This window comes from Cryptomeria japonica, chromosome 10, assembly GCF_030272615.1.
Source record: "Cryptomeria japonica chromosome 10, Sugi_1.0, whole genome shotgun sequence".
Lineage (NCBI taxonomy): Eukaryota > Viridiplantae > Streptophyta > Pinopsida > Cupressales > Cupressaceae > Cryptomeria > Cryptomeria japonica.
Window position 1 is genome coordinate 209,065,208 of NC_081414.1, and position 288,358 is coordinate 209,353,565.

The 288,358-nt window shown below is 37.7% G+C and overlaps 1 protein-coding gene across 5 annotated transcripts; it reads left to right on the forward strand.

Moving 5' to 3' along the window:
* Nucleotides 1-63,907: 63,907 nt before the first annotated feature.
* Nucleotides 63,908-207,477, forward strand: LOC131043342 (protein root UVB sensitive 5). Of its 5 annotated transcripts, XM_057976538.2 has the most exons (16): nt 63,909-64,266; nt 104,651-104,701; nt 107,786-107,881; nt 110,611-110,762; nt 130,491-130,591; nt 147,322-147,395; nt 149,845-149,891; nt 149,980-150,058; nt 150,182-150,254; nt 173,241-173,330; nt 205,395-205,454; nt 205,633-205,746; nt 205,870-205,930; nt 206,050-206,168; nt 206,730-206,825; nt 207,036-207,477. In XM_057976538.2, exons 1-16 carry the CDS (start codon nt 64,103-64,105, stop codon nt 207,327-207,329), a joined length of 1,671 nt encoding a protein of 556 aa, XP_057832521.2. In that variant the 5' UTR covers nt 63,909-64,102; the 3' UTR covers nt 207,330-207,477. The 5 variants fall into 5 exon arrangements, with proteins under 5 accessions (XP_057832522.2, XP_057832521.2, XP_057832523.2 ...); XM_057976539.2 differs by lacking the exon at nt 173,241-173,330 and having other exon boundaries at nt 63,908-64,266; XM_057976540.2 differs by lacking the exon at nt 107,786-107,881 and having other exon boundaries at nt 63,910-64,266.
* Nucleotides 207,478-288,358: the final 80,881 nt, after the last annotated feature.

Here is a 288,358-nt window from a genome sequence, read left to right on the forward strand (position 1 = left end):
ATTGTCATTATCCAAAAATATTCATGTTGACAAAAATTAACCTAATACCTACCCATGCCCATTCTAACTATATCCTTTCATGTGTATGAACTTTCTCAAGAGTTACTCCAACTCCATCAATAACCTCTCTTACAAAATGGTACTTAATTTCAATATGTTTGGCCCTATTATGATATAAGCTATATTTTTAGCTAAATGGATGGCTTTATGACCTTCACAAATTACAATCACTTTGTCCTACACTTTTCCAAACCCATCCAAAAGACACTTCAACCAAATTGTCTCTTTCATACATGTGAGAGATCCATATATTCTAGCTTGATTATTGATAAAGAAATTGTTTCTTTAAGCTTTAACATCCAACAAATAGCACCTCAAGTCTGCAAGAGTAAAGACAAATATGAAGTACATCTCCTTTTGTCCAAAACACTTGCATAATTTTAATCAATATAAACACACACTAAATCACTAAAACATTATAGGTAATACATTTAATTTTTGCCTCTAAGATGTTTAAGCACCCATTTTCCCAATGCTCTTTACCTAGATTTGTGATTTATCTATTGACAACATCAATCACATATTCAACATTTGGTCTTGTACATACCATCAAATACATTAGCATATGGTACATGAGACATAATATTTTTCTTCTTTGTTACTAGGACATAAACTTAAAGAAAACTTAAAATGGGAAGCTAAAGGGGCATTTACAAGTTTCATTTTGTATATGTTAAATCTTATAAGGATCTTCTCCACATATTATTTTTTGATAACCAAATCTTACCATGTTACTTATCTTTGTATATTTTTATGCCAAAAATTTATTTTGCTGCTCCTAGATCATATCAAACATCCTAGCTAGTTGAGCCGAGTTAACATTAATTTTAGCCATGCTTTCATTTACTACAATAATATCATGAACATATAATGCCAAGATAATGAATAAACCATTTTTTTTTAAATTTAAAATAAACACAGTGGTTGTACTCACTCCTTGTAAATTTTAGCTTACAATGAAGGAAACAAACTTCTTATACCATTGTCTGGTGACTTCTTCAAAAGATATAATGACTTCTTGAGTTTTTATATAATGTTTTTGTTGTGATATTAAAATAACTATTTTGGTTGTTCCATATATATCCCTACATTCAAATCTTCATGTAAAAATATTGTTTTAACATCTAGTTGCTCTAACTCAAGATCAAGTAATGCAACTAATGATAATAAAACTTGAATATAAACAAGCTTAACAAGTGGTGAATTTTTTCATGAAAATCAGTAACTTCATTCTGAGAATATCTTTTTGCTAGCAGCATTGCCTTGTACCTTTTAATTTTATCATCAACACCCTTCTTTAGTTTGTAGAGTCATTTGCAAGCAAAAACTTTCCTACTTTTTGGAAGTTCTAGCAAGTACCATGTTTTATTATTCTCAAAGACATCCATTTCTTTTTTCATTTTTATTTTCCATTTATCATTATCAATTCCATTCATTGCTTCTTGATAACAACTTGATTCCTCATCATTATAAATCAAAGAAACAGATGATACAAAATCATTGTAACTTTTAGAGTAATTTATGACTCATGAAGATCTTCTTACAAATGTTTGTAGCATTTCCACATTATATTGTATATTTTGTGCATCCACATCTGCATCCTTATTGACTTCTTCTTCCTCCCTATTTTTTTTTGTAGATGGATGAGTTTCCAATTGAATTTTTTGATATTGTGGTACTTTTTCTTGTTTCAAATTAACCTCTACAATATCTAATTTTATTAGAGAAGATTCATCAAATACTACACCTCTTCTCATGATGACTTTGTGGGTAGTAGGATCCCACAATCTATATCCTTTAACTCCATCAACATAACCAACAAAAATATATTTCTTAGATTTGGGGTCTAATTTAAAACATTGATCCTTAGAATAAGATCATATGCATCACAACCAAAAAAATTCAAATAGTCACAAGAATGGCTTGTCTATACCTCCTTAGGAATCTTATAATCTATTAAACTGATGGTGACCAATTTACCACATAATATCTTATATTAACTACTTCTAGCCACAAATCTTGCTTCAACTTGGCATTACTAAGCATGGTCCTTGATCTCTCTAGAAGAGTCCTATTATGACAACCAAAACTTATCAATTGAATCAAACAATCTTGAAATTATAATTCGAAGTATGCTTCCATTCCACTAACCGCCTTTTAATAAATATAATATTTATTATATTTTTCTATATAATTAAATATTTTTAAATTATTTTAAGTAATATTTTGTAGGTGTTGGAGTGTGTTCAATAGGTTAAATAATCTTGTTGAGGGAAAGAGGTTACAAAGGAGTAGCCTTCCCATCCCCATAGTATTGAAAGGTGTGTCAAAATAAAATCTTTATCAATGTTTAGTAATAAAACTCATTTTCATGTTATTACAAATTGTATTAAATTTTACCTTTTTTACAAAGGAGGAGCTTAAATAGCTCAATTTCTGCTTAAATAAAAGGCACTTTAACCACAAATCAACACACTAGATGTTTAGCTACAATATTTAGGAAACATCTTCTCCAATTAAGTTACATTAAACAAGTTCCTTGATTATTGTTGAAAGTTAATAACATTCAATTGTTGGGATTAAGGTGTCTCAACCTTAGGAGTCCCAATGGTATATAATATTTAATGGTACTAAGTTGTGGGTATTATTAATTTAATGGTATAATATAAGTTTCCAAAGTGTAAATTTATGGCAATTTGGGTGTCACAAGTGTTGAGGAGAGAGGGAAATTGTGACACTTGTTACAAGGAGTGAATTTTGAAGAAGAAAAATGCTTATGAGCTTCTCAAAGATCCCTCCATGTGACATGTGGCAATTGCTTTGTTTTATCTTGGGCACGTTTTTGTAAACTCTCATGAGATTTGTGTTGGCATCACAATAAGTGTTGTTATCTTTCTGGACATTTTTTAATTGGAGACTTGTTTAATGTCAATTAATTGGAAACAATGTTTGCTAACTACTAGCTAAATAGTTAGTGTATTATTTTGTAGTTAAGTGGAAATGAACTATTTAAACTCTTTTTTATGAAAAAAATAAAAATTTAATATAATTTGTAATGAGGGCATAATAAAGTGAACTCACTTACATTTTATCTTGTCATGAGAATATCTAATATTTTATTTTATAAACTATTAGGAAGATTAATAATTTTTAATTTTAAAAACAAGACTTTAAATTTAATTGAATAGAAACTTTTGTTTTCAATTGAAATATGTATAGTTAAATAAATCAGTATATCTTTTAAAATAATATATTAATTGTTTAAACTATAATTCTAATAAAAAATTATTTTTTAATGAATAAGATGTTTTTATGTTTTAAAATATAATATCTATTATATTTATGAAACATAAACATCAGTAAATAAGTTTTGGTTATCAGGAAGCTATCTTTCGTTTTTTTCCAATATTTTCATTCTTTTGTTCATGATAATTATGAACTAAAGTAAGGAATGTGATCATAGGAAAAATAAACAATGCGGATCTAGACAATTTAGTATTTTATTTACCATTGTGACTCAACCACTAATGAGAGTGCTGGGACCATCCTCTAGGTCTTTAGTCTGACACAGGAGAATTATAAAAACCAGAAAAAGAATTGAGCTACAACTACACTTATACCAATATCCTGAAAGAAAAGATTGACCCCTCTAATAAACTGAGATTCAAACAGAACCCAGACAAAAATATTAATCCTTAATGCCCAAGTTGAAAATATAAAATCTGAAACACTTTGTGGGAATCAAAGTGAATGCCACTATTTATAAATTAAGGAGAAGTTTAATGCAGCATTTTCCCCTGGAATGGCTGACTGCAACCTCACACACCAATTTCAGAGACCTAATATTTTGTTTCAACATTGAAGTCAGTTGGATTTTACTCATTTATTTATATTGAATTGGCGAATTGAGAAGAAAGATGATGATGACTCATTTTTTAAATAGTTGTACAGACTAAACATTTATTTGGGTTTTCTCTTTCCCATGCGCATTTGAGCGCATTAGCTTTTCGGATTGTGATAAGAATGATTTATGGGTTATCTAGGGGAACATAATGTCCCACAGAAACATGAATGTGATACTGTCAGTATAAGAATTGGATCTGCTATCTGCTTCAAATCATATGAAGTCAACTGTCTCTCACAATCAATCTTTGGAAACCCTAAAAAACATTTCTGCATTTCTCCACTACCCAAAAGTTTCCTCCACCACACTTGCAGCTCGGCACACTCCAACAGACGCTTCTACACTCATCCTTCTGGCAGGAACGAGCCCAAACGAGGCCTAATGGCACCATCTCCTGTAGAAGCGGATGTAAATATATCCACAAAGAGACTAGAACCCAAAACAAAGCAGGATTCACAGATTAATCCAAAAAGGCCACAATATTCTATACTGTGTGCTTGTTTTGCAGAAGAGAGGTGTTCATACAAATGGCCATGTTTGGAGATAGGAGGAGAGATTACAGCAATGATCATAATGGTGACGACGATGATGACTATGACTATGATGATCAAGGTCCAGACTGCACCCCAACAGCCATTCTAACTCCAGGTGTCTGCTCGGCTAAAAACGGATCCTCTTTCATTATTTATATTTTTTATTACTTTAGATCAAACAGCTTACTTATGTTTATTGGTTTATGTGCTTTGATTTGTTTAGGGCTTTATCTGAAATCATGCAGACTTTTAATGGGCTATAAATTTAATACGATTAAAAATGAGCAGTCTAAATAAGAATGTACAATTTAAATCAAATTATATTTTTCTTTTGAGAAAATTTGCAAACCCATGAAAACTTGAAGTCTACAAGTCCATAAAATTGTTGTGTAGATGTTTTGATTAAGTTAAATGAGAAAGAGCCCAACCTATTTACACATCATAATCAGAAACTATCTTAACATAAAAAAATCAGTGCTTAGAGAGTAAGCCCACAAAAAAATGCAGAAACAGAATTATAAAGTATGAAAGTAATAAACATAACAGTTCTGATAGAACAGACTAAAGACACCTAAGGCTACATATAGAAAAATGGAAACAGCAGATAGCATTAAGATAAATATCCTATGAAATTGTTGTGTAGATGTTGCAGAAACTACTTTAGTTTCTTTATAACCATAAATATTGGCTTGGCTATTAGATTAGGCAACAATAAGTTTATTGCAATCTCCCTGGCTGACATTGATCTTCTTTTGCAGCTGCATCTCAGGCAACAGTCAAATTCTAATGTGAGAAACAACGGGGAAGCTGTTACTTGCGGATCAAATAGCATTGTATTTCTATGAGACTTCTCAAAGCGAGCGGCCACTTCTTACTGCTAAGAACCTGGTTTTGGAAGATAGTTTGTGGGTTTTAACTCCCTTTAATAAATTCTTGAAGTTTTGTGGATCTTTTAGATAGTCTTCTTAAAGAGGAATAAAAATAAGGTAATGAGAGGTTGGAATTCCAATTTGTATCAGTCACTTTATACAAATAAGATAATATAATCTTATAATTTGTTTGCCTATAAAGTAAAATTATGGGATGCTATTTGATGACTTTGATAGTTTCATGTGATAAGCATTGGGAAGGGCTGGGATCATTACAAGTCAGTCATCAAGACGAGGACCGAAACTTATAAGGCGTGAAATTTCTTTAAATGAAATAGCAAAGGACCAACCCACAGATAAATATCATTGAGACACTACAGGCCCTTAATGGCCTGCATTCTTTTTGTAAGAACTTCAAACGATCTTCAAAGAGCACCTCTTTAACTGGAACAGAGGATCTAGCAGCAACACCAATCTGTTGGGGAGAGTTGGGGAGCTCAATCTGGTCCCTCTGAAAGCTCATGGTAATTTCCAAATGTGGAATGGGCACTTTGAGCAAGTTAACTCAAGGGCGGATCATGCCAGGTTTTGGAGATCCAACTTCCATCCTAAAAATCGGAACCCTTGGTCAGACCAAGAGAGAAACCCTGACTTCTAAAGATGGACCTTCCTCCCTCATCGATCCTGTCATCCTAAACCGGTAAGAAAAACTTCAAGACCTACCAACTTTTTGGATGAAAATAAAATTAATTCTGCTAGGTCGAGTTTGCTTGAATTTTTCTTTTTCATCAAGTGGAGTGGTGGAAAACGGGTTAAGGACAACTTTGAATCCTGGTGTAGAGTACAATGGGGAAAGGATATTAACATCAATATTCTCCCAAATTATTTCTTTATGATTGAATTTATGAGAAATGAGGAGAAATGGCAAGCTAAAAACAAAGGTCCATATATCTTGGATGGCATTTAAGTTCACATCATTGATTGGCAGCCCAATTTTAATCCCCGAACTCATGTCTTACCGGATAGCAAGGTATGGATAAGATTCTATAACTATCCCTCGGATTACTGGCACATTGATGTCATTAAGGATATATGCAAAAACCTTGGCACATTTGTATCGATTGATGACATTTTGGAGGATAAATTATGGGGAAGCTTCCTCGGAATTTGCATTAGCACAGATCAAATCACCAGGATCCCCGATGAAGTCAAAATTATTGGTGCTGGGAAGATCTGGATCCAAAAGATTGATAGAGAAGATCATTTGCATATTTGTCCTAAATGCTTCTACTTGGATCACAACGGCATAGGTTGTGATGTTTTAGCTACGATAAAGAGAAGTTATTCATGTATGCAATTTCCTATTGAAGAAAATCTGCAACTGGAACCTCCTATCTCCACTGATACCGGGCAATATTTTTGCAATGGAACTCATGATAATGAGAATATTCCATTGACTAAGGCAACTCCTTTGAACATAGCTCCTCCCTCCTCTGGTCAAAGCGAGATCCAACAAGATCTTCTCATGCTTCTGGAAAAGACTAAAACCTTACAGGCAAATATTGAATCCAAATTAGCGGATTCGCTACCACCCTCTCCTCTTGTGCCTAGGAATCAACTGGTAATTGAAGATTGCAAAATTCACACTCAGGGTATGGAGGCTAGTACTCTGGGGGAGATGGGAGATAAGATTTTCTCCTCACTGGGTATTGAATTGGAAGATGGTGAAATTGAGTCTTCCTCCTCAGAGGGGGATGAAGACTTTGAACCTAACTCTGATCTTATATTGAATGATACTACAAAAGGTTTTGGGAAGTTAGATTCAAATATTGACAAGCCAAATTTTAAGCCAAAAGGTGTGCAGGGGCGCAAACCAAAAAAAATTATGCTAGCAATGGCTGGTGCTGCTAGTGGTCAAACCAAACTTAATTTAGGGAAGGGAAATGCCCATCCCTAGGAGCAATGAAACTCTTATCTTGGAATGTCAGGGGCATCAATGCCCCCTGACAAATGGCACTTGATTAAGCTCCAAATAGATGACACCAAAGGAGATATTTGGCTACAACAAGAAACTAAATGGAGTAAGGCTGAGATTGATGCAAAAATGAGAGTTTGGAAACAATGGAATGGTCTGTTTAGGCAATCGGATGGAGGCTCTGGTGGCTTGGGAATCATTTGGAATCCCATGAATGTTAGGATCTCTCTTGTTGGGGAAGATAAGTATTGGCAACATTGATTGGTAACTATCCTTGGACAGAATGAGAATTTCAATCTTTTTAATGTGTACGGACCGTCTTTTGCTGGTGATAAACGTGCTCTCTGGGATCTCTTAACCATCAAACTTAATAGTATTACCGATGGCAGTTGTGTGGTAGTTGGGGACTTCAATGCGATCCTTTCTGACATTGAGAAAAGTGGGGGTATTTAGAGGACCGGTACGGCCCAGACGGACTTTTTGGAATTTGTTGAGAAGAATCACCTACTAGACATTGTTCCTAAAAATGGAGTTTTCACATGGATGAACAGGAGATCGGGTTTTACTAATATTGTTGAACGGCTAGACCGGTTTCTTCTTACTGGTGATTGGCTAGGACAAAATCTAGTATTAGAGTCAACGATTCTCCCGCTTATTGGATCAGATCACTACCTGATCTGTCTAGAGGTCACCATGGGACAAGCGGAGGGAGGTACTCCTTTCCGGTTTGAGAAAATGTGGTTCAGAGTGCCTGAGCTATATGATCTTATATTTGTTTGGTGGAATGAACCAGCTCTAGGGAACCATTCGAGATTATTCATACTCAATAAGAAGGTCAAGTATATTAAGGTTAAGATCAAAGAATGGAATAGGAGCCATTTCAAGAATATTCATATGGAGAAATTAAGAATTAAGGCTGAGTTGGAAGAAATAACCAATTCTGTTATTACTACAAGAATGAATGAGGATTTATTTAACAAAGAAAATACTCTCAAATCTGATCTAAATGAAATCCTTCGGTGTGAGGAAATCCATTAGTGTCAAAAATCAAGGGAGTTATGGCTAAAAGAAGGTGACAAAAACACCAAATTCTTCCACTGGTCGGCCATTGCCATTCGCAATAGAAATAGAATATCGAAGATTATGAGATCGGATGGAAACGCTGTCAGGAACTATGAGGACATTGCGCAAGAAGCTGTAAGATTATTTGATTCTTTATTGAATGGTGGTCACTAGATCGATCATGAAGAAAGAGCCAAAATTCTTAACTCAATCCCATCCATAATATCTGATAGTCAAAATACGACTCTCTTTATTCCTATTTCAATTGATGAAGTGAGGAAAATTACCTTCTAGCTGAAACCTGATAAGACTCCTGGCCCTGATGGCTTCCCTGTTGCTTTCTTCCAACATTTCTAGGATATTATCGCGCGAGATCTGCATCTTGTAGTAGAAGAATCAAGAAAGAAAATACTTTGTTAGGTGTTATTAATCACACCTTTTTGACTTTAATCCCAAAAAAGAAAAACCCTCAACAGATGAGTGATTTTAGGCCCATTGCTTTATGCAACACGGTCTATAAGATTGTAACAAAGATCATAGCCAACAGATTGAATCCCCTCCTTAAAACATCATATCAGATGAACAAAGTGGTTTTACCCCTGGAAGATCCATTGTGGAAGGCATTATCATTCTGCATGAAACACTTCACACGGCCAAAAAAACCAAGGATTCCTGCATGATTTTAAAACTGGATATCCAGAAAACTTATGATATGGTGGACAGGGGTTTCTTATTTGATGTACTAAATAAATTTGGTTTTTGCAAGGAATGGATCACATGGGTCACGAGTTGTCTATTTTCCCCCAAATTCTCTGTTTTGGTTAATGGCTCATCTCATGGCTTCTTTTCCTTGACAAGAGGAATATGACAAGGTGATCCAATATCACCATTTTTGTTTATCATAATGGCTGAAGCCTTAGGTCGATCAATAAGAGATCTTCAACAAGATGATCATTGGATTGGAGTCAATGTGGCAACAGGGGTTGAAAAAATGACTCACTTGCAGTTTGCCAATGATACCTTTCTATTTGGTTTGGCTTGTAGGAGGGAGGCAAGAACAATTAAATCATGCCTCGATGATTACTGTATGGCTTCTGAGAAGAAAATCAATTGGTACAAATCTGAAGTGGTTTTTGTCAAGACTCTGATTAACTTACAAGGTATCTTATCAAGGATTCTTAATCTCAGAGTTGCAAACTTCCCAGGGAAATTTCTTGGAACCCCCCTCTTCATTGGCAATAACAAAACTTACTATTGGAAGCATCTTATTGATAAGTACAAATCCAAGCTTGCAATTTGGAAAGGCAAGTGGTTATCCTCTGCTAGGAAACTCACTATGATAAAATCGGTCCTTTCTGCGCTACCAGTTTTTTCCATGGCTTGCTTGAGATTACCGATGGCAATTGAAGATGAATTGATCTCTATAATGAGAAATTTCCTTTGGAATGGTTCAGATGACAAAGGTAAATTTCCTTTGGTAGCTTGGAAAAAGATCTGCCAACCAAATACGGCAGGGGGTGCTAGCATTCGACAAATCTCGATTATGAATTTAGCTATGGGTGCAAAATTGGTTTGGGAAATTTGCAGTGGTGGTAAACAAAAATGGGCAAGGCTTCTAAAACATAAATATCTAGACTCCCTGGAGCCAAAAAGGATTCTCACTATAAACAACCCCCCCAGAGGTTCGGCCATCTGTAATTTTATTGTGGATAGCAGGGAAATCATAAGTGATCAAGTTACCTAGGATTTCAGGAATGGTAGGGATGCCTCCTTTTGGATTGACTCTTGGGCTGGTGAAGATGCCTTATGTCTCAATCCTTCACTGCAACCTATTATGGTAGAAACTTGTCGCCTCTAGGGGCACAATATCTGTGATTATGGTTATCCTATCCAAGAAAATGGTATTGCTAAGTGGAAATGGAACTCCTTGGATCCCTTGGACTTGGATCAGCATCAGAAAGACTTTTTTGCCGACATTCTTAGCAAAAGGATTATTTTCCCTTCCCCTGAAAAGGACATTATTAGGTGGTGTGATTCCTCTTATGGTAAATACAAAGTATGTTTTGGTTACAAATTGAAAGAAGCAGCTATAGACAAAAAAGATTGGCATGTTAATCTTTTTTGGCAACGACACCTCCTTCCCAAAGCAGGCTCTTTTGCCTGGTTGGGTTGTCAAAAAAAGATCCTAACTAAAGAAAGGCTCTATTCAATGGGTATCAATGGACCCAGCAGATGCATTTTATGCTAAGAGCATGAAGAGACTATGGATCATCTACTACTCCACTACAAATTCTCCAGCCACTGTTGGTTGCATTTCATGGGAAAATTGAGAATCTTCGGCCCCTTCTCATCAGGGTTGGATAAGTGGTTTTTGCAATGGCCTAAATTGGCAGGAAAGGCTATTTTTGCTGATTTGCTTTATATCTTACCATCGCTTCTGATTTGGGAAATTTGGAAAGAAAGGAATCATAGAATCTTCTAGGGTAAAGAGATGAGCTTAATGTCTCTATGTGGGAAAATTGAGAACCACTTGACTGAGCTCCTGAATGAGGCTACTTAGTCGAAATCATTAAATAAAAATTTGTATATGGACTGGGATTGGAAGATTAAACTGGCTCTTCCAAATCTACTCATTCCACCGCTTTTTGGCATGGGAACCCTGGTGGATCAAGTCAATCCAAGAGTGGGTGTGAAATGGGAAGTGCTAGAATCTGGGTGGAGCAAGGTAAACTTTGATGGTGCTTCTGCAGGAAATCTGGGTCAAAGTGGTATTGGTTGTATTTTGAGGGATTTTGATGGTATCTGTATAAAATAAATCTCTGAAAAGATTGGAGTTGCTACTAACAATGAAACTGAATTCAGAGTAGCTTTAAGAGGTCTTCAGTTAGGGAAGGAGCTTGGGGTGCAGAGAATTCATCTGGAGGGAGAGTCATTGAATATGGTTAATGCGATCCGATGTAACAACATCCCTAGTTGGCGCCTTAACCAGTGGCTTCAACTGATTCTGGTGTTGTTAGCCACCTTTGATGAATTTCGGATTAGCCACATCTATAGGGAAGGTAATGGAGAGGCTAATAGACTCTCTAAATTAGCGATAGCCGTTGGTGACCCCCCGATCTTCCATCGATGTTATGGCCTGCTTATCCTGCCAAGTAATGATGCTTTCCAGTTGAGTTTTTCGGTAGTGGTCTCTACCGATTGTCTTCTCCTTCCAGATGATGGTTCTCTATTGGGCCGGTTGGTGACGGTGTTAACTGGTAGTATTGCCTCTATTGGTTGACATGGTATCCTGACTATCTCATTGAAGGGGGTGCTCTCTGGTTGAGTCTCTTGCCGGTTGCACTCTCCTTTCTCCTTCAGGTTGAGTTTCTCTTTGTTTTAACCATCGGTTGTGGTGCAAACCGATGTATTGCCTCCCCGATTGTCACTTTATTTTTTCTTAACCTAATGGTCGTGGTTTCCGGTGGATAGATCGACCGATTGACTTTCTATCCTGTTAAGGTTTCTTCTTGTCACTGAGATGTGACACATTGTTGTCATCATTGGTCTATGTCGATTTGGGCCTCGTGGCAATTGGATATAAGTGTACTTTAATTAATATCTAGTTATGACTAGATCCTTTCAAGATTTGCTTATAATTACCTGATGGATAAAGTCAATCGACATTAGGTTGACAAGATTTAGCTCAGAAGTTGTTTGGACACTGGCATTTCACGTGTGTGTGTATTCAATTGGTATGAACTACTTGTCGGGTGTCGTATCCTCTGGTTTGATGTCTTTCTATTTAACAATGGAATGCCCTCATTTTTCCATTAAACATTTGCTTTCTTTACTCGGTGACTTGCTATGGAGACCCCAATTCTCCTTGAAGCTACTTGTTGATAGATGGCTTTCCTGGGTGAAATCACAGACATACGTCTGTAGGAGGTCCTCTTCTCTCGACACCCTCTTATTCTCCACCGCTTTAAGAGGATACTAGGGAAGGAATTCCTTATGGCTTATCATAGGTACAAAGCCAATGTCGATATCCTGGCCTTCTTCCTTGCAATGGTGATATACATGGGAACTAGCAAGCAGAGAGAAAAGTTGTTAACTCAAATGATGTTTAAACATCACCTGTTGGGGGAAATTAATGTTGCATTGGACAATATTGATGCCAACCTTAGAATTATACTTCCCCAAAATTACTATATGTCCTTGGGCAATGGGGCGGAGGTGAGGAAGCTTGTGATTGTGAACTCCGTGGACTTTGATGCTCTTCAAGCAACCTGGCATGTCATTACCAGGACATTGAATTTCTTCTTAAAGCGGCTAGTATCGATAACAGCTTCACGTCAGAATGGAGGGAAAAATTTCTTTGTGACGAAGAGCTAGTGGGTGCTAATGATTTTAGGATTCTAGAGAATGGAGATTTGGTGGATAGTAATGACTGGGGGTTTGGGCTTGGCGAGGAGTGGTTCCCAAATTACTACTAACTCCCTAGGGAGAAGGCAGAATCAGTGGCTCACTCGAACTGTGGCACCGAATGCCCTATTGTCCTGAATGCGGCTCATGCTCCTGTGGATGGTGTCTCTGAAGACTCCCTTTGACTCCTATTGTCACCTCTCTCCGGTTTCTCTGATTTTGTTATTGTCTTTTTTATTTTAAAGCCTCTATTATCTACTTCTAGAGGTTGGTATCTGATGTCTTGTACTCATCCAGCCTCCATTGCTGGTTTTCTTTGTTTAAGGAATAGAGCTAAGGTAGGGGGTTTTCTTCCTAGTTCTTTCCCCCCACCGCTCTCACTGAATCAGGCCTTGTATTCTCTTATTTTGATTAATACAAAGGTGTTGCCCCTCTATAGCTATTTACTTATTAAAAAAAAAATTGAATTTCATAAAGTTTTGACCAAGTTATGCTAGTCGAACATACGAGTTTTTATATTTTAAAAAGTTGTAGTAAAAAAATCATAACTAATTATCTATTTCAAAAAAAAATACAAAAAAATATGTTTCACATCCAGACATGAGTCTTGTACTTAAATCTAAAATCTTATAAAAAAATATTATGATTTGATTGTGATTAAGGTGGTCAGATAGACACCTTCTTCTTATCTATTTCCTACAATTTAAGTTCTACTGCATTGAAATTTCAAATTTTCTTCGAATAGATTTTACTTTTTTCAAAAAATAACTAGTATCTTAGAAACTACATTCAATTTTCTACAAATTCTATTCTTACATATTTTTGAAATAATGTTGGTAACTTATTAAAAAAATTATGTGAAGATGCCTAGCTCTATTTTTTTTATTTTCATTGCCACTTAAGGGCCTGTTTGGCCCACCATGATTCTGCACATACCCCAAAAAACTCTCTAGGAGTTACAAGAGAAAAAGGCAAGTCCATATATATCTGTATAAATTGGAAACTCAACTACCACTCCCTACGAAATAGTGTATAAACTCTCATTTAAGGTCTATAGTTAATTATTTGAGGAACCATGGTAACCATAGTGTCTACCATACCTCTTAATCTTGTAATTTCATCTTCTTTTTCTTGTATGTATTCCTCAAATTTTTATTATAATTGTGCCTTCTCATCAATCAGCTAAGTTTTACCCTAAAAATATAGCTACTTAACATTCTTACATAATTTCAATGCAATGGTAGGCCAAGATATCATGGGGGAACATGAGGAAGTTGAATATCATGGGTAGTTTCTATAATATGCTCAATGACTCTCATATTCTTCATTTAAAATTTTCTCAATTTTTATTTCCAAATCTTTAGAACCATTTCTATCAATTGATCCAAACTAGTATCCATATTTTCGGTCACTTCTTCTTCTACGGTTGTCTTCATTTCAAGTCTTCCTATTCACCCATATCTTGCATCTCGGTATTATGTTTCTTCTTCCTAGTTTAACTCATCTTGCACCTTAGTCTCCTTCATTTCCACTTCTTGTTCTTCACCTTGGGGTTGTGTTATCTCCATTGAAGCCTCGGTGTTTTCTTCTAGCCTATCTTCTATAGGATTTTCAAAACACTCAAGATTGGTTTCAGAAGATGCTTCTTCACCTCCTATAATGAATGTTCTCCTTTTGAACAAATACCCTCATTCACTACTAGTCTCAGAAGTAATTTCCAGCAATGTCTTAGTTTTTTTTTTTCCCTTCTTAGTGCCCCTTTTATTTTCAATCTATGGGGCTTTCTTGTTGATTTGGTTGTATACTTTTGTTGTTTACTTTTTTTTTTCCTTCATGGTAGTAGACATTTCTTGTTTAGTAAATCTGAAGGCGATAGATGGTGACTTATCTATAACAACAATAGTAGTAGTTGTCCTTTCTTATTGTAATCCTTGATGTTATTTTGCTCTATAAGAATGAGTTTTCTTTTTCAACACATCAGATGTAGTGTGAGACTCTAGTTTCCTCTTTTTCTTTTCATCAATAGATTGTTCTTTGAGTACTTTTTTTTTCTACAAACCCCCATCTATTTTACTCTTTTATTGTTAGGGGTTTTTTAAAAAATTGTTCAAAAAGAGGAGGAATATATATTTCTTCTATTTCCTTCTTATTTCCAAAGAAAACTTTACTTTTCCATTTTCTAGGTGTAGCAATAGGGGTTTTCTCCTTATGTTTTTGTTTCTTTTCTTTCATGGGATTCTTCTAATTTCCCTTTCTCTATTTTGTCTTTTGAATATTGCTTAATTTTATTAGTTTTAGCTATACACAGTTTTTTTGGCCAATTTTTGGCCTCTAGTCTTGGTTACTGGAGGATTCTTTTCAAGCTCCTCTTCTTCATTTTCATAGGGCTTAGCTTTAGATGATTCAAAGGTGTCTTACTCATCAAGGGAGGTGGACATTTCTTGTTCATTATAGGGGCTGAACTAGGTCCTTAAGTGGCAATGAATTTTTAGAAAAAACAAAGTTAGGCAACTTGACATGAAATTTTGAATAGGTTATCAACATAAATTCAAAAAATATGTAAGAGTAGAATTTGTACAAATTGAATACATATTTTCTAATCAACTAGTTTTTTTTTTGAAAAAAAAAAAAACTATTGGTGAAAATTTGAAATTTCAATGCAGTAGTGCTAAATTTTTTAGGAAAAAGATAAAAAGTAGGTGTATATCTTGTAAAAGTTGTAGAATACAACCTCACAGAACCCAGTGAATCCATGTATGCAAATAACCTATCACAACAATGGAAGATTCACAAAACACAAATATTGCTTTGAAAACCTACAGCAAAAGAATGCAATGAATGATTATCAAATAATGAATTATAAAAAAGGATCAATCCTTATAAAAGGAGATCAAACCTAAAAAGGGAAAACCTTAAAACAAATTAATAATTAATAATAAATTAATTATTAATATTCCTAAGTTTAGCTTCCTAAATTTAGCTTAAGTGAAACAGAGAAAAGGTGACTTAATTATTAAATCAATATGATTTAATTAATTAAGTAAACTAATAGCTTTACTCTAACACCCCCCCTTAAGATGAAGATAGGGAGAAGCTAAAAAACAGTTAAGGACTAGATGCATGAAAGCCAAAAAAATGGGTCCCAGCAACAAGGCCTGATGAGGTACCCAAGTACAATGAAATCTCTATAAAATGGAGAAAAAAGGAGAAAACACAGTGGAAAAAAACTCATCTCCTAAAAGAGATGAAATCTCAAGTGAAGGACTAAGAAGCCTCTAAACAATAATGTTCCAAAAGCTAGGAACAAAAGATGAGCATGAAGAATCATTGTAGCATGAAGAAGTTGCAGACTCTGTCATAGGATGACTACTAAGATGTTGTAATAAGAACCTCCTCTGAATCAAAAGATGATCAGGATCAAAAAGACATGGATTTGCATGAGTGCCCTCAATGACACTACTTGAATCCGAATCAGATGGAAAACACAAGCAAAAGATCTAGAATTCGAAGATACAAATGGCACGAGTAACAACTGTCTGAAGAACTGATCAAATGAAAAAATGGAAGGTCACCTCCATAAATAGGAATGCAAGAGTGTCCATATGGTAAGTATTCCATCTCACCAAAATAAATGGGTAACCAACCGTTGCATCTGCCTGGTACATAGGAACAAATACTGAATACATAGCTGACTCCAATACGAAACCAAGGAAGCATTAGCACCAACAGTAAAATCCTCCCCATAATGCTGACAAGGGAGAGGTATGACATGCACACTGAATCTGAAAGCCATAATGTAGTGCATGAAGAAGAACCAAGAACATCTGACTATGCAGACATGAAAGTACAAGCAAATACAAAGGGTGTGCAAACCAAGGCACACTCGCATGAGAAAGGTATGAAGGCAAACAAAGGAAAACATAAAACACCCATGTCACTTTATATCATAGTGTGAGTACAATAAGGCACAATATTGATGTGCAAGATTCAATAATACATGTGCAATACAAAGGCACTTTATCTCAGTGTGTTTACAAAATCATAAGTGCTTACAATGAAAGCTCAAAATATTAAAAAAATAAAGACATAAAACTAGAAATACATGAAGAACAGCTAAAAACGAGTCATTCCACGCAAACTAGAAGTTTCCACGAGCTTATATGTCCAAGTAATTCACCAAAGTGTGAAAACACAAAAAATTGAATAAAATGTGCCTGGAGTAAAATCTGGAAAACATGGATAGATGGTTGTGAAGATCTCTGAAACATCGTCTCAACGCCACCAAAATCGCGAAGAACGAAGAAACTGGCCAAAAGTTATGAGCTCAGGATTGAAAACAACACCATTGACTTTAAATAGTTATAGAATGTACCAGCAGAAAAACTAGGTGATGAAACCTACAAATCTAGAAAGTAGATGAAACTAGCTTTCCAACGATATGTTGTTTTCCAAAAAACAATATCGTATGCCCAAGTTACGGCCAAATGAAAAAAAAAACCTCTTTTAGGGCACAAAGAGGGTTCAAAGGGGGCCAAGATGCAGTTTGTACTACTGACGTCATGTTGATGTCAATAGAATATTCTAGGAATATTCCTCTATAGCCAAAAAAAATTCCCCCTGCCTAAAAACTTGCCAGAAAAAAATCTAGTGCCAAAAAAATCTGCCCGACCGGAAAAGTGCCACCGATAGTCGTAAAAGGTCATCATTGCCAGAAAGTGTTCGGTGGGCGGGGGCCTGGGCATCGGGATGGCGGGATCAGAAGTCGTGGTGGTGGGGTCAGAAGCGGCTACTATCGGCAGCGACTGAAAGGTGGGGCCGTGGTGCAGAGCAGGAGGGGTCTTGGGGCTTAACCTGCTGGCCTGCTGCAAGTCGTACAACTGCAAGCCAGATGGTTGTAGTTCATACGGATTGTAGTAGGGTACACCCCCCCCCATTCTAAAATTTTAAAAAAACTTTTTTGAAAGCAAAAAACTTTTTAAATTAAACTTTTTGCATTGGTTTTTTTTTTTTTTGAAAAATAAACTAGAGAGAAGAAACAAAAAAAATACCATTTTTTTCGATGTGCGTGCACATGCAGCCATACAACCAAGGAGGAAGAACGAGGCCCAGATGCCCCTGTCACCAAAAATAGTCAAATTATATATCAAAATTAGTGGAATCGGCCTCCTAAAGCCAATCGTGGAGTCTGCTTTTGTCCAAATTGCTCCAAAAAATAATTGCCCCCCTTGATCACAAAAAAATGAATTTTCAAACCCTCAAATATATGGCCTCATGAAGCAAAAATTGATAAATAAAAGGTCAATCTTGACTATTTCCCACATGTCATATTCAATGGTGAGGTCCAAATCAACCCAAAATTGCGTAGAAGACTGCTATAGGTAGAATCCCTCAATCTGAAGAACAGGAAAGCCTCAGGTCTAAAGCTCTAATACCATGTAAAACTTGTAGAATACAACCTCCCAGAACCCAATGAATCCCTGTATGCAAATAACATGTCACAATAATGGAATATTCACAAAACACAAAGATTGCTTTGAAAACCTAAAGCAAAAGAATGCAATAAATGATAATCAGATAATGAATTACAAAAAAGGATCAATCCTTATAAAAGGAGATCAAACCTAAAAAAGGAAAACCCTAAAAGCAATTAATAATTAATAATAAGTTAATTATTAATATTCCTAAGTTTAGCTTCCTCAATTTAGCTTAAGTGAAAAAGAGAAAAGGTGACTTAATTATTAAATCAATATGATTTAATTAATTAAGTAAACTAATACCTTTATGAGCTAACATATCTGGCTAGCCTAAGCACAAGAAAAATATAATATTTTTTATGAAAATTTAAATATAAGTAGAGGACACATGCCTAGATGTGTCGCATATTTTTTTGTAATTTTTTTCTAAATAAATAATTAGATGTGATTTTTTTATTATAACTTTTAAAAATATAAAAATGTTTATGTTTGACCACCATAACTTGGTAAAAACTTTATGAAATTTTTATTTTTTATATTTTATCCTTTAGTATATGATGCATAGGATGTGGTGCATCTTTCATATTTGAAAAATGTTAAACCATTTGAAAGTTATAGATATTTTTCAATCAACCTATCAATCGGGACTTTAATCATAATGCATGTAGAAAATAAATAATTATTATTAATTAAAAAATTTAAAATAAAGAATATTTTATATTGGTGGAAAGCTAAAAAATTTCCTAATAAACCCTTTTCATTTCATCAAATTCGGATTAAAAAAACTTGTCAACCACATGGGTGAAGTCTAGAAAACCAATCAAAATTTCTAAACACGTCTTTTGTGTTGACTCTCTGGACAAGTTTGCACATCCAAGCCAAATCCCAAAGCAATCCTAAGAGAAAAATGGAGGGAAAAAATTATGTCAAAAAAAATTAATATCTATTAGTAACGAATATTTGTTAAAAATGGATATCTATTTTTTAAATGTTGAAAAAAATTATCCATTTCCTCATTTTTTTTTATTTTTTTTTATGTTTTTAAAATGGATATTTGTTTCAAAAATGGATATCCATTTTGAAAAGACTAGAAAAACATATTTAGTAAAATAGACATAATTTTTATGTCTTTTATCAAAATTTTGATTTTTAATAGGCATTGAAAAGATGATTTAGAGCTCTACACAATGGAATAGGTGGTGTTTTATATTATAAATAAAAAAACAATTATATAAATAATTTAAATTCATTCTTCATTTTTAAAACATCAAATTCTCACAACTTCTACATATGAATTCCCTATTTCATGTTTTTTTTGCAACAATCATCTCAAAATACTTGAAACATTAAATGATTAATTAATAATGGAAATTTTAGGAATTTTAGTAAGGAGAGTAATAAATTTTGAGAAACAATAATATCTCTCTCTATTCCTTTGTTTACTTCTCTCTCTCCTAAGATCTAAACCTATTGCTCCACCTCTCCCTTTCTCCATCCCTCTCTTTTTGTCCCTCTGTATATTATCTCTTTAGACCTATCTCTCTAGCTCTCATTGAATCCCTCCTTCCTTCTCTCTCCCTCTCAAGCTCTATACTTCTATTTCCATCTCTTCATCACTCCCTCCTCTATCTCACTCTCTCTTCCCTAAGATCTAGACTTGTCTCTCTACCTCGCCCTTCCTCCCTCTTCTCTCCCTACTCTCAATCTCAACCCTCTCTCTCCCTAACCCCTTTATGTATCTCCCTATATCTCTCCTTTTTTCCTCTCACACTCTCTCCACCTACCTTTCCCTTCCTCCCTATCTATCTACCTCTCCCTCCCACCCTTCTTTCCTCTCTAATTGTATCGATATTTACAACTCTTTGTATTTTAGTGAACCAAATCAATCTTATACAACCTAGCCTTCTTCTAGGGTTTCTTGTTTGTGTTAGGGTTCATTTCTAATCTATACTTTCATGATATCTCCATCTCAATTTTACAGTATTTTAAACTCTCTACATGACCAATTATTCATTCATTTTATATTGTTAAATATTTTTTCTTACCTTACCCATCCTTTGCAATAAAATTATAATTTTATTGTAAGATTTGATACATCATTGATACTTCTACCTTTTCAATATGAAAGTACATTTTTTTAATCTTTTTTTCTCTTTCTCTCTCTCTCTCTCTCTCTCTCTCTCTCTCTCTCTCTCTCTCTCTCTCTCTCTCTCTCTCTCTCTCTCTCTCTCTCTCTCTCTCTCTCTCTCTCTCTCTCTCTCTCTCTATATATATATATATATATATATATAGCTCTTTGTCTATCTCCCCCTCTCCTTATCCACCTCTCTCTCTTTCTATCTCCCTCTCCCTCCTTATCTCTCTAACTATCTCTCTCCCTTTCTCTTCCCCCTCTATATTTTATTCTTCATATATATCTCTACATATATATCCCTCTTTCTAAATCTATCTCTACCTCTCTCTCCACATATTACTCTTTCTTTCTATATCTCTCTACTTATATCTCTAGTTGTCTCCCCTCTCCCTTTTTTTATCTATATCCTTATTTGTCTCTATCTTTATCTTCGTATCTCTCTAACTCATACACATAGAGTCCCTATTTCCCCTTCCCTATCTCTATGTTTATAGTTCTCTCCCTCTATATCCTTATCTCCTCATCATTTCCTCTTTATATATTTCTCTACTTCACCTCTATGTATTTTTATCCCTCTATTTCTATATCTCTTACACTATGTATCTAGTGCAGTCATTGGTTAGGAGGGACCTTAAAGAGATCAATTCGGACCAGGCAGAAAGAGTAAACATAACGGAAATAACAGGATATGATGGAGATAATGCAAAACTGAATGAATTAGATCATAAAAATTGATTACAGCTAACTAGCAACATCCGAGTTACAAGATTTGGCTCACTGGCCTGCCACATACATGCTCAATTACAAAATTAGCCAAATTTGTTCCTCTAAATCTTAAGATCTATCTTCTATGTTCTATCTGACTAATTTATAATGCTCAATTACAATGATTTATATGATCCAAGGATTTCCAATTGGCCCAAAAGGGATCAAATGTCGAAGAACAAGATCAAATGTGTGAAACCAACAGGTCCCTCCACCAAAGAGATTCCTTTGAAAAATCCAAAGGATGAAGGGTGGATCAAAGCGTCTAGATGAATAGAAGTAAAAGCGTCTAGATGAATATAGAGAGAGTTGGGGAGGTAGGGATAGAGGGTTGGGAATAGAGGGAGATACAAAGAGAAAGAGATAGAGAGATATAAAGGAAGAGGAATATAGATAGATAGAGAGACGTAGATAGTGTGATAAAAAGATAAATAGAGATAGAGAGGGATAGATAGAGAGGGGGGAGAAAGAGGAAGATATAGAAAGATATAAAGATGGATACAGGGAACAATGAAGGGAGATGTTCAAGGATATATAGAGATAGAGGTAGAGAAAGAGAGAGAGAAAGATACATAGAGAGGGAAATAGAGGAAGAGGTCGACATGGATAGAAAGACTAAGAGAGAGTAGGATATGTGGAGAGAGAGAGAGTTAGAAATAATGAGATATGGATATACATGTTCAGATAGATCGATAGCGAGATAGAGATAGAGGGGGAAAGAGTGAGAGATAAAGGAGGGGATAGATACAAGTAATTAATAGCTATAGGTAGAGGGAGGTAGAGGGAAGGAGATAAATATAGATAAGAGAGGTTAGTAGAGAGATATAAAAATAGGAAGTGATAGGGATAGAGTGAGAGAGGGAGAGATAGGGATAGAAAGAGGAAGATATAACTCGAAATTGATCTAGATGGGATGAGAAAAGGAGTGAGATAGGTAGAGAAGTCCAAGAGAGATGAGAGATAGATAGATGTATAGTAAGGGAACTTAGGGAGAGAGATGGATCAAAAAAGAGATAAAAGGAGAGGGGGAGAGAGAAATATATAGCTACATAAATAGAGAGAGGGGGAGAAAGGTATACAGACACATTCTCATAGGTCAACTTGGGCATTGGTGTCCATAGGATCAAAGAAAATAAGGAAACCTTCATTGAAGATAAATATGAAAAAAATTAGTTTCATAAGTACACAAAATCTAAATATTTCTTTATTTACTACTTTTTAAATATTTAAATTATTTTGGGAGCAAAAAAATGAAAGAAAAAGACTTTGTCTATAAAATTTGTGAGTATTTAAAGTTTTAAAAATGAAGGATTAACTTCAAGTAATTATGATTAATTTTTTCATGTATAATCTAATAAAATCATCTTATCCATCTTGTAGGTCTCTAAATCACCTTTTCAACGCCTATAAAAAATCCAAATTTTGATAAGAAATGAAAAAGTTATGGCCATTTTACCAACTTGTATGTTTTTTAGGCTAAATAAATCAAATATTGATTAATAAAAAAATTTAGTTACTAACATATATCCATTTTGGTTTAGTATTTACAAACCAAATTCAAATTTCATCTAACCCATACAAAAAGTCAAAGCAGAATTTGGCATGTTTGGCAAAGAAAAAAAAGTGTTTTCTTGCCTATTGCCACTTTTTGGCCCCCCATGATCTTTCACTCACCCCCTAAATTGTTTACTACTCTCCCCTTTCTTCATAATTTCCCTTTCAACCCTTAGTTTGGACCAACCCTCAAGACCTAGGTTTAAATTCTTAACCCTTTCACAAACTCTTCCCAACTCATATTTGGAAAATAGATACTCAAACTTCTCTTGACAAGCAAAGTGATCAAACAATGATGAGAAAGTGATGTGTCCTTTCCTTTTTGAACTTCTATCGCTATTCTAGTGAGAAAATATGTAAGTTAGTCTAGAACATTTACCAACCTTCCATGGCATAGGTGTCTCAAAAGTTTGAAATGTTGATGTATATGATGGAATTGGAGATTAAAACATTGCAAAACCAAACAAAGATCCAACCACATAAAAACCCTAGTTCTATAATTAAATCCACCATACACCAATGAAAAACTTAAAAACATGCAAAACACAAAATATTGAAATATTATATCATTCACATGCTCATTATGGTTTGATCTCCATTGTTTCCTATCTCCATTGTTCTTGCTTGATATGGTTTCTCTCATGTTTTGTTTTGTTCACAAGAGCTCAACAAAGAACGAATTGTGGTTGTGCAGTTTCTTGAGTGATTGATAGCTATGAAAGGTCGCATAAGCATTGACTGATTGAATGATTAGGATTAGGATTCACATTAGGATTTGGAAAGGATGAAAAGATCCTCTCATATAGAGAGTACCCAAGAAAATGGAGGGATGGGATTAAGAGGTGAAAAGATTAATGATTAGCTAGGATTAAAGGGTAGGTATGAAAAATAGGAAAATAATAGAGAGGTGGAACTAGAGGTAAATTAAGAGATGAATAACAAGTGTCATGGAGGGAAAAGCTAATTAAATAATTAAAGATCTTTTTAATTAATAGAAGAAGCGGGACCAATTAAATAAAATAAAATATTTATTTAATTTAAGGAAATAATAATAAATAAAAATCTATTTAATTAATAGAAGGCTTGGGATAAAATAATTAAATAAATAAAATATTTATTTAATCAAGCTAGGACAATATTAGATGTCTGCAGGTGCTAGTAGAATAATGGTAATCTCCCCTCATGTGTAAAATATCTTATGGTATAGATGGCTACAACTTCCTTGATTAGAAACATCTAATGGGTTATCTTTATGTCTAGTGAATTCATCTTTGGCTAATACAACATCATGGTTTTTTGGGTAATCTTCTCCCTTTGTAGGTAGAATAGTGACTTTTTCAATAGCCATCATTATGACTTCTAGTCTTAATTACTTTAGTATTGCTACATTGTCCTATAGAGTCAAGTCAAACTGCAATGCCACTTCATTATTATGTTTTACCAGCTTGTAAAAGTATGCCAACCATCTTGCATTTTCTAGTTCCTCTCTATATTCTTGGTCATTATCCACTATAGTATGGTTTGAGGATTATTTTTTTATAGGATCCCCTCCCTCTACTCAATATCTCTCTGAATTCTACTAGAACCCTGGCTCTCTAGAATCTTTCTTGTAATTTTCTTTTGTCTTTGCCTAAAAAAATCCCCATATTCAACACTTTTGTCTACTCAAACCCTCTGGTTTTTCAAAAAAAAATATTACACAACTAGTTCCCCATGCTAATCTAAATAAGTTTGAAAAATATTCAAACATTCTAACATTATGGCAAGAAGTAGACAATGATAAAATGGAATGACTAGATATGACAACAGGCTATCGTATTTGGAGAGAAGTACCTCACCATATTAGTTAGGGATGAAAATAATTTGAAAAAGATATATCAAATATGCAGTTATGAGTTTCTAACCATGAGCTATTTTCCAAAAATGCAAGCTAATAATTCTCCCCCCTTCCCAATTTATAATTAGTAAAGTGTCCTCAGGTGTGAAAGGATGAGGTAGAGGAATAGAATTTATAATGAGCATTAAAGTATGAATAATTATGATGTAATGTGTTAAATTGGAAATAGTTTGATCATGCGATGAAATTGCATACAAAGTATTAATTACCAAAATTGTTGGCAAAAAATTATTTTTGAATTTGGCTGATGACGCGTGTATGATATGGAAAGTGAGTATAAAGTAAGCTAGAGCCAAATGGAGTGTGGTGTAGTTGACTTTAGTGTGTTGGATTTGATTGGAGTGTGTGACCATTTACTGAGTGTTAAAATGTCCTAGATACTTTGTTGTATGAACAAGTCCCATGAATATGGTTATTTGTCATCCTAAGTGATAGGTGGTGAAATAGAATTTTTATTATGGCTATGAAGTCTCCCTTGAAACTGGGAACTTTATTTTGAATTTTCTAACAATTATTTACTCAAAAAAATAGTTGTACTTGAATGTGAAATACTAGGGGCGGAGGATGAAAGAAGATCATGTGGCATTATTGTAGTGTGTTTCTAGAAGAATTCTTATTTACTAATAGGCTTTTTGTATAATAAGAGTATTTGACCATTGACTAGTTGTTAACACTTCACTAGGTCAAGAGTCTAAAGTTTGATAGTTACACCATTATTAAATACCACAACTATCTCATAGAAGCCCAACCATCTAGTTTGGAATTTCTCTTGATGATCATTATACCTTGAATCATAGAGTAGGGACTAGTCACCTTGCTCAAATTGCCTAATGTTTTACAAATTTCTCATGCCACTTAATTCTTTGATTTTGCACCATCTCCATGTGTTGAATTGTCTCTTTCCTAAATTAATCCAAAAGTATTAAGAGAGTTATTTCATGTTCTTATTGGGCTTGTAATAATTCCATTCCAAGTTTTATTCTTGTCCTTAGAGTTCTATGCTCAAATTCTATGGAAAGGACAACATTCATCTCATACCCCAATTCACATGGTGTGAAACTTGTAGTGGTCTTCTCGGTTGTCCCGTATGCCCAAATTGCCTCTTGTAGCCTAGAATCTAATCCTTTTATGAATAGAGACTATTTTTGTGAGGATGGCTTCTAGTTCTCTATTAATTACCTCTTCCTAGCCATTGGACAGAGGATGGTAGGGTGTTGATTTCCTATGTCTCAGCTTATATTTATTCATGAGTGTGTGAATCAATGTAGAAGTAAACTAAGGGCCACAATCTATTACAATTTCTCTTGGTACCCCATATCTAGTAAATATCTCTTCATACAGAAATTTTGCAACCTTGTTGTGTTTGGTATGCTTTATTGTCTTTACCTCAACCCACTTTATCAAGTAATTGGTGTAAAATAGGATATAGTCTTTGTTGTGTGAAGGTGGTTTTATTATGCCAATGAAGTCTAACCCCCATTTGTCAAATTATGTGAAGACTAATTAAGGGTGTAGGGGCATCTCATTGGATTTTGTGGGTCTGCCCATTCTTTGGCATCTATTACAATGTCTAGTATACTTGATTGAATCTCTATGTAATGTTGGGTAATAATATCCTATGTTAAGCACTTTCATGACTGTTCTTTTTGCTACAAGATGGCCCTCATAGGGCTCATTATGGTATGCCTGAAGGATATCATATATCTCATCTTCCCTTATGCACATTCTCATGGCATTATCAAGTCCAAAATAAAATAGGTAGCTTTATATCCATGAGTAGGGAAAGTTCATATCCACAAGCCAAAAAATTTCTCTTGGAGAGAAATAAGGAGGCACTTTTACTTGAATAAAAAGGTGATTTACAATATCGACATATCATGGAGAATTAACTTGTAGGGTAAAGAGGTGCTTATCAGGAAAGGAGTCATCTATGACAAGCTTTGATTCTACATTTGTTAGCCTAGATAAAAAATCTGCAACAACATTTTCTTTTAAGGGCTTGTTTATTATGGCAATATCAAATTCCTGCAATAAGAGTGACTATCTAACTAACAAAAGGTTTATTCATCAAGTACCTTATTGTTGCATGATCTATGTATACAAAAATAGTTTGATACCTTGTTATGCAATATGTTTGAATTTGTTAATGCCATAGATGACTGCAAGAATCTCATTTTCTATCACTGTGTAGTTAAGTTTTGTTGATTACAAATTTTTACTAACATAGTATATGGCTTACTCAATGATTCCTTCTTTTTGTTGAAGAATTGTTCCAACAACATAGTGCGGAGCATTTGTGTGTATATGGAATAGAATATTCCAATTTGGATCTCTAAGAATAGGTGCTTTGGTTGATACATCTTTTAATTCTTGCAAAGTTTTTTGACAAGCATCAATGCATTCAAATTTTGTATCCTTGGTGAGAAAAAATAAATAATGGTGATGCAATTTTGTTGAAATCTTTGATAAATATTCTATAGTAACTAGCAGGTCTTAGAAAACTTCTAACATCTTTCTATTCAGAAGGAACACGCAGATTTATTATTACTTGAATCTTCATAGGATCAACTTGTATACCTTGTTGAGAAACATGATGGCCAAACATCACACCTTCTTACATCATTATATGACACTTTTCATTACTCAATGAAACATTATGGTTCTTGTGTCTTTGGAGTAGCTTTATCAGATTTGTCAATGCCTTATCATAAGCATTGTCATATTTGGGGAAGTCATACATGTATACCTCCATGTAGTCATGGGTCAGATCTAAGAATATACTAAGGACTGCCCTCTAGAAGGTAGCAAGGGCATTACAAAGGCCAAAGGGAAGAACAACATAGGAATAAGTGCTCTAGTGACAAGTGAATAGTGTCTTTTCCTAGTCCTCTAGCTTAATCGTTATTTGATTGTAACCACTAAAACCATCCAAAAATGATAAGTATTTCTTGCATACTAGAGATTCCAAGACCTGATCAATATAAGGAAGAGGAAAATGATCATTCTTTTTTGCTGAATTAAGTTCTTTGTAGTCCACACATAATCTCCACTTCCCACCTTTCTTGTGAGAACTAACAAGAGGTGAAACCCACTGGATGTTAGTGATGGGGTATATGAATTCGACGTTTAATAATTTTTGTAGCTCTATTTTTACTATCTCCTTTATAATGAGATTCATCCTTCTTTGAGGTTACCTAAATACTCTATAATCACTATGATCAAGTCTTGGATCAAGTCTTTTCATATCACTATGATCCTAGGAAAAAGTTGTTCTTTATTCTTAGAATAGTGAAATTGACTGTTATTGTTGTTGTTAATCAAGTTTTCTATTGATATTAAGGTGTTTTCTAGGAGAGATCTCAACCTCGGTGGTGAGAAGACTCATGGAGGCAACATTCATGCATGTGGTGCATGGATTACTCATGTGAGGAAGAAAATTATTTTCATCATTATCCCCAAGGTCAGGTCATACTATCTAATCAATATCCTGATGTGGTTGGGCTAGTGAATATAAAACAAGTTTATTGGTAACATTGTGATTTAAAATGATCACTTCACTTGATCTACATCCTATGAAGGCATCATCAGTAGCAAGCCAATCTCTACCTAAGATGAGTGAGTACCCTCCCTTGAAATTATCCTTTGGCTGCAGAATTATGAAATTTGTAGGATACTCCTAAGAAGCTAATGATATGACTAGATCTTTCACAACCCCTTCTAGTTTTACTATTGATTATTAGCTAGCTGGAGCAATATTGGTGTAGGCCTTAAGTTTGACAATTACAAGTTTTGCATTGTTTCTCTAGTCATTACATTAACATGGCTACCCCTAGGTCATTCAATGTGTTTGATATTAACATCCCATTGATGGTTATGCTAACCATATGACTACCAGGATTAGTATACTTGGGAACAATGACCCTTCCTTTAACATAATATCTACCAACCGTCCCACCACATGAACAATTGGTGGATCCTTCTTCTTCCTACTTGGTTTCTTAAGCCATAGATAATTTTATTATAGATAGCCACATATTTGATTGCTTTTAATAATGGGACCTTGACACTAACATTCTTGAGTTGGTTGAGAAAATCAAAGGCTAGTTCAAGTTTGTTTTTTGCATACTAAGCCTTTTCAGAATGGTGGTTTAGGGATATTATTAAGTTTTTGTTCAAGTAAATAACTTCTACTACTCAATGTAGGATTAACATCAATTGAGGATTTATCTAAAGGAACACCAGTAATGATTGGTTGTGTTAGAGCACCTAGAGTTTTACCAAAGTGAAGATGCACATTATTAATATCTATAACATAGGTAGGAAATTATTGTAGGTAACTAGTGTAGGCGTGTTTCAAAAGATAGTTATTAGGGTTAAGTGTACATTGTGCTTGTAATTATGTGGATTTTGGAGGTGGAGGAACATGATTTGCAAGGTTATTCATGATGGCAAGTTGGGAAGGTGGAGCTTGTAACTGATGTAGGCATCCTACATTAAGATTTCCCCATGGTTGATTACCCCTCCATTGTTATTTTTGTTGATAGTTTTACTAAGGCATTTATCAATCAAGATATAGGCTATGAGCTTGATAAGGTGGCCAACCCCCAATAGGATTATTCCATGGCTTAGGATCATAGTTCATCTAACTAGGAGAAGGTTGATTTTTCCATTGATTGAAATAACCATAAGAATTACTATAGGATAGAAGATCTTGGGGCATACATTATCTCTGGGTCCATGGCTTATACATTTTATTTGGGTCCATGGTTTACACTAAGCTAGCTAAAAAATTTGTCCATCCTTGTCTTCTAAAGCCTTGAATTCAAGTTCATCTTCTATACTTTCTATCCTCTTATATTTATAGTATCTTCTCTTATAGCAGAAATGAGGGCAATATTTAGTCAAAACAACCTCTGCTTCTTTCGTTCTTGTAATGTATCCAATTAAGTAGCCATGTGGTTAATGATGTTCTTATTCATGTCCATTAGAAAGTTTCTAATCTATATCTATGGGACTCAAACTATAATTATTTTAAATGTAAATGCTCTTATGTTGTGGTCTTTCTTCATTGTTGATCTAGAGTAGTTTCTGAAAAGTTTGTAGATGCCATCCCAAGTAGCTTGAGATATATCTCCTCTTCCCATTAGGTCCAATACATATATAGTCTTCATTAACTCCTATGGAAAAGATGGGCATAAAATAATCTTCTCCTAATTAGTTGTGCTTCGCAAAACAAAAAAATTCAACATAATCTTCCAATGGCTCATCTTCCCTTTGAATCATTTTGAAAATGTCATCTCCTCTCATATCTCCCCCTCTACAAAATTCCTTATATATTTTCAAGGATTTTTTCTTCATTAAGTCCTAATAAACTAGTGCATCTCTCCCCAAGCTCATATACCATCTCAAGGAAGAATATTTGAGAGTGGTAGGGAACAACTTCAACCTATGGACATATGTAGTGTAGTCATAACTACGACATAAGACTTCAAATTTAAAGAGAAAAGTGTCTGGATCTTTTGTGATAATCCCATGAGTGTTTGGGAGAGTTGAGGGTGGTATATTTTAGAGCAAAATTCCCCTCTTGGTGGACAATAAAGAAATGGAAAATTGGTGTTTCATTATCTCAGTCATTTTAGTTGTTGACATCTCCCATTTTAGATTGAGGTGGAGAGTTATGCAGTGAGTTAGAACTAGCTTGACATGTGGGTGATGATGGAGGATAATGGTATTCTAGATGTATTTTTGTCACAATTGCTTGAATGGATAGACTGTTAACAATGGTAAGGAACCTTCAAGTATCCCTACTTCTCTATACACAAGAAGTAAAATCCTTATTGCAATGTACCTAGACGTGGTTAGTAAATTTTTGGATGTTTGATTAAATTCTAAAGGTCCTAAAAAATGAAATCAATGAACTCTACTTCTAGGAAATAATAAAAAAATTCTAAAGAACCTAGATAACTTCATAACTTGACACAATACCTAGCAATGGCGCCAAAAATATAGAGCTTTCTATATCCACTTGTGATTTGATGTCAACCTAATAGCTTCTACAACCCAGGGATTAATCATCCAAATTTGAGCAACTCTTTGTAGATTATAAGCTACATTTAACTTGTCAAACTAGGGGCATAAAACATAAAATGGGTCTACATTATATGTGCATCAGGATTATACCTAGGCTACTATCTTATGTTAACAAAAAAATTGTAGTAAATAAAAATGCATGAAAGTAATTGCTTAACATTATAATAACTTATGGTGAAATGTTGCAGAAAGAACAAGTACAATGAAAGTAAAACATGACAACAAGAATGATTATACCAAATGCATTTATAACTAGCATAAATTTTACACTATCTTAATAATAGGAGCAACGTTGGTATAGGATAACAATAATAACTAGATTACTAGTTTTATAGATACATGAAATTTAACAATGAATTAAAGAGATAATTAAAATGCATTAATAGAACTTTGAGTTACATTACCTCAAGTGGGTCCCCTCGGGTAAAGAACTCTTCAAACAATCGAATAAACTATATAATTATTTCAACAAATATATATTGTTATTCACATTCAAAAAATACATACTACTTCTTACAAACTTGTACTCTAAAAAGAGATGTTAACAACTGTAGCATCATAAAATTGTGACCTTGCAATTTCCGACCGCATTTGGGTCTTCACATTGGTGAACGAATCCCTAAGCCTGAATGGAGACCCAAGACATGCGCATACCACCTGAAACATGCATTTATTTGCACTCTGCACTTCCTGTCCTGAATTAGGGCAGGATAGGTGCATGGCCCCCCTATCCCCCCTAAGACAGGGGCGTGGCACACCTACCCTATGTCGGCCTAAGACGAAAAATCAGTTAGAAACCCTAATTGGCAAGTATATAATATGCATTTTCCCCTCCTAGTTGGATAAGTCGATGAGTTCAAATAAGTTCGATAAGCAAAAAGTAAGGTGGACAATCATTCAACCATTCAACCATTCAAGTATCCTTTCAAGCATTAAGCATTTAAAGTCTCCTTTCAAGGCTAGGTGTTGCATTCAAGTCAAGGATTCAACCATTAAAGAGGAGATACCTTTCAACATTCGAAAGCATCCTATTTCACATATCGTGTCAAACAACTCTATCTACATTTCAATTGCATCCTCTCTTGAGGTTAATTCTACTTCAAACATTTCCTTTCATTTACTTGCAAGTATTTTTCATCATTTATTTAATTCCAAACTGGGGTTTGACCTGAAGGCAAACCACCAATCCCAACAACATTTCCTCTATTTTTTGTGTGTAGGTTGCAGGTGCGCAGCTGTATTTGCAGGTTTAGACTTCATTTTCAGAGACAGAAAAACCCTTTTCGGTGTGCATATTTTTTGGAGAACCAAGTACACTTTCAACCCGGTCCAAACAACTTTTACCCAAATTTACAGTGAACCTTCGTCTCGGCATTTACTACTAAATCCAGGTGCACAGCTTCATCCCACATCTCCATCTCAAGTTATAATCATTTCTTTGCCATCTTTACACTTAGTCTCAAATTTCTTAATTCAACTTGTCCATTTTAAAAGAGGGGTACTTTGTCAATTCATTTAGTATTCAGTCTCTTTCTATTGAGGTTGGATCTAGTGAATACACCTCCCCTCTTTTAAATGTAATGTGCATGAGAAGTTGAAGGGAATCCTTTGTGAAACTTTCACGCCTTTCTTAAGGAGAGTAAAGCTTTCCACTTGATCTCCTCTCATCACCTTTTTATCCACGTTACATTTTGGTGAACCTAACATCTTACTTGCTTAACATTTCACATTATTGCATATTTTTCACTTACAAGTTTAAAATTTTCTTGCAATTTACAAAACTTAGTGGTTAATTCATTCAAAACCATAGTTATTAAAATTTAAATTGAACTTGTGTTTTGAAAAATTGCTATCTATTATTTTAGATTTGAGAATTGCATTACTTGTTAAATTCAATTTCTTCTTTGTCTTGTTCAATTTGCAAATCAAGTTTACAAAATTAAGTGGTCAATTGTCAAAACCCTAATTTTCAAAAATCAACTTGAACTTCTACGAAGATTGGATTTACATTTAATTTTTCAGGTTTGGAACTATTTTAAGATTTGTCTTTTTGCCCACAATTCAAATTTTTAATTTCCCTCCTTTTTCCCAAAATTCAGTGGTTAGGCCCTAAAACCCTAATTTTCAAATTTACTTGGATTTTGTGTAAATTTAAATCAATTTCAGTTTTCTAAATATTATTCAAGGTGGCCCTATCCATTAGGTTTGACCTTTTTCAAATTTGCAATTCAATTTCTTATCTTTTTAAAAACCCTAATAGGGTCCTATTTTGACATTCAAGCATTAAACTTGCCTATCTAAACTTCATAAAATCAACCAATTTTTTGGGGTTATCTCTAAAATCATCGTAACTTTTGTGTGCGGGAAATGTGGTGCAAAGAAATAGAAAATTAGATTTCAAAAAGGTTCACACACCAATGGGACTCTTGGTGCAAGTTATAGAGCTATATTGAATAGCTCAACTCCCAAAGGGATGTTCCATTATTCTCTATCTCACAGGATACCTCAAGTCAATTCCTTTTATCTCAGATTATTGAGCAAAGTGACTTAGGAATGACAACTCTGAGAATGAGTGATATTTGATCAACTTAATATGAATGCATTCCTAGTTATGCATGATATTAAATCTAATGTGATTTAAACTAGCATGGAATATGTTGATAAGATAAAGGAGTAGTAAAGCTTATCCTAACATGATATATTAATCTAACATGAATGTTCTATGATAATGAAAATGCTTCTTAAAATTCTTATTAAGATGATTTCTATCAAAGAAAGGCTAAATGCTTGATTTAAAATGACTATAGATTAGATGCATGAAACTTGGATATATTTAGCAAAATGTCTATAAGTTTGATACTAAAGACTTGGATATTGAAAATCAAGAATGAGAGCTCTATTTATAGGAAAAATAGGGCAGTGGATGGTTAAGATTGGATAATCTTAACAAGGGCCAGGATTGAAAGTTAACAATCCATGTTCACAATTCTCACCAATGAAATGGTGACAATTGTCAACAAAATACTACTTGAGAGGAGATGTAAGAAGCATTAAATTCTTGAGAAGACATGATGGTTACCTTAGGAGGTAAGGGTTAAGGTTAGGTTAGGGTTATCCATTGGATAAAGCTTTTACCCAAAGGATAAACTCTTGTGCAAGGGTTAAAGGGATAACCAAGGGTAAAGCCATGAATGCTTGATGAGACCCTTCGGTTAGATGAGGGTTGAGTTAGAGAGAAAGTCTCTAATCATGCAAGAAGGTTGAGTTAACCATTAATGGTTAGGAAGACTTTGAGGGTTAACTTGTTGAAGACATAAAGCCTTTAATAGTTTTCAAAGACTTTGAGGGTTTGAGAAGTGACTTCTCTTTGCTTAGGAATGAGATAATATTTAGGAGATGAATTAGGCTAAATTGGAAGTGATTAGAAGAATCTAGAAGGGGTTTAGGAGGCAACTGGGAGATGTAGGAAAATGCAAGTGGAGGGAAAAGGATTTTAATTAAAATAAATTGCTTTATTTCAATCAAATAGATGCAACTTGCATAGATACAAGTGGGGGATTTAAATAAATAAATTAGATTTATTTATTTGCAAGGATCAATTTAATTAAATGTAAATTTAATTAAAAAGGGAGAAAGGGGAATTAATTAAATAAAGTGATTTATTTAATTAAAGGTTAGAAAAGACTTAGATGAACTTAATTAAATAAATTGAGTAATTTATTTAATCAAATAGATGAATATGGAGAATTTAATTAAATAGAGGAATGGGGTTAAAATGAATATTAAATATTCATTTAGGAAAGTGGTCATTTTTATACATCTACATTTTGCCCCTCTTTGAAGTGACGTGTGTGCACGTGTTGATTCAAAAAAAAAATTGCCGCATATGATGTTTGTGTCGAAATGTCGGTATGATGCCCCAGATTTGATGAATGATGTTGATGATGCCCCCTCGGGAGATGAATCAAAGATTTTGAAAATTTTGTTGATTTGATGAGTGTTTTTGAATTAATTGCATTTTGAAATTTAGATTGTGTTGAATGCAGTGTAATTGATTCATTTGCCAAAAAATGATGTTTGATAAGGTTAAAAGAGAGAAAATGAGCAAAATACATGCCCCACCTACTAACCCTTTTTGACTTTTACCCTATAAAAAGGTAAAAAGTGATTCTATTCCTATCATTTGCACATTTGTCTCCTTGTGATTGTGACATCTTAGCTCTGAAAAAAATGTCGGTTCCTTATGCTTCCCATCGATTTGAGCGCGTTCGTCGATACCAGAGGCCTGTCACGTATGGCCCACCTGTAAGTCATCTAAATTTTGCCACGTTTTTTATTAATTTTGTCAATTTTGATCATGTTTTTTTTTTTTTTTCAAATTTGTCGTTTTAGCGCATAGGCAGTCTAGGGTAGCGCATTCGATAAGGTCAGTAGTGTGTAGGGTAACCTAGCTAGGTCAACATCTTAGGTGCATTCTATAGCGCATCGCAGGTTTAGGATAGCGCATCTACTATTTTAGTGCATAGGGTTGACAAGTGAGCGCGTAGAGGATTTAGGATAGCGCGTAGGGTGAACTAGCGTGTAGGGTAAGCAAGTTAGCGCGATTGCAACCCCAATTAGCGCATAGGTTAGTTTATCACTTAGAGTAAAGATTATAGCGCATTGGTGAAGGAGGATAGTGCATAGTTAGTAGCTTAGTGCATGGAATGGTTGTTGTGGCGCGTGGGTAAAAAAAGGGGTAGAAAAGACTTGGAAGAATGTGTCGCGGGGGGAATTGATGAGGTAGATGGCTTAGGAGTGGATAGGTGCCTGTTGAGTGTTTTGGGATGGGTGTTGAGCCAATGTTTTGCCTGCTGTGATGATGTTTGAGTCTTGATATGATGATTGAGAGTCTACTGAAATTGTTTTCATTATGAAGTGCCAAGTTGATTATTTGTTTGAATGAGGATCCTGATTTTCTATTGATGTGGATCTTTCATTTTTATCATGCAATATGAATTTGATGTCCGATATGAGTTCCGATTCTTGATTTTTGATATGATTCTTGATGTGATGCTTACTTTATGGATTTTGAATTGCTTGTGTTATGGGTCTTTGATATGATTTCTCAATATGATGTTTGCATTATGGATTTTGAATTTCTTGCGTTATGGATCTTTGATATGATTTCTCGATATGGGTCTTTGATTTTCAATATGGTGCTTGGATTTTCGATATGGGTCTTTGATTTTCAATATGGTGCTTTGATTTTCGATATGGTGCTTGGCTTTTGATATGGTGCTTTGATTTTTGATATGGTTCTTGGTTTGATGCTTTGTTGTTTCAATTTGATTTTGTTTTGATTGGATATATCAGATAGATGTGGGAACTAATGATGGACATTTGTTTTGCAGGCACAGCTTGGTGTACTTCAATCACGAGAGGGATTTCCGCGACTATGGTCATTGATTCCACGATTGTCACAGGTTGATAGGGATGTGATTGAGAGATGCATTTTGACTTCTTTACTAGACATGCCTCGGTATATCATTAACTAGGGTTAGTTGACAACTTTGGTGGAGAGGTAGCATACTGACATGAACAACTTCCATTTGGCTACTAGCGAGATAACAGTCACACCTGAGGACTATTATCGTATTCTGCAGATTTCGATTGTGGGGACCGTGTTTCCATATGAGTAGACTGAGGAGGGTGGGATAGAGGCTCTCCATGACATCTTCTAGGATGATCAAATTTGTGGATATGAGATCCCACGGCAAGAGTTTGTGGATTTGGATTATGCTTCTTTACCCTCTGCTCTAGCAAGTTTCATTGGTGGATTTTTGTGTCCCGACCATAGGTCAAAGGGACTAGCTATGGGATGGGGATTAGTTTTGGAGGATATGGTTCCATAGGGATGCAGGTTTTCATGGGGGTCATGTATGTTATCCCACCTTTATAGAGAGCTTCACCAAGTAGTATATCTAGGATACAGTAGTTTATCAGTGGGGGTGACCTTATTACAGGTGTTGGCTTGGGAGCATATTCCTGCAACAAGGCCACTTGTAGATAGGGATAGGTCGATTGGTCAAGCATATGTGTATGAGTATACAGGTATAGTTGTCTAGCGTAAGCTGGGCAAACTAGAGCACTAGTGGAGAGCATTGGATGATATTGATACGGTCATCTAGAGATCATATATGGATTGTGAGGTGTGGGCTGAGGATGGGCTAGAGATGTCCTATGTGTATATGTCTAGATATTTGATCGGGCAGATTCCCTTTATCATCGAGTGATTTTTGCATAGTTATGTGTAGCGGCAGTATGGGAGACAACAAGGGATACCACAGGGAGTGTGTTTATATGCTCGCCAGAGATCGGATGTGCCCGAGTGGGGGCCCATAGTGGATAGTGTAGCAACAGTAGAGGAGTACATGACATTGGCAGGGGGATTACGGAGCTGGGGTTGTTGATGCAGGGATGACAGAGGAGTTCTTGACCTACTTCGTGGCACATGCAGTGGCACAGATATCGAATCCAGTAGAGATGTTACCTGATTTTGATGATGAGGAGGATGAGCAGCTAGAGAGGCGAGGGGGAGTTAGACAGAGAGATGAGGAGGGAGAGGAGGTCAGAGAGGGAGGTGGGGATGATGGAGGAGGTGATGGAGGAGGGGGAGGAGGAGAAGGAGGAGGTAATAGAGGAGGTTTTGGGAGAGATAGAGGATGAGGGAGTGATGGAGGGAGAGATAGAGGACGAGATAGAGGATGAGGAGGGGATGGAGGGAGAGGAGGATGACTTCTCCTTGGTGTTGGTGGTGCTGGTAGGGTAGGTTTTGTGTTAATGGCAGTGGGGGGTATAGAGGATGGTAGGTGACCCACCCAGAGGAGGAGATCAGATGTTCTACCTCCATCGGCACCTCAAACAGGGACAAGTATGGGTGGGATCATGACACAGGTATCTGTTCAGATTAGGGTACCCACCCATCGACATGACTCATAGATTAAATCCCTATAGGTCACAATGCAGCAGCTATAGGCACAGGTGCTAGCACAACAATGCCAAATTACACAGATTACAACAGAGTGGGATATGGAGAGAGAGCGTCGAGGTCAGATAGAGGAGCTTGCAGAGAGATTGCAGAGAGCGATAGGTGGTGCCCCGATGCAAGACACATTGAGGGAGATATGATACACGATCAAGGAGGTCGATTACTGTAGGCAATTATATGAGTAGCTAGTCCCTAGAGAGCATAAAGCTCCTAGCTATGGAGCCAGTCGATCTGCTCGGAGTCAGACGGGGACAGAGAGAAGAGGTGTTACGGGGCCTTCTCGATGTGATCCACCTAGGGGAGATATAGGAGCTAGGACATCTATTGTGAGACCATCAGCCTCAGGAGATAGTCATACCTGAGAGACTTGTCTCTGTTGTATTTTGATCATTTTGTTGTATTTTGACAAACATGATACCTCTTGTACATTTCGACCATTTTTTAGATATATATATATATATATATATATGGCATTGATTTCTCTTATTCACATGTGATGCGTTATGGATGATAATTATGATGTGCATTTATGTGATATTTATATGATGATGATGTAATGCTTGTGATTTTGATTATGATGTATGAGCTATAATGATGAAATTATGATGATGCTTTGTTTGTCTTGATTTCGTTGATGTATGATATGATAATGATGTGAGATGTATCTTAAAAATGAGATGTATGATAATGATAATGATGTGAGATGTATCTTGAAAATGAGATGTATGATAATGATGTGAAATGTATCTTGAAAATGAGATGTATGATAATGATAATGATAATGATAATGATAATGATGTGAGATTAATGTAAGATGAAAATGTGATATGTAGCTAAATGTAAGTTTAAAATGATATGTAACTAAATGCAAGTGTAAAATGATATGCAACTAAATGCAAGTGTAAAATGATATGCAACTAAATGATCACCTTCATTTTCTCATTGTCATTCCCATTTAGTCACATGTTTTTGCTCTGTTTTTGTTTGTCATCATTGAGCTTTTAATATGTTGGAGGTTTATACAAGCATAATGGTATAATTGAACCATAATGACCTGAGTAAAACATACATTGATTTTGATATTGCAAGACGACACAAGCATCGAGGCATAATTAAACCAAGGTGACCTAAGTGTTGCTTGCGTAAAACAGACAAGAGTTAACCATTTGTATGTGCAAAGTGGAACAATGTCTTCAATGATATGTTTCCAATCATGTCTCAAGATAAATTTGCACCGTACAAGTGATCGCTTCACAGATAGAAAACCAAAAAAATATCAAACTCCCCCATTACTTTCTCTATCTCGATGCATTGTTGAGAAATTCAGGAGATCCAATGATTCAAAAATTTAAGATGCAAAATAGTCAAAACTTCATGCGAGATGTAAACAAATTATAATTCAGAAAATCATCCATCATGTGTGTGTTGAAGCTGTTAATTGGATCGGTGTCTTATTTTCTCAGCTGATGAGTTGTTGTTGACAGGGTTTCCTTAGCGTGTTGTGATTCTTGTTTACTTGTTGTTGGTATGCTTGAAGTCAAAGGAATGTTGCCCCTAGTTATAGATATCTATCGATGTGGATATACATAGTGATTACCAAGTCATGGTGGGATATGATGAACTGATCTTTAGATAATCAAGGACAGTGACTACGCTAAGTATGTCCAGGATAATGTTGCATAAAAAGTGTTGGGCGATGGCAATTAGCTTCGACTTTGGATGTAATAGATATGAGTAGTGATAGATAGAGGAGTTGTTCCCTCACAAATAATGTCTGTTGCCAGGTTTTCACCACTTGTTTTTATTGCACTTTTTTGTTGTTTTCTGATTTTCTTATTTATTTATTTTATTTTATTTTATTTCACTTTTTCCGTGCATTAGACCACTTAAGTGTAGAATTTATTCAGATGGATGTTTTTGGTTGGTTCGTTGAGCACATCTCCTTCTAAAGTTGTTAGCTGATAGGTGCTTGATCCATAGGTCGATATGATAACATAGGGACCTAACCAATTAGGTTCAAACTTCCCCTTCTTTTCTTGATCCTGTTGATTTCTAGGATTTTCTTTGAGTACAAGATCACCGACTTTAAAAATCCTAGGGATGACTCTGTGGTTGTAGCTTTTGCACATGCGTTGCTCATATGCTTTAAGATGATCATATGCATATTGTCATTTTTCATCCAGAAGCTCTAGTTCCTGCAATCTATTTCCCTGATACTCCTCATCTGGTATGAGGCTTTTAAAGATACTCTGAGTGATGGAATTTCTACCTCAAGAGGTAAAATTGCTTCTGATCCGTACACCAATGAATATGGTGTAGCCCCTGTAGGCATCCTGATTCTAGTCATGTATGCCTAGAGTGCCGGATTGAGTTGTACATGCCAATCCTTACTTGCATCATTTACTGTTTTCTTTAGGATTTTCAAGAATTTTTTATTTGATGCCTTTGCTTGACCATTCCCCTGTGGGTAGTAAGGTGTAGAGAAGCAATGTTGGATTTTGAATCGCTCACATAGTTATCACACATCCTGATTTTTGAAGGGATGCTCGTTGTCTATGATGATGGAACTGGGAATGTCGTATCTGCAAATTAGGTAATTGAGAATAAATGAGGCAATCTATTTTCCAGTAATTGTGGTCATTGGGACTGCTTCAATCCATTTTGTGAAATACTTTGTTGCAGTGATAATGAACTTGTGTCCATTTGAAGAAGAAGGATGGATTTTCCCTACTAAATCAAGTCCCCATTGATAGAAAGGCCAAGATGTTGTAAATGGCTCCAACTCCTGTGCTGGTGCATGGATAGGATTCTCATGAATTTGGCACTTAGGACATTTCTTTGCAAATTGATAAGAGTCTTTTTCCATTGTTAGCCAGTAATATCCCATTCTCAGAAGTTTTTTAGCAAGAGTAGGACCACTTGAATGCGTGCCATAGATACCCTCGTGAAGCTCATGAAAAGCAGAGTCATATTCATTACGATCAAGGCAACAAAGAAGAGTACCATCTAGACCTTGACGGTAAAGTGTGTCAGCGGTTAAGGTATAACGAGCGGTTTGCCGAATAAAGTTGCATTTTTTATTACGAGATAGATCAAGTGGTAGGGTATTGGTTTTAAGATATTCATAGATTGTCCCATATAGAGGAGAATATGAACTGATTAAGGCATAGATGACGTGGGAAGTAGAATTATCATAGGGCGGGGAAAATAGTTGCTCTACCAGAAACTCATAACGACTCTGTTGCTCTAGAATTTGTAGCAGTGAAGCAATAGTGGTAATTGCATCGGTCGCTCTATTGTCCTTGGTATTTTCTCAAAGGTGATATGTACAAAGTACTGTTTGAATTCATCCACCATTCTTTTGTATGGCAGCAACTTGTCATCCTTTGTCTGATATTCATTATTGATCTGATTTATAACCAGTTGGGAATTTCCAAAGACTTTCAATTCCGTGATTCTCCATTCCACGGCCATTTTGATTCTTGTGACTAGGGCTTCATACTCAGCGATGTTATTGGTGCATGGAAATATGAGTCTATACAATCTTGGAATGGTGTGTCCTTCGGGGATGACGAATAAGAAGCCGGTACCTGAGCCATGTTGGATATAGGAACCATCAAAGTACAGGGTCCATTGCTTGAGTGTAACAGTAAGGACATCCATGTTTGGAAATTCCACCTTCATTGGTTGCTTATCTGGTAGTGGTGCTTCAGCTAATTGATCTGCAATTACTTGTCCCTTGATAGCCCGACGCTCTATGTATTGGATATCAAACTCACTGAGAATCATGATCCATTTAGCTAGTCTGCCTGTAAGAGCTACTTTGCTGAGTAAATACTTGAGAGGATCAATTTTTGCTACTAACTTGATTGTGTGAGCTAGCATGTAATGGTGGAACTTTTGAGAGGTGAATACCATAGCTAAACAAGCCTTCTTAATGAATGTATAATTTAGCTCATATCCATTTAATGTTTGGTTGATGTAATATATAGCTCGGTCCTTGCCTTCTTGATCTTCTTGTGCTAATAGTGCCCCAATGATACTTTTGTTGTTGATATGTAGAGAATGAGCGGCTTTCCTGCTATTGGTGGTACCAGAACTGGTGGATTCATTAGATATTACTTGAGTTGATAGAATGATTTTGCACACTTGGCTTCCCATTTGAATGGTATGTTCTTATGTAGCAAATGATTGAATGGTAAACTTTTATCTACTAGTTGGGCTATGAATCGCCTGATTGACTATAGTCATCCTTGTAGAGATCTGAGTTGACTAATGTTCCTAGGAGGTGGCATCTCCATGATGCATGTACCTTCGTTGGATCTACTTCAATGCCTTTTTCAGACACAATGTAGCCTAATAATTTACCTCATGTCACCCTGAAGACACACTTCTTAGGGTTTAGCCTAACTTGGAATTGCTCCAATCTTTGAAATATTTTATCTAATATGCCCACATGTTTTGCCCGGGTGAATGACTTAGCCAGTAAATCATCCACATAGTCCTCTATGAAGGTATGCATCATATCATGAAAGATTATCGTCATTGCTCTTTGATAAGTTGCCCCAGCATTCTTCAAGCCAAAAGGCATGACGTTCCAACAATACATTCCCCAAGGAAAGGTGGACTTTGTTTTATCTTGATCCTCTGGAGCTATCTTGATTTGATTATAGCCAAAGAAACCGTCCATTAATGAGAGCATTGCATGGCCCGTTGTTAGGTCCACAATTATGTCAATGTTGGGTAAAGGAAAGTCATCCTTTGGACAGGCTTTGTTGACATCTCTAAAATCTATGCATATTCTGATGCTTCCATTTGGTTTTGAAATTGGTACAATGTTTGAAATCCATTCAACATAGTCTATAGGTCGAATGAATCTTACATCTAATAACTTCTTTAGTTCAGCTTTGACAATTAATGCTACATGTGGATTCATCTTTCTTAACTTTTGCTTGACTGGCTTAGCTCCTGGAGCAATAGATAAATGATGCATGATTAAGTTTGGATCTATTATGGCCATATCATCATAAGACCAAGCAAAATTGATTTTATTTTCTGTGAAGAATCTGATAAATTCTAGGTTTTCCTCTTCTGTCAGTGATTCTGCTAGGTGTATGTTTTTAGCTGTTGCTTTTGTACCGATGTTTATTGATTGAGTTGGCTCAATCAATATGGGTGATCGCTCTTGATAGTGTTTAGGAAGAGTGTCAAGTATCCCATCCTTAGGTGCCTTAAAAAGGTTTCCACCCTCAGATGCATCCTTTATTTTGAATTTTTTGTGATCTAGTGCTGCCATTGACTAGTTTTCAGCATTAGATCCTTTGTTTCTTTCATTTTTGTGACTGAGAGACTAGGCTTCCTCCCGATTGCAAATATCATTATTTTGTTCACTGGTAGAGCCTATTTCCGGGTTGACTGTACATAGGTAATGGACAATGGATTCATCATCTGGTAAAATAGGTACATATCATGGTGTTCAGGTTCATCCCAGTCTATCAAATCAGAAAATATGAGCGGTAGATAGTCATTTGGTGGGTCGAGGTTGGCTACGGTAAGTGTCATGATAGAGGTATCATTAAGGCTGTCTGGGATGTTGGTTAGGTTAATGATATTGTCAAGATCTTTGATGGTATCATCTTCGGTGTAGACTTGTTCATAGTGCCACTTCTCATTTTCCTTAGCTTTGTAGATATGTTGTGGACCGAATTCAAGTAATCGAGACTCTATGCCTTGTCCCTCCTGAGAAAGGGGTGTGGGTATAGTACCTTCGGGAACATCCTCAGTAATATTTGAACAACTACCCCATTCATAGTCATTAGAATCAGTTTCAGAAGTACTATCCCAGAGTCTTTCAATGTTGCTGACAGGTACGTTGTAAGGTGAGAAAAGATCTCTAATAATTGCTACCAGTCTTGTAGTTTTTTTTATTCTGAATCAAAGCCTGTTTGTACCCTCTGCATTTGTTTGTACCCTCTGCAGTGATTTCTTCAGGTGGTGACTCTGCCTTGTTTGGAATAGGTTCCTATACATGATGCACTTTCTCATAATATGCTTCTTCTATTTGATGGCCAGTTCCTCTTGTCATTTCTCTTTTTCCTGGTGTTCTCGCTCTTTCCTTGTTGTTTCTGCTACTTGGTGTAGTTCCTCTTGCCATTAGTCCTCATTGTATTTCTTCTTTTCTTTCCACTGAAGTTTTTGATATTTTTTTTTTTTTTTGCCTTGGGGGTATGTTGTGTCCATATCCCAATCTTGTTTTGTCTCAAGAAAATTGTGAAGGAGGGTCTAGTGGTTTTGTAATGCCTTCTTGATGCTTGCCTATAGGTCCTTTTCTATTGTATCCCATCTGTTGCATGATCCAGAATCCTTTTCCATATTGTTGTGCTGGTATGGCCACCTCCAGAGTAGCAGCTCTGACTTCTCCCTCATCTTTGTATAGCCAGCGAAGGATGTCTTTCTCTTCTGATTCATTTGCTAGTGTGCCCAAGTGGATAAATTTGCCATCAAACTTGGTGATGGGTTGTGTTGTGTGATGTGTTGACGCAGAAGGTTGTCCATGAGATTTTGGTGATGTTGGCAATTTGGATAGACGCATAGGTTCAAAACAGTATTCTCCCATGACTTTCTCTTTGATTTTCATCTTTTGTTTGAAATCCATGGATAAAGACTTTAGCTTTTCTTGATGATGATCTAATGCTAAGGAAGCTGGAGCTTCCCTGTTGTGTGGAACCAGGTTGTCTTGAGCTTCCCCCATAGCATTGCAATGTTGAAAGGGATTATTATCAGCAGAGATGGAAATCTCCTGTCCATTATATGGGAATTTGACACACTAATGGTATGTTGAAGGTACTGCTTGCATTTCATGTATCCAAGGACAACCCAATAAAATATTGTATGTTAAGTCTATATCGAAGACTTGGCACATAGTGTCCCTTTGTATCGGTCCTACCTGAATAGGTAGTATCATTGTTCCTTTGGACGATCTTTCTTCATCATCATAAGCCTTGATGGTTATCTTTTTGTGTGGATCAATAGACTATTCAGAGAAGCCTAATGCATAGATAAGTTTTAAAGTATAGATATTAAGACTAGCTCCTCCATCTATTAATACTCTTTTAACTTGATGTTTGTATACTAAGACTTCAATATGAAGGGGAGTGTTATGTGGATGACTCAAAGAGATATTATCGTGTTTGAAAAAGATGAGATTATGAGGCCATGTCATATGAGCCACCATGGCTTGAAATTTATCAATGTCCAGATCTTGAGGAACATTTGTTTCAACTAGTGCCTGTTCTAAAATGTCCTTATATTTCGGCGAGAGTTTGAGTAACTCGAGTGTGGATATTTGAGCAGGAGTTCTCTGCAGTTGATTAACAAAATCATATTGAGTCTTGGGGATAGTGGTCTATGTTGATGTATGCCCTTTCAAGACGTATTTTTGAGCTCTGGTTGTCACATTGATTGATGTATGGTCTTGTTTGTCCTCGATCTTTATGACATTTATTTGGTTGTCATATGTTGATATGTGATTGATGGTGTTGTTGTACGGGTGATTTATGCAAGCTCCCCTTGTATCATTTGATGATGAATCTCCTTCCTTGTTGTAATTCGGAAGAGGATTTTTAAAGGTGTCATGATCACCATTTGTTTTGAGACCATCAACCGTTAAATCACCTCTATTGATCATATCTTGAACAATATTCTTAATCCTCATGCAATCATTTGTGTGACGTCCTTTGTTTCGATGAAAATCACATAAATGCGAGTCATTCCACCAAGGTGGTTTGATCTGGGGTTCAAAGTTGTTTATGGCTGGCAATGTGATAATCTTGTTTGCCAGGAGTTCTTGAAATGCTGATTGTAAGGTTTTCCCCAATGGTGTGTAGATGTGTCTATTTGGGAAAGTGTTGGTGTTACCTCTTTGATTTGTATTATTCCCTTGGTTAGTGTTGTTGCCTTGGGTATTGTTGTTGGTTTGGGTATTGTTGTTGGTGTTTGAAATTGAAGGTCATTGATTGGTATTTTGTTGATAAGTATTAGTGCCTTGGTTAACACTTTTTATTTTTGTTAGATTGTGGATTACATGATAAAGCTAATACTGGTTGTTTGGACTTCATATCATTAGCATAAGCTCCTCCCTCATTAACAATGTTTTTGTTTCTGGTCTAGAATTTGGATTTGTCTAAAGTGTTGTTGTTGTTCTGGTTGTTAAAGGAGTGAGTGTTGGATGAGTTAGTTCCTTCTTTAAAGAACTTCAATGTTCCTTTCTTGATGCAGACTTCCTCTACTTGGATTTCGTTTTCGATCAACTTGGCAAAAGATGGTATGAACTGGAGCTTGAGTTGATAACTTATCTCACTATTTAGATTGTCGATAAAGATCTCCATCTTTTCCTTTTCAGGTGCGTCTCAAGGATATCTCGAAACCATATGCCTCCAATGCTGAAGAAACACCCTGAATGTTTCATTGTTTTTTTGTTTGGTATTACATACATCCAACATGGTGATCACGTGTTGAATATTATAGGAGTATTATGTGATAAATTTATTTACCAACCCATCAAAGGATCTGATGGGAGGTGTAAGTTTAGATGACCACTCCATTGTTTTCCCTCCCAAACTTCTTGGGAATAGCTTCATTAAGTAAGTGTCATCATGAGCAAACTCTAGGCTTATGGTACAAAATTCCCGAATATGATCGCGAGGATCACTTTTACCATCGTATTTATCATATTTTGGTATATCTGAATTCGGGGGAAAAGGTATCATGTTTAATCTCTTGTCAAAGGGGTAAGGACAAATTTCATCTAAGGAGTATTGCACTGTGGTCCCCTGTTGCATGTCCTGCATTTGTCTTTGCAGCATTTGAATTTTTTGTGTAAGAGCGAGCATGGGTGCATTTGTACGTCGAGGGAAAGCTTCTTCCCTTTCATTATCCCTACTTCGGGCATGGTTGTGTTCAGGTATGTTATGTTGTTCAAGTATGATTTCAGGGTCATGTGTTTCTTGTTCTCTTTGTTCATCTTGATAGGCATAATTTCTAGTCCTTGTCCTAAAAATTTGTTCGTCGACATTCCTTAAGTTCTCAGTATCGAAATCTTCAGGAAGTCTAACTCCTTTTCTAGTTAGCATGAGCATATATTTTTCCTTGTCAGCTTCAATGAGTCTTTCCATGATTTTTTGGAATGAAGGGTTTTCTTGACATTCTTGGAGAAATTCCTCAGTGATTTCTATATCTCCTAGATTAGTATACTTGAAAGGGTTGGATAATCAACGACCCATACTTGACTCTAGTTGTGGTTCTCTTTGCTTGTTTCTTTGAGGGCGAGTGACAACGAACATTTATTGTAGTTTTTGATGGTGTTTGGTAGATAGAATATGTCTCAATAAAAACTCTCGGTTACAAAGGGAGTTTTGTCTTCTTCTTCTCTCTCAGGGGTTGGTGGTTCAGGTCAAGCTTCGTTATAAGTGATACAGAACTGTGGGAAAAAAGTGGGGTTAATCCTTCCTCCATGATTTAAGTGTTGGTTGAATGCCGCTTTCAAAATGTAAGCTCTTCTTATTAAGGGTTCTTTGTCAAACTCATTTGATTTTCCTTGAATATACAATCGCATATGACACAAGAATGCGCGATGTGATTTAAAAAGTTGGTGATTGATATAGAGAAACTTATTCCTTTTCACAAGTTTTTTAGAACTAGGTTGTCTCTTCTTCAACTCAGTTTTGTGATGAAGACTTGGTGTTCTCAAAATATGAGGAGTGGTCATACATGAATGATCAATGGTTTTCTTTGATGTTGGATTGTGATACTTTGTTTGAAAAACTCAAGATTACTTCATCAAGTAGAGGTTTAGATTCGCCCCCACAACAAAGTGTGTCAAATGATATGGATAAGAGTCCCCCGATATGGAAACACAATTTGACAACTCAAGGATTAAACTCTGTATTTGTTTGTAATAAGATCCATTAGATGGTGAAACTTTGATCAATGTGATGATACTGCTTGATTTTGGTTGGATGAAGTCTTATCTCGAGCTAGTTTAAGATTTTGACAAATTTGTTCTAAGGATGCTTGCTTGATTTTGGAATTGTTTTCTCTGATGATTTGGTTCAGATTTTGATTGGTGAGTTTGACAAAAGGCCCAAAAGGGTATTGAGGACTGGTGATAAAATTCTTCCAAAATGCCTGGTTTACTCTTTGTTTTTATGTGTTGTTACCATGCGCTAAAACAGAGACTGGATGCGCTAATTAATGATCTAGATGCGCTACAGGAAACTCCCGATGCACTAAGCTGCCTATGTTATGCGCTACTCAAAGTTTTGAAAATAGTTTTTGACTAGAAAGGTTATGCGCTAATATGTCATGATTACGTGTTGTAGTTTAGACTAAAAGTGCTAAGTTATGCCTCCTATGCACTATGTTGATGCTCAAAAGTGCTAATATGGTCTCACAAAGCGCTACTGAAATTCTAACCTTTATGATATTGGTTATGCACTAGTTTGATTGATGAAAGCGCTATGGTCTGGTTTGTATGCACTATAAAATGGTCGTGATGCGCTAGGAGGTTGCTCCTACGTGCTAAACTGCCCCGATTGCTCTATTGTTGGTTGTTTTTAGAAATCTTAACACTTATTTTCTATGATGGATGATTTTATGAAAATAACTTGAAAACGTGGCATAAAAGAGAACCAATTTTGCCTATGCTAAACAAATAGTGTATGTTCTGTGAGGATGTGTTCAAATCCCCAATGTTTTCACAAATTGGATAACAAATAATACAAATCAAATAGACTTTTTATTCAAGGGTCATCATCAATATCATAGCCCACTAGTCTCGATACTCCATCAGCTCAAACAACCTTGTCACCCCCTACGCAGTGCCCATTTTTTTGCCTTTTGCCAGAAATTAACTCAAAGTGAATTGCTTCACAATTGAGTAGTTATCTTGGGAGATATATGGTGAGTGATCTTGGGGGCAGATTCTTCCCCACCCTTGCACTATGATATTGAAGATGTTTGGATATTGACTTGGCTCAAAGTTTCTATTTCTAAAGTTCTTAATCAGGCTTTCATTCGGTCTTCAGTGATAAACTCCCTCGAGAGGCTTCCCATCCTTTATAACAAATGCTTTATGTATCTTAATGATACTTGGGGAAGGCTAATCGCTGAGCAAAACCATTGGAGGGACTTTCGTCAACCTCCACTTTTGATTATAGTGGGTTGGAACACTTGGCGATAAAGTCATTTCCCACTTAGGTCTCTCCCCTCTCACCGACCATTTAAATGGCACTCTAAGAGAAACTCGGGAGGGCAGGCTTGCTAAAGGTTTTAAGTACTTGAAATGAAGAAAGCATGAAATAATGGTTTGTCTTTTTGGTCACCCAGTTAAGGGGAGAGCATATACCTTCCACTTTCGAGACAAGGCAAACAATCTTCTTTTTAACCTTTAAGTCGATGATTTGCTAACTTCTATTTTGGAGATGTTTCTCCAACAAGCATGGTGTTCTTTTTAACCTTCCATAGAAAAGTGTGTATTTCCAAAAGCCTTTGAAAAATAAGCCTAGTCAACAAAGTAAATCATGATTTTGGTCAACAAAATTAAAGTCAATAGGGAAAGTTTTCCCTCTTTTCCCTGCACAAAATAAAAATGAGGTTCTTTTACTTTGCAATGAATTGAAATTGATCCTTTTAGACACCAAAGGAAGGTGAAGTTCGTTTTAACCTTGTTGAAAGTAAATTTGCTTGTTCTTTTTAGAGCTTCAAACGAAATTTTTTCCCTAACTTGCAGGAATGAAAGGTTTGTTTAATTGTTCTTTTTACCATGCAATAAGGAAAAGATAAAGTTTTATTTTAAACATCAAAAAGGAAGTCTGAAGTTCATTTTAAGCATCCAAATGAAACTAACTTCTTTTGAAAGAAAGCAAAAATAATACTTCTAAACTAACTCCTATCGCTCTTGCACAAAAAGATTAGAACCTGCATAAAATTTGTTAGCAATCAAATTTTGGTGTGGGCTTATACAAGCCTAAAATGATCTTCCTTCGGTTACAAATTTTGCTTCTCTGTTACATCAATGCGCTAAACAGTTGCACCTATGCACTACAAAAATGCACAGACGTGCTACAAAATGATCCCTATGCGCTGAACTGATTACCGGATGCGCTAGGCAGTTTTTCTAATGCGTTGTGATTTTAAAGTTGACAGTCAAAGTATTATGTGCTAACCTAAGTGCTGAATGCACTAATGATAGAGTCTAATGTGCTAAACAGTAAACCGGATGCGCTAGCAGAAGGTTTCTACGTACTAAAAGAAGGCTCCAATGCACAAGCTCATCTTTTTCACGTACCTGCAATGTCACTCTTGCATTAAAAACAATAGGTTTTATGGGGTTATGCCCCACGATGGGCGCCAGAAATGTGTGCGGGAAATGTGGTGCAAAGAAATGAAAAATTCAGTTTCAAAAAAGTCCACACACCAATGGGATCCTTAGTGCAAGTTATAGAGCTATATTGAATAGTTCAACTCCCCAAGGGATGTTCCATTGTTCTCTATCTCATAGGATCCCTCAATTCAATGTCTTTGCTCTCAGATTACTGAGCAAAGTGACTTAGGAATGACAACTCCGAGAATGAGTGATATTTGATCAACCTAATATGAATGCATTCCTAGTTATGCATGATATTAAATCTAATATGATTTAAACTAGCATGGAATATGATGATAAGATAAAGGATTAGTAAAGCTTATCCTAACATGATATATTAATCTAACATGAATGTTCTATGATAATGAAAATGCTTCTTAAAATTCTTATTAAGATGATTTCTATCAAAGAGAGGCTAAATGCTTGATTTAAAATGACTATAGGTTAGATGCATGAAACTTGGATATATTTAGCAAAATGTCTATAAGTTTGATACTAAAGACTTGGATATTGAAAATGAAGAATGAGAACTCTATTTATAGGAAAAATAGGGCAATGGATGGTCAAGATTGGATAATCTTAACAAGGGCTAGGATTGAAAGTTATCAATCCATGTTCACAATTCTCACCAATGAAATGGTGACAATTGTCAACAAAAGGTTGCTTGAGAGGAGATGTAAGAAGCATTAAATGCTCAAGAAGACATGATGGCTACCTTAGGAGGTAAGGGTTAAGGTTAGGTTAGGGTTATTCATTGGATAAAGCTTTTACACAAAAGATAAACTCTTGTGCAAGGGTTAAAGGGATAACCAAGGGTAAAGCCATGAATGCTTGATGAGACCCTTGGGCTAGATAAGGGTTGAGTTAGAGAGAAATTCTCTAATCATGCAAGAAGGTTGAGTTAACCGTTAGTGGTTAGGAAGACTTTGAGGGTTAACTTGTTGAAGACATAATGTCTTTAATGGTTTTCAAAGACTTTGAGGGTTTGAGAAGTGACTTCTCTTTGCTTAGGAATGTGACAATATTTAGTAGATGGATTAGGCTAAATTGGAAGTGATTAGAAGAATCTAGAAGGGGTTTAGGAGGCAAGTGGGAGATGTAGGAAAATGCAAGTGGGGGGAAAAGGATTTGAATTAAAATAAAATTTCTTTATTTCAATCAAATAGATGCAACTTGCATAAATACAAGTGGGGGATTTAAATAAATAAATTAGATTTATTTATTTACAAGGATCAATTTAATTAAATGTAAATTTAATTAAAAAGGGAGAAAAAGGAATTAATTAAATAAAGTGATTTATTTAATTAAAGGTTAGAAACGAATTAGGTGAACTTAATTAAATAAATTGAGTAATTTATTTAATCAAATAGATATGAAGAATTTAATTAAATAGAGGAATGGGGGTAAAACGAATATTCAATATTCATTTAGGAAAGTGGTCATTTTTATACGTCTACAAATTTCATCCCTGAAAATTTCTGAAAAAGTTGGGTAGACTAGGTGCACTTTCAACCTAGTCCTCGGGTTTTTTCTTGAAATTTAGGGAGACTGTTATGACTGTATTTAATTGCTTAAATCCAGAAAATTGGATGATTTTGTCGAATTTTGATCCATCTAAAATAAAAAATACTTCCAAAATTTCAACATCACAACTTTCAAGGAAACATTTAAAATTAAGTGGTTAATTTTAATCTGTCCTGAATTTAAAAATACTAATTTTGTCAATTTTAATTTTAAAATTAAGTGGTATCCCATTGGCCCTAATTTTAAAATTTTAATTTGTTTTCATTCACCATAAAAATTATTTTGGAAATTGTGTCATTTCTTCTTTCAACAAAGTTCAAATTGTATAATCATCATTTTTGCATTATTCAATTTTGTAACCTTTGTTCCCAAAATTCAAAATTCAAATTTTTCCTCTAGTGCATGATTTTTACCACTATTAGTCCTACCTATACTATCCCTGTTAGATGAAGCATTATAATTAAGGCTTCTTAAGGTTTAATACCCAAAGAGATGGAGCCTAATTCGGGTGACTTCTTCAATGAGGAAAATGCTAATTCTTCCCATCCTAATAACATCCCTATCTACCCAATTGATGATTCCAATGATGAAGAAGAAGCTTTGACTAGAGTTTCCATAGATCAACTTTCAAAAATGGACAATCAATTTGATAACTTTCAACAATGGATGTCCCAAGAATATCCTAATAGTGAAGCTCTTCCATTAATTGAAGGTCTAAAATGCATGATTCAAAGTGATAAAAATATAATTGATATATTGTGTGGCATTTCTTATATTGTTGATTCTAATGTCATGCATATAAAGAGTTGTGCTGAGAACTTAGGTTATTCATAACCTTCTACACAAATCAATCATTGTATTCCTTTGACCACTTCAATGACTAGCATTCCTACTTTCACTTCAAACATCATGGCTACATCAACTTAAAATGTCATACCTACAACCATTAGTCATGGGGGCAATCCCTCTTCTTCAATTAACCCTCCATATTTATCTATACCTTCAATAAGTATTCCTATTGTTTCCCAACCAATCAATGTGACACAAGGGGGCAATTCATCCAATCATTATATCCCTCTTTTTAGTGTCACATTTCCTATTCAATCATCACCTATGCCTAATTACCATAGTGTCCCACCGTCCTATTCTCAATCAATGCCTTCTTACAGTAACATAACACCACCTTCTCAATCAAACATGTCTAACATGAATTCCTCAACCGAAGCAACCATTAATAACCTTGCTCAAACTGTGTCATCATTGCAACAACAAATCGCTTCTATGAGTCAATCCAAGTTTAGTGTGCCCACATTTGATGTTGTGAGCCCACTATCTCTTGATATTGTTAGAGTTGTCCATCCTAAACATGTTGAAGTCCCTCAATTGGAACTCTATAATGGATAAGGTAATCCTTTAACACATGTAAAGACATTCCAAACTTTGTGTCTTGACTTTGCTTATGATCAAAGATTGCTTGCTAAATTGTTTACTAGAACATTAAGAGATAAGGCTTTACAATGTTATTTCTCTTTGCCTTCCTATTCTATTACTTCTTTTCAACAATTAGAAAATGATTTTATTCAACAATTTCAAAATAACATAGGTCCTCAAATCGCTTTGACTGATTTAATGCATTGTAAACAAGGTATTAAAGAAAAAGTGACAGATTTCATTGGTAGATATAAGCATTTGTGTTCTCAAATTTATTTTCAAGTGCCTAATAATGATATTCAATGAATTTTCATTTCTCATTTACAAAAAGACATTAGAGACAAACTTCTCCTTTTTGAGTTTACTTCCTTTCTGAAGTTGTGCACAACACTTCACAATTATCAATTGACTGTGAGTCAACTGGATAAATCTACTCCTATGGCTTCGAGTGATAAGGGTAAGAGTGCTCAACAATCGTTTGCAAAGTTCAAACCAAGCAAAGGATTCATCAAATTCAATGACACCATCAACAACAACAATGTCAATTCTACAATAGGTGTGCCTCCTGTTTCTAAAATTTTCAAAAGAAAAAGACAATTTACTCCTTTGAATGAATCTTTACATAGTAGTATGTCTCAGTTGTTACAAAGAAATGTTATCAAACTTCCTCCAATAAAACTGGTTGACCCTTCTAAGGCAGCCTCACTAGTACTTTGATAATAATTCTTTTTGTCAATTTCATCATCAACCTGGTCATGATACTGAGAAATGTTTTGCATTAAAAAGTAAGATTCAAGATCCAGTTGATATTAATACTATATCTGTGGCAGGTGTAAATGATAAGGGAAACAAATCAGTAGCTCCTCGTAATCAAAATATTAAGATTTTCACTGATCCTTTTCCCTCTCATACCTCTTTCTCTCCCTCTGATCTTATTACCACGGCTCCAAATTTGGTTAATATGGTAGAGACACAAGAAACACATAAGGATCCATGTATCACATTTGACCCTAGTGAGACCATTAGAGCACCCGATGGCCCTTTATATATAGTTGTGAAGATTCAAGACAAACCTTGTTGTGGTGTGCTTATTGATTCCTCATGCATGGTTAATGTCATCACTAAGGAATATCTTTATACTTTATATTTGCATAAACCAATCTATGATGATAATAATGTGGTCGTTAAGTTATTTGATGGATTTTCTTATCCTACCATTGGTTCTATTACACTCCCTATTAAGGTTCACACTAAATGTGTGGATGTCAACTTTGTTATCATTCCTTCATCCGAACAATTTCATGTGAAATTGGTCTATCCTTGGCTATCTTCCATGAAGGTTATTGCCTCTCCAATCCATAAGTGTTTGAAATTTTCCTTAATGCAGAAATCATAATTGTTAACCATAGCTTATTTCGACCAACAGAAAGAAGCCCAAGAATTCCTATTGATTACTTGTGGCCTCAACAATTTCAATCTCTTCCATCGAGAAGTGATGCTCTCTTTCAATCTTATAAAAATGGAAGAAAGATATGATCTTATCCTTAAGACAACCTCCCACTCCAAAACTTGATATCCCCATCATTCTTGAAGATGAAGTTCTTCCCTTGATGGATAGAACTAATCATCCTCCTAAGGAAGATTCCCAACCTATTCCTATGGATGAAACTATACCTTCTCCTAAGAAGAACAATAGTATTCTTCCTAAGGTTAGACTTGTAAATCCTCCTCATGATGGACTTGGTCTTCTTCCTACACCAAACATTCCTCCTTTATATGGTGCAGTTCCACCTCCTTGCTCTTATAGAGAGAAGAGACCTGCCTCTCCTCTTGTCCAACCTAAAACACCTCAACCTAAACCTCCAACCACCAAAGATGAGAATATTCCCCCTTCAACAAATATTCCTCCTTCTTCTCGGCCTTTCACTAAGACTCGATGAAATCGTTGTGCGAGAGAACACTAATGAAAGCATCGTGCTCAAGCTTGTGAAGTTGTTCCTCAAAATATTCAATCTCCTAAAACTCCAACAATTGACATGATTCCCTTTTCTCATAAGTAATATGTTGAACCTAAATCTCCAAATCATAAGTTGCAAAAAACATGTGATGGTTTTACTTCTATTCATGTTAGAGCTCCTCTTTCTATAAATCTTGATGAAGAAATAGGTGAAAATGTTGTCCATGATAGAAATACAACTCCCAATTCTTCTGATAGTGAATATGAATATGTTGATGTTGACAAACATTTATCAGTCGAATTTTCCAAAGCCTTAATCCTAGCTCCTAGAAATGAACAAAGTGACTTACGACATGAGCATAGTCCTTGTTTGGATCTTGTGATATCTCCATCTATTGTGCTTGATGTTGCTCCTCTGGCGTGTTTCCCGCCTTCCCGAAATAGTGATCAACAAGATCGGGAGGTGGATGTCGTGCTAGACTAGCTACATTAGCACCATAGATCCTCTACCTCTCTCTCTTTTCTTTTGTGACCATTCTTCTATGTGTATCCATGTTCTTCTATTTTCCCTAATAATGTCTACTTGAGGAAAATGCAAATCATTGAGATCTCTTTTGTTCTCTTTCATGTTGACTCAAAAGAGACGTATTCCCTTTCTTCCAAGGCAGTTTCCTTTCTTTGGGGAATGACGACTATTATATGCATATATATACATGATATACATGAATTATCATACAACATACTAACCCTGAGGAAAGCAAAGCCATCTTGTGCTATGTGTTTTGTGTTCATTATCCTTGGGTTTATTCCTCTATTAGGGGCTAAATCCTTGCGATAACATGTCCTCTCTCTCTTACTCTCTCTTAGGTGTATCCTACCTTAAAGAAATCACTCCCGATAAGGCGTGCATGATCACTTTAACATGGGGGCATACACTCTACTCATATTTTCCTTCTTGATACTTAAAGTTACTTAATTAACTCGGCTTTGCTTTGAATTTTTGGTATCCTTGCTTTTCATGAATCATAGTGAGGGGAACCTTACTACTTGCAGTCATGGTTCCTCCCTCTTGATCTTCCCTTGTACTTTGTCAATCGAAGTCATAAGATCCTTAGTGCATTGGGGGCTTGGTGTATCTTGCCTCCTTGATGTGGTGAAAGTTTTTCAATCTTGTTTCCTTGTAGTTTATCGGTAGTATTAGCGTATGCTTATACTCCCACTAAAGTGGGGGCTAAATGTAGTGTCATAAAATTGCAACCTTACAATTTTGAATCGCATTTGGGTCTTCATATTGGCAAATGAATCCCTAATCCTGATTGGAGACCCAAGACATGCTCATACAACCTAAAACATGCATTTCCTTGCACCCCGTATTTCTCTCCTGCACTTCCTGTCCTAAATTAGGGCAGGACAGGGGCATGGCTCCCTTTTCCCCCCTAGGATAAGGGTGTGTCCTTGCCCTATTTTGGGCCCCCTCCACTTAAATCCTGCATTGGGCTTGTCAATCATGAGCGGGAAAAAGTTTCCCTATGTCGACCTAAGACTGAAAATCAGTGAGAAACCCTAATTGGCAAGTATATAAGACACATTTTCCCCTCCTATTTGGATAAATCAATGAGTTCAAATAAGTTCGATAAGCAAAAAGTAAGGTAAACAAGCATTCAAGCATTCAAGTATCCTTTCAGTCATTAAGCATTTCATGTTTCCTTTCAAGGCTAGGTGTTGCATTCAAGTCAAGAATTCAACCATTGAAGAGGAGATCCATTTCAACATTTGAAAACATCATGTTTCACATATCCTTTCAAACAACTCTATCTGCATTTCAATTGCATCCTCTCTTGAGGTTAATTCTACTTCAAACATTTCCTTTCATTTACTTGCAAGTATTTTTCATCGTTTGTTTAATTCCAAATTGAGGTTTGACCTGAAGGCAAATCCCCAATCCCAACAACATTTCCTCTCTTTTATGTGTGTAGGTTGTAGGTGCCCAGTTGTATTTGCAATTTTAAACTTCATTTTCAAAGATGGAAAAACCCTTTTCGACGTGTAGAGTTTTTGGAGGACCAAGTACACTTTCAACCCGGTCCTGAAAACTTTAGCCCGAATTTACAGGGGAGCTTCGTCTTGACATTTTACTACTAGATCCAAGTGCACAACTTCATCTCGCATCTCTATCTTAAGTTATAATCATTTCTTTGCCATCTTTACACTTAGTCTCAAATTGTTTAATTCAACTTGTTCATTCTAAAAGAGGGGTACTTTGTCAATTCATTTAGCATTCAATCTCTTTCCATTGAGGTTGGATCTAGTCAATTCACCTCCCCTCTTTTAAATGTAATGTACGTGAGAAGTCGAAGGGAATCCTTTGTGAAATTTTCACTCCTTTCTTGAGGAGAGTAAATCTTTCCACTTGATCTCCTCTCATCACCTTTTTATCCACGTTACAACAACATTAACCTTTGTAGGTTCTATTTGGACTCATGAAATATAGTCTCCAATTTGATAAGTCAATCTATAACTAAGTACCACTTGTTCCTTAGATATGGGAACAAATCTATTAACACATAAGTAAAGCGTAAAACATCTAAGATTACTAGTAGGACTAAAACTCATAACCATATTAAAATATAAATGTCCACTTCCAACAACATAATAGATCATTAAATAACAGTTCTATAGGTGGTTGATAGTGTTATTGAAGAAGTCCAAAGGTAAGTGGTACTCTCCATCAATTCAAATTGATTGGACCACTTGTTTACTAGTTTAGATTAAATTTTGCCTTTGATGCAAGAAGCTACAAAATATTAGCTATAGGAGCAACTTTAGCTAGATTGGTCAAAATGTTGCATAACAAGTTAGCATGCAAAACATTGCAAACAATACTAGCTATCCTATCTTATCACATCACACAACCATTTTTAAGCATGGTATATTATATCATCATCCATTTAAATAGGCATATTAATGTGATCATATAAAGTCTAGGTAATGTAAAGAGTTAAGCGATAACTAAAGTTTTCAGTGCATATCTGACATAAGGTCTTAACTAAATTCAGATAGAAAGCTATGAAAATAGATAAAATAGAAACTCACCAGTCCTCTACCTAGTCACACCTGATTCTAGCTATCCTAACCCATTAATTAGATAAATATTTATTTATTTATTCAATCACTTTTCCTAGCCTAATATTACTAATTAAATAAATATTTATTATATATTTATTTATTTACCCTTATCATGTAACCCATTAATTAAATAAATGTCCATTATTTATTTAATTAATTTCATAATTCACCTTTATCCCTTTATCCTTATTCATTTAACATTAGCACTCCATCTTTCTTACATGAGTCATAATCTAAATTCATAGTCACGTGAAAAGTGTCCCACCTTTTACCCTTCACATGTTTAAGTAATCCTTGTCCTCATTCACTGAACCTGGACACCTATCCAAAAGTCGACCTAAAGTTATAGATCATATTCATCCATTTCAACTTAAACCTCTTAATCCTAGTAATTCCTATAAGGTTGTTTCCCTAAGTTATCTCAAGCCATATATCTTTCCCATAATGTGACACATTTCACATTACTATATATTTCAAGTCTAACCCTATTCATCCTTCAATCTAAGCCATCTATTGATCTTTTCATCTTAACCCTTGATTTTGCCACTTAAGATTTATATATCAAGAGGTATCCAATCCAATCTAGACATACTTATCAAACTCATGCTAATATTTTGATCATCTTATCACTATCATATCAAGGTTATGTTGGTCCATTGAGCACTCCACATATCAATAGAATATCAAATAGAACTAGGGTGTATTCTATTTTAAGCTCAATCAAGGAGAATTGAGATAGTTGAGGTATACATTTGATCTCTTTGTATTTCTCATGTTGTTTTGCTTCAACCTAGATTCTCACTCTCTCCACTTTTAAAAATAATATAAATTGGAAAACCTACATATCCAAAATAACATGAATATGAAAAGGAAGAGAAAAGTTGTTCAAGAGTGTTTAGATCATAGAAATACTAACTCCAAAACCTACATATGACCATTAAAAAAACACCTAGTACTTTCATGTCACTAAGGACTAGATCCATTAACCTAACATCAACACTCCATATAGTAATCCAAATAGCGTGTTCTTTCTCATGTGACTAGGGGGCCAAAAGAACCCATCAAACATAAACACCATTTCATTACACATGACCATGATGTAAAGTAATGTAGCTACCATGTAAGAGGATATTCGCATATTTCCAAACAAGAGCTTCACGTCACTACCATGTGAGAAGAAAACACATGATCAACTTTAGAAAAATAAGGTCCTCAACCATGAGAGTCCATTTCCCACCATAAATCCCATTGATTATCAATTTGAGAGTTAGATGGCATGGATTCCAATCTCAAGAATCTACAAAAAAAAATGTTAACACATAGAACGTCCACTATAATCCATCAGCCTACAACAAATCCTTAAAAAAATATGTCTTTGATACCAAATGTTGGATAAAAGATTAATATTTCATCCAATTGTTAATCTTCAAAGATCCATTCATATTAGGATATCAATGGTGAGATAAAATACTCATACCACTATATTAATATGGAAATATAAAATTGCATGTAAATTTAAAATTAGGTCACCTTAACATGAAATTACCACATGTGGAGTTTCAATCTCCCTATTATGCATAAATTGGTCACTTAAACATGCTTAAGGCAACCACCTTAGATGCAATTAAATCAACCATAAAAGGAAGATAACATTGTGTAATAAGGTAGTAGCAACAAAGAGGCACAAACCAACAACATAAGAAAGCAAGAAACACCAGAAGATCATCCCACAACACAAGATTTTCATGGAGAAACCCTTTAGAGAAAAAAATCCTCTACGAGTAGAGACTCCATACAATCCTTCCTTTCTCTTATTTAGTGTTCACTCCTTCAAAATTTTCAAATAGACATTTTACTCTATCTCATAATGTTCCTTTCTACCACAATTACCTTTACTATATAGAATTTTCACCCTCTAAATGGGGTGACCATTGGCCAACCTAGTTATCATATCCCAATGCCTCCCATCTAATAAACCAATCATTTAAGATATAGGATAATGTAGGTTGCAACCATTTTATTCACCTACCTAATCTGAGCACTTGGTTGTTGTTAGTTTCTAACTTGCCTAGTGGTTATTTTTTATAACCACGAGTTTTTTTAACTTTAATAATAGCCACACAAAGTGAAAAAATAACCTCATAGGAAGTTGGATATCTAAAACCATCATAACCTCAAAGATTATCTTTTGATAAATAATATTTTTTTGTCGATAAAATTTAGTTATTGACATTTGATAAAAAAAATTAATTACTTTAGCAATAAAACCTAACTACCATAGCAGTAAAAACCTACTAGTAATTTTTTTTAGTACTAATGGTGAATCCCTCATCCCTTATAAATAATTTACAATTAATATTATGAGTAATTATATATGACATATGATTTGCAAGGTTGACAAAACCTTAATCCTAATACACATAGTATTGGTTGAACTTACAATCAGAGGTATCATTTGGAGTCATATCATTTTTCACTTGTAGCCACTACAGAGGATATTTATATAATGCTGGGTGTACTTTCAACAAGGTGCTCACTTGTAGTCACAAGAGCGAGGACTTGTAGTAGTGTGGAAGGTGCATTTGACCTTGTTATAAAAACCAAATGAGCTATGATAGTTAGTGGTGTTACTCATACCAGTTAGAGGTTTGACCATGACAACTAGTTAGGCCTTTGCAACAACTAGGGATGAGTTATTGTCTGCACTTATAGTAATTATGGTAGTTGATAATGTTTGAGGTAGAACTAAGAGGTTATGCTACATGTGAATAATATTTATTAAATGTTTTCTTATAGCCAAAGAATTAAGGAGTGTTTGGATGGTGCATTGAGATCTCACCTAACTAACAAAAGAGGTCAGCATAATGATAAAAAAAGTGCATGGGAGGTTGTTGATATAGTTAAATGGAATTGGTAGAGAGGAAGAGAATTTACAAGTATGAAGGAAGTGACATAATCAATCTAGTTGCTAACACCAATGTTTTTCGATTATAGGGGTTGGTTATTAGGTACACATGAGTGTTGTTGGATGTCAATAAATAATGTTTATAAGTTTCTAGAGCTTATAATGGGGTTGCAAAATAGCCTAATAGGTTACAATACTATGAAATAGGTTACCATAAAACTATATGTCGGTAAAATATTTAAGAGAATTTTGGTGGTAATGTGTGTGCCCACATATGATATTAGGTTGTGTTTAATGCCCATGATGACATGAGTAGTCTGATAAGATAAGATTTTAAAGGAGGTCATATTTACTATATAAAGCAATTATTTGATTTTCATATTGGTGCTAAGAACTTGTCTTCTTAGACTACTTATAATAGTACCATGTGTGAGATGCCATATGCAAGCAATGAGAAGCTATAGAAAAAAAGGTTTTGTAGAGAACTAAGAGATACTAGGTTATTTGTATGAGGATAGAGGGAAAAAATAAGAAAGGCACAAAAGTCATTTGAGATATGAGTTGTGATTCCCAAAATCATTTAAGATATGAGTTGTGATTCCCAAAATCATTTAAGACAATGGAAAATGAAAGGAATAGAGAAAGAGATACAAAAGAAGGAGAGAGTGAGGTGGTAGTTGAACAATTGAGGAAGGCATAAAGGCATGATAGAGAACAATAGCAAGTATATTTCTTACCTATGTATGTACTTGTGATAAAAATAAATGAATGTTAAGGCATTTACTTCAATTTATAAAATGAAGAATAATGATTTCTAATATTGCTCCAAGTGTCATGCGTGGGATGGGTCTATGTGCATGAAGACCATGAACCTCTGGTGGAAATTTTGGTGTTTTTTGTGTTACTTTTCATAAAAAAAAATCTTGTTTGTTGGATTTATGCATGTGTGAGTGCATTATTGTTAGGGAATTTAAAACTTTAGTTATGATTTTTTGGCTTAAGTTCACTTAGTTGTGCTTTTAGTTTAGTTATAGTTGAGCTTTTTTCAACTCCTAATGCTTTCAGTTTAATTCTCCTAAATTTATCTTAGGTCAACTTTGTACTCTTTATCAAAGGACATCATTACACATTGTAATTTAAATTCGATAATCTTTTCTTTTAAGGAATATAGCTTTGTTTTGTTACTCTAATTTGTGGAAGGCGTTCTTCGTTTGGTATTTGATCTTGTAGGTGCTTGTGTTGGAAAATTCAACCTCTGAAAGAGAATCAACTAGATCTTGAGTGTGTCATATGGCGAGAAGCACCATAATCAAGTATCATGTTGAATTTTGCAACACAAGCTTGCAAGATCAAACACCAAACTAGAACACCTTCTACAAATAAAAGTAGCAAGATAAATATGCCATAATCTTGTAATCTTTACTTTTGAGGAATACAACATATTTTTCTTGCTACTTTCGTTTGTGGAAGGTGTTCTAGTTTGATATTTGATGTTGTAGGCTTGTGTTGCGAAATTCAACAATCAGAGCTCAATCTTTAATTCAACAATTACTACAAGTTCTCCTATAAAGATTGAATTAGTTTCTTTGAGTTACTACATGTGAGCGAGTCCATATAGATTTAGGATTGGTTCACTACATGTCCTCCTACAACATAGGTAATATTCTCACTTCTAAATTGTTGCATGTGTATTTGTTGTAAAATTTTCAAGGTTGGTTATTGTGTATTCATTTGAGTTATCCCCCAAGTTTGCATCATGAAATATACACAATACCAATTTTGATAAAATAAAATGTTATCTACTCTAACTGTGATGCCGAAATCAATTAGTTACTTGATAGCAAGACACTTCAATTTGCAACATGCAATATTATCCTATAATCCCTTAATAATAGTTTACCTTGGTTATCCAAAATATGGTGCTAATGTTGTAGAATGATTTGGTAATTGAAATCTTCCTACTCCCAAGCTTCCTCTATGTCTCCCTTATTAAGAAAGTCGATGCTATCCCAAAGAGCATGCCAACACAACTCTTGCTCTATTCCACATCAAAAATATTGTAGTATCCTATTGAGATGTCCTTGATTGTGGCCCTTATATTCGTTGACTTATTGCAAGGAACCTACCAAATGATATTATAATATAATTTCATTATGACCAACACCTCATCATTATTAACATCACACACATGGAGCCTTTATAAATTGCAAGCCCTTATATGCTCAACTAATGTCATGCATATTATTCATTGGGATAAAGAAAATATACTTTTTTTTAAAAAAGTTTGTTTAATATAGACAAAAGAGTTTGAGACAATAGTTAAAATTACTTGCTTTGTTATTTGTCAAAACAAAATACAACAAAATATTGATCCTGTGAAATAATATTGAACAACATTTTACATGTTACAACCAAACATTGTATATCCTATTAAGATAAATATCCTATCATGTCTATTAAAAGATATCAAGAAATATCAATCCCGCAAAACTTTTTTTATCTTAAATAATTTCAATTTAAACTTCTAAAACTATATCTATTAGCATCTTTTAAATAATAGTTTGTTAAGAGACATTTGATTTAATGACAAAATCCAAGTTATAAACACCTAGATAATATTGAGTTCAAATCTTTTACAATAATATTAAAATATACTTAAACTTAATATTATAACTTTAATTATGCACTTCTTTTTCTTTTTCTTTTTTAATTACTTAGATTCACTTAGTTAATATTTTAGATTCACTATTAGGTAGCAGATAATTGTTCAAAAATGTACAACATCAGGCCTTTATTTTCCCGAAGTAATTTGTAGGAGTCAATGGCCTGAGGCATTCATCTCTCCGCGCAATGCCATTCTCTGCTATGAGTATGTCTGTTTCGTGCAACGTGGCTCGATTTCATTCCAATATTAATATCTAATCCCTCTCCACATGGTTTAGTGTTGGAATCCTCAGGGGTATTCACTTTCTTTTACAGTAGCAATGGCAAATGCAATTGCTATTCCAACCACTTGTTTATATATATTATCTAACAAGATATACTCGTGCATGAGCAAGAGTACAGAACTCCAGAAGCAGAAGCCGAAAAAATCAATGCGCGTGACTTGTTGCATAAGGGAAACTGAAAATAGCAGTGTTAATGAAAGGTAACTCTTTAATTTCAGCTTTAGAACAAATTCAAATGTGTAAATTGAATTTCAAGAAAGACCTTTATGTCAGGTTGGGCACGTGTACCATAATAGAGTGTTTTTAGCATTGATTATCACATATCCTGTCGGGGTATTTCCTCCTTGCTGTGGATTTGAACAATTAGAAAAAAAGAAGATGAAAGCAATGTGTTTAGGAGCTTTCGTGGAATTACCGTTGGCTTTTAGTTGCCATTAATGGCAATCGACCTTTAACCTTTGCGTTGAGTTATCATATATTTGCATTTAGACATTTAATAGTTAAAATGTCTTTTTAGGCTGAGGCTGAGGCTGAGGCAGAGACTAGTTCGCTAGGGATTGTTTTGCAAATTTGCCATGCCATAGAGCTCAAACAGCTGAAATATTCTGTTTCAGCCTTGGTCGAAACAAAACTGTTGGCTGTTCAACTGCATAAATGTGTGAGTTGACAGCTCAATTGGTGAAGCCGATTGATTCCATATTGGAGTTTGTAGGACTTCCATTTTCTTGTCGGCATGACAACATGTTTGCTGTTTACGCGAGGCCACGCCACGCTATCCCATTACCTTTGGCCCCAACACTGTGCAGGCACACAAACTGACTGTTTTTTAGTGCCTTACGAGCTGTAAGATGCCGTGCTTGCTATTTATGTGAATGAATGAATGAATGAGTTTTAATGATATCCACGAGACCCAATGGCCTAAGGGACCCACAGGTTCGTTTATCCCAGTTTCAGATTCTTTTCCATGCTGGATCTTCTCTTGTGAATCTTGATTAAGAGGTTTGCTGATTTGTGAAGTCTTGACTCTTCAAAAAGATCATTTAGACTATCTACTTTTAATTCATTCCCAAACTGGCTGCGAATGTCTTCATACGCTGTACACTCCATAAGGAAATGCCATTCTGTTTCAACTGTCCTCTTGCTGCAAAACAGGCATGCTCTTTCCTCCCACTCTTCTTTAGGCACCTTCCATCTACCAGTTTCACATCTCAAATGGTGGGATCCAGTCCTTAATTGTGCAATTAGAATTTTGGCCTTACTGTTGATCACAGATCTCAAATATTCTTTTTTCTCATGTGCCCAAGTAGGGTCGAATTCTTTAATATAGTACGCTTTTTTCTTGCCTAGTTGGTTTATCCACATGGCCTTCCTAAATTTCTCTAAGACCCACTTTTTTATCTCCTCTTTGCTATTGGGGCAGTCGTGCAAATTTATGTCCCACTTGTTCATCCACTTGTTATTTAATTTCTTCCAAGTCTTTTTCCTACGACTTAAGTTTTCATCAACAATCAAGATGGGCCAACGGTGTTTATCCATACTTTCCACCTTTTTTAAGTAGCATAACAACCAAATGATCACCAAAGCCTCAATTGGGTACATACCGATCCCATCTCTTTTGGTCTAAATTATGGACTATGCATTGGTGATAGTTTTTAGTTCCTTAGGAGCCATAAAGGTAGTCATTGTAATAACATCTTTTATTACAAAAGGTACTTATTACACTCTCTCATCTTGCCCTTACTGGGAACCTTCTTAATGGATACAACTTTGAGACACCGTTGCAGATTCTGCATATCTCCCAAATAGATGATTTTCAACCTCCAAAAGAGCAAAATAAATTGGAAATTATTGAGCCATGCGTATGTACTTAGCCCTAGTATTTTAAGTACTAGTGTATAATAAAGTCCTAGCTAATTAAATCAGGGAAGGTTACTATATCATAGTGCCAGGAGCATCAAATTATTGTTATAATATGGCATATAGATATAAGAGTAAAAAAATCTCATGCATCCATTTTCACTGCACCCCCTCATTTACACAATATGCTGTTTAATCAACATCCTCCTCTATGATAGGGAATATTCTTTGAATAGTATGCTTGTCAAAAATAAACATCTAAATATTAGGTTCATAATATTATCCATAAGAATTTCCATACATAGCTGTGTAAATTACACATCAGAAAAAAAAAGCCCAAAGATTGTTAGCGTAAGGGCCTCATATGGAATTCCTTAGATGAGGTAAGTTTTGCCTGTAGGTCATACATGAACTTAGGTCACACATGAACTAGCCAACAATCATTTGTAACCATAAATATGATGATTGTAAATTCTAGAGCATGAAAATCTCGTGTAAATCAATTTTGACTCTTGAATCTCATTGTTAATGCATATTTCCTAAGTTACCGGTTCGGGTTCGAAGAACCCGGTACGCCAGTATGGCAAAATTTTGAAAAGGGGTTTGGGTTCGTTAGTACAAAAACATGTAAATTTTATATATATATATTTTGATATTTGTGAAGCCTATAAGCATGAATTAAATTTGCATGTCACATAGCATCATATAAACAACAAAACAAACATAAGCTTGTAATCATAGCATCATGATGATACCATAATAGCATCATATACATCAAGTTTAATATCAAAATGACAAAATATTCAAGTATTATTGTTTCAACTTTCAACAATATAAAGTTTAATCATCAAATGGATCATCTAATTCATCCTCCTCCTCCTCAATGACATTGACATTAGATGAGCCAATGCCACTTGCACTTGCACTATAAGTTGGCTCGATTTCCGAGTCATCAAATGTTAATGCAAGAAGCTGAGAAGTAGGAGCATCCAAATCAATATGCTCTGGCTCTATATCCCACATCATCGTTTCCCCTTGTGTGTAGTCATGTTGTTTGTGTGAAAGAAGATGTAGGTTGGAATGCACATATACTAAATTCTCCGCTCTTTTTGATAGCAGCCTATTGCGCTTTACTGAGTGGATGAAAGAGTATGTGCTCCAATTTCTTTCTGAAGCAGATGAACTAGCAACCTATGAAGACAAAGTAAACAATTAAAGTTATACATTAATAAAAATAAAATTACTAGCAACCTATGAAGACAAAGTAAACTATAAATAAACTAAAACTTGTAAATTTAAAATTTTAATTAATTAAACTTACTTGTGATAAAAATTTTATAGCGAGGGGTTGTAGGTGTTGGAAGCATGTGCCATGGAAGTACTACTAGCTATGAACATCCTTCTTGGATCTATGACAAAGTGCATCAACACTTAGACCATTCCCATTTGCGAATTCTATGAACTCATTTGTAACAACATCTCACAAATCATCATCAGGATATAGTCTAAGAAATGCTGCCTTGTACCCATCAAATACTTCTAGATCTCTCCATGGTGGAATCCTTCTTGGTTTATCAAGAAATTGATTGCTATAATACTTAGGTGTCAAGGCATAGGCAAGAAGATGCAAAGGAGTGGTCATCTTATTCCACCTTTCTACAATAATTGCTTCCAGTTCTTTGAAGAATTTCTCTTGGGGGTCGTTCTCTTTTTCATTTATAGTGACCTTTATTTTTTCAAGCATTGAGTCAATGCCATCATAAATCTCACCTATGCAAGGCCTATCCATTTCTGTATAGCGAATCATGCTCATGATGGGCTCAGTGATACTTAGGAGATATGTAACAAGATCCCACCATTTCTCATTCAATATTCTCTCCCTAATTTTTTCTGCCCTCTCAGTGCTACTCTGCTTCCATACAGTCCAATTGGTGCTGATCACCATATTGCACAGTACCACTCTAACTTTCACAAGTCGTCTTAAGACGATTGTGTTTGATGCAAAACGGGTCTCAGCAACCTATAACACAAATTAATGCCAAATGATTAAAAAATAAAGCCAAACTTTAAAGAAGAATATACAATGTAGCTTACACGATGATATTATGAACATTGAAAATTAAAAAAATCAGAAAATGTAAAATTAAATTACTATTTCACTTACCTTCAATAGCTCCAAATTCGAATAGGTTCTAAAAATCCCTTGAGACATGTGGTGGTTTGTGATGAACATCTGGATGTCCTCAGCCTCTGCATACACATCTCTGATCCATTTTATTTTTTGCCCAATCCTTTGTAGCATAAGCTTGAGTGAATGTACCGTCAAAGGTGTCCAAAAGATGTGATCATAGCATTGTTCAACCAACAAACCAGCAGCTCTACAATTTTTTGCATTGTTCGTTATGACTTGGACAACATTGCAGGGTCCCACTGACTCAATGGCGGAGATGAGAATTTCTGCAATAAATTGGCCATCTTTTATTTGGCCCTCACAATCCACAACTTTCAAAAACATTGCCCCTTTAGGGGACACTGCTATGACATTGATCAAGGGACGGTTTTTAGCATCTTTCCACCCATTTGAAACAATTGTTACACCTGTCTCAACCCATGAATCCCTTATGGGTTTCAATGCATCTTCAACCCTCTTCACCTCTTTCTCCAATAATGTTCCACGTACCTTCTCATAACTGGGGCCCTTATACCCTCTTGGAGCCTCATTAACACTTTTTATCATTTGCTTCCAATATGGGGAGAGAACAACATTGAAAGACAACCCATTTGCATAAATGCACCTTACTATATCTTCGTTAGCATTGTCTCTACTCTCATTTTAGAAAGCGGTTTCTAAAGGCCCCTTTGTTCTTTTACGTGTCAAGGGTGGTTCACTTTGAGGTTCATTTGTGGCAAAGAAGGGGTGGTCTTCTACTACAATATTGGGACTAGAAGGGGCTTGCATTCCCCTTGTTTTCTTTGATGCGGTTTGGTTCAATCTACGGACTTCTCTCTCTTTTGCCGCCTCATGTTCCCTAATATATTTTATCACCGTCTCATCTGGTATAGGTTTACCATCTTTTCCAGGGCATTTTTTGATGCCTCTTCCTTTTATTCCACACAAATGGCCTACCACCCGATAATATGAACTATTACGTTCAATACCACATCCTTGGCATCTCCAAAACGGAATCCCCCACCTCCTGGAAGTTGTTTTATAATGTCAACATACTTCCATGAGGGAGAATTTGGATCATTTCTTTGTTTTGCAATTATTTGTTCATTGCCAATGGAGGAAGATGTAGATGCCATTCTAGCTCCTATGGCAAGAAATAATATAAACATATTCAAAAACGAAAACTAAATAATGAAAAAAAATTCAAGTTTCATGTTTGACAATTTGTGAAACAAAAATAGTTGGAAAAAAATGTTAAAAAACCTACCTCTTGCAGCCAATGGAAGCTTGAAAATGTATGGAAATGATGCTGCAACACTTATTGAAGCTTCAAAAATCAGTCTTCAACTCCTCCTCTTTGATCTTGGAAGCCAAATTTTGTTCACCCTTTCTTCAACCTGCTCTCATAAAACTTTTGTTTGCAACACAAATGAGGTGAAATGAGTGAATATAATGTTTTAGAAGTCACTTTTAGGGTATAAGTTTCACTTTTTAGAAGGCGAAATTCAAAAAAAAATTGAACTTTGCATATATTTTGCTTTTCTGGGCCACCCGGGTTTGTCCTGGGTCCGCCTGGGTTTGACTGGGTTCAACCTGGGTTCGACCAGGTTCGAACAACCTCTGGGTTTTTCGAACCCTGGTCGAACCCAGTTTGAACCGGACCCGAACCAAGAACCCGTTCGAACCAGGACCAGTACCAGGGGGGTCCAAGGGCGAACCCGGTAACTTAGCATATTTGAAATGTCATTGTTAAGACAGGCATAAAAGAAGCAGATGAGGGAAACAATAGCCCTTTCTCTTATAATGAACAACCACTAGAGATATGATTACCCATATTAATGATAGGAAACAGCCTCTAGCAAGTGAAACCAAAATGGCTGCTTTCATACTGTGGAAAACCAGGGAAAGATTTGGTTACACAGCCACCTAAGCAAGGAGAATAAACAACTCATTTCATGATATTGAGTGGACCCTGCATAATAGTTATCATATCAATTAATTGAGTAACATTGAATTAAAGTAGGATGGCTTTCATTTCATTGTGTAATAGAAATTGGTAGGGAAATATGCAGATTACCTTCTTGGTCAATAAACAATTGCAGGAGACTCATTGTATTATAGTCTGCCGTTTCTGATGGAAAGATTTTTAACCTTAAGAGAATTACTCCTTCCTAGATGAAACAGTTGGGCTTAGGAACCCTCTTGATAACATGCATGCCATCTTGCTTTGCAACACAATACAAATATAAATAAAACCTTTATACATCTCTGTCTCTTACTGTCTGTGTGACGTAAAAGCATGTTGCTTGAACACAGAGGAATATTTTCAACGTTAGTTTTCTCTGAAGGAAGAACTCTTATGCTGCCACTCATCTTCTCAAGGAGTTTCAGGACCTCTACAGGCTTCTCTTTACAATAGGTAGCATTCGACAGGAGAGATTTTCCACCTTTGATGAGGCAATATTTGTTTGGTCTCCTATGCACTGCCTTTCAGTCATACATGTATGTTCTGCTCAAAACAGCACTACATATATCTAAAGGAGCAACATCTACCACTGTTTCATCAACAAATTTAGAACCAAATGAAAACCTCAATTTGCATCGCTTACTAAACAGGACATCATCATATTCTTTAACCCAACCCAACTGACAAGGCTCGGGCCCTGAACAGTTCGAAGGTCAATTTTATCAACCAAATCCTAAGCAGTCAAGTTAGTTTGAGAATGTGAATCAAATAATGCATTGACCTTAACACCATTCCCATGGATTTGATGTTAAACAATTCTTCTTCTACCAACAATTAACTTTTCTATTGGTGCAAGAAAATTCAGATTCCACTTCTGAAGTGCATTCAATAACCTTAGGTTCTTTAGCCTTTCAATTGAATTATAAGATTTCTTTTTACCCTTCTTACCTTGCTTGTGAGAGTTCTTTTCCATATGCAAATTCCAACAAGAGGACTCTTCATGACTATCCTTACCACAATGAAATGTGAATTTCTTCTTAGTACTAGTGGGATTCACCACCTTATTATTAGCTTTGGCTTCCTTATCCTTAGGAGAGGATGGAGGACTATATACCTCAAGGTAGTGAGCAAGAGCACATGCTTCTTCTATGTCCACTATTTTGGAAAACAAAATAGCTCTACAAAGATGGCTATGAAGGACCTCCTAATGTATTTTATTATGACTTCTTCATCTTGCACATCCTTTTCCATTTGAGCAATTGTTTGTAAAAAACCCCTACTGGAATATTATAACCAGACTTGGAATTCTTACATTTTTTGCAAAGTAGGCATTCCATCAAACAGTTGGCATATCTGCTGGTCTGAAATTATTTCATCTTGTAATGAAGAGAGTGATCACAAATTTTCATTCTAACATCACCTCCAGACTTTAATAATAATAAATCCTTCAAGCTAACATTATTGCATAATAATAGTCAACATATAATTCTTTTGTCAAGTTGACATGTTGCTGTTGTAGAATGACTTGCACCAAAAACTTACATATAACAGATATATATTGAATAGTTTGTGAATTGCTACAGAAAACTGCAAATTCAGAAAATTACAGAGACTTTGGTATGACAGAAAATATTATTATATAATTTTGCTGACCTTATGACAGCTTTCATCATCCCAAACAGCTATCAACTTTGTCTTCGAAGTGCTCCTTATATAATGTATGGCAGTCCCTCAAGTGGCTTGACCCTCAACCGTGTGTACGACATCCTTCAATAGGGAGATATGGCAGCATATGAGTTGTACAGCTGTATAAAGAGAGGGTGGTAGCCTTAATGAGCAGTGCTAGGGTTTGGTGGAACCTTTTGGAGAGCCATGTGAGCAAGGGAAAGGCCTTCATGCCTTAAATCCTTTTGATCCCCTTTGCTAGTATTAATAATGGTACAGCTGCTTATTTGAGCGCATGGAAAGGTATGTCTGGCCCTTTAACTCAACTAAAATATTTATTTTTTATCTCTGTGATTCACATGTACCCACAGCACAAAATCTCTGCTCATGCTCGCACTCACTGCACTTATGTTTCTGTTTATTTCACTATTTGCACACACCGACACAAATTTATTATTTGCTTGCAAATCACAATAAATTTGTACCTAGAACAAGTTATGCTGGCAACTGCAAACAAATTCCTTATTTCTCCGATCAACTGCACCTAAAACTCTTAATGAATTCACTCAGGATTGGCTGAAATGGGTTTTCTTCCAATCAACCAAGAAAGAGCCCAAGGGTTTTATCCTAGGATTTGCAACTTTTCTGAACCGAAAGCACAAGCTCTCAAAGCTCTCCAAGAAATAACTGTTGAACACACCCAGATGCTGAGAAGGGGTTGGGGGGGTGAATCAGCATTAACTTAAACTTAAACATCCATTCGCAAATTAAACATTAAATCTGACCTATCAAAAGAGAAAACTGAAACAAGGCATGCACCATACAAGAACACCAGGACTTTTATGTGGAAAACAGGGGGTGAATCAGCATTAACTTAAACTTAAACATCCATTCGCAAATTAAACATTAAATCTGACCTATCAAAAGAGAAAACTGAAACAAGGCATGCACCATACAAGAACACCAGGACTTTTATGTGGAAAACAGGGGGTGAATCAGCATTAACTTAAACTTAAACATCCATTCGCAAATTAAACATTAAATCTGACCTATCAAAAGAGAAAACTGAAACAAGGCATGCACCATACAAGAACACCAGGACTTTTATGTGAAAAACAGGGGGTGAATCAGCATTAACTTAAACTTAAACATCCATTCGCAAATTAAACATTAAATCTGACCTATCAAAAGAGAGAACTGAAACAAGGCATGCACCATACAAGAACACCAGGACTTTTATGTGGAAAACTGGGGGTGAATCAGCATTAACTTAAACTTAAACCATTCGCAAATTAAACATTAAATCTGACCTATCAAAAGAGAGAACTGAAACAAGGCATGCACCATACAAGAACACCAGGACTTTTATGTAGAAAACCCAATGAGGTAAAAACCACAGTGAGAGCTATCTCACAATATAACATGAATAAGTTTACAATATTTGTTTAAGGCTCACTACCTAAGGAAGCTCACTGCTCTCTAATGGACTTGCTGAGCAAGATACAATGATAAATGGAACTGCTGAGGAGACACACTATCTGCTAGCATGATACATGAAACATTTAATGAGAAAATAATGAACTGAACTGCTATAAGAGAAGCATCTGTCAGTTTGCTGGTGTTACTCCATCATATTGACTTCGCACACTTCATACTCAACTGATATATTTCTTACACACTTCATTCACTTAATTACCTTCACAAATGATTTATTTGTCTATAAATACCCTTGGCAACACTTCAAAACATCAATTAGGCTAGCTCCAAAAAGACCTTTCAAATGAAATGTGTGATACAATATAGGCCGGCTTCAAACACATGCATCATAAACAAAAATAGATTGCAGATCAACCCAAAGCATAACTGAAGCCCACACACATCTTAGTACATCCTCAAAAAACCAATAAGATAGGTCATGATCATCTGCAAATGAAGGAACCAATATTGTCGGTCCAAACAATATCATCACTGTCAACACTGTTAACTGTTTACCTTTACACCACCGGGGAGAAACCAAAAGCAACATGCGGATGGAGAAACCAAAAACAACATGTGGACCAAGAATTAAGTAATGCAGACCATCTACAATACTCTACAACCATCTCCAGAAGTAATTGATCATCAAATGTTGGTGCAAGTGGAGAAACACACTGAACTGATAGAAACAGAGTAATCCGGATAGACTGTTACACTTCAACATATAAGATATTGTACTGCAGTGCACGAAAGCAATTGAAACTCTCATTGCTGAATGCTTGTACCTTCCTGATCATATTTCCAAGTCCACACAAGCATACCAATCATTTCGGAGGAATGTGGAGCAAACTGGTGAACCACTGAGACACATAACTCTGTTAAACTGCAATCCAAAGATCAGTCAACCATAACTTTTTCTGTAGAGGATATAATGAAATAGAATCCTAGAAGTAATCACCTTAGTGATTGACAAATTTATCCCCAAAACCACAAGGCCAAACCATGCAAGGCGGAGGAATGCAGACCAAAATATTGACTGATAGACTTAGGAAATATACATTGTTTAAATCTAAGGGCTAACTCCCTTTATTATATACAAACAAAAAGTTACCTTATTGTTTGTTTTTTGGGCCGACCACACCTTGGCATATGATCCAGGGCATATATATAAATAAAGATTAGAATGCCAAGGAAAAAGGAAGAGATTAAATAATACATCATTAATGGGCAGCTATTCCAAAGGAATTTTGGATATGTAGTGATTATTAGAAGTAGTGGAATTTTGGATATGTAGTGATTATTAGAAGTAGTGGTTAATGTTTAAGTGCTAAGGCAGTAATCAAGATTCATAGAGGGCAGCGATTACAATTTATCTAAGACAGAAATCAGTAATGTCTCCAAGGGCAGTGGTTGACATGACCAATAGTTGTGTGTTTCTAAAAGGTTGTCTTTTTTTAAATGTTAGTTTTCATGATCAGATTATCCACAATAAACAGAAAACTAAAGTTGCACAGTAAAGCATACAAATAGAGAATCACACAACACAAGACTACCTTGGGAAAACCTCCCTCTTGGAGGAAAAACCCAGCAACAAATCAGATCTAGATCCTTTTATTAATTGTAGAATACAATGTCAATAAAGATCAGATTACTTATCTGATATAACTGTCAACCTAGGGCAGAATTAGAGTTACAGTCGTAACCCAGCTAGGGCACAATGTAACAGCAGAAGATAGCAGATTTATCTCTTTCTTAAATATCATCAGCATACAGCTTCCAGCTCTTCGTAGTTCTTCACTTAAGATTGCAGACCTAATGATGTTTGTAGACCTTCAAGAGGAACTTGCTATCCTCTTCAATGTATTCACTGTCCAAGATCGCATGTATGGCAAATGCTGATGGCAGAAGTAATTCGCTGATCTTCAGAGGTGGTTCACTTGCCTTCAATGAATATTCGCTAACCTCCAGATCTTGCAGAGCTAACTTCACTTTGATGATGATAAAACTGAATGATAAATGCATACACATTAATCTCTATTTATATTTGGCGTGGAGACCAATTCAAGTCATCTTCACCTTAAGTTTTGTGCCAAAACTTAATTACAATTATAGGGCTTACACGTTACCTTAAGTGATATAGGGTCGGCCCTATAATATGATGAACATGTTTCATGTTGCTTAGCGTGTAGGAGATAAAGGGCCCAACCCTATTCGAGTTTGTGCACATAGAGATAGGGCCTAGCCCTATTTACACGCCTCCTTAATGAAGCAGGGCCCAGCCCCCTTTTTGGGATTCGGACAACATTGGAATAGGGCCCAGCCCTATTTGTTTTACACATTACATATAAATACAATAGATAGTGCCCTATCCTATAAGGATTCGGATGATGCCTAAAGGCAATCCGAATCCTATTTATTTTCCTAACCTAGTTACAAAATCAACACTCCCTCTTAACTAGGGAGGAAAATAAATACATAACCAAATTCACATGGACAAACCCATGAACATTTACAAGGTTTAGGATTAGGGCCTAGCCCTAATAGTTCAATCAATATACAATTCGTGATTTGATCACGCAATTACATTACAATGAACCTTTACATGATCTTCTCTAGCAATGCCTGTTGAGGAAGAAGCCAACGCTTCATAACTTCACACTTTCCTGGGAACCTGCATATAACACCATTATCTTTCATATAACACCATTATCTTTCATCATGCACATCCACAGAGGATGAAAGAGACCTTTCCATATGCACACCTGCAATAATTAATACTCAAAGATATATATAACCATATAACATAAATCATGTACAACCGCAGAGGATACATAAACTTCTCCCAGAGAAGGACAATCTGTCACCTTGCACACTGCAGAGGGTGAACTCACCTTGCACTCCGTAGAGGGTGAGAGATAACCGCCACCTTGCACTCCGCAGAGGGTGGAAAGAACTGCTACCTTGCACTCCGCAGAGGGTGGGAAATAACCACCACCTTGCACTCCGCAGAGGGTGGAAAGAACTGCCACCTTGAACTCCACAGAGGGTGAGAGAGAACTGACACCTTGCACTCCGTAGAGGGTGGTCCCACCTTGCACTCCGCAGAGGGTGGATGATACACCCAGTGTATCATGGTTAGTATCATCATAAATAAACAATAGACAAGGAATATACATTAGATATATATTATCAATTCCTCTATTAAACCATAATGATTAGAACCCAAGAATGAAATTGAGATATTAAAAGATATCAAGACTCCCTCTAAAACCCTATCTAAATAAACAATTCACAGACCTGATGATTCATTCTTACTTACGAAGTGGACCCATAGCATCTTAAAAGAGAGAGATGAAAGATAGACTTTCATAATTAGTCCGATGACAAGATCTGATTGAGGGAGGGCTTCTCAGGTCATGCATGAAAGCTTTCTTCAGAGAGACATAATCTGAAAACATTATCTTCAAGAGTAGACATTAGGTTACCTTAGAGACATGATATAGAAAAATGAAACACCAACCCTTACAAACGCTCAACACACAGATTCAGACATATAGATAGAAGACATTTACCTATACTTGGATCCTAATAGTTAATACACATCCATATATATACACTATCACTGTTCAGCCATGAATACATTGAATATATAAGTGATAGCAGGTATATGATAGCAGAAATATGACAATAAGTATCAAAATAAGGTAAGTTTTAAGGTAGCTTCAAATCACCTACAACTTCACTTACCTATCTCCCTTGAAATAAGTTGAGATTCATCACCTTTGAAGGTTCTAAGATACTAAGAGGATGAGGAATCCATTAATGCAGATGAAGGACCTTGACTGTGCATGTAATCATCTGAAAACCCTAGATCTGCACTTAGAAGTCTAGGCTGTAAATCTGATCATTGCACATGCAAACTTGGCTCTGATACCATGTTAGTTTTCATGATCAGATTATCCACAATAAACAGAAAACTAAAGTTGCACAGTAAAGCATACAAATAGAGAATCACACAACACAAGACTACCCTGGGGAAACCTCCCTCTTGGAGGAAAAACCCAACAACAAATCAGATCTAGATCCTTTTATTAATTGTAGAATACAATGTCAATAAAGATCAGATTACTTATCTGATATAATTGTCAACCTAGGGCAGAATTAGAGTTACAGTCATAACCCAGCTAGGGCACAATGTAACAGCAGAAGATAGCAAACTTATCTCTTTCTTAAATATCATCAGCATACAGCTTCTAGCTCTTCGTAGTTCTTCACTGAAGATTATAGACCTAATGATGTTTGTAGACCTTCAAGAGGAACTTGCTATCCTCTTCAATGTATTCACTGTCCAAGATCGCATGTATGGCAAATGCTGATGGCAGAAGTAATTCACTGATCTTCAGAGGTGGTTCACTTGCCTTCAATGAATATTCGCTAACCTCCAGATCTTGCAGAGCTAACTTCACTTTGATGATGATAAAACTGAATGATAAATGCATACACATTAATCTCTATTTATATTTGGCGTGGAGACCAATTCAAGTCGGCTTCACCTTAAGTTTTACACGTTACCTTAAGTGATATAGGGTCGGCCCTATAATATGATGAACATGTTTCATGTTGCTTGGCGTGTAGGAGATAAAGGGCCCAGCCCTATTCGAGTTTGTGCACATAGAGATAGGGCCTAGCCCTATTTACACGCCTCCTTAATGAAGCAGGGCCCAGCCCCCTTTTTGGGATTCAAACAACATTGGAATAGGGCCCAGCCCTATTTGTTTTACACATTACATATAAATACAATAGATAGGGCCCTGCCCTATAAGGATTCAGATGATGCCTTAAGGCAATCCGAATCCTATTTATTTTCCTAACCTAGTTACAAAATCAACACTAAAGAGATGCCTCACTTCATGAAGGTATAGTGATATAAAAAGATACAAGATTCTGAGTTGATTGGAAGAGGACGATAGAACACACTGTTAATGATATAGCGTCAGTAGCAATCCTTCTAATCAACTGAAACAAATCTGTAAATGGCCTATTGGCCTTACATGTTTATTTAATTCAAAGATCAACAAACAGTTTATTGTAGACACATATATCCGATCATGTACTTATGATTGATTGTTAATTATGATCGGCCAAATTGCTATCACCGATTTGTTAATAATCGAATTGATTGTTTATTAGTTAAGTCATAAACCGATTATAAGTGAATCGGTTTAATAGAAACCATCGGGACTCTTCAGGGTAAAGGGTCACCACTTCTCAGGAAGTCATTTAGTATCATATATCAATATGATACGATGTCATTTGAACAGAAGATTGATTATTATTATAGATGCAGCGAATGTAATAGGAGTTCAATCAAGTTCCTACAGCAATAAAGATAGAGATGTGGATCAACCATACATTAATCAAATCTGCAGTTCAATCAGAATACGTCTAGGATTATAGACAGTCTGTAACACACGGAAGGATAAATAAATCAAATAATTATCTGTGCATACATCCATGATAGATTGAACAACATTCATCATCAGTGGTATACATTCAAGGGAAAGTGAACATTGACTATTATCTGCTTGCTGTCTAGTCACTTTCGTGGGAAGTTGGAATAATAATACAGCATAAACTGTATACTCTACTGATAAAATTAAAGAAAACTATATTTCTCGGTCTAATAAAAAATCAACATGGTATCAGAGCCAGGGTCGAAAATATGGGAAGGCTCTGTGCAATAACCAATCTAGTTTGACATTACTCACGTGGCAATGAAGAAGGTTATTATTTTGTTGTTCAAAGAAATACTATAATATCACAGGTTGACTAATGTGTTTCTTCAGTGAACAGATGTGAAATTGATAACATACCTCATTCAGAGACTTGTGGTAGTTTCAAAACAATTCATGGAAGCTTGATATCATCTCTATTAACTGTAAAGATAGAATTCTCAAATATCATAAAACCATTAATATCGATGGCCAAGTCGTGATCATGTCATGTGATGTGGTTGTGTGTTTGAGCGCATCAGTAATCGTGTTCTTGCTTGCATTGTTGAATCCAAATATAAGATAGAAGATATTAATAGTGATGGCCTTGCCAAAGGATGTTAGGCATTATATATAGTTGGGCTCGTAAATATGGGAGAAAGTAGAATCGACACTGAGATGAGGAGCATAGTGGAAGGAATTTGAAGCCAGAAACGAATTCTATCAGCACCTATGATATACATTCATCTGTGCTGACCAGAGTAACACACAGAGACTGCATTAAGAGTAATGAATATGCACGGGTTTGTTACAAAAAATAACATGAGGGCCATACTTATATTATTTGTAATTGAAGCAAATACATATTAATTCTGATGCACTTGGTGTGGAGATTTGGAGTAGCTTAATGTCAACAATTCTCTTTTATTTGGCGTGGGAACTTGAAGATTATTAGCAGCTCTCTATTTTCTCTTTATTTTGGCATGGAATGTTATTTGATGGGCTGCCATAATATCTTTGCTAGCTGCGAACTGCTTATATTCTTGGCTTGGGAGTTCAATTAAAAACCAGACACAGGTTTTAGAAGAAGACATGCGGCCTTAAGGGCCATTAGTATTGCTGAAGATTACATAAGGCGGTCATGTGAAGAAATTTCTGTTTGAAAGCCTCTTCATTTTATCAAGGATATTCTTGCTGGTTATGCTTGCTTCATGGCTTCCATTCCTGACTTGTGGATTTGTTGGCTGATGGCTCTAAATATATGTAATAAGGTTATTCATTGGTCAAATCTGTAAATGGTAGTGCTTTCCAAGGTTAAGCATGAACTCAATATATGGCAATCGATATCACTCTTTTTCAGATCAGCAAATATTGAGAAGCTGCTGTAAACTTTCCAGCTACTCGATTCAAATACACTAATAATTAAATACAGCGACTATCTAATGAAGTACAATAATAAGTTTCAGAAGTGTTCCAAGAACACTGGCCTAGATCATGTGCAGATATGAAAAGCGGATTAAGGAAAGTAGATTGGGAACTAATTAAAATATTATTTCAGAAGTATATATGTACATGATAAATAGATTATAAGGAAGAGGTTGTGATTGCTTGTATCAACTAGTGTCTTGATTTATGGAAGTTTTAGAAAGTGATATAAAGAATGTCATTCCATAGAGAAGTATGTGGCAGATTCATAGTCTATCTGCAGCTCAAGTTGAAAAGGGAGAATTACAACATGTGTTGTTGAGAATCTATTATGATTCTAATCTAAAGGCTAGAGCAGGCATAGATTATGAGTCATCATATGGAAAGGCCCGTCCAAATGATACATATTGAAGCCTCAAACAACTACACCTTATTACAAAAGAAACAGAGCTCATGTTGTAGCTCTATGTTTGTGGTGAGTGTACATGAGGTGCTGAATGCCTTTATTGACACAAGATGCTTGTTACAGGGGAGCTTTCTCACTAGAATATTAAGGATCGATATTATGGGTTGGATCAAGAAACAAATGAATGATGAATTTGAGGAATTCAAGAAAAGAAGAGCTGAGGCATCATTGCAGACTAGAGACTAGAGACACAGCTTGCTGAGATTGGTGATACATAACTGGAGGCATCCCTCGAAGAGGAGGAATTAACATTAAGAGGTATTGATTTAGAGGGAGTGGACCATGTTAAGATGGTTTCTCTAGTGATTAATGAGAGAATATGCTTCATGAGATGGAGTCCCATATATATAGGTGGAAAGGCCTTTATGCTGATTCATAGGGCATGATATTTCTAGATAGATGGATATTTGGTGAGCTTCGAATACACCACGAGTGAAGCAGACTCCAACCTTGTATTTCATGAAAGGTCAAGGCATTTGGAGATCAAGTGGAAAGGTATGTTATTCAATTAAGATACATTAGTACTAATGAGCAAACAACGGACATTCTCACCAAGCCTCTCTTCAGAATAAAGTTTGTGTACTTTTGAGGTAAGTTTGGTATGGTAAAGAATGGAGCCCTAACTAAGATCGAGTCTCAGCATCATTGATTAGTTATATGTTATACTAATGTATTCTTCTATTTGAGCAAAGATGTTTAATGTGTAAACTCTTGATAATGCATTTCTCCTTGAGAGAGACTTAAGGTGAAAGCCCTTATCTCCACCCTCTAATATGGTTCATGGTGGATGTCATGTGTGTGACGCCATGACAACATCACATGAGAGAGTCTGTGATGATTTCCTTGTACTTGTGTGTTCACCCTCTGGTTGAGCCATGGTGGATATCATTGTGAGGTGACGATCTCACAATGATAAACACTTCTAGATCTGATCATTATTGTAAGGTGACGATCTTACAATATTGATTGTTCACACCATTATGATGGATATCATGAGACGTGATATCTATGGATATGTCATGATGATTGATATCTCTAGAAGTAATATCTATGGATATACCATAATGGTGGATATCATGAGACGTGATATCCGAGAATTATCCATGATGGTGGATGTTACATAAAGAGATATTCATGGTAGATATTATGTGACATAATATTCGTGGACATGCCATGAAGTAATATCTTTTGAATATGCCATAATGGTGGATATCATGAGACGTGATATCCGTGGACAAGCCATAATGATGGGTATTACATTAAGAGATTTATGGTGGATATCATGTGACATGATATCTATGGATATGCCATAACACTTGATATTAAAGTGAGGTGATATCTTTCTCTTCCACATATAGATGTGGCTATTGTGGAAAATCATCACAATGAGGTGATGTAACTTGTAAAGATTATGAAGGATTCCCCCTAGCTAAGAGGGAGTGTTAATGATATAGCGTCAGTAGCAATCCTTCTAACCAACTGAAACAAATCTGTAAATGGCCTATCAGCCTTACATGTTTATTTAATTCAAATATCAACAAACAGTTTATTGTAGACGCATATATCCGATCATGTACTTATGATTGATAGTTAATTATGATCGGCCAAATTGCTATCACCGATTTGTTAATAATTGAATTGATTGTTTATTAGTTAAGTCATAAACCGATTATAAGTGAATCGGTTTAATAGAAACCATCGGGACTCTTCAGGGTAAAGGGTCACGACTTCTCAAGAAGTCATTTAGTATCATATATCAATATGATATGATGTCATTTGAACAAAAGATTGATTATTATTATAGATGCAACGAATGTAACAGGAGTTCAATCAAGTTCCTACAGCAACAAAGATAGAGATGTGGATCAACCATACATTAATCAAATCTGCAGTTCAATCATAATACGTCTAGGATTATAGATAGTCTGTAACACATGAAAGGATAAATAAATCAAATAATTATCTATGCATACATCCATGATAGATTGAATGACATTCATCATCGGTCGTATACATCCAAGGGAAAGTGAACATTGACTATTATCTGCTTGCTGTCTAGTCACTTTCGTGGGATGTTGGAATAATAATACAACATAAACTACATACTCTACTGATAAAATTAAAGAAAACTATATTCCTTGGTCTAATAAAAAATCAACACATACATACACAAATAGATATGAAGATATAGCAAGCTTACATAATTGTAACTAAAGAGTCTCCAACACACAATCATTAAAATTTGTCTCTACCTAAAATAGTAGTTGCAAGCTAGTATTGCCGAAACCAATGGCTTGCTAATCTTATGCTTCAGCTAAACAAATGCCTTTTGTTGAATTCTACCCCATATAAAAGACTTACCAATTACCATTAGCAACTATAAAGCATTACAACTGTGGAATATTCATAAGCTTTTTCAAATATTGAACCACCCCTAGAAAACTCCTTGCCTCAATCACAATGAAAGTCTTGGATCACTTCAAAATGGCTTCCACTTTTACTAAATTCCTAACAATAGCTGGATCTCTGTCTGATAAATTTTGATCTCAGCTACTTCATAGACTTAACTAATCTTTGATCTCATGTCATGCCCCTTGATATTGTTAAAAATAAACTTCAATTATAATGTAATAAGGCCCTTAATTTTTTTTTATTTTTAACACAACAAGATTCACCCATTAAGGTTAGAATAATCAAACTTGCGTAGAAAGGAAATGCTGAAAGTAACCCTTTCACTTTCTGATCACTGAGAGCCCAGTATGGGAGGGTGAGAGCATACAGTGTCAAGGGGATCGTTAGCTCAAATAACTGCTGGAAATGAAATCTCAAATACAATACTGGGCGGCAAGCTAGCCCCTTCCGCTTATCCAGCGGGTGTAAGAACTTCTACAACAGTATGGTGGTGCAACCAGCCAATTAGAAGATTTCAAAACTGAAAGAACAACAATCACTCGACCGCTTATGTAATGGGAGTACTAGAAATGAAAAAGCAATCAACTCAACCGCTTATTCAACGGGAGGATAGAAAATGAGATTACAATCAACTCAACCACTTAATCAACGGGAGAACAGTGTTACAATACATAAGAAGGCGGCAAGACAGCCTCTTCCACTTATGTAGTGGGACAAGAGCAACAATCCAAGTATATATAGCTGTTAGTACTACTAATCAGCTTTACAATGCAAACATGGATTACAAAATTACTAGAATCACTGTCTAAACTAGGCCGCAAGGCCAACCTCTTCCACTTATGTAGTGGGACTAAGAGAGTTGAAAGAAATTGCTGTTAGTACTACTAACCAGCATTACAATATGATCCATCATAGATATTCAAATGCCAAAACCCAAACTAACAGCTGCGACTTAAGATTCTTCACACCACACAAATGAACTCACACACCTGAAAACCAGCTTCTACCCCCAAAACTAAATCTGATATGAATGAACAGCAGGCTGGAAATATAGACCAGCAACATGAAAATCCTCACAAACACTTCTAAACCACTCCCAGCACACACAAATTATCTCTAAACACACTCCAAAGACCCTAGGCATAAAGCGACTAAGGCAAAACTGAGGAAATGACACCAACAAATCACAATCAGCATAACACACAACCCCAAACACCTCCCAACAAAGACGTTGTTGTGACCTAATCACACATCACCCCATCCCAGATAGGGACCCCCTAGCTTTTAGGCCCTTTTGATCGTTCAGTCTTGGCTTTTTGTGTGTGTTGGTAGTAGTCTCTTCAATCTCTCTGCGTTGTAGATGTTCAGGGGTCGGTTAGAGTTAATCTGCTTCTTTGTCGAGCAAATTCTATGAAGTCTAGGGCCTGTTTTGTCCTTTTTCTAGGTGTTTGCCTTTTGTCCTAGATTTTAGGGGTTCCTGTTAGGGTTTCGGGAAAACTAAGCATACGACTGGAATCGGGACCCTTCAAGAGACCTCCCAGTAAAATTTGAGCCCAAACGGAGCAACTTTCTATTTTTAGAAAGTCCCTATTTTTTAGGGATTTTTCCGAGTCCCGGAATGTCGCCATTTTGCCAAAAATCAAACTTACTATTTTTAGTAATTTCTATTTTTAGTAAGTTTCTATTTATAGTAAGTCATTACTGCACCCTGTCTAGGGATCTAATGCCGACACCTGGAAAGTTTCTATTTTTGGAAAGTTATTACTGGCAGGTTCAGTCAGCCAAGGCGACAAGGATCAGGCATTCACAGACAATTCTAATTCCGAAAAGTTATACAACAGACAGAGAAGGCCAAAAATAGGTCAAGTACTGAAAATCCATGCTCAAAATAAAGAAGGCATTCATAGGTGGAAAAATCCATGAATCCATGGAGAGGGTGAAAATGCGCCCAAGGCTGGACTGGGGCGTCAAAATGAAGAAGGCATTCATAGGTGGAAAAATCCATGAATCCATGGACATGGTGAAAATGCGCCCAAGGCTGGACTGGGGCACCAAAATGGAAAAGGCATTCACAGGAGGAAAAATCCATGAGTCCATGGACAGAGCCAAAATGCGCCCAAGTTTGGACTGGGGCGCCAAAATGGAAAAGGCATTCACAGGAGGAAAATCCATGAATCCTTGGCATGGTGAAAGTTTCACCCAAGCTAAAAAATTGAAATTTTGCCTAAGGCATGGAATCCAAGGAGTCAAGGAGGAATAAAAGGCAGAATTCCCCTCGGGCGAATTTCCGAATATGCTATTTTTAGACACCAAATCTTGACCAAGTGTGGAAAATTTCATAGATTCGGAATCAGGATGAAATTCCCCATCCAATGAACCCGACTCCTAAATTTTAGGAAGATCCTTAAAAAATAGGGATGTGGAAAAGAGGCATGAAAATTCCTTCGAAAGCAGGAGATGACAAGTTAGAATGAAATCAAGCAAATCCTGAGAAAATCCTTCGATCTCCCTCCAAAATTGGAAAGAATGAAATCAACGAGTTGGCAGGAGGAATCTTCCAAGTATGACGCATGACTAGGAGCATTTAAGGAAAATTCTAAATTTGAACTCATACGCATGGGAAACTGCCTTAGCATGGCATAGTAATTGAGGAAAGTATGATGCGTCATGAATGCAATTACTAATTAATGCCTCTTGAGAATTCTATATAAGTTTGGAAAAACATTTCATTTCTCACGTGCAAAATTCAGGAAAAAAGAAGTGGAGAAGTGAAGAATATTCATACTTAGTCTCTATTTTCATCATTTCGAAGTGCTTCCAAGATGGCGGAACCAAGCAAGGCAGCTACTATCTCCAGGCAGGCATTGATCAAAGCGGAGATGAGGGGTTTTCTTCCATATTCTCAGTTGAATTCAAGATGGGATGAAATCAGTGATACTAACCTTGGCACGTTCAACTTGGCTGCATTCAAGATTCGAATGTTCGGAACAGCAGGACACAATCCATCCCCGACAGCTATCAGAATTGTGAGAAGTGGAATAGTTGCAGCAGCTGGTTTTCCTCCTGCTATTCAATGCCCAGAACTGGTCTTGGAATGTGCAGCACATTACAATCTGGAGTGGAAAACAATCTCAACGCCAGATGGCAAGTTACTGGCGACATTGACTCCAGAGTCAATTGGTGAAGCTTTTGAAATCCCTTCACATTATTCCATGACATATAGGACCAGTAGTGGATCTCAGGCAGTATATGAAGCAGGTCCCGCTAGGTGTGCTGATTTGATCAACAAGAAGTGGTTGCTGAAGCCTAGAGTGCACGCTTCCAAGATGCCCAAAACTCTCACAATCTTTGAGTTCAAGCAGGAGTATGTGGACCTGATAAAGATGCTGAGCAGAGTAATGGGATGCCCACATTCGGTGAACTTCGAGGCCTGGATGTTCTTCTACATAGGCGAGATCATGAATTCAAATACATTGATCGACTGGGCTAGATTGATCAGCCACTACTTGCATGAACAATTGAAGAACTTGAAAGAGAAAAGGTCTCAGTCCTTTTTCATGAGCTCCTATCTGTTCTATATGCTTGCACGAAGGGGAGGATTCGATGGGCTGCCAGCAAGAGGAATCATGGGCTACAGACCAGCTCAGTTAAAAGTACATGAGTGTTATCCTCAGCTACATCTCTCCAATGTTAGCTCTTACAGGTTGGCGAATGACACCTTCACCATGTACCTGACACGACTTATGCAGAACAAGTTGCACCTGAGGTTGTCACCTTAAGCAGGTGCCTTGGTCTAGAGGTATGGCGCTGCGTTCCTGCAATTCCCCAAATTCACCTACATCAGGATGCAAGGGTGCTCCTTCTAGTCTTACAAATTGCCCAGATATCCATCAGACAAGCTTGTATTGCTCGAGCTCATGAGGCAGTTAACTGCCTATGATCAGCTGCAGAAGAAGAAGAAGAAGCAATTTATTGAATTTCCAATTGTCTTGGGGGATTTCATGGAGATATGCCCGGGTTTGGAGGCCACTGAAAGTGCAGCAGGGGAATTGGCATTCTATCGCCTACCATTTTACACATCCAGGGCCCAGTATGATCCTTACAGCCAGATCAGGAAGGTTGTCGGTGTCAAATTCATACACAGATTTCACTTGGAGGATTACCGGGCAAGTGTCGAGGATGACCTTGAGGTCTGGAGAAGAATGCATTCCAGACTGCCCCTCGACACCATTAGAATAAGTGAAATTCATCAGGTACTGGATCAGGTGAAGGAAGATTCAGATTTGACGCAACCCGAATTCGAGAAAGTAAAGGATCAACCTATCCAATTGCCAGATTGGTCAGAGCCTGAGATAGATGATCTGAACATCTTAGCTAGATCAGTGCTAAAATTCACTAAGCACTGGATTGATAGGCAGACAAGAAAGTTGGTGGAAGACAATGTCCATCTGACATACCAGCTAATGGGAAATCTGGATTCCCACAGTGAGGCAATTGAAAGCTCTTCACAAGTTCAGGCAGGAAGGGAAGCCTGGATGGACAAAGGAAAAAATGCCCCAAAGAGGCCAAGGGCAACAAAGATGAAGGATATCCAACAGGAAATCCCACACGAGGTTCAACAGGAAGCCTAGCAAGAGGAACCTCCACAAAAGAGAGCAAGGACAGGAAGGGAGCATTCACCAGTTAGCTCCTCGAGCGTACGGGAAGTGGAGATGTTTCCACATCCCACAGGCCCACTTCCAGGGAACGTTCCAGTGCCTGATATACTCAGCATCAATGCTTCGCAAAGCCATCATCAACCAAGAAGTCAGAGGCAAGAAAGTCCCCCGCACCAGGAATAAGTTCACCAGGATAGCTTCGTGGAGACTATCCTTGGTGAAATGGAGGAGGAATCTCAGGAACAGGAGCATGCAGATGATCATAGCCATTCCATTCCCGCACCAGATTGGTTGATAGGCAGATTGGGGAATGAAGCAAAAGGAGGAACTAATCCTACTCAGGAGTTAGAAGAATTATTGAAGAGGATGGATCGGCCACCGGAAAGAAAGGCCCCCCGAAAGTTTTCCAAGGTGGTCAGGGAAAAATCTGGATCCTGGACCTTGCATATTGCTGAGCCTGCAGTGGATAAGGATAGGAGTGAGATTAGACAAGAGGATTACATCATCAGACAAGTTGATCTTGGCCATGCTTCCACCGGTCAAGTTGTGGGAGATTTTGAAGATTCCTCCTTAGCCATGAAGGAGAAGTTGCTGAAGTCAAAGGCAAAATGTAAGCGGCTGAGGGAGGAAAATAGATTCCTATGTGAATACGTCAGGAGTTTCAAAAGACCCCTCAAAGAAGCAGGTCCTTCATCCACTCCTCCTCCCTTCCTTCCCAAAGAAGTAGTTGATGATGCAGAACTTATTAGATCAATGGCACAAAATTCCCGGGAACGGGTAGAGGATGTCTATGCTGAGGCAGGAAAATTCGTTGAGGATCTAGCTCAGCTTCATTCGAAGTTCGTGGCCCTCCTAAGCAGATTAAAGACAATAGAAGGACTATGGGAGGATGTAGATGTTTACCCAGACTTAACCATTTCCCGACTCAAGGCTCGGACGAAGACTCCAAGGCAAACTCTGGTGGACGGGAAAGTGATCCAAGAGAATGAAGCTTATGATTTGCCCCGATGGTTCTATGCTATCTGTTCAAAAAAGAACACCCTTGACAAATTCGGCATTGACTCTGTCACCTTGAAGGAGTCTATAAGGGGGATACAGGAAGAAATCCTTAGTGCCATGGAAGCTTTGTTTGCAAGGAAATTCAGTGACGGAGGAATAACGGTGAACTCCTTGAAATCCCAGATGCACGATTTCTTCTTCGTCGGTTCGTTCCCTAAGGAACATTTTGCAAATGTTTCTTCATTCTCCGGTATGATGAAGAAAACGCAGGAAGTCATGGCAGAGTGGGAAAGCTTCTTTTCCAGAAGCGAAGAAGAAATTGCCTTGATGGAGTTCAACATTGAGAATGTACCATATGTCTCCATTGGAGAACTAGAAGCTGTCGTCGGTAGATTCATTGCATACGCCATTAATGAACGAGATAATGGTCGTCTATTTTTGGACGAAAGTCTTTTGATTGAATAGTGATGGCATACTTATTGCTGAGGGAATATTGACTAGGCGTGGACCAGTCAATGCATGCCACCACCGGATAGCAAATCTTCTTGCATGTCGCCGTCACTTGGAGAATGATGGGCATTTATGATGGCGTCGGTTATATTCTGGGCATAATCAACATCATGGGGCACATTTAATGTGCTAGTGGGCGCTATTTTAGGCTCTTTCAAATTTATTGTAAATGGGCATAATGGGTTATTAATTGCCGATTCCCACCTTGTTGCACCTTGAGTGGGGAATCTTTAGGGCAAACCCTAATTAGGGTTTTTGCATGTAATCATGGCTTGAGGCCTATATAAGGGGGTGACCCCCTCATTTGTAAGCAGGAGAGACTATCGTCAGAGATTGTTGCTAAGAGTTTTTGAAGCAAACACTTAATACATTGTTCAATTGTTGGTGTGTTCTTGTGTTGTTTCGGAGCTCGCATGGTCTCATTCTCTTCATAGATTAGATTTGTTTTCGTGCTGTTAGACGAATTGGATCTGATAGGATCGCTTGTTGCAAAATTCGTGCTAATACTTTTGGTGTGCAGCTGATTGTTGCATACCGTGTAAAGTTAGCCCGAGCCTCTGTTATATGTGTATGTTTAACTTCGATTATCAGGAGAGATTGTTCGACTTGATGGTTTCTCTTGATGATTTGAAAATCTTTAACACACCCTCTGAAGATTGCATTGCCTTCGTGTAGTTGTGCGTTGTTGGCAAAGTGAACCGTGGTTGGATTTTGCGGAAGATATCCCGTCTCCTTGTTCATAGGATTAGATTACTTTTAGTCTAGTTTTTCTCTACCCTATTCCTATTTACTTTCCGCATAATTTCAAAATCCCAAAGATCCAAAACTAGAGCTTTTATTGCAAATCATCCGTATATAAAAATCCTTGAGTTTGCATAAGTTTCTTCAACATATGTAAGGCCCCTTGGGTTATCAGCACACCCATCAAACAACTGAGTCACATCCACGCACTGAAGGAACCTTGGGAATTAGCCGTTTAAGTAATCCTAGCATACGGGCTAATCTTGATCAAGAGAGGATAAGGTGACCGTTGGTGACTTTATTCTGTGTTTGACACGGCCATAAAAAACATGTCAACAGACGTCTACAGCTGAAAAATTCGACTTGCTATATAAAATCTAATATTCCAAGATATTCAATAAAAACTTACAGGATGAATCACCCAACGCATAGGAAATGAATGAGCAAGTACCCGGAATGATTTGAGTACACACAAGGAACTATGAATGAAAACACGCTTCAGCCACACCAATTAGCAACAAGGAAAACACACTACAACACTCCAAAATTAGAACACAAAAATCTTCATCTTCAATGAGCTCCATTCTGCTCCTTTGGATGAGAAATAGTCTTAGATTTAGCTAGGCGCTATCTCTCAAGCACGAAACTGAAGCACTAGGGGGTAAGCATCCCTCGAAGTAAAAAGCCTGACAACATTTCAACAGCACTTCGTTATCAAACAAGAATGGATACCAGAATGAGAGCCCAAGGCCTGAATTTATAACTTTTTGCCAGCCAAATTCAAATTCAAATGCACTCCAAATACGCCCAAACCAAATACCATTACATTTCACCAACATTAGGTGTTGCATTTCATTTCATTTCCTTTACACAAGTTTTCCCAACTCATATTCACCATAAATCGCCATTTTTTGATAAGACACAAAATAATATGTAAAGTGGGCGCCCAACTATGACTTAAAAAATAAAAATATAATTAAGGCAATATACCTAGAAAATCGCCCATTTGCCTTGAGTTATAATTAAATTTCTAACACCAAGTCGACCCCTTGAAGTCATAACAAATTTCGCCTAGGCCATGGATAAAAAATAAAGTATTAAAAATACTTCCTCTTCTAAAAGCTGAATACTGCCAAAATGAATTGAGGCCAAGGTACTGACTACATTGCCGAAAATAGACACTGAGCTGAGCTGATGAACCCCTACTAAAAATAGCACTGCCAAAAATAGTACTTACTATAAATGGCGCACTGTTAAAAATAGTAAGTGTTTCCAAAGTGATTTTCTCCACATTCTGAGTAGCTGCCGAACTTAATGAAAATAGTAAGTCTCAGAAAGGTCTTTAGATTGATTTGCATGTTATACCATCGCAAAGCTCTCAGAAAACCCAGAGAACTCAACTTCTTCTGCCTCCACTTATTAAAAATAGTAAGTCAGTCAAACTCCATTACTTACTATGCATGTACCCTCATTGCGAAGCTTTTTGAAAACCCAGAAGGAATCCAGAACCCAAATTGACAAACTCCAACATGCAAGCCTTCGAAAATGAAAAAACAAATCCTCCTAGAGGTAGGAAACCCTAATTTCTACTTCCGACTAGCCTACGGGTCTCCAGAATAGGCTAACGGTCAACTACACTGATTACTGCTGAGAAGGGGACATTACATATAAGTTCATTTAATAATGTAAATATCCTGTCCTTGATTTTGTATGGACTTATCTGAGGTTGTGAAGGCTTATGGGATGTCAGTAATAGACTGCAATCCGACTTAAGTATTAATCCCTCAAAATTGTATGACAATTATAAGAAGAGATACAACATTGTTAGATTGTAGATAGGAGCAGATACAATAGAGCCATTAGATCTCATTTGGATAATTCTTGCTCCCATATTAGTGGATATCATATTGTTGTGACGTATTCACACATCACCCCATTGTAAATGGGGACCCCTACCTTTTGCTTTCTAGGGTTAGTTTACTTTGCTTTGTTGCCTGGTCTTGGCTTTTAGCCTTTGCATTGGAGAGTTGCCAAAGAGATCATTAGGATAGCAGGCTCTGCCTGAGTTGAAGTGGGTCAGTAGGTGGTCCAGGTCAGGGTCTCTTCAAAGGCCTTCTCTAGGTCAGGCCTTTGCTCTTGTTTCTAGGTTAAGTCCTGATTGAGTTTGAGGAAGTCCTTATATCCTGCTAGGAATCTTGCCTTTTGGAGGCTATGTCATTGAGTTAAGGAAGTGAAGGGAGGTATTTGAGCAGGCGTTCTCAAGAATTCTTCCCTTTGAGGGTTTGAGATTGGTCCAGTTGATGAATGATGAAGTTCTAGGCGTTGATTGATGTGATACTGACCTATTTTGCCCTTAGAAATGCCTAACAACCAAGTCTACACTTGAAAATTTGGAGAAAGGTCAAGAATTGAGCATTCTAGGAAATTTCGCTCCTGACCCTTCCAAAGGGTCCAGAGCGAAATCCTTAGAAAGACCTAATTTGTCATCAAAAGCATTGAATTGACATCACCTTGAAGGCAAATGGACTTGATTAAGATGAAGGCAGGATCTAAAAACCAAGTCTAAGAACAAAGTTGAGGGAAAAATGAAGAAATTGAACCTAAAACATGAATTTCGCTCCTGACCCTTCCAAAGGGTCCAGAGTGAAATTCTTGGATAGGTCCTGTCCTTCCAAAGCTACCTAAGCGAAATGGTTAAGATGCACTTTTAACCCAACGTTTTGGCTAGACACCTCCTTAAAGTCATTTGTTGGCATGTCTTGAGGTGAAAATAATGTGAATGAGGGTAAAGATTGAGTGTTTGGAAGGTATTTAAGGCTAATTCTTCAAATTTGCTCCTGACCCTTCCAAAGGGTCCAGAGCGAATTTCCTAATATCTCCCTTCCTGGTCCTAATTTGCATAAAAATCCATGTCCTTATGGCATTATGAAGAGAGCATTGATGTCTGCAACAATGAGAAGTGATGAAAAGTGAGGAATTTGAACATAATTGCAAATTTCGCTCCTGACCCTTCCAAAGGATCCAGAGCGAAATTTTTTCAAGCTCCTAACCCTTCCAAAGGGTCTAGAGCGAAATCCTCCTAATAGCTTATTTCTTCACTAGGAACATTGAATGATGGTTATGCATGGTAGGGAAAGGGATCAAGGATCAAATCTAAAGCAAAGATGAGTGAAAAAGGATGAGAATTGAGCCAAAAGGAGCAGAAGGGTCAGGAGCGAATTTCTCCATGAAGTACTATCCCTTGCTCCAACCTTTGAATTAATCCATTCCTAAGCATTCTTGAAGGCAAATCACTTGTTTTTTGATGAGGAAAAGTTGAAAATGAAGTCAATGATGGAAAATTGAGCCTAAAACATCAATTTCGCTCTGGAGCGAATTTCTCCATGAAGTACTATCCCTTGCTCCAACCTTTGAATTAATCCATTCCTAAGCATTCTTGAAGGCAAATCACTTGTTTTTTGATGAGGAAAAGTTGAAAATGAAGTCAATGATGGAAAATTGAGCCTAAAACATCAATTTCGCTCCTGACCCTTCCAAAGGTCCAGAGCGAAATTCTTGGGAAACCTTTTTTCCTCACCAAAACCTTAAAATGGACACCACTTTGAGAGCAAGTTGACTTGATGGTGATAGAAGGAGGTTTGACAAGTTAAATTCAAGGCAAAGAAAGGAGAAAAGAAGTGTGAAATGAGCTTAAAGACAAATTTCGCTCTTGACCCTTCCAAAGGGTCCAGAGCGAAATTTTTTAAAACCCTATTTTGCTCCTTGATCAAGCCAAGATCTTTGTTCCTAGGACATGGTGGAGAGAGGATGGATATATACTTGCCTGAAGAGGTGAATGAAAGTGAAGGAAGTGATGGATTTGAGGTCAAAAGACAAAATTTGCTCCTGACCCTTCCAAAGGGTCCAGAGCGAATTTTCATGGAATCCTCCCTTTGCTTCAAATTTGAACTAAATTTTGTGCCTTGAAGCCTTAGTTAGGATGTCATCATGCCTTGTAAGCAATTGAGGGGTGAAAAAGTGGAAGAATTAGGCCTAAAATGCAAATTTCGCTCCCGACCCTTCCAAAGGGTCCATAGCGAAATTTTTTCAAGCTCCTGACCCTTCCAAAGGGTCCAGAGCGGAATTCCTAAAAACTCCTTTTGCTCCCAATTTTGTGTCAAGCCTAGTGTTGATTGAGGAGGATTGAACTTAGAGGCATCCTTAGGCATGCATTTGAGTAAGTTGTGGTCAAAAAATGTGAAGAATTTGTCCTAAAATGCAAATTTTGCTCCTGATCCTTCCAAAGGGTCCAGAGAGAAATTTCCTATAACCCCTATTTGCTCCTTGTTGAGACCAAGATCTTGATTTCTAAGGCATGGTTGGGAAAGAATTCATATGTACTTGCCTTTGAAAGGTGATTTAAGACAATGAAGTAATGGAATTGAGCAACTTTGTCAAATTTTGCTCCTACCCTTCCAAAGGGTCCAGAGCGAAATTCCTTATAGGTCCTGTCCTTGGCCAAGGTCCAAAACGAAATTTCTTAAAACACTATTTTGCTCCTTGTTTGAAGCCTAGATTTTGTCCCTATGGCGTAAGATTGATGTATTCTTGCCTTAAGAAGAGATTTGAGGCAAAGAAATGATGAAAATTGAGCTAAAATGCAAATTTCGCTCCTGACCCTTCCAAAGGGTCCAGAGCGAAATTCCTAGGAGGTCTAATGTTTTGACTAGGTCCTTGAGCAAAACCCATTCCTAAACAATTTTGGAGGCAAATGATTTGATCTTGGTAAGGTAAGGTTGAAAATGAGGTCTAATTGAGCAACTTTGTCCAATTTCGCTCCTGACCCTTCCAAAGGGTCCAGAGCGAATTTCACTATAGGGCCTGTCCCTGGAGAGGATCTTGAGCGAATTTCATTCTAATGCATTCTTATTGATGATTTAAGGTGAGAAATATCATGTTAGAACAAATATATCATGTATACTTAATCATCCTTTGTTTGTTTTGCAGATTAATAAAATCAAGATGGAGGAGGACCAGGCCAGGACAAGGAAGACCTATTCAAGTTCCATCATCATCAAGGACACTTCAAATGCATGGAGGAGGACTCAAGGTGCTTGTAAAGCGTTGGAAGACTTCAAGTGTTCAAGGAGTTGCAAGCTATCCTCAAGATCTTCATTTTACCACATGGAAAAATCACAAGATGACAAAGAACAAGGATCTTACAAGCACTTCAAGGCGAAGTATGCTACTAGAAGAGGAGTGACTTGATAGGGAAAGAGGTCTCATCAAACGCAAGAGAGTCAGGGAGAGGTACATCATTCATCAAGTACATCAAGGACAAAGGAAGATCAACCGAGGTTAGTGCAAAGGTACATTGAAGAAGCAGATAGTTTCAGAAGAGTTAATCAAAGTTAGCTTCTCAGCATCACCAAATTGACTATCAAAGGAGATACGACCAAGTACCAGACAAGGTGGCGTCCCAGTTACTATTCCTCCAATTAGATAACTCCACCTCAGCATGTCCAGATTCAATGTACCTAACTCACCAGTGATGGCACAAACTTTGAGGCACCTACCCCTGTTTCCTATTGGCTCTCAAATTTTGAATATAATTTTCTGATTGGCTAAAGGGGTTTGCTGTAACAAACCCTAATTAGGGTTTTCATCTTGTAATCCTAGCCATTGATTGTAAATCAATTAGAGCCATTGAATTGTAAAGAGCTCCCTATATAAAGCATTGGCTCTTCATTTGTAAAGGTTAATAGCTAGCTAAGAGTTAATAGTTGGTTAATAGAGGTTAGAATAGCTAAGAGTTAGTAGCTAGAATAGTGAATAAAATAGCAATTAGAGTAGATTAGGAAGAGAAGGCAAGGAATTGTTGCCTTGATTGTAAATGAACTCCATTTTTCATTGAAGTTATGGTGAATTGTGTTGTTTCTTTGCAATATGCATGGTCTCTTGTTGAATCTTCGTTTTAGATGATAGATAATTAGATTGAATGAAGGAAGTAACTGAATGCACTCGCGTGGAATCCGTCTAGTCCAAACCACTAGCCTCTTGCTGATTGTAAGGGTGCCCTGCGTGGTGAACTGGCATCAAATGAGCTTAATCTCGAGTCATTACGCGTCTATTGTTCATGCATTAACTTGAATGGTGATTAGTGTTTGACAGTGATGATTTGAACATCTTCAGAACTACCCTAGAAGATCGCATTGAGCCGGTGTTGAATTGTTCAGTTTGATGGTGAGACCTAGCCCAGTAGGATTCCACCTAGTTGTTCATCCATCTTCTTGCATTCTAGGTCTTAGATTAGATTCTCCAAACCCTCAATCTTTTGCTATTTCTTCATTATCTCGATGAGTAAATAGGACTTGAGTTCCAGCAAATCAGACACTCAGGCATTCGAATGTAAGTCCCCTTGTGATTCCAGCATAATCACATCATACCACAAGAGCTTATCCACACGTAGAGACCCTACATACCAAAACCTTGGAGTTGCCTCGATTGATCCTTAGGCGAAATCTTCAACATTCAGGGAAACTTTGTTCAAGAGAGGATAAGATACCTTGGTATTTTATTCTGTGTTTGCATGTGCATAAAAAACACATCAACACATACCCACACCAAGATAGACAACAGCCTTGATAACCATTTGATCACAACCCTTTTATCACAGTTGGATCGTAGGCCTTATCCTTAGACAAGGGAATTGAAACAATGATTTTATTAGGATCGATTATTATTAATTAAAGAAGTCCTTGGGTAGCGGTTTCCATAAGCATATAACTAAAAATAATTAAGAGGTTCAAAGTAGTGATTAAATCTGAAAGGGTGTAACTTTTCCTAGAGACATCATTATGAAAAGTTGCAATTCCCTTACCTTGGAAGATATAATAGGGAGGACATTTCATTTGAAGGAGGAGGAAGGTTTTTAGATGGGGATAATCATAAGATATTAATATCAGCAGTTCAACTAATTGTTAGTCTGGTGTGAGTTCCGTGCATAATATAATAAGTGTGATACTTAATACATATATTTCTGCATGCTGATTATTAGCACCGTATTAAATATATATATATATATATAATGTTTGATCAGACAAATAACAATATTAAAATGTAAATCAGAAAGAACTCTTAAGTTAATAGCAGGAAGAAGAATATGTTTATACATAATGCTTGTTACTACTGTCGGTATTTAAGAAAGCTAGGAATAGAGTTGTTTCCAAAGAGGGGAAGTCTAAATCCAATCAATATGATAATTCCCAAGAAAGGGTAAGGATCAGTGTCCCATTAACTTTGAGGGCATGGTGCCAAGATAGGGTTAGGGCTTGGATCTATAAACTTTGAGGGAGCCTATTGTATTTTGGTCTTGTTGTGACGTTTTCACACATCGCCCCATTGCAAATGGGGACCCATGTTTTTTGCTTTTTAGGGTTTGTTTTCTAGGTCTTTTAGGGTTTTGTTAGTTAGCCTTTGCATTTTGAGTGCTGTCAGGGAGATCAATAGGATAGCAAGTCCTGCTGGAGTGAAGTCCTGATCCTGAAATTTGGCTAAGTCTGAAGTCCTGACCCTGAAATTTGGCTAAGTCTGGAATGCCCTGATCCTGAAATTTGACTAAGTCTGGAAACTGAAAAAACCTCAAAAAACTAGATTTTGCTATATAACTCTTGGAGGTCTGAAACCACTCTCAAACATCCTGAAAGTATATATGGAATATAACTTAAAGTATAAGAAAGAAGAAATATAGAAGGAAATGTCACTTATACTTTTATGGAATATAACTTAAATGTTATATTCCATAAAAGTTATCCTGATAGAGAGTTCGAAAAGTCAAATTTTGCTCCTGCTCTTCATTGAGGATCCAGAGCGAATTTCGCTCCTGTCCCTCCCAGGAGGACCAAGGCGAAGCGCTCCTGTCCCTCACCAAGGGACTAGGGCGATAATACTTATTTGAGCCATTCTTGACCTTGTTTGGACGAATTGAGACATCAAAGGCATGGTGAAGGGCAAAATGAGCATGATGGAGCATCCAGACTTGATCAAAAGCAATGAAATGATGAAGTTTTTGCCTAGAAGGTCAAATTCGCTCCTGTTCCTCACTGAGGGACCAGAGCGATTTTATTCATATGCACATTTTTAGACCTTGTTTGGACATTAACTTTTATTCATAGCATGAAGCAGGATGATATCTTCCCTAGCAAAGACATTTCATGGTGAAAAGTGAAGCATTTGGGCCTGGAGGACAAAAATCGCTCCTGTCCCTCACTGAAGGACCGGAGCTCAAAATCAAACATTGCCTTGTCCTTCCAGGATTTGAACAATTTGACGATTTGAAGAGATCAAAGGAGATATGTTTTATCAATTGAATATAACTTGAAGTGCCTTCGTGAAGGAAAACAGACCAAAAATGCAAAGTTCGCTCCTGTCCCTCAGTCAGGGACCAGGGCGAATTTAAGTGATAGCTCCCGTCCCTCTCCCAGGGACCAGAGCGAAATTCCTCATGAGGCATGTTTTGGGCAAAAAGCAAGCAAGTTTTGAGTTTGAAGCAAGAAAGGAGGATGAAATGAACCCGTTGAAGACAAATTGAAGATTACAAGACATCAATAGGAGACTCAAATTGGCCTAGGCGCTCCTGTCCCTCAGTCAGGGACCAGAGCGATTTTTGCCTTAGGTCAATTTCTCGCCAAGTTTGAACAAACTCCCAGCCAAGGATGAATGAAAGGGGACACAACGAGTCTATTGAAGATAATTTTTGAAGTTAGCAAAGTGTGATGGAGCCTACAAGTCCAAATTCGCTCCTGTCCCTCAGTAAGGGACTAGGGCGATATTCATTTTATTAGCCAGTTCATTCAAAAATCACGCCAAGTCAAGGACGTACAAGGTTGCACAAGGTCGAAGATATCATTTGGAAGGCAACGAACAAGAAGCAAAGGTTGAAAGATAGCAAATGTTGGCTAGAGCATAAAATTCGCTCCTGTCCCTCACCAAGGGACCAGGGCGAAAACCATTTAAACATCGAATATGCCTTGTTAACGACAAGTAGAATATGCATGAAGCGAAGGGATAACATCATTGCTTGCCATATAATGAAGATTGGTGATTGAAGAAGCAAGATCAAGGAGAAAACACCAAGATCGCTCCTGTCCCTCACCAAGGGACCAGGGCGATATCAACCTCAGGAGGCACTCATCCACAAAATCAAATCAATCAAGCTCGAGGTTCTTAGCGAAAATGCCAGTTTCAACGTAAAGATGGAGATTTTGAACGTCAAAGGCGAAAATCAAAGGCTAAAATGGAAGTTCGCTCCTGTCCCTCAGTCAGGGACCAGGGCGATAATGGTTTGTATCTTTCCACCATCTCCAAGTTTTGGCGTTAAAACATTTTTTGAATTTTATTAAATGCTAGAAAAATCGATAAATTGGAATATTCAATTGATAGCATTTAAAAATTAACGCATGAGCATTTAATTGATTAATTTTGCCTATTTAAAAAAAAAACGAATTAATTAAAAACGATGGCATTTAATTAATTAATTATTATTTTAAATGAAAACTTGGAGCGCTTGGATTTACTTGTTTTATTCTTACAAAGTCGGCCTTTGGTTTTATTTTAAAATTGCTTTTAATTACCTTATTTTGCAAAAGTCGGCCTAAGGTAATGCATGGGGTAAGCGCCTATAAAGGGAAGGTGATAATTTCATTTTCAAATCATCATTTCACCTTCATTCATATGCGATTTGGAGAAGACAAAGAGAGGTGCGATTTGTATTTACAAGGAGTGAATTTCATAAAGGAGAAGTGCGAATTTAGCAAAGGGAGTGCGAACTTGAAGTTAAAGTGGGGCGAACTTGCCAAAGACTACATTGAAGACCCCCCTCCAAAGGTGGCGAATTACTAAAGAGGATCGCTCGTTTGAAGGAGATCACGTTGAAAGTTTCAAACATTAATTTTTGCCTAGGCGATTTTCTTCATTTTGCATTTTTTGAGTTAGCTCTCAAGTAAGGTATGGCAAGATCCCTTGTTTTAATTTTAAATTTTGATCGTCATAGCCTTAAAGTTTGAATTTTGAAATTTTGAATTGTGATAGCTCAATCGTTTTTTAGGAAATGATAACTCAAGGACTTATCATGAAGTTTCCTAAATTTAATCTCTAATCTAGTTATTCATTGCAAAATCATGTTACTAATTTTGAAATGTTGTGTAGGCATCAAATGGAGATCTCATCAAGGAAAATCAAGCCAGATCAAGGACGGTCTCCTCAAGGACGAGCAAGCAAGGACAAGGGCGGCCTCCTCCAATCCAGCGTTTCAAGGCAGGGTACAACAGTCGTCCTGCACATCAAGGACACAAGAAGTTAGAACAAGGGTTCGTTGAAGAAGCAGATAATTCCAGATGAATTAATTAAAAGCTAGCTTCTCAACAACACCAAGTTGAATATTTACCAAGTTACAAGTGTCAGACGAGGTGGCATCCTAGTCATCACTTCTCCAGTCAGTGTGGTCCACCTCAGCATGTCCAGATTCAATGTACCTAACTCACGGAAGGTGGCACAAACTCCGATGTACCTACCCCGGCTATTCATTGGTCGAATTTTCTAGAGAGGACATGTGTCCAAGCAATACAATTTTATCATTGGTCAAGCATTAAATGTTATGTAATGGTTGTAACAAACCCTAATTAGGGTTTTCATTGTAAAATCTTGGCCATTGATCTCGAATTGATCTAAGCCATCAAATTGTATTGTGGGCACTATGTAAGCCCTGGCATTTCATTTTGTAAAGGCAGTTAGAGAATTAGCAATAGTTAGATAATAGTTAGAGAGTTGAAAATAGTTAGAAGATAGAAATAGAATAGCAATTAGAGTAGAGTAGAGAGAGAAGGCAAAGATTGTTGCCAAGATGTTGTTGTAAAAGACTTGTAACTTCATTGAAGAAATGGTGAAATTTATGGGTCGATTCGACAATTTGCATGGTCTTTATACTTCTCTTATTTGATTTCATGTTATTAGATAAGTGGAAGAAATATGCTTGATTGATGGTGAAATTCGCATATCCATACTACTAGCAGTTTGTTGATTGCAGACTTGCCTTGTGTAGTCAACTGGAATCATTCAGCTTAATCGTAACTTCAATTGTCGCTTCTTCATTGATATGCATCAACCTGATGGTGTCTATGCTTGCAGTGATGATTTGAACATCATAAAGCTTCCCTTCGAAGATCGCACTAGCCTTGTGGAGATGGTCCTGCGATGTCAAAACAAGACCTAGTTAGAGTTTCATCAAAGATCAATCATTGCTCCTACATTCTTAGTATTAGGATTAGATCCTCTCTTCGCCCTCATCCTTTTTCCATTTTTTCAAATCTAAGTTAGTAAAATCTTGTGTCCAGCAATATTCAAAGCAAATCAGAAGTTTAGGCATCAAGTGTAAGTCCCCTTGTGATTCCAGCAAATCACATCATACCACAAAGAGCTTATCCACACGTAGAGACCCTACATACAGGAACCTTGGAGTCATCCTGATTGATCCTTTTTCGCGATATCTTCAGCAATCAGAGGCTTTACTCAAGAGAGGATAAGGTACCTTTAGGTATTTTATTCTGTGTTTGATAGTGTACAAAATACACGTCAACAGGTCTCTAAGCGTTTGGGTAACATAGACATCCTCTTCTTCCTTAGAACTGAAGTAGTAACAAAGGTTGACACTTGCATTAAGAATTATGGATGATAAAATTAATTATCTAATATGATAGAATTAATTATCTAGTATGGTAGATGAACAATATACTTATTAATAATTGATAAATTAATTGAACTATGGAATATCACAGATTTGATTCATGTTAAGATAGATTTGTCTCCTAATCAATGTAGTTTAAGTAATTAGTATATTGACATAGATTAATTATGGTTAAAACAGGCCTAAACCTAGTTGGGGACATTACATCTCAGACTTAGACAACTATTTGGTGTATTTGGTGACTGCCCTTTTAAAAAGTTAAATGAATATTTGCCTATGTAATCAGCAATATGAATATAAACAACAAAAATCTATTTTCTACAATTCATGGTTTAAACTGTATTTTATTTACTCTCTATATCTCTATGCTATAAAAATGCCCTTAAGTTTTAAAAAAAAAGTACATTGTGTCTATTTTTCTACAATTTTTTACGATTTTTTAAAATCCAATTTTTAACCCATTTTTCCAAAAAATCTTATAGTTTTGGTTTGCCGATTTTTTCCCCAAACAATTTTTGTTTTTATGATATAAAGCATTGCAATTGTGGAATATGATTTTATAAGCTTTCTAAAATATTGAATTAACCCTACAAAACTCCTTGCCTCAATCACAATGAAATTTTGGATCACTTCAAAATGGCTTCCACTTTTACTGTTTGTTTGTTAACTTTTGATCTCAGTTACTTCATAGACTTCGCTAATATCTGATCTCAAACTTAGACAGCTATTTGGTGACTGTCTTCTTAAAAAGTTAACTGAATATTTGCCTCTGTAATCAGCAATATGAATATAAACAACAAAAAATTATTTTCTACAATTCATGGGTTAAACTCTATTTTTTTTGCTATCTCTATGCTATGGAAATGCCCTTGAGTTTTTAAAAAAAATAGTTCGTCTCTTTCTACAATTTTTTATATTTTTTTAAATCCGATTTTTTTCTTGTTTTTTTCCTGATTTTTTCAAAAATGTCTTATACTTTTGGTTTGCTGATTTTTTTCCCAAACAATTTTTGCTACTATGGACTTCTAACTACCTTACAAAAGACATAGGTCTTTTGGTCACAAATGCATAGAAGGCTGTCCCCTTTTGGTCATTAATGCATAGAGAAAGCTGCCCCCTTCTCTTTAGAACGCTTTGCAAAATGAGTCTACTACTGAGATTCTGATTTTGCAAAACTTTAAGAAATGACCAAGACAACCAAAACAAACTGAGATTCGTCCAACCTAATGTTGGGAAACAAAATTGTCCCTCCTTTTAGCCAGAGATACTGAGAGCAGCTTCTCAAACTCAAACCACAATTTGGAGGAGAAAATCGCCAAACACGAATCCACAAACCCTTGTGCAGACTGTTGCCCTAGCAACTTTAGGTGCGATCCAGAACAGCTGCAAGAAACCATGATTTTTGAGGAGAAAAATTGATCAAAAGCTGTAAACAATTTTTAAGGAGAAAATCGCACAAAACCCAAAAATTGAAACATCAGAGTAGCTGGCACAAAATCCGAGACATGAATCAGCATACAAAATTTTGTTTTAGAGGAAAAAATGGTAAAACCCTTCCAAAACTTTTAAAGGAGAAAAACTATAAAAACCCACCACTATTTTTTTGGAGATTAATTAGAAAAACCAACACTAATTTATTGTGGACAAAACTTGGACAACCCATGCAAATAGAGAGCCCTCCCGATCTGTGGAAACCCTAACTAGGGTATACAGGAGTCAACACAGAGCCGAAAAGAACTTGAAGGACTTCGTGTAGGTTGCAATTTCTAAGAAAAAATTGCAGACAAAAGAGCCTAAAAATCCACATCACAAGCAACAAAGAGGCACCTAAATAGAGATAAGGGCACCTTGACACGTTTGTAAAACACAGCCTATGCCAAAAAAACTGCGTGGGATTCTAGAGAATGACTCACAAAACCTTCGCTTGAGCAGAAAAAAACTCGAACAAAGAAACTGTGTAACAAAAAAACCCGTTGCAAGTAGAGAAAAGGAGGGCCGTTGTGCACAACATGAAAACCTGTTGCGAAAACAAAGTTAAAATAACCGGTTGCGAAAATTAGAAGGGTTCGTACAAGATCTTATTAGTCCAAAAAACCACTTGATTTGGTGAAAATGACACCCAGAAATGGAAGAAAACCAAACGAATTGCAGATGCAAACTACATGCATGCTGTACAGAGAAGAACTGACGCCTCAAATGCTCGTGAAAAACTCTTGCCTCCGAGCGACAAACCAACAGACGTGGGTTTGCAAACAGGAGCCCACAAACACAAAAAACGATGCTTAAACAAACTCCAAAGAATATTTTATTTTCATAAAAAATTGAAGAACAAATTTCTCAAAAAAGTTCCAGTTCGGAAGAGGCTCAAATTTTTCTTAAAAAATTCGCCAAAGTTTATGAAATCCCATCGACCCACTCTGATACCAGTTATGGTAAATCGATGTATTAAACAAAGGAGACGAAGGCTCCTTAAATAGATTTGCAAAGACGATGTTTCTAAATGAAACAATCGTGAACAAAAGACAGAAAAGGAAACTTCTTAAAGCAACTAAGATGATCATTAAAGAAACATTACAATATTTTAATAGGATTCCTCATTGACTATGTCATATATTTGCCAAAGACCTGATGTGTTATTGTTTTGTAATGCAACTTTGAGAACTGCCATATTTGTATCTTGATATGTAATTGTACATCAATATCAATTTAAAGTTAAAAAAAATAAGTCCAAGCCCAGGAAATTTGCTAGCCATGCCTCGCATCGTGACTCACTGAGTACTCGTGAGTCTTGTTTCTATGCATATTATAGTATTTTTAGTTACTTTTAATGAATTTGAAAGCCCCCTTCTCAAACTGTTGGATTCACAAGGTGTATTGTAATTAGTGAATAGTTAGTTTCAATAATTGATTCATGACTAGAAGATTAATTACAAATAATAGAACTTCAACTACAATGATTATTAATTTTGTGTCTTTATTATTAATTTATTATTAATGTTTCCTACTGATTGTCTGTTGTATTTCTTAGAGTTTCAAGGACTCTAGTGCTGGAGAGATACAATAATGAAACTACAAAAAGGTATTTTTTCATTTTCTCTTCAGTTCATTTGTATATTTAATGTTTAAAAAACACAATTTTCTTCTGCCTATTGGTAGTTGTAATGACTTTAGAAATATCTGTTCTAGATTGGTATTTTTGATTCCCATGACTTCAAAATATTAATTTATGTTCTTGAAGTTATATAGTCTACATGTTAATCCAAATTCACAAGGTGGTTGAAATATTGATGTAATGTACTAGTGTCATCTCTTTTGAATACTTTAGCCTCTTTTTTATTGTAATAAATTTCAAAACATAAACAATATTGTTATGCTTTAGACCTTGAACAAGGGAGCAAACATGATAAGTCATTCAAGGATTCCCATACAAAGAACCTGCGAGGGAAACAAAAACTACATAACAACAAATAATACCTGGTTAAACCTTTTTCACATGAGAATGAAGAATCATCTTGCAAGCAAAATTGATCCCTTCAATCAAAGAAGTGCGTTTTTTTTCTTTCCATCATGATCAAAGCAGCCGAATTGCCTTGAGAATTTTTTTAAGGAATCTTTGCCACCAAAACTCTAGAAATCCTTGTAGAAGCAATAGACCTCCAACCTCATAAGGTGTAGGAGAAAGAATCAGAATTCTTATAGGTGGACATGGATTAGTGGTAAGTTGAGTCTGAAGAGATTGAAGATGCACCATCTAAATAAGATTTCAAGAGACCATCCTTAGAGACATATTTGACCACTTGGTACCATGATTTGCCCCTTTCCATGAAGTGGCTTTCCTTGAGGAGGGATGAAGAAACAAGGTTTTTAGATAGCTTGCAGCCAAGTGATCTGTAGGATAACATTATTTATATCTAAAGGTAATTCCCTCACAATTGGGTTGGCAAATTTGTTTTGATAATTTCTCAGATAAAAAAACCAATCAACATTCTAGCAAAATTAAAATGTCTAAACATTTGCTCCAAATCAAGAATGGAGATTAAATTCCCCAAGGAATTTCTGATGGAAGAGACGCATACATGATTTCAAAATTGAAAAGGAAGGTTTGGAAACCTTACCTACAGTTGGAGAAATAGGGAAGGAACTTGTGAGAGGGCTAAAGTTTGGAAACCATGATTTCAGATCCAAGAAAGCCTTTTTCTAGAACCACTGGTCTCCTCTAAAAAATGAATTTCTATTTGATGGGGATTTACAAACTACCAACAATTTGCCTATCGCACATAGATAGATAGCAAAACTTTCTTTCACCCATGGCTTCCAATGAAGAGTCAGACATTCACGGAGTTTTGCCAAGATGGACCAAAATTTTTGGAATTTGCAAATCAAAGCAGTTTTCGTTAGTCGTTCCTACCTAGATATCTTATCCAAAATACCTCAGTATCATATGTTTCTTAAAAGTTAATAATGATCCTGTAATGTCCCCTACCTGATCTATTTAAATATACTAAAATTAATAGATTTTCTTCAATAAGTTATTAAGAAGTGTTTGTCTATTTTCCTCATTAGCTGATTAATTTCATCATTCATAGTTTTTAATATAGATATCAAACCCTGCTACTACTTAAGTTTTAAGGGAGAAGGGTTTACATATGCTACCAAAGTGCTTAGAGACCAACTACAATAGGTTCCCTCAAAGTTTACAGATCCAAGCCCTTACCTATCTTGGGTCTATACCCTCAAGGTTTACGGGTCGCTGATCCCCACCCTATCTTGGGACTTAACCTATTGCTTGGATTTAGACTGCCCCTCTTTGGAACATCTCAATCCCATCTTCTTAAATACGGAAAGTAATAACATGATTTAGACTTTAAGTATATATATTTCTTATGTATTATGAATATATATATGAAATTAAGTATGACTGTCATACATATTGTAGTCCATATTAGTATTACTATTAATTCTGCATAAGAATATTATTGGGCTTTGTATATTAAGCATACTTATTAATCACATCCCCATGCATACCACCAAGAACAAGGAGGTTACTGCCTGTAACTTAATAACAGTTCTGATCTGATATGATCCATGGTGATCTTACTAGATGTTTTTAATTCCTTTCCTTTATTTTTCTCAATGTGAGGGAGTGGTCACACCTCTTCATCATGTATGCCCTTTAGTAAGAGACACACCCTTTCACCATTAGCACCCTTTGAAAGAGTGCAACTCTTCATTATTTCTGCCCTTTGAAAGGGGGACAACCTCTCATAATCAGATCTGCACTTATTATTTAAATCAGATTAGCACTTCTTATTTCCAAATTCTTCCCCCCTCTCAAATGAGGTTCTCTTCTCCCTTTTATATCTCATTGTTGAGGGAGTCACAACTTTTCCTTTCATGTCTTTTGACTTTTCATTAACTTAATTAATTTTTAATTAATCATATTTAATTATTTTTTTTCTATATTTCAATTTAATTTTTAATGTTTTAATTTTATTATTATCATTTATTATTAAATTCGATTTCAAAGTGGGGACATTACAGATCCAAACTGCCACCTTGTGTCTAACAATTTATAATAATTTGTCATTACACCACAAAGGAAGGGACAGTGGCATAGGTGGCATAAAATGGGTTTGTAGAACTTTATTTCAATTTGTTGCTTACAATTTCCATATTTAGTAGCGTATCCAATACCAAATCTCGTGGAAGTACTAGTAGTACCTTCAGTAATATCATCAAACATTTACACTCATTGGCAATTAACCTTTTAACTTTACATAAGTAATTTTGTTATATGGATCTTTCCTGGCAGTAGATGAGGACAATAAGCTAGGACAGGTAGTCAATGATAAACTTGTGAAGAATGAGTAAGTAATTAGGTGATGATCCTTTTGCCTCAATTACATAATTTGGGGCCTAAAATTTTTAATTTAAAAAAAAAAAAAGTCTAAAATTTAGTCTACAAACTCAAATTTTTTATATTTAAGTACTTTGATCATAGTGAATCAATCTTACGTAGTTGATCCTTGAAGAACATTCCCAAACTTTAAATTTTTTCAAAAAATGTGAAAGCAAAGCATCATCTAATGTTTAAGCTAAAACAGATAGATCATATTGAATTTTGAACAACTGAACTTATGTTTTGTTGCCCCAATACTTTTAGTTTGAAGGCCTCAAAATGCAAAAGAGTGGGACCGTTTATGCTTTCACCCAAATTTTTACATAACATGAGGGGACAACTCCTATCGATAACAAGAGGGTATGAATCCTAACTATTCCTTAACTACTAGTGTGCTCTATTGTCACATAAGTGACCCTATTAAGCTATAAAGTGAAACAAATTGTAAAGAATTGGGTTCAAAGTATTAGATGTATAACAAATTAGATGATTTCCTTCCATCGCCAAATATGTTTTGATTAGGTACATAACATGCCCTTCCCCTTGGAACGTTGTTTCCAAAGATAGATTACCCCATTGAAACATAGGAACTTTTAACAGAAGGCTGAAATAAAAAACACTTATAGATATCACAATATTTGTGGAAAATATTGCAGTATTGTAAATTTTAAAAATGAAAATATATATCTGATTAGAAAAAAGTGTAAGATCACTGAAATTATGTCATTTAACCTACTAGTCCTCAGATACAACAATCAAGGCTCAACGAGTGTTTGAACCCCAAATTTTTCAATCTGTTGAGCCCTGCTAGCTACACTATACTAAAATTATTGAAGAAAATACAATTAGAGAGGGTTTATTTTTTCATCCTCTTAGCCAACTGAATTACGTTGGCTACATGGAGGGTGGCGGGATACATGGATAGGGTCCAAAGAAGGCCCTTTACATAGACTTCTTAGTTTTCTTTCCTTCATCCTTTTTTTAGCTTCATTCCAAAAAAAAAGTTGTTTAATTTGAAAGAAAACATCTTTCCAAAGAATTAAAAAGAAATTGGTTTTACTAAGGGTTAGGGTTTCTTTCTCACCTTTGTATAATATCAAGCTCTTGCCAATATTGGACAATGAAGAAGGAAGATGTCCAAACCCACTTCAAAAGTCTGCAAAGGTGATGGAAAGGAAGATTTAAGGAGATGCGGGGAAGGGAGATTTGGACATAAGGACAACGTATGGATGTATATTGAAATGCTGCAAGTAGGGAGAAGCAAGGGAAAACCAAAGAAGAATGGAACCAATGAAACTTGTGGAAAATTTATGTGGAATAGGAGATAAGGTCAAGATATTGGACAAGCAAAAAGTGTCCAATAATCCTCTAAAAGTCCACTATTATGCAAAATCTCCTAGACACCCTCAGACAGTTTTATTGGATTTTCGCAACTTCCAGCACACGGTAGGGATATGGAGGACAATGAAGAACAAGACATAAGCAATTTTGACGAAGGGAGATCCATTCACAGTTTTCTAAGATCATTTATACATGATGGGAAAAATGAAGTCAATATGCACAAAGTGGGCTTGGACTCGAGAAATTTGGGCACAATCAAATTGAGCCCGAACACTGCTCCTCATCCTCAAATTTTTTATACCTGTCTGTTGCCCCTATGTCGTGTGCTTCTCTATAGGCAAAAATTTGAATGATGTCTTGTATTCTTGTTCATCTGTTGAACATTCTCTCACAAATTTTCTTCCTCCATGTTATACTTACGGCAGCTTAACTTTTACTTCGGTGCACTAGGGTCTATCACGCCCAAGCAACTGTTACAACTGGTTAGTTGGCACCTCCAAAATCTTCAATCTTCAAAATTCTATGGTGACAAGTTCTAGATTTTTCATTTATTAAATTTCATGATGACAAGCTACTTAGACCCACTTAACATGAATTAGTAGGCAATTAAAGGTCTGGATTAAGTGTTCGTTGATTGTAGGAAGCAGCACGTGACACTCTCCACTCAGCCAAATTAGAGAAACCTGACCCCAAAAAATTATTTTGTGTTTCTCTTTCCATCCATTTTTAGATGCATAAAATTTTAAAACTACAAGCCTTCCTTTCCCCCAATCAAATTCTTAGAGTTTCTTTTGACTTCAAACTTTGTTTTAACCATTTGTGGGAGACCATTAAAAGCTCTCACTCATTGCCTAGTTAGTAAATCTTTATTTTACTGCTTGACATGAAAGTAAGGAGGAGAATCAGAAAATCAGCCAACATTCTTATACCATCTCAACAAAAAACCAAAGCCAAACAGAAGGCATACAATCCTTTTCAGTTTAGGTTTATAACAAGGAAAGTTAGAAGGTTGGGAAGATTTTAAACTGCCCCTTTTCTTTGGAATTGTTTTTTTCTTCTTTTCTTTACTGGAAAAGAAAGTTGATTATGCTTTTTATTAGTCAGGGCAATTACAAAAGGTATAATTGAAGTATGAGTATTTCAATGATTATGCTTGCTTTGTTTCTATTCTTGTAGCATCCTTATATCACTTCACTAATATCCTTTTTTTGATAAATTGTACGTATATTCCTCTCAGTTTAGCTTATTTGGAGCTTATTCCCTAAAAATATATACACTCTTTTGTGATTAACTCCAAATGGTAAGTTAGTTAACTTTTTTGTTTTCAAGCTATTTAACAATGGCAATCTCTGATTATTTGACTTTAAACATTCTTTGTTTATCTTTCTTCCACTTGCTAATATTGTTTTAAAACATTTTTGAGAATCTAGGATGGTTGAAATGCCTGTTAAATAATAATAGCTTCAAATGATATTCTTTATAGATTTGTTCATTGGTTTGGAAGAAGTAGAGATGCATTTGTCTTAATGGAAATCAGGTTTTGATGCTATCAAATAGAAGAAAAATATGGATGTGTAATATAAGAAACACATAGATCAAATTTTTCTTTCTAATTAGTCAAGTCAGTAGATATGGTAAGAGAGGCATTCTGTGGTACAAATACAGGATGAGGTACACAAAGGGGAAGTAGATGTGTAATGCAAGAATATTCATGTCAATGCTTTTCTTCTAACTAGCAAAGTCAGCAGATATGTGTTAGACAGGAATTCTATGGTACAAATAGAGGATGAGGTACACAAAGAGATGAAATCTCACTATAAAAATGGAGTTCTCATGGCCATCCAAAATCCTCGTCTTCCAAGTATTATAAAAGAGTTTATCTTGCCCGCAGGATATCCAGGTGAATTCATTTTTCTGATTAGATTCATTTTAAATATTGTGAACAATTAGCTCCATAGTGCATATTTTAAATTATAGATAAGTCTTATCTCATTATTCAAAATGTTTATTGTCTTCCATCAATATCCGAAATAGGCTAATGCCAGAGACTGCTGGAATTTTTTTTTTATGTGACAAGTGAGATTAACTTATATGATTGAAAACATGCCTAACCCCTCTTACCACGCACATCCACTTCATGTACCAATAAGATTTTAAAAATGCTCATATATAAAGATCGCTAGAATCAGAAGATGACTCGTAATTTAACCAAGAGGGTGTTCACATTAACAGACTAAAATAGTGGCATGTTAAGTTTTCTTGTTTTTCCCTTTCTCTTGAACATGTTTTCTATGGATGATGGTTCCATATTCTATTTTTACTAGCTTGGCAACAACTACCAGTGGCATCACCACTGAATTGAAGTCCTACAAAACTCCTCAGTCAGCCTGCCAAAAGGATAGTTTGAGATTGTGTAAGAACATGGGAGCCAAAGAAACAAGCAATACAGGGTAAGTTTGGTGGAAGCTGTCATTCAAGGCTTGTAGTAGACTGTCCCTATTTACAGGCCCCAGGCAAGGACTTCCATGCCCATGACACCATGAAAGGTGATACTCCGAGGGATTCAGGGACCCCAAGGGGACCCCATATAAACTCGTCCATAAAGAATGGTTTATGGCTTTAGTGGTTCATTGATAATGACCAAATTTTGTGCATCTGTTGTGTAGTTTATCATTTGCAAAGGGTTTGAAATAATGGCAGTTCTAAAATCAGAAACTAGGAACAACCACTTTGGTTAGTTTATCTTTTTCTGTTTTGTTGTTTTGAAGCACGGTTATGTAGATTTTACATAGTTATTATACATGGCAACTGTTTGTAGGTTCTGAAGGTGATTTTTTGGCTTCTTGAATGTTATAACATATTGATGAAATACATTTTAGAATACAAATGCCAGCATCCCTATCAAGGCTTGTGCCTTCTCATATATACATATATACACATATGTATATCTATATATATACATATATATCTATAAATGTGTATATATAGATATATATGTATATTTATATATACAAATATGTGTATATGTATATATACAAATATATATGTGTATATATATAGATATATATGTATATGTATATAGACAAATGTATGTGTATATATACATATATATGTATAAGATATGCATATATATGTGTGTATATATATGTATATATACACACATATATATGTATACACACACACACACATATATATATATGCACCATGCACTAACGTGCTTACAATGAGAAGACAATGGCTTAACCATTTGATTTCAGTGCCTTTGACAGGCCTTCTCAAATATTACTAGCTTGTAAAAAATAATAAATTGACTCCTAAAAATTTAAAATTATAAAAAAATAGTATGTCAGCCGAGGCCCGTGTCATGCCCCTGCCTTAGTTACATTTTTTCACTCCGTCCTTAGGATGAGATCAGATATATATAATTCAGAAAATCGTCTTACTTGTAAGACTTCACGGTTTTCTGTAGGAATCAATAGATTAAGCCCTAATTATCATCAGAAGCAGTAATGAGAATGGAGCTCGATGCATGAGAATATACGGTGATCCTTATATAAGTCAACACAACAGCAGATTGAAGAATTTAGTGGATGAGCAGTCAGCCTAGACAAGACTCTCTTCCATCATACAACACACCCTCTACAAGGAATAATGCCTGGATTTGTCAAGGCAAAGGATGGGTTGTTAAGGAGCATAACAATAACTGATTTAATTAAGGAAGGGGCAAAAGATATGAAGGAAGGGATGTTACTTCTGAGAGGGTTGTGACCAAATAAAGACACAACCTTCCACCGTCTCTTGAGGATATATAACCAGAACAACATATCAATCGAAGGGGGATATATCACACGATTTTAGCATCATTGAAGGATACATAATATAATATACTAGCAGATCATTATTATATTACTGGCAATTATTGTGGTAACAGCAGATTAGCATGCAGTATCTATCTCAGGAACTAAAATGCTTATTACATAAATATTATGCCTGAATACTAATAGGATTAAGGGTAGATATATGGCCCATAGTATAACTGTTACATTTATTCTTATTTACACATGTAACAGTGTTAATAAGATCTATATTTGTTAATTAGATCTATATGACAAATTGCTTAGTTTCAAATGTCTACATATTTATTCATAATACATTAGTAGTTAGTATACTCATAGCCCATTCCTTAATCATTCTCTATTGCCCCTCATGAGGATAGGTTGGTTTTGTTATGGAGAGGCAGAGTAATACCTTACAAGATAGGTAAGCGCAAGAATGGATATGGATGGAGTCCTGAAATCTTGATGGAGCCTACTTGTTGACTGGTTTCCAAGCACCCCATCACAAGTAATTCACCATCATCCGTTAGGGTTGATGATTACAAAAGAAGTAAGGATTGGGGCTGTAATAGACCCCCTTAATTTTTTTTTGATTTTTTAACAAGATTACACACACAACCACACCCGTTAGGGTTAGAATAAGAAATCCAAACTAGCAAGAAAGAACCCTACACCTTTTGATCACCGAGAGCCCAAACTGGGAGGGTGAGAGCATATGGTAGTAGGGGATTGTTAGTAGTAAACTGCTGAAGTACTGAATACAATAATGGGCGGCAAGCCAGCCCCTTCCGCTTATCCAGCGGGTAAATGAAAAGACTTGGCAGTAAACCAGCGAAGAGAACAAACACTCCAAAGTATGAATCACTCCACCACAATGTTTCAGCGAGAGGACTGAACACACATAACTAAGCTCAACTCAACTGCTTATGCAGCGGGAGGATCATTACAACAAATATCACTCAACTGCTTATGCAGCGGGAGGACTGAGTTACAAATATCAAATATAGGCGGCAAGCCAGCCTCTTCCACTTTTCAGCGGGTATGCATACAATCCAGAAATGGTTGATAGTACTACTATTCAACCTTACAAAAGAGAGAAAAGATAGAATAGAAGAATAATGCTGATCACAGAAGATAACTATCACTAAACCAACTCAAACACCAACTTCCTAAAATCTGATATAGATAACAGCAGACTGGAAATGCATAACCAACAACACAAAATCATAGTAAAATGCTTCCAACTCACTCCAAAATCACTCAAAACACCCCACAACTCACCCAAACTGACACTAGGCATAAAGCGACTAAGAACCAATTGGAAATGAGCTTCTAAATACCCCCAAACGCTTAGCACGCATCCCAATGCACCCCCAAAACCCACGCCTAAGCTGGAAAAGTATGATTTGCATTATTAAATCAGAGACTCCAAGTTAGGGGCTATAAACGTACAAAACATATCGCCCAAAGCATAGAAATAGTTCGAGCCAATACCCATAGTGATAGGTCGCACAGGCAGGGAGGTAGGATCGAATCTTTGCTTCAGCCACACCAAAACCAGCAACACTGGAAAATCACAGCAGCAAACAAACTCTCTAAATCCAAAAGAACACCACGCAATCCACACAATCGAACCACAGCCAGGAGTGATGTCTCACACTCGAAACTCCAAAGGATAATCTAGGAGGTTTTCACCCTCGAAGAAGTCTGGAATCATTCCGACAGCATAACATTATAATTACTCTGGGTAATGAAATGAGGAGCCAAGCACCTGTATATATAGATTTCCAAGTCTGAAATTCAAATTCAATTACCTCCAAATTCACCCCTCCTAATTTGCATTTCCTTTATAAGGTGGACCCAAGTATGTCGTCCCCCCCTTAAGTCAAAACCACGCCTAGCAAAGGGGAGCACGAATTTTTGGCATAAAAAACACTTTGTCAAATAAAAATAAAGTCTCCACATTCACTTGGGCGTCCTCCTTCATAACTCAAATAATTCCTGTAGCAGACTTTGGAAAATCATGTTATGCACAATTCTTAATAATATTAATCAATAACAAAAATTATTAAATATTAAACCTTAGGATAAGGAAATGATATTTAATTAAATAACTTATAACTCCAATACTGATTATCATCAAAATCAAGGATGAAGCTGTGCGATGAAAACCACTGAACTGAACTGGATTAGGACCCTATCCAAGAATACCAAAAATAGAAATGCTCAAACTACCACTTACTAAAAATAGTAAGTCATGAAATATGCTTTGAAAAACATGATCTTCACACCCAGAGAAAGAGCTTGGAAAGCTCGGTAAAACTGCACCATCCAGACAGCCAAACACTAACTTACTAAAAATAGGAAGTTCACATTTCAACGTAGAATCAATTGCATGTTATGCCACCCTGGAGTTCATGGAAAACCCAGAAGGAAACGATAAGCAAAACTGAAGAATTCCCTCCTGACAAACCCTAAAAGGCTCGTGCAGAACTCCACAAAAGTTGGAAACCCTAATTCTCCTTTCCAAATAGCCTACGGATCTCCGGAATAGGCCACTGGACCACTGAATGAACATCACTGAGAAGGGGACATTACAGTCCGCCCTTCCCAAAATTGCTTGTCCTCAAGCAATCGCAAGCCAGGATGTTGTAAAATCTCCTCATTCTACCATGTAGCATCCTCAACTGGTAAGTCTTTCCACTTAACCAATTACTCTCTGATGGTCCTCCTCAACAATCGTTCTTTGACATCAAGGATTGCTTCTGGAACTAGCACCAATTCTCCCTCTTCATCCAAAGGAGGCAAATCAAAAGAGACTATCACATTGTGCCCAAGCGCCTTTTTGAGGTGTGACACATGGAAGACATAAGCCACAACTCCCACTCTCCTGATGACCCTGAATGGTCCATAAAAATGTGGCTTAAGTTTTTCCGCTCCACTCTTCTTAAGAGTAGATTGTTTGAAGGGCTGTAGTCTCTAGTAGACCATATCACCGACCTCAAATGAGCGCTCAATATGCTGCCGATCAGTGTACAAATTCTGTTGGTTTTGTACAATCTGGAGGTTGTCCTTCAATGCCTTCAGAATATCTTGACACTGTTGAAACATATCCCTAGCTTGGGGCGCTTTGCTATCTCCAAACACCAAGTCAGCAAAGCTAGGGGCGTCGTAACCGTAGAGTGCCATGAAAGGAGACATCCGGATGGACATGTGATAAGTGGAATTATTGCAGTATTCACCAAGATGTAGCCATCTTACCCACACCTTCTGCTAAACTGAAACATAGTTTCTCAAGTAACCTTCCAACCACTTATTTACTATCTCCGTTTGTCCATCTGTCTGAGGATGGTAACTCGTGCTTGGGGTGAGCATAGTACCACACAATCTGAAAATCTTCTGCTAGAAAGAGCTTAGGAACTTGTTGTCCCTATCACTCACAATGTTTTTAGGCAGCCCATGTAGCCTAAACACCTCACGGAAGAACAAATCAGCAACCTGAGCTGCTGTAAATGAGCTGGTGATAGCAAAAAAATGAGCAAATTTTGTTAATCTATCTACCACCACATAGATACAATCCTTCCCGCTAGCTCTTGGCAACCCAGTGATGAAATCCATAGAGATACTTTCCCATTTTTTGATTGGGAATCAACAATGGTTGCAACAAACCGGCGGGTGTAGTGTGCTCGTCCTTGTTCTTCTGACAAGTATGGCATTCCTTCATGTACTTCAAGACATCTTTCTTCAACCCTTTCCAAGAGAATATCTCTCGGATTTGCTTGTAGGTCTTGAAAAACCCTTGGTGACCAGCAAGAGGAATGTCATGAAAAGTCTGTAATGCCTTCTCCTTCAACTTAGATTCTGGTAGAAGAAGGATCCTCCCATTGTACAAAATCAATCCATCAACCAAAGTATACTTTTCATCATGAAAAGTACCTTCAACAATGCTGGTTGCAAATTGATTTTTGGCATAACCAGAAAGCAACAAGTCCCTCCAATCAGCAATGATCTCACATATAGAGCTCAGATGGGGTCTCCGTGAAAGTGTATCTGCCACTATGTCGTTTTTTCCCTTGACATACTCAACGTCAAAGTCGTAAGCCTGAAGCTTACTAACCCACTTCTGTTTCCTTTCATTCAAGTCTTTCTGGTGCATGAAGTGCTTAAGACTTTTATGATCAGTCTTAACAACGAACTTACTCCCCACAAGATATTGCCTGAACTTCGCAAGGGCATGCATTATGGCAAGCATCTCCTTGTCATATATTGAATATAGCCTTTCAGGTCCTCTCAACTTCCTACTTTCAAAGACAATGGGATGCTTGTCTTGCATAAGGACCGCACCAACTCCTTCTCCTGATGCTTCACACTGCAGTTCGAAAGGCTTGGTGAAATCTGGTAAAGCCAAAATAGGGCATGAACTCATGATCTCCTTGAACTGATCAAACACTGTTTGTGCCTTTTCTGACCACTCAAAGGCTCCTTTCTTAGTGAGATCTATGAGGAGGGCAGCCAACTGAGAATATCCCTTCACAAACCTCCTGTAAAAATCGCACAGACTTAAGAATCCCTTCAAGTGAGTTATGTTCTCAGGTGGTGGCCAATCAGGATAGCTCCAATCTTTTTAGGATCCACCTTCACATCTTCTGCACTGATGATGTGCCCCAAGTAGAGCAACTCCTTCATTCCAAACTCACACGTAGATTCTTTGGCAAACAATTATTCAGACTCCAAAATGCTAAGAATTTCATCTAAGTGTTGCAAGTGCTCCTTCCAAGACTTGCTGAAGATGAGGATGTCATCAAAGAATATGAGCACAAACTTCTTCAACTGCTTCTGAAAGATCCTGTTCATGCAAGATTGAAATGTGGCAGGAGCATTAGTCAAGCCAAAAGGCATGACTAGAAATTCGAAATGCCCAAAGTGGCATCTGAAAGCAGTCTTCTCAATATCAGATGCCCTCATTTTGATTTGATGGTAGCTTGATTTGAGATCTATCTTGGAGAAGTACATGGCACCATGCAGCTCATCAATTAGCTCATCAATCCTCGGAATGGGGTATCGATTCTTGATGGTTTTCTGATTTAGGGATCAGTAATCAACACACATACGCATGGTCCCATCCTTCTTTTTCACCAATACAACAGCCGAAGCAAAAAGGCTCTTGCTTGGCCTAATGTAACCCGTGTCTAGCAGCTCCTTAATGGCTTTCTCAATCTCGTCCTTTTGCTTCTTTGGGTATCGGTAAGGAGTAGTCATGATAGGCTTTGTTGCTTCCTCCAACTCAATGATATGTTTAGTACCACACTCAGGCGGCCTACTAGGGGATGGATTCTCAAACACCTTACTTGTCTTTGAAATTAAAGCTTGAATGTCATCAAGATAGCTTCTCTTTTCTTCAAGTGAGTTAGATGGCATGACCAAACACTTAGGAGATCTTCTAAGTGGTGGATCTCCAAAGACGTTTCTCTTGTTTGTGATTAGAGCTTGAATATCGGTAGTGTAGCTGCCCTTGTCTTCTAATGGATTTGACGGCATTATCAAACACTCTGCTGCCCACTCCACTTGATTATGACGGGTCAGCCTCTCCATCCTCTTCAGGGATACAATCCATGGGCCTCCACTAGACATCCCTCGCAAAACCACCTTCTTCCTTCAGACATGAACTTTAACTCCATGGTTTGCAAGTTAAGAGTGATCTCACCAAGAGATCGCAGCCATTGAATGCCAAGGACAACATCATCAGTCCCTCCAATATTGACAACATAAAAGTCATCCTTGACTTCATAGTTACCAAGCTTCATTGACATGTTTGACACCATCCGTTTGCAACAAATGGTTGATCCATCAACGACCATGACCTTGAAGTCTTCAAAATCATCAATGATAAGGCCTCTCTTGGCAACAATTCTAGCATCGATGGAGTTGCTCCGGTATCAATTAGAGCAACAAGTCGATGCTCTCCCAATGCTCCTCTAACTCTGAATGATTCATTCTTGTGGAAGCTAGAGAGTTGGGCAACTATACCTTTATCTTCAAGATCACTTTCAAGCCCTTCTTGAGCCTCTTCATACTCACTTCCCTCAGAATCAAGCTGCTGTTCTGAATTTTCAGAACCATTTGACGAGCATTACTCTTCCCATGGCATCTATGACCCGGAACCCAAGGTTCTTTGCAAGAATAACACAGGTTCTTTCTCCGAAGCTCTTGACGGAGCTCATCATCCATCTGGGAGGGGAACTTCTTAGGCTGATTAGAAAATTTATTCATTGTCTTCACGGAATGAGAAAGGCTTTGACTGAAATTTAGACTTAGGGGCAGCCAACTCCATGCTCCTAGCCTTCTTGATTGCATCAGCCAAGGTGGTGTTGACGTGTATTTTGTACACCATCATACACAAAATAAAATACCTAAAGGCATCTTATCCTCTCTTGAAAAAAGTCTCTAACTGCTGAAGATTCGCATGAAGGATCAGTTAGGATGACTCCAAGGTTCTGGTTAGTAGGGTCTCTACGTGTGGACAAGCTTCCAGCGGTATGATGTGATTTGCTGTATCCTCAAGGGGTCTTACGCTTCCGAAAGTTCAAGATTTTACTAAACTAAAGAAACTTTCAAAAAAAATAACAAAAGAGTAGGGTTTTCAAGAGGTCTAATCTAGTCTAACCCTAAGAGTGACTTCATGTGGACAAGACTTGGCAAGATTCTACCAACTTCAATTTCGCCATAAAATAACAACTTAATTGAAATTGATGCGATCTTCTAAGGTAACAAAATGATTTTCAACGCATCAAAGATCAAAGACACTACCACGAAGGTACATATCCAAGATACAATAATGATTGAAGGTTAAGCGATTCAGGTATTCTCCAGTCGACCACACAAGGCGTTCCTACAATCAGCAAGAAGCTAGTGGTTTGGATTACGAATCCTACCAAAGATCAAGTCTCACACTATGTCCTTCAAACTAACACACTACTTTGATTGAGCATGATTCAAGTAAATTGAACAACCATGAAGATAACCAAGAAAGTTGCAACAAAACACCATAACTTCAATATTTCATTGATTTCCAAATCATCATATACAACAATTGCTTGAATTCCTTTCCTCAAAACTCAATCTTGCTACAAAATAAAATTGCTTCTAACTTCTAATCTCTTAGCTATCTCTCTTCTCTATTACAAAAACATTACAAATGAAATGAAAAATGAGGGTATAAATAGCATCCTCAATTACAATGAAAGGTCCAGATTGAAAGTAGATCAACGGTCAAGATCATGACACCTAAACCCTAATTAGGGTTTGTTACAAATGGCCTCCTTTTTACTGAACAATATTAAATGCATAGCCAAATATTAAATTTGGCACGAAAACCTAGGAGACATAAACCAATGACAAATAAGGTGCCATGTCATCTATAACAACCTATCATCTAAAATCTTATTCCCTTTCCAATGTTCTTTTTTAGCATATGCAATGAATCTTGACACGATTCCTTCGATTTCTGCAATTGGAATCTCGGGAAGATTCTTCATACTCTCTTCCAAGTGGATGACCTGATCGAATGCATCTAGAAGAGCTGCGTCCCATGAAGATTCAAGTTCCTTTGTTCTTTCAATTAGGAGCATGGTGGCAAACATTTGATCATATTGCTCATCTGTAACATTTGCGTCCTTGCAAAAGATAACCTTGATTCTATCCTCTAATTCCTACATATCCACATCTGTCTCGACCTCGATCCTCCTGCCAAGAATGGTACGAAGTACCTCAAATACTCTGTCCTGGATAGGATTGATCACCTCCTCAACTTGGCTACATTTAGTACTGATGTCCTCGAAGAGAACACTCTTCATATGGAGTAAGGTTGACCATTGAAGCAAACTGTGAGGTCCTCCATCCATGATCTTTTCTTGTGCTAAGACCTTCCTTGATGTGTGTCTAATTACTTTCAAGACAGGAATGACAACATCTTTGGTATGGGCAAATGCGGCTATTGTTATCATCAAATTGTGGATTATCTCAAGAACCTGGATAGCTTGATGAATAATCTTCATCATCCTTGTTACAAACTCTATGGCAACTGTATGAGATTTATCCATCCAAGTACTTGTACGTTGAACCATATTCCTGAATCTTTCTGCCTCATTGATTGATTGAAGTGGAAGTGCCTGCACTGGTGATCTAGCTGGATCCTGACGTCCCAAAGGTTCATTGAGATGACTGAAATATGTCCTCCATGCACCAACCTCTCTCTCAAGCTTTCTATTCTTCTCCATTTCTTCTCTAAGCTTGTCTTTCAATGCCTCAAATGAGTCGGTAGCATCATCCAATGTCTGCTCTGCTGTGGATGGTCCTAACTCAAAAGTCTGTATATCATATTCCTCTGCTAGGATCTCACCTTCATATTTGTCTACTGCCGGTGTAGCTATCTGCAGTTTTCTGGATCCAGTCTCATCTCGAATCATCTTAGACATCTTGGTAGCCTTCCTCTTCTCTGTTACTTCGTGTGAGCGTCCAACAAGGCTCTCTAAATCAATTGCATTGTCTTCGTCCTCTACTACGATCACCTTGGTTAATCTTTCCTTCAACCAATCTGGGATAGCTGATCTTGTTTCTTGAACTTGAATCTCTTTATGCACTATTTCTTCTTCTCTGGGAGGAGATGTTATTTCGTTGTCCTCTTTATCTTCGTCTAACTCATAATCTTGGAGAGATCCATCTGGTGACCCTTGCTGTGCCTGTCCTTCTTCCTGCCCTTCGTTCTGTACCATCGACTCCATGGATTCTTCCACTTGAATTGTTCTCTTCTCAGGTCTAGAAGATGTACCAGATGATCTATCTCTGTTAGCCTCTTGTTTCTTCTTGGAAGATTCTCTCTTTCCAAGTCTCTCTTTCCTCTTTGAGCCCCTTGGATGGAGATTGCCCTCACTGGCACATCGAAGGTTTCCTTCTCCCGAATTTCTAGGATTAGGATTGCCTTCACTCACACTAGCTCCACCTTCGGCTGGTTTCTCCTCCAAAGTGAAAGTCATAGCTATGCCTTGCTCTCTCAACTTCTGATGCTGTACGTCAACCCATCTGCGAGTACAAGACAAAACTGGAGCCATCAAAGTATCTAGATCCACGACCTCGGGCTCATTCCAATCTAACCTTACTGATTTGCTTTCTCGATCATAGGATGACTGGATATGTCTACCACTGTCCTGAGCTTGGTCGGCCACTCTGTAAATCCTGCATTTCCTGATGAAATCCAAAGGCAATCTAGAATGCATTTTTCGTTTCACTTCAAGATCATCTAAGAGATTCATCATAAAATCTTCTATTTGGTACTCATGCTTAAACTTTCTGCCGACTGTCTCCTCTAAATGTCCATGTGGATCAAAGCTTTCTCTCAAAGCAAAAGATGAAAAAGAATACAAGGCTAACTCCTTCTCTGCGTCATCCATAGCTAAAGCATTAGGACATACCTCAACTGAATTGCCCAAAATGATAGGTACTGGAACTCCATTCCCATGTCTATGTCTGAATGCCTTCTCATATGCTGCCAACTGTCTTGTTACTTCAAGTAACACAACTCTGTCTGTCGGATATCTCGGCAACATGTACGGAGGTAAAGGACATCCATGAACTCTGATATAAGTAAACTTCGGAAATTGGATAAACCAAGCACCATACCTCTTCACCAATTCCTGTGCATCCTGAGATAATCTGTTGTGAATCCCACCTTGCAACGTCCTTGTGATGTTCATCGTGAAGGTATCATTAACTAACTTGTAGTTGCTTCCTGGCGGATGATGCAAGTAGGCATAGGAATCACAAGCTCTGACCTTGCCGGGTCCTCTTCCAATCACTCCTCTGTGAGGTAGTCCTGCGTACTCAAAACTCCTGATCAAGGCATAGATGACGTATGAACTCATGTGGAAGGACTTGGTAGCCTTGAGTCTCCTCAACTGTACGTCCAAGCAATGGCTAATCATCCTAGCCCAATGTATCGTACCTTTCCCTTGAATGATCACCTGGATGAAGTAAAACATCCACTTCTCAAAATAGAAGGCGTGAGGGGCTCCTGTAACTCGGTTGAGCATCGTGATCAAATCTCTGTACTCCTCCTGGAAATCAATCCTGTGTGGTGTGTTCGGTACCTTGCTCAGGCGAGGGCGACTCTTGAGTAACCAGTTCTTATTAATTATGCTTAGACAAGCATCTGGATCATCTTCGTACATAGACCTGGCTCCTTCTATGCTCTTGTATATCATGTCCCTGTGCTCTGGAAGATGGAAAGCTTCACTTATAGCTTCCTCTGAAAGGTACGCCAAAGTGTTTCCCTCATTGGACACGATCGTTCTGGACTGTGGATCATAATGACGAGCACACTCGATCATCAACTCACGGCACTGAACTGCTGGAAGAAAGCCGGCCGCCTTAATGATGCCACTCTCGATTATTCTCCGAGTGACAGGTGATGGCTTGCCAATGTAAGGGACCTCTCGAAACTTCTTCGTGCTAAAGTTGCCTAAGTTTGTATCTCCAATGTTGTTCCACTTCGACACGATCTTGGTCTCCACTTCTTCGGTCTTTTGATCTTCCTTCATGAGAGCTGAACGACTAGTGGATGCTCCCGCCTTCGGGGTCGCCATACCTACACAACATTTCATAATGAGAAACTAGATTTTGCAATTAATAACGTAGATTAGAGAATAGATTTTAGGAAACATCATGATAAGTCTTTGAGTTATCATTTCCTAAAAAAAACGATCGAGCTAGTTGGAATTCAAAATTCAAAATTTCAAAACTTAGGCTATGACGATCGAAAATTAAAATTAAAACAATAAAACCACATCGCCATACCTCACTAGAGAATTAACTCTAGAATGCAAATGAATAAAATCGCCTAGGCAAAATTGATATTAAATGGTCCTCAACGTGATCTTTTCTTCAAAATAGCAATTTCGCCACCTTTGGTATGTCCTTGACGTAGTCTTCCAATGCTTGACAGGTTCGCACAATTTAAACTTCAAGTTCGCACCTCCTTGGATAATATTTGCGCCTTCCTTTGGATATAAATTCGCACCTCCTAACTTGAAATGAAATTCGCACCACCTTGAACACAACTTCGCACTTCTCCCTTTGTCTTCCTTAAATCGCACTTGAGATGATAAAATGATAATGTGAAAATAAAAATCTTCACCACCCTTTATAGCGCTCACCTCATATTCACCTTGAGGCCGACTTGGTAATTAAATAAGGCAATTTAAACGATTTTTAAATAAATACAAGGGCCGACCTCCATAAAACAAATAAATACCAAGCGCTATATTTAATTTTTTTTATTAAAATAATTAATTAATTATTTGCCAACGTTTTTTAATTTAACAATTTCGATTTTTACAAGGCAAAAACAATTAATTAATACCAAGCGCAAATATTAAATGCCATTTTAATTGGATTTTCAAACTTATCGAATTTTCTAGCATTTAAATAAATTCAAAAATGTGTTTGAGCGCCAAAATTTGAAAATGAAATATACAAACCTCATCGCCCTGGTCCCTGACTGAGGGACAGGAGCGATCCATCATCTTGGTCTCGATCCTTGCATTTTTGACGTTCAAAGTCCTCATCTCCACGTTGGAATTGGCATTTTCGCTGGGTCCTTCGATCTTAATTGACTTGCCTGTGCGAATGAATGCATCTCATGACCATTATCGCCCTGGTCCCTTGGAGAGGGACAGGAGCGATCCCTATTCTTTTACGTGAGATTCTTCGTTCATTATCCTTCAAACAACGTTTTGAACCCTTTGCAAGTTTGTTTTGTCATGATCTTCGAAGGATGATAAGTGCTTTAGCAAATATCGCCCTGGTCCCTTGGAGAGGGACAGGAGCGATCCTCATAATTTCTCCTTGACCTTTGTAACTTTGAACTTCAATCTTTGTTGTGAAGGATAAACAATGCTATTCTTTCATTCCACTTTCGTTTTGCTTGAATTCCACAAGACACCTTGATGTTTAGAAGATCATCGCCTTGGTCCCTTGGGGAGGGACAGGAGCGATCTTGAAGCTCTAGCTAGGATTTGCCACCTTTCAACCTTTGTACTTCGATCATCATCTTTCAAATGGCGTTCTCGATCTTGCCCATCCTTGTCTTGCCTTGATTTTAAAGGAATATGAGTGTTTTAATAAAAATCGCCTTGGTCCTTGTCCAAAGGACAGGAGCGATATAACTTTCTTATTCAAATTGGTATACTTTGACGTTCGACACCTTTGCATATCACCTTGTTAAGACGCCTTAGACCTTGTGCGATCCTACAAAACCTTGACTCGGCATGAATTTTACATGAATTGGCAAGTATAATAGATATCGCTCTGGTCCCTTGGAGAGGGACAGGAGTGAACTTTAAGATTTTGAGCTTGTCTTTGTTTCCATCCACTTGCCATCGCCTTCATAATGTAAGATGAAGTCCCTTGATCCTTCTTAATCACTTGATACTTGTTTGACTTTTGAAATCTATGCCTTTATGGAAATATCGCTCTGGTCCCTGCCTGAGGGACAGGAGCGAACCTAGGTGTCTTGGTGTAAATCCTTTAATGTTGTGACCTTTGATGCCTTGTGTTTGATTGAGATGCCTCGAAACGCCCTTTGCCACCTTGTTCTTCATCCGGTACTTGGAGTGTCTTGAACTTGAAGAAAAGGCAACATAATCATTGTATCGCCCTGGTCCCTTGGAGAGGGACAGGAGCGATCTTGCTCTTGTGGGCTTCATCTCACCTTGTTAACTTCAAAAAATTATCTTCAACGTATTCGTAATGTTCCTTTCCACTCATCCATGCCTTGGGATCCATTGTAACTTGGCAAGAAAATCATCTAAGACAAAAATCGCTCTGGTCCCTGCCTGAGGGACAGGAGCGAACTTGGGCATTTGGGTCCCTTGTTGACGTTTCATAATCTTCAATTTGTCTTCAACGAGTTCAAGTCACATCTTTTCTTGCCTTCAAACCAAAAACTTGCCTGATCTTTGTCCAGAACATGCCCTATGAAGGATTTCGCTCTGGTCCCTGGGAGAGGGACGGGAGCTACAATGAACTTCGCCCTGGTCCCTGGCTGAGGGACAGGAGCGATTTTTACATCTTGGGTCATTCTCCCTCACGACGGTACTTCAAGTTATATTCATTTGATAAAATGCATCTCCTTGGACCTCTTCAAATTATCAAGTCGTTAAAATCCTGCAAGGACAAAGCAATATTTGATTTTAAGCTCCGGTCCTTCACTGAGGGACAGGAGCGATTTTGACTCCTGGAGGCATTTCCGTGTTCGTGAAATTCTTCAATTTATATTCAACGGAAAGATCACGCCTTCCTTCATCACTTTTAATTCGAAATTCATCTTGACTCTGTAGGGACAGTAAGATATTTGAAAACGAGCTCCGGTCCTTCACTGAGGGACAGGAGCGATTTTCTTCCCTGAGGCAAAAATAACATGATTTCACAAGTTTAATCAATTCACGGGGCAAAAACAAATCATTCCCAACACCCGGGATCAAAAATCAAAAAACTTCAAAATTTAGTCAAAATTACTCAATTGGACAAAAATTCACATTTCATCTACAACACTTAGACAAATTTAAGCTCTGCACTCAAAATTCCAATTGAAAAATAGACCATTTTGGCAAATTCATTTCATTCAAAATTTGCATCCTACGAAAGGAGGCTCAAAAAGCTCTCAAAACTGACTGGATTCTGGCCTGAAAAGACGGCAATTAAAACCCTAAGGCTTGACCCTAAATCCAGACAATTGACTGACTAACAAAACCCTAAAAAACGAAGCGAAAGGCGAGCGAAAAACGAGCAAAAAGAGGGGGTCCCCATTTCAAATGGGGCGATGTGTGAAATGGTCACAACAGGTGGGTGGGTCAAAGGCTTTCACCCAACCTTTCAATGGTTCTTCAAGTCCCTTAGCAAATAGGACCACTAACCTCTTCTCAAAGATACTACTAACCATAACTGAAAGACTTTGAAACTCAGTTATGAAAGTATCCAAAGAGCCCTGCTGTTTGAATTGTGCAAGCTCTCTAAACTTCACCTCTGGATCCTTGGTATCAAATCTTTCAATCAACTTGTTGGTGAATTCAGCATAGGTATTGATCAAATTATGACCAAGGGTGACCAACCCATGGTACCACCATTCATGAGTAGCTCCATCTAAGTGCAAGGTGGTGAACTTGATGGCCTCTTCTTCAGGCATAGGCCTCAAGGACAAGTAATTGTCCAACTTCTGCACCCACGCTCTAGCTGTGCTCTTACTGCTTCCATCAAAGTGTGCTAGAGTAACCTTCCCAAGAGCTTGATGATAGTCTCTTGGAGTGGAGTATCGATTGTCATACCTTCCTTCCCTCCTCTTCTTCTGATTTATGTATTGATCAAGAGACAATACATTTCGAATCTCTTGGGGAAAAGCTACATACTCCACGAAACTAGCCCAGATCTCCTCAGCTACAGGGGTTTCAACTTCTGGAGGCGGCGTTTCCCTTGGAAGGAAAATTGGTTGCAATGGCCTCGTCGCCGATCCAACAGGCATTCCACTACTATTGCTACCATTCTTGCCGCCATTTCCATTACCACTGAAGTTGTTGGAAGTCCTGGCATTATTACCACTCATGTTCTGATTCTGATCTTGGGCTTGCCCTCCTCCGACACTTTGTCTAAAAGTGGCTATCATATGGGACATCATGTCCATCAGTGTCAAACTTCTTTTCCATTTTCTCCACAGTCACTGCTGCCTCATTTTGACCAGACAACCTTTCTCCCATTGAATCTATTGAATCAATCTCTTTCTCTCTGTTTCTCAAGACCTCTGAAAAGGTCTCTTCCACTGGCATTGACGGTATCTGATACTGCTGCCTTCTTTGTTCCTGGTTGTAATATCTGATATCTTTGTCACTCATGGAACCCCTCTGTCACACAGGTTGACAGGATGTGTGGCTCTAATACCACTGTAATAAACCCCCTTAATGTTTTTTGATTTTTTTAACAATATTACGCACACAACCACACTTGTTAGGGTTAGAATAAGAAATCCAAAACCAGCAAGAAGGAGCCCTACACCTTTTGATCACTGAGAGCCCAAACTGGGAGGGTGAGAGCATACGGTAGCAGGGGATTGTTAGTAGTAAATTGCTGAAGTATCGAATACAATAATGGGCGGCAAGCCAGCCCCTTCCGCTTATCTAGCGGGTAAACAAAGAACTTGGCGGTAAACCAACCAAGAGAACAAACACTCCAAAGCACGAATCACTCCACCACAATGTTTCAGCGGGAGGACTGAACACACATAACTAAGCTCAACTCAACCGCTTATGCCGCGGGAGGATCATTACAACAAATATCACTCAACTGCTTATGCAGCGGGAGGACTGAGTTACAAATATCAAATATAGGCGGCAAGCCAGCCTCTTCCACTTTTCAGCAGGTATGCTTACAATCCAGAAATGGTTGATAGTACTACTATGCAACCTTACAAAAGAGAGGAAAGATAGAATAGAAGAATAATGCTGATCACAGAAGATAACTATCACCAAACCAACTCAAACACTAACTTGCTAAAATCTGATATAGATAACAGCAGACTGGAAATGCATAACCAGCAACACAAAATCACACTAAAATGCTTCCAACTCACTCCAAACTCACTCAAAACAACCCACAACTCACCCAAACTGACACTAGGCATAAAGCGACTAAGAACCAACTGGAAATGAGCTTCTAAATACCCCCAAACGCCTAGCATGCATCCCAATGCACCCCCAAAACCCACGCCTAAGCTGGAAAAGTATGATTTGCATTATAAAATCAGAGACTCCAAATTAGGGGCTAAAAACTTACAAAACATATTGCCCAAAGCATAGAAATAGTTCGAGTCAATACCCATAGTGATAGGTCGCACAGGCAGGGAGGTAGGATCGAATCTTTGCTTCAGCCACACCAAAACCAGCAACACTGGAAAATCACAGCAGCAAACAAACTCTCCAAATCCACACACACAATCCACAAGGACACCACGCAATCTACACAATCGAACCATAGCTAGGAGTGATGTCTCACACTCAAAACCGCAAAGGATAATCTAGGAGGTTTTCACCCTCGAAGAAGTCTGGAATCATTCCGACATCATAACATTCTAATTTCTCTGGATAATGAAATGAGGAGCGAAGCACCTGTATATATAGATTTCGAAGTCTGAAATTCAAATTCAATTGCCTCCAAATTCACCCCTCCTAATTTGCATTTCATTTCCAAGGTAGATCCAAGTATGGCGTCCTCCCCTTAAGTCAAAACCATGATTAGCAAAGGGGACCATGATTTTTTGCACAAAAAACACTTTGTCATATAAAAATAAAGTCTCCATACTCACTTGGGCATCCTCCTTCATAACACAAATAATTTGCCTAGCAGACTTAGGAAAATCATGTTATGCACAATTCTCAATAGCATTAATCAGTAACAAAAATAATTAAATATTAAACCTTAGGATAAGGAAATAATATTTAATTAAATAACATATAACTCCAATATTGATCATCATCAAAATCAAGGAAATATTGGTCCTTAATTTTAATAAACTGATTTAAGACATAATAATGCATAGTGATGTATGTTAATCAATTGGGAATTGGCAGTCTCCCAGTAGGGGACATTACAGTCCAATGCCAAATTATGGTATTGCAAGACAAATACAATCTGCTTACTAAAAGAAACGTGCAAACAAAAATAATTTCTTTGTGGTGTTTGAGTTGAAATTGTTTTAAGCATCTTGGAGTAACAATCACCCAAACTCCTACTTATTAACTTTTCTTAAATCAAACTCTTTTAGCATTAGTTATTGAAAATTTCGATTGTTTAACATAAGATATTGTAATTCATATAACATATCCTTCATGGGATCATTTGTAGGTAATGATGAAATGTAGGGGAGAAACTTCACATGAATACTAACACTTCTACAAGGACCTTTTATTGAGAATCTGTTGTAGTATAAGAACGCATCACATAGAAATAGGAAAAGAGTCCAGCATGTAGTTTAACTGAACATATAAAATTCTCAAAAAATATTATATTCATATTGATTGGTCTCAGTACATTCATCAAATGATCAGATGACTACGGATTCATATTGATGATGAGAGATACCACATTGAGATGATTATCATCTAGGAATGATGTACTCATATAGAAGTCTAGGAGGAAAGGGTGCAACAATTGTTGTCCAAACCCATTGGAATCACTGTCTCTACTAAAATCAACTTGATCCCCTCTATGCTTAACATAATTCATCACATAACACTCATTTTCATTATTCAATTGTTTATGCAGATGCATTACAAGTCTATAAAGTCTCCTCTTATTGGAGTACTGCTTCATTTTAAAAAGTGATTGCCATCTATGGTAGCAAAAGGCCAAAAATATTATTCATTACTGGTTTGCACAAATAGAGAACAATTTATTACCTGAATTTGATTTGTCACTATTTAGATAAAATGATTATTTCTTTCTTTTGCATTCTAGAATAGGTAGCTCACAAATTTGATCTTCTTTTTTAAAATTGTGCCTCAAAATTCTACTTTTCAATATGTTTTCTTCCTTTGTATATGCAATATCATACAACTTTTGATTTTCTTGTGATTGGCACGAAATGTCTGCTGTCTTTCTGAGGTTTCAAGGTTTGGAGAGTAATTAGAATAATCATATTAAAATGAAGATACTTTTTGTATGCTTATTTTAACACAACATTTGGATGTTTTCAGGGTCTGTTTCTGATGACTATCTGGAGTACATGCTTTGGCAGTTCCCAACAAATGTAACTGCGTGGATATGCAAAACACTAGTCACTTCTAGTCTCTTGAAGGTATGTTAAATCCATAAATCTTTGTCTCCATTCTTGGTTTTATCTTTTGTATTCAGATTATAATATTTTCTTTCTATGCACTTCAACAACTCAATTATGGATACAGTATTATTATAAAGTAATGAAGATATAATTCAATTAAAACCAATTGAAGTAATGAAGAGAGGAATTTGGACTTTATGCAATGAAGATGGCGAAAGATTTAGATAGTGATGACACTTTGGGCAACCTCCTAGTTCAATGTCTCAATGATATTTCTACAATGGAAACATGGCTTAGGTCGAACTATGGAGGATTAAGGGGTTTGGAATTCATTGATACACACATGAGAAGATTCAACCATAGAAATGTGACTTGGACTTGTTGCAGACTTGGCAAGGGTGACTCGACTTTGTACTCAGGACTCGGCAAAAAAACTCGGCGCAGACTCGACAAAGTGAATAACCCAAGAAAATTAGTTTTTTTTAAGGATGTAAAACTTGTTTCATGCATCCTTTATTAAATAAACCTCAAAGGCACAATAACATCATCAAATAGAAGCTAATTTGATCACATACACAAGTATACATCAATCACATAAATATATACACAAATTGTAGTTGAAGGAAATAGCAAACTTAGATATTGTCAAATGTATACAAAACCCATGGAATATGGAATCCATGACATCAAATGTTCCACACAAATATCAAAAGTAAAACAATAACTACAAGTCTATGGCTCAGAGGAGCTTGCATCCCTTCTATGAAGGCATCTAAGGTAGATCCTGGATGATTCAGCAGCCATAGTCTTTGCCCGTGTCTCCATCCCACCCTCACCAACATTAGCTATGCCTATGTTTGCTCGTACTCTATCCTCCTCTGCCACAACTATAGCTTCAGCCTCTTTATCTGCCTGGCAGTCCAATCAAGGTCCTCATCACTAAAGATAGGATTCATAGCCTCAGTGATGTACTCAGTATTCTAGATCGACCTCTAGCGTGATTAGGGTGGAGTCATCGTCCAAAACTTGTCTTTGTCTAAGACGAAGGTTGTAATGAACAAAGACTATATCATTCAACCTCTCCACAAATAGTCTATTGTGCGTCTTGGAGTGTATGTGCTCAAACATTCTCCAATTGCGCTCACAACCGGAAGCACTACATGGTTGGCTCAATGCGAATGGCTATCCTCTAAAGATTTGGTGTTTTAGGATCAAACATTTGCCACCATTTATCTGAGATGAGAAAAAGAAAAACAAATCAGTCTCATTTCCAACTTTATGACTTTAAGTTATTAATAAAATTATGCCCTTAAAATCTATTTTTACCTAGCTGCAATTTTGTTCCACTATCTTTGCAAATTTGATGAGAGAAGACCTCCTCTTGTGCATTAGAAAAGGCTTGCATCTTGTGGATTATAGTATTGGTACCACCAGGCGACATCCGCTCTATCACTGAGTAGAGCCCATTAAGAACCTCCTCATCCACGTTGAAATCAAGACAAAAATGGAATGCCGGATTGGCGTAATAAGCGGCTATGTGGAGGGGCTTGTGAAGCTGGAGGTGCCATCTCCTATCAATGATCTCCCAAATGGGACGATACTTATTCTGATCTCCTGCATAGATGGATCTAATGGCCTCCTTGGTCCTATCCATGCCCTCATATATGTAGCTCATTGCGGGCTTCTCCTCATCAACAACTTGTAGGAGAACTACCAAGGGCTCAATGAACTACAAATATTGTGAAACATTAACAACTAACTTAAGTGTGAATGAAAATAAGCAAATAAAAGAAATATATGAATAAAAATTAAAACATAATGTAGAATTTATAAAAAATTTACCTTCACAATCTCTTCACAATGGGCCCAAAAGTTTGGCTCATCAAATATGCAATCTTCCACATCAATCCCTACAATGGTCATAGCATAGGATGAGGAAGTCCACTTCTCACCAACAAGGATACACCTTAAATTTGCTTTTGACTGAATCAAGGATTGTAATGTGATGAAATTGGTGGCAAATCTAGCCTCATTAGGCTAACGACCCATGCATGATTGTACACAAACTTGCAAACATTTTTTGCCTTATCTACACATGTCCTAATCCATGGAAGGTTGCCTATATCCTCCAATATGAGGTCAAGGCAATGGGCAGCACATGGAGACCAAAACATAGTTGAATGCCTCTCTATCAAAAGTCTACCCGCAATAACACAATTTGTTGGATTATTGGTCACCACTTGAACTACATTCTCCTCACCCACCTCAAGTAGGCCTTCCTTTATAGCCTCACATAGGAATGTGGCATTTTTTGAATGTGCGGAAGCATCAATGGACTTGAGGAACATGGTGCCACCTAAAATTAGAAAATAAAGCAAAATCAATGATCATTCAATAAATCATAAATAAAAAGTATTAAACAAAACCAAGGTAGAGAACTGCAGGAACTGCTAACGCCAGTCGAGCGTGGAACTCATACACGTATTGCGTCCTCGCCTGAAAACCCTTTTCTGCTACCATTCGATGCTCAAGTGCAGATGTCACCATTATTGCTTCCGCAAGGAGTTCTTTTTTTTTTTCTTTGACATCACAGTCCTGTGCCTAAACCAAACTTGTCTACAAAACATGCTTTTCAGTCTCAGCCTCCACCAACTGCTACTCAAATGATACTGTCTCCCTAGCCAATTTGTCCTTGATAGCCACCCGCGCTGCCCTCTCGGCATCCAACTCCTGGGTACGCTGAGCTAAGTCTCACGCTACTACTGCCTCCAACCTGGTGGTCAGCTCCTCCCGAGCCCTCTGTGCATCCACCAAGGCAACCTCACGTCCAACTGAGACATACTCCGAGTTTCTCAAAGCGTACCATTCATGCCTGGAAGTGGCCACAACCTTCTGGCACAAAGGCTAGGAGACGCCTCAAATCCTCCATCACACTCCCCAAAGGTTGATAACTGAACTGAATAACTCCCTGGTGCCGTATGACTTCGCATGCCTACAATGCCTTCCCTCAGACTCTGTTTGTTCGCAACCTCCAAATCCGTCTCCCTCTTTCGCTTATGGCTTCCCCGCCAATGCTTAGCTTCAGGCTTGTTTCTCACAGTACGGAACAACCCCAACACTTACCGTGACTTCTCGGATGCCTTTCGCCCAACTCCAAAAAGTGTATTGTAGCTCAAAAAATAAACTAGGGTTCTGGGGCAGCGCCCTAGTGGGGTGATATTTTAAGATGTCAAAACCCTTCTTCTCCACTCTAATATTTTTAGCGTCCTGGCTCCAGATGTCATCGAATGATTTTTCAATCTGGTCATCGTCGTTTTTTTTTTCCATTGTAATGTCCCCGATGGCACCCCGACCATACAACCTCCCCATACGGTCAACAACAACACTGACACCTCCATTCGTACGACCACCTTCCCATGCGGTCAACACCCCTCCACCGTATGGATCACCCCATACAGAATACACGACCAACCGTCTACCATACACACCGTACGGGCCTCGTTCTGCACGTCGAATGCTTAACTACCTCCTGGATGGCTGTGTATGGCTGCGTATTCCTTGCGTGTGCTTGCCCTGTGCTTGCGTGGGCACTGCGTTGTTGGGCGGAGTGTGTTTGTGCGGGGGCTGCGTGTTTGTGCGGGGCTGCGTTTATGTTTGCGGCGGTGGTAGCCACTGCACAGTGGTATCCACTGCCGGTGGTCCCATTGTCGGTGTTGCCACCACACGGTGGTATCCACCGCCCATGGTTGGCACCGCACGGTGGTTCCACCGTCGGTGGTCCCACCATCGGTGTTGCCACCGCACGGTGGTTCCATCTTGGTTTTTTTTTTTGCCATACGGATCATACAGATTTTTTTAATTTTTTTTTCTAAGTGTCTAGATTCGGCTCGGGTTTCGTGCCTCTGGGATCGCCATTTCTCAGTTTGCCTCGCCCGAGAGTCTCCCGCTTTGGTCCCGTGCCTCTCGAGTCGCCTGCCCGGCCTCTCAGGTTCCCTTCCATCCTATCGGGTTCCCCTCCGGACTCTCGGGTGTCCTTCCGGCCTCCCGGGTCCCCTATGCGCTTCTCGTGGTAGGGTTTCAGTTTGGACCCGTTGGTGGCAAGTCTATTTTCAATGGCCCTCCGAAGACCTGGAACCACAAATTCTATAGGGACCACGGTCTCCTTCCCGTACATAAGAAGAAGAAGAATAATAAAGATTTTGAAGGCTGCGGCCTTCCACACAGGGTTTGAATCGTTGCCGACACAAATGATCTTGGGATTATCTACGTCACCGAGGTTTGGGGCATCTCCCTTCCAATATTCTCTATATTCCAGCAGGTACACCTCCTCTGTTGCTTGCTTTGGTTCCTCTACTTCGAGCCTGTAGCTCTGGAACATTTCGTAATCCTCCATTTGCCAGTGGAAGAGCCCGTTCAATGACCCCGTCTCATCCTGGGAGCACTCTCCTAGTTTGAGGATCCCTTCATCATTGGGCTCCCTGCAGCCCCGTCCTTCATTCCTCAGGTCGCCTTCTCCTTCACCCTCTGATTTCGAAGATGATGCCAGTTCCTCACTAACCAACTGTGTCCCGAGGTCTATGATAAATTTCCTTCCTCCATTCTCCATAGATAGAGTGTTCTTCCAGTTGTGGGTGGCCTTGGTTGCCACCAGCCACCCTCTCCCTAAGATCGCATCGTACTCTTTTTTCTTTAGTGGGATTACCACGAAGTCCAGTATGAAGAGTTGCGCCTCGATGGTAACTTGTTGGCCCATCTGTGTCCCGATGGGTTTGATTCCATGTTGATCTGCTCCCAGCAAATTCAATGTAGATGGCCACAGTGTCGGCTTCCCCAGCTTCCGCCAAGTTTCTTCTGGAAGAACATTCACTCCTGATCCACCATCGACGATGGTATCGGTTAGAACGGTGCCAAGGATACCCATCTCCACAATGGTCGGGTTCCTTCCAGTGTTAACTGCCAGCAGCATGGGGTCTATTGCAAACCCCCCAGAAACATCTGTGCGGTGGTTGGTATTGGTGCGTGGTTGGGAGAGATTATTCAGCGACGCCATTCGTATTTGAGGCATCGTCTGGAGGAGGTCGTGTACCTTCACAGGCACCTCCAGTTTTAATTTTAAAATTTGATTTAGTATAGCATCCTCCGCCTTCGGTTGGCTGGAAGTACTCGTCGTACCCTTCGCCTTCGCCCTTTCTCGTATCTCTTTCTCAATTTCTTCCTGTGCTTCCCGTACCCTTCGCTTCTCCATCTCCGGGTCTGGGTACATTGCATGTCTGGCTTGGGCGCGGGTTACGGCCAACACTTCCTCTTCTTTGGTTTCCTCGACATTGAGCAAGTTGACATCGGACTTCGGGTAGGTGGCGTCTTCGTGGTCTCTCAGTCCGCACCATTTGCACAAATATTGTGTGGCCTCTCCCTTTGGGCAGTCTCAGGCGAAGTGCCCCCACTGGTTGCACGCTCTGCATTGTACCATCGGTCGACCTTTGGAGTCGTATTGGATCCGGCTCCTTGTATTCTTATTGTTGTTTCGTCCTCCCCACCGGTTATCTCGGTAGCCTCCCGATGTTGCATTGTTGTTCGCCTGGGAGTTGCCGGTACCGCCCGATGTAGTTGGTTGTTCCTGCGTAAGCAATACTTGTTGGTTTCGTGTTTTCATGTTGTAGGGGCATTCCTTGGTGGGATGCCCCATCAACTGGCATATATCACAATAGGCCTTCTTTTGGTAGGAGCCTTTCGTGTGGCTGTCCGTCTTACATTCCATGCACCAAAGCTCCCCTTCGTCGGTCTTGCTCGGACCTCCCTTCATAACCTTCAGCTCTTTCATCATCCTTAGCATGTCCTTCTGCAGGGCTTGCACCTTTTTGCCGGACTCGCCATCGCTGCTGCTTCCCTCGGAAGAGTCATCGTCCTCGGACGAGCTATCCTTCTTCTTTTTCTTCTTGGATGTCTTGGTCTCGCTCTCGAGATCCATCGCTCTATTATATGCATCTTCGTATGAGGTTGGTGGAACAATTTTCATCTTCTTCCGGATGGAGTGTTTCAGTCCCTCCACGAACCATCTCTTTTTCAACCCATCCGCTGGTTGACTCTCCATTTTCCCCAACAGTTCCTTGAGCCGTCGACTATAGGCTCGAACCGTCTCATTCTTGTTCTGCTTTGTGCCATAGATTTCGGTGACTATTTCATTGTTGTCTCTGAGGAGGCAAAACTCTATCCCGAACTCCTTCTTCAGGTCGAGCCATGTGCCGACTTTGGTCTTATCCGTATCAGAGTACTAGTCGATGGCCACTCCCCTTAAGGTTGCTAGAAATTGTGTTACCCATTCGTCCCGGTCGGTAACACCGTTCGCTGACCATATGGTTTTGCAAGTGCGGCAATGGCAGACGAGATCTTCCTTCCCCTCGCCGTTGAACTTTGGCAACTTCTGTTTACTAGCCATCCCACCGCTGGGTCTCCTGTAATGTCCCCTTTTTAGCGCAACATGATATGGGGTGTCGTTAGCCTATTCTGACACGATCCCGAAGGCTAACAAGGACATTGGTGGGATCCTGAGGTATTTTGGCCTAGGTGTTTTCAGTTTCAGGCCAATCGGTGCTGCTTTGACAAGGTTTCTAGACACTTACTATTTATAGTAAGTTAGTCTCCAAGCAGTGACTTGGAATTTTTAGTGTTTCCCTGGTTGGCATAATTATCAGTAGAAAATATTTGAAGGCGACAATGATTTAAAGGGATTATCAACAAGGTTTTAATATTTAACGATAAAGTGTAAAGTTAAATTAAATATTTAACTTTATCGTTATATTATAAGGTTGGGAATATAAAGTAATGTTTAAAATATTAAAAGTTCCCTTTAATGTGTATATTGTGGGAAATAATATTTTATTCTAAAATGTATTATCCCACATTGAGAAAATGAAGTGTTTGCATCCAGGAAGAAGATATAAATGGAGGTTGAGAGCTCTCTTTTGGGATATGTTGGGATGAATTAATGTGATGCTGTTGGATTTCGTAGAAATCTGATTATTGGGCTTGGAGGACGGAATCCCTCTTTGCTAGCATTCTCTTCGCTGTTGAAAGACACAGTCAGGAGGATTAATGGTGTTTTCATTCAGGAAACACATTGGGCTTCATTTGGTGCTCTCGCATGATGTTTTTACAGGGGTTTGAAAGTGCAGATTTGAAAATAGTGTTTTTGCTACAGTACCGCGTGAATAGTGTTTTTGCTACAGTACCGCGTGAATAGTGATTTGCTACAATACCGCGTGAATAGTGATTTGCTACAGTACCGCGTGAACAGTGTTTTTGCTACAGTACCGCGTGAACAGTGTTTTTGCTACAGTACCGCGTGAACAGTGTTTCGCTACAGTGCTGCGTGAATAGTAAAAATGCTACAGTGCCGTGAATAGTGCAGCTACAGTGCGTGAACAGTGTTTTCAGCAGGTTCTATACTTGTGGAGTCCAGGTTTGAATTTGTTTATTATCATATGGTCTGTAATATTCTTCAAATCTGATTTGTATGCTTGGAGTTGGAATTAAATAAATATCATCATCATTAATCCTCTTGCTTTTGGCATTTGATATGTCTGGTTATTTTTATATTGAATAAACTTGAAAGCTTTACAATAAATACCAGTTTACCAAATTTATCCTATAGCAAATCAAGAACCAAAAAATCCAGTAGTCAGCTTGCACGCCAACTGTTTGACAAAATTACACTAAGTAGAAAGGACATAAATTTAGTACCGAACAGGGGGTGTCCATTACAGTGGTATCAGAGCAGAAGATTCTGCCATCTTGTGGGAAACTTTCACCAAAACATATTGCAGAAATAAAACAGGTCCAGAATGTATGATTGAGCATGCGACAGGGGCATTATAATTTTCGCAATACCAGGGCCAGACAAAATAGAAATCCGGATAGTCAGAGTGAGCAGTCTAGTTCATCCGTGCAGGTGGACATAGAATCCAGTCATACAGACATAGAGGAAATATTCTTTGATCAGGACAGCAGTATGGGTGACCGAGATGAGAGGAATATCGTTCCAGATCAGGGGGAGGTGATGTTCAGACAGTTGCTGGGTACGTTAGAGCAGGGGCAGCGTATGCAGCAGGAGCAGAATAGGCGAATGGACATGATGTTGCAGCTTATGGCTAGACAGATGGGCATCAATATTAATCCAGGTGATGCCAACAATGGAAACAATAACAATGGGGGAAACGATAACAATAGGGGAGATGATAATAATGGAGGTCGTGGCAACAACAATGGCCCTGAGAATAATATTAATGGTAATAATGGACATGGCAACAATGGGAATGAGGCGGATAACTTTAGACACGTTGCACGCCCAGCTCGAACAGCGAGCTCGAGACCTCTTCTACCCACCTTCCCACCTAGGGATCCGGTTCAACCAGTGAATGAACCGCAGATTACTGAGTTACAGGGTCAGTTCAGGAGGGACTGGGAGGCCAGTGGACCCGAGTTTCAGGCAGATATTTCCCTCAGAGATTATATGGACTTGAGGATGAGACATATGCCTAGAGCAGGAGGGAGGAATCAGAATTTTGAGCTAAGAAAGAAAGTTGGAAAACTTTCCTTGCCTTATTATGATGCTTCAGGGAAGATGACTGCACGAGCTTGGGTGCAGAAGATAGATACATACTTGCAGCTAAATCCTATGCCTGAGGATGAGGCTATCAAGTATGCGGCTATGCATTTGGACGGCGTTGCGCATGAATGGTGGCATCATGGCATGGTGACTCTGGGGCATAATCAGATTACATCCTATGAGGAATTCACAGAAAGATTGATTGAGAGATTTGACACTAGGGATCCCGAGTTACATTTCAAGGAGCTAGCACAGTTAAAACAGTCAGGTTCAGTGGATGCTTACATCGCCGAGTTTCAGCGTTTGTCTGTATTTGTTACTGATATCTCTCCTAGGAGATTGGTGGTGTTATTTTGTGATGGGCTTGCTGATCCGTTACGTGGTTGGGTGAAGGGACATGATCCACTCACCTTAGCAGAAGCAACTAAAAAGGCACGAGATTTAGCCCCTTCGGTATACAAAGGAAAATACCATTCAACAGATTCTCCCTACCGCAAGGACAAAGACAAAAAACCATTTCAGAAAGAGTATAACAAACCCAAAGAAGGATCAAAAGGACTAGACAGTGAAACCTTGAATGAACTACGAAAGAAGAAACTATGCTTCCAGTGTAGAGAGCCTTGGGACTTATCTCATAAATGCCCTCTCAAGGCTAAGGCAAATCAAATGGAGTATTTTTCAGCAGAGGAGTCAGAGTCAGAGGGGGAGGATCAGCACTCCGATTCAGATGAGGGTAACACGATAGAGGAGAGCAGCATTCCTAAGGATGATAGATCGTTGGCACGCTTGACAGGGGCCCAAAAGGCAATCACGTTTAAGGTCAGGGGTACTATCCAGGGGCAGAAAGTGATATCTCTCATTGACACTGGGGCTACACATAACTTTATAGATACACAGTTGGTAGCCAGGAGAGGTTTACAGACAGAGGAGCATGATGGTTTTAGAGTCATGGTGGCTAATGGCCAAAAGCTATTATGTACTCAGAAGGTTTCAAATCTTCACATTAGATTTGGAGATGGCTATGAGTTGGAGGATGATTTCTATGTTGTGGACATGGGAGATTACGACGTCATCCTCGGTATGACATGGATGGCATCGCTGGTTGAGTTCACTTTCAACCTAGCGAAGTTGGAAATGAGGTTTCAGCATGAGGGTAGGACTGTTGTACTCAGGGGACTTTCAGATGGGAGTTGCAGGGTAGTCTCTTTGAGGAGAATGGAGAAACTTTTTCGACATAATGACATAGAGTGGGCAACAGAGTGCTTAGTTATGCCAACTTCACCAGAGCCTCGAGTGAAGAGTCATCCACCAGATATACAGGAGATTCTTGACAGACATGCCAAGGTATTCAGTGATATCCCGCATGGGGTTCCTCCTGACAGGGGTGCAGAGCATGTTATTGAGCTCGAGGAGGGAGCCAAACCAGTGATGATCACTCCCTATCGTCATCCTAAGAAACATAAAGATGAGATAGAGAAGGCAATTAAGGAATTGTTGGAAATGGGGCACATCAGGCCTAGCAAAAGCCCCTTTGCTTCAGCTGTAGTTCTGGTAAAGAAGAAGGATGGGACAATGCGCATGTGCATCGATTATAGGGCATTGAATAAGAAAACAATAAAAAATAGGTATCCCATTCCTAGGATTGATGAGCTGATTGATGAGTTGCATGGGGCATGTTTCTTCACCAAAATTGATTTGCGATCCGGATACCATCAGATCAGGATGAGAGCAGAGGACATTGAGAAAACAGCCTTCCGATGCCACTATGGCCACTTTGAGTTTATGGTTATGCCGTTTGGACTAACCAATGCACCCGCTACATTTCAGAGTTGTATGAACCAGGTATTCAGGGAGCAGTTGAGGAGATTTGTTTTGATCTTCTTTGATGACATCTTGGTCTTCAGTAAGACCTGGGAGGAACATTCACAGCATCTGGAGGAGGTATTATCTATCTTAGAGAGAGAGTCTTTATATGCCAAGGAGTCTAAGTGTGAGTTTGGTATGACAGAATTACTATACCTTGGGCATATTATTAGTGCAGATGGAGTTCAAGTAGACCCTGAAAAGATTAGAGCTATAGTAGATTGGCCTACTCCCACGAACCTCACACAACTTAAGGGGTTCTTTGGTTTATGCGGGTTTTACAGGAGGTTTGTTAAGGGGTTTTCACAGACGGCAGCACCTTTGACAGACCTCACTAAAAAGGGAGCCTTCGTATGGACAGAAGCAGCACAACGATGTTTTGACCACTTCAAACAAGTGATGTCATCTTGTCCGGTTTTAGCTCTACCAGATTTCACGAAGCCATTTGAACTTCAGTGTGATGCTTCAGGTGATGGGATAGGGGCAGTATTGATGCAGGAGAAACATCCCATTGCATTCGAGAGTAGGAAGCTCCGAGGTGTTGAGAGGAGCTATTCTATCTATGACAGGGAGATGTTGGCCATAATGCATGCATTGGCCAAATTCCGATCATATTTGGTAGGTGGGCGTTTTGTGATCAAAACTGATCACAACAGTATTAAATATTTCATGAACCAGCGCGATCTTAATGACCGACAACAGAAATGGGTTACTAAATTGCAGGCTTATGACTTTGACATAGAGTTTGTCAAAGGTAAGAAAAACGTGGTGGCTGATGCCTTATCTCGGAGACCTCACTTATGTGCCCTGGCAGAGATTTCAGGAGATTGGAGAGATCAGATTATAGCAGAGTATGTCGGAGATGCTTGGGCTTCTGGATTGATTTCAGGTACTATACAGGATGATCGCTATGAGGTGATAGATGGATTGATCAGAGTTCAGGACAGGGTTTATTTGATTCCGTCATCACATTTGAGAGAGGTGATACTTAAGGCATTTCATGATGCACCCACAGCTGGGCATCCGGGGATCTTCAAGACCTACAGGCAGATCCGAGAGCGGTTCACATGGAGAGGGCTCAAGAATGATGTTCAGAGGTATGTCAGGGAGTGTGCGGTTTGTCAACAGAATAAGGGAGAGCACACATTTCCTGCAGGTTTATTACAGCCCTTGCCCATTCCAGATAGGAAATGGGAAAGTATTTCGATGGACTTCATCACTGGTTTACCACGAGTGCAGGGAAGGGATTGCATCTATGTGGTGGTGGACCGCTTGACGAAGTTCGCTCACTTCTTTGCTATTCCGTCCATTTACACAGCAGCACAGGTGGCAGATCTTTTCTTTAGAGAGATATTCAGGTTACATGGGTTGCCCAGATTCATTGTCAGTGATCGGGATAGTAAGTTTATGAGTGTTTTTTGGCAGGAGTTGTTTAGGTTGTGTGGTACAGATCTTACACCTAGTACTAGTTATCATCCGCAGACAGATGGGCAAACAGAGATTGTGAATAAATGGGTGGAGGGATATTTGAGGAACTATGTAACTGCACAACAAAAGGCTTGGGTCAGATGGTTGCATATGGGAGAGTATTGTTATAACACCACTTATCATATGTCCATCAAGATGACTCCTTTCATGGCACTCTATGGTTATGACGCACCTAGCTTCATGGATTTAGTTTTGGGGGACAGCAGAGTGCCCAAAGCCAAAAACTTATTGCAGGATAGTCAGGACATCCTGAAAGTGCTCAAGGAGAATATACAGCAGGCCCAGAATCAACAGAAATTGTACGCTGATCAGCACCGAATAGAGCGCAGTTTCGAGGTAGGGGATATGGTTTACTTGAAGCTACAACCATATAGACAGTCATCACTCAAGAAGAGCGGAGCTGAAAAATTGAAGCCTAGATTTTATGGTCCCTATAGGGTGATTCGCAGAGTGGGTGAAGTCGCCTATGAGCTTGAGCTTCCAGAGGGCAGTCGGGTGCACAATGTGTTTCATGTGTCTAGGCTTAAGAAAGCCATTGGTCAAAGTGTAGTGCCTTCTGCAGATTTACCCCCTTTGGATGAGGAGGGGAAGCTTGTGTTAGTACCCGAAGCTATTCTGGATGTCAGGGAAAGGACACTCAGGAACAGAATCGTTAAGGAATACTTGGTGAAATGGAGAGACCTGCCAGATGAGGATGCTACATGGGAGAATGAACAGGTATTGCAACATTCAGGAGTGAATTTGCTTGAGGACAAGCAATTTCAAGGGGGGCGGACTGTAATGTCCCCTTTTTAGCGCAACATGATATGGGGTGTCGTTAGCCTATTCTGACACGATCCCGAAGGCTAACAAGGACATTGGTGGGATCCTGAGGTATTTTGGCCTAGGTGTTTTCAGTTTCAGGCCAATTGGTGCTGCTTTGACAAGGTTTCTAGACACTTACTATTTATAGTAAGTTAGTCTCCAAGCAGTGACTTGGAATTTTTAGTGTTTCCCTGGTTGGCATAATTATCAGTAGAAAATATTTGAAGGCGACAATGATTTAAAGGGATTATCAACAAGGTTTTAATATTTAACGATAAAGTGTAAAGTTAAATTAAATATTTAACTTTATCGTTATATTATAAGGTTGGGAATATAAAGTAATGTTTAAAATATTAAAAGTTCCCTTTAATGTGTATATTGTGGGAAATAATATTTTATTCTAAAATGTATTATCCCACATTGAGAAAATGAAGTGTTTGCATCCAGGAAGAAGATATAAATGGAGGTTGAGAGCTCTCTTTTGGGATATGTTGGGATGAATTAATGTGATGCTGTTGGATTTCGTAGAAATCTGATTATTGGGCTTGGAGGACGGAATCCCTCTTTGCTAGCATTCTCTTCGCTGTTGAAAGACACAGTCAGGAGGATTAATGGTGTTTTCATTCAGGAAACACATTGGGCTTCATTTGGTGCTCTCGCATGATGTTTTTACAGGGGTTTGAAAGTGCAGATTTGAAAATAGTGTTTTTGCTACAGTACCGCGTGAATAGTGTTTTTGCTACAGTACCGCGTGAATAGTGATTTGCTACAGTACCGCGTGAATAGTGATTTGCTACAGTACCGCGTGAACAGTGTTTTTGCTACAGTACCGCGTGAACAGTGTTTCGCTACAGTGCTGCGTGAATAGTAAAAATGCTACAGTGCCGTGAATAGTGCAGCTACAGTGCGTGAACAGTGTTTTCAGCAGGTTCTATACTTGTGGAGTCCAGGTTTGAATTTGTTTATTATCATATGGTCTGTAATATTCTTCAAATCTGATTTGTATGCTTGGAGTTGGAATTAAATAAATATCATCATCATTAATCCTCTTGCTTTTGGCATTTGATATGTCTGGTTATTTTTATATTGAATAAACTTGAAAGCTTTACAATAAATACCAGTTTACCAAATTTATCCTATAGCAAATCAAGAACCAAAAAATCCAGTAGTCAGCTTGCACGCCAACTGTTTGACAAAATTACACTAAGTAGAAAGGACATAAATTTAGTACCGAACAGGGGGTGTCCATTACAGTCTCGCTCCTCTGGTGCCTTGTGTGCTTGTACCTGGTGATCCTCCGCCTCCGCCTCCTGCACCTGACCCTCCACTTGTGGGTCCTCCGGAGAAGGTTGTTGACCCCGAACCGAACAAATTGCCTCCCGTACGGTACCCTTGTGCTCCCTCGGCACCGTCGGTCGTACCGTCACCTTCAGTCGTCTCCCTCCTGTTGTCCTCCGAAATGGACAAGTTCTTTAGTAGGTCTCTGGTAGCGTCAATCAGGTTTAGATTTCGCCTTGTTTGTTCCACCAATTCTTTGCGACTTCTTACCCTACGGTGGTATTCTGGCGAACCGTAGAGTTCTCCTTCAGCACCCTCCGTGACTCCTAGGTTCCCTTCGGGCAACCCTACGACAGTGTAGAGAGTATAATTCTCTCTGTCTATCTCTGCCTCTACAACCTCCGTGACACCTCCTGGGTTCCCTTCGAGCAACCCCTCGGCCGGTCGTCCCTCGACAAGTTGCCTTAGCCTACACCTTTGTTCTATTTGCTATCTGAGATTCAACGCTCTTTGTGCCACTTCCCATTCGTCACTTTGTATCTTTTTATTTTTGTTCTTATTTAGTATATTTGGCATAAATCACTTCCGTACATAGCAAGCACACACCATGTACACAAAAAACTTTCTTTTTTATTATTTTGCCTTTCGGCCATGATTTATATCAACAGTGTGCCGGGATTATTACAGGGTTCAATTTCCCCTTCCCCTCTTGCCATTGCGTGGCGTCGGCCTCTGGGTTAATCTCACTGATGGGTAGGCCCATCGTGTTTGTACGCCATCCGTTCCTTCCTTTCCCGAGTATGTCTAGGCAACGGCGCCAAATGTTTGCCACATACGGGTAAACGATTAAATGCAGAAAGTAAATGCACAGAACATAATGGAAATATATTAAATAACCAGTCTCTGTATTAATTCAACAGTCCATGTACATCAAGTGCTTATAACATTAAACCCAGATACGACTATCATGATGGTACTAAGAAGGAACGGTATGCAATATATAATACCCGAAGGGGTGCGACCAACCGTCGCGTCCAACTGCCCTTCGGGACGTCTAACTAACTGACCGCCGTAACTCATTATTACCGACGACAACATAAACATAACATAATGATTATTCTCGGCAACAACTTTTGCAAATCAATATGGTATCAGAGTTAGCTATGCAAGCTTCTTGGTGTTGGTGCTCAAGTGTAAGAATCATGCTAGCATAGGAACTATAAGGGTGGAAGGTGTTTCACAATGTGCTTGAACTTAACAAGCAAGAAAGTGTTGTGTGGTTGTCTATTTCTTTTGGCCCTCTTGGTTGTGGATGCAAGTCATTGTCTTAAACCTACAGAATATCAGCATCCAAAACTTTGATAAATCTGACTCAATTATCTCACACCTCTACACGAACATAAGCATGAACATGTCAATCAAGGTAGAAAGTACAAATTATTTTGGCATGGATTATTATTTTTCAACCCCATGTCCCCATGCGGCTGCTTAAATGCAGTTATTGCTCAAATTTAAGCAACTGGAGTGTTTCCATGCAAATTGAAAATCGTGGGAAAGGGACATATTAGAAGATTTCCTACTTTAGTGAAGCAGCTACTGTTTAAGAATTTAAAAAGGCTGTAAAAAAAGTGGGAGGCTTGGAAATAAGCAACAGCTACATATTGAGAAAGATGCCAGGCGGCTCTGTAAATTTCTTTACCTACTTTTAATTTGTCTCCAGTTTTTCCCTCCAAATTTGACCTACAAAATTATTTTTAATACTATTCATTCATAGATTGAAATAATCAGAAACTACATATCTTTAAGATTACTGCCAAAAATTAAGCAGCAAAATTAAATATTCATAGGGCCACCAGCTCCACAAATTACTCCTAAAATACTTGAGCAGTCGCTGCTAGCCAAAATAAGCTAAGCAGCCGCACGGGGACCTGCCCTAAGGGTTGGGACTAGCTACAAGGAAGGACAATTGGGGTATTTAATTCATAGAGCAAACATTTGTCTGCCTGGTGCACATCCAACATGGATGCCACATTGGATTGGGTGAAATTGATGTACTGAATAATGTTTTTTACTTGTTGAAGGATATGGATAAAGAGCAATTGCCGCTTGATACTATCACGAATTCCACAGTGATGTTTGAGCTCAGTTCGCTGAGGACATGTTAAAGGAAGTGTTATTTTGTGAAGTTGTCATTAGTATGACAACACGAACTGGTTATCCAAGATTGTGACCTTATGTAATGCAGCTGGCAACAGTATAGTATTCTTTGAATTACTTGGGACATCAAAGTAGAAAGTATGATGAAGATATACACGAATCTTTTTGTAATATTGTTCAATGCGTAGGTGACAAGTTATGTTTTAATCGATTTAATTTCTGATTATAGCTTGTAACTCTATTAGAAACTAAAGTTAAATTTTAGTAGTTTTGTAGTTGTATGTGATGTAATTTCCCTTATTGGGATTTACTGGGATTATGCAATTTTTTTTTGTCTCTAATAATACAGATAACATCTAATAGTCCCTAGATTTCTTCATGTGATTAGATTGTGATATTGGGCATTACAATGCCATGGAAGGATTGTAGAAACATAAGCTTTATTTAAGGTTCTCTAGTTGTTCTTGAATATATTAAGTTTTTCTTAATGAATGAGAATAAATGGCTTGCTTCATCATTATCTAACACTCTATTGCACTTGTCTTTTTGGTAGGCTTTAGGAATAGGTTCGTGGACAGGATCAACAGCCGCTGCATCAACAGCTGCTGCATTATCAGCTGCAATCAAGTAAGTTTAGTGACCTTTATTTGAAAATTTCTAATTGTTGTCTTTTTAAACTTTTTTGTTTTTATGTTATATAAATTCTTCTGGCAACTACCTAGTATCAGGGAAAATTGAGTATTCTGTAGTGCTGTAGCTGAACTGTATGGACATAATTAGGTCAGCAGCTTTAACTTTTCAATGATATGGAATCCCGATGTTTAATGTTATCATCATGTGTCATTAAACCAGTAGCCACAGGGGCTTGGACCACTCGTTGGACATTCAAGATGTTTTGGGGATGGGTTGTTGCCTCCTCTCCTGCTCCTTTTTTCTGCAAGTTTTGGGGACAACTCCTAAAATGGAGAACTTCCCCTTCTTTTAATTGTTTTTGGGGATATCAACATAAATTTATACCCTATGGATCACACTTATAGAAACTAGGAAGAAATAAGTACAACAGAATAACAGAGATGTGATCTGCGTTGGAAATAGTTGATAATGGCTACTGCAGGGCAACAATTTTCTTTAGGATTGCAATATATTGGTTCTCAAGGCACTGTTTTGGTTTACTTTGGAGTCACTAGTGCAAAGTCAGTACCTTTAAAGTTTAACCCTGTAAAATCTACTTAGAGAACATGAATTAATTTTAAAGATAACTATTAGCCGTATCTGCATGAGATCCTAAAACTTGTGTGAACTAATGTTATTTATCTGTGGTTGCCTGAAGTTCTCAAGCACGATTTGGCAAAGTTGCTATTTCTGATCTCTAATGATTATCCAGTGCCATCTCTTTTTCAGTTGCCTCGTGTCATTATTATCCATGATTTTTCTATTCAAAGTTTCCAATATTACATTTTGGTTAGTACATCTCTTTGTGCTGGCATTATTATTTGCTGCAATCGAAAAGAGAGTCCAACATGCAAATGGTTCTGAAGGATTCTAAAGGCTTCTGAAGGCATTCTTCAGTATTGACATTATATAATTTTATATGTTGAATCATATAAAAATCTGTTTCATTTGGAAATAAGTTGATGTTTCATTCAGAAACTGTAGGGCTTTGTAAAATTTCATTAACACATTTATTTAGTGATATATTTAGAACAATCTACTTGGATTCATTGCCAATATATTTTTAATTTTAGTGTTGTTCATGGTTACAAATACCTATTCTTATTTTCCCTTAGTTCATAAAATTATGTGACTTCTTTTTGGTCAAGTGAAAGGTATGACACCATCGTATATTTTTCAGGATTTAAAAAAAAATCTTAAATGCAAAAAATCTTAAACTTTTACTGTTAAGGATCCTCTTGAACATAAGAAAATAATGCTTATTGGGTTAAGAAATTTCGCCAGACCCCGGTGTTGTGTAAAACATAAATCATGATATGAGGGTCAAAGATCCACTTGAAATGTGGTGCCAATAATGGTAATGTCTAAGGCCCAGAGTTTGTAAGATAAATATGGTAGCTGAGGAAGCCTAACAGTGAATCATAAATTAGGCTCTCCTCATGCACACTTATGTTGTTCATGGAAGTTCAAGTTCTAAGTCTCATACAGTTTGAGATAGTGAGAGCACAATGAAGAGCATCCTAGAGCCTTATTGTGGGAGTGAACTCTTATATGGAACCTTGGACTTATGAAAACATATAGAGATATTCCTTTGGGAAAGTAGGCTAAGAGTATTTACCTCTGATTTAGAGGATTTTAAATCTTTTTGTCTCTCATGGTAAGGTTCTTATATTTTGTTTCATATTATTTGTTTTCTGCAAAATGGTGAATGGCCATTATTATTATTTTTTGGAACTTTTTGTTATATATTTTTTCTATTTGAATATGTAGACTCTAACATGAGCTTGTTTCTATTTGCAATATTGCATAGACCGTCATTATTTTTAATATATTACCTCATCTACTTGACTTCTAGGCAGCGAGCAATAAGCTGAGATACTATTCAGCTTTATATCTTCAATGCATTAATATTATCACTAGTGATATGTGGCACATCAAAACATATAAAGGGCAATATGTGCCTTAATTTATATTGATCTAACCTCTCTTTCGGTTTGTTGAAGAACATAGAAAGAGGTCTTTGGTGTTAATCAATTAATTAACAACCTAATTGATTCCCCTCTCCAATCACTTTTTATCTAAAGCATAATATTATAAACTGACGATTTATAGTCAATCCATGTAATTTACTATAGAACATATAAATTGAATTGCTGATTTCAAATCAAGTAACAAGATCGCTCATCTTTCCTAATGATCAAGTTCTATATTTCAAAGTGAGTTCTTCATAATGGATTGCAATATTTTCATGTCAGCTATCATTGGCTGGCTCTCAAATGTATTTCTCTTTCTCATAGTTTGCATTGCAGTGGTTTCTCCTTGTCAAATTCTGTTTTTCAGCTTAGTTTAGATCTTGATGGATGTGTTTTTACATAGCTAAACATTTCTCAAAATTGATATATAGGTGGGTATCTAAGGACGGGCTTGGAGCTATAGGTCGCTTAGTTATTGGTTTGTAATTAACTATTCTTCAGTTATCTGAAAAGTCATATTTGAACCTTTAGTTTGAAAATTATTAATCATGTTCACATTGCCCTAGGTGGACGCTTTGGAGGCCTTTTCGATGATGATCCAAAGCAATGGCGAATGTATGCAGATTTTGTTGGCAGTGCAGGCAGGTCAAGTCCATGTGATCCCTACTTCTACCCCCAGTATGCTTTGGCTTTCTTAACATAAATTTATGTTGAATGTTATTTTGTTTCTAATTAAAGGAAGTAAATTATTTTGTGGTTTGTTTGCAGTATTTTCGAGCTTGCAACACCACTAGTTCCGGGATACTTCCTTCCCCTTGCCTCTATTGGTAACCTTACAAAGGTAATGAAGTAATAGGATGGAAATCAACAAATTTTTGAAGCTAGCTTGTAGTACGTGCATGTTTAAAGTCTTAAGTTATCAGTTTGGGTACAGGTATAAAAACCTAATACAACATTACGAAAACTTTTTTTCCTTGGATTATGGTACGGGAATATATATATATATATATATATATATATATATGTATATATAATGTTAAGCAATGATACTCATAATTGCCAATATTAAAAATTGCCTAAATAACTCATAATTTGTAAAAATGAAAATACTCGTAAGTTCATAATTCAATTATTTGTCAAATGTCAATACACAGCAATGAAAATTACAATGAATATTTAATAATCTTCATATTGATCTTCATCATAAGCATCGAAGTCTAACATTTGGTTCAATTCCACTTGAACCACAATGAGTTACAATGCCACTTCCACTAGCCATGTATTGTACAAGCTGCCTCATCTAAAGATATTTTCTGGCAAGCTGTGCAACAATAATGCCTAAGTCACCACACTCAAGTTAGATCCCCATTCGTCATCCCCCCTTCATTGTAATAAAGCTTCTAGAAGCCTTTGAAACTATGCAAACCTTCATTACACATGCCTTTTTCACAATTTTATCACTTAAGGGAAAAATCATGTATGGAAGCATTTTTTTGTTACTTTGATAGACATAAGTCTAGAATCACATATGCACCTCATTCATCCATATATATAAAAACAAAAAGCATTTTAAAAATTAAAAATTAATTTAAAATCAATAGATAATAAAATTATTTTGGGATAAAGATAATGATTAGATTGCCAAACAATTCTATTTTAGACAATTATTATTATTATTTTTTATTTTTATAAAGGATAAACATTAAGTATTTGTAAATCATTTTTATTTTTATTTTTATTTCTATAATGAGATAAGCATTAAACATTTGTAAAATCATTTTTATTTTTATTTTATTTATTTTTTATTTTTATAATGGATAAACATCAAGTATTTGTAAACCATTTTAATTTTAATTTTTATTCCTATGATGAGATAAATAAATAAATAAGAAACATCTTTCTTATTTTGTTTTTATAACTGATAAACATTAAGTATTTGTAAATCATTTTTCTATAATGAGATTAAAAAATAAAAAAAAAATTCTTATTATTCGTAAAATCATTTTTTATTTTTATAATCATAATATAATATAAATTACAATATAATAAGATATATATTGATGTACTTTATATAGATCATCCTTAAGATATATATGCTAGTTTATAAAATTGTTTCAAAAAAAAATCTTTTATTTTGTGTTGTTTTGGACAGCCCTTGCACCTATTGTTCCCTATGGGTTCTCCTATGAAGGACCCATAGTAATGTGTGGTGCTTGTGAGGGATCCTGGGTTAACCCAGTGGGGAACCCAAACCATACCCACACGAGTACCTAGGGGTTTTTAGAGGAACCTGATAACTTAGTTTAAGCTATTGGTCATGCCACATTTTTAATGTATTTTTACTGAAGTAATTTACACCTTTTTAACAAGGAATATACATAGAACTAGTGCTGTAGGCTATTGAATGTGCACAATTATATTCTATCTTGTGGTTTTTCTTGTTCAACAAAGTTCTATGCTCATGTCCTACATTCATCCCCAACTACGCTAAGTCAAACTTGAAGGGGGGTGTTGATGTATATTTTTTATACACATTATTATGGCAAATTTACTTGTTTAGGTAGATATCTTAGATTAGATTATTTGGTTATGCAAAAATAACTAATTGTAAATGTGGATAATTCAATATCCACCTCTTGTAGATGAACTAAAGTCAGTTCTAGTTAGCATCCTAGTCAGCTCCCTAGTTCACTTCCAAATGAAACTCAATGTCAAAATAGTTGACTAAGTTCTCTATATTTATTGCCTTCAAATATCAGTCCTGAAAATCAATCAACATAACATGCAACTTAGGAAAGGATGTTTCCAGATTTATTTACATATCTGAAATAGAAGTTTGCTGTATGAAATGAACCCTAGTTCTGTGATATGATTTTACAAAACAGTTTTTAGGCATACCCATAAACTGTTCTCTGAGACCTTGAAGAAGGATGGGCAGGAAGAGCTGTTTGCAGGTCTGCTTCAGAAGGTGGCAGCCACATAGGTCACTCAGCAAATGAGTTGCAGCAGCTGCAAATCCATCCTTTCCACTCCCAAACTATTCCCAAATGTAAAGGTGCCCAAAAGTGTGGAAGTGTGTCTCCATAAACTAGGTGCTTGACCCTAGAAACACTTCATTTTGCAAGAACTGGTTTGGTCTGATGTAGTTCTAATTTTGCTATTGTACTCACATAAACCCTCTGAAGTATGGTGAAATACTTTGTATAAATTGCTGTCAATGATACAACCTTGCAACCCAAATATTGCACAACATCAAAATAGTCACTCAAGCTCCATATAAGGCCAAGAAAGGGGTTGGCTATACAAGTAGGCAGCTTACTCAGAAAATACTCTACAAAATCCCTTCATTTCCTTGAAATCAGCTATCAAATCTGCCCTTTCCCACTGCAGGGATGAAATTGGCCAATACCAATACTAAACAACAGTTGTAATGATTTCTATAAGCTCCAATGTTGTCCAAGAGGGGTCGGCCTAACAAGGAGACACCCCACTTAGATTATAGCTTAAAAAGTTCATAAATCTTGGAAGCTCTCACAAATCTGCCTCTTTATTTGTCGATGAAGAAAAACTGTTACAACCAACACCAAAAAGCAAAGGTTATGACTTTGCCTTGCTCTAAATATGCCCAAGAAGGGGTTGTCCTAGCAAGAAGGCACCTCACTTAGCCACAACCAGAAAATACACCAAAAGTGATTTTCTTTGTGCCCAAATGAAACTCTAGAAGTAGAGCTTCCTCACACACCCCAAGAAGATCTTCCACAACTGTAGGTGTGATGAATGTAGTTTTTTCGTCTCCACAAGCTGCTCCAAACCCTAAGGTTCAGATAACTCCTCCTAATAGGCAAGAGTGAAATATATCCAACATAGCATAACCTACCCCTAAATGTTTTCCAAGTGCCTTTTTATGGAACTCCAAAACCATACGCCCTAATTAGGGTTTCTTTCCCAAGCTCTCTTTATGATTTTAATTGAGTTTATTTAATTTTAATGTCTCACTAACACCTTTTTATCATTTCTATATCCACTTGGGGTGGTGTCCAAGGAAAGTGACTTTATTATAAAGTCATTTTCATAATTTATAATTTTAGAGTTTTAAAGTCACCATACTCTCTCTCTAGACTTAAGCGAACTTTGGAGGAGTATAACTTGGGTTTTACTATAGTTTTAACTTGGCAACATTGAGACAATTAATAATTGATACCTCCCTATCCACCTAAGCAACCCATCTGAACCAAGAGAAAATCAACCCAACATGGGTCCTGTTGTGATGTTTTCACATATCGTCCCATTGCAAATGGGGACCCCCACTTTTTGCTCCTTAGCTTAGGTGTTTTCTTTTCTTAGTTTAGGTTTGGCAATAATTTTGAGGTCTCTGGCTTTAGACCGAGTTGGGTTTTAGTTTTTGTCAAGTCTTGGGTTTTGAGGAAGATTGTGAAATCATTGTAAGAGCATGATTTATGAGATTTCGAATTTGAAAGTAACCATGTAAAGTGTGAAGCATCATATTCATTACCATTTCAAATTGTAAATTCACTTTGAATTTCTGATATAAATTGTTGATCAACTTCCCATTTTCATTACAAAATGTTGCACAACCCCTTGCATTTGGTTCAAATGTTGCACAGTCTTGAAATTCTGTTTAAGAATGTTGATATTCTTTCAAATTTCACCCAACAATGTTACATTTTCCCTTTAAATTGTTGAACAAAATGTTGCATTTCATCACATTCTTATTATAAATGTTAATCAAAATGTTAGTCTAAGGGTAAAATTCATTTGAGAATGCAAGATTGAGTTTGAAATGTAAAGATTATCCTTGAAACTTTGCCTTAGATTACAGCGAAATTGTTGTTGAAATGTTGAAATTCTTATAAGTTTTTTTACATCAAAATGTTTAACGACTTTCCAAAAGGTCTTACAATTTAGGTCAACAATGTAGAAGAGCCTTGAAAATCCGTTGAAAATTGTTAATCAAGGTGGTAAACTTGCTGGAAATGTTGATGAAGGTCTGATCTCTGCCAAAGAAATGTCAAAAGCCCTCAACTTCATCAAAGAATATTGCAAGGCAACCCTTAATGTGCACTGGAAATTGCAAGACTAGGTCTGATTTGTGCTGCACAATGTAAGACACTACTTCCCACGCGCTGGAAATTGTAGAAGATCCTCTGATTTGTGCTCACCAATGCACAATCACCCCTAAATCTCACTCAGCTAGCACAATCAGGTTGAATTCGTGCCCTGAAATTGCAGATAAGACCCTAATTTCTGCTCCTAATTGCAAGAGAAGATCAAAATCCCACTCAGAATTGTTGCACAATAGGTGAAATGCGCTCTACAATGCAGAGAAGAACTCCAAATGCGCTCCACATTGCACGTTACCCCTTGAAACCCGCTCAGCATTCCATATAAGTACCTGAATCCTGCCAGGGTAGAGTTAAAACATTAACATGGACGACTTGAGGGGAAATTCAAGTTTTAAAAGGCAAAAAAATAATTCTTAGATTGCTTTTCTGGATAAAACTGTGTAGAACTGTGTGGCCATCAAAATTCTACATAGTTTTATCCAGAAAATCAAGCTAAGAACATCATGGACTGGAAATTTCATGGTTATTAAAAAAAAATGATTTCAAGGAGGCCAACTTGGAAATTACCCTTCACAAGCATGTAAAGGAAACTTAGGAAAGGCTCTGAAATGTGTGGAGCAACAATGAGGTCGACCAGTCTAATAAAACAAACAATTTCAAACATTTTTTGAAGGGAAAATATGATGAATCAAAATAGAATGCCCTTGGCCAACTTAGAGCAGGTGGGATGGGTGTGTGTAAGAGTAATATTAAAGAGGAATAAGGTAAATCATTTTCATAATTCAAAATATACTCTCTAGAAACAGTTTGCAAGCAGAGCAGAAGCAGATTGCAGGAGGAGGAAAGGATAAGGTGCAAGTTAAATAAAAAGGGTTGGATCAGACTGTTAAGCATTATTTCAGATTTACACCTTCTTCTTAAGGATTGTCCAACCTAAAATAACATCCAGATTTATAAACATCATTCCCAGAATTTTTGAGTTATTTTCCAGATTTGTGGAAGAATTCATGAAGCATTGTTATGACTTGTTTGTTATATCATCTTCCCTTGAAGATTTGTTTAAGTTTTTCAAAGTGGATAATTTTGGAGTGTTAAGATCATTAATTTTCATTTTCTTATCATCTAAATTATATTGCACTTTATTCACAATCATAAAAAGTTTCTTTTTGTGTGATTGCAAGAGAGATGAATGAGATGAAGAACTTTCAACAATGCAAAGCTCAAAACATTCAAGATGACAACATGGAAGATACAACTATAACAATGGAGAGAAGATACCTCAACAACATGAAGAGGTCGAAGTTCAAGGCATTCAAGGGGAAGGCTTCACAATGATAGAAACAAGGGTGCAATTGCACATCGTCCTTAGAATTCCGCCCTCAAGACATCAAAGTTTCCTACCAACATGGGAAATGCGCTCAAGGTGCAAGTAAGAAATTGACTAAGTTTAAATCAAAGAGGGTGGACTTTCATCATTGCAATGCAATCACGCCCTAGTCTAAAGTGAAATCAACTAAGGATGGCAGGATTTCCTCATCACCTTGCAATTGCGCCCAAGCATGAGTGCTATTACACTATAACCTTGCAATTACGCTCAAAGATAAAGTTGCCCAAGATCAAGTAAAAGAGGGGCGCTAATCCACCATCTTCTTGCAATTCTGGCCCTTTCAAGGAATTGTGCGTAATGTCCCATTTTAGGATAGATAGAGATATTGGGATAATTACTTCAACTTCTTATACTTACTCTATCTAATTCTTACACTTGAGCTGAGTAATGTAAGTTATATGACCTATCAACTGCTATTTCTGATGTAATGATAGGAATATATGCAAGATGATATGGATTTAATAGAATTTTCTCATATACAAATATGAAAAATGCTATGAATATGACAACTTTATCACTTATCATGATAATAATATGATGCTGTCTGATATAAATATTGAATCAATATTGCTTGCAGCTATATCTATTATGGCAATGTAATGATGTAAATATACTGTAAGCGTTATGTTGCTGTCTCAGATCTTGAATTATATACTTGCAACTTCTGATACAGATGCTATTTCTGAATATTCCTTTTATTCATGCAATCACGGTATCTGCTGCTCTTTAATTTGGCTGCTATGTCTGATGAATTGGTAATATAAGCAGTTTGATGACCACTATATCATTCAGTGATGATATGTTGCCTTTTCTGATGGTAACTTGTCTAGGTGCAACCTGAATGGGGCTGTCTCAGATATGAAATCGATTTGCTTATGCTCCTGATAATGTGCCTACAGCATTTGCTCAATAAGAGCGATCCAAACTGAATAAGAAATTGGACACAAACTCCACGACACTCCTTGAATGATTTGGGATTGTCTTCTTATATTATCTTTCATTAATGAAGAGTTGCAATGAATGAGATGTGTCTTGTCCCTTACTTCATATCCTTTGTTAATCGCACCTTTTCATAATCAGATTGATTAGTCTTAACATCTCTTTATTATGAGGATTGCACCCTTTCCTTCTTTCATACATATCCGTTGTCAAAATAACTTAATCGATGCCAATTATAACATTATTGCACCACTTTAGATATTGGTTTGTTAATGGATTAAGATCTAGTTTGTTGTTTATTATTGAGTTACTGTTGTAATATCGATTACTTTATTCATTGACTAAAATACACGTAATACTTGGTATTATTGATATCTTCTTGGATCCGATTAATGCTACTGTCTTGTAATTGCATCGTAGATATTAGATATGATCATTGTACATGGATAATAGTTTTCATGCTTGAAGATCCTTTGCCATTTGATCTTGTTATGTTTATTGCTTTGCTTGATGGCTAACTTGAGGATGTCATGTTGACTGTCCTTATCAATGGCTGAGTAATGAAGATGTATAATGTTCATTATTCTTCTTGAAGGGAATCATCAACTGGGATTAACCTTTAATTCTCCTAAAGTAACTAGGAAACCGTCTTGTTTGTAAGGCTTCACGCTTTCCTAATATCTTATTCTTCTGCTAATATATAAGCATAGCTACTTCTAACTATTCCTACTAACTTTTATTAGCTATTGGTGTTCAAGGACTGCCACTCCTTGATCACAAAAACTCTTGATTGCTTTAGTATGACTGGGTTAAGAATGGGGACATTACATTGTGGCTAAGGATGAACATTCAAGGAGGCGTGCAAGATAAACATCAAGACAACAAGTGCAAGTTCAAGGAGAGAATTGTTTGGGTGATTGAATGAATGATGAAGAAGAATACTACAATGTGGAGAGATGGACTCAATGATGCAAGAGGTGATAGCAAAGAAGAACATTTGAAGTGAATTTCAGAATTGAGGATGGAAATGCATTACAAGAAGGTGAGCTTCCAGGTACGAAGATGGAAGATTAAAAGTGATCAAGAAGGAAAGATAGTTTCGGAAGAGTTAATCAAAGTTAGAAGACTTGATCATCAAGATAATGCAATTTGGGAATATGAACCATCACAATTAGTTAAAGTTGTGGAAATATTTGGTATCAAGAGATATCTATGCTGAGGTGGCACTTATCTGTCATCAACCAATCTGGTGATGCCACCTTGACATGTTCAAGTTCAATGAACCTAATTTATCCAGCGAAGGAGCAAGCGACACATGGAATGACATAAAATATTATTGAATCTACCTAACCTCAGCTCTCATTGGATCACATTTAAGGAAGGACGTGTCCTAAACATTGTAATAATTTCATTGGCTAGGAAGGAGATATTTATTTGTAATCCTAATTAGGGTTTTATCTTGTAATCTTGGCTGTTGATTTCAAATCAATCCTGGCCCTTCATTGTAATTGGGGTATCTATAAAAGGCTTGGCCTTTCATTTGTAAGGGTTAATAGACAATAGTTTATAGATAGTTAGTAGACAATTGGTAGTTAGAAGTTGAGTAGGAGGAAAGAAGAAATTGTTGTCAAGACTCTGCTGATACCAATACCTAAGTTTCATTGAAGTTAGGTGGTTCTTTGTGTCATGTTTTACATTTTGCATGGTTTCTTGTTACTTCTCAATTAGTTGAAGTTCATTGATCTTAATGGAGAAACATGATGATATGTGATGTATTCCTTGGTTCATACTTTTTTGTGGTTTGCTGATTGTAATCTACAGTTCAAAGTTAGTGTGAACCTCATTATTGCTAAGTTCAATTGTGAATGTTTCATTTGGATTGTGCTAGCATTGGGTATTGGAATGAATGGTTTGCAGTATGAAAATCTTTCATTTACTTGGGATATTGCACCAGCGTTGTGTAGTTGTTGTTATCATGGCGAAACAAAGCTTGGTTAAAGTAGTTTGTCTATCATAGCATTATTCATTGCCATGATTGTTCTTTAGGTGTTAGCATAGATTAGTCTCTCTAAACCCTTTCCCTTTTGATCTTTGTTTGAGTTTGAGTAAGTGTAGGAGGAAGTTCCAGCTATGATTCATAAGCGTAAGTCCCTTTGTGATACCAGCAATATTGCATTGTCAAGACCCGACTAAAGAAATCTTGGGGTAATCTTATTTGATCACATTGTTTAGCACGAGGTTTTCTTGTTCAAGAGAGGATAGAATACTTAGTATTTTATTCTGTGTTCAAGGTGCATAAAAACACATCAATAGGTCCATTGTCCATCCTATTAGTCTACGAGGCCCTAGTGATAGACTAATCCTGATTGGTTGACGCTGGCTAAGAAGGGGCCATTACATGGTGTTAGTAGAGAATTTTCTCTTGGGTTATAGAATATGCCATTCACTAAAATATTCTTTGGTTTGATAGAATATTCTCTTGCTAAGTGCCAAAATCTCCAAGATGCTATAGAGTATTCTTGTACCGACAGTTAGGAAGAATCCTCATAGAATATGCTCTTTGGATGAAGTATCTTATATAGAATATTCTTTTGGTTGGCGGATTGTTGGCATAGTTTGCGTGGTAGGTGGGGTTGGCAATGGGCAATGAGGTTGTGCTACGTGGTGCCCTGTAATATTCCCCTTAATTTTTTTTTGATTTTCCAATGACATTTGCAAACAATCACAGTAACCCGTTAAGGTAAGAATAAATAAATCCAAACAACTCGAAGGAACCTACACTTTCTGATCACCAAGAGCCCAGATTGGGAGTGTGAGAGCATACGGTAGCAGGGGATCATTAGAGATAAACTACTGAATTGCTGAAATACAATATCGGGCAGCAAGCCAGCCCTTCCGCGTATCCAGCGGGAAAGCAAGGAACTTGGCGGTAAACCAGCCAAGAGAACAATACTTCAAACACAAATCACTCTACCGCAATATTTCAGCGGGAGGTTGAATACACCAAACAAACTCAACTTGACCAGCGGGAGGATCATTACAACCAATATCACTCAACCGCTTGTGCAGTGGGAGGACTGAGTTACAAAATAGCAGATATAGGCGGCAAGCCAGCCTCTTCCACTTTTCAGCGGGATATGAAGAATACAATCCAGAAACGGTTAGTAGTACTGCTACTTAACCTTACTATAGAGAGGAAAGATAGAGTAGAAGTATAATGCTGAACACATGAGATGATTATCACCAAACTAACTCAACACCAAAAACCAACAGGCTGGAAATGCATAACCAGCAACACATAAACTCATTAAATTGCCCATATCTCACTCATATCTCCTTCAATTCACCCAAAATCACTCCCAAACAATCACCAGACAAGCAGTGACTAAGAGCACACCAAAAAGAGCTACTAAACACTCGCAAACACCCTGCACGCATCCCAATGCACTTCCTAGGAACCACGCCTAAGCTAGAAATTTCGATTTGCTAAATAAAATCTAAGACTCTAAATAATGGGCTGCAAACTTACAAGATATATCGCCAATAGCATAAAAAAGGTTTGAGCTAGTACCCAGAATGACTAGTCACTCAGGCAGGAAGGTATGATCGAAAACTTGTTTCAGCCACAGCAAACCAGCAACTCTAGAAAACACACCACACTCCAAAATACTGAAAATATGCATTGAAAATGTCACAAGAATACACCACACAACTAGGTACTATTGATGATTTATAGCTTCAGTCGGATAAAATTAAATGTTAAATTGGCCTTAAGGCCTTCAACATTTAATAATAAATATATCATTCTAATCACCAATATGCACATTGCTTTTATTAATTATTTATGTTTAGTTAGCACGTATTATGTCGTGTTTGCCTATCGGTGATTACACATTGCACCCCCTCATTTGGTATGCCACCCCAATTGAGGTCACAACCTCTCACCAAAATTGAATGAGTATTTATCTTCTATCGGGGGCAATTGCAGGCGTGTGGTTGTGAGAGACCAATACTGATCGGACATATATGTCATAGGAGAGGCTGATGTAAATTTAGTGTATACGATATAGAGGGTTATGCTGTTCTCTTCTAACACATATATATCTGTTTGTGGTCTGCAGAAAATATATGTGTGAAGTCAGGATATTACAATTGCTGTGTAATTTATAAAGATCATTTGCTCTACATCTTCACCTAGCAATTTATATATAAGCAAATTGATTATACTAGAAGGATCGAGTGACTAAAGGAGGAATTAATAACCTCAACATGGTATCAGAGCCAGGTTTCCTTCTATAAAGCCTAACCGCCTGAAGGAAGATCCGATTAAGATCAGATTGATATCTCCTTGAAAGTTTGTATTTTAAAATGATGAATGGAATGAGATTCGAAGACAGACTTGAAGGTGCCTCAAACTATGATTCATGGAAACTACGAATGATGTTGGTACTAAGGAAGAATGAGTTAAGAACAATAATAGAGAATCCTTCTAAACCTGATGGAAAAGACGAACAAGGTCAGTGGGAAAAGAACAATATTAAAGCAATGGAGTTATTAGTAGATGGAGTAAAGAGTCATCTACTACCTATTATTACAAGGTTAGATTCTGCATGTGACATGTTCAAAGCCTTGAAAGACATGTTTGAGATTAACAACACGAGCAAAATCCTCACACTTAAAAATCAACTTTCTAATATTAAAATGAGTAAGGAAGAGACTATCACTTCATATTTTATGAGGATAACAGAATTAAGGGACCAACTCTCATCAATTGGTCACATTTATGATAATAAGGAGCTAACTATGATAACTCTAAATGGGCTCCCTATCTCATGGGAAAACTTTAGACAAGGAGTTAATGCTCGATCCAAAGTTCCCAAATTTTCTAGACTAAAAGCTGACTGCATTCAAGAAGATTGTAACCTAATATCAAGATGAATCATGAAACCCGTTGATGAAGATGTTCAAGTTCTAGTCTCTAGTTTGAAAAGGAAAAAGGACAAAAAGACATATGGTAACCGATCATTCAAGAAGCCTAGAAACTTCTCTAAAGCACAATGTTTCATATGTGACGAATATGGCCACATTGCAAGAACTTGTCCTCTCAAACTTAAACTACAATCTTCCCTTGCTGAAGTCATAAATTCAGATGTATGTTCAGAAAAATATGTTCTCTAGAAGAAACTCAAAATACCTTGTGATTGAGAGGGAGCTTACTAATAAAGATTGACCACTTCTGAGGTAAAATTGTAAATATTGATTATTATTATTAATACATAATTATTTTATGGGCCCTGTGTAAATCATAAGGAAGTGACAACTTCCAAATGATTTCCACTTGTATTTTTTGAAGTTATTTGAAGGTGACGATCTTACAATAACTCAAGATTGTGGATAGAATCGCTAACTGAGGCAATCCACACACAAGAGCTCATGGATAGAATCGCCAACTGAAGCAATCCACGTAAGAGCTTGTGGATAGAATCGCCGACTGAGGCAATCCACGTGAGAGCTCATGGATAGAATTGCCGACTGAGGTGTTGTTCACCAAAAGTGATAACCCAAGAACACCTGCAATTGATCTATGAAGTAGCCAATTCAATCTATGAAGAACTTCAGGGCTTGGACAACATGACAAGGATATGAATCCTTCTACTCTTCAGGCTCTGCAAAACCTAGGCGGGTATACCTTTGATGCTTAGAATTAAACCTATTACACACCTATGACAGCATCAACATAAACAGATAGATTATACTAGAAGGATCGAGTGACTAAAGGAGGAATTAATAACCTCAACAAGTACTATGTCTCGAGTACGAAACTGGTAATACTAGGGAGCCACACTCTTAAGCTTCAAGTTCGTACGCCAATACGACAGCATAACGATGTAATTTTTCAAGATTTATTTATAACTTCTTGCTCCCCAAATTCAAATGCAAATGCTCACAAATACGCCCAAATTCATCTTTCCCATTTGCATCTCATTTACCAAGTGGACCCAAAGATGGCACCATACTTCAAGTCAAAATCACGCCTAGCCAGCAAGGACCACGATTTATGTCTTAGCAAATACTTTGGTGAATAAAATAACATCTCTTTTTAATATTGGCATCCCCCTTCAAGACTTAAACAATTCGCCTAGCAACCTAGGAGACATCATGTTATGCACAAATTCCAAAGTCATTAATCAGTAGTAAAAATAATAAAATTAATTAAATATTAAACCTTAGGACAAGGAAATAATATTTAATTAAATCACTTATGACTCCCATACTGATCATCAACAAAAACAGGATGAAGCTGAGCAAAGAAGACCACTGAACTGCTGCAGGATCAGGATCTTGTCCACTGCCACAAATAGAAATGCTCCATACTGCCACTTACTAAAAATAGTAAGTCATGAACTACTCCTCCTAAAAGCATGATCTTCGCACCCAGTGACAGAGCTTGGGAAGCTCAGTAAGACATCATCATCCAAACATCCAAACCCTAACTTACTTAAAATAGTAAGTTCTCGCTTCACCAACATTTGAAACCCTAATTCTCCATTCCACATAGCCTACGGGTCTCCGAAATAGGCCAATGGACCATTGAAAGCACATCATTGAGAAGGAGACATTACATGCCCCTTATAGAGGCATAGTTTTCGTAGGATGCTTTTTTTTAATAAATTTTTAAGTTGAAACTTCTGAAAATAAATTAAGAAAAATAGATTTTTTAAATACTTTTTTTAACCTCAAATTGTTTTGGTGACTTGTGCTAGCATTAATGATGGTTGTATGTCTGTACGATGAGAGGGGGGGGAAAAGTTATTGAGGCCTTGGGAAAATTGCTTTGATTTCGAAGATTTGATAGTAGATCTATATGTTTTTGGGCCTTTTGAACACGATGGTAGGATCTATTTTGAACCAAAATGCTCCTAAATGATAGTTACATTTTGGATCTGGCAACCACCTCCCAACTTCAAACCCTTGCTGATTTGCCATCTAATGTCCAATTGGGATGAAACAAAAGGCAAATTTGACTTTCTTGAGCACTCTGGGCACAATGGTGAGATCATATATGATCCAATAAGCTCCAAAAATGCACCTGCAATACAAAGCCAAAAGACGAACCCCCTCAAAATATGGTCTATCAAACCTTTTTGATTCTCTAGATTATCCATGGATGCAAGAGAAGAGCATACTTAATGCTTCAAGAAAATATAAGATTTGCATTCAAGATCTCCCAAATGACTAACCAAGGCCCTCAACTTGCTCTGATAACATGTAAGATTTGGCAATGTAGATAGCCATCCAAGATCTAAAGGCCTATGGAAAGCACAAAATACTTAGAAGAATAATATGACATGAATAAATTGTTTTCCTATCAAAGAATGCAAATAGAATGGATGTACAATGTGTGAGAGACCCTTAGTTATATAGGCCAAGGTGAGACATAGGACAACATAAGATTATGACAAGTGTCTTAATCATATGATATGAGACATAAAGTGATAAGTATCCTATGTGTACCTGTTGACGTGTATTTTGTACACTATCAAACACAGAATAAAATACCCAAATAGTACCTTATCCTCTCTTGAGTAAAGCCTTTGAATGCTGAAGATATCACAAAAAAAGGATCAATTAGGGTGACTTCAAGGTTCTTCGCTGTAGGATCCCTACATGTGGATAAGCACCAGTGGTCGTTGTGGATGCAGTTTCTTCAAGGGGTCTTACGCACTTTGAAAGCTGGTCTGTGTTACTCTTACTTGACTGCAGGAACAAGAATTTCCTATCACTAACAAATTCTTAAAAAAGATCAAAAGATAGGGTTTTCAAGAGATGAATTCTAATCTAATCCTAAGAATGACTCAATGTAGGCTAGACTTGGTAAGATTCTACCAATTTCAGTATTGCCAAGGAATTACAACTCTACTGAAATTGATGCGATCTTCTAAGGTGATTAGTGGTTTTCAAATCATCAAGAATTATAGATACTACCATAAAGATACATATCAATAGTTCAATAATGATTGAAGGTTCAAGCAATCTAAATATCTCCAGTTGACCACACAAGGCGTCCTTACAATCAGTAAGAAGCTAGTGGTTTGGAACGCGAATCTCACCAAAGATCAAGCACAACACTTAGTCCTTCAAACTTAAATACTACTTCGACTGAGAATGATTCAAGAAAGTAAACAACCATGAAGATAGCCACAAGAATTGCAATAAAACACCATAACTTCAATATTTTATTGATCTCAAAGCCAAAATAGACAACAATTGTTCGAAATTCTTTCTTCACTACTCAATCTTGCTACAAAATAACTTTCTTCTCTCCAAAGCTCTAACTATTATCTATCTCCTTAATATCTAATGACAAAATGAAAATGAGTGAGGGTATATATAGCATCCTCAATTACAATGAACGGCCCAGATCAAAAGAAGATCAACGGCTAAGATTCTGACACCTAAACCCTAATTAGGGTTTGTTACAAAAAGTTCCCTTTTTAGATGAACATTATTAAATGCATAGTCAAATATTTAATTGGCACAAAAATCGAGGAAACATAGACCAATGATAATTAAGATGCCACATCATTCTATAACAACCGTTCTTCTAGAACCTTGTTCCCTTTCCAATGCTCTTTCTTAGCATATGCAACGAATCTGGACACAATTCCTTCAATCTCAGCAAAAGGAATCTCGGGAAGATTCTTCATTCGTTCCTCCAAGTGGATAACCTGATCAAAGGTAGTGAGAAGAGCTGCTTCCCATCCAGGTTCGAGTTCTTTGATCTTCTCAATCAGGAGCATAGTAGTGAACATTAGATCCCGTTGCTCATCTGAGATGATATTCTCATCTTTGCAAAAGATGATCTTGACTCTCTCTTCCAACTCTTGGAGGTCCACATCTGTCTCAACTTCGATCCCCCTGCCAAGAATGGTACACAATACTTCAAACACCTTATCCTGAATTGGATGGATGACGCCTTCAACTTGATTGCATTTGGTGTTGATGTCTTCGAAAAGAACCTCTTTCATCTGGAGTAGAGTTGACCACTGAAGTAGGTTATGAGCTCCTCCATCCATTATCTTTTCTTGTGCTAGGATCTTCCTTGGTGTTTGCCTGATTACTTGCAGAACAAGAATGATAACATCTCTAGTGTGAGCGAAAGCGACTACAGTTATCATTAGATTGTGGACAATCTCAAGGACCTGGATAGCTCGATGGACTGTTTTCATCATTCTTGTTGCAAATTCAACAACTACCGTGTGGGATTTGTCAATCCAAGAGCTCATAAGCTGAACCAAGCTCTTGACTCTTTCTGCCTCGCCAACTGATTCAAGGGGAAGTGCTTGCACAGGAGATACTGTTGGATCCTGACGTCTCAAGGGCTGATTGAGATGACTAAAGTAGCCTCTCCAAGCACCGACCTCTCTCTCAAGCTTCCTATTCTTTTCCATTTCCTCTTTAAGTTTGCCCTTAAGTGCTTCAAATGAATCAGTTGCCTCATCCATCGCCTGTTCAGTAGTGAGTGGACCAAGCTCAAATGTTTCTACATCATACTCATCTGCAAGAATTTCACCTTCATACTTGTCCACTACAGGTGTAGCTATCTGCAATTTCCTGGATCCTGTCTCATCCCTTATTACTTTGGACATCTTGGTGGCCTTCCTCTTTTCTGTTACTTCTTGAGAATTTCCTATAAGGCTCTCTAAGTCAATTACATCCTCCTCATCTTCAATCACAATCACCCTTGTCAGTCTCTCTTTCAACCAATCTGGAATGGCGGATCTTGTCTCTCTCACTTGTATTTCCTTAGGTAATGGTTCATCTTCTCGGAGAGGAGATGTCGCCTTATCATCACTTTCTTGATCCTCCTGTAGCTCATCAATTTGTAGAGGTTGACTTGATGAATGTTGAGGTGTTTGCCCCTTCTCTAGTTTATCATTCTGTACCATGGATTCCATAGATTCATCAATCTCAGGTACCATCTTCTTTTGACCTTCAGCTTGACTTGCCTTCTTTCCATGTCGAGAAGATGTATCTGATGGGTGATCTCGATTGGCCTCTTGCTTCTTCTTGGAGGATTCTCTTTTCTCAGGTCTTTCTTTCCTCTTCGCGCCTCTAGGATGAGAATTGTCTTCACTTACGCTCGCTCCTCCTCCTTCTGGTCTTTCCTCTAAAGTGAAAGTCATTGGTACGTTTTGCTCTCTCAACTTCTGATGTTGTACATCCACCCATCTGCGAGTACATGACAAAACTGGAGCCATCAAAGCTCTCAAGTCCGAAATCTCAGGCTCGCTCCAATCTATCTTTACTCTCTTATCTTCTTTGTCATAGGATGACTAGAGATGTCTGCCACTGTCCTGAGCTTGATCGGCCACTCTGTAAACTTTGCATTTCCTGATGAAATCTAAAGGTAATCTGGAATGCATCTTTCTTTTCACTTCTAAATCACTTGAGAGATTCATCCAAAAGTCTTCTACCTGAAACTCATGTCCGTACTTCCTAGCAACTGTCTCCTCCATATAACCATAAGGATCAAAATTCTCTCGTGGGGCAAAGAAGGTGAATGAATACAAGGCTAATTCCTTCTCTGCATCCTCTGAAGCTTGAGTATTAGGACATACCTCAATTGAATTCCCCAATATGATAGGTACGGGAATTCCATTTCCATGCTTGAGTCTAGATACCTTTGCACAAGCTACCAATTGTCGGGTTACCTCAAGTAGCACTATCCTGTCTGTCGGATACCTCGGCAACATGTAGGGAGGTGAAGGACACCCCTGAACTCTGATATATGTAAACTTTTGAAACTGGATGAACCATGCACCATACCTCTTCACAAGCTCTTGGGCATCCAGAGATAGTCGATTGTGAACCCCGCCTTGCAATATCCTAGTGATGTTCATCGTGAAGGTATCATTGACTAACTTGTAGTCACTTCCAGGTGGATGATGCAAATGAACATAAGAGTCACAAACTCTCACTTCTCCGGGTCCTCTTCCGATCACTCCTCTGTGAGGTAGCCCTGCATACTCAAAACTCCTGATCAAGGCATATATGACATATGAGCTCATGTGGAACGACTTGGTAGGCCTTAGTCTTCTCAACTACACATCCAGGCTATTGCTAATAATCCTGGCCCAATGAATCGTTCCTTTCCCTTGGACAATCACTTGAATGAAGTAGAACATCCATTTCTCGAAGTAGAAGGCTTGAGGAGCCCTTGTAATTTGATTGAGCAAAGTTATCAAATCTCTGTACTCCTCTTGGAAATCAATCCTATGTGGTGTATTAGGAATCTTGTTCAGGCGAGGATGACTTTTGAGCAACCAATTCTTGTTGATGAGATTCAGGCAAGTGTCGGGATCATCTTCATACATTGACCTGGCTCCTTCTAGGCTTTTGTAAATCATATCTTTATGCTCTGGAAGATAGAGAGCCTCACTTATAGCCTCCTCTGAAAGGTAAGCCAAAGTGTTTCCTTCCTTGGATACGATCGATCTCGATTGTGAGTCATAATGGCGGGCACACTCGATCATCAGCTCATGACACTGGACTGCTGTGGGGAAACCGGCCGCCTTGATGATGCCACTTTCAATTATCTTCTTCGCGACGGGTGATGGCTTGCCAATGTAAGGGACCTTTCGAAACTTCTTCACACTGAAGTTTCCCAAGTTGGTATCTCCGATATTGCTCCATTTGGACACGATCTTGGTCTCCAATTCTTCGTTCTTCTGATCTTCCTTCATGAGAGCCGAGCGACTAGTAGATGCTCCTGCCTTTGGAGTCGCCATCTTGACACCTACACAACATTGCACAATTAGTAATATATCTTGAAGCATAGAAATATAGAGTGAAAAGGAAGATTTAATTAGGAAACCTCATGATAAATCCTAAGTTATCATTTCCTAATTAATTACGCAATACTTGGATTTTTCAAAAACAAATGTTCAAAATTCAAATCTTCAACAATGGTGTCAAGCTGATTTCGCCATACCTCCCTTGAGTATTAAACTCTAAGAAATGATGCAAAAATAGGTGAATTTTGCTAGGCAAAATGTAGATCAAAGCTCTCCCTTGAATAAAATGCGCCTCCTTTAGCCTTCACAAGAATCAACTCCACCTCCTTCTAGCCTCCAACACTTGAAAGAAAATCGCTCCAAGTAAACCAGATTTTGCACCTTCAATTAGCCTTCCAAATTCGCACTTGAAGCAATGATTGAATGATTTGAATTGTGAACAAACACCTCCAATATATCGAGCGCTCACCCTTTTGCTCCCTCTAGGCCGACTTGGCAGAAAGAGGTTAAAAAATAAATAAAATTCCAAAAAGGAGGGGCCGACTTGGCAAAATAAATAAAAATAAGACCTTAAGCGCTCCATATTTAATTTTGATTTAATAAAAAATTAATTTTAAATGCCTCCAAGATAGAAGTTCGATTTTTAAGGCTTAAAATTAATTTATTAAATGCCAAAATGTCTTTTATTAAATGCCAATTTAATTTTAATTTTTTCAAATGCCTCAAAATTAGCAATTTTGGCGATCTAATGCAATTTGGAGGATATTAATTTTTAAAACAAGGCTTAATGATATTTCATGAGGATTTCGCCCTGGACCTTCACTGAGGGTCAGGAGCGACATTTGATTTTTAGCCTTGAATATTTCACATTTCAACTTGAAAATCTCCCAGAGGGTAAATTGATATCCCGTTAACGTGTTGCACTTCAAATTTGACATTTTTTATGAGGAAAAATAGGTGAAAATGCAAATTTCGGTATGGGCCCTCTCTGAGGGTCAGGAGCGATTTTTCATTTCTTGCTCAAATTTAGCACTTTTCCACCTCTAAAATCTCTTCAAGACATTTCAATTAGGTCCTTTCACTGAATTGCAAACTTAGCTCAATCCAATTTTGGAGAAAAGGTGTGATTTTGAAGTTTCTCGCTGTGGGCCCTCTCTGAGGGTCCGTAGCGATTTTTGCAATTTAGGCTTGATTCTTCATCATTTTTTATTCAAACTTCATTCATCATTTGGCAATGCCTTCCCTTAATCCACTCCAACCACATTCGTTTTGTTGTTGCAAGGTAAAATGAGGATTTTCAACAATATCGCTATGGGCCCTCTCTGAGGGTCCATAGTGATTTTTCATTTTCTGACCAAAATCAAGTTTTAAATGCAAAATAATATTCATCCTACTCTTGGAGGTCTTTTCTCCTTGTCCAAACCTTGCCTTAGCACCATTTTGAAGAAATCATACATTTTTTGAAAATCTCACTGTGGGCCTTCAGTGAGGGTCCGTAGCGATTTTTTGGTTCTAGGCAAATTCCTTTATCTTTTAATCTTCAAATCACCTCCAAGGCATGACATATCACGTCCTCCTCCTGTCCAAGCAAGATTTTATCTCAATTCTTCAAACAAAGGAGAGAAAATTGGAAAATCGCTGTGGGCCTTCTTTGAGGGTCCGTAGCGATTTTTGTAATTGCCTTCAAAATATTGATTCTCAATGATTCCTTTTCACTTCAAGGCTTTTCAAACATCGTTTCTAACCCATGCCTAACCTTAGCTTTCCTCAAACTTGGATGAAAACTTCTCATTTTAGGTTTCTCGCTGTGGGCCTTCAGTGAGGGTCCGTAGCGATTTCTCGCTGTTGGCCTTCAGTAAGGGTCCGTAGCGATTTTTTCATTTTGGGTTGATTTCCTCTTGTGTTGATCCTCCAAATTATATTCAACGGATAGACCTTGCCTTCCTCCATCCCCTCCATTCATGAAATCACTTTGATCCTGCAAGAATAATGCATATTTGAAAATCTTGCTGTGGGCCCTCTCTGAGGGTCCGTAGCGATTTTTGCTACCTAGACCAAAATGTTTCACTTTTCATCTAAAAATCACTTTGCCAAGGGAGATATTGTCTTGTTCTTTGCTATGAATAAAAATTTATGTCCAAGAAAGGCCCAAAAATGTGCACACAAAGAAAATCGCTGTGGGCCCTCTCTGAGGGTCCGTAGCGACTTTTCCTTTCCTGGGCAAAACTCCTTCAATTCATCATCCTTGATCAAGTCTGGATACTTCGTTATGTTCATTCTATCCTTCATCATGCTCTTGACCCCTCAAATCGACCAAATAAAGCTTACAATGATCCTTATAAGATTTCTCGCTGTGGGCCCTCTCTGAGGGTCCGTAGCGATTTTTCTGTTTTCAACAAGGTCCTTCATCATTTCTAGCCAAAACTTCCTCAGGTGGGTGGAGAAAGTCCTTTATTTCCCATCTATGATCAAAACTTGGCCTCTTTTCATTGCAAAATGAAGGAAATCAAAATCTCGCTGTGGGCCCTCTTTGAGGGTCCGTAGCGATTTTTCTGTTAGTCTCCAAAATTCACCATTTTTCATGCCTCCAAACCGTCCAAAGCATCAAGTCAGGTTCAATCATCCTTCCAGGAGACCCTGGACAAAGCAATTTAGAAAAGTCAGTGACAAACATGACTTAAACATCATTTTCGCCCTAGGCCCTCTCTGAGGGTCAGGAGCGATTTTTCATTTTTTGGCCAAACTGCTTCAAATTTAAGTCTCAAATTGCTTCACAAGGCAAAGTTAGGTCATTTTCAAGGTCAGGAACCAGTTAGCAAGCTCATCAAAAACAAGAAATTGCACTTGGCTTAAATTTCGCCTTGGGCCCTTTTGAGGGTCAGGAGCGATTTGTCTGCTTTAGGCATCATCTTGCTTCAAAAATTTGATCAAAACTCACCTAGGCAAGAACACACAATTTCACCTTCAAAAATGCTAACACTTAGTCAAAATTGGATTTTACCCTAAAAAAAAAACCCATATTAGACCTAACCTAAGACCTATTTGACTTCCTTGAAAGGCTTACCTTACTTCAATCGTCTCAATTCTCAGGAGGATGCTTAACAACTTTCAAGGCCAAGGTGAGACATAGGACAACATAAGATTATGACAAGTGTCTTAATCATATGATTTGAGACATAAAGTGATAAGTATCGTATGTGTACCCTGTGTAAGCTTAAGTGATAAGATGTGAAAGGGACCTAATAGTCAAACTAGTTATGTGATACTCCTATTCACACCAACACTTTGGAGTAATTTTTAATCCCTATAATGGTTTTGGTTTTTTTAACATTGCTCTAGCTTGACCTAGGGCTTCTGCCGCTATGATGAAAAGCTAAGGGGACAATGGATGCCCTTATCTCAAGCCTTTTGAGCTTTAAAAAAATATCTTAGAATCTCATGAATCAAGATTGAGAAGGCAGAAATGTTGATGTAGCTAAGGACTCAACTTTGCTATTCTTTGTAGGTCTCAAACTACTCTAACACCATGACCAAGAATTCCCCCTTTTCTGGATAAAAAGATAAATGATACTGATGTAGAAAATTCTGTTTTTATAAAAGGCGTTATCCTTTGACAGGTAAGAAGGCAAGGAGGCAAGCTCAAAAGCGAAAGGGGCAGTTACACCCAAACCACGAACAAGAAGGCTTCAATACCAATGTAGAACTGTATTATCACAACAGCCATTCCTTTTTCAACAGCAGTACAGCATGAACTTACTATTTAAGTGCATAATCAAATGGATACAGCCATGAGATAAAGCATTGCATGATTTTGGAAAAATACAATGCAAAAATTAGTGGGAATCTCCCATGTTATCTGCCATTGTTTTGCTTCTCATATGTCCAACTTGAATTATAAGGCCTTGTTGTAGGTTTGAAAATGCCAATTGGTGAGTGGTGTGGAAGAGAGCCTGGATCACCATAGTTACAAGACAAAGCCATCATTTTTGCTACCACATGCCAAATTTCCTCCTGCAGCTGTCTCTTGCAGCTGTCTCTTTTCGAGCTCAGAAGTCGGAATGTTTTCAGTGGCTTCGGTATCATTGGTGAAATTGTTGTTATGCTGAGCCAAGTAGTTCACACTTCACACAGTCAACGAATTTAGCAGGTTTTTTCTCATATCTAGTTTTATCACCATTTATGCCTTATATTTTCATAGAGTGGACATTCATGGGCTATAAGGATACCATCCAGAATTTATTTTAGATGCACAAGAAATCTCACATGCCAATATAATTATGTATGAACAAAAATGAAAAATGGCATTTTCTTGTCACTATACATGTAGGGACATTATTGTGTCTAGTAGCTAGGAATTCTCAACATTAATTTTCTTACGAATAAGTTTTATTGATTGTAGGCTTTCAGCCTTCTGTTTTTGTGGATATCATTTAGGCATTGCTTAGTGTATGTAGAATCTTAGAAGGTAATATTTCCCATTTATCATGGCTTGTCTGGTAACTTCAAAATAACTAAATTCTATTTTCTAGCAAGTACTCAAAGAATATCAGAAATGATGCATGATTATGTATGTACTATAATATTGACTCAATTATGTTCCATGTGACTGTTTCAAGCAGGCTATAGCAAGAGGATTAAAAGACCCTTCATTTCGTGTGATTCAAAACCACTTCGCTGTTTCTGGAAACTTAGGAGATGTTGCAGCCAAGGTTTGTTCTCTCTTTAAATTGCAAAGTAAATGCAAGGTTATCAAATCACAGTTAGATGGATTTGATCAATTGGATGAAAAAAATGCTGTAAAATAATAAGACATCATGCATTTATTAATCAAAAGAGAGATTATTCATTTTATTTGGCACTATTTGTTTTCCTGATATTCTATCATAAGCACACATGTAGCCACTCTTCCTGTTCTCTTTCAAATCTGCATGGTGAATTTATGATGGATGGAAGAAGTGAATTGCTCTTTTCTCATCTAAATAGCAGTCTTCTCCTTGACAGGATATTCATTTCATAAAGTGAAATATAATGGACCATCCAAGCTTTTCTCTGATTAGTTATAGGAACAAATAATATCAGGCATAATGTAATGTCCCCTTCTCCGCAATGATTAGTTCAGTGGTCCATTGGCCTATTCCGGAGACCCATAGGCTATGCGGAAAGGAGAATTAGGGTTTCCAACTTTTGTGGAGTTCTGCTCAAGCTTTTTAGGGTTTACCAGGAGGGAATTCTTTAGTTCTGTCCTAAGTCACAGGAAACGGTGATTTTCATGGATGAGGTTCGAATTTAATCGAATTTCAAACTTCTATAAAAAAAATCGAATTTAATTGAATTTCCTCTATAAAGCACTGCTATCCGCCTCTAAACACAACTCAGCTGGTCGTGGGTATTCTTTGTATATGCTTTGTATCTATTGGGTCATGGGTGTCTGCAACTGCTGGGTCACCCTCGGATTTACTCCAATAAGGGTTGCTATTTTGATAATTTATTAGAAGTATACATGAAGGCGAATTTTATCCGATTTTTTTTTCGAATTTTTCCCTTGTCGAATTTCATGGCTGTCGAATTCGAAGCTTGTGACTTAGGTTTTGTCTATGGTTTCCTTCTGGGTTTTTCATGAGCTCCAAGGTGGCATAACATGCATTTGACTCTTTGGTCAAGTGAGAACTTACTATTTTTAGTAAGTTAGGGTTTGGCTATTTGGATGATACTGTCTTACGGAGCTTTCCAAGCTCTTTCTCCGAGTGCGAAGATCATGTTTTTCGGAGGAGTATTCCATGACTTACTATTTTTAGTAAGTGGCAGTATTGAGCAATTCTATTTTTAGCAGTTTGGACAGGGTCCTGATCCTGTAGCAGTTCAGTGGTCTTCATTGCTCAGCTTCATCCTGGATTTTGTTGATAATCAGCACTGGAGTCATAAGTGATTTAATTAAATATTATTTCCTTATCCTAAGGTTTAATATTTAATTATTTTATTACTGATTAATGTTATATTGGGCGACTTAGGAAAAAGATATATTTATATCTAATATCAATGTTATTATTTCCAAAGTTAGGCATTGAAATTTGGAGAATGCATCAAGTCATTGTTGAAAACTTAGGCAAGTTCGAACTTGTTTAATTATTGGTTAAAATGCAACTTGGGCACCCACCTAGGGAAATGAAATGAAATGTCATTTGGATGTCATATGATAGTGAAATGAAATAAAATCTGGAGGGGTGAATTTGTGAGCATTTACATTTGAATTTCAAAGGGGAAAAACTATAAATATAGGTGCTTGGCCTCCCATTTGGACAGCTTATGAAATTGCATTGTTATGTTGCCAGTTTGGTGATTGAAAATCTGAGCTTCGAAGTGTGGCTTCCTAGCTAAGTCTCAGTTTCATACTTGGAAGATAGTACATAGCCGTGTTCTTGTATATCTAGTGCTGTTAGAGAGTGTTTTGCTGAGTGTGGAGTGTTTTGTGTGGATTTTGGAGTGTTTTCTTGCTGCTGATCGCGGAGTTGCTGAAACCATATTTTGCTCATACCTCTTGACCAAGTGATTCCTTCATTCTGGGTATTGGCTCTATCTAAACGTGGCATGGAGGCGATATAGTCTGCAATTTTATAGCCGCTGATTTGAAGAATTGGATTTTTAGTTGCAAATCATACATTTCAGCTGGGCTGTACCATTCTAGGGGTGCATTGGGATGCGTGCGGCTGTTTTGAGGTGACTGGACTGTAGGTTTTCTGTTCATGTTTCATCGTCCAGGTTATATCTTTTATTCACATTTGATTTGGTGTGTTTCCGAATTCAGTTGAGTGAGTTATGATCATTTTGGTGTTGCCGGTTGAGACTAGTTATGCTTGTTTGACTTCAGATTTTTGGTAGAGCAGCAGTAACATGATTTGAGTTTATTTGTTAGTTGTTTCTTGCTGTAATCTGCATTGGATATCATCTCTAATCTTCTCTTTTTGAATTGTAAGGTTAAGTAGTAGTACTACTAACCATTTCTTGCATGTTGCTTGCCCACTGCATAAGTGGAAGAGGCTGGCTTAGCCACCTTCTTGCTCTGTAATTCAGTTATGAAGTTTTGTCCTCCCACTGAGTAAGTGGTTGAGTGATTTTATGTTTGTAATCATCCTCCCGCTGAATAAGCAGTCGAGTTGAGCTTTTGATGTGATTCAGTCCTCCCGCTGAAACATTGCGGTTGAGTGATTTGTGTCTTGGTGTGTTGTTCTCTTGGCTGGTTTACCGCCAAGTTTCTTTTTTACGTGCTGGATAAGCGGAAGGGGCTGACTTGCCGCCCATTATTGTATTCATCTTTCATTTGGTTTTTGGTGCTAACGATCCCCAGAACAGCGTATGCTCTCGCCCTCCCAGATTGGGCTCTCGGTGAACAAAAGGTGGAAGTGCTCCTTTTAGTTATTCTTGATTACTTCTCTAACCTTAACGAGTTACTGTGTTTGCTTTGTAAATCTTATTGTAAAATAAAATAAAAAAATTATCCGGGATATTACAGTGGTATCAGAGCTGGTTTTACTGCCAGCCACTGTGTTCAGTTGATCAGAGCACAAGTTCTCCCTACCATCCTGTTGGTTCGTGTTTTTTGGGGTTGCATATCAGAGTTTGGTAGAATGTCTACAACAGATAAGTCTATATCTGAGTTGATACAAGAATTGACCACGCTTATGAGAGATCCTGACATTAAAAGGGCATATGCAAGGATTATTGCGAAATCCAAAGGTTTTAATTGAGAAGTGCACATGACACATCAAGATGACCGTGAGCTTGAAGGAGAAACCTTGAGACATGAGGAGTGTGTGTTAGAGCCCCAAATTACTCCTCTAGACTTGCATGTGGTTGGTAGTGATAAGGATCAGTTTGGCAGTAAGAACAAAACAGCAGTCTGGAAACCTCATTTGGAATTATCCAATGAAGGTCTTGAGACTAAGTTCACAGAAGATGTAAGTAGAACTATTGTGTGGGTTGAGTTTGCTAAGGAAGAGCAAATGAAGATTGAAGAGGATACTGTCATTGAGATTATAGAACCAGCTATGATAGATCAGCCACAAGGAGATGTGAATTCTTTTGGTTACCCACTAGATGAGTCTAGTATTGTTTCATAACCTTCACCTCATCCTAGCAAGGAGACAAACCATAGTTTGGGATTTGATGATTATGGTGATGATGTTGACCAATTAACTAAAAATAATGATGAAACGAGCTGTGAAGAGGAGGTACATGAGACTTGGGGCAGCCATGGAGTCACTGTTGATAGGTATGACAAAGATTCTGATTTTGGTATAAATCATAGCAGCAGTTCACTTCCTTTGGAAAATCAGTTTGTGATTTCCAATGATAACCCATTGTTTGAGATGGGTATAGTGAAAACATATGGCAATCCACTTTTTGAGTGGGAAGATGAAACATCACTTGGTTCTAGCATTGCTCTTGGTGAGAATATTAATGTGTGGAAGTGGAAACTAAGAGAAGATTCAAGATCTAAGTTGGAGGATACTTGGAGCTATGGTGAGCACTTTTTAACTAAACAAAGTAATCAGCCTTTTAGCATTTGGGATCCAGGTGTAAGAGAAACTAAGTTTGAAGAGAATCCAATGTGGGATGAATTTACATTTGATCCTAATATTGTATTGGTTTTAAAGAACAATGTTTACATGGAAGATGGCATCGATGGTGTTGATGACATGACTGATTTATCAATGCATGTTGCTGATCTTGAGCATAGACATAGTGACCTCGTTGATTTAGAGTCACAGTTCATTGTTGAGGGTGATTTAGAAGAGGCACAGGTGATTTGTGACAGCCTAGAAGACTTTGATGCCCAATGTGATAGTTGCGATCCTGGTATTCATTATAACAGCAATACATTTGCCTTGCATGATTATGATTGGAAGAATGAATTGTTGGTGTCTGCTGAAAAAGTAATACACACTTTATCTAGATTGGATGACATTAGAAGCCTAGTTGAAAAGTTCATCTTCATGACACCAAGAGACCAATGTGAACAAAATGTTCCCCTTGCTGATTTGCACATGATCAAGAACACAATGGAAGGAATAAAATTGGTTTTCTTACACATGATGCATGATAGAGATGTTGCCACCAAGTGTTTTTGATGAGACTTTGTCTTTGAATAAGCAATTGAGGGGAGAGGTTAGTGAGCTCACCATTGAGCTTGATTCCACTAGGCTTTCTTTCAAAAGTGTCCAAGAGACACTTCTTGAAGCAAATTGTCAGCTCTATGAGGCCAAACATTTAAGAGAGCAAGAGAATAGAGAAATGGCCAAGGAGATCAATCTGGTAATGGAGGAGATTGACTGCATACAGGAGGAGTATGATCTTGCTCTTTGTCCCCAAAGATTAGAAAAAGTGATTTCGGAGTAGAAGAATGTTTGGGTGGAGCATGACTCTGATAGTAATCAGCAGGTTGATAGTTCGTTGCATGATACAGATGCTGATTGGACATTTGTTAATCCACTTTTCAAGTTTGATGTGGGAATTCCTTTTGACTTCAGTAATGAGGGTGGATCACATTGCAGAGTTTGGGATCTAGGTGCAATTTGCAACCATGAGATATTGTTTCAAAATTGGAGCATTGAACAAATGCATACTCTTGGGCATCTTCTTTGGAAAAGAATTGATCAGATTTTCAGATTTGGGCTTGCTGATTGGTTGCAAATTAACCACTTCACTTTATGGTTCTCTCATTCAGGGGAGTTGGTGCAATTTCTTTGGTCATGCAAGTAATGGTTTTCAATTGGAGATTGCTTGGAGGTGTTTTCCAGCCTTGGACATGAGCAGATGTGTTGTTTTGAATGGCGATTTCCTATGTTGCAGCAGCTGTTCATCTTCTTGGATGCTGACTTTCTTAAAATCAAATCTCAAGTCATTCATTTCAGACTTGGTGGGCTGTTGGTGTACTCTTTTTCAGACTTCACAGTCTCTTGGCAGAACGGGTTTATGGTCTCAGATGAGAGGTATGGCGAGTTGGGGCTATCAATATCTGTGTATGGGAAGTGTTCAAGTTCTAACTAGTGGTTATTCTTATGCCCTCTCTTCTACTTATGATTGGGACCGCAAACCTTTGCTCTCTGTGGTTCATCATTCTGAGGTTCTTGAAGTGGGAACTATAAGAGATTTCATAAGTCTCCATGATTGTATCAGAATAATTCAATTGAGGCCTAGTAGATTCATGTGGAGCTATGGGGATGAGGTTGTTGAGCTCTTGCAAAGGATTGTTTTCATCTTTGCAGGGAGATTTGGAGAAGCTAAATTTACAGTCATGGCTCCGCTTGACACCTTGGGGAGATATGTTGTGGAGTTTGATTGTGAGTTGTGTAGACTTGATTTCCTATTGTCCAGGCTTGTGATAGATAGTGGCATTGTTGATATTGATTACTCAGAGCTTTATAGGCATGAGATGCTACACGATATTGATGTCAGTCCTTCAAGATTTTTCAATTTGAGCATCATGGATGGTAACATTTTGGAGTTACAAGGGAGGTTAGTGCAGTTTTGGCATCATGTTTTTGCTGATGTCATCAGAGTGGCGCAGCATCAGCATGGTGGGTTCTTCTTGAGACGGGCATGGGACCCTAGGATCGTACTTGCTTTGGTGCGGATCAGTTTAAAATTTTCTGGACTTGTGATGGCATTGCTTGAGGACAAGCAATTTTGGGAAGGGCGGATTGTAATGTCCCCTTCTCCGTAGTGATTAGTTCAGTGGTCCATTGGCCTATTCTGGAGACCCGTAGGCTATGCGGAAAAGAGAATTAGGGTTTCCAACTTTTGTGAAGTTCTGCTCGGGCTTTTTAGGTTTACCAGGAAGGAATTCTTTAGTTCTGTCTATGGTTTCCTTCTGGGTTTTTCATGAGCTCCAAGGTGGCATAACATGCATTTGACTCTTTGGTCAAGTGAGAACTTACTATTTTTAGTAAGTTAGGGTTTGGCTGTTTGGATGATGCTGTCTTACTGAGCTTTCCAAGCTCTTTCTCCGGGTGCGAAGATCATGTTTTTCGGAGGAGTATTCCATGACTTACTATTTTTACTAAGTGGCAGTATTGAGCAATTCTATTTTTAGCAGTTTGGACAGGGTCCTGATCCTGTAGCAGTTCAGTGGTATTCATTGCTCAGCTTCATCTTGGATTTTGTTGATAATCAGTACCGGAGTCATAAGTGATTTAATTAAATATTATATCCTTATCCTAAGGTTTAATATTTAATTATTTTATTACTGTTTAATGTTATATTGGGCGACTTAGGAAAAAGATATATTTATATCTAATATCAATGTTATTATTTCCTAAGTTAGGCATTGAAATTTGGAGAATGCATTAAGTCATTGTTGAGGACTTAGGCAAGTTCGAACTTGTTTAATTATTGGTTAAAATGCAACTTGGGCGCCTGTTGATGTGTATTTTGTACACTATCAAACACAGAATAAAATAGCCAAGGGTACCTTATCCTCTCTTGAATAAAGCCTCCGAATGCTGAAGATGTCGCGAAAAGGTTCAATCGAGATGACTTCAAGGTTGCTCGTTGTAGGATCTCTACGTGTGGATAAGCTCTCTGTGGTATGATGTGATTTGCTGGAATCACAAGGGGACTTACATTTGATGATTGAATGTCTGATCTGCTTTGAATATTGCTGGAACACAGGCTCTTACTAGCTTTGATTTAAAAAAAAGAAAAAAGATGAGGGCGAGGAAAGGATCTAATCCTAACACTAAGAATGTAAGAGCAATGAATGATCTTTGATGAAATTCTAACTAAGTCTTGTTTTGACATCGCTGGACCATCTCCACAAGATTAGTGCGATCTTCGAAGGAAAGCTTTATGATGTTCAAATCATCACTGCAGGCATAGACACCATCAGGTTGATGCATATCAATGAAGAAGCGACAACTGAAGTTAAGCTTAAGCTGAATGATTCCAGTTGACTACACAAGGCAAGTCTGCAATCAACAAACTGCTAGTAGTATGGATATACGAATTCCATCATCAATCAAGCACATTTCTTCAATTCATCTAATAACATGAAATCAAATATAAGAAGTATAAAGACCATGCAAATTGTCGAATCAACCCATAAATTTCACCATTTCTTCAATGAAGTTACAAGTCTCTTACAACAACATCTTGGCAACAATCTTTGCCTTCTCTCTCTACTCTACTCTAATTGCTATTCTATCAACTAGCTAATCACCTTCTAACTACTCTCTATCTATCTTCTATTAACTGCTTCTATATATTCTCTTCTATTGCTTTTACAAATGAAATGCCAGGGCTTATATAGTGCCTTTAATACAATTCGATGGCTGAGATCAATTTGAGATCAATGGCCAAGATTCAACAATGAAAACCCTAATTAGGGTTTGTTACAACCATTACATAACATTTAATGCTTGACCAATGAAATAATTGTATTAATTGGACACATGTCCTCTCTGGAAAAATCCACCAATGAATAGCCGGGGTAGGTACATCGGAGTTTGTGCCATCTTCCATGAGTTAGGTACATTGAATCTGGACATGCTGAGGTGGACCAATCCGACTGGAGGAGTGATGACTAGGATGCCACCTCGTCTGACACTTGTATCTTGGTATATATTCAACTTGATGTTGTTGAGAAGCTAGCTTTAATTAATTCTTCTGAAACTATCTGCTTCTTCAACGAACCCTTTGCTCTGACTTCTTGTGTCTTTGATGTGCAGGATAATGATGTACCTCGCCTTGGAATGCTGGATTAGAAGAGGTCGCCCTTGTTGATGTTTGATCGAAGAAAGCCATCCTTGTCGATGCTAGGCTGGAGGAGGTCGCCCTTATCCTTGCTTGATCGTCCTTGGAGGAGACCGTCCTTGATCTGGCTTGATTTTCCAACTTCCGGGATCTCCATTTGATACCTACACAAAATATTAAAGTTAGTCTTTTGAGCATCAAACCTCAAAGCATGAAATTTAAGACCTTTCAAAGGTAAAACTTAAGATATTAACTTGAAAAAAGTCATGATAAATCAAGAATTATACATTTTCAAATTAATCATGAATGGAATTTGGATTTTCAAGACTTAGATTTTACAAAATTGCAATGGGATCACAATAAGTCTTGAATAAGAACTTCAAAAATTATTCTTCATACCTCCTCTTTTGAGTTTTAAACTCATAAGAAATGATGTAAAAAAAATAGATTTCGCTAGGCAAAGTGTAGATCATAGCCTCCCTTGGATAAAATGCACCTCCTTTAGCTTGGAAAAGAACTCCACCTTCCACTAGCTTCTTCAAGATCTGGAAATTCGCCTTCAAATGTCTTCAAAAAATCTGGAAATTATCCTCCAAACTAGCAAGAAATTCGCCTCTCCAATAGCCTTCAAGATGAATTTCGCCCTCCTTAGTCTCCACACTTGGTAGAAATTCGCTCCACTCCAGCTAGATTTCGCACCTTCAATTAGCTCTCCAAACTCGCACTTGAAAGGATGATTGAATGATTTAAATTGTGAAAAAACACCTCCAATATATAGAGCGCTCACCTTCTACTTACCCATGAGGCCGACTTAGCAAATAAAAGGTGAAATAATAAATAAAACCTCAAAAGGAGTAGGCCGACTTGTCAAATAAAGGCAAAATAATGCCTTGTGCGCTCAACTTTTAATTTTTAATTTCACAAAAATTAATTTTAAATGCCTTTATAATAGAAATTCGATTTTTTGAGGCCCAAAATTAATTTATTAAATGCCAATTTAATTAATTTTTTCAAATATTCCAAAGTTAGCAATTTGGCATCTAATGTGATTTGGAGGATATTAACGCCCAAATATGGTAAAAAATAATGAATGCCATTAACTTCGCTCTAGTCCCTTGGAGAGGGACAGGAGCACTTTTCTCAATCTAGGCCTTGCATTCCTCATTTTCACGTTCAAAACTTCATCTAGGCATTTTAAAATGGCATTTTAATTGGAGTCTTGAGTTTAATTCACTTGATTTTTAGAAGGAACGTGCCTTAGGACATTTTCGCCCTGGTTCCTCAGTGAGGGACAGGAGCACTTTTTCACTTTTGTCCTTAATCCTTCACCTTTCATTTGTCGATTCTCGTTGTGGAGTAAGCAATGATCTCTTTTGTCCACTCTATGCATGCTTAACTTGTTTTTGCAAGGCAAAATTGATTTTCCAAAGATTTTCGCCTTGGTCCCTTGGAGAGGGATAGGAGCACTTTTAGTATTTTAGGATAGGATTCTCAAATTTTGAAGTCAAGTCTTTGTTCACCATGCTTTAGAAGATCCTTCCTATCTCGCACAACCTTGCCTTAGCATAATTTCGGAGGGAAATTGTTGATTTCATAAAAATTGCCCTGGTCCTTCAGTGAGGGATAGGAGCTTTTTTGAGTCTATTGCACAAATTCTTGATCACATCAACCTTCAAATTATCCTCCAGGCGTAGAATATCATTCCCCACTCCTTCTTGAGTCCTGGAAACAAAAATAGCATTTCAAAATGTAAGGTAAATGGGCACATTTGGAAATTTCGCCCTAGTCCCTTGGTGAGGGACAGGAGCACTTTTGCCGATTGTCGTCAAAATTTGCAACTCTTGCATCTTAATTCCACTTCAAGGCATTTTAAACACTTTTTCAAACTTGCGCCTTGGCCTCAATTTGTCCAAAATTGGCGAGAAAGGCTAGATAACATGTTAAGCGCTCTGGTCCCTTGGTGAGGGACGGGAGCACTTTTTCAATTTCAAGCTTATCCGTCCTTTGCTAGCTTCCCAAATTATCTTCAATGGGCTAATCATGTCTTCTTCCATTCATTTCAATCACAAACTTGCCTCGTCTTTGCAAGAGATTTGCAATTTTTTGGAAAATCGCTCTGGTCCCTTGGAGAGGGACGGGAGCACTTTTTGGAAAATCGCTCTGGTCCCTTGGAGAGGGACGGGAGCACTTTTTCATATCTTGGTGTATTTCTTTGTCTTTTAAACCTTCAATCGCGTCCAAGGCATAAAACATCATTCTTCCTTCCCATCCAAGTCAAGTTTTGCCATAAAATATCAAACAAAGAGGAGAAGCTTGAAAAAGTGCCATGGTCCTTCAATGAGGGACAGGAGCACTTTTTGTCATTTGGGTTGATTTACTCTTTTGTGAACTGCTTAAATTATATTCAATGGACAAAACATGCCTCCCTTGACCTCTTCAAATCATAAAATCACTTTAACCTTGCAAAGATGGTGCGAATTTGAAATTCAGTGCTTCGGTCCTTCAGTGAGGGACAGGAGCACTTTTTGCCTTCTAAGCCAAATTGTCTCACTTTTCATCTCGAAATTCCTTTGCTAGGGAAGATTTCATCTTACTTCATGCTATGAATAAAAGTTAATGTCCAAAAAAGGTCTAAAATTCTGCATATAAAGAAAAGCGCTCTAGTCCTTCAGTGAGGGACAGGAGCACTTTTGACCTTCTAGGCAAAAACTTCATCATTTCATCGTTTTTGATCAAGTCTGGATGCTCTATCATGTTTATTTCGTCCTTCACCATGCCTTTGATGTCTCAATTTTAACCAAACAAGGCCAGGAATGGCTCAAATAAGTCTTTTCGCCCTGGTCCTTCAGTGAAGGACGGGAGCACTTTGCCTTGGTCCCTTGGAGAGGGACGGGAGCACTTTTTCTTGCAACCTTCAAAATTCACCATTTTCATGCCTTCAAAATCTTCAAAAGTATCGAGTCACGTCCAATTATCATTCCGGAAGACCCTGCACAAAACAAAATAGAAAAGTCAGTGACAAATATGCATAAAATAACATTTGTGCTCTGGTCCCTTGGAGAGGGACGGGAGCACTTTTGTCCTTTATGGCTAAAATATTCAAAATTTAGGTCTCTAATCATTTCACAAGGCAGAGTTAGGTCATCTTCAAGGCCAGGAATCAGTTAGCAAGCTCTCGCAAAATAAGAAATTGCACTTAGAATGAAATTCGCCCTGTTCCTCCAGTGAAGGACAGGAGCACTTTCTCTGTTTCAGGCATCATCTTGCCTCCAAAAATTGATCAAAATTTACCTAGGCAAGAATATACAATTTCATCTTCAAAATGCTAACACTTAGACAAAATTTGAATTTTACCCCAAAAAAATTTCCAAATCTAGACCTAACCTGAGACTTATTTGACTTCCTGACAGACTTATCTTACTTCAATAATCAACCCTCGGAAGGATGCTTAATAACTTTCAAATTTTGACTGGACTTAGCTTGAAAAATATCCAAAAGAAACCCTTAAGGCTTAGCCCTAGCCCAGACAGACCACTCACTCGCTCAAAACCCTAAAAGCAGAGAGAAGAACAGGCAAAACAAAAAGCGAAAAGAGGGGGCCCCCATTTGCAATGGGGCGATGTGTGAAAATGTCACAACAGCGCCCACCTAGGGAAATGAAATGAAATGTCATTTAGACGCCATATGATAGTGAAATGAAATGAAATTTGGAGAGGTGAATTTGTGAGCATCTACATTTGAATTTCAGAGGGAAAAATTATAAATATAGATGCTTGGCCTCCCATTTGGACAGCTTATGAAATTGCATTGTTATGCTGCCGGTTTGGCGATTGAAAATCTGAGCTTCGAAGTGTGGCTTCCTAGCTAAGTCTCAGTTTCGTACTTGGAAGATAGTACATAGCTGTGTTCTTGTAATTCCAGTGCTGTTAGAGAGTGTTTTGCTGAGTGTGGAGTGTTTTGTGTGGATTTTGGAGTGTTTTCTTGCTGCTGGTCACGGAATTGCTGAAACCATATTTTGCTCATACCTCTTGACCAAGTGATTCCTTCATTCTGGGTATTGGCTCTATCAAAACGTGGCATGGAGGCGATATAGTCAGGAATTTTATAGCCGCTGATTTGAAGAATTGGATTTTTAGTTGCAAATTGTACATTTCAGCTGGGCCGTACCATTCTAGGGGTGCATTGGGATGTGTGCGGCTGTTTTGAGGTGACTGGATTGCAGGTTTTGTGTTCATGTTTCATCATCTAGGTTATATCTTTCATTCGCATTTGATTTGGTGTGTTTCCGACTTCAGTTGAGTGAGTTATGATCATTTTGGTGTTGCCGGTTGAGACTAGTTATGCTTGTTTGACTTCAGATTTTTGGTACAGCAATAGTAGCATGATTTGAGTTAATTTGTCAGTTTTTTCTTGCTGTAATCTGCATTGGATATCATCTGTAATCTTCTCTTTCTGAATTGTAAGGTTAAGTAGTAGTACTACTAACCATTTCTAGTGTGTTGCTTGCCCACTGCATAAGTGGAAGAGGCTAGCTTAGCCACCTTCTTGCTCTGTAATTCTGTTATGAAATTTTGTCCTCCCATTGAGTAAGTGGTTGAGTGATTTTATGTTTGTAATGATCCTCCCGTTGAATAAGCGGTCGAGTTGAGCTTTTGATATGATTTAGTCCTCCTGCTGAAACATTGCGGTTGAGTGATTTGTGTCTTGGTGTGTTGTTCTCTTGGCTGGTTTACCGCCAAGTTTCTTGTTTACCTCCTGGATAAGCAGAAGAAGCTGGCTTGCCGCCCATTATTGTATTAAGCTTTCAGTTGGTTTTTGGTGCTAACGATCCTCGGAACACCGTATGCTCTCACCCTCCCAGATTGGGCTCTCGGTGAATAAAAGGTGGAAGGGTTCCTTTTAGTTATTCTAGATTACTTCTCTAACCTTAACAAGTTACTGTGTTTGCTTTGTAAATCTTATTGCAAAATCAAAAAAAAAAATTATCCGGGATATTACACATAAGTGAGTATCTATGGTTAGTGATGGTAGATAAATTGAAGTCTTCCAAAATATTAGAGAGGCTTTTGATGACCATCTTTGATGCATATTCCTCATCACAACTTTTTCAGCTGATTGGGTGAATGCGGGATATTGGTTTCATGTAGTTCCTATTATTCCTTCTAAATGGGAAGTGAAATTGATCAATTGCCAATTACCTCTGGATGAATTTTAATAGGTAATGTTAGCTAAGAGCCACGAGACCAAGATGTCTTCTAACCAAATTTTTTCTATACATATGTGAATTGTTGAATTTGACTTGTTTAGAATGCCTAAATAAGCTCTTCCGTTCAACGCTAATATAGGATTAACCACATGTAGAAGTTGATAGCTGAAGACTCTATCAACCTTTATTTGTGAATTCTATTCATCATAATTGTTTATATAGGAGAATCCTATTAGGTAATCTCCAATGTTAAAAGAAGCACACAACAATGGTAGTTGTTGACGTGTATTTTGTACACAATCATACACAGAATAAAATACCGACAGGCATCTTATCCTCTCTTGAGAAAATAGTCTCTAACTGCTGAAGATCTGCAAAAAGGATCAGTTAGATGGACTCCAAGGTTCTTTTAGTGGGGTCTCCACGTGTGGACAAGCTTTTTTAGTGGTATGATGTGATTTGCTGTTTCCTCCAAGGCGTCTTACGGATTCAAAGGCTCGAAGATTTTACTAATCTAAAAAGGAACTTTCAAAAAAAAATGGCAAAAGGACAGGGTTTGAGGAAGTCTAATCTAGCCTAACCCTATGAACGACTTAGCATGAATGAGATTTGGCAAGACTCAACCAACTTCAATTTGCCATAAGATAACAACTCAATTGAAATTAGTGCGATCTTCTAAGGTAATAATGGTATTCAATGCATCAAAGACCAAGGACACTACTACGAAGGTACATATCCTAGATACGAAAATGCTTGAAGGTTAAGGACTCAAAATGTTTTCCAGTCGACCACGCAAGGCGTTCCTACAATCAGCAAGAAGCTAGTGGTTTGGATAGCGAATCCTACCAAATATCGAATCTCACACTTAGCCTTTCAAATTAACAAACTACTTTGATTGAGCGTGATTCAAGTACATCCAACAACCATGAAGATAACTTAAGAAATTTGCAACAAAACACCATAACTTCAATATTTTATTGATTTCCAAGTCATCATATACAACAATTGCTTGAATTTCTCTCTTCAAGACTCAATCTTGCTACAAAATAAAATTTGCTTCTAACTCTAACTATTATCTCTCACACTTCTTCACTATTAACTATTACCAAATGAAATGAAAAATGGGGGTATAAATAGCATCCCCAGTTACAATGAAAGGTCCAGATTGAAAATAAATCAATGGACAAGATCATGACACCTAAACCCTAATTAGGGTTTGTTACAAATGACCTCCTTTTTACTGAACAACATTAAATACATAGCCAAATATTAAATTTGGCACAAAAATCTAGGAGGTATCAACCAATGAGAAATAAGATGTCATGTCATCTGTAACAACCTTTCATCTAGAATCTTATTCCCTTTCCAATTCTCTTTCTTAGCATATGCAATGAATTTTGTCACGATTCCTTCGATTTCTGTGCTTGGAATCTCGGGAAGATTCTTGATACTCTCTTCTAAGTGGATAACCTGATCAAATGCATCTAGAAGAGCTGTGTCCCAAGTAGGTTCAAGTTCCTTTGTTCTATCAATCAGGAGCATGGTGGCATACATCTGATCATACTGCTCATCTGTAACATCTGCGTCCTTGCGAAAGATGATCTTGATTCTATCCTCAAATTCTTGTAAATCCACATCTGTCTCGACCTCGATCCTTCTGCCAAGAATGGTACGAAGTACCTCAAATACTCTGTCCTGGATCGGATTGATCACCTCCTCAACTTGGCCACATCTAACACTGATGTCCTCGAAGAGAACACTCTTTATATGGAGTAAGGTTGACCACTGAAACAAACTGTGAGAATCACCTTCTAAGATCCTCTCTTGTGCCAAAATTCTTCTGGATGTGTGTCTTATAACTTTCAAGACAGGGATGACAACGTCCTTGGTATGAGCAAATGCAGCTACTGTTGCCATCAATCTGTGAATAATCTCAAGAACTTGGATAGCCTGGTGGGCGATCTTCGACATCCTTGTAACAAACTCAATGGCCACCGTGTGAGATCTATCCATCCAACCACATGTACGCTGGACCAGGTTCCTGAATCTTTCTGCTTCATTGATTGATTGAAGGGGCAATGCCTGCAACGGTGATCTAACTGGATCCTGACGCCCCAAAGGTTCATTGATGTGACTGAAATACGTCCTCCATGCACCGACCTCTCTCTCAAGCTTTCTATTCTTTTCCACTTCTTCTCTAAGCTTGTCCTTCAATGCCTCAAATGTGTCGGTGGCATCATCTAAAGTCTGCTCTGCTGTGGATGGTCCTAACTCAATAGTCTGTATATGATAGTCTTCTGCTAGGATCTCACCCTCATATTTGTCTGCTGCCGGTGTAGCTATCTGCAGTTTTCTAGATCCAGTCTCATCTCGAATCATCTTGGACATCTTTGTAGCCTTCTTCTTCTCTGTTGTCATATGTGAACGTCCAACAAGGCTCTCCAAATCAATTGCACTGTCCTCGTCCTCAATTACGATCACCTTAGTCAATCTTTCCTTCAACCAATCTGGGATATTTGATCTTGTCTCTTGAACTTGAATCTCTTTATGTACTATTTCTTCTTGTCTGGGAGGAGATGTTACTTCATTATCATTATCTAAATCATAGTCTTGGAGGGATCCATCGGATGAAGCATGCTGTGCCTGTTCTTCCTCCTGTCTGTCATTCTGTACCATCGATTCCATGGACTCTTCCACTCGAATTGTTCTATCCTCTGGTCTGGAAGAAGTACCTGGTGTTTGATCTTTGTTGGCACCTTGCTTTTTCTTGGAAGACTCTTTCTTTTCTGATCTTTCCTTTCTCTTCGAACCTCTCGAATGGAGATTGCCCTCACTGGCACATCGAAGGTTACCTTCACCTGAATTCCTAGGATTAGGATTGCCTTCACTAACACTGGCTCCACCTTCGGCTGGCTTTTCTTCCAAAGTAAAAGACATGGCTATGCCCTGTTCTCTCAACTTCTGATGCTGAACGTCCACCCATCTGCGAGTACAAGACAAGACTGGTGCCATCAAATCATCTAAATCCACGGCCTCGGGCTCATTCCAATTCAAACTAATTGTTTTGCTTTCTCTATCATATGAAGATTGGATGTGCCTGCCGTTGTCCTGAGCTTGGTCGGCCACTCTGTAAATCTTACATTTCCTGATGAAATCCAAAGGCAATCTAGAATGTATCTTACGTTTCACTTCAAGATCATCTAGGAGATTCATCATAAAATCTTCAATTTGGTACTCATGTCTAAATCTTCTACCGACCGTCTCCTCTAAATGTCCATGTGGATCAAAACTATTCCTCCAAGCAAAAGATGAAAAAGGATACAAGGCTAACTCCTTCTCTGCATCATCCATGGCTAAGACATTAGGACATACCTCAACTGAATTACCCAAAATAATAGGTACTTGAACTCCATTCTGATGTCTGTGTCTGAATGCCTTCACATATGCTGCCAACTGCCTTGTTACTTCAAGTAACACAATTCTATCTGTCGGGTACCTCGGCAACATGTATGGAGGTAAAGGACATCCATGCACTCTAATGTAAGTGAACTTGGGAAACTGAATGAACCAAGCACCGTACCTCTTGATGAATTCCTGGGCATCTTGAGATAATCTGTTGTGAATTCCACCTTGCAACGTCCTTGTGATGTTCATCGTGAAAGTATCATTGACTAACTTGTAGTTCTTCCCTGGTGGATGATGCAAGTAGGTATAGGATTCACAAACTCTGACCTCGCCAGGTCCTCTTCCAATCACTCCTCTGTGAGGTAGTCCTGCGTACTCAACGCTCCTGATTAAGGCATAGATGACGTATGAACTCATGTGGAAGGACTTAGTAGCCCTGAGTCTTCTCAACTGTACGTCCAAGCAATGGCTAATTATCCTAGCCCAATGTATTGTACCCTTTCCTTGAACAATCACCTGGATGAAGTAAAACATCCATTTCTCAAAATAGAAGGCATGAGGTGCTCCTGTAACTCTGTTGAGCATGGTAATCAAATCTCTGTACTCCTCTTGGAAATCAATCCTGTGTGGTGTGTTCGGTACTTTGCTCAGACGGGGACGACTCTTAAGTAGCCAGTTCTTGTTGATTATGCTTAGGCAAGCATCTGGATCATCATCGTACACTGATCTGGCTCCTTCAATGCTCTTGTATATCATGTCCCTGTGCTTTGGAAGATGGAAGGCTTCACTTATGGCTTCCTCTGAAAGGTACGCCAAAGTGTTTCCTTCGTTGGACACAATTGTCCTGGACTGTGGATTGTAATGACGGGCACACTCAATCATTAACTCGTGGCACTGAATGGCTGGAGGAAAACCGGCCGCCTTAATGATGCCACTCTCTATTATTCTCCGGGCGACAGGTGATGGCTTGCCGATGTAAGGGACCTCTCGGAACTTCTTCGTGCTAAAGTTCCCCAAGTTTGTATCTCCAATGTTGCTCCACTTGGACACGATCTTGGTCTCCACTTCTTCGATCTTCTGATCTTCTTTCATGAGAGCCGAGCGACTGGTGGATGCTCCCGCCTTTGGGGTTGCCATACCTACACAACATTTCATTATAAGAAATAGATTTTGCAATAAATAACATAAATAAGAGAGATAAATTTTAGGAAGCCTCATGATAAGTCTCTAGAGTTATCATTTCCTAAAATACAACGATTGAGCCAAGAGAAATTCAAGAATCAAAATTTCAAAATTTGAAATATGACGATGAATGAATAAAACAATAATAATAAATCGCCATACCTCGATAGAGAGCTAACTCTAGAATGCAAAAACAAAATTTGCCTAGGCAAAATTGAGGTATAAGATAATCTTCAATATGATCTCCTCAAAATTGACCTCGCCACCTCCGGAGAGAACGTGATCTTCAATTATCACCTTGGACGTGGTCTCAAATGGATCTTCAAATTCGCACAAATAAATCTCCAAGTCTTTAGCAAATTCGCCTTAGGCGTGGTCTCCAAATTCGCACCACCTTTGGTCTTCAACGCAATTCGCACTCCACACGAGATGATACTAGCGCCACCTTTGGTTTGAAATCGCACCACCTTTTGATAACTTAGCGCGCCACCCTTGGATGAATGAAACTCGCACTATATTCGCCTCTTCTCAATTCGCATGAAGGAAGGTAAAATAATGATGTAGAAAATGAAATCTCTCACCCCTTATAGATAGCGCGTTCACCCTTCACCCCTTAGGCCGACTTGATAAAATATAACAATTTCAAACGATTTTTTAAACGATTTTTTGAATTAAATAACAAGGCCGACCTCCATATATGAGCGCTCCAATTCGATTTTTTATTAATTAATTAACTATTAATGCCTTGCGTTTTTTTATTTGAGAATTTCGATTTTAAATAAAGGCAAAAAAAATAATTAATAAGAGATAACGCCATATTAAATGCCAAATAAAAATGGATTTTCAATTTTTAAATCGATTTAGCATTTAAGGAAATTTGAATTGTTTAATTTGGCGCCAAAAATATGAAAATAAAGGGACGTACCTCATCGCTCTGGTCCCTTGGAGAGGGACAGGAGCGATTCATGATTTTGGTCTTGATTCTTGCGTTTTCAACGTTCAACTCCTTCATTTCCACGTTCCAAATCGATCATCTGGTGGTCCTTCGAATTTGAATTTCTTTCTTGTGTGAGCAAGTGCATCTTATGACCATTATCGCCCTGGTCCCTTGGAGAGGGACAGGAGCGATCCTAAGTTTTTTGCTTGAAATTCTCCATTTTGGTACGATCCTTTCCTTGTATCATCTTCCAAATGCCATTTAAAACCCTGTGCGTCCTTGTCTTAACGTGATTTTCAAAGAATATCATGTGTTTTGTCTAACATCGCCCTTGTCCCTTGGAGAGGGACAGGAGCGATCTCCATGTCTTCACGTTCATCTTGTATCTTTGACCTTCGAACCTTCATTGTAAGGCGAATAATATCATTGCTTGTGTCCTTTGCGCTTCTTCCATTTGTCTTCATTATGTGTTTGGACGTATTAAAGGGACCATCGCCCTTGTCCCTTGGAGAGGGACAGGAGCGATCTATTATTTCTCCTTGATCTTGGCGACTTTTAAACTTCGATCTCCTTTGCAATGTCCTTCAAACGATGTCCGTTACCTTGCTTATCCTCGCCTGGCTTTGACCTATGCGTGCTTTTGATGATATCGCCTTGGTCCTTGTCCAAAGGACAGGAGCGATATGGGGCTTTTACATCATTTGGCGATGTTTGGACGTTCAAAACCCTTGCGAATTATCTTCAAACGGTGCCTTGGACCATATGCATTCTTAGGGCGTCTTGACTTAGCTTGATCTTGAAGCAAAACAAGGAATCCAAAGCAAATCGCCCTGGTCCCTTGGAGAGGGACAGGAGCGATATGGTCCCTAGGTCCATTTTGGTGATTATTTAACGTTTGAAATCTTCATGCATCACCTTTCTACCTTTCCGTGGACCCTCTAAGACCTTGCGGAACCTTGTCCTTACGTAAATCTTGCTCAAAATGATCAATACATCTAACATCGCCCTGGTCCCTTGGAGAGGGACAGGAGCGAAGTTCAACATTGCGAGCTTGTTTTTGTTTATTTCAACTTACAATTATCTTCAACGCGTGTAATGACGTCCTTTCGATCCTCTTGGTAGCTTAACACTTGCTTGTCTTTTGAAATCGATGCCTTAATGGAAATATCGCTCTGGTCCCTTCCCATGGGACAGGAGCGATCTGGGGTCTTAGAGCGCAAATTCCTTCCATGTGATGACCTTGATGCTTTGCGCTTGATGGAAATGCCCTAAAATGTCTTCGCCACCCTTCGTCTTGACTTGGATCGGTTTAAACATGAACAAGAAGCAATACAACCATTGTATCGCCCTGGTCCCTTGGAGAGGGACAGGAGCGAAGTTCATCATTGCGGCCTTCATTTCACTTTGTCACCTTCCAAATTTATATTCAATGGATTTGTCATGCTCTACTCCATTCATCCATACCCTGACATCATCTGCAACTTTGCAAGAAAAGCAATTATATCAAAAATCGCTCTGGTCCCTTCCTGAGGGACAGGAGCGAACTAGGCATTTAACACTGTTATGGACGTCCCAAAAATCTTCAATTTATATTCAATGCGTTCATCTCATGTTCTCCTTTGTTTTTGAACGTAAACTTGCCTTGACCCTTGTCTGGATTTTGCAAAATGAAGGAAATCGCTCTAGTCCCTGGGAGAGGGACGAGAGCTACAAGGTACCTCGCCCTGGTCCCTTGGAGAGGGACAGGAGCGATTTGGTCAATATAGGTCATTCTCCTTCGTTTTTGCATCTCAAATTATATTCATTTGGCAAAGTATCTTCCTTCGGACCCTTTCAAATTGCTAAGTTCTCGAAATCTTGCAAGGACAAGACGAAATTTGAATTGTAGCTCCGGTCCTTCACTGAGGGACAGGAGCGATTTTCCTCCTGGAGGCATTTCTGTGCTCATAAAAATCTTCAATTTATATTCAATAGAAAGATCTCGTCATTCTCCATCACTTCAAACGTAAAATTTGTCTGGACTCTGCAAGGATGATGAGATATTTGAAAATGAGCTCCCGTCCTTCACTGAGGGACAGGAGCGATTTTGCTCCTACAGGCCAAAATAACAAGGATTTTCACATTTTAACATTTCACGAGGCGAAAACAAATCAATTCCAATGCCCAGGATCAAAATTCAAAAAAGTCAAAATTTGGTCAAAATACTCAATCGGACAGAAATTCACATTGACGGTCAACACTTAGACAAATTTAAGCTCTGCATGAACATTCCAATTGAAAATTAGACTATTTTGGCGAAATCATTGCATTCAGAATTTGCATTCTAAAAAAGAAGCTCAAAAGCTCTAAAAAAAAAACAACTGGATTTTGGCTTGAAAAGGCAAAATTTAAAACCCTAAGGCTTGGCCCTAAATCCAGACGACTAACTGACTAACAAAACCCTAAAAACGAAAGCGAAAACGAGCGAAAAACAAGCAAAAAGAGGGGGTCCCCATTTGCGATGGGGCGATGTGTGAAATGGTCACAACAGTAGTTAAGTTAGATCTCTCTCTCTCTCTGATGCGCTATATATATATACTGACACTATGTAAATATATTGTTGTGTTCCATGTTTATTGCACATCAATCTCCTTATGACTCAAACCATTTTGAATTGGAAAAGATCCCACACCATTATATTTGAGACAATGGCAAAAGAGGTGGATTTTGGCAAAAAAACTCATGATGTATGGAGTCTTGTAAAACTGCTCAAGTGTCCCCATGTCGATGCTGAAAGTTACCACCTCCAAATGTGGTTTACTGGTCCACACTGCTGAAAAAGGTACTCCAAGATCTAGTGGAGATGAATGTAGAAAAAGATCCAAAGACTCACATGTCTCCTCTAAGGATAAAGAGACCTCCTCCAAATGATGTACACAAGTATCCACAATCATGTCAACCTCGAAAGAATGATCATGTAGAGAATGAACAAGAGGGTGAGAGTGTTCCCTTGCAACAATCAAAGAAGGATCATCTTCATCAAATAGAAGATGAATGTCATCAATGATGTCTCCCAAATCTACAATGTGGGAGTCCACAAACAAACCTGCAATGTCTGTCAATTAGTCATCCCAATGAATTGAAGCTGGAAGACAAGGCATATCCTACTGCACTGAATCACAAGAAGGCAAAACTGTTGCAATATCTGTATCATCAAGTGCAATATGTGGTGTGATATCAATAGAAGGAGATGTAATGCAAGGCTCAATAACGAGGTCACATGTGAGAACACCCAAGTTCAATTACCCAAAGTTCTCCTCGATAACTAAATCATCACAAGAAGTGTGATCAACATATGAAGAATCAACCTCATCAATAGGACCAAAATGTGAAAATGAGTACAACCGAGATGCATGATCAACCACCCCAGTTGCAATAATAGCGATTTGATAGATGGAAAAAAGATTGTTTGTCAAGTGGGGTACACACAACACATCATTGAAGGAGTTATCCCCAATGGCAATAGACCCTTTCCCAATCACATTCATGTATGTATGATTGCCCATCAAAATCTGTGGCATGGTGCAAGGCTCAAATGAAGAGAACATAGACTGCGAAGATGCCATATGACAAGAAGCTCCTGAATCTAGAAGCCATCTCCCTGAATCATGACTTGTGAGTAGCACAAAGATCTTGTCCCTTTCCTTTTGACTCAAAAGTGTGATCCTTCCCTTTATCCTTTTCTTTGGAAGAAGAAGCCAAAGTAGACATTCTAGAAGGCAAACTGAAACTATTCTTCTCAAGAAGTGTTTCAATTCATCAATATCCTTCTTGTAACAATGTTGTTCATCATGTCCTAACTTCTTACAATATGCACAAAAAAGTTTGTCCTTATATGATTTCCTCTTAGGTGAGGATGTAGAATCATCTTGTTGTGGCTTTGGCTTAGGTTGGTTTTGGTTCTTGCTTTTTCCTTGATTGCTTTGATTCCCTTTATTAGCCACCGAAGCTTGTGACTGAGAAGATTTGAGAATCCCCATCTTGATCAACTTAGATTGCTCAAGTATCAACATCTCCGTGAGTGCATCAAATGACGGTGGAGTGTATGAGGCACCTTGAGCCAAACGATGGGTGTGAAAGCGAGAAACAAAGGCTACATACTCTGATGGAAGCTTGTCTAACAAGTTGTAGACCAATTGAGCATACTTGTTGTCAATGCCACAATCCTTAAGCTTTGCTCTTAGCTCATTTGCTTTCATGACATAATCTTGGATTGTATCAAAATCCTTGGGATCTAATGTTGTCAGTTTACCATCAAGCTTGTAGACCCTAATCTCATCAACTTGACCATACAATTTGGCATAAATATCCCAAGCCTCTTTAATTGTAGTACATTTCTCAATGTGAAAAATGAGGTCATCTAATACATACTTTCTCAAAGTTCCAAGTGCCATAGAATTTTAAATGTGCCATTCAACTTGAGCATTAGGATCAGCCTTAGGATCAGGTGGTGCTGTTATTGTTCCATTTACATAATGAATGAATCCTTTTTCCATTAACTTACTCCATGCTTTAATTTTCCATGATGCATATTTATGTGGAGTTAAAAGTGGAAATTTAGGAGAACCTGTTGATGTGTTTTCTAGGCACATGCGAACACAGAATAAAATACCCAAAAGTATCTTATCCTCTCTTGAACAAATTTACTCAAATGCTGAAGATTAGCTTAAGGATCACTTGAGACAGCTCCAAGGTTCTGGTATATCAGGTCTTGACTTGTGGATAAGCACAGTTGGTCGTTGTGATTGTTGTTTGATCAAGGGGCCTTATGTATGAGAAGACTTCACGAAGTGCTTTAAGAATGATAGGCAATGAAGTTCTTTCCTACTACTACTAGATATTATCAAAAAATTGCAAAAGATGAGGGTTTAGATATACTAAGTTACTCCTAGGAAAGGATGGATGAAGGACGATTCAAGTGAAACTCTACTAGTCTTAGTATTGCCATACAAGAACATCTCCACCAAAACTAGTGCAATCTTCTAAGGACATTGGAAGATTTTCAAATCGCTACTAAGCATAGACACCATCAATTGAATGCATATCCATGATTAAACAACAATTGAACTTAAGAACTTTCAATATTTCCAGTTGACCACACAAGGCACGCTTACAATTAGCAAGAGGCTAGTGGTATGGATTATGAGCTTCACAATAAATCATATACAACATTCAATCATTCAATCTAAATACTTAAATCAATATCAAAGATTGACTTGAGAAGATGAAAAACCATGCAAGATGTTTCAAGGATTGAATAGAAACACCATAACTTCAATGTTTTATTAATCCAGTAGCAAAGTAACAACAATTCTTCAAGTCCTTCTCTTATCTCTCTTGAACTTTAATATCTATCTCATATAGCTAATGTCTCTTCTTATCTAATGTCTAATGATTATAAATGAAATGAGTGAAGTTTATATAGCACTCCCAAATACAATGAAGGGCCAAGATCAAATGAAGATCAAGGGCCAAGATTTCGCCACCTAAACCCTAATTAGGGTTTGATACAAACAAAACCCTATCAAGATAAACATCATCATGAAATCAACCAATGAGAAAATGATATGAGTTGGCACAAAAATCGAGAAAGCATCTTCCAATGAGAAAATGAGTTGCCAAGTAGGATCATAACAAACTGTCTTTTAGAATTTTGTTCCCTTTCTCCTTTTCCTTTTTGGCATATTCAATGAATTTGGTCATCATGCCCTCTATCTCAGTCATTGGAACTTCTGGTAGAGTCTTCAACTGTTCTTCCATGTGCATGACTTACTCAAAGGTTTTGATGATAGCATTCTCCCATTCAGGTTCAAGATCTTTTGTTTTGCTTGCTAGTATTATGAATGCGAGCATATCATCCAATTGCTTTTTGGTGATCATTCCATCGGTTCCATGAAAGATAACTTTTATTCTTTCCTCTAATTCTTTGGCTTCTATAATCATTCCAGGATCGATCTTCTTCTCCAAGACAATTTGTGCTAATTCCACTATCTTATCATGAATAAGATGCATATTGTGTTGAACTTGACTGCATCTATTACCAATATCTTCAAAAACAATCTTCTTTGTGCAAAGTAGACTACTCCAATGTAGAAAGTTGGGCGTAGATCCTTCCCTTCTTATTTTCTCTCTTGTTAAGACTTCCTTGGGTATTTTCCTTATTACTTGCAAGACTAGGATGTTAACATCTCTGGTATGAGCAAATGCTTCAAAAGCTTCTATGAGGACATGAGTCCTTCGAAGTACTTTTATGACTGTATCAAGTCTCTTCATCATATCCCTCATAAACTTGCTAACTTTTGTATAAGAGTCTTCTATCCATGTGTCCATCAGTTGTGCTGAATTCCTCATCTTCTCCATATGATCAACTGATTCCGAAGGAAGCAAAGGTGGTGGTGTAACTATTGGATCATGTTGCCTCAATGGTTCTTTGAACTGTTCGAATTAGTTTCTCCACACACTTATCTCCTTTTCTAACCTTTTATTCTTCTCTACTTCCATTCTAAGCATATCATTAAATGTCTTTAATAAATCACTCGCATCACCTATGGCTTGCTCGGAGGTGAGTGGACCCAAATCTATAGTCTCCATATCATATTCATCCACTGTGATTTCATCTTCATACTTGTCAACCATCGGAGTAGCTGTTTGTATCTTCCGGGAACTTGAATCATCTCTTATCACCTTAGACATCTTCGTAGCTTTCTTCTTTTCGGTGCTCCCTTGGGTTTGATTTAGGAGGCTATCTAAGTCATATATTGGTTCTTCTTCAACTGCTATCACTTCCTTGGCGAGCTGCTCTCTAAGCCATGGAGGGATAGATGATCTTCCCTCTTTTACTTGCGTTTCTTCAAGCAATTGCTCATCTCTAGGTGGGGAAGTAGTCTTGTCACTGTCTTCTTCTTCATCTTCATCATTCTCTTGAATGTGAGGAGTGAGATCCTTTTGTTCTTGTGATAACTTTTCTTTGCCTTTATCATTTTGAATTGTAGATTCTATTGATTCATTTACTCCTTGACTCAATTCTTTATCTATTCTTTGTTCTTCATGTCTTTCATCTTGATTCAACTCTTCTTCACGCCTGGAGGAAGTACTAGAAGGATGACCGGAATTTGATTTATGCTTCTTCCTTGACGACTCCTTTTCTCCATGATCATCTTTTCTCTTTGAACCTCTTGAGTGAGCTGATTGGGAAGCACTTCCACTCACGCTTGCATCATCTTCGTTGTCTATCCTTGCTTCTGAGTTGGACGTCATGGTTATATTCTGCTCTTTCAATTTTTGATGTTGGATGTCTATCCATATGCGAGTGTATTCCAAGACTTGTTTTATCAACTCCTTCAAATCTATGACCTTCATGTCAACCCAATTGATCTTGATCTCTTTTCTCTCTTTGGCATAGGCGGATTGGAGATATTTGCCGCTATCCTGTGTTTGATCAGCAACACTAAATATCTTACACTTCCGGATGAAATCAAGCGCTAGCCTGGAATACATCTTTTTCTTCACTTCTACATCATCTTGACTGCCATCTGTGTTTATACTTCTTTCCCACAATTCCTCCTACATTGTCATATGGATCAAAGTAATCTCTAGGAGTGAATGGCTTGAGTGAATAGAGAGCTAACTCCTCTTCGCTGTTCTCAGCTGCTTGAAGGGAAGGACACACTTCAATAGAGTTTCCAAGTGAAATGGGAAAAGAGATACTGGTTCTGTGCTTGTGCCTATATGCCTTGACATATACTGCTTATTGTCTTACCACCTCAAGTAGCACTATTCTGTTTGTCGGATAGCATGGCAACATGTAGGGAGGAGAAGGGCATCCTTGAACTCTGATATAGGTGAACTTTGGGAATTGGATGAACCATGCACCATATTGTTGAACCAATGCTTGTGCTCCTGGAGAGAGTCTTTGATGAATTCCACCTTGAAGCGACCTCGTGATGTGCATAGTGAATGCATCATTCACTCTCCTATAGCGGTGCTTAGCCGGATGATGAAGCTATGTATAACACTCATACACTTCTATTTCTCCTGACTATGCCTCTATACACCAACCCAGCATGCTTGTAATTCCTTGCAAGTGAGTATATAACATAGGAACTCATGTAAAATGTCCTAGTGCACATTAGTCTTCTTAGCTGCACATCGATACTATTGCTAATGAGTCTCACCCAATTGATTGCATCTCTATGAAAAAATCCATTCCTTGAAGTATGAAGTCTTAGGTGCACCCACCTGTTGGTGTCTGTTTTATCATCTACCAAACATTAGAATAAAATATCCAAAGACACTCTATCCTCTCTTGAAAAACACCGCTTATGCTAATATCATATGGCGATTCCAAGGCTTCTTTTGTCAGGCCTTGACGTGTGGATAAGCTCAATGGGCATTGTGATATGTTGGTAATACACAAAGGGACTTATGCTTGGCTCTTTCAATTCACAATAGAAATTTATCATTTGGGTTCTGGATCATGGATTTCAAGAAAATTGAAACGGAGGTAAGGGTTTAGAAATTCTAATCTATTTCGAAGAATTCAAGAGACAGTAAAGACTAGGTGAAACTAATAAACAACACTTTGTTTTGCCACTCTTGGACAACTAGGCAAAGCATGCACAATCTTCTAAGGTTGTGCTCAAGATTTTCACACTTACGAATAATACCAACAATCAAACAATATTATTCAAAGTAGAAGTTAAGCATCCACATCAAAAGCTCAAGCTAACTTTACACATTGAATGAAATTCATCCATCCAACAAAAGTATGAGCAAAAGTTTTACCAATCTAAACTATTAAATCCTTCATTAATCTAACGTACATAAAATAAAATCTAAACTATGATGAGGGATAAGAACCATGCAGACTCCAAAATAAGGGAAATAATCACCATCAATTCGAACAATGTATTACTTATTATTTTTGCAATCCTAAGCAACAATTGTGCTTATCTCAACATGTTTTGCAACATGCTCCCATAATTTACAAATGAGGGGTGAGCTCAATTTATGGGCTCCCCAATTACAATTCAATGGCTAGGATTGATTTCCAATCAATGGCCGAGATTAAAACAACCTAACCCTAATCAAAGTTTCCCAAAATAGGTCAAATATCCATCGGATGAGAGACAAGTGGCACAAGATGCTATTTTTTAGGATTGCACCCCCTTCTTCTGCTGAGAGGCAGTGTGTTCAATGAACCTGGACATGTTGGCTTGAATTCCCCATTTTGTGTTGAAAAGTTTGCCTATGGAAATTTGTTTGGAATACTTTTCTTGCCGCCAATTTATGTTGCACGTGGGAGCTTGTCTTTGACTCTTTAGCAATGAAATCCTTCAAGAAATCTGGAATTTCTTTCCATACTTTCGCCAAGTTTGAAGACCTTTCCTTCTTGATGCCTAGAGACTCTTTCAGGTGCCTTGAATTTGGAAAAGAATTTGATTCATGTGCTTGTCTTGTCAAATTTATTTCTTCTTGGCATGGCAGACTTGGATGAAGTCCAGCCAACCTTTGTTTATGATTTAATCTTTCTTCCATGCCTTGGCATGCTTCGTGTCAATTTGTTTGCCCTTGGACTTGGAATGTTCTTGGACAATATTCATCCTTCAATTTGCCTTAAAATAGTTCGGACAATCATCTCCTTGTGCTTGGTGGATTTGGAAAAGTTTGGACAGTCATGAGCCTTCTTGTCTTTGGCAGATTTGTAAATATGATCAGACAATTTGTTTTCCAATTTTCCTTGATCTTGATTTATGATGATCTTGGAAGAATACATGCCATCCTTATGCTTGCTTGGAAAATTTCCTCTTGGCAAGGCGGAATTTACACATCCTTGGACAAGTTTCAATTTGTGTCTTATTTTATTGGACAAACCTTGGCTAATCTTTTCCTTCCAAGGCGAACTTGGATTGCCCTGTCTTCATGGATCAGATTTGGAGGTCTAATCACTAGGCTTTATTTATTCTTTCCATGTCATGTGCTTGGAAGATCATTCTCCAAGCCTTATCTTTTTATTATCCAACCTGATTGCTTGGAAGTTTAGACAGTTTGTTTTGCTTTATTCCTCAAAGAATTTGGATAACATTCTTCCTTAATCCTGGTAGGGCGGACTTTCTTGAATCTTGGACATGAATGATTTGTTCTTGGAAGATCATTAGTCATTCCTTCTCAGGCGGACTTAGAAGACAAGAGATGTTCTTCTTTGTAGGCGAATTGGAATATGCTAAGACATATTACTTTGTCTTTGTGCTCATCAAACTTCCAATCTGCTATCTTTTAATTCGCTGTTTATGATGAACTTGGATGAGTCTTGGACATGTTGAACTTATGGAGTGCTTCCTTCAACTTTTTGGAATGCTTTGTTTCCTATCTCCATGCGAATTTTGTTGTCTCTATCTGAAGTCTAATAATCTGATCAGGTTCTATCATGTTTGGAAGCTACTTACTTTGCTCATCCTTGGCAAATTCTGGACATAGGCGTATGCTCCAACTTTGGCGAACTTGGATGATGTCTTTACATGTTCATTGCCAACTTGGAAGGCAGATTTGGATGAGAATTTGAACATGTCTAGGCAGACTTGGTAAAAGACTTTGCCATGTGCTCATGCTTTGTTGCCTTGGACAAACTTTGGACAATCACCTTCCAACTTTCTTGACCTCGTGTAGGAGTTTGACTAACTCTTGCCAAGAGTTGATTAACCAATGGTAGGAGTTTACCATGTATTTGAGAATTTTACTTGCCTAGGCGGACCTTGATTGTGCTTTGAAGGAATTCATCTTCTCCTTGTCACGCCAACTTGGAAGACTCCTTGCCAAGGCGGACTTGGAAGATTGTCGGACATGTTCAAGGTGGACTTGGATAGTTCTTAGACATGGCGGACTTGGCAAAGGCTTTGTCAATTTGTGTTTTTCTCTTTGTCGTGACCTTCTTCATATTTTCCTTAGGCTAGGTGAAGTTTGAAAACCTCTTGCCAACCTTAATTTGTCTTCATCATGGCGGATTTGGAAGAAGTCTGATCACCAAATTCTGATCAATTCCCATCATGCTTTTCTTTATGGCTAGCAAACTTCATTGGTACTTTGCTGCCTTAACCTACAAAAACACATGAAAATTTAATATTATTTTCAGATTTTAATTCTGATTTTTAATCGTCTTTTCTGAAAATTTCACTTTCAGCCTATTAAAAGGTTAAATTTCTACGAAAAAGCAGACTGAAAGTGAAAGAATTGATCAAGAAATTGATAAAATAAGACAGAAAGGTAAGAAAATTCAGTGAAATTCAGATTTTAGGTCCTCTTTATGACTGAAATTTACCTTCAACTCTGAAATTCTGTCTTATAAATCGAAAAAAGCACTTAATTTCTTGATTTCTAACACTTAGAAGAATTCACTTCTAGAAAATCTCTCCAAAATTCACAAATTTTGGAGAGAAAACTTCTTCTCAATTGCTCTCCAAATTCTCAACTTGGATAATGAATTGTGAAAATGAGTTGGTTGAAAATATAGAGCCTAGGATTTTTAAATTTAGAAGTTTTATTTTTTTAAATTATTTTGTTAGTTTTTTGTGTTTTAATCTTTCCAAAATGGAAAGTTTTATTTTAGCTCTCAAATTCATCTTAATCAAGGAATCTTCTAGAACTTTCTTTTAATTTCCAAAATTCTTAAAGTTTTATTTTTTGAAATAATTTTTAGTGTTGACAAAAAATCCTTGAAAATAATTTAAAATCTGTTTGTGACAAATTTATTTTCCAACTTGCTTTACACTTCCATGCCTTATTTTATTTTTTTAAATTTTTTTTCAACATGGTCTAACCTCAAGTAGGAGTTTAACTAACTCTTGCCAAGAGTTAATTAACCATTGATAGGAGTTTACCAAGTGTCGGACATATTTGCTTAATCATATTAACATAAATCAAATATTGATATCAAACTGACAATCAACTTATTCCTTGATTTTTCTAGTAATTTACAAAATCAAGCACAAAATGCACTGAAAACTATATTGGCTTCCATTGAATCCACAGCACAAAAATTGCTACGAGTCTTATACCATATTAGAACAATGTGGACTCAGTAGAAACAAAGCCACAAACAACGGATTCATACTCGTTGTCATTGTTCCTATTAAATTAATTACAAAGGGACTTGGCTATCCATTAAACAATATACATGAGCAAACTCAAAAATAAATTTCAAGAATGCTCTTAATTTAGTCACTAGTTTAAACCACTACCTCCATATCTAACAGTAATATATCTAACACAATAACATTGAAGAGCATGCCTATTATTCTACCAGTTGTGTACCCCCTATTCGAGCTGCAAGAAGTGAGTGAAAACAACAAACAAAACCCAAAAAACTGAAATAGCGAATTCCATTCAAGATAGAGTGAATAGAGGCAGAAAAACAACACAAAGTAAAACTAAAATGCACCAAACCTCCATGATTATTGGATGTGCTATGTAATGTTAAAATGTAGGTGTTCAAATTGACAGCATGTACTTGCAAATAGATCATCCGTGTAGATGGGAGGATGAAGGGTGAGGTTGAATTTACTGAATTATGGATGGGAATGTGAATGGTGGATATTCAACCTCATCAGACGTCTGAGATCAAATGAGAGGACTGGGATATCCTTATCCCTAACTAAACAGGGTAAATACTAGTGAGCAAGGGTAATTATCTTTGACTTTATTTTTTATTTATTTTGGATAAATACATCTGCATGAGATAAAAATAGTAGAGGAATAATAGAGGGGGTTACAATTTGGATATCAGGATTTTATTTATCTATTGAAAATAGATGATGGATAATGAAATGGATTTTAATTATTTAATTATTTGGAAAAGGGGATTTATTAAGATTAATTTATTTTGAAATAAGATGGATTTACTTAATCGTTTTGGATTATTTAATTTATATGTGATGAGGAAATGAAAGGGGGAATTAGAAGGGGAATAGGAAGTGGCAATTACAATAGGCTATGGTATTAAGGTGTAAAGTTAACCGATGGCGAGAAATGTCTACACCAGTAATGGTGCATAAAAAATCCATGTAGTATAAAACTTTAACATTTATTTGGCAGACTTACAAAGCAAAACATCTACAAATAATATCCATATAACTTTTCATGTTCTTTGCTACAGAGAACTGAGGAATAGAAACAATGTCTTTGATTTATAGTATACCTAAATCTTCAAGCTTTGTTTTGCTTTGATTCTTACTCACTTTTATGCCTTTATCCCGTCATTTTCAGGAAGAAGTCTGGGAAGTTGCTGGAGAGCTTGTTGGTCTTGCAATTGGTGTAACAATAATTGTAAGTTCTTCAACAGACTTGTAGTGCCATTCTTCTGTAAAATGGTAAAATTATATGACAACAGCTAATTTCTAGGGCCTATTAATTATACGATTCATTCACCACTTGAAATGAAATGTTTTACAGTTAAAATCTTTGGATGGACAGGCTTGACAAACCTGTTGGAAAGGTAATGCAGGCTACACCAGGGCTGTTAAACACATATCCAAAGCTGGCTTTAACATGGGCTATTCTGCGCTTGTTGCACCTTGTACTACGTTATCAATCCCTTTCAGTTCTAAGATTTTCATCGGTACTCGTTTTTTGACTTTTACCATAAGTTTTATAAAGCTAACACAACTGAACCTTTTTCCCAATCATTTTTTCTAGTTCTGTCTTTATCAATGGGATAATAAACAGCATTTCTTTTATGCAGATAAATCTCAAACGTGCACGCCTCTTAGTTGAGTCTCATGTCTCAGGTTCCCCAGTTCCTGGTAAAGAAAACTGTTACATCTACTTCATTTTTCTCTATTTTACCATAAATTCTTTATGTATTTATACTTCTCCGTCTATTGACTATGACATTTGATATGATCTACCATTTCACTGGCAGATTTTACAAGCTGCAACCAACAAGAAAACATCTTAATATTTAAAGAGCTATTAGAGCCCCGTATTCATTTTGGTTGCCCTCTAGAAATGTTGATCGGAAGAAACATTCCAGGGAATAAGGTATTTATTTTCAGATGGAGCTACTGTTGCATGTTGTCTGATTTTCTTGTATGTATAAGACCTTTTTAACATGATAAATTTGCTGAAATTATTTTTAGTATATTGTGGTGTATTCCAAGATAGCATCAAGTGGGACTGACAACATATTTGTATAGGTTATTAGGCCAGGCTTATTTGACTCTTATTTGATAAGATACAATTATTTTGAGAATTACTCTTTTTTATGTGTGGGAGAGACTCTTCAATCTTCTGATGGAAAATTTGTGTTATTTTTGCTTCTGTAGCTGTAAGAGATTTGTATCGTTGAGCATCAAATGGATTAGAGATGTTATTATAAGTAGATCTAAAAATAAAATTAAAGAAACAGCTTTGTAGTTATCGCATTCTAACAAGAACCAACTATGATCATATGTTTTCCGTACATTAACACAACAAACTCGCTGGACTTATCAGAATAGGAAAAGTATGCTAGATCAAGTCCTTTAGTTTGAACTTTTTTAGTTTATGAGTGGTTTCATCATCACTGATCCTTTGACCATTGTCATTCTATATATTTAACAGCTGGAAGCATTGCTAGATCTGTATAAGAATGAGAAATACATTCTCACGGTAACAACAAATCCTTTTCATAGACAAGAAGCTCGCGTTGCCTTCAAGGTGCCACAAAGTTCTGTTCTCCATTGCTTTTGACTATTAAAAAAAAACATCAAATTATGGATGTCATTTTGTGCCATTTTCCCATTCTACCAAATGGTTGTGCTTGCGTATTATAAATGAAGAGCATATTAGAGGTATATTATAGTCAGTTTAGGTGCTTTTTATGCTAACGTAAGTAGAAAATAAATGATTTTCCTACTGTGTTTCCAGGCAGGAGCTACAACCACCACTGTCCTGCGTAGCATATGGCAAACGTATTGGCTGTGCTTGCATGGGGGGCTGTTCAAAAGAAAAGATCTTCCAACAGGATCATTTTTGTCATCTGAAGATGTATTGATGAAGGATTCAAACAATTTAATTCATTGCCTGGCAGAAAGTCTGTTAAAACTGAATGAAACATTTGACGATTTTCTTTTTCAACTGGAAAATACCGGATGGAATGTCAAGAATCTTTCTCTTAAGGTCCCCACCAAAGTAACCATTATCGAAAATGACAGAGAGTAATAAACACCTGTACAGCTTAACGCCAGCTTACCACTTCCTAAATTTGTAAGCTGCCACCTTTCGCAGTAGTTTATAGTTGTTTTGTTTCTTGTACGAGAATTTCAATGTTTTACGGAATTAATATGGTTTCACAAAAGATACAAATTTATTAGTCCGACAATAGACCTACACTCTAGACTCAATAATCTAAACTAAAATTAATAGCCTTTAAAACGTGTGTATATAATAATAGAAGACACAGTTATTCCCTGTTTACTTGCACCCTATATAATAATAGTACACTGTTATACATATATTTGCAATTATAACTTAGTCCATAAATTCTTAAATGAAGACAATCAAGTAAAGCATGGGAAATTTAAGTACAGACAATTTTTCAAACAAGTAAACATGATGGATCCTTCATAGGATTTCAGCTCCAAGGACATTAAAAGCATTTTTTTTAACTTACCTTGATGTGCTACATTTTATAAGAAATTTTTAATATAGTGCAGAACACCTTAAATTGTCCACAAAATTAAAATAAACTGTTTTCCATGAATGGCAATATATATTAAGTTTTTCTGGTCTCATCTCCAATTCAAATTAATTTCAATTTTGTCTTTACATTCAGCAGCTTTTCGTATGATAAGGGCAGGTCCCTATGGGGCTGTTTAGTTTATTCTGTTGGCAGCCACTGCTCAACTTTTTAAATAGCAGTTTAGCTTATTTTGGTGGTCCAGTAATAATTTTTGCAGATAAAATTTGGAAAAGAAATTGTAGGCAAATAAAAAGGAGGGAAAAATGTTTGTGTCCAACCACGTGTCATTTTTCTCAATATGTAGCTTCTTATTTTCAGTTATCCTTTCTTTCAAAGCTTATTTTCAATTCTTAAGCAATAGCTGCTCCACTAAAATAGGGTAGGATTCTCGTAATTAAAAATTTACATAGGAACACTCAAGTTGCTTAAATTTAAGCAAAAATTGCACTTAAGATGTCTCATAAAGACATGGGGTAATTTCATGGCTTTAAGAGGCCAATCTTTATCTATAGATGTTTATTATTAATCAACAAAAAAAACTTAATTGAAATTGTATCATGAGGAGCATTCCTCTACCATAGATGACAAGAGAAGTATTAGTGGTAGTGCATTTTTCTTGGGAGACAGATTGGTTTCTTGGTTCAGTAATCAGTATTTTTATCAATAGAAGAGGTTGCATCTTGTTGCACTCAAGTGATGTGGATGAAACAGATATTGAAAGATACCAAAGGTGATATATGATGAGTCCATTCCTATTATGTGTCATATACAAGTGCTATAAACATTTCAAAGAATCTGGTGATGCATTAAAAAACTTAACACATTTCTAACTAGTATCATTTCTTAAGAGAGTTGCAGAGAAGGAAGTCGGATTGGAGTATGTGCCCACAAAAAGTTAGATTGTCGTTATCTTCACTAAGACATTTTCAAATGATACTTTTGAGTATCTTAGGCAGGAGCTAGGGGTTATTGTCTCTCTTTCTAACTAGATGCATAAGTTGGTGCATCTATCTAGGGGGAGAAATTGAAGGTATATTTTGTCTCCTAGATTGATGTTGTTAGGGGGGAGGGGACGGGTAGGTAGTTTCTTAGTTACTATTGAAAGGGAAGAATGTAAAAATATGGAAAGAGAAGAATGCCAATTAGAAAGGGAGAGATAGTATAGATGAATAAGAATGCAGAATATGGTGAAGACATGTGCCCTTTATCCTTGATGTCAAAGGGGGAGATATATTATACTAGAAAGACACTAGTGAAAGGGGGAGAGAGTACAAATATAGAAAGAGAGAATGCATAGCTAATTGTTTTGTTAGAAGGATAATATAGCTCGTAAATTTATTACATGTGTTTATGTGTGTTGCCATCAATGACAAATGGGGAGATTGTTAGCAATTGTCGTCTTGTCACTGATGTCACCTACAATTAGTATGCTATCATTGATAATGTCTGGAATGATGATTGTCAGAGTAATGGAAATATTATTGGTAGGTATTGAGTACAGATGGATGTTGGTTGCAAATGCTTTGTGTCGTGGATGTCCACCTTCTTGGTGTCTGATGTCTACAGTCAACATGATGACATTGATGGTATAATGATTATATCACAGTAAGATGGGAACAAAATGCATTAAGATGAGGATTATATGTATTGAGATAATGAATATTAAGATGAGGATTATAAGCATGGCAATAAAGTGGATATGGTTGTGATGATATTTTGTACGCTTCAAAATGTTGGTTTATTTCTCTTGGGTGAGAAAATGATGGAGGGGCATCTCCCTCCCTCTTTTTATTTCAACATTTCTTCTTTGATTTCGGTTTTCTTCTTTGTTTAGTTGAATAAAATAGGCCTTGTGTCTCCTACATTTATGTCTTTGTGGTCAATAATGTTTATGTGTGCTTTGGGCTTCGATAGTGTAATGAACTTATTGTCGATTGGTAGTTGTTATAGACTTTCTGTCACCTCAGTGACAAGAAGCCATCCGTCGACAGTTGCTTTGTGATCCAATAATTGTTGGGTCGAAATTTTGTTTTTCTCAAAAAGACATGGCAATTAGTCGGTTGGCAACCGCCTGCCTCTTCTCCTTCAAAGGGCGGCCTCTTGGATGAGAGTCAGGATTGGTTGAAGCACAAAGGAAACAGACAAGAAACAAATTGATGGTGAGAAGCCGATCATATTGGTTGATCAAGTTTGTAAGAGAGAGCTATGGAAGTTTGTGGTATGTATAGAGATTTAATATGTTAGCCAGATCAATTCCTCAAGGGATTGAGTAACTTTTGTAATAGTTGGAAAAAACATTATGAATTGGAATAGTTTCTATTTCATTGTGAATTGTCTAGCCTAAATCGTAAGCTATATTTTGTTTCATGTCATAATTGGTTCTTTGGTTATTAACTAAACTTTCTATCATTATTGCTTTTGTTATTTTGATTATAAGTTACTGTGTGTTCTATATATTTTGTTGAACAACAAGGTGTGTCATCATAGTGGTATCAGAGCCTAAAAGAGATTGGGCTTTAGTTGAGTGGATAGAATGCCTCCAAGGAGAATGGGCAGAGGAGGAGCCCGAGGAAGTGGTTGAAGGGAACATGGTTAAGGAGTTCCCAAAATGTTGCAGCATTTGATTGCATGCATAGATGCCTTAGAAAGGGCCCAAAGAAGAGGAACTCTTGATGAGGGTGTGAGCGATGATGAAGAGGAAGAACAAGTACGAGAAGATAATGAGGAAGATCATGAAGAACGTGAAAGGTTTGAGGAACACTTCTTGAGGACAATATTGAATGTGGGTTCCAAACCCAAGATAGAGGTTCCTACTTATTCAGGAAGCCTCAATGATGAAGATCTAATTGACTGGATCAATGATTTAGACAAGTATTTCGAGTACGAAGGAGTGGCAGAGGAAAGGAGAGATAAATTTGCATGCACCAGATTGAAAGATCATGTTGCCATGTGGTGGTACTTTGTCCAAACAAAGAGGAGGAAAAATAAAGACAGGATAAATTCTTGGGATTAAATGGTTACAAAGTTGAAGGTCAAGTTCCTTCAAGGTGATTATCAAACTAAGCTCTTCAAGAGATTGCAAAACTTAAAACAAAAGGAAATGTCTGTGAAGGAGTATGAAGAGGAATTCTATAAATTGGTGATTAGATCAGGGCATAGTGAGGAAGACTTATAGAAAGAGGCAAGATACATGAATGGGTTGAAGTATACTGTCTACTAGATGAAATAATTCTTGTTTCCCCTAGAAGTCCGAAAGAGGCTTATCAATTTTCCATTAAGGTAGAAGAGAAGTTACAAAGAAAGAAAAGTCAGTAAGAGAAGAAGAGGGGAAGAGGTTTTAGAGGAAGGGGAGACCAAACTGGTAGAGGACAACGACATCATCAAGGAGAAGAGGTTGGAAGTTCTAGTGGAACAACCAACAATGATAGAGGAGGTTACCAAAACAAAGGTGGAAGATCCTATGAAAGAGGTGATCCTCAAGGTAGAGGTAGAGGGTTTACCAAAAAATGTTTTAAGTGCAACCAATATGGATGCAAAAGTTGGGAATGCTCTAAATCATCTCAAGGAGGACATTCAAAGTTTGAGAGAAGTAATCAAATGGTCCATATTGACCAAGAGAGTGTAGGATCAAGTTTGTTTACCACAAGGAGGAACCCGAATCAGGAGAAACATTGTTGCTAAAGAGGGTCTTGTTGAAGCCCCCAAAAAGAAAGTCAAGAACCAATCCAAAGGAGAGCCTTGTTCAAAACCAAATGTAAGTCCAAAGGTAAATGTTGCAAATTAATAATAATAGTGGTAGTACAAACAATATTGTTGCAACGAAGATGGTAGATAAGTTAGGCTTTTCAAGTATCAAACATCCATCTTCTTATAAGGTATCATGGTTATAAAAAGGACATGAATTGTTAGTAAATGAGCAAGCCTATGTTAATTTTCAGATTGGAAGTTATAAAGATAATGTGTTATGTGATGTGATGCCCATGGATGTTTGCCATGTATTGCTAGGAAGATTGTGACAATTTGACAGGAAGGCGGTGCATAACAGAAGGGAGAACACATATAACATAGAGAAGGATGGAGTTAAGCATACCTTGATGCCACTCCAAGGGAAAGAAGATGACAACAACATAAGTGGTAAGGAATTCATACATGATTTTACAAAACTTAATTATTTGCTTCCTAAAGTGCAAGGTGTTTGGAATGAATATTTAGATATTGTTTCATCTAATTTCCCTAGTGAGTTGCCACATATGAGGAGCATTAGCCACCACATGGATTTGATTCCAGGAGCTAGCATTCCCAACAAGCCAGTGTATTGGTTGACATCTATTGAAAATGAAGAGATAAGGAAACAGGCAGAGGATCTTTTTGTTGGCATTGTGTTGTCATTAATGTCAACTGGTATATAAGGACAATCGGTATGAGGGTACTATTGACATGCAACCATTGATGTCAACTAGTTTTGCAGGTCACCTGTAAAGAAGAGAATGTCATTCAGATGAATGATCACTGAGGTCATCGATATACAAGTCATCGATACACAAGTTAGTGTCTGACTTGTGTGGATGAAATGGACAAGTTACTGGTAAGGAGAGTATGTCAACTAGTAAGCGATGTGTTGACAATGAGCAGGATGCTTGGATGTTGTTTGTGATGAAGAGGCAGAATGTTGCCTAAATCACATCAACACCGAAGGAGAAGGATGAACAGGTCACCAGTATGTTGTGTGGATGCAGAACAACAGGACTCCCACCGGATAGAGATGCAGTCACCATGTGAAGAGATGATTGACAATGAATGTATCTACACCGGATTTCATGTGTTTTTTTGAAGACATGTTGCACAAACAGGGAAGCCACATGAGTGCATTGCAGGATGCAGATGACAAGGAATCACTACCACCAGTAAGTGGAACTTATATTCTATTATGCATAGCATGCATCATAGTTCTATGAGATAAGGAAGAAGAGGTAAAGGCAGATGTTTGAAGGCTCACATTGGATCTACCAGTAAATGAAAGGAATGCCTCAAGTGCATGAGATCACAGATATGCACTGGATCAACATAGAAGACATGATGAGTTGCCGAAACAGAAAAGGAAGAGTAAAGAATTGATGAGTTTGTCAACTTGACAAATCGGTTGAGATGATATTCAGTTTGATGATGAAAAAGGCAAAGTGGAGCAACTAAAAATAGAGAATGAAACCGGCAAACAGATGCCTTAGATGGAAACCGTTGAAGGTTCATGACATGGTGTCATCAAGATGGCTACCGGTAAGCATGATAACTAGTAAGAAAGAAAAGAGGCTAAGAGATGTGAATGAGCATGCTATGTATAGACATGTTTGGCGACCGGTTAAGGTGTTCCACCAACAGTTCAACAAAGAGAAGACATGAAGGTTAACCGATAAAGTGTGAGATACCGACAGGTTTAGTGAATTGGCAGAAAAGAAGAACTAGTAGAGTGTTTGGTAGGTGATCCTGTCTGAACTGGCACAAAGGTCCAAGTTGGCAGTTGGTCGGCGAAGGTGCCACGTGGAGTCAAGGTGGCGGACTTGCATGCAGCGGTAGATGGAGTGTGCATCGACGAGGTTGTTGCAGAGTTGGTCAACATTTATTGTAGACCTCGTAAATAATGGGAGGTGTTGCAGAGGCGTGCAACTCGAGGAAGGTCAAATAGAGGTGATTGATGGGATGCATCGATCAATGCAGAGTGTCCAGGTGCATAATGAGGTTGGTGATAAAATTTGCAGAACCATTAATGGTGATTGATCTTGTGTCTTGCCGATTGATTGTTCGTGGTTGCTCAACATAGCAAACGTGTATTGGAAGACACGTTAATGGCGATGATGTGCAGATAGTTGTCCAGGCGATCAAATCGGATATGATCTGATTGGATTTTGGTTCTCTCAAGGTTGATGAGGAAACCCTAACCACGTGCGATTTGAATTGGCTTTTGGCGGGAAAAGCAGGTTATAAATAAGCAAGCCAAAATCATTGAAGGTTGCTGCAAAAGGCGAGAGTGTTGCTTCTACAAGGAAGAGCAAATCAGTCAAGTACTCAACAAGTATCTGAAAAGAGACTGAGTGTGTGAGAGTGTGAATCAGGTTGAGAGGATCAACTAGCAACGATGAGGAACTAGTAGTCTACAAGTGAGTTTGTGAGAGAAGTATACCAGTGGTGACTAAACTGGTAGAGAAGAGTTGCAGAAGAGTGCAGAGTATGCAAGAAGGAACCGACAAAAGATAGAACCGGTGAAAAACAACAGAGCAGTTGAGAGAAGTGACAACTTGCAGAAAGAACAAGCAGAGGGAGAGAACCGGTGGAGAAGGAGAAAAGGATGAACCGATAAGGTTGCAGCATGAGATAAGGTTGCTGAAGTGAGAAGGTGACAGAGAGAGAACCGACAGTGAACTGGATAGAAGATCCAGTAGAGAGATTTAAAAGAGGAGTTACAAAATCCATTTGTAACAAGGCTATTAACTTGAAAATGATTACGTTTTGTATTCACTATGTTGTAGCTCAGTGTAGGGGTTGTAGCTCCTTGGGTTGGTGCCCTAAATCAGGGATTGATGCTCCTTGGGTTGGTGCCCTAAACATTGTAATCAAAGATTCATTGTGAGGCTGGATTGGAGCAATAGTGTAATGCCCTGCCAGGAAACCCCGAAGGGATAAAGCTAAAACACAAGAGTAGAATGCAAATAATTTTTAAAAAAAATTAAACACAACATAATGATACATTGAACTATCATTAATTTCAAATTACACAACGAAAGATTTAATTAACACCTAAAGAGTTTCCCAATGTGATTACTTGATTCAACACTTAACTCAACTCACACTAATTAATCCAATTAAGTCGATTAAATTAATGACATGATAATACTTTAAACAAGGATAAATTTGTTCGGTAAATTAAAATTTTAGATAACATGAAAAGTTCATCCATTACAATTTAACCATACATTTCGACCAAGCTTACATTAAAACATATGTCTTGTATCTAATTCCCTTACATACTTTAATTGCATTATAAACTAATGAATACTTTCCATTATACCAACCTACATGCTTCATGATCCAAATTACTGCATTTAATAAGATGACTAAATACATGCATTTAAGATCAACATCATCTAATCAACGTTATACATTTTAACCATAATGTCATCCATACATGCTAAATTAAAAAGGAAACAAAAGAACACAAACACCACATAACACCGAAATGATATCGGAGTTCACCCCTAGTGGGCTACATCTCCAAGTGTGCTCAGCTGCAAGACCCCTCTGATAGATAATAGGGTGAAGAATACATAAGGTTCACATCATTTACATCCTACCATCAAGGCATACATAAACCAATAATACATATGACCATATCGGTCCAATAGATACATGAATGATCCCAAAGAAAGGAAAAAGATCTATCTTAACACGATAAGAAGCAAACATAAAAGAACAACTGGAGCACCTGCGAAACTAAATCCTCGCAACCCATCATAAGCAACCCATGGTCTAACATGAATATCAGGTTCTCATAAGGGCATAAACAACAAGATACGACTCCACAACATTGCTCCTATCAAACACAACATAAACAACACACTAGCAAACATAAGGGACAAGTGTCATCACATAACTTGGTATGGTTATCATGGCAGGCCTCCATAGGTTCCGACCCCATCTACTAGGTTACCCTGGCAACCTATCCCGAACCTCTGGCCCATCCAAGTCTCATGCGGACCCAACACATCCTTTCATGGAGACAAGGTTGTTGGTTTGCCATTTCAGGCCTTCTCACTGCATGTCGAATCTGTACTAGCACTCATCCCATGAGTGAGACATAATTATTTTACTTAGTGTTTTCATTAACTAAACTTTGTAATATGCTATTAGGTTATCACTTATTTAGACACACTTTCGATTGGTTACCCTACAACCACTTTAGGTGCGACCCCCACTCGAAAGCCACTTTCCCATATGACACTAGACCATAATCAAACAAACTCCTAAACCAAGGAATACAATAGGACAAGCATACGGAGTTCAATACGGTAGGAATTCCCAATTGACCAAACAAGTCTTCATACGAGGTGTACTAACTGACAGTTCCCTGACTAGGGACATGACCAGCTACAGTCAACCACAAAACAACATTTCAACACTCGCATAAAGGACATGACCAGATACAAAACTATCACATGAAAACAATAAATACTCGAGATGAAGGACATAAGCAGGTACCCAAATCAACATACTACAATATCCAACACTCACAATCAAGGACTTGTCATTTATTAATCAAATGCGAATACAGGAAATTAAACATGCATAGGCATAAATCGGAAACCACAATCTTCCTCCATATTGTTTAAACACTACAATCGATCCAGTTTTCTAATAGTTCTATTTAGATTGCGATTTGTCTACTTTGTCTAGGTACATGTTGCTCATGGTTTACTAACTCACTATAGTTCATTTTGCATCATAAAATAATATAAATACTTTATCATTAGTTTCCAATGCAAAATCACATGAATATAATTATAATATATGCAGAACACACAATGATATAAAATCAAATATTTATTAATCAACTAAAATATGATATTTATTTTTGAAAATAAAACATCATTCCATACTAGTTCGAAAACAATTTATCTAAACTCATCTTTTCCAAAACCGAGATACACTTTCCAAATATGGAAATATACATAAAAAGCAAACTATGGTAGATAATCATTTCCCAATATAAAATTTAATCCCAAAAATTTCCAAACTAAAATATTATTTTAATTCCCAAGCATTTAACAAATAATATAATATTTATTTTTCCAATATTTTCCAAATAATATAAATATTATTTCATTTCTCTAAAATTTACTAAATAACATAAATTAATTTCACCTTCCAAAGTTAATAAAAAACATATGTTAAAGACTTCCAAAATATCCCCATAACATATATTAATTTACTTAACGAATTATATTTAAAGAAATACAATTTTAATATAATTTAAAAATATATTTTAAATTAGAATTAAAATGTATATATAAAAAAAAAACTTTAAAGTCACATTTTTATGCGAACCAAAGTGCACACTATAAAAATGGAGTAAGCGGGGGGGAAAAGGGTTGCTCTTTTGGCAGCGCTGCTCCCAACTCCCAAAAGGTAGCAGATGCTACCTATTGGTAGCGCTGCTACCAAATGGTAGTAGGCGCTACCCTTTGGTAGCACTGCTACCATAGGGTAGCAGCCGCTACCAAATGGTAGCAGGAGCTACCCTCCCACGTGGTGTGGTATACCTTGCCATGTGGGGGTAATATAATATATATTTTTCTAATTTTTTTTTTTTGTTTAAACTTTTTAAAATATAGAAACCCAGTTCAATACACAGTCTCAGACTGAGACTAAAACCATTTTCCAAAACTTCATGGTTTTCAAAATATTTACATTTTCAGAATAACGAGACCCAGAATAGGTAAATGTTTCCAACCAAACACCACATTTGGCAAATAAGATTGATTTACACACTTATCCAATCAATTCAACCAATCTTGCCCAAAACAAACTAATTTCTCAAATTAAAACTTGAATCAGAAAACATTCACATGGAGTTTTAAACAAAACTTATTAGGAACAACCAACCCCAATTTTTTATTTTAAAAATCAGTTTGAGCAACCAAAATTTGATCTAGAGGTTGGGAAAGAAGCAAGGAGGGTTTGAGTTTGTGATTTAACTATCACTATTCCATTTTCTACAAAATATAAGAGATTATCAACAAACACAACCGGATTTCTTCAAAAACCAAACAATCTCTATTAAACAAAGAAACCAAAGAGATAAACAAGAATCCTACCTTATTCAGCAATCTTGGGAAAGATTTGATGAAGAGCCCAACCTGCAAGCTCAAGAAAATCTTTCTTCCCCAAATGCCCAAAATTTGCATCCCAAATAATAACCCCCCCAAAATATTTTCCAAACCTAGGTTAAATGGAAATGTTTTTGACCAAAAATTCATATTTTTGGATTTAAAATACTTTTCCCAAATAAAATGAAAAATCATTTTTCCCAACAATTCAAATATGCAAAGACTTGCTTTTCTTCTAAAAATTGCTTTTCTTAATTTAATTAGAACTAACAATTTTATTTCAAAATACCAAAGAGGGTAAATTATTTCTATTTTCGAATATAATTTAACCTTTCCTTTCAAAATGCATAAACTAAATAAATTCATCATTTAAAAATAACCATTTAATTGAATTTGTTACAAACATGAACTGAGCAATTCTAATTAATGATTAATCGCACAAAAGGGTCCTATTTAATTTAGTCCCTTAATTTACTAATGCGTAAAAGAACACATTTAATCAAATTAAATACTAAGGATTAAATACTCAATTTTACCACACACAAAACATGCAACCCAAGAAAGCCAACCAAATACCCGACCCGCATACCCAACCCAAGGGGAAACTGACAGACGACTAACGATGCTCACTTGAGCACGACTAGGGTAAAATGAGGGTCTTACGACCACCTAATCCAATTCCTTAGGACCAATGAGGTACACTCAAACCTACGAATCCAAGTGGAGACGAACCTCATACCTATGCGGTACTGTACCTGCAATCTCCTGCAACCATGAGCCACACATGCATACATATATATTTAATGAAAGTGTTAGCTTGATATTAATAATACGAATCAGAAAAACAAATAAACTTACATAAGAATTGATGCGAAAACCACATTCACAGGTACGCACAATAATCATAATATCTGACTATAACATTACATCATGGTAAATCAACCAAAGTCAAACCGGTTTTACAAATCTAATTAGGGCAGGCGTACTACATCTCCCCCTAGGTTCCGACTTACTCCTAGAAGTCGTAAGGCTAGATAGAAAACATGCAGCACGCATTAGCCCTGAAACTCATTTAACAAATATCAAATTGCACATATGAATCTTTTCACAAATAATTGAAACATTATTGCTAAATCCTCTTCAAATGCCATTATCCACTAGCAAGATACCTTCAAATCCATACATTTCTAATAACATTCTAGGAACTATCTACAATCATAGCAGTGAACAAGAATTTTCTTCCTTTCATCTCACCAAATTAAAGCATTAAAAGAGGTAAAGAACAATTACCATACTCATCTACCAAATATGACAAGAAAACATGCCATCATGATCAATTTCTTTTACCAATCCATCCTCTTCATAAAATTTTATCGTATAGAACTAGCTTCAAATTTCAAATTCAACCAAGTTAACTTTCATGAAATAAGAGCAACATATAGAACACAATTGTTTACACTTTCTAGGCATATAAAAACCTTTCCAATGACTATGTCCCATAACATAGTGGCAAGATAACACAATTTACTCCATGATTACACATAATAACCATCCACATAACTGGAATGAACAACTCAAAAGGCCACATGTGAGCATGTCTAATGCTCGGTCATAAATAATATGCACGATCAACATCTCTATGTCTGATCTCAGAATAAAATCACATGATCATAAATATCCAACATCTCACTCAAGGGCTTGATGGTGCTAGGGCACACCATAGCGGTGCTACCTTCCATACAAGATCCTTGTGAACATCCCTTGTTGAGTAAGGTGGTTAGCCTCCAAGAGATAGTCACCACATATAGGTAGGTAGGGGATCCTAGCTGTACCACAACCTCACATACCCCCATCCTCAAGGTTCCCTACGTCTACTTCCTCGTATACACTCAACCAAGACCGTCTCATATGTCCTGTGAGAGGAATTCACATTTCAACAAAAGACGAGCATACGAAAACAATAAGGATAAATAGGTTTAGCCACCAAAATACAGATGAATAAAGATAATAAATCATCAATTCCAACAATAAGGCAAGAAAATAATCCCGAATTGCAACACCAAATCAAGTAAGCAAAAGATCACAAGATCGTGGCTAAACCTTCAAAGTCAAAATAGAATAAATTGTTAGTCCACAAGAAAATAAATAAGAATATCATAATTGCACATAACATTACTATGTGACTAGCATCTAGCCACCAATGAGAAAGGAGAGAACAACTATTTAGCTATCGCAGTAGCTCATCATATGGTGCGTCCTAGTCACACATCCACATGACATGACAGTGTGCACCTCGACATCACCTTGCATCACGTCATCACATGGCATGAAAATACTCCAAGCGGAAAAGACACACAATGGACGTATCTCGCATGGTAGTGTACCTCACAAAAAAAGGCATGCGTAGGTCACATCCCATGTAGCAACGTACCTCTCAGGATACTCGCCGTAAGCTAGTGGTACACATGGCTAAGATCCACCCACATGTCTACCAATGCATGCTAACTAGCAGCTCATGTGGAAATAACATACCTTTCATGAAGACAAGGCAAAAAGATCCTCTAAGATACACCATCACTATGGTCAAGAACTGCCATCAATTTGCTCAAATAAAAGAGAGGAATAGGTTGACACACATAAACCTTATAAATTGGTTCATCAAAAGAGAAAGTATTGAGTACACCTTTAATACAGTTTCATTATATAACTATATTTTTCCTCGAAATAGAGAAGTTAAAGTTGCTTCGCACCAACATTACTCGTATGTCGATCCATACTTTTCAAGAAATGATGACTTCTAATACTACCCCTTAACATACTGAATTACCAACAACCCAAGGTTTGGTACTCAGTAGGGTAACAAATAAGCAACATCACATAAACAACATGGTTTTCCATACTAATAAGTAAACATATCCTCCATGGTTGATAACTTCACCATCCCATGGGCACATATAGCAAGCACTAGTTTCTTACAATACACAACGAAAGCACCAGTACTGGTTTATTCACATTTACAGGGAGTACTTTTCAGTAGCCTAACATCTACTCGAGGAAGGTTTTAATTATGCTTCCCACATGAATAACTGAATAAAATTTATTTCAAGATACAGGTATTGAAATTCTTTACAATTCAAAATTACATAAGGAAGTAACGTCATTCCTATATCTTTCACTAATTACACTAAGCATTCATAATCGCATTACTAACTATGCAAATTTTCTTTCCGAAGCTTAAGACTTACATCTTTCAATATGAAGCCAAAAATGCAAAAATACAATTTCACATGCTTTATAAACATTCTATTTAAATCAATGCATTCTTTAGTAGCATTTCTAAAAATCTTATAATCTAGGTAGAGAGAAGGGAAAGAGAGTTGATAGTCAACCTATTTCATACATATGCACAAGATTAACAAGATCACACAACATGATAAAATTTCTCACTATAGGCCTATCATCTTAATTGTATGGTTTTCATATCACTACCATTTAAGAAGAATGTCAATAGGCCAAACATGACATTTCCAAATACTATGGTTGCAACATAATGTCCTAGTTTTTCAAACAACAGAAATCAAGATAGACAATCTTTTCATTCATGCAAAACCTCTTACGAACACTCACTACTCTTAATTAATATGAAATATATCATAATCTGCAACTATTCATCGAAGAATTAAAGTATGATAAGAAGGTAAACAAGGAGCTATCAGCTAAATAATACATATTTATGAATGCACATCAAACAAGCTTTTCATTTGCACTTTCCATTGATACTAAGTCAATTATATATATCCAAAAGCAAGTTCAATGTAGCATTGTTCAAATAGGTCCTCAATTGAGTCGGTATTATGAAACACATAAAGGGATCTTTCATGGAACACATTAACACACTCTTAGCCACTATAACATGTTCCCTTTTTACACATCTTATTAAAAACAAGACAATTTCACATTTCCGCTATTCGCACATTAATGCACTTTACCTAAGATAGAAATTCCATTATGTTACTCTTACAACACACATGGAGAATTCTTATATGAAAAACATACAATTTCCTCCCAATAACCATTCTGATCTTTTAAACCCATATCCCTCTTATTATCTAAATGCACAGACGAATCATTAGGCTCACACAAGGGTTCAAGAAGTCACAACCTTTCTCTTGCAATTAGGAAACTTACATAAATAATAAATACACATATAACAAACATTTTAATTTCTAGAGAGGAAGAGGAGGAAAGATGATAAACATTCAATTCGCTACATCATAAGCACTCAACACCTACCATACAGGTCCTTTAAATTAACAACACTAAGCTAGATCATAATCTTAATACAAGCACATTTCATACTTTTAGATTCAAAACAAGCACTGACCAACCCAATGGATTAGTCTAAAGAGTACAACAATAAAAAAAGGGAGGTACATACGACTCTCTCTCAGAATAAGAGTAATCATAGACCCCGATATCTAATAAGAAAACAAAGCACATATAATCACTCAAAAGGCATCAACATCAGGAAGGTGAAAGAAAGGTGTGAACACACATGTTACATACAATTAAGGTTTGCTCGAAAGAATACGCAAAAGAACATAACGCGAGTCGTTAAGATCTTCAAGATCATATGCCTCAATCACATGCATACAATAGGAGGACAAACATACAACATAAGGTCTATACACCTCACACCAACTAAGGGCACACACGACACCAAAGATCCCAGTGTTTTCAACCTTGGCTCTAATACCAAATGCAATGTCCCGCTAGGAAACCTTGAAGGGATAAAGCTAAAACACAAGAATAGAGTGCAAATAATTTTAAAAAGAAAAAATAAACACAACATAATGATACATTGAATTATCATTAAGTTCATATTACACAACGGAAGACTTAACTAACACCTAAAGAGTTTCCCAATGTGATTACTTGATTCAACACTTAACTCAACTCATGCTAATTAATTTAATTAAGTCGATTAACTTAATGGCATGATAATACTTTAAACAAGGATAAATTTGTTCGGTAAGATAAAATTTTAGATAACATGAGAAGTTCATCCATTACAATTTAACCATACATTTCGACAAAACTTACATTAAAACATATGTCATGCATCTAATTCCCTTACATACTTTAATTGCATTATAAACTAATGAATACTTTCCATTATACCAACCTACATGCTTCATGATCCAAATTACTGCATTTAATAAGATGACTACTATTGGTGTAAATAAATATTCATTTTGGATATTATTACACTTAAGTTAACTTAGGATAATGCATCTCTTCGTAGTTTGGATTTGAGACACTTAGGGAAGTGTGCACATAGGGATAGAGCTTGTAGGAGAAATTCCACCTTTTGTGGTCTTATTTTGCTGTTACACTCCACATTCGGTGGGTCATCCACCTCGTGGAATATTATATTATTTCTCCTACCTACCCTTAGTATTTCTTACCTACCCTTGTTTCTCATTGGGCCACATGTCATATTTGTGTCCTCATACATCCATAAGGCCTTGCCTATATAAGCAGGCCTATATTCATTGTATTGGTTAATCCAGTTGATCATTTTGCATATTGATGAGAATACAGTTTGTTCTTGTCATTCTATTGTCTCTTTTATGCTTTTCATTGTGCCCTTGATCTTGGCGAAATCCTACATGGTATCAGAGCTATTGAGGCTTCATTGATTGGTTTTTGGAGACATCGTGGAAGGCTTCTATTTTTGGATTTGGGGATCTTCATTTTTGGGGGGCGTCATACAGCAATTTGGACATCACCGTTGAATCCGAGAGGCCGTTTCCATAAATTTCGACTATAAAGTCGACCTATTTTGGTGAAATTTTTTTTTCCCCTTTTTGGCTATTATCGTACGGATTTCAAAAAAATTTTAATTATTTTTCGAATTTTTTTTATTTTTTTTCATATTTTTTGAATTTTTTTTTGAAAAATTAAAAAAGGCGAATAAAAAAAAAAAAATTAAAAAAAAATAAAAAAAAAATCATCAAAAAAAAAATATTTTTTTTGTTGGATTTGGGGGTCCACAGACCCCTCGTACTCTGCAGTATCCTGCAGGTTGCAGGTTCTGCCGCTGACACATACCTGTCGGCCCGTACTCACTGCCGTCACCGCTGACCGCTCCGTACGCCGCGTACTCCCGCCGCCGCTGACGCCACCACTGGCAGCCCAAACCCCCGCCGGCCCCCTCAGCCTCCGCCAACCTCGGCTCTCGGCCCGCCGCGCTCGTCTACCTAGCACTGACGCCGACCAAAGATCTCCAGCGCCGCCCAGTCACCGCCAGCCGCCACGCGGAGCCCAGTGAGCTGCCGGGACCCCGCCATGTGGCACACGCACAGACCTCCGTACGCCACGTCACCCGCGCCACGCAGTCCATCCGTATGCCACTGCACAGTGCCATGTCAACATCCGTACTGCACAGTCACCTGCACAATCATCTGCCCAGTCAGCAGTCCGTACAGTATGGACGCCCAGTCAGCAGGAAGGTAAAGTTTTCATGATGGTCATATGGCCATCAAATTTAACACAGTGAATTGCTGACGTCAACACCACATCAGCAGCTTTTTGAAATTTTTTTGACCCCTCTCCATTGGGCTTTTTCAGTTTTGCAGTCCAACTTTGAAAGGCCATATCTTGCTCATTTTTGCTCCTTTTTTAGTGCAATTTTTTTTGAAATGGGCTAAAATTTCATGATCTTCGCAATGGTGTGGTTATTTTCTGATATTGGTGCATAGGTTTTTTGGAATTTTTGGATTCTCTCAGCTCTACCTGTCCAATCCTCAATTCTGCAACTTCAAAGGCCTCGTTTGAGCTCATACGACCTCCTTTTCAGGTGCCGTTTTTTTTGAAAGTGCATATTTTTTCTCTTACTTTCATAATCTATGATCAGATTTCAAATATTTTGAGTGGAAATTGTACTTTCAGATATTGGTCTTATTTGGCCTATTAGGTACTTGTAAATTGCTTGGATCTTAGTTAGATCTCTTGCATTATCAGTTTGAGTCTCTTTTGGCCTTATTGAGACAGTTGTAAAATTGTAAATCAGAAGTCCACTTTGCCATTTTTTGCAAGTGGCCCATTGTATACGCACTACTTATAAAATGCCAAAATCATCACTTTTGGGGGGGGTTCTTTGATTGAGTGAATTTGGGGGGGTGTCTTATGTGATTGTGCCACTCTTTGTGCTCTTTCCATTTTTGTTGCAATGAGTCCTAATAAATTTCCGCCTTTAACTCCACATAATTATGCATCATGGAAAATTAAAGTATGGAGTAAATTAAAGGAAAAGGGTCTCACACACTACATAGATGGAACAATAACAGCACCACCTGATCCTAAGGCTGATCCAAATGCTCAATTAGAATGGATCACAAAGAATTGCATGGCTCTTGGAACCTTGCACAAGTATGTATCAGATGACCTCATTTTTCACATTGAGAAGTGTAAAACAATCAAAAAGGCTTGGGATATGTTTCAGAAATTGTATGGTAAAGTTGATGAAATCAGAGGCTATCAGATTGACAATGAGCTCACCAACTTGGATCCCAAGAGTTTTGATACAATCCAAGATTATGTCACCAAAGAAAATGAGCTAAGAGCAAAGCTTAAGGATTGTGGAATTGACAAAAAGGATGCTCAGTTGATATTCAGCTTGTTGGACAAGCTTGCACCAGAATATGCAGCATTTGTGTCTAGCTTCCAAACTCATCGTTTGACAGTGGGGAGTTCTTATGTTATGCCTTTGTTTGATGCTTTCACAGAAATGTTAATATTGGAACAATCTAAGTTGTTGAACATGGGGTTTCTCAAGTCTTCAAAGTCCAAGGCTTTGGTGGCCAATCAAGGGAATCAAGGAAGTCAAGGCAAAGATTCCAAGAAGAAGAAGAAGCAATCTAAGTCTAAGCCACACCAGGAAAAAGGACAATCATCCTCTCCATCACAAGGCAATTTTTCATCCTCTTCCAAGAAGGGGACACCACCCAAGAAGGATAAACCAACTTGTGCATATTGCAAGAAGTATGGTCATGATGAGCATCGATGCCATGCAAAGCAAGTTGATGAGTTAACCAATCTTCTCAAGAAAAACAACATCAACTTGCCATCCGCCTACACAAAGAAGGATTCATCTCCTTCCTCTTCCTCATAGTCTAAGGGAAAAGGGCAAGCATTTGTGGCTACAACAGGTTCTTCATAGCAATGGATACTTGACTCGGGTGCCTCATATCACATGGGTTCTACAAAGGAGCAGTTTTCTTCATTGGAGCCATCTAAGGTACCTCACATTTACATAGGTGATGATACACAAGTAGAGGTTGAAGGGAAAGGTTCAGTTGACATGGATGATGGAACATTTGAGAATGTTCTCTATGTTCCTAACTTGTCTACCAACCTTCTCTCCATCTATCAAATCACTCACTATGGGAATGGGAAAAAGGTTGAGTTTACACCAGATTCAGTTGTGGTAAAGGAACTTGATGATGATGCCTTGGTAGCAATGGGACAAGTCAATGACAACTCAAGGCTTTATTCATTCTCCCATTTTGTGCCAAGTTCACCTTCTAGGGCCTTGCTTACTCATTCAAATTCAGAAAGTAAGCTATGGCATGAGCGGTTTGGTCACCTCAACTACCGCTATCTTCAGCAGCTAAGCACTAAAGACATGGTCACAGGTCTACCTCGAATTAGTTTTTCAGAGGGTGTATGTTCATGTTGTTCCATGGGCAAGCATCCCAAAGAGAAGTTTGATAAGGGGAAAGCTTGGAGAGCTTTGGAAGTTCTTCAACTTGTTCACAACGATGTAGCAGGTCCATTTCCAGCACCTTCATTTAGTAAGGCCCGCTATGTTCTTACCTTCATTGATGACTACTCCCGCTTCACTTGGGTCTACTTTCTCATTCATAAGAGTGAAGTATTTGACAGATTTCAGGACTTCAAGACTCGTGTGGAGAAGCAATCAGGGAAAGTGGTCAAGATTCTTCACACAGATAATGGAAGGGAATATGTGAACAAAAGACTTGAGGATTTTTGTACATTTGAGGGGATTGATCTTCAACATTCTATTGCATACACTCCACAACAGAACGGGGTTGCAGAACGCAAGAATAGAACTCTCAAAGAAATGGCTAGCTGTATGATACATGCACGTTCTCTTGATCCCGCCTTTTGGACAGAGGCTATTAGTTGTGCCACACACATCTAGAATCGGGTTCCTCACAAAGCTTTACAAGGTATTACTCCTTTTGAATCTTGGGCTGGTAGGAAACCGATTGTGAGACATTTTAGAGTCTTTGGGTGTCTAGCATGGGCTCACATACCTCCGTAGAAACGCAAGGAATTGGAACCTCAGAGTTGGCCTTGCATATTTGTTGGATATCCTGAGGGTGTTAAGGCATACAAATTGATGGATCTAGAGACACGTGAGGTGTTCATTGAGAGGAGTGTTCACTTTGAGGAAAGCTCTCCTAGCTTAGCCTCTCTACCTCCTCCACCTTCCTCCATTGTGGATAGTGATGTTAGTGATTTAGATGATGAGACTCCTTCAACTTTGACTCGCAGTGTAACACCTCCGCAGGGTCCACTTGCAGTTGAGGAGCCTCGTTCTCCACCTCCATCTAGACCTCGTTGGGCTCAATAGACACTTGAGTCCACGAGTTCTCTTGTTGGGGATCCTTCAGATACATGGAGAAATCGATCAAAACAATAGGATCTTCCACATGCATTCATTGCTACCACTTCCGATCCACAGACATTTAGGGAAGCATCAGGGGTTCCTGAGTGGGACCAAGCTATGGAGGAAGAATATAGTTCCTTGATGAGGAACAACACATGGGATTTAGTCCATCTCCCTAAGGGGAGAAAGATGGTTCGATGTAAGTGGATCTATCAGACCAAGTTTGCAGCGGATGGTAGTGTGGATAAGTATAAGGCTCGGCTTGTTGCAAAAGTTTTTTCTCAGGTTGCAGGTGTTGACTATACTGAGTCCTTTACACCCGTAGCCAAGATGAACTCCATTCATTTGACACTTGCTATTGCTGCAGCTCATGGTTGGGTTGTACATCAGATGGATGTGAAGAGTGCTTTTCTTCATGGTGATCTTGATGAGGAGATTTATATGGAGCAGCCAGAGGGTTTCATCCAGGATACTTCCTTGGTTTGCAGGCTAAGGAAATCTCTCTATGGCCTTAAGCAGGCCCCCAGGGCTTGGTACACCAAGATGGATTCCTTTCTTCTCTCCGCAGGGTTCACCAGGTGTCATTCTGATCCGAATGTCTACATTTTGCGACAGGATGACTCTCACTTGATACTTGTGCTCTATGTTGATGACTTGATCATTACAAGGAGCACTTCATCCATCATTAGTAGGGTCAAATTTGCTTTGCATGACAGATTTGCTATGACTGACTTGGGTCTTTTGCACTACTTTCTCGAGATAGAGATTTCACAGTCACCTTCCAGGATTACACTATCGCAGCCCAAGTATGCTCTTGATCTACTTGCACGCTTTCATATGGTTGATTGTAAGCCTGCCTCGACTCCCTTTCTTTCAGGAGTCAAGCTTGAGGCTCAGTGTTCTTCTCCACCAGTTGATGCCACTTTGTATCATCAGCTTGTGGGTAGTCTCATCTACTTGACTCATACACGCCCTGATATTTCATTTGCAGTTGGCATGGTTTCCCGCTTCATGCAGGAACCACATGAGCTTCATTGGAAAGCCGCCAAAAGCATCCTTCATTACATCCAGGGTACACATCACTATGGGATTCACTATGCAGCAGGCAGAGGACTTCGCTTGGTTGGTTACATAGACTCCGATTGGGCTGGCGATCTAGTTGATTGTAAGTCTACTTCTAGTTACAGTTTTCACCTTGGTTCAGGCCCCATTTGTTGGCAGAGCAAGAAGCAACATGCTATTGCTCTCTCTTCAACTGAGGCTGAGTATCGAGGCGCTGTTAACGCAGCAACTGAGACCATTTAGCTCTAGTAGATTCTCACAGAGTTTGGATTCACCACTCCACGGCTGACAGTTCTACATTGTGACAATTAGAGTGCTATTGTGATCTCGAAGAACCTAGTCCAGCACCAGTGGACCAAACACATCGAGATCCATATGCACTATATCCGAGAGCTCATCCAGGAGTAGGTCATTGATTTGCAGTATTGTCTTACAGCAGAGCAGGTTGCTGACATATTCACCAAACCTTTCACCGAGAGTAAGTTCCAATAGTTGCGAGCTCTCTTGGGGGTGCGGGATGTGTCATTAGGGGGGGTCAGCTGACTTCTCCTTCCTCTCTTATGGGGGGGACCATTTTCTCTTTGAGGTTTTGTCCTTCTTCTTTGAGAGTCTTTTGTACATTCATCTCTCTTTTGGGGGGGAGTTTTTTCCCACTAGGTTTTCTCCCTTTCTCCATTTGTGAGAGATTGCATTGCATAGTTTTGCTTGCATTTGCATATTGTACATGGGTACCTATCATGGCCTAGTAGCCAGGACCCATCTTTCATTGTTGACTTGACTCTTCATTCCCCTAAGTTGCACTTAAGGGGGGGTGTTGGTGTAAATAAATATTCATTTTGGATATTATTACACTTACTTAAGTTAACTTAGGATAATGCATCTCTTCGTAGTTTGGATTTGAGACATTTAGGGAGGTGTGCACATAGGGATAGAGCTTGTAGGAGAAATTCCACCTTTTGTGGTCTTATTTTGCTGTTACACTCCACATTCGGTGGGTCATCCACCTCTTGTGGAATATTATATTATTTCTCCTACCTACCCTTAGTATTTCTTACCTACCCTTATTTCTCATTAGGCCACATGTCATATTTGTGTGCTCATACATCCATAAGGCCTTGCCTATATAAGCAGGCCTATATTCATTGTATTGGTTAATCTAGTTGATCATTTTGCATATTGATGAGAATACAGTTTGTTCTTGTCATTCTATTGTCTCTTTTATGCTTTTCATTGTGCCCTTGATCTTGGCAAAATCCTACAGCTACATACATGCATTTAAGATCAACATCATATAATCCACATTATACATTTTAACCATAATGCCATCCATACATGCTAAATTAAAAAGGAAACAAAAGAACACAAACACCACATAACACCAAAATGATATCGGAGTTCACCCCTAGTGGGCTACATCTTCGGGTCTGCTCAACTACTAGACCCCTCTGATAAATAATAGGGTGAAGAATACATAAGGTTCACATCATTTACATCTTGCCATCAAGGCGTACATAAACCAATAATACATACGACCATATCGGTCCAATAGATACATGAATGATCCCAAAGAAATGAAAAGGATCCATCTTAATATGATAAGAAGCAAATATAAAAGAAAACTTGGAGCACCCGTGAAACTAAATCCTCACAACCCATGGTCTAACATGAATATCAAGTTCTCACAAGGGCATAAACAACAAGATACGAATCCACAACATTGCTCTTATCAAAGACAACACAAACAACACACTAGCGAACATAAGAGACAAGTTTCATCACATAACTTGGTATAGTTACCATGGCAGGCCTCCACAGGTTCTGAGCCCATCTACTGGGTTACCCTGGCAACTTATCCCGAACCTCCGGCCCATCTAAGTCTCATGCGGACCCAACACATCCTTTCATGAAGACAAGGTTGTTGGTTTGCCATTTCAAGCCTTCTCATTGCATGTCGAGTTTGTACTAGCACTCATCCCATGTGTAAGACACAATTATCTTACTTAGTGTTTTCATTAACTAAACTCTGTAATATGCTATTAGGTTATCACTTATTTAGACACACTTTTGATGGGTTACCCTGCAACCACTTTGGGTGCGGCCCCCACTCGAAAGCCACTTTCCCATATGACACTAGACCATAATCAAACGAACTCCTAAACCAAGGAATACACCAAGACAAGCATATGGAGTTCAATACAGTAGGTATACCCACTTGGCCAAACAAGTCTTCATACGAGGTGCATTGATTGATAGTTCCCTGACTAGGGACATGACCAGCTACAATCAACCACAAAACAACATTTCAACACTCGCATAAAGGACATGACCAGATACAAAAGCATCACATGAAAACAATATATACTTGAGATCAATGACATAAGTAGGTACCCAAATCAACATACGACAATATCCAACGCTCACAATCAAGGACTTGCCATTTCTTAATAAAATGCGAATATAAGAACTTAAACATACATAGGCATAAATCGGAAATTACAATCTTCCTCCATATTGTTTAAACACTACAATTGATCCTGTTTTCTAATAGTTCTAATTTGATTGCGATTTGTGTACCTTGTCTAGGTACATGTCGCTCATGGTTTACTAACTCACTATAGTTCATTTTGTATCATAAAATAATATAAATACTTCATCATGAGTTTCCAACCCAAAATCACATGAATATAATTATAATATATGTAGAACACACAATGATATAAAATCAAATATTCATTAATAAACTAAAATATGATATTTATTTTTCAAAATAAAACATCATTCCATATTGGTTCGAAAACAATTTATCTAAACTTATCTTTTCCAAAACCGAGATACACTTTCCAGAATATGGAAATATACATTAAAAATAAACCATGGTAGATAATCATTTCCCAAAATAAAATTTAATCTCAGAAATTTCCAAACTAAAATATTATTTTAATTCCCAAGAATTTAACAAATAATATAATATTTATTTTTCCAATATTTTTCAAATAATATAAATATTATTTCATTTCTCTGAAATTTACTAAATAACATAAATTAATTTCACCTTCCAAGTTAATAAAAAACATATGTTAAAGACTTCCAAAATATCCTCATAACATATATTAATTTGCTTCACGAATTATATTTAAAGAAATACAAATTTAATATAAATTAAAAATATATTTTAAATTAGAATTAAAATGTATATATTAAAAAAAACTTTAAAGTCAAGCATTTTTATGCGGACCAAAGTGCACACCGTGAAATTGGAGTAAGCGGGGAGAGGGGGGGGTGAGGGCTGCTACTTTGGCAGCACTGCTACCAAAAGGTAGCAAACATTGCCCATTGGTAGCGCTGTTACCCTATGGTAGCAGTCGCTACCAAATGGTAGCACTGCTACCATAGGGTAGCAGTTGCTACCAGATGGTAGCAGGAGCTACCCTCCCACATGGTGGGGTATACCCTGCCACGTGGGGGTAATATAATATATATATTTTTTATTATTATTATTTTGTTTAAACATTTTAAAATATAGAAACCCCAGTTCAATACAAAGTCTCAGACTAAGACTAAAACCATTTTTCAGAACTTCATGGTTTTCAAAATATTTATATTTTCAGAATAATGAGACCCAGAATAGGTAAATTTTTCCAACCAAACACCATATTTGGCAAATAAGATTGATTTACACACATTTATCCAATCAATTCAACCAATCTTGCCCAAAACAAACTGATTTCTCAAATTAAAACTTGAATCAGAAAACATTCACATGGAGTTTTAAACAAAACTTATTAGGAACAACCAACCCCAATTTTTTATTTTAAAAATCAATTTGAGCAACCAAATTTTGATCTGGAGGTTGGGAAAGAAGCAAGGAGGGTTTGAGTTTGTGATTTAACTACCACTCTTCCATTTTCCACAAAATATAAGAGATTATCAACAAACACAACTAGATTTCTTCAAAAACCAAACAATCTCTATTAAACAGAGAGACCAAATAGATAAACAAGAATCCTACCTTATTCAGCAATCTTGGGAAAGATTTGATGAAGAGCCCAACCTGCAAGCTCAAGAAAATCCTTTTTCCCCAAATGCCCAAAATTTGCATCCCAAAAAATAACCCCCCCCAAAATATTTTCCAAACCTAGGTTAAATGGAAATATTTTTGACCAAAAATTCATATTTTTGGATTTAAAATATTTTTTCTCAAATAAAATGAAAAATCATTTTTCTCAACAATTCAACTATGCAAAGACTTGCTTTTCTTCTAAAAATTGTTTTTCTTAATTTAATTAAAACTAACTTTTTTATTTCAAAATGCCAAAGAGGATAAATTATTTCTATTTTTGAATACAATTTAACCTTTCCTTTCAAAATGCATAAACTGAATAAATTCATCATTTAAAAATAACCATTTAATCGAACTTGTTACAAACATGAACTGAGAAATTCTAATTAATGATTAATCACACAAAGGGGTCCTATTTAATTTAGTCCCTTAATTTACTAATGCGTAAAAGAACACATTTAATCAAATTAAATACTAAGGATTAAATACTCAATTTTACCACACACAAAACATGCAAACCAAGAAATCCAACCAGATACATGACCCACATACCCAATCCAGGGGGAAACTGACGGATGACTAAGGACGCTCACTTGAGCACAACTAGGGTAAAACGTGTTGGCATTATGTGAACCGGTATGTGGACATAATGACATTGTATGTTGTCATTGATGTCAATATGTTGAAGAGGTATGAACCGGCATATGTGAGAACCGGCATAACACTGTGAACCGACATTTGTGCCAAAGTGAAGTGGTGTGCTTGTTCAAGATGAACTGACATGGGAACCGACACATGGAAGTGTTGTATGACTACCGGTTGGTAGTCTCAACTTGAGGGTTTCCGGTTGAAGTGCTTCAAGCCTATATGGCTCAACCGGTGGTCTTTGTGTAATGAGTAAGCAGTATAACAAAGAACGGATCTTGTTTCCATGTCAGCCTTGCGCACGTGAAGGATCTTGCATGAAGAAGACTATCTCTATCTACCTCGAGAATGTGTGAAGTTTGTAAACGGTGAAAACACATGATGGATTATCAGCCGCCATGAAATCGGTGGATAATGAACGATGGAGAATGTCTTGAGATTTATTCAAGATCTACTGCATTTGATACAGTATGATCAATGATCAGGATTGAACTATTTGAATTCCTTAACCTAACAGGTCAAGGGTTTAGGGTTTATGCTACTGACCTGTCTATTGTCCTCTAAGGTCGATGTTGTGATTCTTTCAGAGGTTGTTGGCAAAATCTATGTGTGAGTATCCAAGAGAAGGGATACGAGATCCTTGCTAGACCAGAGGAGAGAAGTGATACCTGCAGAGTGTAAGTGCAGAAAGTGAAGAGGAGCTTAAGTGGATCTGCATTGGCATTGAGTGTTGTTACTAGACCATTGTAATACCTGTTGATCTCTAACCACCTCAACAGTTGGAAAATCCCCTAACAGGATAGCCTTAACCGGCTTGCTGTAAATCCCTTAATAGGGTAACTCAAAGTTATTGAGATCTGGAAAGCTAGAGAGCTCTGGAAATCCTTTAGCTATTGAGTTCTTGAAATCCTCCAACAAGGTACCCTTAACAGGGTTTAACCCCTAACCGGGTATTGTAGTCATCCCTTAACTGGGTGATCTCTAATAGGATCGGTTCCTAGCAGAACCTTTTGTAATGTCTTTAACCGGACAAGGCTTCTAACAGAGCGGACTTCCAAAGAGTTCAACAACAAGCTTGTGGGTATTCATCCCCACCGTGGTTTTTAGCAGTTGGGTTTCCACATGAAAAATATGTGTGTCATGTGTGATGTTTTTATCTTGTGATGCTTTGTTATTACCTGTTAAGCATATGATGGTTCTGTGTTTTATGTCTGTCAATAAAACATGTTGAACTAGCTATTGTGAAGATATGATGATAGATCACCTGTTCATACATAAGGGTGAAATGGTCGTGTAGTTTTGAGTTGAGTGGAAAGCTCAGTGAGTAACCAGTTTATGATTGTTTTAGTTGTTCTGAGTTTTACTGGTTGCACTCTGTTTCAAACCGGTGACACTGTTTGCCAGTCATTAGGAGTGATTGTTGCTGAACCAGTTTAGGTATGTATTTTGTCTGTACTGATTCACCCCCCCTCTCAGCACCGGTTTGGTACTATTCATTCATCATTGAGTTATCAAAATGAGGGTCTTATGACCACCTAATCCAATTCCTTAGGACCAATGAGGTACACTCAAACCTGCGAATCCAGGTGGAGACGAACCTCGTACCTATGCGGTATTGTACTTGCAATCTCCTGCAACCATGAGCCACACATCCATACATATATATTTAATGAAATTGTTAGCCCGAGATTAATAATACGAATCAGAAGAACAAATAAAATTACATAAGAATCGATGCAAAAACCACATTCACAAGTATGCACAATAATTATAATATCTGACTATAACATTACATCTTGGTAAATCAACCAAGGTCAAACTGGTTTTACAAATCTGATTAGGGCAAGGGTACTAAAAATAGTCTCCAACAACATTTCTCATCGAGGTTTTTCCCATCTTGGGTTTTCTATGCTGGTGTTATGTGATGTCCCTCTTGTGTGAATGCATTTGTGTTTAGTCTCCTCACTAACCGGTAAGTCTTTATTCAGTTAGATCTGTTAGGTATACTCACATAAGGATAGTTAAAGGGAAAAGTTTGAGAACCATTGATTCACCCCCCTCTCAGTGGTGCATTGTGTCTAACAATTGGTATCAGAGCCTAGGTTCTCAGTCAGATGAGCTTTCTCTAACTTGGGTAGATTCTGGCTTAAGGACACAATGGTTTGTTTAGTGTCAATCCCTGCTCTAGTTTTTTATAGTTCAAACTATTCTATTTGGTGTTGTAGAATGGAAGTCTACCTATCCTCTCTAGGGTATGATGTATGGATGTCTATTGTAAATGGCTTCCCTAGTAAAGTTAGTCCTCCCGCTGATTCAGATGCAGAAAGAAGATCTAGGTGCAATGAAGAAGCCATGAAGGTTATATTCGATGGACTATCCAGTAATGTTTCTTCACAGGCAGATAAATGCAGATCGACAAAAATCTTATGGGATAGATTGAAGAATCTCTATGGAAATGAGCCTACCACTATAGAACCAACTTGTGATGATAGGATGAGAAATGCATCTCATATATTTGAAGATGATGAAGGCAGATCTGCTAGCAGCCACATCATTTATGAAGAAGGAACCCACCTCTTCATAGCTCAAGAATCAGATGATGAAAGGCACACATTTGAGAATGATCATGCAGATCACTCCTACCAACAAGATGTGTCTGGCAGTGATAGTGAAGGTGAAGAAGAAGAGGAAGAAGAAGTTGATCTTGAAGGAGAGCTTGTAAATGCACTCGAAGAACTCAGAAGAGTAAGGAATGAATACAAGCTATTCAAGAATGGTGCTATTGTAAAGCAAAACTGGTTGGCAAAATGCCTTGAAGAGTCTAAGAAATGCATCTCAGAGTTAAAGTCCCAAGAAGGAGACACCAAGGAGTGTCGGTGTAGTGATCTATCCTTTGAGCTAGAAGCAAAAGATAAAGAATATCAAAAGCTGCTTGGAGAGATGAAGGTTCTCCAAAATAACCTTGAGAAATGTCAGGATGAGATCAAGGTAAGGATCCGATTTGATGGCAGCAGTGATGCCTTGGATAAGATGTTGAAAAAGAAAAAGCATGAAAAGGATACCAGTGGATTAGGAAGTGGTGCCAGTGAATGCTCCACCAGCAAGAATGTTCCCCACAATGACATTTTGTTTGTCTCCTCAAATGGAGAGAATAAGAGACAAACCTTCACTATTAGAAATGCTCTCTAGAAGAAGGTTGATCTGACCACAACCGCTGAAGACCTGCAAACAAGAATGAAGACCAGTGCTGCGAGAAGGAGGAACAATGCAGATCCTAAAGGAAAAGGGAAACTGGGAGAAGATAGCTTCACTGAAAGAAAGAACATGAGAAGACAACAAATAAAACCTCCTACTGGTAGAAGACAAGGAAGTCCTACCACCCACAAGACAAAGTAAGTGTGGGAGAAGAAGAGATCAAATGGAAGAGCTGTACAAAATGGACAACCTAGGATCCATCCTCGAAGAAGAAGAAATGGAGATGTTAAACCGACAAGATCTCCTCATGCATGGCAGAATAAATTTGTAAGTGATATGCCATCCTTCTTTGGTTATTGCTTTGCATGTAATGGTCATGGCCATAGGGCAGAAGAATGTAGAAAGGGATCTAGAAGGAATAATCTAAGATCTCATAGATTTCATGCATATGAGAAAAATGTATCCAGGAGTAGATACATGCATGTCCCCTCTCTTGGTTATGCAAATATTGTTTGTTATAACTGCAATGGAATTGGCCATATAGAGTTTGAATGCAGGAAGAGGAACTTGCAGTCATATGGAGGCTGGTACAACAACTATGCTCTGCAGAAAAGTGGATACAAAACATATGAAAGTCAGAGACCTAGATGGAACCAAAGAAGAAATGTCCTTGTAGGAGCAAGAGGTCCACTGGTTCTGGTTGCTAGTCACAACAACATGACCAGAAGAAGATGGTCAAACTGGTATGTTAAGAGATTCCCCAATCATGAAGTTTGGATGAATGTTGTGTGTTACTATAGCACTACTTCCGGTTGTGATGCAGAGTCCAGAAATGAAAGGACCCATCAACAGAAGATGGCAAGACCTTCTCCCAAGACTAAAAATGGGAAGAAGAATGAGACCAAGCAGGTGTAGAAGAAGAAGACCATAGACCAACACTACATTGAATGCACAAGTGATATCTCCTAAGGCTTAAAGGAGATGCAGGATCTTAGGGGGAGTAGTACATTGACTAGATGATTCACCTCCTCAATGAAGAAGGACACTTGGAAGAACAAGATGTTACCGGTATGAAAGATGGAAATGAGAAGATCATTGTTGGATCACTACTGTTGTGTCAATGTATGACAAGATAACAATTGGAATTAGATGCCAGGTGACACAAAATGTCAGGAGTCATAGGAAGGTGCTCCGGTAGTGATAATGGACCAGTACAGGAAACCGATATGTGTAGGATATTACTAACATGAATGATAAACAGGTACTTGCAGGTTATGTAAGACAATGAGGTTGGATATCATTGCATTAGCCTCGATAACATGGAATGGGAAGTTATGTCTGAGGTGGTGTTGATGATGACCTGAATGACATATGTCAGCCCAGTGGTTGATTCTGCACGCTCGCATGTTTTTGGGCTAACCAGTTTGATCTATGACTTGATGATGACATTGTATGGCATTATGTACATCCTGGGTCAGGTCATAGGCCGTGGTGAAATAATGGAGCTGAAAGATCATCAGATGATCAAAGTTGCACAACTCAACCGGTATATGGAGATGATTGGTGCCTTGGTATTGGACCTGATAGGCATTGAGGACCTGAGATGTATAATTCAAGTGGAGTTCAAGTGCTTATGATGCAGAGCCGACATGCTTGAACTTGTAAGGTTAGTGACTACCCAAACTGCAGATGTTGGAAATTGCAGTAGAAATACCTTGGAGAATTTCATGGTTATGGGTATCTACTTGTCCTCTGGTTGGTTGTATTCATAATACAATCACATTTTATTCTAAATAAATTTGGGATCAAATGGGAGGTGATGCAGTTTGACCGGGAGGGAAGTAGTATCTGCTGACACAACCTTCTGTAATTGAGTGCTTTAAAAAAAGCTATCAAATTTGTATACTCAATTGATGTTAGTTGATGGTTGAGTCCTCCATCTCAAGTGTTTCTTCTTGAGAAGATATAACAAGTAGTATCAAAAGAGGACATGCATCTGATAAAGCTAAAGGAGGAGAAACATTTTTATCAGTGCTTGGTAGAATCCATGCATTATAGAAAGGGGGAGAAAGATTATGTAGTATGCTGGGTACTACATGAGTTGACATCAATGCCAAAGGGGGAGATTGTTGGCATTGTGTTGTCATTGATGTCAACCGCTATAGAAGGACAACCGGTATAAGGGTATTGTTGACATGCAACCATTGATGTCAACTAGTGTTGGAGGTCACCGGTAAAGAAGAGAATGTCATTCAGAGGAATGATCACTGAGGTCACCAGTACACAAGTTAGTATCTGACTTGTGTGGATGAAATGGACAAGTTATCAATAAGAAGAGTATGTCAACTGGTAAGCGATGTGTTGACAATGAGAAGGATACTTGGATGTTGTTTGTGATGAAGAGGTATAATGTTGCCTAAATCACATCAACACCAAAGGAGAAGGATGACCATGTCACCAATATGTTGTGGAGATGCACAACAACAAGACTCCCATTGGATAGAGATGCAATCACCATGTGAAGAGATGATTGACAATGAATGTATCCACACCGGATCAAATGTGTTTGTTTGAAGAAATGCTGCACAAATAGGGAAGCCACATGAGTGCATTGCAGGATGCAGATGACAAGGAATCACTACCACTAGTAAGTGGAACTTATCTTCTATTATGCATAGTGTGCATCATAGTTCTATGAGATAAGGAAGAAGAGGTAAAGGCAGATGTTTGAAGGCTCACACTGGATCTATCGATAAATCAAAGGAATGTCTCAAGTGCATAAGATCAGGGATATGCACTGGACCGACAGAGAAGGCATGTTGAGTTGTCGGAACATAAAAGGAAGAGTAAAGACTTGATGAGTTTGTCAACTTGACAAATCGACTGAGATGATATTTAGTTTGATGATGAAAATGACAAAGTGGAGCAGCTAAAAATAGAGAATGAAACCGGCAAGAAAATGCCTTAGATGGAAACCGTTGAAGGTTGATGACATGGTGTCATCAGGATGGCTACCAGTAAGCATGAGAACCAGTAAGAAAGAAAAGAGGGTAAGAGATGTGAATGAGCATGCTATGGATAGACATGTCTGGCGACTATTTAAGGTGTTCCACTAGTAGTTCAACAAAGGGCAGACATGAAGGTTAACCGATAAAGTGTGAGATACCGATAGGTTTAGTGAACTGGCAGAAAAGAAGAACTGGTTGAGTGTTTGGTATGTGATCCTGTCTGAATTGACACAAAGGTCCAAGCTGGCAGTTGGTTGATAAAGGTGCCATGTGGATTCAAGGTGGCAGACTCCTATGCATCGGTAGATGGAGTGTGCACCGACAAGGTTGTTGCAGAGTTGGTCGACATTTATTATAGACCTCGTAAATCATGGGAGGTGTTGCAAAGGTGTGTAGTTCAAGGAAGGTTGAACAGAGGTGATCGATGGGATGCATCGATCAATGCAGAATGTCTAGGTGCGTAATGAGGTTAGTGATGAAATTTGCAGAACCATTAATGGTGATTGATCTTGTGTCTCGCCGACTGATTGTTTGTGGTTGCTGAACATAGAAAACATGTAATGGAAGACATGTTAATGGCGGTGATATGTAGATAGTTGTATGGGCGATCAAATCAGATATGATCTGATTGGATTTGGTTTCCCTCGAGGTTGATGAGGAAACCCTAACTGCCTGTGATTTGAATTGGCTTTTGGTGGGAAACCCAGGTTATAAATAAGGAAGCCAAAGTCATTGGAGGTTGTTGCAAAAGGGGAGAGTGTTTCTTCTGCAAGGAAGAGCAAATCAGTCAAGTACTCAATGAGTATCTAAAAAGAGACTAAGTTTGTGAGAGCGAGAATCAGGTTGAGAGGATCAACTGACAATGATGAGGAACCAGTAGTCTACAAGTGAGTCTATGAGAGAAGTATACTGGTATACTAGTAGAGAAGATTTGTTGAAGAGTATAGAGTATGCAAGAAGGAATCGATAGAAGATAGAACCGGTGAAGAACAACAGAGCAGTTGAGAGAAGTGACAACCTGCAGAAAGAACCAGCAGAGGGAGAGAATTGGTGGAGAAGGAGAAAAGGTTGAATTGATAAGGTTGTAGCATGAGATAAGGTTTCTGAAGTGAGAAGATGATAGAGAGAGAGAACCAACAGTGAACTAGATAGAAAATCCAGTAGAGAGATGTAAAAGAAGAGTTACAAAATCAATTTTTAACAAGGCTATTAACTTGAAAATGATTATGTTTTGTATTCACTGAGTTGTAGCTCAGTGTAGGGGTTGTAGCTCCTTGAGTTGGTTCCCTAAATCAAGGGTTGGTTCCTAAAATCAAGGGTTGTAGCTCCTTGAGTTGGTGCCCTAAATCAGGGGTTGGTGCTCCTTGGGCTGGTGCCCTAAATATTGTAATCAGGGGTTCATTGCGAGGCTAGATTGGATCAATAGTCTCCAACAACATTTCTCACCGAGGTTTTTCCCATATTTGGTTTTCCTCGTATATGTTGGTTTTATGTGATGTCTGTCTTGTGTGAATGCATGTGTTTAGTCTCCTCACTAGCAGGTAAGTCTGCATTCAGTTAGATCTATTAATCGATATACTCACATAAGGATATTTAAAGGGAAAAGTTTGAGAACCACTGATTCACCCCCCTCTCAGTGGTGCATTGTTTCTAACACTTTTAAAGAAGGGTTTGATAAGGAAAGGCCTCAACCCTTGTGTTGTGTGCTTGTACCATTTAAGGAGGGGAATGGCCTATGTGCATTGATTCAAGGGTTTTAATAAAATTACTATAAGATATAGGTTTCCCATTCCTAGAATTGAAGGCTTAATGGATTGTTTAAGTGGCTCCATGTATTTTTCTAAGATAGACTTGAAAAGTGGCCACCACTAAATCAGAATCAGGTCGGGGGATGAATGGAAAACATCATTGAAGACTCATGATGGTTTATATGAATGGTTGGTTATGCCTTTTGGATTCTATAATTTGTACCTAACACTTTTATGAGACTCACGAATGAGGTTTTGATACCCTTCCTAGGGAAATTTGTTATTGTATATTTGGATGACATTCTAGAGCACCTGGAGCATTTGAGGTAGGTATTGAGGAGGCTACATGAAGAGAATTTGCAAATAAATCTCAAGAAATGTATATTTTTGTAGACCGAACTGATTTACTTGGGCTTTGTGGTGTCCAAGGATGGGCTAAAGATGGACAAGGAATAAGTACAAGCCATATTTGAATCACCAACACCAAAAAGTGTAATCGGGGTAAGGAGTTTTGATGGCCTAGCAAATTTTTGTAGGAAGATTATTAGAAATTTCAGTCATGTGGTAGCACCTATACCTAAGACTATTAAGGGGAATAAAAAACTATTTGAATGGAATAGAAAGGTTGAATAAAATTTTAGATTTATCAAACAGAAAGTGAGCAAGAAGCCCATTCTTGCTTTACCTGACTTTGAGAAGGTGTTTCAAGTGGAGTGTGATGCTGGTGAGTTGGCCATTGGGGTTGTCCTGAGTCAAGAAGGTAAAGTAGTAGCATACTTTAGTGCAAAACTAAATGATGCCAAGAGAACGTATTCTTCTTATAATATAGAATTGTATGTTTTGGTTCAGTCCTTAAAGAAATGGAGACACTATTTACTTCCAAAAGAATTCATTGCATATACATATAATAATGCTTCACAGTTCATAAATAGCCAACACAAATTGAATCAAAGACATCCCAAGTGGGTTGAGTATCTCCAAAGTTCTAACTTTTTTTTAAAGCATAAAAGTGGACAAATGAATAAAGTTGCTAATGCTTTGAGTAGAAAGAATTTGTTGTTGAGTGAAATACAAACTTACAGTGTGGGTTTTGGAAGTTTGAAAGAATTGTATGTAGAGGATGCAAATTTTAAAAGAAGCATTTGAAGCTTGCAATGATCCTATTTGTTACTACTTATCAAATTCCCATTAGTTTATATCCAAAGTTATTCTATATACTCTAGTCGGTTACTACTACCAAAATATTTAGTTAGTATGAACAGTCTAGTCGGTTACAGAAGGAAAATAGTCACAAAGCCCAGCATACACCGAGCTGTCTACCGAGTGTTATTTTATGTCTACCGAGCAGTAAAGATAATACACCGATTTGATATACACCGAGTGAAACGTGTTACCAGATTCATTGAACCTGGACACACATATGAAAACGTGTTACAAGATTGAGGCACATAGAACCGTTATCGCATTGGAAATTGCACATATAGATTTTGTATAATTTTGAGGTCATCTAACCAATGAAATATTCTGCATGGTTATTCATTTGAGAAATCATGTTTGTAAGATCGAAGCAATGAATCACATCACCGACATAAGAAATCTATTTATATAGCATGAATTTAGGGTTAGAGATATATGTGAATGAGAGAAATGTGTGTGCCTATGTGTATGAAGCAAGACTTATGTGATACATGAGAAATCACAGAGTATTATGACTGTTACAGAGACATAGAGGTCACCAAGAAGGTTTTTAGAGAACAATCAAAGAACAGAGTAAACAGAAGGGTTTACCGAGTTACTTTATGAGTTACCGAGGTATGCTATAGGCAAGGTAATCTTATTTTGAGCACATAGAATCTGGTACAACATTTCAGATGTAAAGTTGCAGATATTTGTAAAGTCTTATTGTAATATTTTGAAGTTGTAAGAGAAACCTTTAACAGGGTAAAAAACTCTAATCAAGTCTATAAATTGTAAAGCCTCTAACCAGGTGCAACATTTATATAAAGTGTTGTAAAATCCTTTAGCAAGGTATATCTAATAGATCTTGTTACTTCTAACAAGGCAAGCTATCAGAAATAGCTAAATATGTAGCTCTAATCGAGCACTCTTTATTACTGCAATAGTGAAGTTGTGGGTGCCATCCCCACCGTAGTTTTTCTCTCTAACCCAGAGTTTTTGCGTAACCAAAATATATGTGTTATGGAGTGAATCATGTATGATTGTTACTTATTTGTTTGAGTTTTATGTTATATTACAACAGTTTTTGGTTTATGCATAACAATAAAGATATTGTTGATAAAAGGATTTGAAGTACCGATTCACCCCTCCCCTCTTAGTACATTAGCTTTCCATATTGGGCCTAACAATTGGTATCAAAGCTTGAATCTTGGAAAAGGGTTTAACTGCCTAAAGAGAAAGATCTTATCAATGGAAGGCTACAAACAATCTTGGAGGATTGTGTATCTGCAAGAAGAATTGGATCATGCTAATCAAGTGATTGCAGACATGCAAAGGCAAATGCAAAAATCTCTGAAAGTGAGAAGAAGATTATCTGATGATTTGTAGGACTCTCAAGAGTTAGTGGAACAAATTGAGACATCATTTGAGAATAGTATGTCTGAAGAGACTGGAGAAAAGATTGGACAATTGAAAGAAAAGAACAAAGCACTGGCTGATCAACTAAAAGCAATGAAAAGAGAATATGAACATTTCAGCACATAGATGATTGAAAATATTGATGCATCGAGGACAACTGAGGATAAAGTAAGAGATCTAGAAAGACAGAAACAACAACTTGAAGCTTTAGTATCTGATAAGGATGATGAAATCATAAGGTTGACTGGGATTCAACAAAATCTGTTAGATCAACTAGGTTATGCACATCATGAAGGAAATCTGAAAGATGATGAGAATCAAGCATTGAAACTTGAAGTATCAAGGTTGAGCAATGAACTTGAAACAGAGAAGAAATCCAAGGAAACACTGAAGAAGAGTTATGAAGCATCAAAGATGTTGGATGAGCAAATGAATACAAGACGACCCTACAAAGAAGGAGGACTCGGTTACAAAGGAAAAGAATCTACCGAGAAGGGAATCTACACTACCGAGAGAGGAGAATCATCAAAGTAAGCTGGAATCAAGAAGAACATCAAAACAAAGAAGTCTATTTGCAACTACTATGGAAATCAAGGTCATACTGCCAACATGTGTCAAATCAGAAAAGGTAAGCAACCGAATGCCACTAAGACCAATGGTTATTATTACAATTGCAATAAATATGGTCACACATCTAATCAATGTAGGACAAAGTCTGTTAACAATTATCAGAAGGCAAAATTCAAAGGGTTTTGTAAAAACTGCAATAGATATGGACATAGTACCAAGAAGTGTTGGTTTAAGCAAAAGAACCACATGTGGTCTACACACCGAGCAAATACTAGAGGTTACCGAACTCACACAGATCCTTACCGACAATATTCTGCAGTACCATGGGATTACAATACAAGGATATGGTGTGAATGTTGTGGAAGATATGGACATATAAGTGCCAAATTCTTTATAAGGTTTGGAATGAACAACCGAAGATCATGGAGAAATCCTGGTATGGCATGTTTTCATTGTCACAAAGTTGGACACTTGGTTGGAGATTGCAAAGATCAACCTAGAGAAGACACTAAGGAAATAAAAAAGAAATTAAAGATGATTTGGAGAAAGAAGGAAAGTGTGTCAAATAAAGAAAGCACCTTACCTACTGAGCTAGGTGCTCCCACTCCAAATTAATTGGTAAAGGTATGAAGGGACTGCATTCTCACAAGGTTAAATCTTAAACAGTTCCTATTTTAGTATGTACTGAATTCATAATCTGCATAGTAAGATGTAGTAGTAAGTTTGAAATTCTATCAAAGTCTTTTGGAGCACTTTACAAGAAATCTGTCAAGTTGGTGAATTCAAGAAGCCTGTCAAGTCAGTATATGAAGGAAATTTGGTCACTTGGTTAAAGCACAAAAAGGGAAAAAAAAGTTAAGTAGAACTGAGTGCATTTAATGTCTTTGACCTAACTTGTACGGAGCCCGATAAGGTTTACTATGTACTTAAAGCATTCTTCGAGGTCATTTTCATTCACCAAGTTTTCAAGAAGCAGAGTAGAGAGAATCAAGGCGATCAAACCATCTTCAAAGTGAAATCTAAGGCATTTACATCAAATCTCATCGCATTGCTAAGTTGGTTTACCGAACTCATTAAGTTGTTATTATCTGCTGAGTGTGAAGTGTCTGCCGTTTGTTAAGTTCTCAAACCCTAAGGTTCCTGTGTCAATTTTTATCTAAAATCAAAATGGCACCTAAGATCCAAGACCCCATTGTTGTCAAGAATGTAGAGAAGCCCTCACTAAAATACTCTTTGACTCCCAAAATTGCATCTGAACCGGATGACAAAAATGCCTTTTCACTCATCCCGGATCGAGTCTTGTTAGTCAAGGATGTGAGATTCTTCACCAAATGCTATGTTGAAAAACTCGGTCATGTTGAGATCAAAGATGCATATGATGAATTGTGCACAGATGGTAAAATGGATAGCAAGTATGAGCACATCAAAATCAAGGGATTGACTAAAGCCCTAACCTATCCCCATGTGTTCAAACCCCAGTGGGTCAAGTTTGTACTAAGCCGAGTGCATGATGATTTCATGTGGCTACAAGAGCAACCATTTAAGATCACTAAAGAAATCATTCATCTGATCACCGGTTATCCTATCTATGATCATGCTCGAGCACAAAAAATGATATCACAGAAGGAATTGATTAGTTTGACTAGAGTAGAATCTGATTGCAGAGGTCTGAAGTTGAACAATGTCACTGATCCTGAACTCAAATTTGCCATTAGAGTAATTGGTTACTGTTTCTTCCAATTGGCAAGGGAAAATAGTGTACCCTATGCAGTAGTGGACTTAGGATACAAAATTGTTAAGAAAGGCATGAAAATTGACTTGTGTGAAGTATTGTTGAAGAAATTGTTTGAAAATCTAAACGCAATCAGGAAGCCGAAGAAGAACAACTCGACAAATGCTCTAAAATTTGGATCACTACTTGTATGTATGTTTTTCTACTTTGAGAAGTTTTTTCCAACAGTCAGTAAAGTTGTTTGGGAACTACACCAACCAATCACCCATCAGATCAATGACTTCATCAAGAAGTTAGGTGATAACTTTAATGATATAATGGATGTTTACTTCAGCAAGTTCCAAGAGAAAATGCATAACAGGCACCAAATTCCACCCTAGCTAGTAGAAAAATACAAAGATGAAATATGTTTTGAAGTCGACACCAATTACTGTTATGTGAATGCTATGGAACCGAGGACTCAATCTTTGCCACCTATAGGTTACGAGGTTGATTTTGATATCACACAACAACAAATCGATGCATTTCTGACACTACCAAGGCATACTACAGAGTTGAGGTATGAAACCTATGAAGAGGTGAAAGAAAAAGTAAAGATGAGCATTGTAGTACCCAGAGCTACAAGGAAGGCATCAAAGATGATTAAGGCATTAACTGAGAAATTCGGAGAAGAGTCTTCCTCCACACCTGTCAAAGGCATTCTAGCCATCACCGAAGAGGAGACAGAAGCCCAAGAAGTAGCCATAACACTTAGCACCAAATTGCCTAAGGGAAAAGTGTTGAAGAGAAAGAAACAGGACACTTCAATAGCCCTACCGAATCCTCCAACAAAGAGACCTAACAAAAGGGCATCTGCTGCATCACTGAGTAAGAAATAAAAGACTGTTGCCATTCCTAAGGTAACTAGAACTTACAAGAAATCTACTTGGAGACTTATTTTGCCAAAAGAGTCGAGTGATATCGAATCTGAAGATGCAAGTAAATTTCAGATTGTGAAACACAAGAAGGTAGATGTACATAGTGTAGAATTTTTTTGTAATAATCTGAAGGAATATGGTGGATTTGGTGAATTCAGATTTGTCAAATATGAATCCAGATCTGCTGATGAAAAGAGGCAAATTGAAGAAGCTGTCATTTGCACACCTCTAAAATTCTGAGTGGTCCCATTAGAAGTATGTAATTCTATTCCTAAGGAATTATATGCACATATTGAAACCAGATGGCAATATGCCCTAGACTCAGAGAAACAGATCAGAGAAAGAAGTCTGGTGCATCTCTTTCCTGATATGTCGGTTGATGAAATAAAAGAACATCTGACAAACAACCAAACACAATTTACAGCAAAACAAAAGGCCTTGAAATTGATGAATGGCCTGTATATAGAAGTGGAGAAGGAAACAAAAGAGCAATGGTAGGACATCTTTCAAAGAAAGAATGCTGGTGAACAATCTACAGTGGAAATAGTTGATGTCACCAACCAAGAGCCTGATGTCACCGAGCAAGACCCTGCTGACACCATTCAAATAGATGAAGATATCATGGATGCAGAGGCACCTGAACAAGAAATGATAGAAGGCAATGCTTATGCAAAACTTGTCTCGAGTGAATCTGTTTTGGAACAAGTTCAGCCTTACCCACCAATCAATCAACCTACTACAACCGAAGCTCCTCAAGATACAGATGAAGGCACCGAAGGTCAAAAGTCTACAACAGAAGGTACTTCACAAGAACAAACCTCTCAAGCACCTTTTAGCACAGAAAATGTTACAGCTGAGACACCAAGCACCGAGACACTGAAGGACACTACCAAGGCTAAAGAAACTAACCAAAGTGTTGTCTCTACCGAGCAACCTACCGAGGGTCCTCAAGCCTCTCAAGCTATTGTAGTGGTTCACCCAGTGAAAGGTAAAGAAAAGAAGTTGAAAAAGCATAGTTTCAAAATAGATTTATCAAAACCGATAGTGTTGCCCAATGTAGACATCTCCAAATTGAAAGGGCAAGCACTCACTGAATTCGGTGAACTGTGCAAAGCAAAGGCCGAACAGGAGAAGCAACTGGCCATACAAAAGAAGAATAAATTACTTCAAAAGGTAAAGACCTTACTATCAGATATGCTACCTTCAGCTACAGTATCAACCAATGCAGCCATCCATATTCAATTGGATGAACTCCTAAATCAGATTGAGACATCTAGAGTAGATGCATCCGAATACTTGAGCAAACTAAAAGACAAGGAGCTAACTACTAAAATGATAGAGGAAGTACAGAAATCCATTGCTATTGGCAAGGTAAAACTTGTCAAATTTATTGTTGAGTTGTCCCCTCAACTCAAGCACATTCTTTCATTATTTCAGAAACTCTGCACATTTTCTTTATTCATTAAGGACATTAAGAATAAAACAAAAGCAATTGAGAAAGAGATCACCGATCTCTCAAATAAGTTGACCCCCGAGCCCAATTCAGTTCAGAATTTTTATACTAAGCTACAACAGCTCATAGCTCAACAATTGGAACTGAGGAATGAAGAACACAAGATCAAGATGGACATAATGACACTTCAAACATTATTCCTTCCTCATCTTTCATCCATTCAAGAACAGCTCAACCGAGCCACTTACCTCTCTACTACACAAAAGGGAAGCACTTTAGATGGCTTAATTTTATTATTGGCTGATATTAATGAACACAATTCTTTAATGGACAGTATAAAGGATGCACTCTCTATCGCTCTCACCGAAGCCAAGACAAAGTACAAATCCATTTTTGATCAGTTGCCACCTCCAAATGGTAACTAAATTTTGATGTTTGTCAAAAAGGGGGACTATATCATCAGAGTATATATAGCATCAAAGTACACAGGGGAAGTGTATAGTATTCAAAGTATCAAACAACCAGAGTGTAGTATACAGGGGGAGTATACCGAGCAAAATGAGCAGAATAAGTAGAGTATCCAAGAGCAGTGAACCGAGTAGTGAACAAAGGAAAGAACAATGATTACAAAGTATTGATCACCGAGCACACATAATCAGAGTTTTGTACAACATATTGATAAGGGGAGTATATTTGATTATACTATTTCATTGACTAATGTATATACTGTATGTTTAGTCAAATTTTGTAAAGTATACAGATTTTTGAGTAATGACTTTGAAAGTAGTTTTGTCAAACATCTCAACTAATGTCAAAAGGGGAGATTGTTACTAATCAAATTGCCATTAGTTTTATATCCAAAGTCATTCTATATACTCTAGTCGGTTACTACTACCAAAATATTTAGTCGGTATGAATAGTCTAGTCGGTTATAGAAGGAAAACAGTCACAAAGTCCAGTATACACCGAGCTATCTACCAAGTGTTATTTCATGTCTACCAAGCAGTAAAGATAATACACAGAGTGAAATGTGTTACCAGATTCATTGAACTTGGACACACATATGAAAACGTGTTACAAGATCGAGGCACATAGAACCATTATCGCATTGGAAATTGCACATATAGATTCTGTATAATTTTGAGGTCATCTAACCAATGAAATATTTTGCATGGTTATTCATTCGAGAAATCATGTTTGTAAGATTTAAGCAATGAATCAGATCACCGACATAAGAAATCTATTTATACAACATGAATTTAGGGTTAGAGATATATGTGAATGAGAGAAATGTGTGTGCATATGTGTATGAAGCAAGACTTATGTGATACATGAGAAATCACAGAGTATTATGACTGTTACAGAGACACAGAGGTCACTGAGAAGGTTTTTAGAGAACAGTCAAAGAACTGAGTAAACAGAAGGGTTTACCGAGTTACTTTATGAGTTATCGAGGTATGCTATAGGCAAGGTAATCTTATTTTGAGCACATAGAATCTGCTATAGCATTTTAGATGTAAAGCTGCATATATTTGTAAAGTCTTATTGTAATATTTTGAAGTTGTAAGAGAAACCTTTAACAGGGTAAAAGACTCTAATCAAGTCTATAAGTTGTAAAGTCTCTAACCAGGTGCATCATTTATATAAAGTGTTGTATAATCCTTTAGCAAGGTAGATCTAATAGATCTTGTTACTCCTAATAGGGTAAGCTATTAGAAATAGCTTAATATGTAGCTCTAACCGAGCACTCTTTATTATTGCAGTAGTGAAGTTGTGGGTGCCATCCCCACCGTAGTTTTTCTCTCTAACCAAGAGTTTCTATGTAGCCAAAATATATGTATTATGGAGTGAATCATGTATGATTGTTACTTTTTTTTTTTAGCTTTATGTTATGTTACAACAGTTTTTGGTTTATGCATAACAGTAAAGATATTGTTGATAAAAGGATTTGAAGTACTGATTCACCCCTCCCCTCTTAGTACATTAGCTTTCCATATTGGGCCTAACACTATTTACAAGAATAGAGAGCCATGGGTGGATTTTATGATTCAAGAAGGTTTGTTGTTCAAAGGGAATAAACAATGAATTCCTAAGGGTTCAATGAGAGATATTTGCTAAAGGAGAAACATTGTGGTAGTCTTTCTCGTCACTTTGGTTAGGAAAAAACTTATTTGCAATTGAGCACTCATTATTATTGGCCCAAGATGCAAGCATATGTGAGAAGATATGTGGAAAGGCGCAACATTTGTCAACATGCTAAAGGGAGAAGCCAAAATGTTGGATTATATTAGCCACTTCCTGTTCCAACTCGGTCTTGGGACTCAGTGAGTATGGAATTTGTATTGGGTTTACCTTGCATAGAAAGGGGCAATAATATTTTTGTTGTGGTAGATAGATTTTCTAAAATGGTGCATTTCATACCTTGTAAGAAAACTAGTGATGTCTCTAACATTGCAAACTTGTTCTTTAAAGATGTAGTGAGATTACATGGGATTCCAAAAAGTATCATTTTTGATAGGGATTCTACATTTGTGCATCATTTTTGGAGAACCTTATGGAAGAAATTGGGGACAAATCTAAGTTTTAGCTTTGATTACCACCCCCAAACAAATGGTCAAATAGAGGTTGTTAACCAAAGTCTTGGTAACATGTTGAGATGCATTGCTAGAAAAACACTAGGTAATTGAGATCTAGCCTTGGCTCAAGATAAGTTTGCATTTAATGATTCTCCTAATTAGAGTATTGGATTTAGTCCATTCTATGTTGTATATGGTATGTGTATATGGTGAAAATGGATAACAATAATAACGATATTGAAAGGCTAAATGAATTCAACCACAAAACCCTAGCCTAACAACAACAAAGATCCACCATAACATATGAAGATTACCTAAGACAATGCAAATCAAACGAAATCACAAAGATTATACCATCACATGTACAACAGGGTTTGGATCTCCATTCTTCCTATCTCCATTGATCTTGCTTGATATATTTGCTCTCAGATTTTATGTGCACAAGAGCTCAACAAAGAACAGAATGTGGTTGCAAGTAGGATCGTAGTGAAGTCAAGTGCATAAAAGATGATTCATTAGAATGATTGATTAGGGTTGATAATGAAGGAAGCATCTCCTTATATAGAAGACACAATATGAAATGGAGGGATAAGATTGAGAGGTGTAAAAGGAGGTCGGCTATGATTAGAGGGTAGGTAAGGGAAATAATAAAATAATGAAAGGGGTAGGTAGTGTATGAATTAAGAGATGAATGACATGTGTCATGGGTAGAAAAGGTTAATGAATTAATTAAATAAATAAAGATTTATATAATTAATAGAAGAAGTGGGATCAATTAAATAAATAAGATATTTATTTAATTTAGGAAAAAAGGGTAATTTAAATAAATAAATGTATTTATTTAAATGAGAAATAAGGCTAGAAGAGGATAAATGAATTAATTAAATAAATAAAGATTTATTTAATTAATAGAAGAATTAAGCTTAGATAATTAAATAAATAAAATATTTATTTAATTAGACATGACAATTTTGGGTGTCTACATTTTGCGCCTCTTTGAGACAATGCGGCTTGTCGCGTTGTTTCAAAGAAGATAAGATGAACTGTTACGGAGTTGCCCCAAGATGGGAATGATATGCCCCCTCGAGAGATTGGATGAAAATATCTGGAAAGATCACAGACAATCTCTCGATAAGAAAGAAAGGCTAGAATGGACTAACCGGATAAAGTGACAAAGTCACGGGATAATGAAGACTGACTCGGGAAACGAAGGCGAGGGCTAAGATAGGCTATAAGATAGACCACGGGGGAAAATACATCCTCACTATCATCTACATGTCCATGAGAGCAGATTGTAGAGCGAAAATAGAGCAGCAGCAGTCAACAACAATGGCCTTCATTCACAGATTCGACCGCGTTCGTCAATTTCAGAGGCCAGCAGAGGTAGGAGAGTCGGTAAGTACCGCAAAACCTCCTCGTACTTTGACGCATTTAATTTTGTCATTAATGCATGCTAGATAGGGTAATAAATGCACTTAGACTAGGGTCCAAAAAGTATCCAAAAACGTCCAGGTGCGTCTGCGTTGGTGCCAGGCGTGTCTGTGCTCGCGAGGCATGTCTGCATTGGTGCCAGGCGCGTCTGCATTGGAACCCACATCTGTGTCAAATGCGATCGCATCTATGATGGTCAGTCGCGTCTGTGCCAAGAAGGCATGTCTGTGTAGCCTAGGCGCGTCTGTGCAGAGCATAGGCACGTCTGTGTCGATCAGGCGCGTTTGTGTTTTTCAGGCGCGTCGATGCAGTCTGAAAGCACGTTTATGTCAGGTAAGCGCATTTGTGTTTAGTTTTGTCTTCTAGGTCAAATCGGCAGTTCTGTGATGAACATACGCTGTCGATTGGATAAGCTACTAAGAGGATACACTCAAGCAGGTCCTCTAGGGAAGACTAGGATAGATCAAGGCACTTTGTGATGAACAGTGAGTACCAAGATAGAGTACTTTGTGATGAACAGGGAGTACTAAAATATGAGCAGCACTTTGGGATGAATAGGGAGTGCAAAACATGTAGTACTTTGTGATGAACAGGGAGTACTAAAATATGAGCAGCACTTTGTGATGAATAGGGAGTGCAAAACACGTAGTACTTTGTGATGAACAGGGAGTACCACTAGGATAGAAGCAACACTTTGTGATGAATAGTGAGTGTCACTAGGATAGAATGCCATATGCATGGAGATAAAAAGTAGCATTTTGTGATGAACAATGAATACCACTATGACTGACATGAGTGATTTGTTTGACTGCAGGAGTATTTGCTAATGCTAGAGTCATGAGAGAGATTCCTGTCTACTTAGAGGTTGCGACCTGTGCTGACAGCTGAGGAGCGAGCTGCGATCGAGGAGATGGGACTGAGACATGTTCTATATGTGCTCGAGTTTCGGGCGAACATGGGTTTGTTGACTGCATTAGCTGAGAGATGGCACTCTGAGATGTGCACGTTCCATTTGCTGATGGGTGAGATGACAGTCACCCTGGAGGATGTATATAGGATTCTGCGGATACCGATCGATGGGGAGCTGATCCCATACGATCGAGATGGAGACAGGGAGGCCCTGAGATGAGTGTTCCAGGACCCAGGACTGGAGATGAGGGTAGGACATGTGGCATGGGATACCATGACAGCCACATGATTAGCATTACCAACAGTGGTAGGAGGAGTGATCAGTGGCTTCCTGTGTCCGGATAGGGTGACACGGGGGTTGGCTGTGGGTTGGGGAGGAGCACTAGAGACACTGGTGACACAGCATACCAGATATGCTTGGGGATTGTGCGTGCTGGCACACCTCTAGTACAAGCTGCATCAGTTTGTTTACCATGGATCAGTGGGATTGGGCTGTGGAGTGACATTGCTGCAGGTATGGGCCTATGAGCATCTGCTGGTTACCCGACCAATACACATCAGGGGCAAGGGACATGGACACAGCTTTGTGCACCTATATGATATGATCACATCATAGCCATGGATTGGCAGGTTGGAGCACTGGCGGCGAGTGATAGATGATATTAATGTGGTCATATGGAGGCCATATCTAGGATGCGAGCAGTGGGAGGACGACGTAGTTGAGCTTCCGTACACCTTCCAAAGTAGGTATCTGATTGGGTGGATGCCCTATGTGCTGGAGAGGTAGCTAGTGGACAGGATTGGCTGACAGTTTGGCTAGATTCAGAGGATGCCCCGGGGCTCAGGCTTGTATGCACGGACAGTTAGAGATCAGGCACAGTTTGGGCCCTTATTGTCATATGATCAGGCAGTGACACAGCTGGTAGAGATGATACCCCTACCCTAGGACATGTGGCCAGAGATCGAGGACGCCGACATGGATGCTGAGTACACAACATACTGGGTAGAGCATCCCTTCCCATGCTTGACGGATCTGGGAGAGCCATTGGAGGGAGATGGGGGTGGGGATGATGATGATGGTGGAGGTGATGGGGGCAGAGGCCAACGGAGGAGGAGGGGAGCAGTTGGAGAGAGGAGGGTTGCACCTCGGAGGGAGGGTGGTGAGGAGAGGTAGGCTCGGGTGGTGAGGGGTCGCGGTGAATTGCCGCTATAGGTGCCAGCAGCACAGGGTCCCAGACAGGTACAGGTGCAGGGACAGGGATAGAGACAGGTACCAGTACAGGTACAGGTACAAGCACAGGGGCAGGCACTCGTACAGGGGGAGCCACAGGTAGAGGTAGAGGGGGCTGACCCGGTGGAGGATGAGCTACTAGAGCTGAGGGAGATCTACCAGGGCCAAGCAGATGAGATCTAGGAGCTGGAGAGGGAGAGGGATCGGCTCAGGATGAGGCTCACAGATACTGAGCGGGAGCGAGATCAGGCTATTCAGCGCTATACAGAGGCTAGGATAGCACTGAGGGCCGGGAGACAGGCAGTGAAGGACACAGGGGCAGGATATGCTTATGTCTTGCGAGCAGGGGAGGAGATTGCCTACTGGCGAGATCTCTACTATGGTGCAGTGCCAGCAGATTAGTGGGCGAGGAGCTTCCATAGACCATCGCGTACAGCGATAGCTACAGGAGGGAGCCGAAGGAGATAGGCATCGAGTGGTGGGGTTATGGGTCCCCCACCACCACCAGATAGAGGAGACAGGAGGGATGATCCTAGGGCGGGTCCTTTAGGGGCTCAGATTCCATCGAGGCCAGGCGGCTCCGAGGGAGGAAGTTCATCATAGCCATAGAAGGCTCCCTATGTATCAGTTTTTGTACCATTTTTGTATTGTAGACACCTGCGGGTGCTTTTGTAGCCATATTATTTTGACATCATTGTATCATGACACTTTTATATATATATGAGATGATTCATCTTTGCAGCAACTATATGCATGTGTACCTATGTGATGAGATGTTCTTATGTGATGTTTGTTTATGAGATGGATGCAAATATTTATATGATGTAATGCAATATTTGTTCTTTTTATGTTTTTAAAATGTTATGCCAATGCAATTGTAAATGTATGTAATGCAAATGAATATGATAATGCAAATGTAAATTGTGCTAACAGGTGTTGTGTGAAGGATGTGATGCAATTGTGATATCTATATGTATGTATGAAATGCTTATATGTGGTAATGCAAGTGCAACTACATGAAATGCAAATGTTTTTGGTGTGTCATTATACTCAGTCATGCGATAGCAGGCTACACGGACTCGAGAAGGACGATGGAAGTCAATCAAGAAAGGGGGATGAAAGATAGAAGATATGAAAGTGAAAGAGCTTCTTGTGTGTTATCATCATTGAGCTTTATTATGGCGAGTAGGTTATGACAATCGAGGCATATGTTCGACCCAGAAAGTCATTGTACCTGTTTGCATGGAGATAAGACAGTCACAAACAAGGAATGCCCCAGTTCACACTAGACTCTTAGTGTCCTCATATCCTTGGACAAGTCATAGTATTACTAAGAGAGAATCCATAGATAGCAAAAGAAAATAGGTGACAATACCCCATCCTCGCCTTTCTAGCCAAAGACATCCCAGAGATAGAATCTCTAGTCAAAGACATCCTAGAAAAGCTAAAAGACATGTCACCAAAAGATTAAATCATAAGAAAACCAAGACTCGACACCAACATCCATTGTAGTCCTCAAGTTTAGTGTCTCTTGTCACTTGTATAAGTCTTATTTGATTGTGGTCACAATGTTTACTTTCACAAAATGGACAGATAGCACTAAACCATATATTGTCTGAGTCTATTGAAATATTTGATTTGTTGAAGCCTATTGTTGCTGCTGTGTCTCATCTGAAACTGACTGAATCCATGAAACTGATACTTTATTGTGGAGAAGATGAAACTCTATTGCAGATTGGTGATGCAAATGTTGCTTTATTGTGGATTGTGCGCAGATAGACTGAAGGAAGCTGGAAGAAACTATACTCCTCAAAACATGTGATGTTCTCAGTTCCACACCCATCACTAGACGTAGGATTTGCCTTAGCCACAGATAGGATCAGATTTATTATGGATGGAAAGGGAGGTGAAAAGGGAGGTTTATTATGAATGGCTAACCAATCTTGGGTAGATCAATAACAAGCCATGATGGGAATGGGTAAGTTTATTATGAACGAATAGGTTGTGAGTGTGTGTAAAGTGAAAAGATGAAAGTGAATCCTAAAGGAGGGAGGAGCAATGTCTCTACACATGGCGCTGGTGACCCAGTTTTCACCATGGTACTTGCCTAGGGCGCCACCGAAGTGGTTTTCACCATTAGAAAAAATTATTTCTCTTTACTTTTTTCAATGTTTTTTGTGTCACTAGGCGCCTGTTTGCCAAGTTTTCACCAAGTAACGATTTTTTATGTTTTTATAATTTTTTTTGTATTTTTGAATTTTTTGATTTTTTTGTATTTTTGAATTAGGATATTCCGAAGAGCTATGTGTAGAACCTGCGAAGGTGCATGCTATTGATGGGATCCTCCAAAGATTCACCTTCTGTAGTTGAGAGCTGATATGCACCAGATCCATATGCTGCTGTAATGATGTAAGGACCAAGCCAATTTGGTTCAAACTTGCCCTTCTTCTCTCTGTCTTGTTGATTTTTAGGATTTTCTTCGAGAACTAAGTCCCCTACCTCAAATGTGCGAGGATTGACCTTGTGATTGTAGCTACGACTCATTCGTTGTTGGTAAGCCTTGAGATGACTAAAAGCAGTTTGTCTTCGTTCATCTAGTAGTTCCAGCTCTTGTAAGCGAGAGACCCTATAGTCTTCATCACTAATGATGTTTTGCAAAGAGACCCGTAAAGAGGGTAGATCGACCTCAATAGGAAAGATAGCTTCAGTGCCATAGACAAGTGAATAGGGTGTAGCTCCTGTAGGTGTGCGGACACTTGTGTGGTAGGCCCAAAGTGCAGGATTAAGTTGAATATGCCAATTACGACTAGCATCGTCGACTGTCTTCTTTAGGATTTTCAGGATTGTTTTATTAGACGCCTCAGCTTGGCCATTACCTTGGGGGTAATATGGTGTGGAGAAATGATGGGAAATATGGAAGCGGTCACAGAGTTCACGAACATCCTGATTTTTGAAGGGACACTCGTTATCAGTGATAATAGAAATAGGAATACCGTATCGGCAAATGATATAGTCGAGGATGAATGTAGCAATTTGTTTTCCTATGACTTGTGTGAGAGGCACGACTTCAATCCATTTTGTAAAATACTTTGTGGCAGTGATAATGAATTTTTGACCATTGGAAGAAGGAGGGTGAATCTTGCCTATGAGATCGAGTCCCCATTGACAAAAGGGCCAAGGAGACGCAAGTGGTTGAAGTTCTTGTGCTGGCGCATGTATGAGGTCTCCATGAATTTGACATTGCTTACATTTATTGACAAACTGATATGAGTCTTTCTCCATATTGGGCCAGTAATATCCAGTCCTGATGAGTTTCTTGGCCAAGGTAGGACCACTAGCTTGTGGACCACATATCCCTTCATGCACTTCCCGTAACGCAATTTGAGCTTCGTCGCTTTCTAAACATCTAAGAAGAGTACCATCTAGACCTCATCAGTATAAGATATCAGCTAAAATGACATATCGAGAGGATTGGTGAATGAGAGTGCGACGTTGGTTATTTGACAGATCAGGAGGTAAAGTATTGTCACGTAGGTATGTGAAAATGGAACCATATAATTGGGATTCGGGACCGACAATACATATCATCTCAGTAGGCATGATCTCATATGAAGGAACCAAAAGGTTATCCACCAAGAACTCATAGTGGGTCTCGTTTGGAGGTAAATCAATCAAGGAAGCAATTGTAGCCATGGCATCTGTGGTGCGATTCTGCTCTCTTGGTATCTGCTCAAAGTCTATCTTTGTGAAGTGTTGTTTCAGGTCGTCCACCATTTGTTTATAAGGCATTAATTTCTCATCTTTTGTTTGGTAATCATCAGTTGCTTGACGGATGACTAGTTGGGAGTCCCCAAAAACACGAAGTTCCTGGATCTTCCATTGAACTGCAATTCGTAAGCTTGTTGTTAATGCCTCATATTCTGCTATATTGTTAGTGCAAGGAAATGATAAGCGATATGATTTTGGTATAGAATCCCTTTGAGGAGTTATAAAAAGGATGCCAGCTCCTACCCCATGCTGTGTGTATGAGCCGTCGAAGTACAGTTGCCATGGCTTTGCATGTGACATTGTCAAAATGGATTCATCTGGAAATTCTGAACTTAGAGGAACATCATCTATCATGGGAGCATCTGCTAATTGATCTGCAATGGCTTTTCCTTTTATTGCTTTTCTATCCACATACTCGATGTCGAATTCACTCAGGATCATTACCCATTTGGCCAGTCGCCCAGTAAGTGTTGCCTTATTGAGAAGGTATTTCAATGGGTCTATTCTTGCGACTAACTTAGTCTTATGAGTAAGCATGTATTGTCGTAATTTCTGCGAAGCAAAGACCACGATGAGACATGCACGCTCAATTGGTGTGTAGTTTAGCTAATATCCTACTAATGTGCGACTGATATAATATACTACTTTTTCTTTGCCTTCAGCCATTTGTTGTGCTAAGAGTGCCTCCAGTGCTGTTGGAGTAGCTGATATGTATAGTAACAGTGGTTGATCTGGAACTGGTGGCATCAGAACTGGCGGATTTAGAAGATAATCTTTGAGCATCTGGAAAGCCTGTTGATAGTTATCATCCCATTTGAATTTGATTTTTTTATGTAGCAGGTGCTGAAAAGGATTACACTTATCTGCCAGTTGTGCTATGAATCTTCAGATGGACTGGAGTCTGCCTTGTAAGGACCGAAGTTGACTGATATTTCTTGGTGGTTGCATCTCCAAGATGGCCTTAACTTTTGTTGGATCAGCTTCAATTCCTCTTTTGGATACAATGAATCCTAGGAGCTTCCCGAAGGTTACTCCAAAGACACATTTCTTGGGGTTTAATCTTACTTTGTATTTTTCCAACCGATCAAAGACGACTGAAAGTATGTCCAAATGTGTATTTCTATCTATTGATTTGCCCAAGAGGTCGTCAACATAATCTTCCACAGTTACATGCATGAGATCATGAAAGATAGTAGTCATGGCTCTTTGATATGTAGCACCTGCATTCTTTAGCCCGAAAGGCATGACATTCCAGCAGAAATTTCCCCATGGACAAGTAAATGATGTTTTGTGTTGATCCTCAGGTGTGATTCTTATTTGATTATAACCAGAGAATCCATCCATCAATGATAACATTTCATGACCAGTAGTGAGATCAACAATCAAGTCAATATTTGGTAATGGGAAGTCATCCTTTGGACAAGCTTTGTTGATGTCTCTGAAATCTGTGCAAATTCTAATGCTGCGATCTGGTTTACTGACCGGCACTAAGTTGGAGATCCATTTGGGATAATCAATTGGGTGAATGAATCCGACATCCAATAACTTCTCAAGTTCTACTTTGACTAGTAATGCCACTTGTGGATGCATTTTTCTTAATTTCTATTTTACTGGTTTTGCCCCCGGTTTGACTGTCAAATGATGCATTACCAAATCTGGATCTAATCCAAGCATATCAGTGTATGACCAGGCGAAGTTGATTTGTTGTTCTTTGAAGAAACTTATGAATTTTGACCTTTCGGACTCTGTCAGTGATTGAGCTAGGAATATGTTGTGTGGAACCTCTTCTGTACCAATGTTTGTTTTGATAGTCTCCTCTACCAACATGGATGACTTTTCCTCATATGATGCTGGGAGAATGTCGAGCCTTCCATCTTCGGGTGCCTCAGAGAGGTTTTTGCCCTCAGATACGTCCTTTCTTTTTACTTTTTTGGGGTTAGACAGCGCCACAGTGTGGTTTTCGCCATAAGACCCTTGATTTGTTCTTATTTTCACATTTTTGCGACTGGAAGGTCCGACACCCTCACCAAAATATGCCACGCTATTGAGTTCTATAGTGTATCCCGCTTTATGGTCTCTAGGGGGAAGTTCATCTTGTATGCCCAGATAGTCAATAAAAGCTTCATCGTTTTGGAATGTGTCAAACTATGCAGATCCTTCATGATCCCAGTCAATGAGTTGGTGGTGAACAAGGGGAAGGCCGTTAATGTCTTTGAAATTAGCGGGGCTAAGAGTGAAGATGCAGTTATATTCGGGTATGTCAAGGTAATTATCGAGGTCATCGATGGCACTCTCCTCATCAGTCTCGATCATGAGCGAATCCAAATTATCATCACTAGTAGTGCATTCTGGGACAGGTGTTCTCATCCTATGTGATTTCAACCTAGAACCTTGAGACAAGGACTGTGTGGAATCCTCATGGGTTGTTTCTTGACCAACTTTGAACTTGTTATAAAACTCCTCTTCTTCTGTTGGTTCATCTGGCTCTCTGAATATCTCGGTGAGCTCGTAGTCACTGGAAGACTTGTCAAAACCCCATTCCCATTCATTGGAATCTGTGGAATAGCGATCCTCTCGTTGAATTTTGGCAGCTTTGATTTGTAAGGCTTCTTCTGCCCTTTGGGTGTGGACCTTAGGAGTTAAGAAACCAAGTCCTTTCGAGCGTTCCTTCTTGAGAGTCAATTCAGGTTGTAAAGGTTCAATGATGCCTTTCTTTCGTAATCCCAAAGGGCTTTTTCCATCATACCCGAATTTTTGTAGAATTTTGAAACCTTTGCCATATTTCTCACATGGTAGATTGATGTGATCTTGTGTTTCCTCTTCATTATCTCTGAAAAGCATTTTGTATAAATCTTCCTCTTCTAGTTCACCCCATCTTTGAAAGGTAGTAGGGTCCCATTTGAGCATCATGATGGAGATTTGCTTGTTAGGATGTGGTCTTCCATATTCTTTTGGGGAACTCATGACTTGTCGTAAGTACATGGTCTGATTTAAAGTATATTCCCCCATGCCTTTGTCTTGAAACTTGCCTTTAAGCTCACCTTGTTTTGATGTCGAAGGTTTTAATGACTCAGGATCAATGTATGCCGAGGAAGGAACAGCCTCACGATTACTGGGAATGATGGTCTCAGTCTTTGATTTCAGGTTATTGCAGTATATGAATGGATTTGGATCACCGTTAACTGTTACTTCCACTCCATTATGAGGAAACTTACTGCATTGGTGATATGTGGATGGGACTGCCCTCATTTCATGGATCCAAGGGCGTCCTAGCAATATGTTATAAGTGAGATTTAAATCCAAGACTTGACAAACCACATCCTTTGTAACTGGCCCAACTCTGAGAGGTAAGATGACTGTACCCTTGGATGAATGCTCTTCATCGTCATATGCCTTGTTGGTGATTTTGTTTGTAGAATTCACGGCTTTATTAGAATATCCCAATTGTGTAATAGTGCTTAATGTGAAAATGTTTAGACCTGCTCCTCCATCTATCAAGACTCTTTTTATTCTATGTTTGTGTATGAAGGCTTCAATGTGTAGTGGTGCATTATGTGGCTGACTTATAGAGGCGTCATCAGCTTCTGTGAAAGTAAGGGAGTGTGGAATGGAAAGGTATCCCACCATGGCTTGAAACCGGTCCACGTTCAGATCAGTAGGAACGACAGTATCTCTCAAGATTTTGTCAAGAATGGCTTTATGTGTGGGAGATATGCGTAATAGCTCAAGGATTGAGATGAGCGCGGGTGTCTTCCCTAGTTGTTCTACAAGGTCATACTCAGGTTTGGTTGATGAAGAAGCGGTGTTTTTAGTTGGAGCACCTTGCAAAGTGATTTTACCTTGACGAGTTGTAACATTACATTCAGAGGTAGGTTCAGAAGAAGATCCAACACCTCTTAGGACAATCCTAGGTCTTTGGGTAGAATTCTTAGACGCTTTGTCCTTGATGATAATGGTAGAGACATAATTGTCCATCGAGATGTGATTGATGGTTGAATCATAGTTGTAAGATGCTCTGGTATAGTTGGTTTGATCCTCTGTGGCTTTAGCTTTTCCCTTGTCATGTTTTGGGAATGGTTCCTTAAACATCTCATGTTCTTGATTAGACGAATGTCCCTCAATCTCAATGTCACCTCTATCAATGAGATCCTGTATGATGTTCTTCAGTCGATGACAATTTCCTGTCTTATGACCCTTGCTCTTATGAAATTCACAATACTCATCATCGTTCCACCAATTTGGTTTAACCTTTGGTTCATATGGAGGAAAATCTGGAACTGTGATTACCTTGTTTGCCACTAGCTTCTTGAAGACTGACTCAAGTGGTTCTCCCAATGGAGTGTACTTCCTTCATGATCTGGAAGTTGTTTGAGTATTCACTTGATTGTTTGTAGAACTTGATCCTAAAAAGATGACTTTGGGTCGTACTGTGTTGGCATCAACAACACCATCATTGACCGTGTTCTTGTTTTTATTCCAAAATCTTGGCTTGTCTTTTCCTTTAAAGTCATCTTTGTTTTCCTTGAATATCTTAATGACTCCTTGTTCAATTAGAACCTTCTCTATTGCTAAGCCTTTTTTTTAATGACGTCCTTGAAGGTGGACAAGCAAGCTTTTCTTAGATCATAACGAATGTCTTTGTTAACATTTTGGGTGAACATTTCTACCATTTGTTTTTGTGGAATTTCACAAGAGCATCTACTGGCTAGATTTCTCCATCTTTGTAAGAATGATGCAAAAGATTCTCCCTCTTTTTGCTTAGTGTTGCACAAAGTAGTGACTGATATGTCTGTCTCTATGTTGTAGGAGAAATGTTGGATAAATGCCTCTGCTAGATCACCCCATGACTTAATACTAGGTGGTAGTTGGGAGAACCATTCCATAGCTTGATCACCTAAGCTTTGTGGGAATAATCTCATCAAATATGTCTCTTCTGCTGCTACCTCAATGCAAGCTGTGAAAAACTATCTTATGTGTGCCTTAGGATCCCCTTTTCCTCTATACTTATCGAATTTAGGCATCACAAAGTGTGTAGGAAAAGGAGGCATTGGAATGCTCTTGTCAAATGGATAAGGACATATGTCTCTCATTGTGTATGTTGGCTTTGGTGTATTTATGTCCTCCATTTTCTTTTGTATGTCCTTGATTTGTTGCTCCAAATTGCTCTTAGGTGGAGATCGACTTCTTGGACCATACCCCATGCTTGAAGTACCCACTGGAGGAGGAGCATGTTGTATATATGGATGATATTGATCATACACATGTTCATATGGAGGAGGTCTATAATGATGCTGCGTATATGGACCACTTGGTATAGATTCATGTTGAGGAACACCATATCTATTTTGTGCATGTATACCATACTCTACAGGCATGTCATGTTCTGTTGTATTGCCCCCAAATTTGACACGGGGTTTCCTTGTGTCCAAATTTTGAGCATGCCTTTGAATATCCCTTGCTTTGGTGGTTGATCCTTAGCATTGATATGTGATTGAGCATATTTTTCTCCATAAGACTTCCATAATGGTCTGCAAAGGTGAGTATCATATGTTTGACCATGTGTATGTGGGACCTCTGGTTTTTGAAGCAAAGCTGATGGTGATTCAGGTACCATATGTGGTCCTCTATTTCCTCCACTATTAGGTCTCCCTTGATCTATGTTGGAGTGAGGTTGTTGAAAAGGTTGATTTTCCATTATTTGAGACATGTCAAAATCATGAGGTATCTTGGCTCCACTTTGTGCCATCATTTGTAAAAAGTATTGTCTATCCCTCCTCATTATTTCCTCAACCAATCGATTGAAATGGGGATTCATAATGGATTCTTCCACATCTGCTGAATGTACAAAAAAGTTGTCCATATTGTCATTGTGTATAGCATTGTTGTTTATAGTGTTGATGTTCTCAACATTTGGAATGTTTCTATAGGCATCCATGTCAAGTAATGTAGTATGATCAGAATTGAAAAAGATATCATTGTCATACTCATAAGAACTCATGTTTGCAAACTCTTGAGCCTCTTTAGTTTCTCTCCTAGATTTTTGAAGGCGGGTTTCAACCATGAACTAGGTATTGACTAAGATGTGTGAGACTAGATGAAAAAAATGGAAAGAGTACAGAAGACCAAGAGTTGGATGGAGTGTAAATGAATCTGAGGTGTACTTGCAATGTCCAAAGTGTAAGACCAAGTATGTATGTAGTAGAGTAGGTGTGACTTCCAAAGAGAGGATAGTTTCTCTTGATGAGGTAAGTTGACCTTGACTCTAAGTAGGACCAAATGAGACCCAAAGGTAAGAAACCTTGATGAGGGACCACTTAGCAAAATGTTGTTGTATGTAGTGTGTTGACAAAGTATGATGAGGACAAGCAAGTGACCTTTTGACTCAAGTTTAGACAAGTGTGAATGTAAAGCGAAATGTGAAGCAATGATGGATTTTGTGAGACCCAAGGACAGGTTGAATGCTAGATGAAACCCTGGAGAAATGACCTAGGAAGCTCAAGAATTCTGAAATTGACTGTGTTTGTTTGTTGGACTGTAACAGTTTTTCAATTCTGGACATAGACGCGCCTGTATACTTCATAGACGCGGTTTCCTAACGCAGATGCGGCTCTGTTTAACACAGATGCGTTTCTAAGATTTTTTTGTATAAGTGTAATGTTGACTGTTGGAACACAGACGCAATTCTGCCCTTCACAGGTGCGGTTATACAACACAGATGCTATTATATCTGACACAGACGCGTTTCTATAAAATTTGTGCAATTTTTTCCAATCTGTGAAGTCGTTTTGTTGTGACCAAATCTGACTGTTTGACTATTTTTCTTGACAAGAGGACACAGTGTTGATGAAGACCCAATGTTTGCAAGTGTCTAGACTCAAAATGACTCCAAGAAAAGTGTGTTGTTTGATGTAAAAATGTTTTGCATACACTTGAAGACACAAAAGACACAATGTTTTGCTGTTTGGTCTTGAATGTTTTGAATGTTTAACATAAGTCAAGCACAATTCTTATGGCTGGCCAAGACAATAGTTGTTGATCCCACATGGGGTTTTACCCCCGAGGCTATGCTATTCAGAGCGGATACTTAGATGCTTGACCTCACTGGCTCCACCCTCGACACTCACTTCTCGGGTCAGCCAAGCATCAGTCCCCACGAAAACTCCCCGTGGCGAACTTTGTATCTCTACTAAGAACCGTATGTGTGTGGGCTGCTACCAGAGGTCCGACCTCCTACCCCAACAACTAGAAGGATTTGGGCTTCTAAAACAAAATAGTGCTAGTAAGGGCATCCGCTCGTGTGGCCATACATGTGACACTTTCAGCTCTGTAAATACAGAAGGCTCCTAGCTGGTAGGGGTTACGCCCTACAACTGATCAAATAAATTTGATCAAATGGGTTTATGGGGAGACATAGTGTCGGTATGAACTAATCAGCACATGTTATTCATATTTTTCACCATGAATACATTTGTTTATAGTGGTTCGGAAGAGGTGGGTTTTCCTCGCTACCACTTGGGTCGTTCTCTTCTCACTAGTAGTCCTAATGACCACACGAGAAGACAGGCCCTCTAAAGATTAAACAAAAAGAGCCTATTGCTCAAGACACAAAAGACAATGATTCAATTTTAGTGCACCAATTGAAGTGTTTGCTATTCTATGAAAACAAGGCACACAATAAAAATCCAAAAACCCTTGCCAAGGACCTGCAACAAAAATTTATTAGTAGTTTGGATTGTTTCAAATGATCACCCCTTCCTGCAAGCACACAAGTTAGGTAAATTTTAAATGCAAAAGACTTTGTGAAAATAGGGGCCTTCAACCAAATGATTTAGCTTCCAAGACAAGCTGCACCAATTTTGTTAGCTAGATCTGAAAATGTTAGCTCAAAATAAAACCAGATCTGAAACCCTAAATGCAAAATCTAAAAAACTGAATCAATAAAAACACAAAATTTTGAAACTGGTGAACACAGATGCGATTACCATCAACACAGACATGACTGGGTAACACAGACATGGTTCTATGAAGCACAGATGCTACTACAGATCACAGACGTGACTTTCGGACACACACGTGGCTAAAATCGGCTCAGACGCGACTTTACAACACAGACGCGTTTTCCTGGAACCTGCAAAATAAAATATTGCCAAAACACAGACGTGGATCCAGATGTCACAGACGCACTAGAAAATAAAAAACATGATCCGAAAGTACGCAGACGTGGAAATATCAAAATGCTGCCGAAAACGTCGAATCTGCAACTTCACCTTACAAAATCTGCAACAAGGAAATTAAATGCAAAAGGGACAAGAGTCCCACCGGGCATGCCAAAATGTATATGGTGAAAATGGATAACAATAATAATGATATTGAAAGGCTAAATGAATTCAACCACAAAACCCTAGCCTAACAACAACAAAGATCCACCATAACATATGAAGATTACCTAAGACAATGCAAATCAAACGAAATCACAAAGATTATACCATCACATGTCCAATAGGGTTTGGATCTCCATTCTTCCTATCTCCATTGATCTTGCTTGATATATTTGCTCTCAGATTTTATGTGCACAAGAGCTCAACAAAGAACGGAATGTGGTTGCAAGTAGGATTGTAGTGTAGTCAAGTGCATAAAAGATGATTCATTAGAATGATTGATTAGGGTTGATAATGAAGGAAGCATCTCCTTATATAGAAGACACAATATGAAATGGAGGGATAAGATTGAGAGGTGTAAAAGGAGGTCGGCTATGATTAGAGGGTAGGTAAGGGAAATAATAAAATAATGAAAGGGGTAGGTAGTGTATGAATTAAGAGATGAATGACATGTGTCATGGGTAGAAAAGGTTAATGAATTAATTAAATAAATAAAGATTTATATAATTAATAGAAGAAGTGGAATCAATTAAATAAATAAGATATTTATTTAATTTAGGAAAAAAGGGTAATTTAAATAAATAAATGTATTTATTTAAATGAGAAATAAGGCTAGAAGAGGATAAATGAATTAATTAAATAAATAAAGATTTATTTAATTAATAGAGAAATTAAGCTTAGATAATTAAATAAATAAAATATCTATTTAATTAGACATGACAATTTTGGGTGTCTACAGTATGCATACAAGGGGGTTGTTTGAGTTTAGAGATCTTGGTAATATGGAAAGGCGTAGTGCAGCAGGTGAAGATTTTGCTAAAATCATTCATGATCTCCATGAAGAGGTTAGGATGAACATTGAATCTAGCAATCAACAATATAAACAACATGTTGACAAGAAATGAAGGAAACTTCATTTCTAGGTTGAAGACCTTGTCTTGGCTCATCTTCGAAAGGAGAGGTTTCCTATTGGGACATACAACAAACTTCACATGAAGAAGGTTGGTCCTTGTAGAATACTTAGAAAGTTTTCTACTAATTCTTATGAAATAGCTTTGCCTTACGTTTTGGGAATCTCTCCCATATTAAATATAGTAGATTTATATCCCATAAAGATGGTGCAAATGAAGGTACAAAAGGTGCAAATGTTTTTGTCACCGAGGAACTACAAAGAACTTCTCTCCCTTCACAAAGTATAGATTGTATTTTGGATAAGCAATTGTTAAAGAAAACCCGCAAGCATGGATACTTTCGAGAGTCAAATGGAAAGATCATCCTCTCGAGGATGCCTCTTGGCCGACTGAGTCTAACATCCTTAAGTTGGGTCATTTTGTTGAAGACCTCATGAGTAGGAGCTCATGATTTTGTTTTTGCCTTGGGAGTTTGATGTAGGGGCATCTCCCTCCATCTCTTTTTATTTCAGCATTTCTTTTGGGATTTTGGTTTACTTCTTTGTTTGGTTGAATAAAACAAGCCTTGTGTTTGCTACATTGAATTTAATGTGTTCTTAGTTAATGAATTTTATATGTGCTTTGGGCCTTGGTAGTGTTATGATCTTATTGTTGATTGGTAGTCGTGACAGACTTCCTGTCACCTCAAAGACATGAAGCCTTCCGCCAACAATTGCTTTGTAACTCGACAATTGTTGGGTTAAATGTTTGTTTTTTCGGATTAGGATGACAGTTAGTCAATTAATAACCGATTGTCTCTTCTCCTTCAGAGGGTGATCTCTTGGATGAGAGTGTGGGTTAGTTGAAGCATAGAGGAAGCGTATAGGAGGTAGACCAATGGTGAGAAGCCAACCATATTGGTTGATCGGACCTCTAAGAGAGAAGGTCGTGGAAGTCTATAGAATGTATAGAGATTGAATATGTTAGGAAGACCAATTCATCAAGGGATTGAGTAAATTTTGTAATAGCCAGAAAAAACATTGTGAATTGTAACAGTTTCTGTTTCATTGTGCATTGTCTAGCTTAAATTGTAAGAAGCCATGTTCTATCTCCTGTCATAATTGGAGTAAATTGTTGATATAATTGATTATCTAGTTATTACCTAGATTTCCTATCATTATTTATTATGTTATTTTTATTGTAAGTTCTTGTGTGTTCTATATATTTTGTTGATCAACAAGGCATGCCATCAGAAAATGATGTTTTTAGGATGTTTTGGTCTTTGTAAGATTGAAGGTGTAAGTAGTTACAAAAATGTTTGTTGAAGACATTTTTGAAGAATTCTCTACATTCCTCCACATTTGATGATATGGTCTTGCAGACTTGAACATAATGTGTATGTTCTATGGACATTGCACTCCTATCTTTTTAGGTCCCTAGTGTTGCAGTTGATGTGGTTGGTAATTACAATTTGGTGGTAGTTTGGTTGTCTATCTAGATAGGTCCAAACAATGCTCTGCATTTCTCCATATTATTTGTTTTGTTGTGGCTTGGAGGAAATTTTTGTAACATCTATGCTATGTCTCACTTCAAGGTTCAAGTGTTGATGTGGTCTGCAAGAGTTGATAATGATGTTTTGTTAATGATTGGTTTTTTTGTCTTTTTGAAATGAAGTGTTAAGTATATATTTGTGTTGCATCAACATGCTTTTGCTATGAGAATGAGAAATAAGTATTTGGTAATGTTGTTGAGTTTTCATGGAATGTCCTTACATTCTCTGCATGATGATAGATGATCTGTTTGATGCTACATTGTGTTTGGTGTTAGTGTTTCAAGGTAATTAATGTGGTTTGGTTGACAATGTTTGTTTTCTTGCAGTGTATCCTTGGGTGTCTCGACTTGTATTGAAGGTTGTGTTATGTTGTATTTGGGTCTTGTCTTGGTGTGTGAGGATCTACATTGGGTTGATTCATCTAGAAGATAATGTTACTTCCATCAAATCTTGGACTCTTCTTCTTAAAGATAACACCTCCAGTTTCAGTTGCCATCTCAGATCTCCTCAAGTAGTCAAGATTCTTCTAGAGGATTTAGCTCTGATACCAATTGTTAGCAACAACAAAGAAGGAAAACTAAGAGGGGAGGGGGGGTGAATCAATTTTCATAGGATCAAAAAACTCAATCGCAAATGCAGATTTGATAAACTGTAACAATAACATAGATAAGCAAATTGAAAGCACAACACAAAACACTGAGATTTTTGATGTGGAAAACCTAGTTAAGGGAAAAACCATGGTGGGAACCTACCCACAGTAAAATGATACTCTGCAGTAGTATGTGAAAAAATTACAATGGGGAATGCACATACATTCAAGCACACTGTCTAGAGCTCACTGCTCAAAAGATAATGACCCGGAAAGCTACAACCTTCAAGGAATTCTCACTGAATTACAATAATATTTGGACTACAATCCAGAAGAAATGAACTGAAAGAATAGCATCTCTAAATGCCTGATTACAGTTCTAGTTAAGCATAATTGTTTGCTTAGCAACACCAATCTTTCCTCAATCACACCACCAGAAGACAAGTCACTTACATTCGCACATAACCCTCTCTCTGATAATGCAAACACAACTTCAACACCTAAATTACATGAAAATATCACCTATATATACAAATTGATGCTCTGCAAAATGGGGCAAAGGTTTAGACTAAAGCTTGTGGTCGTATAACACACAAAAACACAAGAAACTGTTAGTGTTAATCAACCAAAAACTATTCTAAGCAGACACATCAAAAGAGACACTAAAAACAAAGTAAAACATTTAACTATGAATATAAATGCAAAAAGACATCTCCAAATGCCTTCTACCATGCTCTTAGATCCTTCTCCATTGTTCCTCTCCTCTCCAAGTTCCAAATTAGTGTAGCTCTCAGCAAATTTTTGCACTATGGATGCTTATGGAGGTTCACGATTGTAGATGATTATGAAAAGTATGCAAATGCAAGCTTAATAACCAAATAAGGATAAGTTATCTAAATGCTATTTGTTAATTTTAACCAAAGGAGTGAATGTGAGTAAGATATGCTAAATGCTCTCTAAAATTCTCTATAACTTAGATGCATACAAGTTTTCAGGATCTGGATTATGAAGAAATGGGCTCTATTTATAGGAAAAATGGAGCAATGGATGGTTGAGATTGAGTAATCTCAACAAGGGCCAGGATTGAATGATATTCAATCTATGTGATGGCTTTCAACCCAATCCCAGGATGACAAGTGTCAATATGAGATAGGTTAAGAAGAGAGGGAATAATCATTAAATGTTTGATATGACCTGAAGGTTAACTTGGGAGTTAAGGTCAAGGTTGGGTTGAGTGAATAAATTCTTTATTCAAAGAATAAAGCTTTTATCCAATGGATAAACTCTTGTGCAAAGGTAAACGAGATAACCATGGTCAAAGCAATAAATGCTTGAGGAGACACATGAGTCATATGAGGGTTGAGTTAGGGGTTAACCATAAATGGTCATGTAAGAGCCATAAGTGGTTTGGAAGACTTTGGAGGTTAATTTGTTGAACACACAAAACATTAAATGTTTTTCAAAGACTTTGAAGTCTTTGAGAAGTGACTCCAAGTTGCTTAGGAATGTGACAATAATTAGGGGATGGATTAGGCTAATTGATTAGGATTGGATAGGTTCTAGAAGAATTTAGGAAGGGGATTTAGGAGGCAAGTAGGAGATGTAGGAAAATGCAAGTTAGGGGGGATTTATGATTTAAACAAATGTTTTATTTAATTTATTTAAAAGAGGAAAGAGGATTAAATTGAATAAATAGAATTTATTCATTTAATTGATTGTGAATTTTGGCTTAATGAATTAATTAAAATAAATTGAATAATTTATTTAATTAATAGGAGAATGATTGAAGATGAATTAATTAAATATTAATTTAATTAACTGATGGCTAGTGGATTTTTAATTAAATAAATAACAAATATTCATTTAATTAAAATGGACAGATTTATGTGACTACATTTGCCCTTCTTTGAGACGGTGTGGTTTATTGCGTTGTTTTAAAGAAAGAAAAATAGGTGTGAAGAAATGTCCCATAAAATAATAATTTAATGGGTGGTATGCCCCCTCGAGAGATGGACTGAAAAATTTCAAAAAATCGGGCGATCTCTTAAAAAAAGATGAAAATTGGTAGGGTGGTAGAAGAGAAGATTTTAGCAATGCTGGTGAAAAATAGAAGAAATCGGAGATAAAATGAAGAAATGGGAGGCTTGGGAAGTTTACGAGGACCATGGTGGTCAGCGGGGGAAAATTAGGGTTACAACGAAGGGTATATATGGAGAGGAAGGGTTGAAAACAAGCTCATTTGCATTCGCATCCATAGTGAAATTTGAGCTCTGATAGTGACATTTTGGAAGAGCAAGGAGCAGTCAGGATCTCGGTTCCCATAGTAGAGCACCGATTAGAAAGAGTCTAACGATTCCAGTGGTCAGATGACTACGGACCAGCAGTATGTGAATTTGAATTTTTGATATGTTTTTTGCTGAGTCCAAGTTGAATCAATACAATAGCGCTAAAACTGTGTTTTGGTGCTGTTGTCAACTAAATTAGTGCTATTGTGCCGCTATAGCGCTATTGCATAGTGGTTTTAGCACTTTTGTCAAGTCTGATGCTATGGTATAGCTATTTTAGCGCATTTGTTTTTGTAGCGCTATTGAGTAGTTGATTAAGCACTATTGCTGTGAGGTAGCACTATGGTATAGTCAAAGTAGCGCTATTTTAAAATGATGCTCTGTAAAATGGGGCAAAAGGTTTAGAATAAAGCACATGGTCGTATAACATATAAAAAACAAGAAACTGTTAGTGTTAATCAACTAAAAACTATTCTAAGCAGACATATCAAAAAAGACACTAAAAACAAAGTAAAACATTTAACTATGAATATAAATGCAAGAAGACATCTCCAAATGCCTTCTACCATGCTCTTAGCTCCTTCTCCCTTGTTCCTCTCCTCTCCAAGTTCTAAATTAGTGTAGCTCTCAGCAACTTTTTGCACTATGGATGCTTATGGAGGTTCAAGATTGTAGATGATTATGAAAAGTATGCAAATGCAAGCTTAATAACCAAATAAGAATAAGTTATCTAAATGCTATTTGTTAATTTTAACCAAAGGAGTGAATGTGAGTAAGATATGCTAAATGCTCTCTAAAATCCTCTATAACCTATATGCATACCAGTTTTCAAGATTTGAATTATGAAGAAATATGCTCTATTTATAGGAAAAATGGAGAAATGGATGGTTGAGATTGAGTAATCTCAACAAGGGTCAGGATTGAGTGATATTCAATCTATGTGATGGCTTTCAACCCAATCTCAAGATGACAAATGTCAATATGAGATAGGTTGAGAGGAGAGGGAATAAGCATTAAATGTTTGATATGACCTGAAGGTTAACTTGAGAGTTAAGGTCAAAGTTGGGTTGAGTAAATAAATTCTTTATTCAAAGAATAAATCTTTTATCCAATGGATAAACTCTTGTGCAAAGGTAAAAGGGATAACCATGGTCAAAGCAATAAATGCTTGAGGAGACATGAGTCATATGAGGGTTGAGTTAGGGGTTAACCATAAATGGTCATGTAAAAGCCATAAGTGGTTTGGAAAACTTTGGAGGTTAATTTGTTGAACACACAAAGCATTAAATGCTTTTCAAAGAGTTTGAAGTCTTTGAGAAGTGACTCGAAGTTGCTTAGGAATGTGACAATAATTAGGGGATGGATTAGGCTAATTGATTAGCATTAGATAGGTTTTAGAAGAATTTAGGAAGAGTATTTAGGAGGCAAGTGGGAGATGTAGGAAAATGCAAGTGGGGAGGGGGGGGTTTATGATTTAAATAAATGTTTTATTTAATTTATTTAAAAGAGGAAAGAGGATTAAATTGAATAAATACAATTTATTCATTTAATTGATTGTGAATTTTGGCTTAATGAGTTAATTAATATAAATTGAATAATTTATTTAATTAATAGGAGAATGATTGAAGATGAATTAATTAAATATTAATTTAATTAACTGATGGCTAGGATTTTTAATTAAATAAATAACAAATATTCATTTAATTAAAATGGACAGATTTATGTGACTACATTTGCCCCTCTTTGAGACGGTGCAGTTTATCACGTCGTTTCAAAGAAAGAAAAATAGGTATGAAGAAATGCCCCATAAAATATTAATATAATGGGTGGTGGTATGCCCCCTCGAGAGATGGGCCAAATTTTTTTGAAAAATTGGGCGATCTCTCAAAAAAAAATGAAAATTGGTAGGGTGGTAGAAGAGAAGATTTTAGTAATGCTGGTGAAAAATAGAAGAAATCAGAGATAAAATGAAGAAATGGGAGGCTTGGGAAGTTTACGGGGACCATGATAGTCAACGGGGGAAAATTAGAGTTACGACGAAGGGTATATATGGGTAGGAACGGGTGAAAATAAGCTCATTTGCATTCGCATCCATAGTGAAATTTGAGCTCTGATAGTGACCTTTTGGAAGAGCAAGGAGTAGTCAGGATGTCAGTTCCCATAGTAGAGCACCGATCAAAGAGAGTCTGACGATTTCAGTGGCCAGATGACTATGGACTAGCAGTATGTGAATTTGAATTTTTTATTTTTGTGCATTTTTGATATGTTTTTTGCTGAGTCCAAGTTGAGTCAACACAATAGCGCTAAAACTATGTTTTTGCATTGTTGTCAACTAAATTAGTGCTATTGTGCCGCTATAGTGCTATTGCATAGTGGTGTTAGCGTTTTTGTCAAGTTTGGCACTATGCTATAGCTGTTTTAGCGCGTTTGTTTTTGTAGCGCTATTGAGTAGTTGATTAAGCGCTATTGTTGTGAGGTAGCACTATGGTATAGTTAAAGTAGCGCTATTGTTAGTTTAGTGATATTGCTTAGTTGATTGAGCACTTTTGTAAGCATATTAGTGCTATTGTATTCAAAGTAGCGCTGATGTGTAGGAAAATAGATGCCCCAGTGTGTTTGAACAAAAATCTCTCGATGCTAATGATGGATGGATGGAGAGATGAGGTGAGAGTTGTTTTGAACCATAGCAACCCTGATAAGACTTAGGTCATTAGGATAAATGCTTGTTGAAGTCTAGGTGTGCCATGATTGCTTACCTGTTGAGACCTGAAGATACTTGATAAAAGTATCTATTGATAGTCTAGTTTTAAGCTTAAGAAAGTTTGAAAAAAAAAAAACTAATGATGATGGTTGATGCATTTGTGTAGGAGGATCTTCGTGTCTTAAAGTTGCATGAGAGGCATCCCGCCACATAGGTGCTGCGCAATCGCTTGACAGAGGCTGAGGTGGATTGCATTGCAGCGATAGGCCTATACAATGTGATGTATATGCCCATGATTCAGATGAATCATAGTTTGATTACAACATTGACAGAGCGGTGGCATAGTGAGACATGTACGTTTCACTTAGCGCAGGGGGAGATGACAGTTACACTGGAGGATGTATGGCGCATCCTGCACATTCCCATTCGAGGAGAGCTGGTGGCATATGACCAATCTTGGGAGATAACAGCTATACAATGGTTTTTTGAGGAGGATGTGTATATTGATGATGGGTCGATAGCTTGGGAGGACATAAGAGCCTTGTATGAGCCATTACCAGCAGTGCTATCAGGGATTGTTGGGGGACTGCTTTGTCCAGATCGACAATCGCATGGACATGTCATTGGTTGGGGTCAAGTGATTGAGCAGATGATTACAGAGGGGACCCAATTTGCATGGGGACCGTGTGTGCTATTACACTTATATCAAGATCTACATGAGGTAGCATACCGAGGGAGGGGCTCATTGGGAGTGGGTATCAAGTTGCTGCATATGTGGGCATGGAAGCACTTACCAGTTACCCGACTAGTCAATCTGAGATTTCGAGCAGTGGATCAGCCATATGTATATATGTATGGTGGTATGATGAGTCAGCCCCACTTGGGGAAGTCAGAGTGGTGGTGGCGGGGACTAGATGACTTGGATACATTGATTTGGAGGCCGTATATTGAGTGTGAGCCATGGGAGGATGATGTAGAGGCATTTCCATATGTGTTCATGACACGGTACCTCATTGGTAGGATAGCGTACAATGTGGAGAGACGGTTGTTGGATAGGGTGCTGAGACAGTTTGGGTGGAGGTAGGGATTGCCTAGTGGTTTGGGAGAGTATGCACGGGTAGTCCTAGAGAGGTACCTATGGGGGCCAGTGCTACCATATGATCAGGCATTGACAAAGTTCTGTATGTTATAGGTGAGACCATGGTAGATGAGGCTAGGGGTAGTAGATGGTGGGGTGTCAGAGGAGTATATGCAATATATTGCAGCACATCCGATTCCGTGGATATCAGATCTGACAGAGCCGATTCCAGATTTTGAGGAGAAGAGGGGACGGAGACAGAGGAGGAGAGGAGGTCGCGGAGTGGTAGGTGGACTAGGGAGAGGGGATGGTGGTGGTGGGGACAGTGGAGGAGGAGGAGGAGGGGGAGGAGGAGGAGGGGGTGGTGGGTTTGGAGGAGGTGGTGGATTCAGAGGTGGAGGTGGGGGTGGTGGATGATTACAGTGGAGAGGGAGAGGTGGGCAACCATTGCGGCTATCTCAGGGTCCTTTGATGTAGGGAGGCATGAGATAAGGTGGCAGGGATGCAGGTGAGGGATAGGAACCTATGGATACAGAGGAGGGAACCACTGGAGAGGGAGCCGTTGGAGAGGCACCTATGGATATGGGGGAGGGAGCTACAGGTGGAGATCTATGGGATCATGTTCAGTTGTTTTCCCAAGAGTCAGAGTTGACTATGGTGCTGCAATAGAGGGATGAGGCCGTGGAGAGATTTGTAGTGTTGCAGGAGAGAGTACGGGTGGGAGCAGGAGTAGGAGCATAGGGTCCTACTAGGGATGCGATGAGGGAGATGCGACGAGCACGGGAGGAGATAGATTATTGGCGGGGGTTGTATGAGCAGGCGGTGCCAGCTAGTCAAGGAGTGCTTAGCTATTCACAGATGTGGTGAGCTAGATCAGAGCGGTCTCAGAGGATGTAGAGCAGTGGTGGTGTGATGGGTCCTCCATGGAGAGATAGATCAGGTGGTGCGGGGGCTAGTGGGGGAGCAGGTGGTGATAGTGGTGTAGCATCTGGTCAGAGTGGCATCTGAGAGAGCATTTTGTATGCATGTATTTATGTTGTTATTTTGGACTGTGTCTTGGATGGCTCTTGGTAGCCAATATTTTGGACATCATTGTACTCCAATACATGTATATTTTTGGCTATATGATATGATATATGAGGAGATCCCATATTTTGTGCTGATATGCATTTTGATGACATGTATGGATGCTTATGCAGGATGATGATTTTATGATTTTATGCTCAGATGGATAGTTGTACTTGCTACATGTATGTGGTTATGAGATGATTCCTATATGCATGTTTTATGATGATTTATTTTTACATGATGTCTATATGCATATTTTATGATGTGATGCTAATATGTGGATGCAGGTTGATATGCATGAATGATTTATGTATGTAAATGCGATGATGATTATATGTGCATAATGGAATGATGATTATGAGGGTACTTTGGTTTTTATGTTTTGATGAGATAATGAGATAATGATATGTAATGATGTTTATGATAGAATGTGCTAAAATGAATGATTTTTATATATGTAAATGCATCTAGATGTCTGTTAGATGAGTGCAATATGGATAAACAAGTGTAAAATACAAATGTTTAAATGATGATTTCTAAATGAATACATATGGATAATGTATGAACTTATGTGGAAACTAATGGTTTTATTATGATTCTAAATGGTGAAAAATATGATGAAGTGAAATGATAATGCAACTTATGGGCAACGAATAACTGCACCTTAATGCAATAAAAAAGTAGAATGAATGCATGTTTTTAATGAATCCTAGATGTAATGAATTGAATGAGTATAAGAATATACTAAATGAATTCACTTAACTAATGGATAGATAAATAAATGTATGCAACTATGAAAATTTAAACAAATGCATGGTACACATGTGTTTAAATGATGATAAATGATGATTGGTAACTGATACTAAAATGAATGCATAGTAATGGCTAATAATGGTGGTAAATGCAATGATGAGGAATGTATAAATGAATCTAAAATGTCATGATTATGCAATGATGATATGATATAATAAGAATACTACCAATAAATGATAATGAACTATATGTAGTTAAATGCAACTAAATGATATGAAATGCACTCTATGCAAATGCAACTAAATGTAATGATGAAGATATGATCATGATAGATGAAAGTAAGTTTGTATAGATTTTGCATGATGCACTTGATGGTGTATCAGAGTACTCTGTCGTGATTGTATCCAAGAACAACTCAATTTTCACATAACTGCTCATATTAACTTTGTTCACCCTTACATACAAAACCATGTAGATGAATAATGAGTGAGTAAATGGATGGGAGATATGCAACGGAATGCAATATAAATAGATGAGATGGAATGATGATCCATAGTGCTTTATTTTCATCATTGAGCTTTAAAATGTTGTAAGAAAATATAAGGAACTTGACATAATGATTCAAGATGACCTGAATATTCCTTACATGAATTTTGATATAGCAAGTTAATAGAAGCAACTTGATATAATGGATCAAGTTGACCTGAGTATTGTTGGTGGAACAAACAAGGATTATCTGCTTTTATGCACGACTTGGAATGTCCTCCTTGATCTTTTGTTGATCATATACCGAGACAAGTTCATACCGTAGTAAGAGATAAACCATTATCGAGTTTGGATGAGGTAGTAGGAACAAAAGATGGACCATGGTACCTGCAAGAAAACATCATATATAAAGAATAAAGAATATGGACCCTCGATAATAGTTCATGCTCATATGGTCAAGGTATACGCTGTAGTCAGCAAGCCATAGTGATATATGATTGCATTTTGCATAAGATCATGTAGCTTAGTGAACTTCCCACATAGACACCATTAGTACATGCCCCAGAACGTCATCGAAATAAATCGCAGAAGACATACAAACAATGTTGTAGGAACCATCTCGGCCACTCTAATCATTTGCGTATATCCCAGAGTAGCATAGGAATCTGATATATATAAATAAATAACCCACAAATCAACCAAGTATTTGATAGCCTAAACAAAATTTTCTTGTCAAAGAAAAATGTCATCTTGTCTTTGTTTTTGGTAAGGAAGGATACATCCTTGTTAAGACAGTTTGCGTGTGTTGATGTTGATTGTTTGGTTGATCTGATAAGTGGTCATTGTTTGATTATTTCACAATGTTTTCTTGGTATTGACTTGAATTCATATATACAAAGCGTTGCCATGTTTTTGTTTGTTTTGATGTTTTCTGATGTTTTTGGATTTTGTGAGATAGTTTTTCAATGTTTTTGGTATTTGGATGATTGTTTTGAATGTTTTTAGATTTTGGCGAGATAGTTTTAAATGAAGAACTCAATAAATCACAAAATAATGTAGAATCCACTTCCATCAACTAGATTAAGGGCATTACCCCTAGTTTTAGACATGACTATGAAAAAGAGAGACGCGAGACACATAAAGTACTATGCTGGATTGCAGATCAAATAACAAGCCATGGTTTGAATGGATGGATGAGTGGATGAAATGAATGTGATCACAACAAGTGTGAAAGATATTGGAGCCATAGCATTTATGAGTGGCACCTGTTTTCCAGGTTTTGACCACTGTACTTACCCAAGGTGCCACCGGAGTGGTTGTTCATTGTTTGGATGCATGATTTTTCTTTACTATTTTGATTTTTTTGTATTTTCTTCAGGACATTTATCTGAATTTTTTTGGTGTTTTCACTGGTTTGCATGGGAGCCTAATTCTCTATGCAGCTCATGTATAAAAATTTTTAAGGTGCATGTTGTTGATCAAATCTGCTAGCGATTCTCCTTCTGAAGTAGCCAACTGATATGCCCCGGACCCAAATACAACAGTGATAACATATGGTCCTAGCCAGTTTGATTCAAACTTTCCTTGATGTTCTCGGTTTGGTTGGTTACGAGGATTCTCTCAAAGAAAAAGATCACCTACCTCAAATGTATGAGGTCTAACTCGATGATTATAGCTTCTACTCATGCATTGCTGATAGGCCTTGAGGTGATTGTATGCAGCTTGTCATTTCTCATCAAGTAGCTCTAATTCTTGAAGATGTGATACTCTGTATGCTTCATCATCGATGAGATTGTGCAAGGAAACCCATAGAGATGGTATCTCAACCTCAATGGGTAAGATAGCTTCAGCGCCATAGAGTAGTGAGTAGGGAGGTGTGCCTGTAGGGGTTCGAATGCTAGTTCGATATGCCCATAGTGTTGGATTCAATTGAACATGCCAATCATGGCCAACATCATTGACTGTCTTTTTGAGGATTCTTAATATGTTCTTGTTTGATGCTTCGGCCTAACCATTGCCTTGTGGGTAATAGGGAGTGGAAAAGCGATGTTGAATGTGAAACTTCTCACAAAGTTCACAGACATCTTGATTTTTGAAAGGAAGCTTGTTATCTGTGATGATAGACATGGGTACACCATACCGAAAGATGATGTAATTAAGGATGAATGAGGCGATCTTCTTGCTGGTGACTTGGGTAAGTGGAACAAATTCGATCCACTTTGTGAAGTACTCGATGGTGGTAATAATGAACTTATGACCATTGGATGAAGATGGATGGATTTTACCCACAAGGTCAAGGACCCATTGACAAAAAGGCCATGGTGTTGTGATTGGTTCCAATTCCTATGCTAGTGCATGTATCAAATCTCCATGAACTTGGCATTTCTTGCATTTTCTAACAAAATAGTAGGAGACTTTTTCCATGGATGGCCAATAGTATCTAGTGCGCAGGAGTTTCTTGGCTAGTGACTGATCGCTTGTGTGAGTTCCACAAATTCCTTCATGTACCTCTTCCAAGGCCTTTGTTATCTCATCCTGCTCCAGACATCGAAGGAGAGTACCATCAAGACTACATTGGTATAGGGTTTCAGTAATAATGGTATGTCGAGGAGTTTGGTGATTGAAGGTTTTACATTGGTTATTCGATTGGTTAGGAGGGAGTGTGTGATCGTGGAGGTAGGTGTAGAACTCACCGTACCATGGGGATTCAAAACTGATAAGGCTACATATCATCTCTGATTTGGGGATATCATAAGCGGGAATCAAAATTTGTTCGACCAAGAACTCGTAGTGTGTTGAATTCTGTGGAAGATCTAGGAGAGATGCAATGGTAGCCATAGCATCAGCAACTTGATTCTGATCTTTGGGTATCTACTCAAAGGTGATAACAGTGAATGATGTTTTTAATTTGTCCACCATTTGTTTGTATGGCATGAGTTTGTCATCCTTGGTCTGATATTCATCTGTTGCTTGTCGAATGACTAGTTGGGAATCACCATATACTTGTAGCTCTTGTAACTTCCATTGTATGGCTAGCCTGAGTCTTGTGATCAAGGCCTCGTATTCAGCTATGTTGTTTGTACATGGAAATGTGAGCCTGTAAGACTTTGGGATGCCATCATCTTGAGGTGTGATAAACAAAATGCCTGCCCTCGAGCCATGCCTAGTGTATGAAGCATCAAAGTATAGTTTCCATGGTTGTGCTGCTGTGATCATGAATATCTCTTCATCTGGAAAATTGGAAACAAGAGGATGATCACCTATGAGGGGAGCATCGGCCAACTGATCTGCAATAACTTGACCCTTGATAGCCTTATGGTCCACATACTCAATGTCAAATTCACTTAGAATCATCACCCATTTGGCCAAGTGGCCTATCAATGCTGCTTTACTAAGTAAGTATTTGAGTGGATCAATCTTTGCAATGAGCTATACTTTATGTGTTAATAGATAGTGCCTCAATTTAGTGGCTGCCAAGATTACTACAAGGAAAGCTCGCTCAATAGGTGTGTAATTGAGTTCATAGCCAACCAATGTGTGAGAGATGTAGTAAATAACACACTCTTTCCCTTCTGCATTGTGTTGTGCCAATAGTACACCCATTTTCGTACTTGTTGCTGATATATATAGTAATAAAGGCCTACTTGGATCTGGTGGAATTGGGAATGGTATATCCATGAGATAGTCTTTAAGCATCTGGAATGCTTGCTAGCATCTCGTATCCCATTGAAAGCAGATGTTTTTGTGTAACAGGTGTGTAAAGGGGTGATACTTATTTGTCAGTTGTGCAATGAATCTTCAGATGGATTGAAGCAGTCCTTGTAATGTCCTTAGCTGATTGATGTTCTTTGGTGGTGGCATGTCCATGATTGCTTTGACCTTTTTATGGGTTGACCTCAATGCCTTTTCTTAAGACAATGTATCCTAGAAGTTTCCCTGAGGTTACTCCAAAGACACATTTCTTTGGGTTGAGTCGAACATGATATTGTTCCAGTCTGTCAAAGATTTTCTCTAATGTGTCCAAATGACCTTCTCTTGTGAGTGATTTTGCTAGTAAGTCATCAACATAATCTTCCATTATAGTATGCATCATGTCATGGAAGATGGTGGTCATTGCTCGTTGATAGGTCGCTCCTACATTCTTTAGACCAAAAGGCATGACATTCCAGTAGTATGTGCCCCATGGACATGTGAAGGCAGTCTTATGTTGATCCTCTAGTGTGATCTTTATCTGATTGTACCCTGAAAAGCCATCCATGAGGGAAAGCATGGGATGCCCTGCCGTTAGGTCCACTATTATGTCGATGTTTGGTAGGGGGAAGTCATCTTTAGGACATGCTTTGTTTAGATCTTGGAAGTCAGTACAGATACAGATGCCCCCATTTGGTTTGCTGACATGCACAATATTGGATATCCAATCTGCATAATCAATTGGTTGAATAAAACCAACATCTAGGAGTTTCTTGAGTTCCGCTTTGACTAATACTGCAATTTGGGGATGCATCTTGCAAAGTTTCTGCTTGATAGGTTTGGCTCCTTTTGTGACGGTGAGGTGATGCATGACTAAATCAGGATCAAGCCCAGGCATGTCTACATATGACCATGCAAAGTTAATTTGGCACTTCTGGAAGAATTCTATAAACTTAGGTTGTTCCTCTGGAGTTAAAAGAGATGCCAGATGTATGTAGTGAGGAGTTTCAGGAGTCCCCACGTTGTATTCTTTTGTCTCTTCAATGAGAGTTGTTTATCATTCCTGTTGTGTACTAGAGGGGAGAATGTCAAACCTTTCATCCTTAGGTGCCTTAGAGAGGTTTTCACCATTGGATACACTCTTTCTTTTTTACTTTTGTGGGATCAAATAGTGCCACAGTGTGGTTTTCACTAGAAGATCCATGTTTTATTGTTATATTTTTGCAGTTGAAAGGTTTGGCATCTGCCCCAAAGTATGTTGCGTTGTTAAGTTCTATGGCGAATCCATCTGTGTGATCTCCACTTGGTATGTTATCCCGGAATTCCAAAAATTCAATGATCGCCTCATCATTTTGGAAATGGTCAAGACATGGGGGATTAGGTTGGTTCCATTCGATGAGTTCAGGATGGATAATGGGCATTACCTCATCGATTAAGTTAAGCTCGTTAGATGTGTCAGTGAGGGTTAAGACATTATGGTGAAGGTCGTTGATGGTACTCTCCCTGTCAGAATCAGGTGTAGGATGTGACGTAGGGTTTGTGAAAGATGTTTCCAGCTCAGGAACCCAAGAGGTCTTTATCTGTGCTTCTCCGTAAACAGGGATGTCTTTGTGGGGTGGAGGTAGTGATGTCTCATCCTCATCTCAAGTATTAAGTTGTATGGAATCAAAGTCCCACTCATGCGAGTCAGTCTCTGAGTCACTTTCTAGTATCCAATTACTATACCATATGGGAATATCCTTTGAGTTAAACACTATAGGTGTGATCGGTTGATGTACCTTTGGAGGTGAAATGATTGGTGTTGTAGGAAGGATTATGGGGATCAATGAATCTGATATGGGGAGTATTGGTAGTGTTGACTCTACTGCTTCTATTGGAATTGCTGGTGTCATAGATATTGCTGTGGGTTCTAATACAGTTGCTGCTGGTAATGGTGTTATTGATGTTATTGCTGCTACTGATAGGGTTACTAGTTTGATTGGTGGGATGATGGGTGTTGTAGATGGTTTTGCTAGGATTTTTAGCCTCAATGGGGTAGTTGCTATGGTGTTTGATTCTTCTTTTACAACTAACAGTGACCTCTTTGTAATAGGCTGATATAGTGGTTTGTTGGTTTTCCCTTTGAATCTGAGCTTAGGAAGAATCTCCTTTTGAAAGCCTAGGCCAGTGTTATCTTTGGGCTTTAATTCTGGCTGCAGCGGTTCATGTTGTCCTTGCTTGCAAGGTCCTAGAGCACTCTGACCATCATAACCCATTCTTTGCATAATGAGAAGGCCTTTACCATACTGATCTATGGGAAGCTTAGCTTGCGAAATATCGGTGGTGATGGGATCTTTATAGATCCATTTTGCTAAGTCCTCATCTCTAGTCTCTTCTTCTTGACTCTTTCCAAGAATGAAAGGTGTTAAAGCACATGCTGGTTTGACCAGTGGCATTTGAAGTAACTACTGAGGTTTTCCATGTGTCCTAGGAGAAGTAGGCATTTGTCCCACACAAAAGTTGGCTCAAATTATACTCCCCAGGACCTTCCTCTGCTATTTTCATTTTGAGCTTCTCTTGCTTGGTATAGTGGTGTTTGAACTGGAAAGAGAGGTTGTACTTACGTATGATGTGGATGAGAAGGCTTCTCTATTGTTGGGAATGGTAATCTCTAGTTGATGACTTATATTATGACAATATGCAAAGGGGTTTGCATCACCCAGGATTGTGATTTCTACAACATTATGAGAGAACTTGATACACTGATGGTAGGTGGATGGAACGGCTTGCATGGTGTGTATCCAAGGTCTTCCTAACAATAAATTGTATGGCAGAGGAAGGTCCAGAACTTGACAAATGATGTGTTTCACCACAAGGCCCACTCGGATTGGTAGCACAACAACTCCTTTGGATGAATGTTGTGCATCATCATAGGCTTTGATTGTGATCTTCTTGCGGGGATCCACTGATTCAATTGCATATCCCAAATCTGTGACTAATTGCAGCGTACAAATATTCAGGCCTATTCCATTATCGATCAAGACTCGCTTGATCCTATGTTGGTTGATAAACCCTTCAATGTGTAGTGAGGCATTGTGAGGTTGCTGGAAGGATGAGTTGTTACTTTTAGAGAAAGTGAGACAAGGTGATAACCTTAGGTTTCCAACCATAGCTTGGAACTGATTTGTGTTGAGGTTTGCAGGGACTGCCACCTCTTAGAGAGCTTGATCCAAAATTGTTTTATGGGATGGAGATAGGCATAATAGCTCTAAGATAGATATCAGTGCAGGTGTTTTGTCTAACTATTCCACAAGGTTATAATTCTGTAGGATAGATGGGGTGCCTTGTGGAGTTGCTTTTATGGTAATCTTGTTGTGACGTGTAACAACATTGCAAGTGGAGCTAGGATTTTTGACGGTAATAGTTGCAATCTATTCACTGGCATCATATAGGTGATTTATAGTGTAATTATATGCGGCTTGCGTATAATTAGTAGTATCTGTATTTCTCCTTGAAGTGGAAGGACCCCTTTGATCTTTTGACAAAAGTGAATTTTTAAACATAAGATGATCATTGTTTGTCATCTTTGGGTCATGTCCTTCGATTTCGATTTCACCTCGGTCAATATGATCCTGAATAAGATCTTTTAATCTATGACAATTGCTTGTCTTATGTCCTTTCCCTTGATGGAAATCACAATGTTCAGTATCCCTCCACCATGAAGGTTTGACTTGAGGTTCAAAATTTGATGTTTTGGGCAAGGTAACTAGATTTTGAGAAACCAACTGACATAACACTATTTTGATGGGTTCCCCTAAGGGAGTGTATGTTCGTTTTGGTTTAAAATTTTGTTGACATTGTCAAGTTCCTCTTGAGATGTGTTGCATCCTTGATTTGGAGGAGCAAATGTGTTATTCTTGGGCGGGGGGTTCTATCCTGGAAATCGAACCACAGGTTGTGCAGTTTTGATAGTTCTTGCATCCACAACCCCATCGTTGACAACGTTTTTGTTTTTATTCCAGAAGTTAGGCTTGTCACTATTGAAGCGTGGGTGAGGGCCATCCTTTGGTTCATTATATATTTTGATAAGCCCTTTTTTGATGAGAGCCCACTCACATTTTAAGCCTTTGGTGATCATGTCAATGAAAGAGTCTGTGTCTTTAACGTCTAGGTGAAATTCCATTTTGTCATTTAAGATGGAAATAAATATTTCCACTAGTTCTTGTTCAGGTAACTGAAGAGAACGTCTACTAGACATTTGACGCCATCTTTGCAGAAAGACTGAAAATAGCTCACCTAGTTTTTGTTTAGTGTTACATAGATCAGCCATTGTGATATCACGTTCAATGTTGTGTGAGTAATGTACCAGGAACTTCTGGATGAGTTATTCAAATGTCCTGATGCCACCTGGTAATCAGGAAAACCATGATGTGGTTGTGCCTCCCAAGCTTTGGGGAAAAAGTCACATTAGATAAGTATCCTTGTATGCCACTTCGAGGCAAGCTGAATGGAATTCTCTAACATGATCATGAGGATCTCCTTTTCCTCTATACTTTTCAAACTTGGGTGTTTCAAACCCTCGCAGAAAAGGTGGCATATGAAGATTCCTATCAAAAGGATAGGGGAAAATGTCATTAAGTGAAAATTGATTGGTTTTTACACCACTATGAAGTTGTTGGGCGAGATTGTCGACTTGTTGCCGCAACATGTCCATTTCATTTGGGGGAGGAGGAGGTGGGGGATTACCTTGATGAAGGTTATATTTGATGTGATCTTGACCTCTTTCATCCTCATTATGACTTTGGCATTCTGATGCTTGTCTGAGTTGTACAACATCAAAGTCAGAGGGTAGTTTAGCCCCCTCTTGAGCAAGTCTTAAGAAGTGAGCATCCGCATTGCTCCTGAGTATTTCGTCAAAAATTATATTAAAGAGAGGGTTGTGTTGTGCCCTTTCTATTGTTGCAGGAGTAGGAGTACTTAGATTTTCATCATTTTCATCTCCTCCAAGAGCTTCTCGGAATTCATTAAGATTTTCCTCCTCTTCCTCTTCAATTTCTTGTTGTCTAGACCTAGATCTGGTATGAGCCATTTTGTTTACAAGTTTTTGTTGAAGTTTGATGAAAATGATGATGAGTTGGTGGTGGAATGAAAGATTGATGTTTGGTGAAGTGTTTTGCATGCGGATCCCTAGCACTATAGGTAGATTTTACCAAAGTTCTTTCTTGAATTGCTTGTTGTGTTGGATTGACAAAGTTTGATTTGATAAGGTGTAGAGGAATCTGAGATGTATTACAGACTCAACTACCTACTAATGAGAGGATGCACTCATAAACTATTTTTAACCTTCGTAGAAATGTCTCTTAGGATAAGTTTATCCTAGATGTAGAGACACTCTAAAAGTGATGTCTTGTGTTTGATTCAAGCAATATTGAAAATAGAACTTAGGACAAAAACTTTTTAATGTTTTGAGAGTTGGAATGGATTTGATGACATGTGAATGTGATAATGGATGAGATGTTCAACTTCAATAGAAACTTTGTGTTACAAAAGGAACAAATTCTTCCTCTTCTTGTTCAAGGGTTGGTGGTTCTTCCGTAGCTGAGTTATATGTGATACAAATATCTGGAAAGAAGGTAGGATTGATTTTGCCTCCTTTGTTCTTGTTATAACTCAAAGCTCAATATTGCATAAAAGCTCAGTGGTTTAATGATTCTTGATCAAACTCATTTGATTTCCCTTGAAGGTAAAGATGCATGTGACGTAAGAAGGCTCTATGGGAGACAAAGATTTGTCTATTAAGATAGAATAATTTCCTCCTTTTGATAAAAGCCTTTGAGCTTAATGGTCTTTTCTTCAAGTTGATGTGTTGATGAAGATTCTTCTTTCTCAAGATGTGAAGAATGGTCATATCATTTGATACTTTTGATGTTGCTCTTGGTTTTTGATCTTTTGTTTTTGAAAATGTTTGTGTTGGATGAATACTTCTTTTGATTTTGGGTTTATGATGTTTCTTTGACAAGAAAACAAAGCAAGCACACAAACACAAGAATGTTGCCTCAAAAGGCACAAGTAAGTATGAGTCTTAGGTCAACCCAATCTTTTGAACTTTTTATGACCCTTTCCTTCAAATGTATTTTTAGGTGTTTCCAAAGCCTGAAGTCGGCTCAATTTGCACTGGTCTTGACTCAAAAATGAAAACACTTCAAACACTCTTTATCCCTAAGGTCAAATGGCTATTTGCAATAATTTCAGCCCACATCTTGATATTTCTTCGACTTTGGTACTACATACCTTATGAATCCCACCATGGCAGGTAAGGATGTGATATACTAATTCTTGCATGAGTATAACAAATAGATGATCCCTATGATGGGGGAGTCACCACTTTCATCAAGCCACAAGTGACTTTTCAAAAAGCTATGTTTCTACTCAAGGAAATATGTATGGTGAGTATCTTGGGAGCAAAACCATCTATGCTTTGCACTGAATTTATCACAAATATCCGCAATCAATAGAATGGGTGAGCTACTACTTAAAGGTGTTTAGTAATTTTTGATGTTTTTGGATATAAGTTCATTCTACAGT

Bases quoted from the DNA above. Each gene is read 5' to 3' on its own strand.
- LOC131043342 (XM_057976538.2), top strand. From the start codon at position 64,103: ATGGCAAATGCAATTGCTATTCCAACCACTTGTTTATATATATTATCT. The intron at 147,396-149,844 runs GTAAGTTTAGTG...ATTGATATATAG, and splicing joins GCATTATCAGCTGCAATCAA to GTGGGTATCTAAGGACGGGC. The intron at 205,747-205,869 runs GTACTCGTTTTT...TCTTTTATGCAG, and splicing joins CAGTTCTAAGATTTTCATCG to ATAAATCTCAAACGTGCACG.